Source organism: Ranitomeya variabilis, chromosome 6, assembly GCF_051348905.1.
Source record: "Ranitomeya variabilis isolate aRanVar5 chromosome 6, aRanVar5.hap1, whole genome shotgun sequence".
NCBI classification, from domain to species: Eukaryota; Metazoa; Chordata; class Amphibia; order Anura; family Dendrobatidae; genus Ranitomeya; species Ranitomeya variabilis.
In genome coordinates this window covers 545057100-545345457 of record NC_135237.1, presented here as the reverse complement: position 1 = coordinate 545345457, position 288358 = coordinate 545057100, and positions in this window count along the sequence as shown.

Genomic DNA, 288358 nt, shown 5'->3' with positions numbered 1-288358 from the left:
TCCACAGCAGCAGGGGACCAATCAGCAACATCAGCACCCTTCTTAGTCAAATCAGTCAATGGTTTAACAACATCAGAAAAACCAGCAATAAATCGACGATAAAAGTTAGCAAAGCCCAAAAATTTCTGAAGACTCTTAAGAGAAGAGGGTTGCGTCCAATCACAAATAGCCTGAACCTTGACAGGATCCATCTCGATGGAAGAGGGGGAAAAAATATATCCCAAAAAGGAAATCTTTTGAACCCCAAAAACGCACTTAGAACCCTTCACACACAAGGAATTAGACCGCAAAACCTGAAAAACCCTCCTGACTTGCTGGACATGAGAGTCCCAGTCATCCGAAAAAATCAAAATATCATCCAGATACACAATCATAAATTTATCCAAATAATCACGGAAAATGTCATGCATAAAGGACTGAAAGACTGAAGGGGCATTTGAAAGACCAAAAGGCATCACCAAATACTCAAAGTGGCCCTCGGGCATATTAAATGCGGTTTTCCACTCATCCCCCTGCTTAATTCGCACCAAATTATACGCCCCACGGAGATCTATCTTAGAGAACCACTTGGCCCCCTTTATGCGAGCAAACAAATCAGTCAGCAGTGGCAACGGATATTGATATTTAACCGTGATTTTATTCAAAAGCCGATAATCAATGCACGGCCTCAAAGAGCCATCTTTCTTAGCTACAAAGAAAAAACCGGCTCCTAAGGGAGATGACGAAGGACGAATATGTCCCTTTTCCAAGGACTCCTTTATATATTCTCGCATAGCAGCATGTTCAGGCACAGACAGATTAAATAAACGACCCTTAGGGTATTTACTACCCGGAATCAAATCTATGGCACAATCGCACTCCCGGTGCGGAGGTAATGAACCAAGCTTAGGTTCTTCAAAAACGTCACGATATTCAGTCAAGAATTCAGGAATCTCAGAGGGAATAGATGATGAAATGGAAACCACAGGTACGTCCCCATGCTTCCCCTTACATCCCCAGCTTAACACAGACATAGCTTTCCAGTCAAGGACTGGGTTATGAGATTGCAGCCATGGCAATCCAAGCACCAACACATCATGTAGGTTATACAGCACAAGAAAGCGAATAATCTCCTGGTGATCCGGATTAATCCGCATAGTTACTTGTGTCCAGTATTGTGGTTTATTGCTAGCCAATGGGGTGGAGTCAATCCCCTTCAGGGGTATAGGAGTTTCAAGAGGCTCCAAATCATACCCACAGCGTTTGGCAAAGGACCAATCCATAAGACTCAAAGCGGCGCCAGAGTCGACATAGGCATCCGCGGTAATAGATGATAAAGAACAAATCAGGGTCACAGATAGAATAAACTTAGACTGTAAAGTGCCAATTGAAACAGACTTATCAAGCTTCTTAGTACGCTTAGAGCATGCTGATATAACATGAGTAGAATCACCGCAATAGAAGCACAACCCATTTTTTCGTCTAAAATTCTGCCGTTCACTTCTGGACAGAATTCTATCACATTGCATATTCTCTGGCGTCTTCTCAGTAGACACCGCCAAATGGTGCACAGGTTTGCGCTCCCGCAGACGCCTATCGATCTGGATAGCCATTGTCATGGACTCATTCAGACCCGCAGGCACAGGGAACCCCACCATAACATTCTTAATGGCATCAGAGAGACCCTCTCTGAAATTCGCCGCCAGGGCGCACTCATTCCACTGAGTAAGCACAGCCCATTTACGGAATTTCTGGCAGTATATTTCAGCTTCGTCTTGCCCCTGAGATAGGGACATCAAGGCCTTTTCCGCCTGAAGTTCTAACTGAGGTTCCTCATAAAGCAACCCCAAGGCCAGAAAAAACGCATCCACATTGAGCAACGCAGGATCCCCTGGAGCCAATGCAAAAGCCCAATCCTGAGGGTCGCCCCGGAGCAAGGAAATCACAATCCTGACCTGCTGAGCAGGATCTCCAGCAGAGCGAGATTTCAGGGACAAAAACAACTTGCAATTATTTTTGAAATTTTGAAAGCAAGATCTATTCCCCGAGAAAAATTCAGGCAAAGGAATTCTAGGTTCAGATATAGGAACATGAACAACAAAATCTTGTAAATTTTGAACTTTCGTGGTGAGATTATTCAAACCTGCAGCTAAACTCTGAATATCCATTTTAAACAGGTGAACACAGAGCCATTCCAGGATTAGAAGGAGAGAGAGAGAGAAAGGCTGCAATATAGGCAGACTTGCAAGAGATTCAATTACAAGCACACTCAGAACTGAAGGGAAAAAAAAAAAAATCTTCAGCAGACTTCTCTTTTCTCTCCTTTCTCTGTCAATTAATTTAACCCTTTCGGGCCGGTCAAACTGTTATGGTTCTCAATGGCAAGAGAACATAGCCCAGCAAACATAAGAACTAGCTCTTGGAAGGATGGAAACTAAACTGACCATGAACTAAACCTGCCGCACAACTAACAGTAGCCGGGTAGCGTAGCCTGCGTTTTATCCCTAGACGCCCAGCGCCGGCCGGAGGACTAACTAATCCTGGCAGAGGAAAATATAGTCCTGGCTCACCTCTAGAGAAATTTCCCCGAAAGGCAGACAGAGGCCCCCACAAATATTGGCGGTGATTTTAGATGAAATGACAAACGTAGTATGAAAATAAGTTTAGCAAAATTGAGGTCCGCTTACTAGATAGCAGGAAGACAGAAAGGGCACTTTCATGGTCAGCTGAAAACCCTATCAAAACACCATCCTGAAATTACTTTAAGACTCTAGTATTAACTCATAACATCAGAGTGGCAATTTCAGATCACAAGAGCTTTCCAGACACAGAAACGAAACTACAGCTGTGAACTGGAACAAAATGCAAAAACAAACAAGGACAAAAGTCCAACTTAGCTGGGAGTTGTCTAGCAGCAGGAACATGCACAGAAAGGCTTCTGATTACAATGTTGACCGGCATGGAAGTGACAGAGGAGCAAGGCTAAATAGCGACTCCCACATCCTGATGGAAACAGGTGAACAGAGAGGATGATGCACACCAGTTCAATTCCACCAGTGGCCACCGGGGGAGCCCAAAATCCAATTTCACAACAGGGGGGGTTCTGTCTTATACTACAGGGTCTGTCTATGGGGGGTCTGCCTAATGCTACAGGGTCTGCCTATGAGGGGGGTCTTCCTAATACTACAGGGTCTGCCTATGGGGGTCTGCCTAAAACTACAGGGTCTGCCTATGGGGGAATCTGGGTCTGCCTATGGGGGGTCTGCCTTAAAACTACAGGGTCTGCCTATGGGGGGTCTGCCTAATACCACAAGCTCTGCCGATGGAGGGTCTGGGTCTGCCTGTGTGGGGGGTCTGCCTTATACTACAGGGTCTGCCTAATACTACAGGGTCTGCTTATGGGGGGTCTGCCTAATACTACAGGGTCTGCCTATGGGGGGGTCTGCCTTATACTACAGGATCTGCCTATGGGGTACTGTCTTACACTACAGGGTCTGCTTATAGGGGTGCTGCCTTATAGTACAGGGTCTGCCTATGGGGGTGCTGCCTTATAGTACAGCGTCTGCCTATGGGAGTGCCACCTTATACTACAGGGTCTGCCTATGGAGGTGCTGCCATATACTACAGGGTCTGCCTATAGGGGTGCTGCCTTATAGTACAGGGTCTGCCTATGGGGGTGCTTATAGTACAGGGTCTGCCTATAGGGGTGCTGCTTTATACTACAGGGTCTGCCTATGGGGTGCTGTCTTATACTACAGAGTCTGCCTATGGGTGCTGCCTTGTGTTACAGAGTCTGCCTATGGGGGTGCATTATACAATATAGAGTAGGCCTATGGGGAGTGCATTATACTATATTGAGGACTATCTGGTACATTATACTATATTGAGGACTATCTGGTGCATTATACTATATGGAGGGTATCTAGAGCGGCATCATACAGTGTGGGGATTACAGTGTTGGAGCCATCAAGCAGTTTGGAGGCTACTAAGGGGTCAGTATACTCTGTATAAGAGAGTATCATACTGTTTATATGGAGCTGTACAGGGGGGAGACTGGGGACATTATTAAATGTAAAATGGGCACTTATTGTTATAGGGGAACTCAGGTTACTGTAACTATCAAAGGGGCACACAGGACAATATTACTTTCTAGGAGGCAAAATATGGGCACTGTTTTTCTAGGGCACTTGCACCTGGCATTACTATATCATAGAGGGGTGCCTTAGAATTTAGAGGGCACAGAGAACCACACAGCAGGTGCAGTAATAGGGACACATACGGCAGCAGTGGCTCAGTATTGGGGTATCAGGTGCAGTAATAGGGACACATACAGCAGCAGAGGCTCAGTATTGGGGTATCAGGGGCAGTAATAGGGACACATATGGCAGCAGAGGGTCAGTATTGGGGTATCAGGTGCAGTAATAGGGACACATACGGCAGCAGCAGCTCAGTATTGGGGTATCAGGGGCAGTAATAGGGACACATACGGCAGCAGCGGCTCAGTATTGGGGTATCAGGGGCAGTAATAGGGACACATACGGCAGCAGCGGCTCAGTATTGGGGTATCAGGTGCAGTAATAGGGACACATAGGGCAGCAGCGGTTCAGTATTGGGGTATCAGGGGCAGTAATAGGGACACATACGGCAGCAGAGGGTCAGTATTGGGGTATCAGGTGCAGTAATAGGGACACATACGGCAGCGGCAGCTCAGTATTGGGGTATCAGGGGCAGTAATAGGGACACATACGGCAGCAGCGGCTCAGTATTGGGGTATCAGGGGCAGTAATAGGGACACATATGGCAGCAGCGGCTCAGTATTGGGGTATCAGGTGCAGTAATAGGGACACATACGGCAGCAGCGGCTCAGTATTGGGGTATCAGGGGCAGTAATAGGGACACATACGGCAGCAGCGGCTCAGTATTGTGGTATCAGGTGCAGTAATAGGGACACATACAGCAGTGGCTCAGTATTGTGGTATCAGGGGCAGTAATAGGGACACATACCGCAGCAGCGGCTCAGTATTGGGGTATCAGGGGCAGTAATAGGGACACATATGGCAGCAGCGGCTCAGTACTGGGGTATCAGGGGCTGTAATAGGGACACATATGGCAGCAGTGGCTCAGTATTGGTGTATCAGGTGCAGTAATAGGGACACATATGGCAGCAGCGGCTCAGTATTGGGGTATCAGGTGCAGTAATAGGGACACATACGGCAGCAGCGGCTCAGTATTGGGGTATCAGGTGCAGTAATAGGGACACATACAGCAGCAGCGGCTCAGTATTGGGGTATCAGGTGCAGTAATAGGGACACATACGGCAGCAGAGGCTCAGTATTGGGGTATCAGGAGCAGTAATAGAGATACATACAGCAGCAGCGGCTCAGTATTGGGGTATCAGGTGCAGTAATAGTGACGATTCCATCATAAAGAACGTCAGCGGTAAGTCATTATCTGTAACTGTGCTGTGATCTATGTTCTGTAGGGCTGGTATCTACCACTGACCATATGGCGGTAATATCCATGTTGTTCGTTATATAGAGATTATCTTCAGTAACATTGCGGTCATTTGCTGAGGTTCTCCTCCACTATTAGGGCGCATCACCGAGTTGTAATCAAGGTTACCTGGTTAGGGGCCCACTGAGAACCTTCTGAGCCAAAACCCTAGCTACGCCGCTTCTCCAGGGGGCTCATTTATAATCCCTGTACTGGTGTATTTATCCTAGTTGACCTCATTCTTACCTAGCTATAGAGGGTGCGGAGTGCAGTCACACCCTACTCATAGTGGAGCAGATTTCAATAGGAAGAGTTGGTGCAAAACGATTAGTAGGACACGGTCCAGTGGCCACATCGTTAATTTTTAGGATGGAAATTGGATGCTCATCTGAACCTGACATTAGGCGTAGTTTTGGCGCACTCGGAGTTAGTTAAAGTCACCACCAGTGATCCCTGCACGTTGGAGGAATTGCTTTGGGCACCAGTGACCATCACGTGCTTCCATCACCACAATATATAACTTAAGAGGTGGTAAAGGTTGGAGCCAAATATCGCTGCCTCTGACAATGTGAATTTGTGTAAATGGTCTCTACTGAGTTGCTCTTTTCCACTTTATGCCGTTCCCGAGAGAGTTGTTGGCCTGACCCTTTGACAAATGGTGGCATCTGTTACAAGGTGAGGTGTAACCACTTGTCCATAGTTATCCGACACATCTGCAGAGTGGCCCTAGGTTCTCTCAAGCCAATGAGGTGACGCTACTTTGAAACTCAAAAATATTTTTTTCAAGATCTTAAAGCATTGCTTAGAGTTTGTTGTTACGTTTTCTTCTTTTTTACTCGTATGTTTTAACCATGAAGAAATTCTTCGACTTGGTGGAGTCGGAGGCTTTGCTGAACCTTCTCACACAGTGTCCTCTCTTTGGGGAGAGGTGGAGATGAACATTATGAGCTAGCACATTACAACTGTGGAAAATTGATTTTTCTTGGCAATTTTGTTTTTAACATGTTGTGCTCTACTATAGTGAACTTGGCAGGTAGGAAACTCTCAGAACACTTGCAGGACAATAGTTCAAAGGTCTAGAAGGATGCTTCATTAATATCAAATTATAGGAACCTCTGGAGACATAATTACAATGGCTGCGGTGTATCCTCAATGTTCATACTTGGAGCTCCAATATGACTACAATGATTGGCCAGCAAAATCGCCTGACCTTAACCTCATAGAGAATCTATGGAGTATTGTCAAGAGAAAGATGAGAGACACCAGACCCAACAATGCAGACGACCTGAAGGCTGCTATCAAAGCAACCTGGGCTTCCATAACCCCTCAGCAGTGCCACAGGCTGATCACCCCCATGCCACGCTGCATTAATGCAGTAATTGATGTAAAAGGAGCCCCGACCAAGTAATGAGTGCATTTACTGAACATACATTTCAGTAGGCCAACATTTCGGATATTAAAATAATTTTTCAAGCTGGTGTTATAAAGTATTCTAATTTACTGAGATAATGACTTTAGGGCTTTCATCGGCTGTAAGCCATAATCATCAACATTAACAAAAATAAACACTTGAAACAGATCACTCTGTGTGTAATGACTCTATAAAATATATGAGTTTCACTTTTTGTTTTGAAGAACGGAAATAAATTAACATTTTGATGAGATTCTAATTTAGTGAGAAGCACTTCTAATATGAGGAGCAAGGCTTGACTAAAGAGTTCCACTAGAAGATGACCCGTGATTTTGACTGGCCCATCAAAGAACAAGGGGATCCTAAAATTCCAACCAACTACAACCCCATTTTCAACTGATCAATCACTTTTGAAATGTTTAGAAGAACACTATCACAGAATGACATTCACCATCTTGGATGACCCATTGATTTTAGGCTGTATTTAAAGGGGCTTTCCAGCCAGGTAAAAATAATACCAGTCGTCATATTCTCATTACCGATCCCGCACCTCTCATGTTCTGATGCTTCCCTGTTCCGAGTCAGTCTTGGTACTTTCTCCTACAGCAATGACATATGACTCCTGCGGTCAATCACTGTGGACTGGGAAGTATCAGAGCGGGGGTCCGGTAGGGTGAGTATTACTTGTTTTAATAGTTTAACCCATTCTAGCTGTTTAAAAATGATCTAACTGGAAAACTCCTTTAATGTCAACTTATATGAGTAGAGAGGAGCATAGCTTGTGGGGTAGGTTGATGGGGGATCGCGCGCCTTGGGTGTTTGATGTCGTGGGAAAGCCACCATGAGGCTCTGACTTGGTCATTTCAATTTAGATACTTTGCCCAGGGTGACAAGAAAGTCTTGCTACATCTCTGAGTTATCTCAGGTCCGCTACTGAACTCCATGTCTTGACAGTATCCTTATGTGCCTTACTCGGCCGGATGCCAGGAAACCATATTGAACTTCCACAGTAACAGGAGCCGAGTGGCAGATATTAGCAGAGCATTTGTTTTGCATCCATTGCACTGCACCCTATTATCTTACTGTCGGCTATTAAGTGCAGTTGATGGAGAGGCACGAAGGGACACCCGGGAGTGATGGGACTCTTTGTAATGTTGTTACTCACTTAAAGGAAAACTCGCATTAACAGGAAAGGGTCTTTTTTGTAAATGTAATTTAAATAGTAACCGTCACTTTAATTTTTATATTTTATAAATCAATAGGACCCACGAAAATAAGCGACTTTGTAATATTTCTTATAAGAGAAATCCATTTCTGGACTGATCATGTGATGTAACCTGGAGTATTTTCTTTAGTGCACGTAAACACTAGCAGGTTCGTTTGGTGCACCTGGGACTGGGTTGTGGGTAGCTATGAGAGATGGGCAGGTCTGACTACCAACATACCTCACCTCTGGGTGTGGTTACAGCTTATATAATGGAGGCTGTTGTTTGGCACATGGTCTTTTTGTTGGGAGGGAGAAGGCCTGCTCTGTGTTTGGCTGCAGACTGAGCCTGAGAACTGGACACTAACCCAACCTATGTGCCCACAGGCCTGGTGGAGCAGAGCACTGCCATGGACATTTTGTGTTGCATTTGCCTGATCTAAAGGCTGTTTATTTTCTGTTTTGCTTTATGAAGCAGTAAACCCCCCATGAACTTTTAAAGGAACGTGCCTCCTGTTTTCCTCCCGTCGCACCCGACTGAGTTCAATCCCTACAATTGATGTTAGACATGCGGGCAGCATTCCCAGCAGAGACATGAGACTGCTACAGGAGGGACTGCATGACCTGGGTTAAGTCTGTCGCAAGCCAGCAAGCATCGCCAGACAAAATGGATGACCTGATAAAACCCCTGGTCCAGTCGCAGCAGCAACAGCAAGAGACCAACAGGCTGTTGTTACAGCAGATCCAGCAGAGCCAGAAGGAGCAACAGCAGCAGATGCAGCTTCTGGCAACCGCCATCCAGGGCAGGACGAGCGCCCCAACCCCAAGTCCGGCTGATGATGCTCACATCTGGAAGGCAATAAGGGTCGACGAGAGGGAGAAACTCCCACCAGAGCAATGGGCAGAGCAATGGGCAGAGTTACTGGTGCTATACTTGATGGGAGAACCCCAGAAAGCGTACTATAATTTAGCTTTGCATTACGCCAAAGAGTATGGCAAGCTTAAAACTGAAATTTTTGCACACTTGGGGATGACAATGACTCTCAGGGCGCAGCAGGTTCACCATTGGCGCATCACCGGGACAAACCACCGTGCTCCCAAATGTTTGACATGTTGCACCTGGTCCAGAATTGGCTGCAGTCAGAGTCCTCTACGCCTGCACAGATTGTAGAATGGGTGGTGATGGACTGATTTGTGCAATCCCTGCCGAGGCCCGTACAGACTTGGGTTGCCCAGGGTGATCCCTGGAATGCCGATGAACTGGTCAGACTGGTCGAGAGACACCAGGGGATTGAAGGTTCCATGGGATGGCAGCCCACTCCATACTGGGGGACCCTACAGGGGGCAGAGGCCCAAAAGGGGTGGGGCATCCAAGGTCCAAAAGGGCGGGGGAGGTGTGCCCAAGGTCCCTCCTGGTGATATTGTTTGCTGGAGGTGCCACGGCCCAGGTTATATAGCCGCCAGTTGTCCCCTGGCCCCGAGCAGATAGACTGCAGCATAGGACACCGATGTTCATATTATGCGTATTCAGCCTACAGTGTGAACTGTCCACCCAACGAGGGACCTCAAGTGTGTCCTGTGAAGGTGAATGGGCAGGAAATAATGGCACTGCTAGGCTCTGGGAGTCTAGTGACCCTTGTGAGGGCCACCTTTCTGCTCCAACTGATCCCGGGAAAAGTCGTCGTGCGGTGCATTCATGGTGATGCTAAGCACTACACTATGGCCAGAGTGGACATTGAAATGGCCAGCGGTACTGAGTCCCATGAGGTCGGCGTCATTCAGGACTTGTTACACCCTATAATTATAGGCCAGGACTTTTGTTTATTTTGGGATCTGTGGGGGAAGGTTTCTAAGTTTACTTGTGCAAATAGGGAACCAATGAACCCTCATATGGTATCACCACACCCAGAGGCAGATGGATTTCCCTTTTGCGTCCTTGTGCGGGATGAGGAGGAAGTGTCCCCTGATTCTGACATTCCGGAGTTAGAGTTGACCAGTGAGAATTCTTGGACTGCCCAACATAGGGACCCAACTCTGAAAGAAGCCTTCAATAATGTCACTGTCATTAATGGGGTTGCACATAAGTTTTCCCTATTTTATGATGAGTTTGGAGTTGTATTGGGTCACGAAAGTGAGGGAGAAGCTGCTGGGTCACGAAAGTGAGGGAGAAGTTGGTGGAACAGTTAATAGTACTGGGCCTCTATAGACAGTAGGTGTTGGATATTGCCCATTCACACATCTTGGGGGGACATCTGGGAGTGGAAAAACGAGAGAACGGATTGTGCACAGGTTCTACTGGCCCGAGTGTCACCGGGAAATTGTAAATTATAGCAGGTCCTGCCCTACATGTCAGTTAACTGCCTCCACCTCTCACTTTTGAAGTCCACTCGTGCCATTTCCCATTATTGAAGTACCATTTGAGAGAATTGCTATGGACTTGGTCAGTTTAGGAGCAGTCCTTTCTCAGGATATACACGCGGAGGAGCACCCTGTTCTCTACATGAGTAGGAAGCTTTCCTCATGTGAGAGGAATTATTTGGTCATAGAGAAGGAGTGCCTGGCCATCAAGTGGGTGGTGGACACATTATGGTACTATCTTATAGGATGTAAGTTTAGATTGGTATCCGACTATACCCCACTCAGGTGGATGAGGGAAACAAAGGGTAAAAATGCTAGAGTCACCCACTGGTTCTTAGCACTGCAAGATTTCAACTTCCATGTAGAACACAGAGCAGGGAAGCTACGTGGTAATGCTGATGCCCTCTCAAGAATCCCTTGTCTGGTAAAAGAAAGTGCCAAGGCCCACTGCTTTAGGCAGAGGGGGGAGGTATGTAGTGTGGCTAATAGTCAATGGGAAGTATGTGTCACAGAGATGGATGCTCTCTGTGATGTAGCCTGGAGTATTTTCTTACGTGCACGTAAGCATTTAGTGCACCTGGGCCGGGTTGTGGGTAGCTATGATGGGCGGGTCTGGCTACCCACATACCTTGCCTCGGTGTGGTTGCAGCCTACATAATGGAGGCTGTTGTTTGGCACATGGTCTGTGTGTTGGGAGGGAGAAGGCCTCCTGTGTGTGTTTGGCTCCAGACCGAGCCTGAGAACTGGACACTACCCCAGCCTGTGTGCCCACAGGCCTGGTGGAGCAGAGCCCTGCTAAGGACATTTTGTGTTGTATTTGCCTGATCTAAAGGCTGTTTATTTTCTGTTTTGCTTCTGGTGTTTATGAACTTTTAAAGAAACAAGCCTCCTGTTTTCCTCCCATCGCATCCGAGTGAGTAAAACCCCTACAAAGTAAACAACAGCACACAGCCTAATAACTTATACATCCCTGAAATCAGTGTCTAAGCCCCTATAACATGCTGTCCTCAGATTACATAGCAAAAACCTGCTGACTGATTCCCTTTAAATGACTGCATAAGGAGTAACTTCAGAGGCATTTCTTTTTCTTTATCCAAATTGCATCCTCAGCATGTCTGTACAATAAAAAGAAAAAAGTTTTTGAATTTTTTATTCCATATGTCCAATAATTTACTTAAAGGAATTGTCTACTTTTGAAGCCCCATTTATAAATACCCTCTTTTGAGATATTAAGGGAAGATCCATCATTCAGGTACAAATTCTATGCACCAAAGAGGAGGGCAGCTTCATACCTTCCATGTACGTGATTTACATAGTCTATTGATTTCAATGGGAGCGGTGTAATACCTTATTCTCCTTGTGGGGGCGCTTTGCTGCTAGGCTCTGACTTAGATATAAAGATAATCACATAGAGCGTTCATCTTGGCTCATCTGTTTTCCTGTGCCATCTTCTGGCCTAAGTAATATCAGAGGAGGCCTCGTTCCCTCCACTTAAACTTTTCCCACTTTTCCTCACCACTTTTTTGACAGGTATAGAAAGTTTCCGATCATTTGTGACTTTCCTACACCATTCAAGTGGTGTAAAGCCCCCCTCAATCTCTTAAATTATGGTGCTATATGACATATTATCACATAAATTGCATTTATTGTTCTCACTTGTTGATAAATCTGTTAATAGTTTGTCTGCTTTATTATAGAGGAATCTTCCAGCCACCTGGAACCTGCAATCAGTGCTCAGCTGTAATCTGTAGAGGAACCGGCTTGCAAGTGCTCAATTTGCAGCAGCGAGCACAGACTCCGTGACGTCACCGCGAGTTACTGAGCCTGTGCTCGCTGCTTTTCTTTCATTCCCCAGTAGTTTACAGCTGGTGGTGGTCGCATTAGCAGCGCTCCCGATTGTAAACTGTATATTCCCCTAGATATGGATTACGGCGTGGGACTTGACTGTATGGCGGACAGGTATGGTATATTGTAGTTTTTATTATTTTGACTTCTTTTTACAGGAGATCGAGGGCTTCGCTTGGAATGGCAGACTAATAAAGATGGCAAACTTTGTTGTGTGTGATTTCAAATAAAGACTTTATTCTTACTGTGTTGTGTTTTATTAACCCTTTAACAACTATAGGATTAGTAACGGAGAGGTGTCCTATTGACACCTCTCCATTACTAAGCCGGGCTTAATGTCACCTTACAATAGGAAGGTGACATTAACCCCTCATTACCCCACTTGCCACCGCTACAGGGCAAGTGGGAAGCTCCAGAATTGGCACATCTAATAGATGCGTCTTTTCTGGGCAGCTGCGGGCTGCTGTTTTTAGGCTGGGGAGGGCTCATATCCATGGCCCCTTACAAGCCTGAGAATAGCAGCCCGCACCTATGAGTTTTGTCTGGTTGGTTTAATAAACTAGGGGGGACCCCATGTCAATTTTTTCATTCATTCATTCTCCCCTGCTCGCGAGCAGGGGAGAAGGGATGACAGCCGGCTTCAGCACCACACGCAGGGGAACAGCGCTTACTGTAGCGCTGCTTCCCCGGCGGCCGTCCGTGTGGTATGGAGTACTGATGCGGCACACGGTTGCCACACGTGTGCCGCACAAAGTACACACACAGACACATAGACACACAGACACTGATATCTGCAGGACCGTGTTTACCGGTACCGGAAATATCAGGACGTGTGAAACCGGCCAAAGATGAATAGATGGACTGAGTCCTCCGAGAACAGAGACACTCTTTTAGTCTTTTCAGGATAACTTATGGATATCCTCCAGAACACTGTACTTGAAAATTAGTTTTTTTTGTAACCCCTTTCCAACATAGAACGTAATAGTACGCCGATGTTGGACTCCCTCCCTTTGATGTGGGATCTGAGCCCACATGTTTCTGGCACATGTCAGCTGTTTTGAACAGCTGACGTGTCACTAACAACTGCAGGAGGAATCGCGGTCCTCCCGCAGCTGTTAACCCATTAGATGCCAGTGTCAAACCCTGACAGCGGCATTCAACATGCTCTTCCTGCAAGGGCGACAGAAATCCACCTATTGGTGACCCCCGTCACGTGATCGCGGGTCACCGATAAGTTGGCATGACAACCAGAGGTCTCCTGCAGACCTCTATGGTTATCACTGCCAGATTGCTATGAGCGATGCCCGGTGGTCGGTGCTCATAGCAAGTGAGTAATTCTGCTACATACAGGCGATCTGATCATGGCCTGTATGTATGAGAGGCGAGCGGGTTATGGCAGCTTCTAGTCTCCCAAAAGTAAAAAAAAAATGTTTTTAAAAATATAAAAAAAATAAATAAATAAATGTTCAAATCACCCCCATTCAAAACAAAACAATAACAAAAACAAAACATACATATTTGGTATCCCCACGTTAAGAATCGCCAAATCTATCAATAAAAAAAGGATTAACCTGAATGCTAAACGGCGTAACGAGAAAAAAAGTCAAAACGCCATAATTGTAAAATACAATAACGGGCGATCAAAAGATCGTACCCGCACCAAAATGGTATCACTAAAAACATCAGCTCGGTGTGCAAAAAATAAGCCATCACCCAACCCGAGATCACGAAAAATGGAGATGCTACGGGTATCGGAAAATGGCGCAATGTTTTTATTTTTTAAATAAAGTTTGGAATTTTTTTTCTCCACTTAGATAAAAAAGAAACTACACATGTTTGGTATCTCTGAACTCATAATAGATCTGGAGAATCATAATGGCAGGTCAGTTTTAGCATTTAGTGAACATAGTAAACAAAAAAACAACAACAAATGTGGGATTGCACTTTTTTTGCAATTTCACCGCACATGGAATTTTGTTCCCGTTTTTGAGTACATTATATGGAAAAACCGATGGTGTTGTTCAAAAGTACAACTCGTCCCACAAAAAGCCAACCCTCACATGTCCATTTTGACCCAAAAATAAAAAAGTTATGGTTCTGGGAAGAATGGGAGTAAAAAATTAAAATGCAAAACCAAAAATACCTCTGGTCGTTAAGGGGTTAAAGCCAGACAACCCTTTTAAGGGAATGCTTAAAGGAAAAAATAAAATACAGAATAGGCCACGAAAACCAGCTTTTGTTGAGATGTACAGGTTGAAGCTTATCGGCCATCGGGAGGTAACAGTGCTCTCGAGAAACTCAGACCAGCTTCAAAACAGTTCTTACAAGCTCAATAGAAAAGAGCTTGTAAGCACAGAGCATGTTTTGCTCTTTAGCCACGGTGGTCGGTCTCCAAAGCAACAAGATGTAAACAAAAGAAAAGTGCTAACATCTCAAGAACGGCTGAAAATTTTAATAAGCAGTAAATTGAAAAATTGCTTAGATTTACAAGCTCGATCCAAAAATACACATTTATAAAAATACTTTTAAGTCTGATGTATTTACCTTCATGCATATGACATTGGCAAAATTCTTCTAGAAAAGCTGCTGAGCATTGGAAACGGGATTCTTATCCCTTACCCCAGCGCAGTCGTAAACATGGGTTCCGCTCGCTAAACTAAATTGCCATATCTTGTCCATTTTTCCCATTTCAATAATTTAAGGCGTATAAAAAAAGATGAAGGACGGCGTAACCTTATACTGAAAAATAAGGCAATTTGGCGAAAGCATTATCGTTTTATGGATATTGCATCCTAGTATTTTTATAGGAGGCCTCTGAGAGCGGCACTATCCCCAGCCGTCAGGATATTCTACAGTAATAATGCAGGTTTTCCGATAATACAGCAATCTTTGTCGGGATGTCACGCTTGCTCTTCGGTTCCCAAGATAATTTCCCGCTGCCAAAAGGCAACATGAATATTACACGAAGATGCCCTCCCCCTATTTTCTTTACAAAGTGCGCTCGGTTAATAGACATTTTACGCCGTCGTGAGCATCAAAGTCTCCGCAGTCTGCACAAAAGTGAATGAAAATCAAGAAAGGATTAAAAAAAAAAATGAAGAGGGGAATGAGAATTTTACATACTGGAGAGTAGTGTCTGCCAGAGAAGACTTCATCTGCATACAATGAAAATTTAATGTGAAGCATCTCAGAAAGGGAAAGATGTTTAACAATCCATATCTCAGTATCCATGCAGTTTGATTTCTAGATATGTCTGTTTTTACCTCTTCGGAGAATACTTCATACACTCGCTTCTTCATCTTGGCATGGACAGAAATCAGACCTGAGAAGTTGCCCTTAGAGGGGAATTCCACTTCAACCGTCCTTCATGTTGACATGCCTATCATTTGTCTTCTGTAGAACAGTGTTTTTTTCACAAGTGGGGGCATTTTGGGCATGAATTCAGCTATATTTACGCCCTCAAAATATGTATTTGGTTGAATACTATCGGTGACGCTGAGTCACTTCTCACAGCCAAGCCATGAGATAAAATAGTTAAGTGGTCTGAGGTCTAAAGCCAGGAAGGTATGACATAAACAGAAGGAAGAGACAAAGGCATAGTCAGGCCATGTTCAAGAAGCAGAATACCAGGAGGATAGTGGATCATAGCAAAGGGGTTAAAGAGACAGATGGTCAAAACGAGGTCCAAGGTCAGGCAATGAAAGATCAACAAGCAGAACACCAGGCACAGAGAGACAAACCACATAGAAGCTAAGTGTACATCTGGCAGAGGTCTGGGACTAACAGTCCAGTTAAATAGCTTGGCAATCACCTGGGACAATGAACACCTGGAGACAGCCAGCACCTCCCAGTCTCAGATTGGACGGGCGAGCTGTCAATCAAAACACTGGCAGCTGGACATGCCCCTGCACTAGACTGGATACTGAGCTGTCAATCAAAGTACTGACAGCTTTAGCACACCCTTGTACCAGATTGTACACCTGAGCTGTCAGTAACTGCAATTCAACACACTGAGGGGTGGAACCGTAAGACTATAATGGAGTAAGGAGTTTTCGGCTATCTGTTCCACGATTTGTTTTGCCCATTTTAGGTGCACCACTTACCATAAGAACAGTTGTGGGAAATATTAAGTTTTACATACTTACCAATTTTTCCAAGAGTAAAATCAGTACATTTAAGCCCAATGCCCAAAAAGACTTGAAATTCCTCCCAAATAATCACTTTTGGGCAGGGTTTAGATAATACTCACCCCTTTGTGCTCCAATAGCAGTGTTATCCTTGAAAAATATCTACTGTTGGAAAGTATGGATAATATTTTTGTGGGGAACACAAAGAATTGGGAGCAGAGAAAATCATTACTGTGTATGGGCACAAATAGGTATATTATTACATGGGGGTGCACGAAGGTTAAAAAAAAAGTGGATAATTAATTTTGGGAACCAAAGGACGTATAATTGCTTTTTTGAACATTAATGTCCCGTGGGAGGCACAAAGGTGCTATGGGGGGCAAAAAGGTGGTGTGCCATTAAAGTAGGTCACAATGGGGGGAATTAGTCCTTTTTTATGGGCAACAATTATTTTTTTGAGTAAAGATGGGGTCATGTTGCTCTACTAAGGTGCAATTGAAGGCACTAATATTGTGTGACGCAAAGGTACCTTTATTGGCTTGTAATGGCCACAATGGGGGAATTATTCCTATGTTGGAGCTGTAGCTCGGTCCAATTTTTTTTTAGGTGGAAACTCTACAGCATAGTACAATAGCAGCAAAGTGGACAAGATTTTTAAAGCACATGGGTCAGATTTATCCACCAAAAAGCCTTTTGAAGAAGTTTTGACACATATTGCAAAGTGTAAAATCTGCAATAAATTTCTGCACAAAGAATTGATGTCAATGGGAAATCTGGACTAACTTCTGTATTTCTGCCACGGAATTGAAAATTGAATTTTGTGGGCAGATTTCTGTGCAGAAATCAGTATAAAAAGAAAACTGATTCCCAAGTTTTATACATGAAGTTAGTGGTATCCAGGGATGTTGAAACTTTGCCTCATCACATACGAGTTGAGTTGATAGCAGTCATATAATTACAGGGATTTTTCTCCATATTTACTCAGCGTTTTATTCCTCCAGTCAATTACGGTTGAACATTCTTGAGAATGTTTCCATATAATAGGGACAACCGCCCGATACATCCTACAAATCCATCTACCATCTGCTGCCACCGAAAGTTCAACGACAGCAAGTTGTGTAATGTATGTTTGATAAAAGATGTAACAGTCGTATTTACATGGAATACTTATTCATTGAGGTTATCTATAAACTTTTATGGAGTTGGCGTTAATTACCTGTTTCCTGTTTATATAAACGGGGAGCCGGTACAAAGATTTATGGAGGCAGAACAATAAGTGGAGCTGACGTCTATTCAAATGTGACCTTACAGAAATAATATGGGGGCTTCTTTACGGGCTAACATCACAGTTTAGGAAATGTAGAAGTCATGAGATGTCATTGACTTGCTTTTACAAATTTTGCACAATCTCCAGTTGTCACGAGGGTGTCACGTCCACCTGGAAGACCTGGAGTTAGATGGTCATGTCGAGTAATGAATTGCAGGTCTTCTTTAGAAATGGTGTGATTTGTGTCCCATAGTAAATGGATTTAGTTTCCGTTGGTGCTGAAGAGGTTATTGACCCTTTCTATGATGGACAGAAACATGCAGCTCCAATTCAGATGCTTCTGATCTGGTCATCCGGTCTCTTCTTATAAAAACTGTCCAGACCTTCTTGTCCCTGCTGGTGAAAGATTTGTCTTCCTGTTCTGTGTTTCAAACCTAAGTGATTGGAGTGGAGTTCTTGTATTAGTGATTTGTGGTTTGTAGTAGTATGTGTGTGTTTATCTCTTGGTCCCTGTTTCCATTAAGTTGTTTCCTCCCTGTCCCTATCCTCCTCCTTATTGTTGGTTAGTGCTTTTATGTGATAGAGGTTTTCTGTTATCCCTGCTATGCCTTTGTGTCTTGTTTACCTTACATTCTGTTCCATGTCTCATGGAGTGAGGGTGGGGACAGATCAGGGATTAACAGAAGTATACTTCTGTCAGGTCAGAGACTCAGGACTCTCTACCTTCCAGAGTACCACTGGGACAGGGATAGTGAAGGTCCCAGTTCCAGAAAGTTTAAGGTCCCCCTTCCTTAACAAAGACTGTCACAGCATGACACCAGTGCCCGGGAATAACTATGCAGATATTCTGATATATCCATTTGTCTTGCTTTCTCCAAGAAGTTTTCCCATTTAGAAAACCACTGTTCATTGGTTTAACTTTTACTCTGTGTGAAATAAAGTCTAGCTGCTGCTCTGTATTGTTCTTGTCAACCTTAAAAAGTGGAGTCTAGTGATGAGTGAAGCAGTTTGGTCGAACTTTTAAGAATTTGCTGAACCCAGCGAATTTGATCAATTTGCAGTTCGATTCTCATGAATAGCCTAAAGTGAAGGCTGCAAAAGCCACAGAAAGCTAAGTGCATCGGAGTGGGCTTCACCATATTGCTTTGCAGCTATCAAATTACATGGCATAGCAGATCCAATCAAGAAGGAATATCACAGCGTGTGTAAAAGCAAAGGCAGGGAATGCAGAAGCCACTTTATTAGGTACACCATGCTAGTAACGGGTTGGACCCCTTTTGCCTTCAGAACTGCCTCAATTCTTCGTGGCATAGATTCAACAAGGTGCTGGAAGCATTCCTCAGAGATTTTGGTCCATATTGACATGATGGCATCACACAGTTGCCGCAGATTTGTCGGCTGCACATCCCTGATGCGAATCTCCCGTTCCACCACATCCCAAAGACTTCATGTTGTTTACGCCAAATTCTGACCCTACCATCCGAATGTCGCAGCAGAAATCGAGACTCATCAGACCAAGCAACGTTTTTCCAATCTTCTACTGTCCAATTTCGATGAGCTTGTGCAAATTGTAGCCTCAGTTTCCTGTTCTTAGCTGAAAGGAGTGGTACCCGGTGTGGTCTTCTGCTGCTGTAGCCCATCTGCCTCAAAGTTCGACGCACTGTGCGTTCAGAGATGCTCTTAGGCCTACCTTGGTTGTAACGGGTGGCGATTTGAGTCACTGTTGCCTTTCTATCAGCTCGAACCAGTCTGCCCATTCTCCTCTGACCTCTGGCATCAACAAGGCATTTCCGCCCACAGAACTGCCGCTCACTGGATTTTTTTTCTTTTTCAGACCATTCTCTGTAAACCCTAGAGATGGTTGTGCGTGAAAATCCCAGTAGATCAGCAGTTTCTGAAATACTCAGACCAGCCCTTCTGGCACCAACAACCATGCCACGTTCAAAGGCACTCAAATCACCTTTCTTCCCCATACTGATGCTCGGTTTGAACTGCAGGAGATTGTCTTGACCATGTCTACATGCCTAAATGCACTGAGTTGCCGCCATGTGATTGGCTGATTAGAAATTAAGTGTTAACAAGAAGTTGGACAGGTGTACCTAATAAAGTGGCCAGTGAGTGTATATATATATAGTTGTATTTACCTTATTGCTCACCTCTCTGGCCCCTCCACTCCTCAATGACACCCGTCCGGTCCTTGTCGTATCTTCTGAATCCCTCTATAGATGCTGAAATTCCCAGGCCTTTCACACTGAGTTGACAACACAGAACAGTTCTGAGGCTCATCAAAGCCAGAAGTTCTGTCTCCATGTGTATTTTGGGGGTTTAAATGGAGATCAGAAGATGCATTGAGGTCGGACAGTTGGTGGTGAGGATTGGACGGACTGGAGAGTTGTTCGGTAGGATGAACATACGGTAAGTATTTTTACTGTACCAGACCTAAAGTGATCAGCAGCTTGCAAGTGGTTCCTCATTAGGAGAGCATAGGAGCAATGTAAGCCCGCTATCAGACCCCGAGACTATAAAAACCAGGGAAGCAAGGAAAGTTGTTGTGATATGTTAACTCTCACCTGAAGATGTGGATTCACTAAGCTGCAGGTCAAGGTGAACACACAGGTCAAAGGAGTTAATACAGCAGGCTCTATTAACCGGATGACATGTGGAACTGTGGTACCTGGATAAAAGGTTATGCTGGACGGTAGGCATAACAGCAGAGTAGGACACACCAGAAGCAACACAGAAACTGAAGATGTAAAGGTGACAAGTATTTGCTGTTGCATAATGTGAATAAGTCCAGGTATAATTCGTTATGCTTTCACCAGATGAAGAGTTAAACAGCAGGTCTGAATTAGGATGTAGATGCAAGATGTAGAAACCACAGGAGTTTGCACAGATGATTGCAATGTAAGGTGAACAGTTTCTAGATAACCATTTGTAATGCTTATAGCAGATAATGGGTTAATCACCAAGTCTGATACGCAGTAGTTGCATGATGTAGAAACTACAGGAGCTTACAAAGATGATTGCAGTGTAATGTTAACAGTCTGGTAACCTTTTGTAAAGCTTACAGCAGATGATGAGTAATCAGGAAGTCTAAAAAGCAGTAGATGCATGGTGCAGAAAACACATGAGTTTCCAAACATTATTTTAGCTGAATTAACTGAATAGTGGCAAACTCCAAAACAAACGGCCACTGAACACATCACTTACTGAATACGCACACACATAGATGTGTTTAAGTGGACCTTACAAGGCTGTGGATGTCCCTGGGTTTGAAACAAGTGTGTAACATTATGTTACTGGAGCCAATCTTTGACTAAATGACCCTTGTTCCTTGGTGCATTGTTCAGCTGCCACAGGGCAAACAGCCTGGTAGCTCACACACCTTAGATAAGACCTAATGTCCAAAACGCCATCCATAGGTATCTGAGGACCGATGGTGTGCCAAAAAAAACTCCTTTCCTACACAAGTACTCCAGGTCCACCAGCTTGACAGGAAGGGGTCATCATTTCCAGCTGATCTGATATGACATACTGGCTACGTATGGTCTTTCAGGAACAGGGGCTGTATACCTCTACCCCCCTATATGTACAGAAGTGAACAAAATAGATTAGCGCCATGAATGGAGAAGTAGAGGTGACACCCCCATAGAAGAGAATGGAGAGAGTTTTGCAGTAATGATCACCCCTGAAGTTCACAGCATTGCAAGACGAATCCCCATTCTCAAGATAGATTTAGGTACCAGAAGTGGGACACCAACCTACAACATATTTATGTTATTTCCTGCGGAGACCTTCATGAATCAATGAAGACCATTGGTATAACTGTGCTTGCCACCTTGGCACCCCCTATAGCTACACATAGGGTTTCCAAGTCTTCAGCTATGTCTTCTCTTCTACTCCAAGTCTTGTCTCTGTAGGAAGAGGGAAGTTCTGCCCACGTTCTTCCTTGAAGACATGCGTTGTTAGGATGTGTTTTGATGTGCAATGTGTTTAGTAATGTGCGTTATTAGTGATAGGTTGTGTTCTGCCCAGCCACAGGTAGTTACTATGGACAGTTAGGGTTAACGGTTGGGACTAGCCTGTAGGGGGAAGGGCTAAAGTCAAGGGACAGAGGGAGTTTCCTGTTAGGAAGGTAGATAAGGCCGAGCTTGCAGCTAGAGTGGACCTTTGATCTGAGTACTCATGAATTTGGTGTCCCTAAAGTGAGCGTAGACAAAGGCAATGGATAGCATGATCCAGAGAGAGACAAGAAAAGTGTTAGAAGGTCTGGGGCAGAAAGCCTAGCATGTCTCTCTTGGGCCATAAGCCTACAATTTACCTGGTCATTTAAAATTGTAGGTTTATAACCCGAAAGAGCAATGTTTGCCCATTTAAATTGTAGGCTTATGGCCCAAGAGAGGCATGTTTAGGATGACAGGACCCAACAGAGAAGTGTCACCTTGCCGTGGTTGATGGGCACACAGGAATCGGCCAATTTATGCGCTAAGAACCTTCATTTTTGTAAGTATTTCTTTTTGTTAGTACATTTTATTCAGGAACAATGCAGTCTAGATCTCGTGTTTGCATATATCTCGGTCCTTACAGAGTGCTGATGTGCCCCCTTTTTTTGTATGTTATGCAGTTATTACAGCTTGCACCTGTTCACGCTATACGGAGGTGCAGGTCAGGTTTATGTTATTTTTTCAGACTGCCCAGAGCCACGTTACCGCTCTGAAATCTACGAAATCTGAACAAAGTTTTCTACATTAATTCCACTTCAAATTAATTCAGAGATTTTGCTAAACCAATAAGGGCCCCTGGTTTGCGTCTTCCTCGGCTCCTCCAGGTAACGGACGTGTCATCTCGTTCTTTTGTCATAGAGTAATTGTTTCATTCTTTGTTCAATTTTACAACAGCAAACAACATATTCCAGCGATTCAGAGGGAGAGCGAAGCTCATCATCCAAAAATGCAAATCTGTCACCTTGGGATTTCTGGGCAGACAGTAAATGAGCTGAGCTAATTTATATTGTTGGGTGTTTTCTTGCTTAGGAAGCATTTATGATAAAACATCAAAATCTGCTTAATCAACAAGCTCTTCCCCATGTAGTCCTGCTTTTCATTATGTGTTAGTTTCTTTTTTTTTTTTCTACCGAACTGATACAAGCAGTAGAAGAACACGGAGGCTGATTCTGTGCAGATCTGAGAGCCTGAAAACATTGGCAAAGTCAGATATGCAGATATTTGGGAATTCCGGAGGGTGTATGCTAATAACAGGTGAGTCACGAGTATCTTTACTTCCCTAGGAAACGTGATAAGTTCCTGATCTCTGGAGACCCGCCACCAAAATGTGGATTACGACATTGAAAAGTTGGTACAACTCCTTTACAGGGGTTTTCCACTTCTGATTTTTTTAATATGATGAAAAAAAAACAAAAACAAAACATACTTTCTCCACCGATCCCCCGCCACTCCCCTCGTAATACTCCCAGTGTCTCCACCAGTCTCTGTGCTGTTGGAATGGCAATGTGAGAGCTGCAACCAATCACTGGTCCCAGTGGTGATGCATTAGTAGCACTTGCAGAAAGTGATTGGCTGCAGCAGTCACATGTCTGTAAAGTCAACCCCATCATGGAGCAATGGGTGACATTATGGAGGCCATTACAGGGGACATTATGAGGCAATGAGGGACATTATAGAGGCCATTATGGGGGACAAGCGACAATGAAGAACATTATGGAGGCCATTATGGGTGTCATTATAAGGCAATGAGGGACATTATGGAGGCCATTATGGGTGTCATTTTAAGGCAATGAGGGACATTATGGAGGCCATTATGGGTGTCAATATAAGGCAATGAGGGGCATTATGGAGGCTATTATGGAGGCTATTCTCATCCCTGTCCTACTCACCGGTCATCCGTGTCCAGCAACATGCGCACCCCCGCAGAAACCTTGCACACCTAGACACCCACACACTCTCTGACTCCATCCTACAACTGGCATCCATATCCTCACTCCACGACACAGACACTGCCACTGCTTTCTACAATGCCACTCTCGCATCAGCTATTGACACGGTTGCCCCTCTCATCCATGGCAGAGTGCGACGTATCAACAGACAACCTTGGCACAATAACACCACTAAAAAGCTCCGGCAAGTGTCCAGGGTTGCGCAGCGGCGTTGGAAGAAAACACACTCGCAAGATGACTTCACTGTATTCAAACAAGCAACACTCGCATTCAAATCTGCTCTCACCTCTGCTAAACAGGCCTACTTCACAACCCTCGTATCTTCCCTATCCTACAACCCCAAATAGTTATTCAAAACCTTTAACTCCCTCTTCCGCCCCCCACTGCCCCCCTCCAACCTCCCTCATCTCTGCTGAGGACTTTGCCACACACTTTAAAAATAAGATCGACCAGACAAGGCAATTCTTCATTGTTCAACCACCACAACCCCTTTTGTATACCAGACCAATGCCCAAACCCCATAACATCCCTATCCAACATCACTCATGGGGAGCTTAACTGTCTCCTCTCCAAATCGCACCTCACCACCTGTGCGCTCGACCCCATCCCATCCCACCTCCTCCCCAACCTCACCACCACACTGATCCCATCCCTAACCCACCTGTTAAACCTATCACTAACTTCTGGCACCTTCCCTTCTGCGTTCAAACATGCCACAATCACACCTATCCTTAAAAAGCCAACCCTCGATCCAACTGCTATGTCCAGCTATCGCCCAATATCGCTGCTCCCATTCGCTTCCAAACTCCTAGAGCAGCACGTCCATGCTGAACTTTCCTCCCACCTCTCATCTAACTTGTTGTTCGACAATCTACAATCTGGTTTCCGCCCCCATCACTCAACTGAGACAGCCCTGACCAAAATCACTAACGACCTACTTACCACCAAAGCTACTGGACAATACTCTGTAATCCTCCTTCTAGACCTGTCCTCTGCTTTTGACAAAGTTGACCACTGCCTCCTACTACAGATTCTCTCCTCCTTTGGAATCAAAGACCTTGCCCTATCCTGGATCGCCTCGTACCTTTCCAACCGCACTTTCAGCGTCTCCCACTCCCACACTACCTCCTCATCCCACCCTCTCTCTGTTGGAGTCTCCCAAGGCTCTGTTCTAGGACCCCTACTCTTCTCAATATATACACTTGGCTTGGGACAACTCATAAAGTCCCATGGATTCCAGTACCACCTCTGTTATGACCCCAATGGCGAGGGTCTCAGAGACACTAGTAAGTCTGCAAAATACAAAAATCCAGCTCATAGGGCAGTGGTAACTGGATGGACCATATATCTAATCCTAACGCCAACACTAGAAGTAGCCGGGGATCATGCCTACGTTGATCGCTAGATGACTCGCGCCAGCCGGAGAATCTAACTACCCCTAGAAGAGGAAAACAAAGACCTCTCTTGCCTCCAGAGAAAGGGACCCCAAAGTTGGATACAAGCCCCCCACAAATAATAACGGTGAGGTAAGAGGAAATGACAAACACAGAAATGAACTAGGATTAGCAAAGAGAGGCCCGCTTCACTAATAGCAGAATATAGAAAGATAACTTATATGGTCAACAAAAACCCTAACAAAATCCACGCTGGAAATTCAAGAACCCCTGAACCGACTAACGGTCCGGGGGGAGAACGCCAGCCCCCTAGAGCTTCCAGCAAAGTCAGGAACAGTTTAGGACAAGCTGGACAAAAATGCAATCAAAACAAATAGCAAAAAAGCAAAGAAGCAGACTTAGCTTGATCTAGCAGGAACCAGGATCAGTAGACAAGAGCACAGCAGATTAGCTCTGATTACTACGTTGCCAGGCATTGAACTGAAGGTCCAGCTAGCTTATATAGCAACACCCCTGAACTAACGACCCAGGTGAGAATACAAGGGATGACAGAAAAACCCAGAGTCAAATAACTAGTAACCACTAGAGGGAGCCAAAAAGCAAATTCACAACAGTACCCCCCCCTTAGTGAGGGGTCACCGAACCCTCACCAAGACAACCAGGGCGATCAGGATGAGCGGCGTGAAAGGCACGAACCAAATCGGCCACATGTACATCAGAGGCGACCACCCAGGAATTATCCTCCTGACCATATCCCTTCCACTTGACCAGGTACTGAAGCCTCCGCCTGGAGAGACGAGAATCCAAGATCTTTTCCACCACGTACTCCAACTCGCCCTCAACCAACACCGGAGCAGGAGGCTCAGCAGAAGGAACCACAGGCACAACGTACCGCCGCAACAAGGATCTATGAAACACGTTATGAATGGCAAATGACACAGGAAGATCCAGGCGAAAGGACACAGGATTAAGGATTTCCAATATCTTGTAAGGACCAATGAAGCGAGGTTTAAATTTGGGAGAGGAGACCTTCAAAGGAACAAAGCGAGAAGAAAGCCACACCAAATCCCCAACCCGAAGTCGGGGACCCACACCGCGGCGGCGGTTGGCAAAACGCTGAGCCTTCTCCTGTGACAACTTCAAGTTGTCCACCACATGATTCCAGATCCGCTGCAACCTATCCACCACAGAATCCACCCCAGGACAGTCGGAAGGCTCCACATGACCCGAAGAAAAACGAGGATGGAAACCAGAGTTGCAGAAAAATGGCTAAACCAAGGTAGCGGAACTAGCCCGATTATTAAGGGCAAACTCAGCCAACGGCAAGAAAGTCACCCAATCGTCCTGATCAGCAGAAACAAAACACCTCAAATAAGCCTCCAGAGTCTGATTAGTTCGCTCCGTCTGTCCATTAGTTTGTGGATGAAAAGCGGATGAAAATGACAAATCAATGCCCATCCTACCACAAAAGGATCGCCAGAATCTGGAGATGAACTGGGATCCTCTGTCTGACACAATATTCTCAGGGATGCCGTGTAAACGAACCACGTTCTGAAAAAACACAGGGACCAGATCGGAAGAAGAAGGCAGCTTAGGCAAAGGAACCAAATGGACCATCTTGGAGAAGCGATCACATATCACCCAGATAACAGACATGCCCTGAGACACCGGAAGATCAGAAATGAAATCCATGGAGATGTGTGTCCAAGGTCTCTTCGGGACAGGCAAAGGCAAGAGCAACCCGCTGGCACGAGAACAGCAAGGCTTAGCTCGAGCACAAGTCCCACAGGACTGCACAAATGACCGTACATCCCTTGACAAGGAAGGCCACCAAAAGGATCTGGCCACCAGATCTCTGGTGCCGAAAATTCCCGGGTGCCCTGCCAACACTGAGGAATGAATCTCGGAAATGACTCTGCTGGTCCACTTATCAGGCACAAACAATCTGTCAGGTGGACAAGAATCAGGCTTACCAGCCTGAAATCTCTGCAACACACGTCGCAGATCAGGAGAAATAGCAGACAAGATAACTCCCTCCTTAAGAATGCCAACAGGTTCAGCGACTCCAGGAGCATCAGGCACAAAGCTCCTAGAGAGAGCATCGGCCTTCACATTCTTAGAACCTGGTAAATACGAGACCACAAAGTCAAAACGGGAGAAAAACAATGACCAGCGGGCCTGTCTAGGATTCAGGCATTTAGCAGACTCGAGATACATCAGATTTTTGTGATCAGTCAAGACCACCACACGATGCTTAGCACCCTCGAGCCAATGACGCCACTCTTCAAATGCCCATTTCATGGCCAACAACTCCCGATTGCCCACATCATAATTTTGCTCAGCAGGCGAAAACTTCCTAGAGAAAAAGGCACAAGGTCTCATAACAGAGCAACCAGGGCCTCTCTGCGACAAAACGGCCCCTGCTCCAATCTCTGAAGCATCCACCTCAACCTGAAAGGGAAGTGAGACATCAGGCTGGCACAAAACAGGCGCCGAAGTAAACCGGCGTTTCAACTCCTGGAAAGCCTCCACGGCAGCAGGAGCCCAGTTAGCTACATCGGAGCCCTTCTTGGTCATATCCGTCAAAGGTTTCACAATGCTAGAAAAATTAGCGATAAAACGACGGTAGAAGTTAGCGAAACCCAAGAACTTCTGAAGACTCTTAACTGACGAGGGTTGAGTCCAATCAAGAATAGCTCGGACCTTGACTGGGTCCATCTCCACAGCAGAAGGGGAAAAAATTAACCCCAAAAAGGAAACCTTCTGTACACCAAAGAGACACTTTGAGCCCTTGACAAACAAAGAATTTTCACGCAAAATCTTAAAGACCATCCTGACCTGCTCCACATGCGAGTCCCAATTATCAGAAAAAAACAGAATATCATCCAGATAAACGATCAAAAATCTATCCAGATACTTCCGGAAAATGTCATGCATAAAGGACTGAAAAACTGAAGGCGCATTAGAGAGCCCAAAAGGCATCACCAAGTACTCAAAATGACCTTCGGGCGTATTGAATGCGGTTTTCCATTCATCTCCTTGCTTAATGCGCACAAGGTTATACGCACCACGAAGGTCTATCTTGGTGAACCACTTGGCACCTTTAATCCGGGCAAACAAATCTGACAACAGCGGCAAAGGATACTGAAATTTGACAGTGATCTTATTCAAAAGCCGATAGTCAATACAAGGCCTCAAAGATCCGTCCTTTTTTGCCACAAAAAAGAATCCCGCACCAAGAGGGGAAGAAGACGGACGGATATGTCCTTTCTCCAGAGACTCCTTGATATATGAACGCATAGCGGTATGTTCAGGTACCGACAGATTAAACAGTCTTCCCTTAGGAAACTTACTGCCTGGAATCAAATCTATTGCACAGTCACATTCCCTATGAGGAGGCAATGCACTGGACCTGGACTCGCTAAAGACATCCTGATAATCAGACAAATACTCCGGAACTTCCGAAGGCGTAGAAGAAGCAATAGACACGGGCAGGGAATCCCCATGAATACCACGACAGCCCCAACTTGACACAGACATAGCCTTCCAGTCAAGGACTGGATTATGGGTCTGCAACCATGGCAGACCCAAAACAACCAAATCATGCATTTTATGTAGAACAAGAAAACGTATCTCCTCGCGGTGTTCAGGAGTCATGCACATGGTAACCTGTGTCCAATACTGCTTTTTATTTTCTGCCAATGGCGTAGCATCAATACCCCTAAGAGGGATAGGATTTTCTAATGGTTCAAGAATAAAACCACAGCGCTTAGCAAATGACAGATCCATAAGACTCAGGGCAGCACCTGAATCTACAAACGCCATAACAGGATAAGACGACAGTGAGCAAATCAAAGTTACAGACAGAATAAATTTAGGTTGCAAATTACCGACGGTGACAGGACTAACAACCTTAGTTATAAGTTTAGAGCATGCTGAGATAACATGTGCAGAATCACCACAGTAATAGCATAAGCCATTCCGGCGTCTATGAATTTTCCGCTCATTTCTAGTCAGGATTCTATCACATTGCATTAAATCAGGTGTCTGTTCAGACAACACCATGAGGGAATTTGCGGTTTTGCGCTCCCGCAACCGCCGGTCAATTTGAATAGCCAGGGCCATGGTATCATTCAGACCTGTGGGAATGGGAAAACCCACCATCACATTCTTAATGGCTTCAGAAAGGCCATTTCTAAAATTTGCGGCCAGTGCACACTCGTTCCAATGTGTCAGCACGGACCATTTCCGAAATTTTTGGCAATACACTTCAGCCTCGTCCTGGCCCTGAGACATAGCCAGCAAGGCTTTTTCTGCCTGAATCTCAAGATTGGGTTCCTCATAAAGTAAACCGAGCGCCAGAAAAAACGCATCAATGTCAGCCAATGCCGGATCTCCTGGCGCCAACGAAAAAGCCCAATCTTGAGGGTCACCCCGTAAGAACGAAATAACAATTTTTACTTGCTGAGCGGAGTCTCCAGATGAACAGGGTCTCAGGGACAAAAACAATTTACAATTATTCCTGAAATTCCTAAACTTAAATCGGTCTCCGGAAAACAGTTCAGGAATCGGTATCTTAGGTTCTGACCTAGGATTTCTGGTAACATAATCTTGTATGCCCTGCACACGAGCAGCAAGCTGGTCCACACTTGTAATCAGGGTCTGGACATTCATGTCTGCAGCAAGCTTAAGCCACTCAAAGGTAAAGGGGAAAAGAAAAAAAAAAAAAAATGAGAGAGGAAAAAAAAAAAACTCAGAACTTTCTTTCTTATAATCCCACTTCTGCAATGCATTAAACATTTAATACTGGCCTGGCAAACTGTTATGACCCCAATGGCGAGGGTCTCAGAGACACTAGTAAGTCTGCAAAATACAAAAATCCAGCTCATAGGGCAGTGGTAACTGGATTGACCATATATCTAATCCTAACGCCAACACTAGAAGTAGCCGGGGATCATGCCTACGTTGATCGCTAGATGACTCGCGCCAGCCGGAGAATCTAACTACCCCTAGAAGAGGAAAACAAAGACCTCTCTTGCCTCCAGAGAAAGGGACCCCAAAGTTGGATACAAGCCCCCCACAAATAATAACGGTGAGGTAAGAGGAAATGACAAACACAGAAATGAACTAGGATTAGCAAAGAGAGGCCCGCTTCACAAATAGCAGAATATAGAAAGATAACTTATATGGTCAACAAAAACCCTAACAAAATCCACGCTGGAAATTCAAGAACCCCCGAACTGACTAACGGTCTGGGGGGAGAACGCCAGCCCCCTAGAGCTTCCAGCAAAGTCAGGAACAGTTTAGGACAAGCTGGACAAAAATGCAATCAAAACAAATAGCAAAAAAGCAAAGAAGCAGACTTAGCTTGATCTAGCAGGAACCAGGATCAGTAGACAAGAGCACAGCAGATTAGCTCTGATTACTACGTTGCCAGGCATTGAACTGAAGGTCCAGGGAGCTTATATAGCAACACCCCTGAACTAACGACCCAGGTGAGAATACAAGGGATGACAGAAAAACCCAGAGTCAAATAACTAGTAACCACTAGAGGGAGCCAAAAAGCAAATTCACAACACACCTCTATGCTGATGACACTCAGATCTTCCTCTCTGGCCCAGAAGTCACCGCTCTGCTGTCCAGAATCCCAGAGTGCCTATCAGCCATATCCTCCTTCTTCTCCTCTCGCTTCCTCAGACTCAATGAGGACAAATCTGAACTCATCATCTTTCCTCCATCCCAGAGATCTTCCTTACCTGACCTATCTATCGCAATCAATGACATCATGCTTTCCCCCGTACCGGAAGTCCGCTGCCTCGGAGTAACCTTCGACTCTGCCCTGTCCTTCAAACAGCACATCCAAGCTCTGTCCACCTCCTGTCGCCTCCAGCTCAAAAATATCTCCAGAATCCGTCCTTTCCTCAACCTTCAATCTACTAAAATGCTTGTGCATGCCCTCATCATCTCCTGCCTTGACTACTGCAACATCATTTTCTGCGGCCTCCCTGCTAACACCCTTGCACCCCTCCAGTCCGTCCTTAGCTCTGCTTCCCGACTAATCCATCTCTCTCCTCGCTACTCCTCCGCTTCCCCCCTCTGCAAATCTCTTCACTGGCTCCCATTCCCTCAGCGTATCCAGTTCAAATTACTAATACTGACCTACAAGGCCATCTATAACCTGTCTCCTCCATATATCTCTGAACTAATCTCCCGATATCTTCCCTCACGTAATCTCCGGTCCTCCCAAGACCTCCTTCTCTCCTCCACACTTATTCGCTCCTCATCCAATCGCCTCCAAGACTTCTCCCGAATATCCCCCATCCTCTGGAATTCTGTGCCCCAACACGTCCGGTTATCCACCACATTCGGATCCTTCAGACGGAGCCTGAAAACACATCTCTTCAGGAAAGCCTACAGCCTGCACTGACCCCGCTGCCTCTTCATCACTACCGAAGCTACCGCCTCACCAACACCGGAGCTCCTGCAACCCCCAACCTACTGTCGCCTTCCCCATAATCCTGCAGAATGTAAGCCTGCAAGGGCAGGGTCCTCGCCCCTCTGTATCAGTCTGTAATTGTTAGTTTGTCTACTGTAAGTGATATCTGTAACTTGTATGTAACCCCTTCTCATGTACAGCACCATGGAATCAATGGTGCTATATAAAGAAATAATAATAATAATAATAATATTATGGGTGTCATTATGAGGCAATGAGGAACATTATGGAGGCCATTATGGGTGTCATTATGAGGCAATGAGGAACATTATGGAGGCTATTACTGGGCACATTTTGGAGAAATGGGGGTCACTATGGAGGCCATTATAGGGGACATTATGAGGCAATGGACAACACTTTATGTTCTCCTTTGCCCCTGTACAAAATTTGCACTGACCCCCAACCTAATATCTGCTATTTCTTGTAGTTTTTTAAAAAAAATAGTTTAAACTCCATATTTTACATATAATAACAGTATATTCAATTTTGCAATTCAACTTTGATTAAACATATGATAATTAGCAATGCAGAGTAGTATGGAAAGATCTATGAGGACTTTGAAGGAATCGGGGCAGAGAGGCACTTGTGCCCTTACCACCATAGACACCGGAGCCAAGTGCAGCTGCTATTGCTGTCCCTGTGTGTGCATTCCACTAACTCAACCCCCAAATTAAGCCATATGTGGCCCCAACAGGGAAAGCACTTTATGACATGGGGTCTATTCCAATGACAGAAGAGCTTATACGGGGGGAGTTCTGAGACTTCCAGGATGTTTGTACAGAAGACATCTTCCCTTTCTCAGTCCTGGGTACATCATCATTCGTAAATGCCTGTTCCTAATATATTGGTATAATAATGGGTCTGAGACAGGTGCCAATAACAGACTCAATGAGGACAGATGAGAAACCAGTGCTGCCAATCACTTAGGTCCACCGGGACTGTGATATTGACCCTCACAGTAGAAGTAAAAATCCTGGAATCCTGAGACAGCAGGAATCTGTAATAAATCACCGACGTCTGATTACTGGATTGATTTGTGCTCTGATTATGGGACTTCTGCCTCCCGAGACTCCACTTACATCTGACTCTACCTACTATGTACTCATTTATTTTATGCCATTACTTCTAATACCTAAACTTGGTGACTGAAATCTTCACTCCTCATCTTAGTACTGTATATACAATATGGGGTCATCAAAAGGGTGCTAAGGTCAGACGTTACAAAAAATTGGCAACCAAAAGCAGAAGAAAATGCCAATGGATGACTGAAGCCAATCCTATTGGCTTCAAATGGTGCCAAATAATAATATAGAAATTTTTTTTGTTTAAAAAAGACCTGTTATGGCCACTTGTTCCACTTTGCGCCAGTTTGATAAAATTCCCTTTATGCATTCATAGACTGAAAATGGAAATCGCCGCTTCACAGTTCAATCGGCCTTTTCTTCACAGTCTTCTCTGGAGGTGTGTGCTTTAATACCTCCCTCCTAGATGCTGTCAATCACAGCTTGGCAATGCCTTAGGATGACTAGATCAGCTGCTGAGCTGTGATGGCTGCATTTGGGAGGGAAGGAGTAAAAGCACTTGCTCCACAGAGAAGGCGCTGAAGAAATACCCAGTTGAATTGCAAGCAGAGATTTCACATACTGCGCTCCAAAAGTAACAAATGTTAATATTTCATCAATGGAGCGACGCTGCACAAAATGGAAAAGAGTGGTAGAATCGGTGAAGCGCAGGGATTTTTACAAATAATTTAACTCATTATTTTTGAGCAAGTCACAGGTTCTCTTTAAATGTACAATATTCACTTACATGGTTTGCACAACTAGTATCTACCACGTCATGGTCACTGTGGTATTATTTGTCCCTTATGTAACAGCATTATTGGTAATATTGGCCTTATTTTGCTAGGTTTTGTTCAGTAAGAGTATGGTGGTATTATTCAGTCACTGCTGTACATAGTGTTAAAATTATTTGTCTCTTACATAGCGATGTTGGTAATATTGACCTTTGCATAATGAGCTTTGTTCAGTAAATGTAAAGTGAAAATACACATTACTTGTATAGTGGTATTATTGATAAATGTATTACTTTATTATTTGCTATTATGTCCAGTTGAATGTAGCAGGCTCAGGAGCTGAGACTGCCCAAAGCAGCTGTCATCTGCCACTGCCACCAGTGATCACAGCTAGGTCTGATTGTTTAAGAGCATTTGTTAATCTTTGACATTGACGTTCAAGTTGTGCCTTCAAAATTGGGCAACCATCATCCCTCCCCTAATTTACGGACCTTGTTGCTGCCATCTTGGAATCTCTACAAACTCCAGCCACAGTATTGAAGTATATAGTACAAGAGCTTCACGTTCCCTATGGAGATTAGAAGTACAATGGCTTGTACCTTAGATTTCTCATGACTGGCACATTGGAGTTCTAGAAGATAAAAGATTCTATTGTTATTGGAGGATAGGTGTCTATAAGCCATACCTTTGCTTGTACGGTATATGTGCTGACATGTTCCCTTCAAGTGTAATTGAATTTTGCCGATTTTGCAATAGTAATAGGCCTCACCATGTTAACAGGATCATTTGCAGACAAGGAGGGCACGTTGAGCTCCACCGATATTATCACCGGTATGGAAATACAGTCTGTTTTCGGCTCCACTGTTCAGGACAGTTTTACATGTCTTGCCCATAATCTCTTGCTCCACCTCGGAGCCCTCCTGTCAGTCCTATTGAGTTTCCATAATCCTCTCACTAAACAACTATTTGGATGTACTGTATGTCTTACTGATAAGTGATATGTTAAACAACTCCTCTGAAGGATTATGACATCATTTAGGAAGAAGACATTTCTAAAAAGGTATGGAGAAATATCAAAGGAGTCGAAGATGTAACAAACCCTACTCATCACTCAACCCAACATGGGGCTTGAACTACCAACTTCATGAGAATCCATCAATTACCCATAGTAGAAATGTGTGCAAGAGTCAAAATTAGACTTAGAATTTCTTTGAAAATTGATTTGTAGAGAAGTTATTCTTTGCTAATTAAATGTCCCTTCTCTTATTGTGCTGTGGGGTCTGTACAGATCTGGAGTATAAAACGTGTTAGCTGTAAAAAAAAAACCCCAAAATTAAAAATACTCGCCTTACTGCTGTCCCTTCACTCTTCAAAATCACCAGTCCGGTCCTTGTCGCATCTTCTTATCACCACCACTTGTGCAAAATCCATGGGCACCTTCTTTTTGGTCTTGGACAACAGGCTCTGATGGGGCCCAGGATGGTTTCCTGAAGGTTATGACTTCAAGACATCATGACATACATCGCAACCTTGCATGTGAAGGCACAGAACTATGCTGAGTCTCATTAGAGCTGTAGGTCAAGCCCTAGTGAGAAGAGGCCCAGGATTTCAGAGCAAGTGACAGTGATAAGAAGATGCAATGAGAACCAGAGTGGTGACTGTTGGGAGCAGAGGGTCCAGAGAATTGAACAGTAAAATGAGTTTAGAGGGAACTTGTCAGGTCCCCCATGCCCTCTAACCCAGCAGTATTCACCTATGTATGAATAAACTGCCTACCTAATCAGCCCTGTATAAGGTAATTCAGTTAAATTAATGCTTTAAAAATGCATTTATAATGTCCCCGTTTCCTAAGCTAATGAGGCTTTGACTAGTCGATGGGGCGTTTGTTTCCCCAGACTAGTCAGCCCTCTTTTTATGTTATCACGCCCCTGTGTCATTTCGGCAACATCATTGCATCTCTGAATCCCGGTGTATGCTTCCCGGCTTCAGAAGCGCACTGCGCATGACTGGAAGCTATCTTCTTAACTTTCGGTCATGCGCAGTGTACCTCTGAAGCCGGGATGTGGGTATTGTGTATGGTATTACTACAGTGAGGTATGAAATATCTATCGTCTTTGGTCTTCTGTCCAAGATCTTCTGGTGCTTCCTAGGCTTCACAATATGACCACATGAGGAGTGATACACATCAATGTGAGCACGTTAAGAGGTCTAGTCAGTGCCAAAATTTTCAGGACAGAAGATCAAAGAAAAGGAAAGTGGAAGACCAAAGATGAGAAGACTTAAGACGAGAAGAGTATAAGACGAAGGATGAAAAGACTAAAAATGAGAAGGCCGAAGATGAAAAGAATGGAAGACCAAACATGAAAAGACCAATGATGAGAAGACCAAAGACAGGAAGGTTGAAAATGGGAATACTGAAGACAAGAAGTCTGAAGAAAAGAAGAATGTAAAACCAAAGTTGAGACAGCTGAAGATGGACAGACTGAAGACAAGAAGACTGAAGACGAGAAGAGTGGAAGACAAAAGATGAGAAGACTGAAGATGTTAAACAAATACTTTGAGTGGAAGACCGTGGGGTGAAGCTGACGTGGAAGGTAATTTTTTACCCCTTCCTGACCCTCCGTTTATTATGATTTCGTTTTGGAGAAAGACTTTTCATCTTTTCAGGGCAGATGCAATTTAGACCGAATTTATTTTATTCGACCCAAACAAATTTGCTGGCTGATTTGATCGAATTTGCCCAAAACAAAGTTCAAATCAAGAACTATATTAGAACCCCATTAACAAACCCCTTAATTTAAGATGGCCATACATGCAGCGGTTCTCTGAGGATATAGACTATTCGAACAGTTGGGGTCCAACCTCAGGTTGAAAAAAAAATGCTTGGCTATCCCCTTTAATCCTGCTTGCATGAAATGCACTATGCAAATTATATGCATAATTTAAATATCCGTAAGAGTCTTCATATTAAATGACATTAATTAACCTTATTGGAGCTGATATGTCTTCAGCAGGAGTACATTTTTGCATACAGCGCCCTGGGGGACTCGGAAGTCAATGAGTTGTGATACTCTTTGTTTTAAGCAGCCAGTGCATACTAATAAGTAAAATAAACATTGAATCTACGAGCTGCGGGGTCTCCTGAAGTCAATGAGGGATTTGTGGGAAACATCTGCTGCTTAGTACATCATCCCAGCATTACATGTGCCAAAGAGGCGGATGGAAATGAGAGTTATGTACAGGGTTAATCACAGAAACTAAGGGTTGACAAATCCCTAATTATCCATCTTAATAAATTCATACTTTAATGTTATGGGGAGTGAGTAAAGGAATATTAAAGTGTACCTCCAGCTTTATCATCATTTCACTTTTAGGTCCAACATTCTCTTGTGGTTAATTTCTTCATTCTCAGAATTGTGTGGATCCCAGAATTTGAACTCTGACCAATTATTAGGAGATGGAATATAGCACAGAATTGCCATCATTCACTGAGATTGGAATACCTCCTCGAATTCCATTATGTTGTCTCCTGGCGGACACCACTAGGTGGAAAAATGGTATCTTTGACACTTAGTAATCCCAATAAAAGCCAGCATATCCTAATTTACAAAATTGGTTTTCCAAATGGGACTTTTTCTTTAAACAAGCGCATAAATATTGTTTCACTCTATGGCCCTGGTGCAAGTGTTTTCCAATGTGAGTTGAGTATGCCCAGATACCATAAAAGACATTTATTAATGTCACGCTGCTACAATGCAGGTAGATGCAGGCTCCACTAGATGACAGAAGAGTCAAACCAGGACCACACCTAAACAGAGCTGGCCTGCAGTGCAGCAGTGAGGCTACCACAGGTTGCAGCAGAAACGTCAAACAAGCAGGGTAAAATCCTAGACTGTAGCGCAGTACCAAAGGAATAAGCAAACTCATGGTCAGAGACAAGCCAGGGAGTCAGTAACGGTCAGGAGCGAATAAGCCAAAAGACAAATGATAGAAGCAGGTCAGGATACAAGCCAAGTCAAAACCAGGGAGTCAGCACACTAAAGAGAAACACGGAGTCAAGACAGGAATAGGGGAAACCAGAGACACGGGTTCAGACAGCAAACACAGCAGGACAAATCAGAGCAATCAGAGTCAGCTACACTAGCACTAGGCAAAAACTATAACTAACATCGCCTGCAGGAAGCAGCGGCAATAAATAGCCAACCTGAACCCAGTGTAATAATTATAGGGGATAACTCAGGAGACTCTTTGCGTGGAAAAAGACAACTACAGGACACAGTTTTATAAGTGGTAAAGTCCACTATCACACGGTGATTCAAACAGGTGCAGAGAGAAACTCAAGTCCACAACACTTGGTGCAAATAATAAACGCAGCTTCGCAGTCTATAGGAAACTTCAGGGAAAATGCAATCAAGCAGAAAGTCTATGAAGCACAGTTAGTCTTGAGGATACTTGACACGAATAAATCCTTGTCTTAGTCCAGGCACAGATAGATATGCTTATAAGGCAGTTCAAATAATATCTTAGCTCAACTAGGGAGGCCTGGTAATAGTCTCAGGTTATTGCAAAGCAGCAACAGCTTACATGACCAGCAAATGCAGATGGAAGTAATAATAATAATAATAATAATAATAATTATTATTATTATTATAATTATGGAAGTAAACACGAACAGCAGATGAAGGAGGATTACTGGAAACTTGTGTATGCAGCAGGAACTCAGAGCAGAGTAGCAGGATCACCACACAGGTTCACAGGAGCAGGTGTATAGCCAGGGAGTAATCAGAGGTCAGGAGCTGGATGCAAGGCAGAATACTCTAGCACAGACTGAATGCTGGGGTAGTGTTTTATAGCAGGAGACACAGTGCGCATGAGACCAAAGACGCCATCTTGAAAAAGGGCAGTAATGCACAAAAGGTAAAAAATGTTCAGAGTCCTGACACCCAGACAGAGGCTGAGAAAGGTTAACTCTTGACATGACCAGACTGGGAAAAAGGGAAAATAGGACTGAAAACCCGGTCTGGATCATCACAGTACCCTCCTCTCAAGGGGGGCCACCGGACTCCCAGGTTTCCCAGGATACCACGCATGAAACACCCGAACCAATCGATCATCATGAACTGATTGCGCCAGGACCCAGGATCGATCTTCAGGACCGTAACCCCTCCAATGGACCAAATACTGCAGCGAACTGCTGACCATGCGCAAATCCACAATCCGTTCCACCTCATACTCCATCTGCCCATCCACAGAAACTGGAGGTGGAGGGGATGGAGACCCATCAGAGGAAGGAACAAATGGCTTCAGGAGAGACTTATGGAACACATTGGGGATCCGAAGCAACGGAGATACAGTAGATGTAAGCAAAAGGCAACTGAATTGACAATCTCAATTACCACATAAGGACCTATAACCCTGGGACCTAGCTTAGCGGAAGGAACTTTCAGCCAAATGTTCTTGGTAGACAACCATACTTTATCTCCCACCAGGAATATGGGTCCTGTAGATCATTGCCTATCATGTTGCCATATGTTTATGTTTGCCTTGAGCTTCCCCAATGTTCATCTGAACCTCGCTCCATACCTCCCTCACCTGCTGAATGGCTGATTCAGCCTCTGGACACCCCAAGTCTTGGAAAACTCACCAAAAAGGGGACGAAAGCTATAATTACAAAAGATCGGAGAGCTGCCCGTGGACTGATTAATACGACTATTAAAAGCAAACTCAGCCACTGGTAACAAAGAACACCAATCATCCTGCTGGGACGTGGCAAGACACCGCAACATTTGTTCAAGAGACTGATTGGTCCTCTCCGTCTGACCATTGGTTTTGGGATGATAGGCCGAGGAGAAGGCCTATCATCCATACCGAACCTTTTCCAAAAGCCCTCCAAAATTTGGACACAAATTGTACCCCTCTATCTGAAACCACATTCAAAGGCACACCATGCAATCGTACCACGTGCTCAACAAACAACCTAGAAAGTGTTTCAGCATTAGGCAGTCCCGCCAAAGTTACAAAATGTGCCTGTTTACTGAATCTATCCACCACCACCTAGACCACAGTTTTGCCATTGGAAGGAGGGCGATCAGTGATAAAGTCCATGGAGAAATGGGTCCAAGGTCTATCCAGAATTGGCAATGGCACCAATTCACCAGCCGGTTAAGAGAGCTTTTAGCACAGCACAAGTATCACAGGAAGACAAGAACACGGTGACATCAGAAGCCATAGAGAACCACCAAAACAGCCTAGCAATAGCTCTACGAGTGTCCAAGATTCCCGGATGCCCACTAAGAGCAGAATCGCGGAACTCCTGGAGCACCCTCAACCAGTGCTGAACTGGGACAAAAAGCTTGTTGTCAGGCAAAGACAGAGGAGCAAGAAACTGAGCCTCATGAATCTCCCCTCCAATTCTGAGGACACTGCTGCCACGAGGAAGGAGGTTCGGGAGGTGATATCGGATCCAAGCTGCGAGGTAAGGCATCCATGTTGACATTCTTGGAAACAGGCCGAAAGGTGATAGAAAAATTAAAGCGTGAAAACTAAAAGCGACCACCTAGCCTGTATGGGAGTCAAATGTTTGGCCGACAATATAAGACAGATTCTTGTGGTCTGTAATCACCGAGATCCAATGAACAGCCCCCTCCAAAAAGTGCCGCCATTCTTCAAAGGCCAACTTGAAAGCTAAAGGCTCCCGGTTCCCACAGTAGCATGACCAACATGTGGCCTGGTGTTGTGCTGAAAAGCGGCTTCTGGGACACTTAGCAGAAAAGGCTGCACCACTGGTTTCACAATCTATGTAATTGTTAGTGAACCTGAAGAAGACTAGAGGGGTCCAACTACCGTACACTATTCCATCCCACACCATAATCCCGGGAGTAGCACCACTGTGATGTTCCTTCTGCCAGCAGTGGATCTTGATTATTTGCCCAGGTATATCCAGCGGAAAAACCTTCCTCTGACGACCATTAATAACCTCACTGTTAGCAGCCGAATCTGGAGGTGCCGGGATTTCTGCATATGGCTCACACTCCGGACTCCAGAGAAAATAGAAATGTTTTGAATATTTTATTTCCAATTGTTCATAACTTTCATATCAGTAATGTCTCCATCCCGTCATTTCCATAATTTCACAACTTTTTCTTCTTGGTGTAATTTAATTGTTGAGGAATGTAGACAGATAAGTAGATAAGTGATAGAAAAATGGATAGATAGATATTAGATAATAGATATATAATATATAGATAGATAATTTATAAAGATAGAGAGATGAATAGATAATAGATAGATAATTTATAAAGATAGAGAGATGAATAGATAATAGATAGATAGATAGATAATATAGAGATAATAGATATATAGATAGATAGATTGATAATAACGAGATAATAGTTAGATAGATATATAAATGATAGATAGATAGATAGATAGATAGATAGATAGATAGATAGATAGATAGATAGATAGATAGATAGAGGTGCTTCTCACAAAATTAGGATATCATGAAAAAGTTAATTTATTTCAGTTCTTCAATACAAAAAGTGAAACTCATATATTACATAGAATCATTACACACAGAGTGATCTATTTCACGTGTTTATTTCTGTTAATGTTGATGATTATGGCTTACAGCCAATGAAAACCCAAAAGTCATTATCTCAGTAAATTAGCATACTTTATAACACCAGCTTGAAAAATGATTTTAAAATCCGAAATGTTGGCCTACTGAAATATATGTTCAGTAAATGCACTCAATACTTGGTCGGGCTCCTTTTGCATCGATTACTGGATCAATGCGGCATGGCATGGAGGTAATCAGCCTGTGGCACTGCTGAGGGGTTATGGAAGCCCAGGTTGTTTTGATAGCAGCCTTCAGCTCATCTGCATTTTTGGGTCTGGTGTCTCTCATCTTCCTCTTGACCAGTGTTTCCCAAACTGCAGTCCTCACGGACCCCACGGGTCATGTTTTCAGGATTTCCTTAGTATTGCTCAAGTAGTGGAAGTATCATCAAGGCATCAGTAATTGTCTCACCTGTGCAACACTATGGAAATCCTGAAAACATGACCCGTGGGGTTCGTGTGGACTGGAGTTTGGGAAACACTGCTCTTGATAATACCCCATAGATTCTCTATGGGGTTAAGGTCAGGTGAGTATTCTGGCCAATCAAGCACAGTGATACTGCTGTTTGTAAACCAGGTATTGGTACTTTTGGCAGTGTGGACAGGTGCCAAGTCCTGCTGGAGAATGAAATGTCCATCTCCAAAAGCTTGTCGACAGAGGGAAGCACGAAGTGATCTGAAATGTCCTGGTAGACGGCTGCGCTGACGTTGGTCTTGATAAAACACAGTGGACCTACACCAGCAGATGACATGTGTTATGATCCTAGTGGCTGAGGATCACAAAACGGACTAGCTAAGTATATGAACATAGACACGAGCTCTAGGGAGGTGGTAACTGGACTGACCGCAAACCTGATCCTAACCAACACACTAAAGGCAGCCGGTGAACGTGCCTAAAATCCTGGACGTCTCGACGCAGCCTGAGAAACTATCTACTCCTGGAGGGAAAGTAAGACCTCACTTGCCTCAAGAGAAATCACCCCAAAGATATAGGAAGCCCCCAACAAATAATAACGGTGAGGTAAGGGGAAAAGACAAACGTAGAAATGAAAACAGATTCAGCAAATGAGGCCCGCTAATACTAGAAAGCAGAAGACAGATAGGGAACTGTGCGGTCTGTAAAAAACCCTATGCAAAATATCCACGCTGAGAATACAAGAACCCTCACACCAACTAACGGTGTGAGGGGAGAAACTCAGCCCCCTAGAGCTACCAGCAAGCAAGGAAATCACATATTTAGCAAGCTGGACAAGAAACATAAATAAACCAAGAAACATATGACCACTGATGGTCAAAAAATGAACCAAGCAAAACTTAGCTTCTCTTGAAGAGACTGATAACGAAGGACTGCAGGAGAGCTCCAAAATAGCACTGAAGACATTGACAGCAGGCAACAACTGAGAGTCCAGGTGAACTAAATAAGAACCAGCTAACAGATAACGAGACAGCTGATCTGCCTCAGACCTGCAGAATGACCCAAAGAACCACCAGATGGAGCCCAAAGACAGCACTCACACAGTACCAGTTGTGACCACAAGAGGGAGCCCAAAAACAGAGTTCACAACAGTACCCCCCCCCTTGAGGAGGGGTCACCGAACCCTCATCAAAACCCCCAGGGCGATCAGGATGAGCCACATGGAAGGCATGAACCAAATCGGCCGCATGAACATCAGAGGCGACAACCCAGGAATTATCCTCCTGACCTTAGCCCTTCCACTTAACCAAATACTGAAGCCTCCGTCTAGAAATACGAGAATCCAAGATCTTCACCACGTACTCCAATTCGCCCTCAACCAGCACCGGAGCAGGGGGTTCAACAGAAGGAACCACAGGCACCACATACCTCCGCAACAAAGACCTATGGAACACGTTATGAATGGCAAACGACGCTGGGAGGTCCAAACGAAATGACACCGGGTTAAGGATTTCCAAAATCTTATAAGGACCGATGAAGCGAGGCTTGAATTTAGGAGAGGAAACCTTCATAGGAACATACCGAGAAGACAGCCATACCAAATCCCCAACAAGAAGTCGGGGACCCACACCGCGACGGCGGTTGGCAAAGCGCTGAGCCTTCTCCTGTGACAACTTCAAATTGTCAACCACATGGTTCCAAATCTGTTGCAACCTATCCACCACAGAATCCACCCTAGGACAGTCAGAAGGCTCAACCTGACCCGAGGAAAAACGAGGATGAAAACCAGAATTGCAGAAAAAAGGCGAAACCAAAGTAGCAGAACTAGCCCGATTATTAAGGGCAAACTCGGCCAATGGCAAAAAAGTCACCCAATCATCTTGATCAGCAGAAACAAAACGTCTTAAATAAGTTTCCAAGGTCTGATTAGTTCGCTCGGTTTGGCCATTCGTCTGAGGATGGAAGGCCGACGAAAAAGACAAATCAATGCCCATCTTAGCACAAAAGATCTGCCAAAATCTGGACACAAACTGGGATCCTCTGTCAGACACAATATTTTCAGGGATGCCGTGCAAGCGAACCACATTCTGAAAAAATAGAGGAACCAAATCGGAGGAGGAAGGCAACTTAGGCAAGGGCACCAAATGGACCATTTTGGAAAAACGATCACACACCACCCAGATGACAGACATTCTCTGAGAGACTGGAAGATCCGAAATAAAATCCATGGAAATGTGCATCCAAGGTCTCTTCGGGACAGGCAAGGGCAAAAGCAAACCGCTGGCACGAGAACAGCAAGGCTTAGCCCGAGCACAAATCCCACAGGACTGCACAAAGGAACGCACATCCCGCGACAAGGAAGGCCACCAGAAGGACCTAGCCACCAAATCTCTGGTAACAAAAATCACAGGATGGCCTGCCAACACCGAAGAATGAACCTCGGAAATAACTCTGCTGGTCCATCTATCTGGGACAAACAGTCTCTCTGGTGGGCAACGGTCAGGTCTATCCGCCTGAAATTTCTGCAGCACTCGTCGCAAATCTGGGGAAATGGCAGACAAAATCACTCCCTCTCTAAGGATACCAGCCGGCTCTGAAACTCCCGGAGAGTCAGGCACAAAACTCCTAGAAAGAGCATCAGCCTTCACGTTCTTTGAACCAGGCAGGTACGAGACCACAAAATCGAAACGGGAGAAAAACAACGACCAACGAGCCTGTCTAGGATTCAGCCGCTTGGCAGACTCGAGATAAATCAGATTTTTGTGATCAGTTAAGACCACTACACGATGCTTAGCTCCCTCGAGCCAATGTCGCCACTCCTCAAATGCCCACTTCATAGCCAACAACTCCCGATTACCAACATCATAATTCCGCTCGGCAGGCGAAAACTTTCTTGAAAAGAAAGCACAAGGCTTCATCACAGAGCAATCAGAGCTTCTCTGCGACAAAACAGCCCCTGCTCCAATCTCAGAAGCATCAACCTCGACCTGAAAAGGAAGAGAGACATTAGGCTGACACAAAACTGGAACCGAAGAAAACCGGCGCTTTAGCTCCCGAAAGGCTTCCACAGCCGCAGGAGACCAATTAGTCACATCAGAACCCTTCTTGGTCAAATCCGTCAAGGGTTTAACCACGCCAGAAAAATTAGCAATGAAGCGACGGTAAAAATTAGCAAAACCCAAGAACTTCTGAAGACTCTTAACAGATGTAGGCTGAGTCCAGTCATGAATACCCTGGACCTTGACTGGGTCCATCTCAATAGTAGAAGGAGAAAAAATAAAACCCAAAAAGGAAACCTTCTGTACTCCGAACAGACATTTTGAGCCCTTCACAAATAAGGCATTAGCACGCAGGACCTGAAATACCATCCTGACCTGCTTCACATGGGACTCCCAGTCCTCAGAAAAGACCAAAATGTCATCCAGATACACAATCATAAATTTATCCAGATATTCTCGGAAGATGTCATGCATGAAGGACTGGAACACAGAAGGAGCATTAGAGAGTCCAAAAGGCATCACCAAGTACTCAAAATGGCCTTCGGGCGTATTAAATGCTGTTTTCCATTCATCCCCCTGCTTAATGCGCACAAGGTTATATGCACCACGAAGATCTATCTTGGTGAACCAACTGGACCCCTTAATCCGAGCAAACAGATCAGACAACAATGGCAAAGGATTCTGAAATTTGACCGTGATTTTATTTAGAAGACGATAATCTATACAAGGTCTCAGAGACCCATCCTTCTTGGCCACAAAAAAGAATCCTGCACCAAGAGGGGAGGAGGACGGGCGAATATGTCCCTTCTCCAAAGACTCCTTTATATAGCTCCGCATTGCGGCATGTTCTGGTACAGACAAATTAAAAAGTCGTCCCTTAGGGAACTTACTACCAGGAATCAAATTTATAGCACAATCACAATCCCTATGAGGAGGCAGGGCACCGGATCTGGGCTCATCAAATACATCCTGGTAGTCCGACAAAAACTCAAGGACCTCAGAAAGAGTGGAAGGAGCAATTGATACCAAAGGAGCATCGCCATGAATCCCCTGGCAACCCCAACTTGACACAGACGTAGCTTTCCAATCCAGAACTGGATTATGGGCCTGCAGCCATGGCAGACCCAATACGACAACATCATGAAAATTATGCAGCACAAGAAAGCGAATCACCTCCTGATGCACAGGAGTCATGCACATGGTCACTTGAGTCCAATATTGAGGCTTATTCTCAGCCAATGGTGTAGCATCAATTCCCCTCAGTGGAATAGGGAATTCCAAAGGCTCCAGGACAAAACCACAGCGCCTGGCAAACGACAAATCCATCAGATTCAGGGCAGCACCTGAATCCACAAAAGCCATAACCGAGTAGGACGACAAAGAACAAATTAAAGTAACAGACAAAATGAATTTAGGCTGTATAGTACCAACGGTGACAGGTTTAGCGATTTTTTTTAACGCGCTTAGAGCATGCTGAGATAACGAGTTGAATCACCACAGTAAAAGCACAACCCATTTTGACGTCTATGACTTTGTCGCTCAATTCTGGTCAGAACTCGGTCACATTGCATAGACTCAGGTCTCTGTTCAGAAAACACCGCCAGATGGTGCGCAGATTTGCGCTCCCGCAAACGCCGATCAATCTGAATGGCCAAAGCCATTGAGTCATTCAGACTTGCAAGCGTGGGGAACCCCACCATAACATTCTTAATGGCTTCAGAAAGACCTTCTCTGAAATTTGCAGCCAGAGCACACTCATTCCATTGAGTAAGCACCGATCATTTCCGAAATTTTTGACTATACACCTCAGCTTCATCCTGGCCCTGAGAAAGAGCCAGCAAGGCCTTTTCTGCCTGGTTCTCAAGATTAGGCTCCTCATAAAGCAGTCCAAGCGCCAGAAAAAACGCATCCACATTCAGCAATGCAGGATCTCCTGGCACCAGAGAGAAAGCCCAATCTTGAGGGTCGCCACTAGTGTTGAGCGATACCGTCCGATATTTGAAAGTATCGGTATCGGAAAGTATCGGCCGATACCGGCAAAGTATCGGATCCAATCCGATACCGATACCCGATACCAATACAAGTCAATGGGACTCAAGTATCGGACGGTATCCCTGATGGTTCCCAGGGTCTGAAGGAGAGGAAACTCTCCTTCAGGCCCTGGGAACCATATTAATGTGTAAAATAAAGAATTAAAATAAAAAATATTGCTATACTCACCTCTCCGAGGGAACCGGCAGCGTTGTTTGCTTAAAATGCGCGCTTTTCCTTCCTTCCGTGACGTCACGGCTTCTGATTGGTCGCATGCCGCCCATGTGGCCGCGACGCGACCAATCACAGCAAGCCGTGATGTAATTTCAGGTCCTTCTAGGCATTCAGTATTTTAAAATTACGTTCCGGCTTTGTGATTGGTCGCGTCGCGGTCACATGGGCGACGCGACCAATCACAAGCCGTGACGTCACGGGAGGCAGGAGACGCGCGCATTTTAAAATGCGCGCGTGTCCAGCCTCCCGTGACGTCACGGCTTGTGATTGGTCGTGTCGCCATGTTGGCCGCGACGCAACCAATCACAGAAAGCCGTGACGTAATTTCAGGTCCTTCAGTATTTTAAAATTACGTTCCGGCTTTGTGATTGGTTGCGTCGCGGCCAACATGGCGACACGACCAATCACAAGCCGTGACGTCACGGGAGGCTGGACACGCGCGCATTTTAAAATGCGCGCGTCTCCTGCTTCCCGTGACATCACGGCTTGTGATTGGTCGCGTCGCCCATGTGACCGCGACGCGACCAATCACAAAGCCGGAACGTAATTTTAAAATACTGAATGCCTAGAAGGACCTGAAATTACGTCACGGCTTGCTGTGATTGGTCGCGTCGCGGCCACATGGGCGGCATGCGACCAATCAGAAGCCGTGACGTCACGGAAGGAAGGAAAAGCGCGCATTTTAAGCAAACAACGCTGCCGATTCCCTCGGTGAGGTCCAGGCTGCGTCGGAGAGGTGAGTATAGCAATATTTTTTATTTTAATTCTTTATTTTACACATTAATGTTGTTTCGATACCGATACCCGATACCACAAAAGTATCGGATCTCGGTATCGGAATTCCGATACAGCAAATATCGGCCGATACCCGATACTTGCGGTATCGGAATGCTCAACACTAGTCGCCACGTAACAAGGAGATAACAATTTTAACTTGCTGAGCGGAATCACCAGAGGAACGAGGTCTCAAAGATAGAAATAATTTACAATTATCCTTAAAATTCAGAAATCTAGATCTATCTCCAGAAAACAACTCAGGAATAGGTACTTTTGGCTCAGACATAGGGCTATGAACAACAAAATCCTGAATGCTTTGCACCCTTGCAGCAAGATGATCCACACTAGAAGTCAGACTCTGGATATCCATGTCTGCAGCTGAACACAAAACCACCCAGAGATTAAGGGGATGAGAGAAACTGGACAGACTGCAGCAAAGATAGAGAGGAAAAAAAAAAAAAAATTGTACTCAGGGCTTCTCTTATCCCACTTCTGCGATGCATTAAACACTTTAAGGCCTGCTGTACTGTTATGATCCTAGTGGCTGAGGATCACAAAACGGACTAGCTAAGTATATGAACATAGACACGAGCTCTAGGGAGGTGGTAACTGGACTGACCGCAAACCTGATCCTAACCAACACACTAAAGGCAGCCGGTGAACATGCCTAAAATCCTGGATGTCTCGACGTAGCCTGAGAAACTATCTACTCCTGGAGGGAAAGTAAGACCTCACTTGCCTCAAGAGAAATCACCCCAAAGATATAGGAAGCCCCCAACAAATAATAACGGTGAGGTAAGGGGAAAAGACAAACGTAGAAATGAAAACAGATTCAGCAAATGAGGCCCACTAATACTAGATAGCAGAAGACAGATAGGGAACTGTGCGGTCAGTAAAAAACCCTATGCAAAATATCCACGCTGAGAATACAAGAACCCTCGCACCAACTAACGGTGTGAGGGGAGAAACTCAGCCCCCTAGAGCTACCAGCAAGCAAGGAAATCACATATTTAGCAAGCTGGACAAGAAACATAAATAAACCAAGAAACATATGACCACTGATGGTCAAAAAATGAACCAAGCAAAACTTAGCTTCTCTTGAAGAGACTGATAACGAAGGACTGCAGGAGAGCTCCAAAATAGCACTGAAGACATTGACAGCAGGCAACAACTGAGAGTCCAGGTGAACTAAATAAGAACCAGCTAACAGATAACGAGACAGCTGATCAGCCTCAGACCTGCAGAATGACCCAAAGAACCACCAGATGGAGCCCAAAGACAGCACTCACACAGTGCCAGTTGTGACCACAAGAGGGAGCCCAAAAACAGAATTCACAACAGACATGGCTCCCCAAACCATCACTGATTGTGGAGACTTCACACTAGACCTCAAGCAGCTTGGATTGTGGCCTCTCCACTCTTCCTCCAGACTCTGGGACCTTGATTTCCAAATGAAATGCAAAATTTACTTTAATCGGAAAACAACACCTTGGACCACTGACAACAGTCCAGTTCTTTTTACTCCCTGGCCCAGGTAAGACGCTTCTGGCGTTGTCTATTGGTCATGAGTGGCTGACACAAGGAATGTGACACTTGTAGCCCATGTCCTGGATACGTCTGTGTGTGGTGGCTTATGAAGCAATGACTCCAGCAGCAGTCCACTCCTTGTGAATCTCCCCCAAATTTTTGAATGGTCTTTTCTTAACAATTCTTTCAAGGCTGCAATTATCCTGGTTACTTTTGCACCTTTTTCTACCACACTTTTTCCTTCCACTCAACTTTCCATTATTATGCTTGGATACAGCACTCTGCGAACAGCCGGCTTCTTTAGCAATTACCTCTTGTGGCTTCCCCTCCTTGTGGAGTGTGTCAGTGACTGCCTTCTGGACATCTGTCAAGTCAGCAGTCTTCTCCATGATTGTGAAGGTACTGAAACAGACTAAGGGATCTTTATAAACGCTTAGGAAGCCTTTGTTTTTTGTTACTGTAATTATTCTAATATACTGAGATAATGACTTTTGGGTTTTCATTAGCTGCAAGCCATAATCATCAACATTAACAAAAATAAACACGTGAAATAGATCACTCTGTTTGTAATGACTCTATAGAATATATGAGTTTCACTTTTTGTATTGAAGAACTGATATAGATTAACTCTTTGATGATATTCTAATTTTGTGATAAGCACCTGTAGATATGAGATAGATAGATAGATAGATAGATAGATAGATAGATAGATAGATAGATAGATAGATAGATAGATAGATAGATAATTATTTCCCAGTATGCCATGCATGAAGCATTTTTGTGTATTTCGGTTCGGTATATTTTATGCCTCCTCATGTGATGCTTGCACATCGCTCTGCTGCACATTTCCTCGCTGCCGGTTATTGCAGCTCTCTCTTTTGCAGTCTTTGCTTTCCAAGATGAAGATTCTAATTGGTTATTGATGGCCTATTTGTATGCTAATGACGTCCCATAAAGTGCTGAGATGGGATTAACTTTCTTGTTTTGCTCAAAAAGTGAACATTGTGAAAGGTCAGAGTGTTTTATGCGCTAAATGATTAAATAAAAGGCGAACAAGAGAGGGATTTTGGAAACCTCCTCATGCTTAATACACAGAGCAGTATAAACAAGGAAGAAGACTAAATGCCACGTACAAGAGTGACAGCGACAATGGCAGAGCCGAGGAGTAATCACATGTGTTTCACATTCTTTCACCTTATGGAATTTCCTGTGTTTTATGAAATCTATAAAACAGGCAAAAGATACAGTTTTACATAACTTACACATCCTGACTTATCAAGCAATAAAAGTCATATAAAAAATATCTTTTGTGCATATTATAACCGAAAGGAGCATTATTATAGTAGTCATCTTCTTATACATAGGGGTAGTATTATAGTAGTTATATTCTTGTACATAGGAGCAGTATTATAGTAGTTATATTCTTGTACATAGGAGCAGTATTATAGTAGTTATATTCTTGTACATAGGAGCAGTATTATAGTAGTTATATTCTTGTACATAGGAGCAGTATTATACCAGTTATATTCTTGTACATAGGGGCAGTATTATAGTAGTTATATTCTTGTACATAGGAGCAGTATTATAGTAGTTATATTCTTGTACATAGGAGCAGTATTATAGTAGTTATATTCTTGTACATAGGAGCAGTATTATACCAGTTATATTCTTGTACATAGGGGCAGTATTATAGTAGTTATATTCTTGTACATAGGAGCAGTATTATAATAGTTATATTCTTGTACATAGGAGCAATATTATAGTAGTTATATTCTTGTACATAGGAGCAGTATTATAGTAGTTATATTCTTGTACATAGGAGCAGTATTATAGTAGTTATATTCTTGTACATAGGGGCAGTATTATAGTAGTTATATTCTTGTACATAGGAGCAGTATTATCGTAGTTATATTCTTGTACATAGGGGCAGTATTATAGTAGTTATATTCTTGTACATAGGAGCAGTATTATACCAGTTATATTTTTGTACATAGGGGCAGTATTATAGTAGTTATATTCTTGTACATAGGGGCAGTATTATAGTAGTTATATTCTTGTATATAGGAGCAGTATTATAGTAGTTATATTCTTGTACATAGGGGCAGTATTATAGTAGTTATATTCTTGTACATAGGGGCAGTATTATAGTAGTTATATTCTTGTACATAGGAGCAGTATTATCGTAGTTATATTCTTGTACATAGGGGCAGTATTATAGTAGTTATATTCTTGTACATAGGAGCAGTATTATACCAGTTATATTTTTGTACATAGGGGCAGTATTATAGTAGTTATATTCTTGTACATAGGGGCAGTATTATAGTAGTTATATTCTTGTATATAGGAGCAGTATTATAGTAGTTATATTCTTGTACATAGGGGCAGTATTATAGTAGTTATATTCTTGTACATAGGGGCAGTATTATAGTAGTTATATTCTTGTACATAGGGGCAGTATTATAGTAGTTATATTCTTGTATGTAGGGGCAGTATTAGTTATATTCTTGTACATAGGGGCAGTATTATAGTAATTATATTCTTGTACATAGGGACAGTATTATAGTAGTTATATTCTTGTACATAGGGGAAGTATTATAGTAGTTATATTCTTGTACATAGGGGCAGTATTATAGTAGTTATATTCTTGTACATAGGGGCAGTATTATAGTAGTTATATTCTTGTACATAGGAGCAGTATTATAGTAGTTATATTCTTATACATAGGAGCAGTATTATAGTAGTTATATTCTTGTACATAGGAGCAGTATTATAGTAGTTATATTCTTGTACATAGGGGCAGTATTATAGTAGTTATATTCTTGTACATAGGAGCAGTATTATAGTAGTTATATTCTTGTACATAGGAGCAGTATTATAGTAGTTATATTCTTGTATGTAGGGGCAGTATTAGTTATATTCTTGTACATAGGGGCAGTATTATAGTAATTATATTCTTGTACATAGGGACAGTATTATAGTAGTTATATTCTTGTACATAGGGGCAGTATTATAGTAGTTATATTCTTGTACATAGGAGCAGTATTATAGTAGTTATATTCTTGTACATAGGAGCAGTATTATAGTAGTTATATACTTGTACATAGGGGGCAGTATTATAGTAGTTATATTCTTGTACATAGGGGCAGTATTATAGTAGTTATATTCTTGTACATAGGGGCAGTATTATAGTAGTTATATTCTTGTATATAGGAGCAGTATTATAGTAGATATGTTCTTGTACATAGGGGCAGTATTATAGTAGTTATATTCTTGTACATAGGAGCAGTATTATAGTAGTTATATTCTTGTACATAGCGGCAGTATTATAGTAGTTATATTCTTGTACATAGGGGCAGTATTATAGTAGTTATATTCTTGTACATAGGAGCAGTATTATAGTAGTTATATTCTTGTACATAGCGGCAGTATTATAGTAGTTATATTCTTGTACATAGGAGCAGTATTATAGTAGTTATATTCTTGTACATAGCGGCAGTATTATAGTAGTTATATTCTTGTACATAGGAGCAGTATTATAGTAGTTATATTCTTGTACATAGAGGCAGTATTATAGTAGTTATATTCTTGTACATAGTAGCAGTATTATAGTAGTTATATTCTTGTACATAGGGGCAGTATTATAGTAGTTATATTATTGTACATAGGAGCAGTATTATAGTAGTTATATTCTTGTACATAGGAGCAGTATTATAGTAGTTATATTCTTGTACATAGCGGCAGTATTATAGTAGTTATATTCTTGTACATAGGAGCAGTATTATAGTAGTTATATTCTTGTACATAGGGGCAGTATTATAGTAGTTATATTCTTGTTCATAGGAGCAGTATTATAGTAGTTATATTCTTGTACATAGGCGCAGTATTATAGTAGTTATATTCTTGTACATAGGAGCAGTATTATAGTAGTTAATTTATATTCTTGTACATAGGGGGCAGTATTATAGTAGTTATATTCTTGTACATAGCGGCAGTATTATAGTAGTTATATTCTTGTACATAGGAGCAGTATTATAGTAGTTATATTCTTGTACATAGGGGGCAGTATTATAGTAGTTATATTCTTGTACATAGGGGCAGTATTATAGTAGTTATATTCTTGTACATAGGAGCAGTATTATAGTAGTTATATTCTTGTACATAGGGGCAGTATTATAGTAGTTATATTCTTGTACATAGGAGCAGTATTATAGTAGTTATATTCTTGTACATAGGGGCAGTATTATAGTAGTTATATTCTTGTACATAGGAGCAGTATTATAGTTGGTATAGTCTTATAGAACTATGCTGGAATTATCATAACTATTCTCTTGTATATAGGAGAGCAGACCTCTTGATGCTATTGAATATCCAAAAGTGCTCATAAATTTTGTAATTGTTTTAGAGGTCTACAAGGTTCACTGTTTTATAGTGTGAAGTCTTAGTCTTACACATGCCTATGGAAATTTCTATTCTCTCTTTTATGATATTGTCCACATCGCTCTTTCCTTTGACAGGTTACAGCCATTCTTCCAGGCGGAGGCAGAACATCTGGTTACTGGGATTTGTATTGTGATGATCAGTGTATAGTAACGGACATTCTTTCTTCGGATGGTTATATTGTATTTGTGACACATAAAATGTGCAGGAAGTAAGATAGAGAGAATGATTCTATAAAATGCATGTAGTGGGATTCCTTGTAAACCAGTCAGTCCTGTAGCTTGTGCACCTCATCTGGTCCCTGTGTCTTTTGCATCCAGAAAAGTGTGATGAAAAAATTCTAAAAAGAAAAAAAAAAGTCTTCATGAGACAACCTTTGTCCATGTCAGGTTCCTTGGATGTGGTGAGTGAGGAGCACATTTTGCTTTTTAGGACCCCCCAGAATGAACCCTTGTATTTCATTGTTGACCATTCCTGTGTCTGCTTCTAGGGAAATATATGAGCGGACATTAATCGCTTTCAGCACTGTAGTCGATCGATGCGGATTCCATAATCTTGACCTGTAGTGATCACTTGATGATTGTTTTTGAGGAGATGTCTCCTGTTTGTGTCTGTACGTAGGCCAATATTTTTAGATTTTGGGTGTTGTCTTCATCCAATTTTATGATGATCGTCAACAGTGCTAACATTTTGGTCTTCATATAAGTTCAGTTTCGTCTTCTGAAGTTCACCAACATTTTTGAGCCATCACAATTCTTAAAAACAAAATTTCCAAGCAGAAAAGACAGATTAGATAGGTGTCAACTTCTCCGGCTGCAGCTTCTCTCCTACATGAACCATGGATCCGAGATTTTGACATATCACAAGCCTATTTATTACTTTCCATCTGCCTTAATGGAAGAAACGTGAGACCCCTACAATAATTTGCAAAAACACAAAAATTGATGGCTTTTCTATAAGTTTTATAAAATGGCCTGGTGTAGTTCTTTTCCATTTCAATGGAGGACAAGGATAACAGTAAATTTACCCTGTCCAATCTTTGCACTTGAGGTGGGCCGGATAGCAGTTTAGGGCATTTATTAAAGAAGCCCTTCCATACATTTTTTTTAACCTCTTAATATATTCCAGTCATTGTATTATATAGCACTGTGTACTTACAATTGCTCATTTTGCCTTTCTACCCAGTTCAATCTTTTTTCCATCACTTGATTAAAAACTGACTGGTTGAATCTATTTTTCTAGGCGGAGAGTAGTTTAATGGAGCCAAAGTGACAAATCTGCCTAAAATAGAGGAGATTCAGGCTCCAACGCGCGTTTCGCAAGGTGCTTCTATGGGGGGCATAGGTGCTCATTTTACCTTTCTATCCAGTTAATTCTTCTCTTATCCATCACCTGATTAAAAACTGACTGGCTGATTCCTTCTAAGCCCTATGTATAAACAGGAAGTCTCTTTTCCTTTCATGAGTCATCACTGGAAAAGTCGCTGGAAGGGAAAGGGGAGAGCAGCTGGGTCAGGAGTTCAAGAGGGGATGACTCATACAGAGAAAAGAGACTTCCTGTTTCTACATAGAACAGAGAAGGATTCAGGGTATGTGCACACGTCAGGATTTCTTCAGGATTTTTTGCGGTTTTTTTTTTTCGGAATTCCCCTATAAAAACGCTATAATTCTGCATAAAAAACGCATACATTATGCATGCTATCATTTAGAATGCATTCCGCATTTTTTGTGAAAATGTTGCGTTTTTTTCGGCAAAAAAAACGCAATCCGGAAAAAGAAGCAACATGTTCATGATTTTTGGTGGATTTCCAATGAAATTGGAGTGTCTGGAAAAAAACGCAAAATTTCCGCCAAAAAATGCAAAAAAAATGCATGCGGATTTCTGGCAGAAATGTCCAGATTTTGTCAGGAAAATTTCTGCAAGAAATCCTGACGTGTGCACATACCCTCAGCCAGTCAGTTTGTAATCAAGTGATGGAAAATAAATTAATTAACTGGGTCGAAAGGAAAAATGAGCAATTGTAAATACATAGTGCTGTATAATATGATGACTGCAGTATATTCGGAGGATAAAAACTTTGATGGGATGAGAAGTGCTTCTTTAATTAGTTTTGTCAAGGGGCCTTATGAGAAACTGCGAATGTTTTGCAGGGCCGAACCATTATTGAAAAATAGGCCATTCGCATCTTCAAATTGTAGATTTGTCTCACTCATTGATCAGCTCCATGCACTCACCCGCATTAGGCTACTTTCACACATCAGGTTTTTGGCGCCTTGCCGATCGCGCCCCAGAGCCGGATCCGGCATAATTTGTGAAAACCGTAAGGAACGGATCCGGTTTTTCGACGGATCCGATATCCGGAGGAAAACCGGATCCGTTCCATACGGTTGGCATCCGTTTCTTCCGTTTTTTCATCTGATTTTTGATGGATCCGGTCTTTAAAAACGCCCCTGGGAGGCTCCAAAATGTGATTGGCCCCCTGAAAACTATATATACAGTGTTCCTACAGCCCATCAATCACAGGTTGGAGAGGAGCAAGTGTTTGGAGAGCACGATAGATGTCGTTATTGCGAATATTCTGAAGATCAACGTGGATTTCACTGTGGAGGCGAATCGCTTGAAAACAATTGTTCTGGAGAAGGAGCGAGAGAGACAATGCATCAATTTCACCAGTGGAGCGTCTGATGGTCACTCTTCAGTAAGCCATTTTTATTGTATCTCATCCTGTAAAGCACACTTTAGTGTTGTTGCTGGTAATTCTTTTTTAGAATAGTTTTTAGTGATCTTTTTTATCATATCTCCTACTGTTTAATGATACCTTATAACTGTAATGTTATTGCTGGTATTTTGTAATAATGTTTGCCTTGCTTTTATTCACAGATTCCTTGCAACTGGAGAATCCCTTTCGTCACTACATTTCCAGTTCAGACTTGGGATTTCCACCATCTCTGGAATTGTCAAGCACACCTGCCGTGCACTGTGGGACTCTTTGCACAGTGAATTTATACCACATCCCACAATGGAGAGTTGGTTGGAAGTAGGGGACAAATTCCAGCAAGTGTGTCAGTCTCCCAATTGCATGGGCGCAGTGGACGGGAAACATATCTGTATCGTTAAACTGGCTGGTTCTAGCTCGGAATATTTCAACTATAAAAAATGCTTTTCCATTGTGCTGGTGGCCATCGCCGATGCGGAGTACAAATTTATAGCGGTGGATATTGGGGCATATGGCCGCTCCAATGATTCCCAAGTTTTCAAACTGTCTGCAATGGGGCGTCATTTGTAAGGAAACACCTTCCAATTCCCCCCCCCAAAAAAAAAACCACTGCCTCAAACCTCTGGGCCACCAATGCCTTTTCTTTGTGCTGGGGATGAAGCGTTCCAACTATCGGAACACCTGCTGGAACCCTACTCCAGTAGTGGATTAACGCAAGCTAAAAGAATTTTTAACTACCGCCTCACACGAGCACGGAGAATGGTGGAGTGCGCTTTTGGGATTTTGACAGCGAAATGGCGAGTTCTATTGACAGCTACAAACTTGAAGACTGACACTGTTGACGAGGTGGTGAAAGCTTGTGTTGTCCTGCACAATTATGTGATATGCAAGGAACATATTTCCATTGAAGACCAGTCAGAAGAAACCACCTTGGCTGATTATAACAACATTACGTATAGAAGTTCTGTGGCAGTTTCCCGGATGAGGGACCAATTCGCAGAATACTTAATCTCACCTGAAGGAAGAGTAGACTGGCAGGATGAGAGACTTTGAACAATTTTTCTTGGACCTTATTAACCGTATTTTACCTTATTGTAGCCAAGTTGTATATCTGTTTGTGTTGCCCCAAAGTATTTAACCTTTAACCTTATATTAACAAAGTTGTGTACCTGTTTGGGTTGTACCCAAAGTATTTTACCTTCTTTTACCAAAGTTGTGTACCTGTTTGAAGTATTTAACCTCTAACCACATTCTTAAATGTATTACTATACCTTATAAATAAAATAATTTTTTTTTTTACCAAAACAGTTTTATTCAACAAATTTTTTTAACAAAAATAACTTTTATAAGTTAGCATAATTTAGGTGTAGATATTGCTGGAGGGGCTATAAGATTGGGACACTTCGACAGTGGGATGTTGAGAGAGGAATGTGGTGATGGTGGTGGTGAAGGATCAGTAGGTAGCGGTGAAGGGGTGGAGACAGAAAGTAAACGGGTGGACAGGAAGCTGGGAGTTGTATTTGGAATTTGGAATGATGGAGGGGTGTAGTTGATGGATTGGGAGGGTGGAGAAGAGGGTTGGGATAGTGATATGATGGGTGAAGGAGACTGGTGGTAGTGGGCAGGGAGAGGAGGCGTGGAAGATGTTGGGAACTGGTATGGGGCGGGATATTGGTACGGGTCAGGATGCTGGGACCGGGCACGATGCTGGGTACGGGGCAGGATGCTGGTACGGAGTAGGATGAAGGTAGTGGCTGGAGTGAGAAACAGTGGCTGGAGGGGGGCAGGTGTGATGGCTTGAGAGGTAACAAGCGCTAGAGTAGACTGGCACAATTGCATTACTTGCATCTGCTGATCAGGAAATAGTTATCCATGCGCTCGAGTACCGACTGGGAAAAAGTGTGGTTCGGTGATTGACTTGCTTCTGAATGCATCCATAGTAGGTGTATGCAACTTGAGAATGCTTTTATTTACCAAATTGAAACTTGCAGCCATTTGCTCGGACAAAACTTTGAGACAGTTCTGGAAGGATGCATTCAGGTGCAAGAACTCGGGCGCATAGCTCTGTACCTGACCCCTCTGGCGCAGCCGAAGCCACAGGTGTAGTAGAGGTGGCAGCAGCAGAGGGGTGGGGTAAAGGAAAAGCTATATCCTCACCAGCAGATTCATGCAATGCAGCCGGCCAGGATGCTCCAGCGCTGGTGGATGGGACCGAGGGATCAGATGTGAGGGAAGGCTGGGAAGGTGCAGAGGGGCGGGGACAGTCGAAGTGAGGGATCCTGAGGGATCGCCGCAGAAGGGTTCAACTCTGCTGCAGGCTCTCGAGTGCTGCCGACGGTGCTGTGGAACAAAGAGAAAAGAAAATATAATACATGTGGTGGGTAATATTTACCTTCGGCTCACCATCGTTGACCTGAGGAACGGCAGGGCTTGGGCATATTTATATCTGCTCCTGCGTCCTCCAGATCCACTCGGGGCCTGCATCTCTTTGTTGAACTCCTTCTTGAAACGATCCCTGATCAAGCGCCACCGCTTGACAATCCTCTCACCTGTAAAAAAAGGAGAAAGACAAATTGGTTAGGATACAACACTTTAAATCCATCAACATAACTGAACTGTGTATACTTACGTGCTTGATTCTGGGCCCGAACATCGAGGTCCTCCCAGTTGTCTACCAGCTGTTCGCAGACTTGCTCCCAGAGCAGACGGGTCACAATGACATCAGCGTTGCGGTGGTCAGCCATGTTCCACAGCGGCTCCCTCTCTCGGATCAGATCGATGAGGAGATCAATATTTAGCCCGACCTCCTCACTGTCCAACTCAGGAGCATGCTGTGAAGCCTGTTAAAAAAGAAGGAAAAAAAAACATTACATTAAAAACAACATTAGGTTAAAAAAAAAAATAAGGAGATGCTTACACGATGACGGCCGCCCGCACTCTCACACCGACGACCCTGGGAGCCACTCTGAGGACCTCTGGATCGAGCACCAGAATCAGAACACTATAAGAAAAAAAAAAATAATGTGCTTGTGTATTGGCTTTTTATGTGTTGTGTGCAGTGTGATGTCTATAATGATCATTTTGTATATGTTGTGTGATGTCTGTAATGATCAGTTTGTATGTGTTGTGTGCAGTGTTCTTTCGGTAAGGATCTTTTGTTTTTATGTGTTGGGTGTAGTGTGAGGTTGTGGTTCCGCGATGCAAGACACTTACGAATTGCGATCCCACTCCAGGTCTCTCTCCACCCCTTCGGTCTTCCTCTGGAAGCACCTCTTCTGCTGCATCTTCCTACAAAAATGAGAGATTGCTAAATACATTAATAATAATATTTATATATATATATATATATATATATATATATATATATATTAGATAGATATGGGACAGATAGATAGACAGACAGTCAGACAGGGCAAAAAAAAAAATCTCTAAAAACAGAACTTTTATTTACCTCAGTGCGCTGCCGACGTTCAGGAGGGCTCCCAGAAGAAGACATAGCTGATGGCTAGCTGATATGCTCTCTGGCTGGCAGGCTAGGCTCTCAGCTGATTGGCCGGGGTCTGACACCGGAAGTACTCTCTTGCGGAGCTGTTCCGTCTTCTAGTAGTGGCCAACACTTTGTACTGCCCCCTATTTATTATTATTATTATTATTATTTATTTATATAGCACCATTAATTCCATGGTGCTGTACATGAGAAGGGGTTATGCAGCGCCCCCACTGCCGCAGGGCCGAGGGGTACCCGGTACCGGGCCTCTGAGTCTCTGCTCTGGGGTTGTCACGGTGGCTAGACCCGGTCCGTGACCCTGCTGAGGGGCGTACAGTGATAGATGTAGATGGTGGTAGTGGTGCGGTGTAGTGCCGGTCGCAGTTAATAACGAGGACACCAGGTTGCAGTCTCTTTACCTCTTTACTGAAGGTCTCAAAGTCCTCAATCCGGAATACGGTTAACCAGGCTGCGCAAGTCCGGCCGGTCCGATGGCACCTCCAGAGTTCCCTTTGCAGGTGGAAATCTGTGCCTTCCTACTAGTGCTATGTGTTGTGGTCCTCCCCTGCTGAGCTTACGGGATAGTCCCCACAACTGTTGTGTCTGTTTCTCGTGTTCCCTCACAACTCGATTAGATGATCTTCTGCTAATCCTCCGTCCCTCCCTGGTGTTATGGTTGGGACGCACCCGTATGACGGGTAGGCTCGGAGCTCTTCCGGGACTCTAGAGTCGCCCCTCTCCAAAGGTTGCCCCCTATGTCTGCATAGGTGATTTAGGTGAGACAGCCCGCCTGTGACTGACTGTCCTGCCGTTGGTTTGAAGTATTGCTTAGAGCTCTGTACCTCCTCGGCGTTCCGGCCGCCGGTTGTTTGCACCTCAGTAGGATGTTGCCTCGATCTTACAGCACGACTCCTACTGGTATTCTCCTTCTTGCTTTGATCTCGTTTCTCACTCAGCACAATAAATCTCGCTTCTTGTCCTTTCTTAGGGCACCGCCGCTATGAAGTGCAGGCGCGGTCCCGTAGCTTTCTCTCTGTTTGCCAGGCCTCTGTCAGGATCCCACCCCTGACAGGGACCCTACCGAATCTTCCCCTACAACACCCTCTGCCACAAGGTGTTGCCTGGTTCCAACCCAGTCAGTGTTCTCTCTAACTTCCTATCTAACCCCCAGTTTTACCAAACTGTGAGGAGTGGCCTAATGAATAGTACCCTTAGCTCCCCCTGGAGGCCAGACTGTGAAATGTATTGGTGTATGTGATACCTGGTCAGATGAACTCCTTCAGTGCCATCAGACGTACCATAGCCCCCCTTAGCGGCGGAGCCACAGTACTGCAACGACCAGGACTCTGGGGCGCTGCAGTTACATACAAATTACAGATTTCACTTACAGTAAACAAAACTAACAATGACAGACTGATACAGAGAGGAGAGGACCCTGCCCTTGCGGGCTTACATTCTACAGGATGGTGGGGAAGGAGACAGTAGGTCGGGGGTTGCAGTAGCTCCGATGGTGTTGAGGTGGTCGTGTGGTCTTTACAGGCTGTAAGCTTCTTTGAAGAGATGGGTTTTCAGGTTTCTTTTGAAGGATCCAAAAGTAGTGGATAACCGGATGTGTTGGGGCACTGAATTCCAGAGGATGGGTGATATTCGGGAGAAGTCTTGGATGCGATTGGGTGAGGAGCGAATAAGCGTGGAGGAGAGGAGGAGGTCAGGAAGAAATAGCAGGGTGAGGAAGATCAGGAAAGTTGGGTGATGGTGATGGGATTTAAATCAATAAGAGACAGATGTGTAGTAACCTGCGGAGGCCACTACTAGAAGACGGCCAACTCCGCAAGTGAGTACTTCCAGCTGCCACTGCTGACACAGATAACCACTGATCGGCAGGGGTGCCGGGTGTCGGACATCTGCCAATCAGATATTGATGACCTATCCTAACGATAAGCCATCAATCAAAAAGTAGTGGACAACCTATTTAAGAAGAGACTACACAGTGAAATGTCAATGATTTTCATCAAGCTATATTAACCCCTTACTGACCTCGGATGGAATAGTACGTCCGAGGTCAGTACCCCCCGCTTTGCGGTGAAATCTGGCGGTGAGCCCACCTTAAAGCTGTGACATGTCAGCGGCATTTAACAAGCGCTTCCATCCATCGGGCCGGAAATGCGCTCATTGGTGACCCCCATCACATGATCGGGGGTCAGCGGTGCGCCGACATGACAACCAGAGGCCTCCTGGAGACCGCTATGGTTATTGATGCCAAATTGCTGTGAGCTCCACCCTGTGGTCGTAGCAATGCAGTAATTCTACTACATAGGAGCGATCTAAGCATCGCCCCTATGTAGCAGAGCCAGCTTCTAGCCTCCCATGGATTCTATTAAAGCATGGCAAAAGTAAAAAACAAGTTTTTAAAAATATTAAAAAAATATAAAGGTTTAAATCATCCCCCTTTCGCCCCATTCAAAATAAAACAATAAAAAAAATCAAACCTACACATATTTGGTATCACTGTGTTCAAAATCGCCCGATCTATCAATAAAAAAGCATTAACCTGATCGCTAAACGGCGTAGCGAGAAAAAAATTCAAAACGCCAGAATTACTTTTTTTGGTCGCCGCGACATTGCATTAAAATGACGATCAAAATATCGTATCTGCACCAAAATGGTATAATTAAAAATATCAGCTCGGTGCGCAAAAAATAAGCCCTCACCTAACCCGAGATCTTGAAAAATGGAGACGATACGGGTATCGGAAAATGGCGCAATGTTTTTTTTTTAGCAAAGTTTGGAATTTTTTTTTCACCACTTAGATAAAAGAGAACCCAGACATGTTTGATGTCTGTGAACTCGTAATGACCTGGAGAATCATAATGACAGGTCAGATTTAGCATTTAGTGAATCTAACAAAAAAGCCAAACAAAAAAAAAGTATGGGATTGCACTTTTTTGCAATTTCAACATACTTGGAATTTTTTTTCCTGTTTTCTAGTACATGACATGCCAATACCACTGGAGTCGTTCAAAAGTACAACTCATCCTGCAAAACATAAGCCCTCACATGGCCATATTGACGGAAAAATAAAAAGTTATGGCTCTGGGAAGGAGGGGAGCGAAAAACAAAAATGTAAAACCGAAAAAAGCTCTGGGGGTTAAGGGATTAAACTGTTTACTTTTGCCTTAGAATTCTTCATTGATTAAGATTTTAAAGAATTGGTCCAGGATTAGTAAAACATGGCTGCTGTTCTTTGGCGAAACAGCGCCGCTCCAGTCATTGAGCTGTGTCTAGTTTTGCAGTTTAGCTCCATTATAGTGAAAGGGGCAGAGCTGCAATCTCAAAACACAACTTTTGGGCTGGTGTTGGCACTGTTTTCAAAAGTAAGCAGTCCTGATTCTGCAATCCTTGAGAGAACCTTTAAAATGTATCAATTATTGTCAAAGAGACCCTGAAATAAAAAATGTGACCCAGAAACAGGTGTAAAATCCAAACGGTTATTAACAAGTGAACAGTTTATGTAGGCAAAACATTTACAGAGATATGGCCCCATAGGAATCACTTCCAAAGTCAACCAATAAAACATGGTAGGTGTCACGCCCGAAGGTGGTGCACTTGATTCGTGAACCCACTGTGCCACAGTCACTGACTTGACTAGGAGAGGCATAGCTAAGTGGCACCCACGTGTTCACTGGAGCTCCTGAGGGTGGAATCAGGGATGGATGCAAACAGCTGCCAGGTACCACTCCGAGGCAGTCCCCGATACTGCACCTGCTGACTGCTGGGGTCAGGTTTATTGACACTGATAAGGACTAGTGCCTCGTTCAGACTACTAGGATCTGGCTCATCCACAGAATGTTACTGACACGGATTCGGAAAACATTCAGACTGGACAGATTCACAGACTGGTTTTGGCACCAGCCGCACATGGACTGAGGGATGGGGTTTATGCACTGGCCACACTAGGACCAGGGACATTGAGTCCAAGATTGGCTGCACCAGGACCAGGGACATCGGGTTCAGTACACTGGCCACACCGGGACCAGAGTTTCAGCTTCAGTACACTGTCCATATCGGGACCAGGAGTTGGGGCTAATGACACTGGCCATACCGGGACCAGGGAACCTCACAACTGCAGTGGTAGGACTCTCCACTACCTAGTTACTAAATCTGCCTTGGCTTCTGAACATTAACCACACCGGGACCAGGGAACCTCACAACTGCACAGCTAGGACTCTCCACTACCTAGTTACTAAATCTGCCTTGGCTTCTGAACATTAACCACACCAGGACCAGGGAACCTCACAACTGCACTGGTAGGACTCTCCATTACCTAGTTACTAAATGTGCGTTGGCTTCTAAACACTAACCACACCAGGACCAGGGAACCTCACAACTGCACTGGTAGGACTCTCCACTACCTAGTTACTAAATGTGCCTTGGCTTCTAAACACTAACCACACCAGGACCAGTGAACCTCACAACTGCACTGGTAGGACTCTCCACTACCTAGTGACTAAACGTGCCTTGGCTTCTGAACACTGACCACACCAGGACCAGGGAACCTCACAACTGCACTGGAAGGACTCTCCACAACCTAGTGACTAAACGTGCCTTGGCTTCAGAATACTGGCCACCCCAGGAACAGGGGACCTCACAACTTTACTAGGTGACCACCTCACTCACTAATGAATCTCTGTGTTGCTTGGCTTGGCGACTCCGTAAAGGGGGGAGTTTTTTTATACAAGATGCCTCCCAAATATTGTCTGGGAGCCATCTTGCAAGTGCACAATTATATGAAATGCCTCTCAGCAATAGGCTGGGGGCATTTCACTATATGCACAATGCCCCTTTAAGAGCAGGGGAGCACACACTAGGTGCACTGCCGGGAAGTGCGACATTCACACAGACAAGGGAGTGGGGCCGGGGTAGTGAGTATGGCGGGGTCCCTGCATGGTGGGGAAATACGGGAGTCATGCGGTCACACCGGCAGTGATACAGTAGGGTGAAGTTTGCTGATGGAGAGAAGTAATGGTTCCAGTGTAGGTCATTCTCCTCTATGCTATACTGTCTATATGGCACTGCATGTAGTGGCTATATCCACCATCTGTGAATTATTATGCACAGCTACGTGTATGGAGCGAGGGAAGTAACGTACACCTTGATCTAATTTAAGTCCCTTACAAATAGGATTTTCATTCATTTTACATTCATCTACTGAGTCTTCAGCCCTTTACGCACTGACACTGTAAGGCTACTTTCACAGTTGCGTCGTTACGTGGCCGTCGCAAAGCGTCGGCGCGACGTTCCGACGTACGTTGTGCAAATTCGGCACAACGTGGGCAGCGGATGCCCCTTTACTTACATACACAGTTTTTATGTAAAACACAATAAGTCAAATCTAAACTACAAGTATAGTTTTTAAAAGTCCCTTATATGAAGGTATAAATGGTTTCTTATGAGTTTTGGGGGTGACAGACTCCCTGTAATGCTTCAGTTCACCTGTGGTGGTGCTGTCTCAAGATCACTCTGTGATCAAGTTACAAAATGGGATCAACCAAAGAAAAGGGGCATTTTGAAGCTCCAGGACCGCAATAGAGACCTCCAAATGTCCAAATGTGACATGCATATATAATAGAGATAGCGCTGCTGACGCTGAGCAGAGAGATTGTGGTGCTCCCTCAGAAATTAGGACCCAGATGGAACTGCAATTGCCGCACACCCTATAGATACACCCATGGTCCAAACTCTTTAATTTAATTTAATTTAGAGATGGCAATAAACAACAACCGTCATCCAAAATCAATCATTCACAAAGCTCTTTTTAACAACCTTCCAGACTCTGTATCATACCCCCTTTTTCAGGCGGTGGCCAAAGCTTGGAATAAACTATCTTACCAGAAAAAAGGCCTAAAACATTCAGATATCCTAAAAGACATTCCCATCTCCTTGGTATATTCTATAACCAATCAAACCCTCCCCAAGATATGGGCAAACTCAAAAATTAAAAAAATAGGAGATATATATTCGGACCGGACATTTGTAAATTTTCAAACCCTAAAAAGCAAATTTGGCATACACACATCCTCCTTTATGGAGTTCATGATCCTTAAAAAGAACATAGGGTCTTTCTTGGGAGACAAACCAAAATTCTCAGAATCTTCAATCAAATTACTTAATAACATCGGTCACCGTATATTTTGGAGCCATAAATTTATTTATAATAATTTCAATTCAGACTTTAATTTATCCAAAAGCCCCCCAATGATTAAGTGGGAACAAGACTTAAAGGACACATATGAAATTGAGGATTGGGAGGAGGCTTTCGCCACTTCCTATCAATCAACTCTTTCCATGTCTCTCCAAGAAACCCATTTTAAGGTGATCTCGCGGTGGTACTACACCCCAAGCAGGTTAGCACACATAAGATCAACAAACTCCTCTCAATGTTGGAGAGGATGCGGTCAAAAAGGAGACATGATGCACGTATTCTGGAGCTGCCCAATGGTAAACCCTCTCTGGAAAAAACTTTCTAGAGAAGTCATCAGTAAACTTACCAACGCTCCTTTCACTTTACAACCTGAAAATGCTCTGCTGTCTATTGGACTTGATCAGCTCGATCATAACTTAAAATTAACTATAATTCATATATGTCTAGTGGTGAAAAACTATATTGCTTTTCATTGGAAGAGTCAACAATTACCATCATTAAAAGATATCATACTAAGAGTCGCTCAGCACAGATCTCATGAGTTCCATTTTTCAATAGCAAATAACCAGTGTTCAAAATTCATGGAAAAATGGTCCAGATGGGACAAAATATTTCCTACCCCGATTACTTGAAATGTTAGACAAGTTTAGGCTCCATTTATCATTCATTAAGAGATTATCTTGATTCCTGTTTTATATGGTTCTAATTTTCATTCTTGGTTTCATTCCAAGACGTTTATTAACATGCTTGAAAGAATCTGTATATAGCTCTTGTTATCATATTTGTTCTATACAATATTACTGTATGATCATCAATATACCCCATTGTTAGGGGTTTTGTTTCTCCTTACCTCCATACTCCTCCCCCTCCCCTCCTCCCCTTCCTGATTTATCCTTCCCGGTTAAAGTTTAAAATTTAATAAAATATTTTGAAAGCAAACTCTTTAATGTACAGAAACATTTTTTTTTTTTTTATCTGTAAGTAGGAAAGAAAAGATTGAATGGAGTATGACAGCAGGATCAGACTACACAGGGACTGTTTGTAGTCTGTAACCATAGAGACACACATGTCTGCTTGAGTGCTTCATTTAAAAAAAATACACACAATGAAAGTGAGGAGCACCGAGAGATCAGCCTTTCACTGAATACTCCCTTATCTGAGATTTCTAATTACTAGACTCCAGCACTGAGATAAGATAGCGGCATGACACAAAAGAAGAAAAAAAAATAACTTTCATAACCTGATTGTGCGGCTGGAACATGAAGGATCCCTTCTCAGATGTAGCCGGAGCAGACACAATCGCCCTATTGTAGCACCCTGATCCTCAGGAAGAGTTGATAGTTCCCTGCTCGTTAGGCCGAGCTCATTAACATGCTGACAGGTGCGTCAGGGGTTAAGAGATGTCGGTAATACTAAGGGTCTGGAGCGGAGCGTGCAGCCGCACAGCAATGCATGGAGCCGCACGCTCCGCTCCGGAGTGCCGGCGCCAGAGCTGGGTTGTCACCTGCGAGACTCGGCCGTATCTCGCCTATGTGTGATCCCGGCCTAAATATGAGTGGAGAAAAATCTGCACCAAAAATGTATGTTAAAAAAAGCATCAAAAATGTGGTTTATTTTACATAGTGCTTTTCTTGCCAAGAAATGCAGAACTGGTGCAGAAATTTCTGCTGGAAACACTTAACGTGTGCACAGACCCTAACAAAGATACATCAGTCTGCAGCCAAGATAGCTGGAATCTGCAAGGGTTAATATCAAAATATTATATGAATTTATCATTTAAATTGTTTTTGAATTGTACATGTTCATTCATTCATTTATATATTCTTTTGTTTCATTATTTCATTCAGTGATTTTTTTGTGATTTGATTATTCACTCATTTGTTAATGTACTCTTTTATTTACTGTCATTTTTTCATTCATGACCCTTAAGATCACTATTTTAAATTCCTTCTTTCATTTGTATTATTTCTTTCTTTCTTTCATTACATTAATTCATTATTATTTAACTCACTCACTGCTTTATTTTAAGTCATTTAATAGTCAATTTGCTGTATTATTTTTCATTCATTTATTTATTCATCTTTCACTAGATTTTATCTACTTAATTTCCTCTTTAATTCGCATGTTACAGGTTTACCACGACAGAGAGGAGCCAGGAGACCGCAGCATCTGATTTCTCCTACTTATGCACTGATTAGAAGCACTTCACTTTCATATTGAATGGTGCAGGTTTCTTTTAGCAGTGCAGGGGTTAATCTTCTCAGTTGAGCACTACTGGAAACTTTCCTGCATTAAGGCCCTCAGCTGTTCGCTGTTAGCCACTCCCATCTCCTATATAATCTGGGCCCTAGCTAACACTCATTGTCAGAGCTAGCTTATGTTGCATGGCTGGAGGTTGTTGGTTGGTGGTTGTTATTGAAGAAGGAGTTTGGCAGATTTATCTGTGACTGTTGCTAGGTTTTGGGTGTGTGCTAATTCCCTTTCTTCTCCTACTTTGGTTTTACCCTATCCTCCATTTCCCAGTGCATACCTCTGTTGTTTGTGTAAGTATATTTGTATGATTGGTATTTTCCTTTATCCCTGTTCATATTACCTTGTTAATCTGGTTGGTGTATTATTACAGTACACTACTACTCCCCTCTTCCCTGGGTGGGGGAAGGGTACAGACTGAGGGCAGATTCAGGAGCTAAGGCAAGGTATGTGGCCCTGGTATCTTCACCATCAGAAGTAATCTGGGGCAACCTAGGGCACCCTTAGCTGTAGGGACAGGGAAGGATCACCTGGTCCTGGGACACCCGACAACAGAGTCGTGACATCACATTTATTACTCAGTACTTCATTATTTTAATCACATTCATACACTAGTCTTCTTGCCTTCCTTCCTTTTCTCCTTTCCTGCCTTCCTTTGCTTTCATTAACTGTTTCATTTGCAATTTCACCGATTTTCATTATACCATTCAAATTCATACAGTGGTCCGAGTAAAAAATTTACAGTATGCACGATTTGCCTCCGAGAATAGGATGGCACTTGCCCAACTCTTTGGGTCCGTGGAAAAAATTGGACCGCACTCGGATGATTTTCACAGACTGATAGAATGGAGAAGATGGAGAAACGTTTTTTCTCTCCGCCTTCGAGAAAATCGGATCCCAGTCTTGGTAAATTGCATCAATTTTCTCAGATGTGGAGAAAACGGTCGTCTGCATCTGCCCTTACTATGTATGATGCCGGCCGCCCAGTGACAATTTCGTAGGAGCTGGTCCTGCTGTCCTAGATCATATTGACCCCCTCCACCCCAGAGAATTTAGCCCCTGTGGCCCTCACTGCCTTAGTTGTCTGTGTGCGCCCCTGCTATGGCACTGTGTGTCACCTCGTAGAGCACTATGGAGCTTTTCATCACTAGAACAATGGTATCATTTGCCAACACCTCCCTGTGTTTAATGTTCTTGTTCTGGAAGCCAAGTTCTTCAGATAAAGCTATTTTTAAAAGCTCAGCTGATAAGTTCTCTTCGTATCTCCACTAATAAGACAGGAACAAATATTTTGAACGTCGAACTGTGCGGAAATAATAGCCTCGAATATACTGCACCGCAGTTATCATGAGGGTGAGTCGTGGATACGGTAACGATAGGTAATTAAGGATTCACACCGAGGCAAAATAACAACCTCCTCCTGGGATGAGCACGGGATAAGAATTAGGTGTTATTATCTGCTAGAATGAAGGGGAATCTTCCCGTATTTATAAAGGAAGAGCAGTCGGCACCTCTAATGCCTCTAGGACAAAGCAATTTTTCATTTTTGTACTTTCTTTTTTTTTCCTTCCCTCTTTCCAAGAGACATAACTTTTTTTTTTTTTTTTGGTGCTCGCCGACATAGCTGTACGACATCTTGTTTTTTTGTTTTTTGCCAGGACAAGTTGAACTTTTGAATGACACCATCTATTGTACCATATAATGAACTGAAAAGCGGGAAAAATGTTCCAAGTTCGGTGAAATTGTGAAAAAAAAAACCCCACAATTCTCCAATGGTTTTTTTTCTTGTTTGTCTGTTTATATGGCAATGGTATTCATTGTGTAGCAAAAATTTTAGGGCAGTATAATTTTCCAGGTCAGTATGATTATCACAATGCCAAACTTGCATATATTTGTTTTTAGAATTTAACTAATGAAAAAAAAGTAAACATTTGTATGGTACGGAATTTTAATTGCTTCTAATTGTATTTTTTTGCCGAGTTGTAGCTGAAGAAAACACAATTCGGGCAATTCAATCTTACAGATCTGGCTAATTTATTCTATATTTTGAAAGGTTGGACGTTTATGGACACGTTGATACCAAATTTATATTTTCTTTTTTCTTTCATTTATCTATTTTTAATGGGAGAAAAGTGGAGGTTTATATTTAGTTAATGTTTTATTCTCCTTTTAAAACTTTTTTTTTACTTTGTTAGTCCTCTAAAGGGGGACTTGAGCCTTCGATCATCTTATCTCTTATAATAAATACTACAATATAAAAGTATTGCAATATAGTAAAAAATGATGGTCTCTTATGAATGGCAGCCACCGTCATGACAGGCACAAGGGTCTTTAGCAGACACCAACCCCTGTCATAGCTAACCAATGGCACGCCCTGATCGCGTCATGAGGGGTCAATTGTTACATCAAACGCGCTATGTGCTGTACATGCCGCTGTAGGGACTGCAATGCTAAACCAGTTCCAGTAATTCATCGCCTGCCCCAAATCATCAAGCTATTGCATACTCTTTCTTCGGGAGGACAACCATTTGCATGCCCTTTTCCAGGAGCATTTTCTGAAAGAATCCGAGAGACAGCTGTATCTCCGCAATGAGAACCCTCTGACCCAACGAATCAAAACCTCGTGCAAAAACTTTGAACAGTGCTTTCTACAGATGGACATCCCTGATTTGGTTGATATCCCTAGTAATGGCCCTATATCAGGTCAGACATTGATTTACAAGGAGGTTTGTAATGTTAAAGGGGTTGTCCACTACTATGACATCCCCATCTTGATCAAAATGTTTGGCCCCAATAACATAATAAAGCCTATATTCACCTCCCGTGTCGGCGCAGTTCCTGCGGTGTCAGCACTCGCTCTCCCTGGAGATCTTGTGCGGTTGTTCTGACACGTGACGTTGGCGCCCAATCAGTGCTGGCATCACTGTCTCCGCCTTCGGACAAATTGAACATGAAGAGGGAGCCAGGGATCAGCTGTAGCCCGGACTTCTTCTTTATGAGTGCCACGAAAAAAGTGCTCTAGGATGAGGTCAATTGTAGCCCTCTCCAAAGGAGAAAAGGCCTCAACAACCGATCCCCGTCCCTCCGAACCAGAAGGACACAGCGAAAGTCAGGGATTAGTAGCCTTGCCTAGCCAAAGCCAATGCAGACCCAATCTATCACCATCTCCCAGACTTCCTTTCAAGTAGAACTAGGAGCTATCTATGATTGACTCCCATCCTGAGAGAGGACAACAAGGGTTTTTTGGGAGGAAGCCGAATTTGATGGCCACACACTTAAAGATTATGGATACCTTTGACATTGAAAAATTGTTATACTCATATTGTTAGTTACCTTTCTTAATAAAATTACACTCCACAATCATCACTTCTGTGTTCTTTTTCTATTGCCCTGATGTGCAGTTTTCAGCCTGATCTAAGTGCCATATTTTTGTCTTGTGGAAATGTCTAAAGCAGGGTTCACATTGCGTTAGTGCAGTCCGTTCAACGCATGCGTTAAAAGGACTGCGCAACGCAAGTGCCTTTTCAAAGATCGCGTTATGTGATCGGACCCCGAAACGCTGCAGACCGAGCCGTCACAGAATGATGGCACATCGCTAACGCGTGCCGATTATGACATGCGTAGGCGATGGGCTACATAATGGCAGTCAATGGGTGCGCTAACGCACCCTTAACATAGCATTAGTGCCGCTATGTAACGGATGCCGTCAGCGCATTGCCATTAACGCAATGTAAACCTAGCCTAACACAGTAAAAAAAAATAGCCTTTAATTGCTTGGCTACAAACTCCCTGTTTCAACCTCCATTATATTATAAATCGAGAAAATCCAGATGAAAAATCCACCGTGTATTACGGAACCGGCAATTGCCGAGAAAATCCTGCTTGTCCTCTTTGCTTTCTGTTGTTGAAATCAACCTTTGTACGGAATATGATGACATATTACTGCAGATTTCACGGATCCTATATGAAGAAAATACGACTTCTCGGTCAGTAAGATGGTGGGACGGAGAAGATGGTTTTGGACCTTTGGATCGTTTCCCAATCCTGCAGCTGCGCCGCTAATAACTGACAGTAATTGTCTTTAGATTTGCATACATTTCCCAAAACCGCTCATAAGAAGCTGATAAAAGTTAGATTGTACACGCGCCTTATCTTAACGGCATGGGAGTGCCCGGCCATTCAGATATGTGAGCAGCTGAGACTAACAGGACCATTCAGAAGAACTATTCATTCTACAATTCGAGGACTGGGACTTTGATTAAAGCTGCCGTCACTGGTACAACAAAAGTTATGGCGCCTGTAAAAATGTCTTTGAGATAGCGGCGTGTGTGGGAGTTCAAACAGAGCGCGATCGGCTGATAGCCCGTCCCCTTGGCTTTTACACCAAAATTTAATCAGCTGTACGTTCATTTTCTTGGTTATCTCTGACACATGTGAACTCGCGGCATGACTACAGGTGCACTGCTGACTTAAGGGAAATGTACCGTAAAAAAAATCCCTCCAAAATAAAAAAAATTGTAAAATTCACAAAAAATCTCCAATGCTTATTCTCCCCTTAATAATTATTTGGTTCGGAAATATCACAATAGGTTTTTAATTTTTGCTCTGAGAAAAGCTAATTTTTAATATTATGTTGTCACGTTATGTTTTTAAGGTAAATTTTGCAAATGTTCCAGCCGATCCCCAATTTTTTTAAAATCACTGGTAATCATGCCCAATAGTCTTTTGGGCAATCTTTTTTTTTAATTTAAAAGAATTGTTGTAATATCAGCAGATTTCAAGGTTGTACTGCTGCTGGGACTGGCAACGATCAACGGTAATCTGTAGGAATAAAACAGCAGCTTGTGTTTCATTTCCCTGCAGCACCTCCGCTGGAGAAATAAGGTATTACATTGTGCTCACTCAATTCAGTCCATGATCATCACTTGTGTGCTAATACCTTCCAATTGCCAAAAGGACGTCGCCGTGGCAAAACTGCAAGCAATGAGGGTCTAGCATGGGAATTTGTGATTCACTGTAATAAGACATGTCACAAAATACATAAATGCAAACTTTCCTGATTTATGTCAGTTTAATGGATGTAAATTGTTGGGTGAACAAAATCATTTTTGCATGTTATTTTCATGGCACGTTATCTCAGAAATAGCCTAAAGTAATGTTTATTATTATTATTATTATTTAACTTTTAATAGTGTAATTTATTAGAAAAAAACAACCTATATGTAGATTTTTTAACTTATAATTTTTTTTCTTCTCCAAAAATCCATTCTTTATAGTCTCTAGACAGCCGAGAATCTGACTAGTCTAACAGGAGTATAATAATGGCTCCATAAATGTAAATAGGCTTGATCTTTAACATGGTAAACTGCATCCAGGAAATAGGTTCAGAGATATGACACCAGGAAGAGTTGGGAAAAATGTTTTTTTTGAAAGTGGAATAGAGCTGCAGCCAGAAAGTCGCCATTGGCTTAGGTTTGTAAGGAGAAGGAGCGGAGGACTGGTGCTACAACCAGGATGGATGAGTAGGAGGACTGGAGATGCAACCAGGGAGGTTGAGTAGGAGGACTGGAGATACAACCAGAATGGATGAGTAGGAGGACTGGAGATGCAACCAGGGTGGTTGAGTAGGAAGACTGGAGATACAACCAGGATGGATGAGTAGGAGGACTGGAGATACAATCAGGATGGATGAGTAGGAGGACTGGAGATGCAACCAGGGATGTTGAGTAGGAAGACTGGAGATACAACCAGAATGGATGAGTAGGAGGACTGGAGATGCAACCAGGGAGGTTGAGTAGGAGGACTGGAGATACAATCAGGATGGATGAGTAGGAGGACTGGAGATGCAACCAGGGATGTTGAGTAGGAAGACTGGAGATACAACCAGGATGGATGAGTAGGAGGACTGGAGATGCAACCAGGGAGGTTGAGTAGGAGGACTGGAGATACAATCAGGATGGATGAGTAGGAGGACTGGAGATGCAATCAGGGATGTTGAGTAGGAAGATAGGAGATACAACCAGGATGGATGAGTAGGAGGACTGGAGATGCTACCAGGGAGGTTGAGTAGGAGGACTGGAGATACAACCAGGATGGATGAGTAGGAGGACTGGAGATGCAACCAGGGAAGGTGAGTAGGAGGGCTGGAGCTGTATTCTGTTAGGAAAGACTGAAGAGTGGAGCTGCAAGCAAGGAAAAAAATGTGGAAGTGCGGACCTTTATCTTGGGAGAAAGAGATTGAGGAATGGAGCTGCATCCAGGGAGAAATAGACTGAAGAGCAGAGCAGCATCCAAGAAAAAGTAGTTGGAGGAGAGGGTATGGAGCCAGGGAGGACAAGATGGAGGACTGGACCTGCAGCCAGAAAGGAGTAGTTGGAGGACTAGAGCTGTATCCAGGGAGAAGGAGTTGGAGGACGAATGCTGAAACCAGGAAAAACAAGTTGGAGGACTGGACCTGCAACCAGAAAAGAGTAGATGGAGGACTAGAGCTGTATCCAGGGAGAAGAAGTTAGAGGACAGAAACCAGGATAAACGAGTTGGAGGACTGCACCTGCATCCAGGCGGAAAAAGTTGGAAGAGTGGAACCGCATCCAGGGACAAATAGACGGAAGACTTGAGCTACATCCTGGGATAAGGATTTGGAGGAGAAGAACTGGAGTCAGGGAAGAAGAGTTGGAGGACTGGACTTTCAGATAGGAAGGAGTAGATGAAGGCATAAAGCTACATCCAGGGAGAAAGACATAAAGGCTAGAGCTGCACACAGTGGCAGGAATATGAGCCATAGAAGTTGAATAAGGGAAGAAAGGAAATGCAACCAAACAGGAGATGAGCAGGAACAGGGGCATTTTTACGTCAAAATTATGTTGGCCAAAGTCCAAATAAAACCCGTTATACATTGTTGAAGATGTTTCCATAGGGCAGAATGATGCTCGACTTTTGGCTTTTCAGTTCCACTCAATATTTCACACAACGAATATGTTATGTAAAATCTGCAAATTACACAGGCCAACAAAAAACAACTTTTTTTATGTTTCTTTGATGAAAATAGGCAAATATTACTAATTTTGGGTCGAGAAACTCAAATATACCCACAGAATTGTTTAATTAGCTCTCGTTTTTTAGATACACGCCATGGATGTATGTGCTGTAGGTAGCGAGAAGCATTCATTACAAGAGTATAAATTGCACACAAATGTCATGTTCAAACTTGAAATATTGTTTAAAATATGATTAAAATAGCAAGAACACAATACATTAACTGAACACAACAGTTCAGACAAGACCTATTCACGAGAACGCTTTCTTTTTGCTTGTCTATTGAAGTTTTCTTCTGGTACATCTCTGATTAATGTCCAACAGTAGTCTGCAAGCATGGAAGCATTCCACTTGCCCTGATTAGGGTTGAGCGAAACGGGTCGATCATTTTCAAAAGTCGCCGACTTTTGGCTAAGTCGGCGTCTCATGAAACCCGATCCGACCCCTGTGCTTGTCGGCCATGCGGTACGCGACTTTCGCGCCAAAGTCGCGTTTCAATGACGCGAAAAGCGCCATTTCTCAGCCAATGAAGGTGAACGCAGAGTGTGGGCAGCGTGATGACATAGATCCTGGTCCCCACCATCTTAGAGAAGGGCATTGCAGTGATTGGCTTGCTGTCTGCGGCGTCACAGGGGCTATAAAGGGGCGTTCCCGCCGACCGCCATCTTACTGCTGCTGATCTGAGCTTAGGGAGAGGTTGCTGCCGCTTCGTCAGAAGCAGGGAGAGCGTTAGGCAGGGTCCACTAACCACCAAACCGCTTGTGCTGCAGCGATTTCCACTGTCCAACACCACCTTCGGTGTGCAGGGACTGTGGAAGCTATTTTTTTTTTTTTTTCCCCTCAGCGCTGTAGCTCATTGGGCTGCCCTAGAAGGCTCCGTGATAGCTGTATTGCTGTGTGTACGCCACTGTGGAAACCAACTGCTTTTTTCAAAGCACATATCCTCTTGTTCCTTCCTTTCTGCACAGCTATCTTTTCTGTTTGTCCACACTTTTTATTTAATTTGTGCATCAGTCCACTCCTATTGCTGCCTGCCATACCTGGCTTACATTACTGCAGGGAGATAGTAATTGTAGGACAGTTTTTTTTTTTTTTTTGTTTTTTTTTTGTGGGAGATTAAGATTGGCATTTCTGCTACAGTGCCATCCCTGTGTGTGCCATCTCTCACTGAGTGGGCCATAGAAAGCCTATTTATTTTTTCCGTGATTTGTGTTCTAAAATCTACCTCAACACAAAAACACTACATCAATCAGTGGGAGAAAAATATTGGCCTCAGTCAGGGCTTGTGTGCCACTGCTGTGTGTGCTATCTCTCATTCAGTGGGCTATAGCAAGCCTATTTTTTTTTTTTTTTTTTTTTTTAATATTATTTGGTTTCTAATTCTCCCTGAAAAAAAAAAAAAATACCTAAAAAAACAGTGGGAGAATAATATTGCCCTTTCAGCTTGTGTGCCAGTCTTGACTCCTGGGTGTGCCACCTCTCTCCCTCTCATTCAGTGGGCCATAGAAAGCCTATTTATTTTTTTTTTTTAATATTATTGGGTTTCTAAAGTCTCCCTGAAAAAACAAAAAATACATAAAAAAACAGTGGGAGAGTAATATTGCCCTTTCAGCTTGTGTGCCAGTCTTGACTCCTGGGTGTGCCTCCTCTCTCCCTTTCATTCAGTGGGCCATAGAAAGCCTATTTATTTTTTCCGTGATTTGTGTTCTAAAATCTACCTCAACACAAAAACACTACATCAATCAGTGGGAGAAAAATATTGGCCTCAGTCAGGGCTTGTGTGCCACTCCTGTGCGTGCCATCTCTCATTCAGTGGGCCATAGAAAGCCTTGTTTTTTTGTTTTTTTTTAAATATTATTTGGTTTCTAAAGTCTCACAGAGAAAAAAAAAAAAAAAAATTAGGTGGGAGATTAATATTGACATTAGTGCTTGAGTGACAGTCCTGCGTGTGTGTCATCTCTGTGATTTGGTGTCACAGAAAACAGAGTGTGTAACATTGTGCCTGATTTTCCTTGTGGTCTCACCAACCTGTTAAGGGATATTGAAATCATACTGAAGTTATAGCTCACCGTGTAAGTTGTTTGACAGCAACAAATAAAGTTAGTTTGGTTACGATTTTTAAACAATGAGGAAGTCTGGTGCAAGAGGTCGTCGTGGGCGTTCATTGTCAGCTGGTAATGATGGTAGGGGTAGTGGAGCATCAGGTGGTCGTGGGGATAAAAATATTCCACCTAAGTCTGGAGCTGTGGAGCCAGTTTCGTCGTCAGGCTACACAAGGCCTCGAACGCTCTCTTTTCTGGGAGTAGGAAAACCGCTTTTAAAGGCTGAGCAGCAACAGCAAGTTTTGGCTTACATTGCAGACTCAGCCTCTAGCTCTTTTGCCTCCTCTTCCGAAACTGGTAAATGTAAAAGCAGCGCGTCGCTTGTGGATGTTCACGGTCAGGGACAAGTCGCTTCCTTGTCCTCCTCAGCAAAAACTACAACAAGAGAGAAGGATGCAGCAGGCGACACAACGGGTCACTCCATGGAGCTCTTTACACATACCGTCCCTGGCTTAGAAAGTGAAACATTTAACAGGCCATGCCCATTACAAGTAGATTCTGACATGGAGTGCACTGATGCACAGCCACAGCCAGAGTACTATGCTGCTCCTTTGACTCAGACCACCACATTGCCCTCTCAGGGTACAGATCCACAATCAGACCCTGATGAGACTATGTTGCCCCGCCACGAACGCTATACCACCGACCGACACAGTGACACAGACGAAGTTGCACACGAGCTCGAAGAGGAGGTAATAGATGACCCAGTTATTGACCCCGATTGGCAGCCATTGGGGGAACAGGGTGCAGGCGGCAGTAGTTCAGAAGCGGAGGTGGAGGAGGGGCCGCAGCAGGCATCAACATCGCAACAGGTTCCATCTGCCGGGCCCGTATCTGGCCCAAAACGCGTGTCAAAGCCAAAACCTGTTGGAGGACAGCGTGGCCATCCGGTTAAAGCTCAGTCTGCAATCCCTGAAAAGGGATCCGAGTCTAGGAAGAGTGCAGTCTGGCATTTTTTTAAACAACATCCAACTGATCAGCGCAAAGTCATCTGTCAAAAATGTTCAACTAGCTTAAGCAGAGGTCAGAATCTGAAAAGTCTAAATACTAGTTGCATGCATAGACACTTAACCACCATGCATTTTCAAGCCTGGACTAACTACCAAACGTCCCTTAAGGTTGTAGCACCCTCGGCCAATGAAGCTAGTCAGCAACGCAACATCCCTTCCGTCACTGTAAGGCCACCATTTTCCGCACCACCGGCAGTATCTGTGCAGGTTTCTTTGCCAGCCAAAAGCAGTCAGGGTCAGGGAATCACCAGTTTAGTAGGAGGAAATATTGCATCTAGGGCACCGGCGGAAACAATACCGTCTCCAACCGTCTCTCAGTCTGCCATGTACACCGGCACACCCGAAAGTTCCACGATCTCCTGCTCTCCAGTCCAGCTCACCCTACATGAGACTCTGGTTAGAAAAAGGAAGTACTTATCCTCGCATCCGCGTACACAGGGTTTTAACGCCCACATAGCTAGACTAATCTCGTTAGAGATGATGCCCTACCGTTTAGTTGAAAGCGAAGCTTTTAAAGCCCTGATGGAGTACGCTGAACCACGATACGAGCTACCTAGTCGACACTTTTTTTCCAGAAAAGCCATCCCAGCCCTGCACCAGCATGTTAAACAGCGCATCGTCCATGCACTTAGGCAATCTGTGAGTACAAAGGTGCACCTGACTACAGATGCATGGACCAGTAGGCATGGCCAGGGACGTTATGTGTCCATCACGGCACACTGGGTGAATGTGGTGGATGCAGGGTCCACAGGCGACATCAATTTAGGGACAGTTGTGCCTAGCCCACGGTCTAGGAAACAGTTGGCTGTAGGCGTTCGCACCCCCTCCTCCTCCTCCTCGTCCTCCTGCAGAAGCTACAGCTCTTCCACAGAACGCAGTCGGCCAACCACTCCATCGGCAGATGACACTGTTGCACACCAGTTGTCCCATTATGGGCCAGCTACTGCCAAGCGTCAGCAGGCTGTATTGGCTATGAAGTGTTTGGGCGACAACAGACACACCGCGGAAGTTCTGTCCGAGTTCTTGCAACAAGAAACGCAGTCGTGGCTGGGCACAGTAGATCTTGAGGCAGGCAAGGTAGTGAGTGATAACGGAAGGAATTTCATGGCTGCCATCTCCCTTTCCCAACTGAAACACATTCCTTGCCTGGCTCACACCTTAAACCTGGTGGTGCAGTGCTTATTGAAAACTTATCCTGGGTTCTCCGACCTGCTCCTCAAAGTGCGTGCACTTTGCTCACATATCCGACGTTCGCCTGTACACGCCAGCCGTATGCAGACCTATCAGCGGTCTTTGAACCTTCCCCAGCATCGCCTAATCATAGACGTTGCAACAAGGTGGAACTCAACACTGCACATGCTTCAGAGACTGTGCGAACAGAGGCGTGCTGTTATTTATTTGTGGGAGGATACACGGGCAGGCAGTAGGATGGCAGACATGGAGTTGTCAGGTGTGCAGTGGTCGAAGATACAAGACATGTGTCAAGTCCTTCAGTGTTTTGAGGAATGCACACGGCTGGTTAGTGCAGACAACGCCGTAATAAGCATGAGCATCCCCCTAATGCGTCTGCTGATGCAAAGTTTGACGCACATAAAGGAGCAGGCGTCTGCACCAGAGGAAGAGGGAAGCCTTGATGACAGTCAGCCATTGTCTGGTCAGGGCAGTGTACAGGACGAGGTAGCGGGCGAAGAGGAGGTGGAGGACGAGGAGGATGATGGGGATGAGTATATTTTTAATGCGGAAACTTTCACGGGGGCACAGGAAATTGGTTGCGTGTCACGGCCGGGTTCTGGTTTTTTGAGGGACACAAGTGACGTAGATTTGCCTGCAACTGCCCCTCAACCAATCACAACCGGAGATTTGACAACTGGAACTTTGGCCCACATGGCGGATTATGCCTTACGTATCCTAAAAAGGGACACACGCATTACGAAAATGATGAACGATGACGATTACTGGTTGGCCTGCCTCCTTGATCCACGCTATAAAGGCAAATTGCAAAATATTATGCCACATGAGAACTTGGAACTAATATTAGCAACCAAACAATCAACTCTTGTTGACCGTTTGCTTCAGGCATTCCCAGCACACAGCGCACGTGATCGTTCTCACACAAGCTCCAGGGGGCAGCAGACTAGGAGTGTTAGGGGTGCACACATCAGAAGTGGCGTTGGACAGAGGGGTTTTCTGACCAGGTTGTGGAGTGATTTTGCTATGACCGCAGACAGGACAGGTACTGCTGCATCAATTGAAAGTGACAGGAGACAACATTTGTCCAGTATGGTTACTAACTATTTTTCATCCCTTATCGATGTTCTCCCTCAACCGTCATTCCCATTTGATTACTGGGCCTCCAAATTAGACACCTGGCCAGAATTGGCAGAATATGCATTGCAGGAGCTTGCTTGCCCGGCAGCAAGTGTCCTATCAGAAAGAGTATTCAGTGCTGCAGGTTCAATATTAACCGAAAAAAGGACTCGTCTGGCTACCCAAAATGTTGACGATCTAACATTCATTAAAATGAACCACAACTGGATTTCGAAATCTTTTGCCCCACCTTGCCCGGCCGACACCTAGCTTTCCTATGAAAAGCTCTTGCCTGTGAATTACTTTTCTAATGTCTAATTTGCTGCAGCTGATTGTACAGCATACGACATGTTTACACCTCCCTAAATGGCAAAACTCCCCACACGGGGCCGTGGTATCGCGACTTGGCGCAAGCACCCGTGAGACTGCTGTTTGTCTGAAGAGGTGGGTGTGCTCGCTTTTGGTTGACGGCATTGCTACTGGGTCCCTCATAGTACAATGTAGTGTCTCTGGCGGTGGTGGTGCGCACCCAACGTCAGACACACCGTTGTAACATGAGGGGCCCTGGGGCGGTCCCGCCGGCCTCAAGAGAGTTCCCCCCTACCCCAGCTCAAAATGTGCTCTACCACGTGCAAAATTATGTCGCACAGCTCCACCAATCTTTAGTCTATTCGCTGACATCATTCAATGTCTGGCACTGACAATACAAATTTGTAGACATCTATGATGCAACTTAAAGTAGTCTGTGTCTGTGTCCTATATTGGCACCATTAAATAGTTACTGCCAAATTACTATGTCAGAAACTCAGTAGATGAGCCCACCCCTGTACCTAAGTATGCCACCTTTTTTTTTTGTTTTGGTTGTTTTGCGAGACATTAACATCTATTTATATTTTGGGAGTACTGGGACAGACACTCCTTGCACTACTCCTCCACTCACCACCAAGCTGCCTGTGTATCCATGTAACCGCTGTAAAACTGCCATGAGCCTATTGTTTGTTATTTTAGGCCTTTGATAGCCTGTCTGCGGTCCCTACTTTAAATACTCCTCCACTGACCACCAAGCTGCCTGCCCGTGTATCCATGTAACCGCTGTGAAACTGCCATGAGCCTATTGTTTGTTATGTTAGGCCTTTGATAGCCTGTCTGCGGTCCCTACTTTAAATACTCCTCCACTGACCAGACCACTGCTGCCCGTGTACCCCTGGAACCAATTATAAAGTGCCTACAGCCAGCCCATTTTCTTATGTTAGGCCTTTGAAGCCTGTCTGCGGTCCCTACTTTAAATACTCCTCCACTGACCAGACCACTGCTGCCCGTGTACCCCTGGAACCAATTATAAAGTGCCTACAGCCAGCCCATTTTCTTATGTTAGGCCTTTGAAGCCTGTCTGCGGTCCCTACTTTAAATACTCCTCCACTCACCACCACCAAGCTGCCTGCCCGTGTATCCATGTAACCGCTGTGAAACTGCCATGAGCCTATTGTTTGTTATTTTAGGCCTTTGATAGCCTGTCTGCGGTCCCTACTTTAAATACTCCTCCACTCACCACCAAGCTGCCTGTGTATCCATGTAACCGCTGTAAAACTGCCATGAGCCTATTGTTTGTTATTTTAGGCCTTTGATAGCCTGTCTGCGGTCCCTACTTTAAATACTCCTCCACTGACCACCAAGCTGCCTGCCCGTGTATCCATGTAACCGCTGTGAAACTGCCATGAGCCTATTGTTTGTTATGTTAGGCCTTTGATAGCCTGTCTGCGGTCCCTACTTTAAATACTCCTCCACTGACCAGACCACTGCTGCCCGTGTACCCCTGGAACCAATTATAAAGTGCCTACAGCCAGCCCATTTTCTTATGTTAGGCCTTTGAAGCCTGTCTGCGGTCCCTACTTTAAATACTCCTCCACTGACCAGACCACTGCTGCCCGTGTACCCCTGGAACCAATTATAAAGTGCCTACAGCCAGCCCATTTTCTTATGTTAGGCCTTTGAAGCCTGTCTGCGGTCCCTACTTTAAATACTCCTCCACTCACCACCACCAAGCTGCCTGCCCGTGTATCCATGTAACCGCTGTGAAACTGCCATGAGCCTATTGTTTGTTATTTTAGGCCTTTGATAGCCTGTCTGCGGTCCCTACTTTAAATACTCCTCCACTCACCACCAAGCTGCCTGTGTATCCATGTAACCGCTGTAAAACTGCCATGAGCCTATTGTTTGTTATTTTAGGCCTTTGATAGCCTGTCTGCGGTCCCTACTTTAAATACTCCTCCACTGACCACCAAGCTGCCTGCCCGTGTATCCATGTAACCGCTGTGAAACTGCCATGAGCCTATTGTTTGTTATGTTAGGCCTTTGATAGCCTGTCTGCGGTCCCTACTTTAAATACTCCTCCACTGACCAGACCACTGCTGCCCGTGTACCCCTGGAACCAATTATAAAGTGCCTACAGCCAGCCCATTTTCTTATGTTAGGCCTTTGAAGCCTGTCTGCGGTCCCTACTTTAAATACTCCTCCACTGACCAGACCACTGCTGCCCGTGTACCCCTGGAACCAATTATAAAGTGCCTACAGCCAGCCCATTTTCTTATGTTAGGCCTTTGAAGCCTGTCTGCGGTCCCTACTTTAAATACTCCTCCACTGACCAGACCACTGCTGCCCGTGTACCCCTGGAACCAATTATAAAGTGCCTACAGCCAGCCCATTTTCTTATGTTAGGCCTTTGAAGCCTGTCTGCGGTCCCTACTTTAAATACTCCTCCACTCACCACCACCAAGCTGCCTGCCCGTGTATCCATGTAACCGCTGTGAAACTGCCATGAGCCTATTGTTTGTTATTTTAGGCCTTTGATAGCCTGTCTGCGGCCCCTACTTGCAATACTCCTCCACTGACCACAATGCTGCCTGGAGTGCCTGCCTGTGTATCCATGTAACCGATGTAAAACTGCCATGACTGCCTACTGTTTGTTATTTTAGGCCTTTGATAGCCTGTCTGCAGCCCCTACTTGCAATACTCCTCCACTGACCACACCAATGCTGCCCGTGTACCCCTGGAACCTATTTAAAAGTTCATAGAGCCTAGTTATATATTTTATTTACTATTAATAAGGCCATGATGGACTACGCTGTACCACGCTACAAGCTAACCAGTCGACACTTCTTTTGCGAGAAAAGCCATCCCAACCCTCCACCAGCATGTAGAAGACCGCATTGTCCATGCACTCTGGCAATCTGTGAGTACAAAGGTGCACCTGACAACAGACGCATGGACCTGTAGGCATGGCCACGGAAGATTACGTGTCCATTACGGCGCAATGGGTTAATGTGGTGGATGCATGGTCCACAGGGGACAGCCTACTAAGTCTGTCTGCAGTCCCTAATTCAAATTGTCCTCCACTGTCTAAATCGGAACTTCCACCTTCTGGCTTTCGGCCTATAGTATCAGAAATTAAACTGCATTTGGCCTTCAACTTTGGTTAGGGCCTACTAACGGCTTCTGCCCCTCCCTGGTGTTGTCCTCAACTAAATAAAGCTGAGCTTCAACCTTCCGGCTCTCATTATGTGGTTTTAAAAAAAAAAATGGTGGTTAGGGCCTACTAACGGCTTCTGCCCCTCCCTGGTGTTGTCCTCAACTAAATAAAGCTGAGCTTCAACCTTCCGGCTCTCATTAAGTGGTTTTAAAACAAAAATGGTGGTTAGGGCCTACTAACGGCTTCTGCCCCTCCCTGGTGTTGTCCTCAACTAAATAAAGCTGAGCTTCAACCTTCCGGCTCTCATTATGTGGTTTTAAAAAAAAAAATGGTGGTTAGGGCCTACTAACGGCTTCTGCCCCTCCCTGGTGTTGTCCTCAACTAAATAAAGCTGAGCTTCAACCTTCCGGCTCTCATTAAGTGGTTTTAAAACAAAAATGGTGGTTAGGGCCTACTAACGGCTTCTGCCCCTCCCTGGTGTTGTCCTCAACTAAATAAAGCTGAGCTTCAACCTTCCGGCTCTCATTATGTGGTTTTAAAAAAAAAAATGGTGGTTAGGGCCTACTAACGGCTTCTGCCCCTCCCTGGTGTTGTCCTCAACTAAATAAAGCTGAGCTTCAACCTTCCGGCTCTCATTAAGTGGTTTTAAAACAAAAATGGTGGTTAGGGCCTACTAACGGCTTCTGCCCCTCCCTGGTGTTGTCCTCAACTAAATAAAGCTGAGCTTCAACCTTCCGGCTCTCATTAAGTGGTTTTAAAACAAAAATGGTGGTTAGGGCCTACTAACGGCTTCTGCCCCTCCCTGGTGTTGTCCTCAACTAAATAAAGCTGAGCTTCAACCTTCCGGCTCTCATTATGTGGTTTTAAAAAAAAAAATGGTGGTTAGGGCCTACTAACGGCTTCTGCCCCTCCCTGGTGTTGTCCTCAACTAAATAAAGCTGAGCTTCAACCTTCCGGCTCTCATTAAGTGGTTTTAAAACAAAAATGGTGGTTAGGGCCTACTAACGGCTTCTGCCCCTCCCTGGTGTTGTCCTCAACTAAATAAAGCTGAGCTTCAACCTTCCGGCTCTCATTAAGTGGTTTTAAAACAAAAATGGTGGTTAGGGCCTACTAACGGCTTCTGCCCCTCCCTGGTGTTGTCCTCAACTAAATAAAGCTGAGCTTCAACCTTCCGGCTCTCATTAAGTGGTTTTAAAACAAAAATGGTGGTTAGGGCCTACTAACGGCTTCTGCCCCTCCCTGGTGTTGTCCTCAACTAAATAAAGCTGAGCTTCAACCTTCCGGCTCTCATTATGTGGTTTTAAAAAAAAAAATGGTGGTTAGGGCCTACTAACGGCTTCTGCCCCTCCCTGGTGTTGTCCTCAACTAAATAAAGCTGAGCTTCAACCTTCCGGCTCTCATTAAGTGGTTTTAAAACAAAAATGGTGGTTAGGGCCTACTAACGGCTTCTGCCCCTCCCTGGTGTTGTCCTCAACTAAATAAAGCTGAGCTTCAACCTTCCGGCTCTCATTAAGTGGTTTTAAAAAAAAAATGGTGGTTAGGGCCTACTAACGGCTTCTGCCCCTCCCTGGTGTTGCCCTCAACTAAATAAAGCTGAGCTTCAACCTTCCGGCTCTCATTAAGTGGTTTTAAAACAAAAATGGTGGTTAGGGCCTACTAACGGCTTCTGCCCCTCCCTGGTGTTGTCCTCAACTAAATAAAGCTGAGCTTCAACCTTCCGGCTCTCATTATGTGGTTTTAAAAAAAAAAATGGTGGTTAGGGCCTACTAACGGCTTCTGCCCCTCCCTGGTGTTGTCCTCAACTAAATAAAGCTGAGCTTCAACCTTCCGGCTCTCATTAAGTGGTTTTAAAACAAAAATGGTGGTTAGGGCCTACTAACGGCTTCTGCCCCTCCCTGGTGTTGTCCTCAACTAAATAAAGCTGAGCTTCAACCTTCCGGCTCTCATTAAGTGGTTTTAAAACAAAAATGGTGGTTAGGGCCTACTAACGGCTTCTGCCCCTCCCTGGTGTTGTCCTCAACTAAATAAAGCTGAGCTTCAACCTTCCGGCTCTCATTATGTGGTTTTAAAAAAAAAAATGGTGGTTAGGGCCTACTAACGGCTTCTGCCCCTCCCTGGTGTTGTCCTCAACTAAATAAAGCTGAGCTTCAACCTTCCGGCTCTCATTATGTGGTTTTAAAAAAAAAAATGGTGGTTAGGGCCTACTAACGGCTTCTGCCCCTCCCTGGTGTTGTCCTCAACTAAATAAAGCTGAGCTTCAACCTTCCGGCTCTCATTAAGTGGTTTTAAAAAAAAAATGGTGGTTAGGGCCTACTAACGGCTTCTGCCCCTCCCTGGTGTTGCCCTCAACTAAATAAAGCTGAGCTTCAACCTTCTGCTCCAAATTACCATTTTAAAAAATGCAATAGGCTTTTCCGGCCTACTAAAGGTGTCTGCCACTCCCTGGTGTTGTCCTCAACTGAACAAAGCTGAGCTTCCACATTCTGGCTTTCGCCCTATACTATCAGATATTAAACTGCATTTGGCCTACTAGTGTGGTTAGGCCCTTGAAACAGTGTCTGCTGCTCTTGGGTTTGCTACTCCACTGAACAAAGCAATGCCGCCTGTTTAGTCCTGTTACCAATTTTGAACTGCATGTAGCCTACTTTATTCTTTGGCCCTATATCTGTTTCCTCCTCATCCTGCCCATTGCCCAGCCACTGCTAAATGAGTCTGCTGGTACATTGACCTAGACCACTACATTCCCCTTGTACTCTACACAGCCAGAATCTGTCCCTGCTGAAAGTAAGGTTCCCCTTCCCGCATGTTATACCACCTTACACAGGGACAAAGAGGAAGGTGCAGATGAAAGTGCAGGTTCCTTCATCAGGTGGGGGGGCATACTCGTTGGCGACGTCACTGGCACAGGGCCCCTCAGAGTACGCAAAAGTGTCGCTGCTGGTGGGAGGCGCCCCCGCCATGCAAACACACCGCCGTACTTTGAGGGGCCCTGTGCCAGTGGCAATGCGAACGAGTGGGCCCCCCCCCTGCTTGCTCAGGATCACAGCACTTGCAACTTTTAAATACTTACCTTTCCCTGCAACACCGCCGTGACGTAGTCCGCATTTCCTGGGCCCACGAAAAACTTGAGCCGGCCCTACTCCCCCCACAACTTTTGCCAAATGACCCCCAATTCCCTATGCCCAACTATTATTATAAAGTTAATTAAGATTGACAAGCTTCAGAAACAAGAATGGATGTTTTTGGCATTAAAATGGGCACTGTAGGTGTTTTCCTGGCCTCCACTCACTGCCGACTATGCTTCCCCATTGACTTGCATTGGGTTTCGTGTTTCGGTCGATCCCCGACTTTTAGCGATAATCGGCCGACTGCACTCGACTCGACTCTGGACAAAATCGGGTTTCCCAAAACCCTACTCGATCTTAAAAAAATGAAAGTCGCTCAACCCTAGCCCTGATATCTTTGTTCCATATTTAAAATATCTTGGTGGAATCGCTCACCATGCTCATCGCTTACTGCACCACAATTGTCCGGGAAGAAATCCAGATGAGAGTCCAGAAAGTGTATTTTTAATGACATGTTGCAGCCTAATTTATGATACTTCGTAAGAAGGTTATTCACAATATCAACATAGTTATCAACTCGTCTGTTTCCCAAGAAGCCACGTACAACATCTCTGAAGGCTTGCCATGCCGCCTTCTCATTGCCTTGTAGGATCTCGTCAAAATTTCCATCCCTAAGTAGGTCACGAATTTGAGGACCAATGAAGACACCTTCTTTCACTTTAGCATCACTGAGTTGTGGAAACTTCCCTCTGAGGTACTTAAAAGCATTTCCTTCTTGGTTCATTCCCTTAACAAAATTTTTCATAAGACCAAGTTTAATGTGTAGCGCCGGCAGAATGATTTTACTGCGTTCAACAAGTGGACAGTGTTGAACATTCTTAATTCCAGGACACATTTTGTCCCTTGTAGGCCACACTTTTATATTGTAGTGAGAAGATCTAGCACGGCTGTCCCACTCACATAGGAAACAGCAATATTTTGTGTATCCCAACTGCATGCCTAACAATATTGCAACCACTTTCAAGTCTGCACAGATCTGCCATTGGTGGTCACTGTATTTTATTGCGTCCAGAAGCAGTTTCATATTGTTGTAGGTTTCTTTCATGCAAACAGCATGGCCTACAGGAACGGAAGGAAGAACATTTCCATTGTGCAATAGTACAGCTTTTAAACTAACCTTTGAACCGTCGATGAAAAGTCTCCAATCTAGTGGGTTGTACTGAACATTCATAGCGGACATTAAACCATCAACACTGGTGCAGAAAACGAGATTGTCTTGCTTTTTAAAATAAACATGTAAATCTCTTTGTCGATGCCTATAGGCAGTCACTTTAACATTGTACAGTAGAAAGTTCCATTGTTTTAATCTTGAAGCCAGAAGCTCTGCCTTTTCTTTCGACAGGTCCAGGTCGCGTATCAGATCATTGAGTTCACCCTGAGAAAGCAAATGTGGTTCATTTGATGCAGACTGTGAATCATATTCAAGATCTTGTGATGAACTTCCGGGCGATTCTTCCTCCTGATCTGATTCCAGTACATATTCCTTTGGAGGGCGAGGAACGGGAAGATCTTTCCCATGTGGGACTGGTCTTATAGCCGAGGGGATGTTAGGGTACTCAATAGTCCCCTTCTTTTTTCTTGACATGCCATGCTGAAGAGGAGCAACCATGCAGAAATAGCAGTCGTCTACATGATTTCTTGGCTCCCTCCAAATCATTGGCACACCAAAACGCATAGAACGTCCTTTATTCTTCAACCATGCAACCAGATTTACTGAACAACTATTGCAGCAAATGTGTGGAGCCCAGGGCTTCTCCTGATCACCAACCTTTACACCAAAGTAATGATGGTAAGCAGTCTTCACAAGTGGAGTAATTGGTCTTCTTTGGTTGGCAAATGTCACATAACCACACACGTAACAAAAATTGTTAACAATATTTGCACATTTACGAGGCATTTTCAAAGTGTAAATTCTCTCCACAAAATTACTGCAACAAGAGAAAGAGACTTCAATTAGTACAAACTATGCAGACACAATGAATAAAATGGCTGACATTGGTTCAACAGGTCTGTAATCAGGTTTACCAATACACATTTGTTGAAAATTCAAAATTTCCCTATTTTCCTGCATAATAATCTTAACCCCTTCCCGACATGTGACGGTATAGTATGTCACATGTCGGGACCCCCGCTTTGATGTGCGCTCCGGCGGTGAGCGCACATCAAAGTCGCGACATGTCAGCTGTTTTTTACAGCTGACATGTGCGCGCAATAGCGGCGGGTGAAATCGCGATCACCCGCCGCTATTAACTAGTTAAATGCCGCTGTCAAACACAGACAGCGGCATTTAACTACCGCATCCGGCCGTGCGGCCGGATATGAGCGCATCGCCGACCCCCGTCACATGATCGGGGGTCGGCGATGCATCAGGAAGGTAACCATAGAGGTCCTGGAGACCTCTATGGTTACTGATTGCCGGTGGCTGTGAGCGCCCCCCTGTGGTCGGCGCTCACAGCACACCTGCAATTCTGCTGTGTAACAGCGATCTTATGATCGCTGCTGCATAGCAGAGCCGATCGGGCTGTGCCTGCTTCTAGCCTCCCATGGAGGCTATAGAAGCATGGCAAAAGTAAAAAAAAAAAGTTTTTAAAAATGTGAAAAAAATAAAAAAAACATAAAAGTTTAAATCACCCCCCTTTCGCCCCAATCAAAATAAATCAATAAAAAAAACCCCCAACCTACACATATTTGGTATCGCCGCGTTCAGAATCGCCCGATCTAGCAATAAAAAAAAAGCATTAACCTTATCGCAAAATGGCGTAACGAGAAAAAAAATCGGAACGCCAGAATTACGTTTTTTTGGTCGCCACGACATTGCATTAAAATGCAATAACGGGCGATCAAAAGAACGTATCTGCACCAAAATGCTATCATTAAAAACGCCAGCTCGGCACGCAAAAAATAAACCCTCACCCGACCCCAGATCACGAAAAATGGAGACGCTACGGGTATCGGAAAATGGCGCAATTTTGTTTTGTTTTGTTTTTTGCAAAGTTTGGAATTTTTTTTCACCACTTAGGTGAAAAATAACCTAGTCATGTTAGGTGTCTATGAACTCGTAATGACCTGGAGAATCATAATGGCAGGTCAGTTTTAGCATTTAGTGAACCTAGCAAAATAGGCAAGCAAAAAACAAGTGTGGGATTGCACTTTTTTTGCAATTTCACTGCACTTGGAATTTTTTTCCCGTTTTCTAGTACACGACATGGTAAAACCAATGATGTTGTTCAAAAGTACAACTCGTCCCGCAAAAAATAAGCCCTCACATGGCCAAATTGACGGAAAAATAAAAAAGTTATGGCTCTGGGAAGGAGGGGAGCGAAAAACGAAAACGGAAAAACGGAAAAAGCTCCGGGGGTGAAGGGATGACATGTATCTCAGCAACAAGAGCTAATAATGATTTTTAAGTAACATATTCGTTTTTAGGATGCTAAAATTATTACAAACCAGCTATTTTCATTTCAGACACATTTTCACTGTTGGCCAGTGTTATCAATTTTTAAACCTATCAAAATAAAATATCAGTAGATTTAGAATATTTTTTACTTTACTTTTTATAATATTATAACCGCAGAGCTTCGCTACTAACCAAATCTTGCTTGTATCACATTCTAAGAAATAATTACCAGGGTTTCTTAATTTAAATTTATTTTAAGCACCACTTTTAATCTGATATGTGCAGATATGTTTCATCTTTCCCCAATCAAACCTTGCGATTTCTTTGCTGCAGCTGACAACATTCCCTAATAAGGCTGAGACGATCCCGACTCCTGCTGGTATCACAGTCTAACGCTTCTATTCGGGCTGTCTATTTAAATTCAAGGATCTGTTTATAGAAAACCTCAGAGCCGAGGACTGGTGAGGAAGCCAAGAGGCTGGGACGACCACAGCGCGCTCATCTGGCACCGTCTTCTCGATATTAATTATAAATACCTGACCATTTGTATATAGTCTGATGGGGAAAGCATGCATGAATAGTCTCGGCTTGTACTCCTCTTAATAATTTGAATATTTAAATTTCTGATCGATGTGACCTGTGTAAATAATACAGATTTTGGAAACCTGCTGAAAATATTCTGCTTATATAAAGTACCAGATCTCCTCATATGTAAATTTAGTACTAATTTGACAACTGCCATTTAGCAGAGTAAGCCATTGCAAAATGTTACTGTTATTTCCAATACACCTGTATATAGATGAAGGGAAATACGGTAACCACTGTTCTGTAAGTCTGCCAATATTGGAGATTGCTTTTCACAGTGATCAGAAAAACAAGAACATTTTTACAGTAATAGCATCACATATTATATGCTGTAATGCAGCCATATGTACAAGAATATAACTACTATAAGACTGCTCCTATGTACAAGAATATAACTACTATAATACTGCCCCTATGTACACGAATATAACTACTATAATACTGCTCCCTATGTACAAGAATATAACTACTATAATACTGCCCCTATGTACAAGAATATAACTACTATAATACTGCCCCTTTGTACACGAATATAACTACTATAATACTGCCCCTATGTACAGGAATATAACTACTATAATGCTGCCCCTATGTACAAGAATATGACTACTATAATACTGCTCCTATGTACAAGAATATAACTACTATAATACTGCTCCTATGTACAAGAATATAACTACTATAATACTGCCCCCTATGTACAAGAATATAACTACTATAATACTGCTCCTATGTACAAGAATATAACTACTATAATACTGCCCCCTATGTACAAGAATATAACTACTATAATACTACCCCTATATACATGAATATAACTACTATAATACTGCTCCTATGTACAAGAATATAACTACTATAATACTGCCCCTATGTACAAGAATATAACTACTATAATACTGCTCCCTATGTACAAGAATATAACTACTATAATACTGCCCCTATGTACAAGAATATAACTACTATAATACTGCTCCTATGTACAAGAATATAACTACTATAATACTGCTCCCTATGTACAAGAATATAACTACTATAATACTGCCCCTATATACAAGATTATAACTACTATAATACTGCTCCTATGTACAAGAATATAACTACCATAATACTGCTCCTATGTACAAGAATATAACTACTATAATACTTCCCCTATGTACAAGAATATAACTACTATAATACTGCTCCTATGTACAAGAATATAACTACTATAATTCTGCTCCTATGTACAAGAATATAACTACTGTAATACTGCCCTCTATGTACAAGAATATAACTACTATAATACTGATCCTACGTACAAGAATATAACTACTATAATACTTCCACTATGTACAAGAATATAACTACTATAATGCTGCCACTATGCACAAGAATATAACTACTATAATATCTACCACTAATATAATACTGCCCTTATGTACAAGAATATAACTACTATAAGACTGCTCCTATGTACAAAAATATAACTACTATAATACTGCCTCTATCTACAGGAATATAACTACTATAATACTGCCCCTGTGTACAAGAATATAACTACAATAATACTGCCCCTATGTACAAAAATATAACTACTAAAAGACTGCCCCCTATGTACAAGAATATAACTACTATAATATTGCTCCTATGTACAAGAATATAACTACTATAATACTGCCACTATGTACAAGAATATAACTACTATATTGCTGCCTCTATGCACAAGAATATAACTATATTAAATATCTACCACTAATATAATACTGCCCCTATGTTTAAGAATATAACTACTATAAAACTGCTCCTATGTACAAGAATATAACTACTATAATACTTCCCCTATGTACAAGAATATAACTACTATAATACTGCTCCTATGTACAAGAATATAACTACTATAATTCTGCTCCTATGTACAAGAATATAACTACTGTAATACTGCTCCTATGTACAAGAATATAACTACTATAATACTGCTCCCTATGTACAAAAATATAACTACTATAATACTGCCTCTATCTACAGGAATATAACTACTATAATACTGCCCCTGTGTACAAGAATATAACTACAATAATTCTGCCCCTATGTACAAAAATATAACTACTAAAAGACTGCCCCCTATGTACAAGAATATAACTACTATAATATTGCTCCTATGTACAAGAATATAACTACTATAATACTGCCACTATGTACAAGAATATAACTACTATATTGCTGCCTCTATGCACAAGAATATAACTATATTAAATATCTACCACTAATATAATACTGCCCCTATGTTTAAGAATATAACTACTATAATACTTCCCCTATGTACAAGAATATAACTACTGTAATACTGCTCCTATGTACAAGAATATAACTACTATAATACTGATCCTACGTACAAGAATATAACTACTATAATACTTCCACTATGTACAAGAATATAACTACTATAATGCTGCCACTATGCACAAGAATATAACTACTATAATATCTACCACTAATATAATACTGCCCTTATGTACAAGAATATAACTACTATAAGACTGCTCCTATGTACAAAAATATAACTACTATAATACTGCCTCTATCTACAGGAATATAACTACTATAATACTGCCCCTGTGTACAAGAATATAACTACAATAATACTGCCCCTATGTACAAAAATATAACTACTAAAAGACTGCCCCCTATGTACAAGAATGTAACTACTATAATATTGCTCCTATGTACAAGAATATAACTACTATAATACTGCCACTATGTACAAGAATATAACTACTATATTGCTGCCTCTATGCACAAGAATATAACTATATTAAATATCTACCACTAATATAATACTGCCCCTATGTTTAAGAATATAACTACTATAATACTGCTGCCTATGTACAAGAATATAACTTCTATAAAACTGCTCCTATGTACAAGAATATAACTACTATAATACTGCTCCTATGTACAGGACTATAACTACTATAATACTGCTCCTATGTACAGGAATATAACTACTATAATACTGCTCCTATGTGCAAGAATATAACTACTATAATACTGCTCCTATGTACAAGAATATAACTACTATAATACTGCCCCTACGTACAAGAATATAACTACTATAATACTGTGCCTATGTACAAGAATATAACCACTATAACACTGCTCCTATGTACAAGAATATAACCACTATAATACTGTTCCCTATGTGCAAGAATATAACTATAATACTGTCCCTGTATACTAGAATATAACTGCTATAATACTGCTCCTATGTACAAGAATATAACTACTATAATACTGCCCCTACATACAAGAATATAACTACTATAATACTGCTCCCTATGTACAAGAATATAACCACTATAATACTGCTCCTATGTACAAGAATATAACTACTATAATACTGCTCCTATGTACAAGAATATAACTACTATAATACTGCCCCTATGTACAAGAATATAACCACTATAATACTGTTCCCTATGTGCAAGAATATAACTATAATACTGTCCCTGTATACTAGAATATAACTGCTATAATACTGCTCCTATGTACAAGAATATAACTACTATAATACTGCCCCTACATACAAGAATATAACTACTATAATACTGCTCCTATGTACAAGAATATAACTACTATAATACTGCTCCCTATGTACAAGAATATAACCACTATAATACTGCTCCCTATGTACAAGAATATAACTACTATAATACTGCTCCTATGTACAAGAATATAACTACTATAATACTGCTCCTATGTACAAGAATATAACTGCTATAATACTGCCCCTATGTACAAGAACATAACTACTATAATACTGCCCCTATGTACAAGAATATAACTACTACAGTATAATACTGCTCATTATATACAAGAATATAATTACTATAATAACTACCACTATATGTCATCATATAGCGGTAATGTCAGCGTTGTTCTTGGTGTAGAGATTTGTTTCCAGTAGCAGCATAGTCATCTGCTGAGGTTCGCCTAATAGGGTTTGCCAACTTTTCCAAAGCGCTTCAAAAACTTTTCAAAACCGCTTCAGGAATCTCGGCATTGCTTGTATTCAATAGGTTTTTGTTTTGAGTCTTTTTGGTTGTTTCCTATGCGCCCGTTCATTGATTTTTGACCTCCAGAGCTTCTTTAACGCTTTTCCATTGTTTTTCGATACTCTCTTTTTACTGGCCCTTTCAGGTCTTTTATTTTCTTAACCATTCACTTGTATTGTAAAGTAAGGAGTGCCGTCAGCGCATAAAACTCCTGTTGAAAGAACGGACCACTTTTTCACAGTTTGCTGCCTTTTGAACGGTAAACTCAAAAACAAGAAATGGGGGCACCATGATTAATGGGACTCAAACCCAGGCCTAAAGGAGCTAAGAGTAATGTGAGTAGAAAGAAAGTAGGCCTGACAAAACGGGAGTCACCACCATATAAATATAAAGTATGAGATAACAACTTTATTACACACTTATGCAAAAGACAGAACACTTAAAAACATTAAAAACAAGGGGATGACACATATCCCTTCACAAACAAGCAGCCTATAATAAAGCCTTAGCACCGCACCCCCAACACAAGGGTTAAATACACATGCCCAATATGGTAAACAAGCAGCCCTGCAGAGTGGTCAAGTGGCTAAAAATAACAGGTCCCCCCCAAAAAATACAATGTCTCAAATAAAGAGGTAAGGTGCATGCCTGATAGCAAATATACCAGCACCCCAAGATGGCATGAGATCTGGAAGAAAGCAACGATAAACACAATCCTGCATATTATAATGTATCCAGCTGGAAAAGGATGCTATAGACAGACATGGATAACATACCCACCTAAGGAGCAAGGACCGTTAACCTATAACGCAAGGGCAAAGAATAATCCGTAGATGCCAATGATGAACAAACCTACATGCAAGGGCATGTGTACCCTGTGAGAGGTGAGTGCGGGCAGCAGACACCCAACACGTGTCGCCACACTATGGTGGCTTCATCAGGGGTGATGTTTGCATGCCCTGCCTTCTGCTTAAATAGAGAGTCTGCGGTGACTTACCGACTATCAGCTGTGTGGGCGGATGGACCGCATGGAGTCACTACAATGGCGTTCCTACCTGCCGGGCCCGGCATGTGTGAACTGCGCATGCGCCGGCGTCCCAGAGCGGAAGTGTAAGCTCTGCTCATGGTTGCCGTGGCAGCGCATACACAGTGGTGAAGAGCGCTTGCGCAAAGGAGGAAAGGTGACGGAATGAAGCAAACCAGTAAAAAAAACTGCTTGGGATAAAGCATAAAGAATAACATACATAAAGAATAACAACACGGAGCGTAGTGCCCCAGGGTGTAGAGTAATGTTGCTGAAGCCCCAATGTGAAGTAGGCAAGCTATGCAATTGAAGGGAGAAAAAGGTTAACCCTATCTATGCTCATGGAAGGCTCAAAACCACCAAGGGAAATGGTGTAAAAGGAACACAGAAAAATATATAATGTAGATTGTCCTTGAAAATGGCATATAATAGAAGAAGAAACAAAGCGCTCAAAAACCAAAAAACAAAAATACCAGAAAAAAATGCTATTCAGCAGATATAAGCATAATGGGAACCAAATACATGGCTACAACCACATACAAAATGCAGAGCGAAACTATGCCAACAACTGATTATCCAGTTCATTGTTTATAAAAACCAGTAAACAAAAGGTCTTCATTGATGCCAAAAGGAATGACACAGTTCAGGTAAAAAATCCACTTGGATTCCCGCTTTAGAAGTTCAAGGGTGACATTTCCACCCCTCATGTTCATATTTACTGCTTCAAGTCCTAGAATCTTCGTGCCAGCCCACTGTGAATTATGTTCCGCCAAATAATGCGCCGCCACAGATGTGAGGGTTTTCCCCTTGGCCTTGTCCCTTTGTGCTGTGGTAATATTGGAGAGGTGTTGCTGTGTGCGTCTCCTGAGCTCCTGTGTGGTTTGGCCCACATAAACTTTAGGGCATGGGCACACCAACGCATAGATCAAGTTCCGGGACCTGCAATTGAAGTAAGTCTTGGTAGGCGTCTGTAAAGACAAAAAAGGCACCATAATTTTCTCATCACGACTGGTGAAGGGGCAAATGCTGCAGTTTCCACACGGGAAGGTACCCTTGAGTCTAATCCCTCTGCCAAGCCTAGTGACTGGTTGCTGAAAATGACTGTGGCTCAATTGATCCCTAAAGCTCCTGGCCCTCCTAGCCACAAGATTTGGTTGGGGGGCAATGTGGGGGAGGAGTTTCGACTCACTCTGTAAAATACCCCAATACTTAGACAGGATCCCTCGTAAATCTTGCCACTGATTGTTGAAGGCTGTAATTATGCCAAGTGGCTTCTCTTTCGCCCTATGTCTACCTAGTAGCAGGTCATCCCTATCACTGTTGTTAGCCACCGAAAAAGCCCGGGAGATGACCCGCTTGGGGTAACCTCTCTCTCGGAAACGTGCAGTGAGCTCACGGGAATGTCTCGTGAAGTCCCCGTGCTCACTGCAATTCCTCCTAACTCTTAAGAATTGACCTTTAGGGATACCCGTTTTTAGATGCAGGGGGTGGAAGCTATCGAAATGAAGGAGGCTATTTGTAGCCGTCGGCTTCCGATAAAGAGTTGTCTGAATTTGCCGACCTCTCACCTGCAATTTCAAATCCAGGAAGTCAATTTGGGGGTGCGGTGCTAAGGCTTTATTATAGGCTGCTTGTTTGTGAAGGGATATGTGTCATCCCCTTGTTTTTAATGTTTTTAAGTGTTCTGTCTTTTGCATAAGTGTGTAATAAAGTTGTTATCTTATACTTTATATTTATATGGTGGTGACTCCCGTTTTGTCAGGCCTACTTTCTTTCTACTCACATTACTCTTGAACGGTAAACTCGTTACAAAAAAGGCTCAAAAGCCTGAACATTTTAGCAGCAAGTCGTTTTTAAAGTAGAAATGCATATGTTCACTTTTTTTTAGCGTTTCCTGAACGCTTTTTCAGGTGGGTTTCAGAATGTGAAAAAGTCAATGTGTGCACAAACCCTGTACATTGAATTGTTAGAATCTGCTAAAAATTTGAACCTTCGAGATTGTTGTATTTCAATATTTTGAAACTTCAATGGAATGAATATTTTGGCAACTGCCTGTATGTAAGAAGAGAGCCGGATCGGGGTACCTTTTTCACAGTGGGGCCGGAACTGTTGAGACTGACACCTTTGTTGTCTGGGGGATAGCTTAGAGACCCCGACTGACCTTTGCACTTGACAGCAGGGGGCGGAGTAAGAATAAAAAGGGCAGAGCGCGCAAAATGACAGGCAGACTTGGCGGGAAGACACAGCATGGAGCAGGGGAATTTAGGTGCTTCGTCCTCTGAGCACCGTGGCAGCGAAGGACCGCGCTACATTGTTCTGGCTGCTCCCTACAAAGACTGTGACCGGAAAACTGTGTTCCGCCCGTTGGCCCCTACTGCTCAAGTAGCTACTCGTTTCGGGCCACCGTATAACGCGCACGTGCCGCCTAAAGGCAACCAGGTGACTTACCGAGAACTTTACCCTTACTCACCCGCTTATTGCTGCCGGGCCGTGTCCAGCCCCGGCAGTGTACAGTACTGCTTCTCTCCCTGCTACTCAGGACCCTGGGGCAGGCATCGAGGACTCTCCGTCATCGCCAGGACCCGATCCATCGACGCCTACAAGCCTTCATCGTTTCCAACACGTGCTGACCTTGTCGGCACCACCGTGCACATCTGAGACTCCTCACTCTGAAGCCGATGGACAGATAAGTTTATTACTGTTGAACATTGTTGATACCCTTTGCCCTCACTCCCTCCGCTGGTGTAACGAAAGTGTTAACTTCACCTGTCTATAGCTTCTCTCCTCCCTGTGTGGAGTATACCCCTGTTATAGTAAAGTTAATTTTAACCCTTGCTCTGCCTCTAATCCCTTACTGCATCCTGCAACCTGCTTACATGTAGATAAGTTAAGAAGGACATTACAATATTAAATTGCAGCAGACTTTTGTCCAGAGCCCTGCTAGACACTTTTATGTGCACACCTGAGATAACGGAGAGCTCCAAGCCTTCAGGTGTGAGCCACAACATAGATGTTTCTCAAGTGAATTTGCACACAGTGTGGATTGCAAAAGTCCTGGTAATCACTCAAGTCAACAGCCCTGACCTTCCGACAAGGCTGACAACATACGGTGAGACACAGAGAGAAACCCCGACCCTGTGACATGTAATCTGTGAACTGGTGCCAGCCTGAATTACATATCTGACACAGCTTCATGTGACAAAAGGGGCCATGGTAGTCACAGCCCGAAGCCACACACAAAGGTTCCGATGTCTATGTGAGCAGGTTGCGAGATGCAGTGACAGACAGGAGGCAGAGCAAGGGTTAACAATTTTACTTAACAGGGGAATACTCCACGCAAGAAGATATACAGTTAAAGGGAGGACAAAAACAGTTCAGATGCAAAAAGATGTGCAGAGTCAGTGAAGACAGGGGAGAAAATAGTGGCAGTTCATGTTAGATCGTGTTCGTGTTAGGTCAACTTAGCCAGTCAGTCATCTTCCAGGCCGTGGCAGTTACGGAGCAGGCGATGACACCAACAACGGCTGGCACGGTGCTCTTCCAGTGGGGTCCTGCAAACAACGGTCCTTCTTTTGGCGGCAGCGGTCAGTTTCCGGTACCTTCCACTGAGCCCCTAGTCCATGAACATATGCGGCCAGAGCGAACAAGGCCTCAGCACAATCAGGGTCTCCCGCGGGTGGGAAAATATATGTTGGTAAGGTGGGTTACAAAAGTCTATCCAGTACCCGGTTCGGCACGTGCGCTGTACTCATGGTCACGAAGCACACGGCACCTCGATTTCTGCCAGCTACCGGGCACTTCTCTCTCTATGCTGCGCGCTGCCTGTTGCTGAAGCGCTGACAACCACTGGTGCCCTGCTTCCCTAGCGAGGTCCTGCGGACCACGGTCCGACAACGAGGGCAGCAGGGAACAGTCCTGAACTCTGCCCTGGCTCTTAGGCTGGCGTTCGGCGCTTGGCTGAACAGGGCAACCGCTTCTTTCCTTATTACTGCGGTGGGCTCCGGCAGCGTCCCGGCATCGGATCGGCCGCGTGTCGTGGCCTGGCTGTGCACCCCTCAGAGCCCACTGTGCACACACTTTGCCTCTGTCACAGCCGGTGGGAAACTGCACGATGCTGCGGGGGCTTTCACTTATAACCGCGCCCCCAGCTTCAGGGTAAGAGCCCTGGTCAAGTCCTTTTTGCCTTTCCCCGGGAAACAAAGGCCGGAGCGTCAGCAGTTCTGGACCAGGCTCATTACAGGTACTTGCAGCCTGATCTACCTCCTTACACAGAGCAGCGTCTATAGATCAGTGTTACCATCTCCCCCGCTGCTCTGCGGCGCCGTCCATCTGCTGCAGGGTCCGGGCGCGTCTGTTCTCCTCCCTCGGCTGCAGCACCTAGTGCTGGCGCTGCGCGCTCCTGCCGCTCTGGGTCTGGGCGCGCCGGCCCTTCTCTCCCTGCTGGTGCGCGCTCCCGGCTATCTACTTCCGGGTCCGGATGTCCCCTGTTCCCTCCTCCACTTCCTGTGCCTGGCTCTCTGGGGAGCGTGCAGAGTTTGCGCAGGCGCTCTAGTTTCCCCAAGGGACGCAGGCACCTCCTTTCCGTTCCTCCGCCCTGAGGTCTTCCAGATCAATACCTCAGTAACCAATCCCGCTCCAGCTCCTGCTATAAAAGGCAGGTGCTCCTGTTTCCCTGCGCCTGATTGTCATTAGCCTTAGCTTGTGCGTCTGGCCCCTTCCGCTACAGTGCTGCGTACCTACTCTGTTAGGTTCTTCGCCTAGTCTCTTCGTTTGTTCCCTGCTTCCTTCCAGTACCCGCTTCTTCCCTTACCCCTTGTCTTATTGTTCTTTTGTTTCTTTCCATCAGCCTCTCCGCTCCGGCTTCCAGTCCTCCTATCAGTTTCTGCCTTCCTGAGTCTCCAGCCGGTATTGCCTCTCCAGCCTCGGCAGTCTACCTCCTTCCTTCCTGGAGCCGTCCCTCCTGGTACTCCACCGTGGGTAAGTGACCTCTGGGCCTGCTCCTAATGATCCCTGTATAGGGGTCGGTTCCTCTCTAGGTCCGCTCGCCCAGGGGTAGGTCCCCCACGGTCCAGAGGGTCCACTCTAGTTTCTGTCTTGCCCGTTATAGTACAATCAGGCCATGGACCCCGCAAGTACCCCTTTTTCGGCCCAGAAGGAACTGGCCCATTTGCGTGATAATCAGCAGCATATCATGGCTTTCATGAAAACTATGGAGTCATGCTTATCCTCTCTTCAAGCTGCTGATCCCGTAAATGCCGCTCAGCTGGCTAGTCTTCAACAGGAGCTCACTCAGCAGCGAGATACTCAGTCCCGCATGCTGAGCTACATGGCGTCGATTGATGACCGCCTGTTTAATTTACAGTCCGCTCCCACTGCTTCTGCTCAAACATCCCCTCTTGACTCCGGCCCTTCGACCACTCCTCATCCTCCTCCTCGTCTGGGTAAACCTCCTAGGTACGGTGGCGACCCTAAGCTCTGCAGAGGGTTTTTGAACCAATGCCGTCTCCATTTTGAGCTTCTTCCCCAGCAGTACCCCTCGGATCGAGCCAGAGTGGCGTTTATTGTGTCTCATTTGGAAGGAGAGGCTCTAGCTTGGATTAATCCTTTGTGGGAACGTGATGATCCCGTAGTCTCCCACTTGGAGGATTTTCTCGAGACCTTTCGTAAGGTCTTTGATGAACCCGGACGTTTGGCCTCTACTACGGAGTCCCTCTTTAATTTACGTCAGGGATCCTTATCCGTCGGACAATATGCAATCCGTTTTCGTACTTTGGCATCTGAGCTTGGGTGGAACAATGAGGCTCTCGTGGGTGCCTTCTGGCGGGGTTTGTCCAGCCGAATTAAAGACGAGCTTGCCGGACGTGACACTCCGACTACTCTGGAGGATCTTATCTCTCTCGCTACTCGGATAGACCTCCGCTTCCAAGAGCGGTCTCGTGAGTCCGCAAGAGAGAGGAGACCCAATTCCTCTGCGTCCACCTTTCGACAGCCTGGTAGTCCTCGTGTCCCCGTCACTACTCCTTCTACCTCTCCTGCTTCAGAACCCATGCAAGTAGATCGATTAAGGATGGCAGAGCAGCGCCAAAAGGAGAGACGTACCCAGGGTCTCTGTTTTTATTGTGGTAGTGCTGCTCATTTGCTTCGCAGTTGTCCTGATAGACCGGAAAACTCCTCCGCCTAGGACAGGTAAGAGAGGCCTCCCTAGGTGATCCAGTTCCCTCTCAACCTTTGACTCTTTCAGTTTTACTTGTTTCCAACCAGGATCGTTCCTCCGAGGTCGCGTATGTGGATTCGGGCGCGGCAGGCAATTTTATCAGTCTTGAGGCGGTTCGGAGGCTTCGCATCCCAGTTATCTCGTTGGACTCCCCTCGCCTGGTTGCATCGGTGGACGGAAGACCTCTGCAGGAAGCTTTCGTTAGTCACAGAAGAGGTTGAGCTACAAATCGGCGCTCTTCATCGTGAAAAAATTGCCTTTTATGTTCTACCGAGTCTTTCCCACGCCTTTTTGCTTGGTCTTCCGTGGCTCAGACTTCATGAGCCCACTCTTAATTGGCGATCCGGAGATGTCCTGCGATGGGGTCCTACCTGCCATGATCGATGTCTTCGGTCTGTGCGTCCAGTGTTCCCTCCTCAATCCACTAGTGTTCCGGTTGGTTTACCTTCACCCTATTGGTCGTATGCCGATGTCTTCAACAAGAAAGAAGCTGAGAATCTCCCACCACATCGCTCCTACGACTGTCCGATTGATCTCCTCCCCGGCTGTTCTCCTCCAAGAGGAAGAATTTACCCCCTCTCTGCTGCGGAGACTAAGTCCATGTCTGAGTATATACAAGAAAATCTTGCAAAAGGATTTATCCGAAAATCTTCCTCCCCTGCAGGAGCAGGATTTTTCTTTGTAAAGAAAAAAGATGGTTCTCTACGACCATGTATAGACTATCGTTGACTAAACAACATCACTGTCAAGAATAGGTATCCTCTGTCTCTGATACCCGAGCTCTTCGACCGTCTTCGTGGAGCTCGTATCTTTACTAAACTTGACTTGCGAGGAGCTTACAATTTAGTCCGAATCCGCTCCGGAGACGAGTGGAAAACCGCCTTTAACACCCGGGATGGACATTACGAATATTTGGTCATGCCCTTCGGCCTGTGCAATGCTCCCGCGGTTTTTCAAGAATTCGTCAACGACATTTTCCGAGACCTCCTCTACATATGTGTAGTGGTTTATTTGGATGACATTCTTGTATTTTCTCCAGATCTCCCATCTCATCGAAGGAGTGTGCGCACAGTTCTGCAACGTCTGCGGGATAACCACCTGTATGCTAAGTACGAGAAATGCGTCTTCGAGCAAACTTCCTTGCCTTTTCTTGGATACATCGTTTCGGATTCTGGTCTCAAGATGGATCCCGAGAAGGTGAATGCCATTCTCAACTGGCCACAACCCTGCGGAGTAAAAGCCATCCAACGCTTTATTGGATTCGCCAACTACTACAGGCAATTCATTCCGCATTTTTCTTCGGTCATCAGTCCTCTTTCTGCTCTCACTCGAAAAAATTCCGGCGCCAAGATGTGGTCTTCGGAGGCTGAGAAGTCTTTTCTTTTGCTTAAAGAATCTTTTTCCTCCGCTCCAGTTTTGCATCACCCGGAGGTAGACAAGCCCTTCGTTCTGGAGGTAGACGCCTCTTCCTCAGGTGCCGGAGCTGTGCTCTCTCAGAAAACTTCCGAAGGTCGGATGGTTCCCTGCGGTTTCTTCTCTAAAGCCTTTTCGACTTCAGAGCGGAACTATACCATAGGAGATCGAGAATTGTTAGCCATCAAGTTGGCTTTGGAGGAATGGGGATATCTTCTTGAGGGATCTGTACATCCGTTCGTAATCTATTCTGATCATAAGAATCTTGCATATCTGCAGACTGCGCAAAGATTGAATCCCCGACAAGCCAGATGGTCCCTGTTTTTCGCCAGTTTCGAGTTCGAGCTGCGTTTTCGGCCTGGCTTTAAGAACATTAAAGCAGATGCCCTGTCGAGGTCTTTTCAGCCACCCGATACTGAGGAAGAGCCTACATACATCATTGATCCTTCTAAGGTCATAACTGTAGCTCCTTTACAGTTGGTTCGCCCTCCACCGGGTAAGACCCTAGTCTCAGAAGGCGACACAAGAAGAGTGTTATCTTGGGGTCATTCTTCTAAATTGGAGAGGCATGCTGGTTCCAAAAAGACTTTCCTCCTTATCTCTCGGTACTACTGGTGGCCTACTTTGCGTCAAGATGTCAAAGAATTTGTCGCTTCTTGTCCCTCGTGTGCCAGGAACAAGGTGCCAAGGCAACTACCATTTGGAAATCTGCTCCCTCTTCCTGTGCCATCTGCACCTTGGCTACATATTGCCATGGATTTCATTTCCGACTTACCCAGCTCTTCCGGATGTACAGTCATTCTTGTTGTGGTGGACAGCTTCTCAAAGATGGCTCACTTCATTCCGCTGCCTGGTTTACCCTCTGCTCCTGAGTTGGCGGACATTTTTATCCTGAACATCTTTAAACTACATGGTTTACCACTACAAATTGTGTCTGACAGAGGTGTACAATTTACTTCTCGCTTTTGGAGAGCTCTGTGCAAACTCCTAGGGGTGACTCTGGACTTTTCTTCCGCATATCACCCTCAGACTAACGGTCAAGCTGAACGGACCAATCAGACTCTAGCTGCCTACCTACGACATTTCACTAATGCTCATCGTAACGATTGGGTAAATCTTCTTCCTTGGGCTGAGTTTGCCTACAATAACCATTCCAGCGAAGCCTCTGCGAGAACTCCCTTCTTCATTGTATTCGGACAACATCCTGGTGTGCCTCTACCAGTCTCCTCTACCTCCGGTGTTCCGGCAGCCGATTCTCTGGTCTGCGAGTTTTCCGCTATCTGGAGTGAAGTTAAGGAGACGCTCGACAAGGCATCTTTAAGAATGAAAAGGCAAGCAGACAAGAGGCGGTTAGATCCGCCTTCTTTCCTGCCAGGTGACAAGGTCTGGCTTTCCTCGAGGTTCATCAGACTCAAGATCCCATCCTACAAACTTGGACCACGATTTATAGGTCCTTTCGAGATTCTGCGTCGAGTCAACGATGTCGCTTACAAGCTGAAATTGCCTGCCTCGCTCCGTATTCCCAATACCTTTCATGTCTCTCTTCTCAAATCTACAGTCTTTAACCGCTTTCATCCCTCATCTTGCACGTCCCCTCTACCAGTTAGCTCTGACAATGTCTTTGAGGTAAAGGATATTTTGGCTGTTAAGAAAGTTCGTGGTAAAGATTTTTTTTTGGTTGATTGGAAGGGTTTTGGTCCTGAGGAGAGATCTTGGGAGCCTCGGGAGAATATTAATGCCCCTCGTATTCTATGTAAATTTTTTGCCAGTCTACGTAAAGGGGGTTGTAAGGAGGGGGGTACTGTTACCATTTCCCCCGCTGCTCTGCGGCGCCGTCCATCTGCTGCAGGGTCCGGGCGCGTCCGTTCTCCTCCCTCAGCTGCAGCACCTAGTGCTGGCGCTGCGCGCTCCTGCCGCTCTGGGTCTGGGCGCGCCGGCCCTTCTCTCCCTGCTGCTGCGCGCTCCCGGCTATCTACTTCCGGGTCCGGACGTCCCCTGTTCCCTCCTCCACTTCCTGTGCCTGGCTCTCTGGGGAGCGTGCAGAGTTTGCGCAGGCGCTCTAGTTTCCCCAAGGGACGCAGGCACCTCCTTTCCGTTCCTCCGCCCTGAGGTCTTCCAGGTCAATACCTCAGTAACCAATCCCGCTCCAGCTCCTGCTATAAAAGGCAGGTGCTCCTGTTTCCCTGCGCCTGATTGTCATTAGCCTTAGCTTGTGCGTCTGGCCCCTTCCGCTACAGTGCTGCGTACCTACTCCGTTAGGTTCTTCGCCTAGTCTCTTCGTTTGTTCCCTGCTTCCTTCCAGTACCCGCTTCTTCCCTTTCCCCTTTTCTTGTTCTTTTGTTTCTTTCCATCAGCCTCTCCGCTCCGGCTTCCAGTCCTCCTATCAGTTTCTGCCTTCCTGAGTCTCCAGCCGGTATTGCCTCTCCAGCCTCGGCAGTCTACCTCCTTCCTTCCTGGAGCCGTCCCTCCTGGTACTCCACCGTCGGTAAGTGACCTCTGGGCCTGCTCCTAACGATCCCTGTATAGGGGTCGGTTCCTCTCTAGGTCCGCTCACCCAGGGGTAGGTCCCCCACGGTCCAGAGGGTCCACTCTAGTTTCTGTCTTGCGCGTTATAATCAGTCTGCAAATGGCTATTTATCACATCTATTAACCCATCGAAATAAACTTAATTTCAATCCCAATAAGAGAGGTTTTGTGGCATAAAATACCTTTCCGCTATAGGAGCCATGTAAGAAAAAAAGTCTATTTCTCCCACCATAAGCAGCTCCATTAATGGCCACTTATAAACAATATTATTACATAATTTTTCTGCTTACTAATATTCTTTAGTATATAAAATCAGGAGGAGGAGGAGGTGAGCTGTGATATCACGTAATTTTGTGAATGGTGGATCCTGTGTTATCTACTGCATATAGAGGTGTTATCAGTCATTGTACAGGAGAAGAAGGAGGTGAGCTGTGACATCACCTATTGTGAATGGTGGATCCTGTGTTTTCTACTGTATATAGAGGAGTTATCAGTCATTGTACAGGAGGATAAGGTGAGCTGTGACATCACCTATTGTGAATGGTGGATCCTGTGTTATCTACTGTATATAGAGGTGTTATCAGTCATTGTACAGGAGGAGGAGGTGAGCTGTGACATCACCTATTGTGAATGGTGGATCCTGTGTTATCTACTGTATATAGAGGTGTTATCAGTCATTGTACAGGTGTTATGACCCCAATGGCGAGGGTCTCAGAGGTACGTGGAAGTCTGCAGAATACAAAAATCCAGCTCATAGGGCAGTGGTAACTGGGTTGACCATATATCTACTCCTAACGCCAACACTAGAAGTAGCCGGGGATCATTCCTACGTTGATTCTAGATGACACGCTCCAGCCGGAGAATCTAGCTACCCCTAGTAGAGGAAAACAAAAGACCTTTCTTGCCTCCAGAGAAGGGGACCCCAAAGCTGGATAGAAGCCCCCCACAAATAATAACGGTGAGGTAAGAGGAAATGACAAACACAGAAATGAACCAGGTTTAGCACAGAGAGGCCCGCTTACTGATAGCAGAATAAAGAAAGGTAACTTATATGGTCAACAAAAACCCTATCAAAATCCACACTGGAAATTCAAGAACCCCCGAACCGTCTAACGGTCCGGGGGGAGAACACCAGCCCCCTAGAGCTTCCAGCAAAGGTCAGGATATAGATTTGGAACAAGCTGGACAAAAATACAAAACCAAAACAAATAGCAAAAAGCAAAAGGCAGACTTAGCTGATATAACTGGAACCAGGATCAGTAGACAAGAGCACAGCAGACTAGCTCTGATAACTACGTTGCCAGGCATTGAACTGAAGGTCTAGGGAGCTTATATAGCAACACCCCTAACTAACGACCCAGGTGCGGATAAAAGGAATGACAGAAAAACCAGAGTCAAAAAACTAGTAACCACTAGAGGGAGCAAAAAGCAAATTCACAACAGTACCCCCCCCTTAGTGAGGGGTCACCGAACCCTCACCACGACCACCAGGGCGATCAGGATGAGCGGCATGAAAGGCACGAACTAAATCGGCCGCATGAACATCAGAGGCGACCACCCAGGAATTATCCTCCTGACCATAGCCCTTCCACTTGACCAGGTACTGAAGCCTCCGCCTGGAGAGGCGAGAATCCAAGATCTTCTCCACCACGTACTCCAACTCGCCCTCAACCAACACCGGAGCAGGAGGCTCAGCAGAAGGAACTACAGGCACAATGTACCGCCGCAACAAGGACCTATGAAATACATTGTGAATAGCAAACGACACAGGAAGATCCAGACGAAAAGATACAGGATTAAGGATTTCCAATATCTTGTAAGGCCCAATAAAACGAGGTTTAAATTTGGGAGAGGAGACCTTCATAGGAACAAAGCGGGAAGAAAGCCATACCAAATCCCCAACGCGTAGTCGGGGACCCACACCGCGGCGGCGGTTGGCAAAGCGCTGAGCCCTCTCCTGTGACAACTTCAAGTTGTCCACCACATGATTCCAGATCCGCTGCAACCTATCTACCACAGAATCCACCCCAGGACAGTCAGAAGGCTCCACATGACCCGAAGAAAAGCGAGGATGGAAACCAGAGTTGCAGAAAAAAGGCGAAACCAAGGTGGCGGAACTAGCCCGATTATTAAGGGCAAACTCAGCCAACGGCAAGAATGTCACCCAATCGTCCTGATCAGCAGAGACAAAACACCTCAAATAAGCCTCCAAAGTCTGATTGGTTCGCTCCGTCTGTCCATTAGTCTGAGGATGGAAAGCAGACGAAAACGACAAATCAATGCCCATCCTACTACAAAAGGATCGCCAGAACCTAGAAACGAACTGGGATCCTCTGTCTGACACAATATTCTCAGGGATGCCGTGCAAACGAACCACGTTCTGGAAAAACACAGGAACCAGATCGGAAGAGGAAGGCAGCTTAGGCAAAGGAACCAAATGGACCATCTTGGAGAAGCGATCACATATCACCCAGATAACGGACATGCCCTGAGATAGCGGAAGATCAGAAATGAAATCCATGGAGATATGTGTCCAAGGTCTCTTCGGGACAGGCAAGGGCAAGAGCAAACCGCTGGCACGAGAACAGCAAGGCTTAGCTCGAGCACAAGTCCCACAGGACTGCACAAATGACCGCACATCCCTTGACAAGGAAGGCCACCAAAAGGACCTGGCCACCAGATCTCTGGTGCCAAAAATTCCCGGGTGACCTGCCAACACCGAGGAATGAACCTCGGAAATGACTCTGCTGGTCCATTTATCCGGGACAAACAGTCTGTCAGGTGGACAAGACTCAGGCCTATCAGCCTGAAATCTCTGCAACACACGTCGCAGATCCGGAGAAATAGCTGACAAGATAACTCCATCTTTAAGAATACCAACAGGATCAGCGACTCCAGGAGCATCAGGCACAAAGCTCCTAGAAAGAGCATCGGCCTTCACATTCTTTGAACCTGGTAAATACGAGACAACAAAATCAAAGCGGGAGAAAAACAATGACCAGCGGGCCTGTCTCGGATTAAGGCGTTTAGCAGACTCGAGATACATCAGATTTTTGTGATCAGTCAAGACCACCACACGATGCTTAGCACCCTCGAGCCAATGACGCCACTCCTCAAATGCCCATTTCATGGCCAACAACTCCCGATTGCCCACATCATAATTTCGCTCGGCAGGCGAAAACTTCCTGGAGAAAAAGGCACAAGGTTTCATAACAGAGCAACCAGGGCCTCTCTGCGACAAAACGGCCCCTGCTCCAATCTCTGAAGCATCCACCTCAACCTGAAAGGGAAGTGAGACATCGGGCTGGCACAAAACAGGCGCCGAAGTAAACCGGCGCTTCAACTCCTGGAAAGCCTCCACGGCAGCAGGAGCCCAGTTAGCTACATCGGAGCCCTTCTTGGTCATATCCGTCAACGGTTTCACAATGCTAGAAAAATTAGCGATAAAACGACGGTAGAAGTTAGCGAAACCCAAGAACTTCTGAAGACTCTTAACCGACGAGGGCTGAGTCCAATCAAGAATAGCTCGGACCTTGACTGGGTCCATCTCCACAGCAGAAGGGGAAAAAATGAACCCCAAAAAGGGAACCTTCTGTACACCAAAGAGACACTTTGAGCCCTTGACAAACAAAGAATTTTCACGCAAAATTTTAAAGACCAACCTTACCTGCTCCACATGCGAATCCCAATCATCAGAAAAAACCAAAATATCATCCAGATAAACAATCAAAAATTTATCCAGATACTTCCGGAAAATGTCATGCATAAAGGACTGAAAAACTGAAGGCGCATTGGAGAGCCCAAAAGGCATCACCAAGTACTCAAAATGACCTTCGGGCGTATTGAATGCGGTTTTCCATTCATCACCTTGCTTAATGCGCACAAGGTTGTACGCACCACGAAGGTCTATCTTGGTGAACCACTTGGCACCTTTAATCCGGGCAAACAAGTCAGACAACAGCGGTAAAGGATACTGAAATTTGACAGTGATCTTATTTAAAAGCCGATAATCAATACAAGGTCTCAAAGATCCGTCCTTTTTTGCCACAAAAAAGAATCCCGCACCAAGGGGGGAAGAAGACGGACGAATATGTCCTTTCTCCAGAGACTCCTTGATATATGAACTCATAGCGGCATGTTCAGGTACCGACAGATTAAACAGTCTTCCCTTAGGAAACTTACTGCCTGGGATCAAATCTATAGCACAGTCACAGTCCCTATGAGGAGGCAGTGCACTGGACTCAGACTCACTGAAGACATCCTGATAATCAGACAAATACTCCGGAACTTCCGAAGGCGTAGAAGAAGCAATAGACACAGGCAGGGAATCCCCATGAATACCACGACAGCCCCAACTTGAGACTGACATAGCCTTCCAGTCCAGGACTGGATTATGGGTCTGTAACCATGGCAGCCCTAAAACAACCAAATCATGCATTTTATGTAAAACCAGGAAACGTATCACCTCGCGGTGTTCAGGAGTCATGCACATGATAACCTGTGTCCAATACTGCGGTTTATTTGCTGCCAATGGCGTAGCATCAATACCCCTAAGAGGAATAGGATTTTCTAATGGTTCAAGAGTAAAACCACAGTGCTTAGCAAATGACAGATCCATAAGACTCAGGGCAGCACCTGAATCTACAAACGCCATGACAGGATAAGACGACAGTGAGCAAATCAAAGTTACAGACAGAATAAATTTAGGTTGCAAATTACCAACGGTGACAGGACTAACAACCTTAGCTATACGTTTAGAGCATGCTGAGATAACATGTGTAGAATCACCACAGTAGTAGCACAAGCCATTCCGGCGTCTATGAATTTTCCGCTCATTTCTAGTCAGGATTCTATCACATTGCATTAAATCAGGTGTCTGTTCAGACAACACCATGAGGGAATTTGCGGTTTTTCTATCACATTGCACCGAATTAGGTGTCTGTTCAGACAACACCATGAGGGAATTTGCGGTTTTGCGCTCCCGCAACCGCCGGTCAATTTGAATAGCCAGTGCCATAGTATCATTGAGACCTGTGGGAATGGGAAAACCCACCATAACATTCTTAATGGCTTCAGATAGGCCATTTCTAAAATTAGCGGCCAGTGCACACTCGTTCCAATGTGTCAGCACGGACCATTTCCGAAATTTTTGGCAATACACTTCAGCCTCGTCCTGCCCCTGAGACATAGCCAGCAAGGCCTTTTCTGCCTGAATCTCAAGATTGGGTTCCTCATAAAGTAAACCGAGCGCCAGAAAAAACGCATCAATATCAGCCAATGCCGGATCTCCTGGCGCCAGCGAAAAAGCCCAATCCTGAGGGTCGCCCCGTAAGAACGAAATAACTATTTTTACTTGCTGAGCAGAGTCTCCAGATGAACAGGGTCTCAGGGACAAAAACAATTTACAATTATTCACAAAATTCCTAAACTTAAACCTGTCTCCGGAAAACAGTTCAGGAATCGGTATTTTAGGTTCTGACCTAGGATTTCTGATAACATAGTCTTGTATGCCCTGCACACGAGTAGCCAGCTGGTCCACACTTGTAATCAAGGTCTGGACATTCATGTCTGCAGCAAGCATAGCCACTCTGAGGTAAAGGGGAAGAAGAAAGAAAAAAAAAAAAAACTCAGAATCTTCTTTCTTATAATCCCTCTTCTGCAACGCATTAAACATTTAATACTGGCCTGGCAAACTGTTATGACCCCAATGGCGAGGGTCTCAGAGGTACGTGGAAGTCTGCAGAATACAAAAATCCAGCTCATAGGGCAGTGGTAACTGGGTTGACCATATATCTACTCCTAACGCCAACACTAGAAGTAGCCGGGGATCATTCCTACGTTGATTCTAGATGACACGCTCCAGCCGGAGAATCTAGCTACCCCTAGTAGAGGAAAACAAAAGACCTTTCTTGCCTCCAGAGAAGGGGACCCCAAAGCTGGATAGAAGCCCCCCACAAATAATAACGGTGAGGTAAGAGGAAATGACAAACACAGAAATGAACCAGGTTTAGCACAGAGAGGCCCGCTTACTGATAGCAGAATAAAGAAAGGTAACTTATATGGTCAACAAAAACCCTATCAAAATCCACACTGGAAATTCAAGAACCCCCGAACCGTCTAACGGTCCGGGGGGAGAACACCAGCCCCCTAGAGCTTCCAGCAAAGGTCAGGATATAGATTTGGAACAAGCTGGACAAAAATACAAAACCAAAACAAATAGCAAAAAGCAAAAGGCAGACTTAGCTGATATAACTGGAACCAGGATTAGTAGACAAGAGCACAGCAGACTAGCTCTGATAACTACGTTGCCAGGCATTGAACTGAAGGTCTAGGGAGCTTATATAGCAACACCCCTAACTAACGACCCAGGTGCGGATAAAAGGAATGACAGAAAAACCAGAGTCAAAAAACTAGTAACCACTAGAGGGAGCAAAAAGCAAATTCACAACAACAGGAGGAGGAGGTGAGCTGTGATATCACCTACTGTGAATGGTGGATCCTGTGTTATCTCCTGTATATAGAGGTGTTATCAGTCATTGTACAGGAGGAGGAGGTGAGTGTTGTGAATTCTGCTCTTGGGCTCCCTCCGGTGGTTGTAAGTGGTAGCGCTGCTGTCTCTGAATCGCAGCATTTATCAGTTGTGTTCACTTTTTGCAATTTTGACTGGGCTATTTAGTCTTGCTTCACCCTTTGGTCAGTGCCAGTTGTCCATTGTTCCTGGAGGATTCACATCCCTGCCTGGTCTCTTCTGCTTTGCAGTTCATTTCAACAAAGATAAGTTCTGGCCTTGATTTTTGCCGTCCACATGCTGTGGCCTTATTGTTCAGTTCTTTTCCATGTTTTTGTCTTGTCCAGCTTGGTCTGTATAAGGATTTGTTTAGCCAAGCTGGTATCTCTGGAGATGCAGATATACCCTCCATATCTTTAGTTAACTGTGGAGATTTTGTATTTTCTGTGGTGGATATTTTCTAGTGTTTTAATACTGACCGCATAGTACTCTGTCCTATCCTTTCTATTTAGCTAGAAGTGGCCTCCTTTGCTAAATTCTCATTTCAGTCTGTGTATGTTTTTTCCCTCTCCTCTCACAGTCAATATTTGTGGGGGGCTGTCTATCCTTTGGGGATTTTCTCTGAGGCAAGATAGTTTTCCCTTTTCTATCTCTAGGGGTAATTAGTCCTCCGGCTGTGTCGAGATGTCTAGGGAGCGCTAGGTACATTCCACGGCTACTTCTAGTTGCGGTGTTAAGTTCAGGGTCTGCGGTCAGTACAGGTACCACCTTCTCCAGAGTACGTCTCATGCTGCTCTTAGGCCACCAGATCATAACAGGTGAGCTGTGATATCACCTATTGTGAATGGTGGATCCTGTGTTATCTACTGTATATAGAGGTGTTATCAGTCATTGTACAGGAGGAGGAGGTGAGCTGTGACATGACCTATTGTGAATGGTGGATCCTGTGTTATCTACTGTATATAGAGGTGTTATCAGTCATTGTACAGGAGGAGGAGGTGAGCTGTGACATCACCTATTGTGAATGGTGGATCCTATGTTATCCACTGTATATGGAGGTGTTATCAGTCATTGTACAGGAGGAGGAGGTGAGCTGTGACATCACCTATTGTGAATGGTGGATCCTGTGTTATCTCCTGTATATAGAGGTGTTATCAGTCATTGTACAGGAGGAGGAGGTGAGCTGTGATATCACCTATTGTGAGTGGTGGATACTGTGTTATCTCCTGTATATAGAGGTGTTATCAGTCATTGTACAGGAGGCGGAGGTGAGCTGTGACATCACCTATTGTGAATGGTGGATCCTGTGCTATCTACTGTATATAGAGGTGTTATCAGTCATTGTACAGGAGGAGGAGGTGAGCTGTGATATCACCTATTGTGAATGGTGGATCCTGTGTTATCCACTGTATATAGAGGTATTATCAGTCATTGTACAGGAGGAGGAGGTGAGCTGTGACATCACCTATTGTGAATGGTGGATCCTGTTATCTACTGTATATAGAGGTGTTATCAGTCATTGTACAGGAGGAGGAGGTGAGCTGTGACATCACCTATTGTGAATGGTGGATCCTGTTATCTACTGTATATAGAGGTGTTATCAGTCATTGTACAGGAGGAGGAGGTGAGCTGTGACATCATCTATTGTGAGTGGTGGATACTGTGTTATCTACTGTATATAGAGGTGTTATCAGTCATTGTACAGGAGGATAAGGTGAGCTGTGATATCACCCATTGTGATGACCAGTTAATAGTGATTTGAAAATTGAAAAAAATGTATATCATTTTTTTTTACATGCAGTGATCAGCTGATTGAAGGGTTACACTATAAGTGACATGGTTGTGTACATTCATTAGTAGTGAGGGGAACAACAATCTCTCTCATATGGAAGTCAATGGGGACAGCCTGTAGTTCCATTTTCGGCCATTATACAATGTTTGTAGCGCTGTTACTTCTTATTCACTTCAGCCCCTTTGATCGACTGATCGATGAGTCGTTCTTCCCCAAATGTGATATTGATACAGATATGGGACTATAATATTGGCGACCTAGAACCTGACTTTCTAAATGTGTATTTATATTGAGTAGAAGATCCTGAATACAGTAGGAATCTAAAGTGCCGGTCCCATAAATCAGGCAGCGTGTGACATATCAGAACATTTTACAACTCTTCCACCTTCCTTTAACATGGGAAGCAGAGCAGGTGAGTGCTTATCAGCGCGGGGCAGGGAGTCGCTTCCTGTCATACCCTTCATGAACAATGGTGTTTTATGTCTTGGCCGCTGTCATGTTGTAAAGTGTGGACTGTTTCTTGTTTGGCACAGGTAATCACTTTACAAACCCAGATAGGAAGAATGACTACTGTTAATGATTACGATTTCTCGAAAACAAGAAATGGCTTTTGGCAACTATCCATCATTTCTTTTTGAAAGTTTTGTTTGTTTTGACTTCACACCAATCAGTGACGCTTCCTCTTCAGATAGGAGGCAGGTAACAGTAAAAAAACAGGCAGTACAAGGAATATCAGGAAGATAAGAGGGTGCCGCATAGGGCAGTGACTCAAACAGCAAACTGCCAAGAACCCGTTACTGTGTATTCTGGAATTATTACCTGTAATTTCTCCAAAAAATACAACAAAAAGGTTTTTTTGAATCTGAGAGATGTTAACTAATTCCTCCCCCACTCGCTGTATTTGCATAGCACAATTTCGTGGTCCACATCCAGCAATCGAAGGACTCTAATCTTTATTTCTTAAACATATTTTACATTCTGCTCACAGTTTTAGACTTTTCTCATGCACGGGTGTCACTCAGGCTGGATCTGTCTGTGGTCTGTGGTTTTAGGATGCTGCTTCCTTCGTCAGCACAGCTTCATTCCTAGACTGATTTTCCTGTCTATAGTCTATCTCATCACGTGTGCTGACAAACCCTGATGCTGCCTGTCCGTGCCATGTTTCCTCCTCCTGCAGATATCTCTCTTACTCTTGCAGCAGATTTTACTCTTTCTCTCCATTGTTGATGCCTATTATGTAAGATCTATTCTTCATCCCCATGCAGATTCTGCTCTCTGTCTACATTTGTGCATGTACGTACCTGTGTGATATCTGATTTATCCTCTGCAGATTCTGCGCGCTCTCCCTTCTCTTTCTGCCTACATGTGTGTGCAGCGCTCCAGAGTCCTGGTCGTTGCAGTACTGTGGCTCCGCCGCTAAGGGGGGCTATGGTACGTCTGATGGCACTGAAGGAGTTCTTCTGACCAGGTATCACATACACCAATACATTTCACAGTCTGGCCTCCAGGGGGAGCTAAGGGTACTATTCATTAGGCCACTCCTCACAGTCTGGTAAAACTGGGGGTTAGGCAGGAAGTTAGGCACTGACAGAGGCCTGGCAATCAGAGAGAAAGCTACGGAACCGCGCCTGCACTTCATAGCGGCGGTGCCCTAAGAAAGGACAAGAAGCGAGATTTATTGTGCTGAGTGAGAAACGAGATCAATGCAACAGGGAGAATACCAGTAGGAGTCGTGCTGTTAGACCGAGGCAACATCCTACTGAGGCGTAAATATCCGGTGGCCGGAACGCCGAGGAAGTACAGAGCTCTAAGCATTACTTCAAACCAACGGCAGGGTAGAGAGCTATAGGCTGGCTGTCTCACCTACATCACCTACGCAGACATAGGGGGCAACTTGTGGAGAGGGGCGACTCTAGGGTCCCGGAAGAGCTCCGAGCCTTCCCGTCATACGGGTGCGTCCTACCATAAGATCTGGGGGACGAGAAGAAGAAGAAGAACATCAGAATCGAGTTGTTGTGAGGGAACACGAGAAACAGACACAACAGTTGTGGGGACTATCCCGTAAGCACAGCAGGGGAGGACCACAACACATAAGCGCTAGAAGGAAGGCACAGATTTCCACCTGTGAAGGGAACTCTGGAGGTGCCATCGGACCGACCGGACTTGCGCAGCCCGGCTAACCGTATTCCGGACTGAGGACCCAGAAGCCTTCAGTAAAGAGGTAAAGAGACTGCAACCTGGTGTCCTCGTTATTAACTGCGACCGGCACTACACCGCACCACTACCCCCATCCACATCTATCATTGTGCGCCCCTCAGCAGGGTCACGGACCGGGTCTAGCCACCGTGACAACCCCAGAGCAGAGACTCAGAGGCCCGGTACCAGGTACCCCTCGGCCCTGCGGCAGTGGGGGCGCTACATGTGCTTGATCTCTTCCTCCAACCCTGCATATACTGCTCTTTTCACTCCATGCTCCTTGCCTATGTACTTGATTTCTTCTTCCTATCCTGCAGATTCTTCTTTCTCTACTTTGGGCTGACTGCCTGTGTGCTGGATCTCTTTCCCCTATCCTGCAGATTATTCTATCTTTATTCTGTTGCTGCTTACCTGTGTGCTTGATCTCTTCTTCCAATCCTGCAGATTCTGCTTTCTCTACTCTGTTGCTGCCTGTATGCTTGATTTCTTCCTCCTATCCTGCAGATTCTTCTAGCTTTATAATGTTGCTGCATACCTGTGTGCTTGATCTCTTCCTCCAATCCTGCAGATTCTGCTTTCTCTACTCTGTTGCTGCCTGTATGCTTGATTTCTTCCTCCTATCCTGCAGATTCTTCTAGCTTTATAATGTTGCTGCATACCTGTGTGCTTGATCTCTTCCTCCAATCCTGCAGATTCTGCTTTCTCTACTCTGTTGCTGCCTGTATGTTTGATCTCTTCCTCCAATCCTGCAGATTCTGCTTTCTCTACTCTGTTGCTACCTGTATGTTTGATCTCTTCCTCCAATCCTGCAGATTCTGCTTTCTCTACTCTGTTGCTGCCGGTATGTTTGATCTCTTCCTCCAATCCTGCAGATTCTGCTTTCTCTACTCTGTTGCTGCCTGTATGTTTGATCTCTTCCTCCAATCCTGCAGATTCTGCTTTCTCTACTCCGTTGCTCTACTCTACTCACCTATTCTGCAGATTCTTCTATCTTTATTCTGATGCTGCCTGACTCTGTGCTTGATCTCTTATTGCTATCCTGCAGATTCTGCTTTCTCTACTCTGTTGCTGCCTGTATGTTTGATCTCTTCCTCCAATCCTGCAAATTCTGCTTTCTCTACTCTGTTGCTGCCTGTATGTTTGATCTCTTCCTCCAATCCTGCAGATTCTGCTTTCTCTACTCTGTTGCTGCCTGTATGTTTGATCTCTTTCTCCAATCCTGCAGATTCTGCTTTCTCTACTCTGTTGCTGCCTGTATGTTTGATCTCTTCCTCCAATCCTGCAGATTCTGCTTTCTCTACTCTGTTGCTCTACTCTACTCACCTATTCTGCAGATTCTTCTATCTTTATTCTGATGCTGCCTGACTCTGTGCTTGATCTCTTTCCCCTATCCTGCAGATTCTTCTATCTTCATTCTGTTGCTGCTTGCTTGTGTGTGTGATTTCTTACTTCTATCCTGCAGATTCTGCTCTCTCTCTACTCTGTTACAGCCTACCTGTGTGCTTGATTTCTGTCTTCTATCCTGCCGATTCTGCTCTATCTACTCTGCTGCTGCCTGTATGTTTTATCCCTCGCTCCTATTCTGCAGATTCTTCTATCCTTATTCTGTTGCTGCCTGTGTGCTTGATCTCTTCCTCCAATTCTGCCGATTCTTCTATCTTTATTCTGTTGCTGCCTGTGTGCTTCATCTCTTCCTCCAATTCTGCCGATTCTTCTATCTTTATTCTGTTGCTGCTTGCTTGTACAGTATGTTTGATCTCTTGCTCCTATTATGCAGATTGTGCTTTCTCTCTACTCTGGTGCTGCCTACCTGTGTACTTGATTTCTGTATTCTCTCCTGCCAATTCTGCTCTATCTACTCTGTTGCAGTAGGCTCATGTATGATTTCATAGCAGGAATCAGGCATGACTTTTACATCTTCTATACAATACAGAGGTTCCCACTTTGTGGTTGCAGGTGGCTGCACTTATCTTGCAAGTAACATTACAGTAACACAATATGCCTCAACAGGGCCCTCCATCCCCAGCTAACCATGTCCTCAGCTCACTCCCGTGCAGTGCTCTTGCCTAGGCCTGGCAATCCCAGTATCTTTTCATTAATGCTCCTGCAGCGCCCCAGAGTCCTGGTCGTTGCAGTACTGGAGCTCCGCCGCTAAGGGGGGCTATGGTACGTCTGATGGCACTGAAGGAGTTCTTCTGACCAGGTATCACAGTAACCAATACACTTCACAGTCTGGCCTCCAGGGGGAGCTAAGGGTTCTATGTATTAGGCCACTCCTCACAATCTGGTAAAACTGGGGGTTAGGTAGAAAGTTAGATCAGAAAGCTGACTGGGTTGGAACCAGGCAACACCTTGTGGCAGAGGGTGTTGTAGGGGAAGATTCAGAGGGGTCCCTGTCAGGGGTGGGATCCTGACAGAGGCCTAGCAAACAGAGAAGAACGTTACGGGACCGCGCCTGCACGATATAGCGGCGGTACCCCAAGAAAGGATAAGCGAGGTTCATTGTGCTGAGTGAGAAACGAGATCAACGCAACAAGGAGAATACCAGTAGGAGTCGTGCTGTAAGACGAGGCAACATCCTATTGAGGCGCATAACCGGTGGCCGGAACGCCGAGGAAGTATAGAGCTCCAGGCCAAACTTCAAACCTACGGCAGGACAGTCAGTTATAGGCGGGCTGTCTCATCCAATTGACCCAGGAAGACACAGGGGGGGTAACAACAGGAGTGGGGCGACGCTAGAGTCCCGGGAGAGCACTGAGCCTCCCCGTCATACGGGTGCGTCCTAACCATAAGATCTGGGGGACGTGGAAGAACATCAGAATCGAGTTGTGAGGGAACACGAGAAACAGACACAACAGTTGTGGGGACTATCCTGAGAGCACAGCAGGGGAGGACCACAACACACAAGCGCTAGACGGTAGGCACAGATTTCCACCTGCAAAGGGAACTCTGGAGGTGCCATCGGACCGGCCAGGCTTGCGCAGCCCGGTTAACCGTATTCCGGATTGAGGATCCTGAAGTCTTCAGTAAAGAGGTAAAGAGACTGCAACCTGGTGTCCTCGTTATTTACTGCAACCTGCACCGCACCACCACAACATCATCACCATCTTCCACACCTATTATTTGGGCGCCCCTCAGCAGGGTCACGGACCGGGTCTAGCCACCGTGACAACCACAGAGCAGAGACTCAGAGGCCCGGTACCGGGTACCCCTCGGCCCTGCGGCAGTGGGGGCTCTGCAACTTGGCGTCACGAACAGGATCTACTTAAGCCTGAAGAATCGGGTCATGTGTGCCTTGGAACTGTGATTTATTATACTTGGACTGTGACTTATTGCAAAGACTGTGCATTGCCATTTACCGCCAAAAACCGCCGCCATTACAGCGCTGAGGAGAGCGCAGGAGAAGAAGAGGGGCGTGGAAGTGGGCGTAACCAGGCTGGAGAGCACGAAAGACAATGGCCGCCCAGTCTAAATATTTCTGCACTGTGAGGACGTGTCCGTCAGCAGCTGAGATCCGCCTCCTGATTCTCAATGGTGGGCGGAGACAGAGAAAACGAAACCGCCCACGAAGGAGAGAGCGGGAAAAGGATCAGGAAGCGACCCACGTGGAGGACGCCATGGCCAGCAGCTCGGGACCCGAATGTGGGGTTGAAGCAGAAGTCTCCCCCAACTACCCGGACGAATACTGCAGCCAATTCTCCACGGATAGCGCTGATCTCTTGCAGGCTGAGATGGGAGACTTGATCCACCAGCTCCTTCAGCTGAACGTGAAGGCCCAGGCTCTGCACCAGGTAGCGCCGGAAGGAAGTCCTCTGGCATCGGATCCTGTACCACCACCGGAGTTGTTGCTGAGGCCCTCGCAGGCACAGCCAGCGGAACCCGCCGCAGAGGAGGAACCTGCATTGGCTGGTGAGTCCGCCGACCCCGTCCCGCCGGCAGAGGGCTTGTTAATAGGCCCCGTTGCGGCACCCCCTCTCCCTGGGACCCATAGACTTCAGCGCCTGTTACCATGGGAGGAGGCAACGGGTATGGAACACCTCCTGAAAGCCCCGATTCCGCCAGCTACCATGCTGTGGGAGGCCCATGCGGAGCGTATGGTATGCCGCTGGGTGAACCCAGGATCCAACCTCATGGGGTTCCCCGGGGTGAAGACACGGGAAGGGGAGATGGTGCAGGCCCTGAGCTGGGAGGAATACCAGACCCAGCTGGCACAGCAGTGGAAGGAGAAGGAACAGGCGTACCAGGCCGGGCTGGAGGCCCACCATCAAAAAGACCTGGCGGTCAAGGACCGGGCCCGCAAGGACCCCACCGCTCACCAGGCCCCACGCAGGCAGGGCACTATTGTCGCCTTCAAGCTCCACGGAGGTTGGGGCTTTATCAAAGAGCCGGGCCTATACGCCGAAGTCTTCGTCAACCGGCGGGATGTGGATTCGCATCTCAGGGAGGGCCACCCAGACCGAGATCTCTATCCGGGGGACGAAGTCACCTACACCCGGCATTTTGGGGAAAAGGGGTGGTTCGCCCTGAATGTCCACAAAAAGCTCAGCCCCATGACACCCTCGACTAAGGTGTCAGAGAAGCTGTCCCCCATAGCCAAGGTGCTCCCTTATGATCAGCCCACGGTCATCACCAAGACCACCGTGGTCACTCCAACGTGCACTATGGTCAAGACCACGACCTGCAGCATAGTCACCTCAACCACCCTCGTGGCCAAGGAGGCGCCTCTTCAGGTGGGCGGTGCCCCTGCTGCTCCAGAACTGAAGACAGTGGGTACGCAGACCCCCAGATGGAACAACACTCCTCCTTACGCAGTACCAGGCGGCGGGCAATATCCACAGGGGTTGCCTCCGCCGGTGCTGCCTCCTGAGTGGTTCAAGTAAATACCCTAACACTCTGCAAATGTAAATAGTTGATTGTTTGTTTCCCGTTTGCTGCTAAAACCCATCCAGGGTTAACTCTTAAAGGGATCCCTTTGTTGACCCGGGATCCCTATTGCTTTTTGGTTGTTTCTACTTTTTGGCTCAGTTATCAAGAGACTGCCGAATCATGGACGGTGAATGATTCAAAAACTGATGTTGTAAATAGTTTGCACCTTCTTAAAGGTGCTCTCTACTGGTTTTATAAAAGAAAGGACTCTTTGCGAAGAAACTGTTCCTGGAAGCAGTACCGGAGTCCTTGCTGCATACGGACTTGCAGCTTGAGAAGTTGCACTACCTCATAGAGACTTGGTCCCCTCTTAAAGGGGATGTTCATCGATAGCACTTAAGGAATGATGATGCTTTAAAAGAAGAAGTAATAATGCTGATATGTAAAAGTTATATGTAGAAAGCTAGTTAATAGTATGAAATGTTTAATAATGTTGATAGAAGAATGAGGACAGAAAGTGAACCCGTACGGGGTTAGTCAGTGAGTCCTCCTAGGAGCCATACAGAGATGGCTCAGTAATCCTGAACTGAAAGATGGATGATATGTTCTATACTGTGTATAGTAGTAGAAAGACAGTAGGCCCGGGCAGAAAGGGGCGGTCCTGTAACAGAAAGGAGAGGCAGTAGGCCTGGAGCACTTAGGACAGGCGGTCCTGCAGATGTAAAGAAGGAGAATGCATAAAAGTTGATTAGCCTTATAATGTTCTATAAGAAGGTCTTTAGTGGATTTAGCGAGTACGTCCTTAAAGGCAAAGTTAAATTATTGTTCAAAGAATTTGCACTTAGTAGAATACCCGGTTGGGTAAGAAAAGTTATTTATAGTATGTTATTTAACCATGTTTGTAACGTTCAAGTGTCCTCACCTCCCATAAAGGGAAGCTCTGTTAAAAAGTTTACTTGTACTTGCATTTTCAAAATTGTATGTCTTTTTGCTGACATGTATTGTTGTTTTCTTCCCAGTCCAGGAGTACTGGATTTAACCGGGGGGGAGTGCAGCGCCCCAGAGTCCTGGTCATTGCAGTACTGGAGCTCCGCCGCTAAGGGGGGCTATGGTACGTCTGATGGCACTGAAGGAGTTCTTCTGACCAGGTATCACAGTCACCAATACACTTCACAGTCTGGCCTCCAGGGGGAGCTAAGGGTTCTATGTATTAGGCCACTCCTCACAATCTGGTAAAACTGGGGGTTAGGCAGAAAGTTAGATCAGAAAGCTGACTGGGTTGGAACCAGGCAACACCTTGTGGCAGAGGGTGTTGTAGGGGAAGATTCAGAGGGGTCCCTGTCAGGGGTGGGATCCTGACAGAGGCCTAGCAAACAGAGAAGAATGTTACGGGACCGTGCCTGCACGATATAGCGGCGGTACCCCAAGAAAGGATAAGAAGTGAGGTTCATTGTGCTGAGTGAGAAACGAGATCAACGCAACAAGGAGAATACCAGTAGGAGTCGTGCTGTAAGACGAGGCAACATCCTATTGAGGCGCATAACCAGTGGCCGGAACGCCGAGGAAGTATAGAGCTCCAGGCCAAACTTCAAACCTACGGCAGGACAGTCAGTTATAGGTGGGCTGTCTCATCCAATTGACCCAGGAAGACACAGGGGGGGTAACAACAGGAGTGGGGTGACGCTAGAGTCCCGGGAGAGCTCCGAGCCTCCCCGTCATACGGGTGCGTCCTAACCATAAGATCTGGGGGACGTGGAAGAACATCAGAATCGAGTTGTGAGGGAACACGAGAAACAGACACAACAGTTGTGGAGACTATCCCGAGAGCACAGCAGGGGAGGACCACAACACACAGACGGTAGGCACAGATTTCCACCTGCAAAGGGAACTCTGGAGGTGCCATCGGACCGGCCAGGCTTGCGCAGCCCGGTTAACCGTATTCCGGATTGAGGATCCTGAAGTCTGCAGTAAAGAGGTAAAGAGACTGCAACCTGGTGTCCTCGTTATTTACTGCAACCTGCACCGCACCACCACAACATCATCACCATCTTCCACACCTATTATTTGGGCGCCCCTCAGCAGGGTCACGGACCGGGTCTAGCCACCGTGACAACCCCAGAGCAGAGACTCAGAGGCCTGGTACCGGGTACCCCTCGGCCCTGCGGCAGTGGGGGCGCTGCACTCCCAAGTCTGGTCTACACGTAGCCTCTATCCCTTCACACTCGTCTTCTGTCTTAAAGGGAACCTGTCACCACGTTTTTGGAAGATGGGATAAAAATAGCGTTAAATAGGGGCAGAGGTGGGCGTTACATTAGTGTGTTTGTTATGCGTTAATTACCCACCTAAGTTGCCGAAATACCTTTGCAAAGTCTCCGTTTTCGCCTGTCAATCAGGCTGGTCTGGTCAAAAGGGCGTTGTCTTCCCCCAGATTTTGCGTAGTTTTCCGTTGGTGGCGTAGTGGTGTGCGCATGCCCAAGGTCCCGAATCCTCTGCCAGGGGATTTAAAAGAGCGCGCTGTTCGTTATTTCATTGGTGATCGGTGGGCGCGGCCATCTTCCTTTGGCCGCGCGTGCGCAGAAGCGGCGCTCTGCTGGCCGCGGCTTCAGGAAAATGGCCGCCGCGATATCCATCTGCGCACGCGCGGCATCCCGCGGCCATTTTCCTGAAGCCGCGGCCAGCAGAGCGCCGCTTCTGCGCACGCGCGGCCAAAGGAAGATGGCCGCGCCCACCGATCACCAATGAAAACGAACAGCGCGCTCTTTTAAATCCCCTGGCAGAGGATTCAGGACTTTGGGCATGCGCACACCACTACGCCACCAACGGAAAACTACGCAAAATCTGGGGGAAGACAACGCCCTTTTGACCAGACCAGCCTGATTGACAGGCGAAAACGGAGACTTTGCAAAGGTATTTCGGCAACTTAGGTGGGTAATAAACGCATAACAAACACACTAATGTAACGCCCACCTCTGCCCCTACTTAACGCTATTTTTATCCCATCTTCCAAAAACGTGGTGACAGGTTCCCTTTAAGGTCCCCACTAACCCACAGCTATACATTTGGAACTGTAATTTTCGCTATTCCAGAAGCTGAGCTTTCCAGTCTTCTTGCTTTTTCTCAGATCTTAGCTCCACTTCTTCTTTTTCTGGATTACTACATATGTCTCCATATCCCTTTCTTTAAACATAAACCCATATGGTAGTCTAATTGGTTACTCTCTTTGGAACCACTCTCTTTCCTTCTCTCACCACTGGTCTGCTACTCCAAAATTCCTCCCAACTACTGGGCCTATTATCCTTCTCCTCACCCTATGTCTGCAACATTAGTTTCACTTCCCCACTAAAATACAGTTAAAGGACAAAACATCACTGTGAGAAATTACATGAAACATCACAAATAGAAAATGCACAATATAAGACATTACCTGCAGTCACAACATCTTCACGGGGAGGTCAGTCATTTTCTAGTTTTCAAGTTACTCTGCCACGCAGATGGTGCATCTTTCCTACACATCCCACAGATGATTGAATGGATTCAGATCTGGAGAATTTGGAGGTCAGGTCAGTTGCCTTTTTCCAATAATACATCTCGGTACCATCTATTCTCCAAATCACATCTTTCTTTTGCTCTTTGATCCTGTTCTGATGTTCACGTGGCCATTTTAGACACTTTTGGTGGCGATCAACTGTCGGCAGGGGCACTGTGGCAGCTATACAGGCCCTTAAATGGCGTTCTCCTTTGCTCTGCATATTATGGCTATTTTCTATCATAGACAGAAGAAACTTTTTCAGCAATTTGTGCTCCATTAGCTTTTCTGAGGGACCCGACAAGTGTAAACCATGGGCACTCCTCCAACGAGTCTTGAGTGCCCATGACTCTCTTGGTTGATTCTCCAGTTATTAAGAAAATTTTATTTGGACAGATTGGCTCAGTTTGGTGTAAAAATTCAATTCGCATTAAAAACATTTTATATGAATCAAATCTGTCAGGAAGGTATAAAAAATAAAAATAAATTATTTTACTCACCTCTCCTCGGCCCAGCACACCTGTCACTTCGCAAGGTCCTTCAATTTGCTCCTCTTTGTCCTTCTTCATCTTCCAGCTTCTCCAGGTCTTCTCTCTTTTGGCACTGTCATTGACTAAGTCTACATAGTCATGCGTGGGCACCATGTATATCATTAACAGTAATGATGTGAGTCATGCCCCACTTGACCATGCAGGGCCTAGTCGGTATCGCCTCTGGAAGACCCAGAGAGAGAAGATGGCTAGAAATAATCGATTTGAGGAGTGACAGTGGACAGACAGTTAAAGGAGTGCCGGAGAGAGGTGCAGTGGCATGTAAAAGTTTGTGCACCCTTGATCAGAATTACTGTGTGTTGTGAACAGTTAAGCAAGTTGAATATGAAATTATCTCTAAAAGGCCTAAAGTTAAAGATGACACATTTCCTTTATATATTAGACAAAATTTATATATATATATATATATATATACACTCACCGGCCACTTTATTAGGTACACCATGCTAGTAACGGGTTGGACCCCCTTTTGCCTTCAGAACTGCCTCAATTCTTCGTGGCATAGATTCAACAAGGTGCTGGAAGCATTCCTCAGAGATTTTGGTCCATATTGACATGATGGCATCACACAGTTGCCGCAGATTTGTCGGCTGCACATCCCAAAGATGCTCCATACAAGGCAGGATGGATCCATGCTTTCATGTTGTTTACGCCAAATTCTGACCCTACCATCCGAATGTCGCAGCAGAAATCGAGACTCATCAGACCAAGCAACGTTTTTCCAATCTTCTACTGTCCAATTTCGATGAGCTTGTACAAATTGTAGCCTCAGTTTCCTGTTCTTAGCTGAAAGGAGTGGTACCCGGTGTGGTCTTCTGCTGCTGTAGCCCATCTGCCTCAAAGTTCGACGCACTGTGCGTTCAGAGATGCTCTTAGGCCTACCTTGGTTGTAACGGGTGGCGATTTGAGTCACTGTTGCCTTTCTATCAGCTCGAACCAGTCTGCCCATTCTCCTCTGACCTCTGGCATCAACAAGGCATTTCCGCCCACAGAACTGCCGCTCACTGGATTTTTTTTCTTTTTCGGACCATTCTCTGTAAACCCTAGAGATGGTTGTGCGTGAAAATCCCAGTAGATCAGCAGTTTCTGAAATACTCAGACCAGCCCTTCTGGCACCAACAACCATGCCACGTTCAAAGGCACTCAAATCACCTTTCTTCCCCATACTGATGCTCGGTTTGAACTGCAGGAGATTGTCTTGACCATGTCTACATGCCTAAATGCACTGAGTTGCCGCCATGTGATTGGCTGATTAGAAATTAAGTGTTAACAAGAAGTTGGACAGGTGTACCTAATAAAGTGGCCAGTGAGTGTATATATATATATATATATATATATATATATATATATATATATATATAGTCATTTTTTACATTTTTAAAATTACAAAAAGGAAAATGTACTGATGCAAAAGTTTGGCCAACCTTGGAGATTTGTGTGCTCAGATAACTTTGACCAAGATTTTAGAACCTTAATTAACCTGTTAGGGTTATTGTTTGTTCATTATCATTGTTAGGAAAGGCAAATACAAATTTCCCAGCTTTATAATAACCCAGCCTCCTCTAACCTTGTCCTAAAAAACAGCAGCCATGGGTTCTTCTAAGCAGCTGCCAAGCACTCTGAAAACGAAAATGGTGGAGGCCCACAAAGCAGGAGAAGCTATAAGAAGATAGCAAAGTGTTTTCAAGGTTCTGTTTCCTCAGTTCAAAATGTAATTAAGGAATGGCAGTCACCAGGAACAATGGAGGTCAAGATAAGGTCTGGAAGACCAAGCAAAACTTCAGCAACAGCTGCTCGTAGGATTGCTAGAGAGGCAAATCAGAACCTCACCTTGATTGCAAAAGACCTTCTGAAAGATTTAGCAGACTCTGGAGTTGTGGTACATTGATCTACTCTTCAGAGACACCTGCACAAATATGGCCTTCATGGAAGATTCATCAGAAAACCCCTCCTGCATCCTCACCTTAAAATTCAAAGTCTGAAGTATGCAAAAGAACATCTAAACAAGCCTGAAGCATTTTGGAAAACGTTCTGTGGATCGATGAGATTAAAATAGAACTCTTTGGGCACAATGATCAAAGGTGTGTGTGGAGAAAAAAGGGAGCAGAATTTCAGGGAAAGATCATCTCGCCAACCATTAAGTATGGGGATGGATCAATCATGCTTTGCGGTTGTGTTGCAGTCAATGGCATGGGGAACATTTCACAGTTAGAGGGAAGAATGGATTCAATGAAATTTCAACAAATTCTTTTTTTTTTAAATTAATTTATTAAACATCAAAAGAACAAAGAACAATAAAATTCTTGATGCAAACATAACACCATCTGTAAAAAAGCTGAAGGTGAGAAGAGGATGGCTTCTACAAATGGATAATTGTCCTAAACACATGTCAAAATCCACAATCGACAACTTCAAAAGGTGCAAGCTGAAGGTTTTGCAATGGCCCTCACAGTCCCCTGATCTGAACATCATTGAAAATCTGTGGCTAGACTTCAAAATAGCAGAGGAAGCAAGACGACCCAGGAATCTCACAGAACTGGAAGAATTGTCCAAGGAAGAATGGATGAAAATACCTCAAACAACAATAAAAAGATTCTTGTCTGGCTACAAAAAGTGTTTACAAGCTGTGAAATTTGCAAAAGTGGGTGCTACTTGGTACTAACCATGCAAGGTGCCAAAACTTTTGCATTGGCCCATTTTCCTTTTTGTAATTTTTAAAATGTTTAAAGTTGAACATTTTTTATTATTTTTCACGTAAAATACAAAGTAAATGTGTCAACTGTAACTTTAACCCTTTTAGATATCATTTCATCTTCAACTTGCTTAACTGTTCACAAAAACAGTCATCGGGGTGCCCAAACTCCTACATGCCATGGTAAGTGTAATAGTTTATTGCTTTTTTTAGCCTTTTCCTGAACCTCAAAATCCAGCAAAATGGCAACTAGATGAAAACTATTTTGCTAGGTATGTGCAAATCAAATCTCCTAAAATTCAGATTCACTAGAATTTGGACAAGAAATTAATTGTAAATCGATGTTATTAAAATTGATTTGCTCATCCTTGTCCTTGGACCACTCTTGGTAGGTAATAACCTCTGCATTTTGGGATTCCTCCCACAAGTCCTGCCAGTTGGGAAATACTCTGACCTAGTTGCCTAGATTATATAATTTGGCCATTGTCGCATGTATCCTTCCTTACACCTGCTCATTTTTCCTGCCTCCAACACATCATGATTCCTTCACCCGATTCATGACATTGTTTTTACAGGCACACAGTACATTGGTTTGCCCCGGTCACAGAGCTACGCCATGTGTGGACGTTATCTGGCATCTTGGCCATTGGCGCCAGTAGCCTTTATCTTGCCAGGCTTATCTCACCACACCTTCCTATAGTGAATTCCAATGTCTCCGATTAGTAATACAACTTATACCGGTAACCAGTTCCTGCAAGAAACTCCAGCAAACTTGACAGATGCTGGTGCTACAAGAGGAAATAGCGCATCCTGCCGGCAGCATCTGTGCCTGTCAATCACCAAAACCACCAAGAGATCAATCAGGATCCTCTTATGGGACTTAACAGGGACGCGAAAGTGCATAAAATGGCCATAGATACCTGTAGTCAGTAAATTTATAATTGCACTATGGTGTTTATATTGTAGAAGCTTGTGGCCCTCTTTCCTTTTCACAAGATATTTCCCCAAGGCAGAAATTGTGGCGGAAGTATGCTGATCATTTATACCAATATTGTTGTCAGTTTATGTCACCGTAATGTAACATCTAAGTCACCCACCCAAAATGGCAGCTGGAAAATAAAAGGACTGTCCAGAATCACAAAACCATTCCATCAAAAACGACACTACACTTGTCCATGGGTTACACATTAATGCGTAAATCTCACGGATGGGCAATACCTCTACTGATCCCCGGAGGTCTAGCTTAAATTAAGAAAGCCAGTGAAATTTCCCCCTCGAAGAACCATTTCATTAAAAAAAACAAGATCCTACCACTATAAATATACATTAAAAAAATTACTCGGAGTCATCACACGTCCAATTTAGAAAAAAAAATGGTGGCCAAAATAATAAACTGCAGAATGTGATACGAAAGTTTCCTAAATTAATAAAAAAAATCGCAGAATACTAAAGAAATGTTACCCTGGGCGAGTTCTGTTCCTGGATTCTGAAAACTTTGCTTTTCCAAAGATTACACAGAGACAATGAGCCTTTTTATACCGCAGAGAATAATGTGTTACTGTAAACCTGGGAGGTAGACGCGTCAGGCTTTAAATGTATAGAAATCATTTCCTCCGAGAGGTTTTCTAAATGTCGCCCTTATATATTTTAATCCCCCCTCACTATGAATTATTCAATCACTCACATTAAGATGATTGTAGACTTTTTTATATTATAGGTGTAAGAGCAGAAAAGAAAATATTTAGCTTTGCGGTTGACGTGCTATTTACACCAGTGATCTGCGCCGCGCGTAAATCACAAAGAGCAGGAATACTATTAGTGAGGCCCGATCACATTTCAAGGCATTTAAAGCTCTTTTCATATATTAATAAACCTGGGCCCGAGTCCGCTGTATATGGGGGGGGGGGGGTGTGATTTTTTAAATTGAGCTTGAGAGTGGAGGTTTTTGATCAATTTTCTGTTTATGCTATTTACAACAGTAATAATACCGTATAAGAATAGTCAAGCAGCATCGAGGCGCCACATAGTTGGAATACTCTCCTTTCTACTTCACACACGGATAATGCTAATAATAATAATTCCCCCTTCTGTGTCCCCTTCTCAGTAATGCCTCCGTTTCTGCCCCCACACAGTAGTAATGTCCTCTTTTGTACTGCCGTATTATAATAATGCTCTCCTTTGTGCCTCCATAAAGTAGAAATGCCCTCTTTGAACCTCCATGCAATACTAATGTCTCTCTTTATTCCCCCATACAGTAGTAATGTACCCGTTTGGATCCCCATACAATACTAATTCCTATCTTTGTGCCCCCATAAAATAGTTATGCCCCCTTTGAACCGCCATACAGTACTAATGCTTTGTGACCTCATAAAGTAGTAATGCCCCCCTATACAATACTAATGCCTCTCTCTTTGTGCACCATTACAGTAATAATGTACCCCTCTGTGTCCCATACAATAATAATGTCTCCCTAAGAGCACCCATACAATAATAATGTCTCCCTAAGAGCACCCATACAGTAGTAATGTCTCCCTAAGAGCACCCATACAGTAGTACTGTCTCCCTAAGAGCACCCATACAGTAGTAATGTCTCCCTATGAGCACCCATACAGTAGTAATGTCTCCCTAAGAGCACCCATACAGTAGTAATGTCTCCCTAAGAGCACCCATACAGTAGTACTGTCTCCCTAAGAGCACCCATACAGTAGTAATGTCTCCCTAAGAGCACCCATACAGTAGTACTGTCTCCCTATGAGCACCCATACAGTAGTAATGTCTCCCTAAGAGCACCCATACAGTAGTACTGTCTCCCTAAGAGCACCCATACAGTAGTAATGTCTCCCTAAGAGCACCCATACAGTAGTACTGTCTCCCTATGAGCACCCATACAGTAGTAATGTCTCCCTAAGAGCACCCATACAGTAGTAATGTCTCCCTAAGAGCACCCATACAGTAGTAATGTCTCCCTATGAGCACCCATACAGTAGTAATGTCTCCCTAAGAGCACCCATACAGTAGTAATGTCTCCCTAAGAGCACCCATACAGTAGTAATGTCTCCCTATGAGCACCCATACAGTAGTAATGTCTCCCTATGAGCCCCTATAAAGTGGTAATACTTCGCATGGTGCACCCACACAGTAATAATGCACCCTTTGTGTTCTCATACAATGGTAATGTCTCCCTATGAGGCCCCCATACAGTAGTAATGTCTCCCTATGAGGCCCCCATACAGTAGTAATGTCTCCCTATGAGGCCCCCATACAGTAGTAATGTCTCCCTATGAGGCCCCCATACAGTAGTAATGTCTCCCTATGAGCCCCCATACAGTAGTGATGTCTCTCTTTGTGCCCCCATAGAGTAGTAATGCCCCCTTTGAACCCCCATACAGTACTAATGCCTCTCTCTTTGTGCCCCCATGCAGTAGTAATGCACCCCTTGTCTCCCCATACAATGATAATGACTCCCTATAAGCCCCCATACAGCAGTAATGCTTGCTCAACTTCACACACAGTATGATGCCCCCATAGTGTTATACACACAGTATAATGCTCCTACATTGCCTTCCACACATGGTGCCCCTACAGTTCCTCCACACACAGAATGATGTTACACAGTGAGCCCCTAGAATATGATGACCCCACGGTTCCCCTAAAATGTATAATGCCCAGTTAGCCCTGCACACACAGCATGATGCCCCCATGTTTTCCCCAGAAAATATGATAACTCCAAAGTTAACCTCACACAGTATGATGCCCCCTCAATCCTCCCCACACAGTATGATGCCCCCTCAATCCTCCCCACACAGTATGATGCCCCCTCAATCCTCCCCACACAGTATGGTGCCCCCTCAATCCTCCCCACACAGTATGATGCCCCCTCAATCCTCCCCACACAGTATGATGCCCCCTCAATCCTCCCCACACAGTATGATGCCCCCTCAATCCTCCCCACACAGTATGATGCCCCCTCAATCCTCCCCACACAGTATGATGCCCCCTCAATCCTCCCCACACAGTATGATGCCCAGAGCAGCAGATGTAATCTAGTGGTATCGTTGTGAGTCGTGGAGCAGCGAGCTGATGGCTCCCAGCTCCACCACTGTTTTCAACTCCATCTGCATCCTGAGGTTATAGATGCCATTGAAATTAAGTGGCCTACCTGGGGGCCAGTACTGTCCAGGACCGGGCCCCCATCTACTCATTTACCCCAGAGTGGCCGTGTGATCTGCTTACAGGGGTGTACACAAGGCCTTACTTGGACCTGACATCTTATCTTCACTCCTTAATGACGCAATTTCCAGATGTCGAGTTGATTAACGCTCTCAGTATTTCTTGTTTGTATTTATTTTAATTATATCCTCAGCAGTAATTACGGAAGGCTGCAAAACTCTACACTTAGCTATATTAGATTTATGCAAATACGTCCGTGCATGTTGATGAAGCTGCTACCTGCTTTGCATATCACAATGGATATGTGTTTCGAAGGAGATACATTTGTGGCAGGCCATTGTTTTAGGGGGAGGAAAATGACTGTTTGCAAAATTAATTTTCTAAAAGTGTTATTGTGGTATGAAACTCATGCAATGTAATATATTAAGGAGAGTGTAGAATTAAATCTGACAGAGAAATTAACTGGAGGTTATATATATCATCAGTGAAAATTGGCTGACTGGGAATTACCAACGAACTGTGCACAATGAAAAGGCTCATAGAGTGAACCTGCTTTACTCAACCTGTAATAGTAATGATGCAACAAAAGCAAAGACACTTAGGCCATGGAGGAAGATAATGAGGGACCTACAGGACGTAAAATAATGAGGGGGAGGTAGCACATCTTTTCCCATTGTGAATGAACAAGTGCATAGCAGCTTTAATTGGGTATCAAAAAGTTACTAAATTAATGTTGAATGATGTAAACTCAAATGGCTGTACTATCCTTCAAGAACATAACTACTATAATACTGCCCCTATGTACAAGGATAACTACTATATTACTGCCCCTATGTACAAGAATATAACTACTATAATACTGCTCCTATGTACAAGAATATAACTACTATAATACTGCCCCTATGTACAAGAGTATAACTACTATAATACTGCCCCTATGTACAAGAATATAACTACTATAATACTGCTCCTATGTACAAGAATAGAACTACTATAATACTGCCCCTATGTACAAGAATATAACTACTATAATACTGCTCCTATGTACAAGAATATAACTACTATAATACTGCCCTTATGTACAAGAATATAACTACTATAATGCTGCTTCTATGTACAAGAATATAACTACTATAATACTGCCCCTATGTACAAGAATATAACTACTATAATACTGCTCCTATGTACAAGAATATAACTACTATAATACTGCTCCCTATTTACTAGAATATATCTACTATAATACTGCCCCTATGTACAAGAATATAACTGCTATAATACTGCCCCTTTTTACAAGAATATAACTACTATAATACTGCCCCATGTACAAGAATATAACTACTATAATACTGCTCCTATGTACACGTTTATAACTACTGTAATACTGCCCCTATGTACAAGAATATAACTACTATAATACTGCTCCTATGTACAAGAATATAACTACTATAATACTGCTCCTATGTACAAGAATATAACTACTATAATACTGCTCCTATGTACAAGAATATAACTACTATAATACTGCTCCTATGTACAAGAATATAACTACTATAATACTGCTCCTATGTACAAGAATATAACTACTATAATACTGCCCCTATGTACAAGAATATAACTACTATATTACTGCCCCTATGTACAAGAATATAACTAACTATAATACTGCTTCTATGTACAAGAATATAACTAACTATAATACTGCTTCTATGTACAAGAATATAACTACTATAATACTGCCCCTATGTACAAGAATATAACTACTATAATACTGCCCCTATGTACAAGAATATAGCTACTATAATACTGCTCCCTATTTACAAGAATGTAACTACTATAATACTGCTCCTATGTACAAGAATATAACTACTATAATACTGCTCCTATGTACAAGAATATAACTACTATAATACTGCCCCTATGGACAAGAACATAACTACTATAATACTACCCCTATGGACAAGAACATAACTACTATAATACTACCCCTATGTACAAGAATATAACTACTATAATACTACCTATATGTACAAGAATATAACTACTATAATACTGCCCCCTATGTACAAGAATATAACTAACTATAATACTGCCCCTATGTACAAGAATATAACTACTATAATACTGCCCCTATGTACAAGAATATAACTACTATAATACTGCCCCTATGTACAAGAATATAACTACTATAATACTGCCCCTATGTACAAGAATATAACTACTATAATACTGCTCCCTATTTACTAGAATATATCTACTATAATACTGCCCCTATGTACAAGAATATAACTACTATAATACTGCTCCTATGTACAAGAATATAACTACTATAATACTGCCCCTATGTACAAGAATATAACTAACTATAATACTGCTTCTATGTACAAGAATATAACTACTATAATACTGCCCCTATGTACAAGAATATAACTACTATAATACTGCCCCTATGTACAAGAATATAGCTACTATAATACTGCTCCTATGTACAAGAATATAACTACTATAATACTGCTCCTATGTACAAGAATATAACTACTATAATACTGCCCCTATGGACAAGAACATAACTACTATAATACTACCCCTATGGACAAGAACATAACTACTATAATACTACCCCTATGTACAAGAATATAACTACTATAATACTACCTCTATGTACAAGAATATAACCACTATAATACTGCCCCCTATGTACAAGAATATAACTAACTATAATACTGCCCCTATGTACAAGAATATAACTACTATAATACTGCCCCTATGTACAAGAATATAACTACTATAATACTGCCCCTATGTACAAGAATATAACTACTATAATACTGCTCCCTATTTACTAGAATATATCTACTATAATACTGCCCCTATGTACAAGAATATAACTACTATAATACTGCTCCTATGTACAAGAATATAACTACTATAATACTGCCCCCTATGTACAAGAATATAACTACTATCATACTGCCCCCTATGTACAAGAATATAACTACAATAACACTGCCCCTTATGTACAAGAGTATAACTACTATAATACTGCTCCCTATGTACAATAATATAACTACTATAATACTGCCCCTATGTACAAGAATATAACTACTATAATACTGCTCCTATGTACAAGAATATAACTACTATAATACTGCTCCTATTTACAAGAATATAACTACAATAATACTGCCCCCATGTACAAGAATATAACTACTATAATACTGCTCCTATGTACAAGAATATAACTACTATAATACTGCTCCTATGTACAAGAATATAACTACTATAATACTGCCCCTATGTACCAGAATATAACAAGGTCTCCGACTTTACTATGCTTCTGTTAATGCTGAATTCGCAATGAATAATCGTTGTCATGAGTTTACTGGTAAGTTACTGTTCTTTCGGGGCATACGAGTTTCATCCTCAGTTCAGTTTGTTTAGTAGGAATTGTTCTTCAGGAATACCTGAAGAGGAACGGTTTGCATCATCTATTACATCTGTATGGCAAGGGGTTCTTAATAATTTGAAGGAGACAGGGTCCAAATATATGGCTGATTAGAGACGTTTGGTGGGTCCGGACCTGTGTGTTGGTGATTTGGTATGGTTGTCCTCCTAGGAACATTAAGTTGAAGGTTCCTTCTTTGAAACTGGCAACCAGGTTCATCGGTCATTATAAGATTGGGGCCGTCATCAATCCTGTAGCATTCCACCTTGCTTTGCCACCCTTTCTTAGGATTTATAATGTGTTTCACTGGTCTCTATTCAAAAAATACATTGTGTGCTCTGAACCATCACCACCACCTCCAACCCCTGTCATTGTCAATGGGAATTTGGAATTTCAGACAGCTAAGATTGCAGATTCTCGCTTGGTTCGTTGGTCTCTTCAGTATCTGGTTCACTGGAAGGGTTATGGTTCTGAAGAGAGAATGTGGATGCCAGTATCTGATGCCAATGTGGTGGGGTTGATCCAGTATTTCACGTGGCACACCTTGATAGACCCAGCCCTTAGGTTCTGGCGGTCCCTCTTAGAAGGGGGTACTGTCATGGGTTTACCGCGACAGAGATGGGCTAGAAGACCATGGTGTCTGATTTCACATACTCCTGCACTGATTAGAAGCACTTCACCATCATATTAAACAGTGCAGGTTTCTGCTAGCCGCACAGGGGTTAAATCTGTTCAGTTGAGAGTCTCTGAAGCTTTCCTGCTTTGATGATCTCTGCTGTTCAGTATTGGCCATTCCCCTCTGCTATTTATATTTGCCTCTGGCAGTCAGTATTGCCAGTATTAGTTTTATATTTCCTGATGTGGAGTTGGAGGTGTTTGTTAAGGAAGCATTTGGAGTGTTATTTAATGACTGTTGATTGGTGTTTTGTCTATGTGCATATCTTCATCATGGTGGAGGGAACAGAAAAGGACTTATCCGGGAGCTCATGAAGGTATGTGGCCCCGGCATAATCACCTTTAGAAGCTATTGGGGTGCAACGATAGCTAGAGAGGTCCTAGCCCCGGGATGTCAATCTAAAGTCACGTGACATTGATATTTTGCAGCAATTATGGATTTAATGTCCTCATACAGTTCAATTCTTCGATTTCAGTTCTCCTTGCTTAGTGTGACACACACAGACAAAATGCAACAATTGAGTGAACTTTGCCCCTTTTTATCTGGTTTCAGGTGTGATTTTCATGTTGCGCATACCTGATACTTGCCACAGGTGAGTTTGAACAAGCCTCACATGTTTGAAACAAAGTTGTTTACCCACAATTTTGGAAAGCTGCCAACAATTTTATCTTGCCCATTTTCAGGTTTTGTGAGAAATGATGTCCAATTTGTGTTTTTGTTTGTGTTGTTCCAATACACACAAATGAAATAAACGTGTATAACTAAACATGTTTATTGCAATCATTTTCTGGTAAAAAATACTTCATTTTCTGGAACAATTTCAAGGGTACCAACATTTTTGGCCTTCACTATATATCTCAGTGTGGGGTCACCCAAGCAGATTACAGTCCTTTTTCCCGAAGCAAAATTTATACACAGAAGAGGTGCGATCCTACCTCCCCTTCAACTTGACCTCCAGCAGCTTCCAGCTCCAAACAGAAGTATTCAATTCCATGCCCAGTTTACAACAGGCGTCAGCTTCCAGACATTATTCTGCAGCTCCAACACACAGACTGCTCAGCTTTCCTAGCTAACCTATACACTCTGTTGTGAACTCTGTTTTTGGGCTCCCTCTTGTGGTCACAAGTGGTACTGTGTGAGTGCTGTCTTTGGGCTCCCTCTGGTGGCTCTTTGTGTCTTTCTGCAGGTCTGAGGCGGATCAGCTGTCTCGTTATCTGTTAGCTGGTTTCCTATTTAGCTCACCTGGACTTTCAGTGTTTGCCTGCTGTCTATGTATTCAGTGCTATCTTGATCCTCCTGAATTCCTTCGCTATCAGTCTCTCCAAGAGAAGCTAAGTTTTCTGTTTGGTTATTTTTTGCTCATTAGTGTTCAATATGTTTCTTGGTTATTTACTTGTCCTTGTCCAGCTTGCTAATATGTGATTTCCTTGCTTGCTGGTAGCTCTAGGGGGCTGAGTTTCTCCCCTCACACCGTTAGTTGGTGTGGGGGTTCTTGTATTCTCAGCGTGGATATTTTGTATAGGGTTTTTTACTGACCGCACAGTTCCCTGCCTGTCTTCTGCTATCTAGTATTAGTGGGCCTCATTTGCTGAATCTGTTTTCATTTCTACGTTTTGTATTTTCCCCTTACCTCACCGTTAATATTTGTTGGGGGCTTACTATATCTTTGGGGTCATTTCTCTGAGGCAAGTGAGGTTTTACTTTCTCTATAGAGGTAGCAAGTTTCTCAGGCTGCGTCAAGACGTCCAGGAATTTAGGCACGTTCACCGGCTACCTTCAGTGTGTTTGGTTAGGATCAGGTTTTGCGGTCAGTCCAGTTACCACCTCCCTAGAGCTCGTTCTATGTTCAGTAACTTAGCTAGTTCATTCTGTGATCCTCAGCCACTAAGGATCATAACAACACTCTCCATTTAGAGAGAGAACTTGGCTTGTGTCTCTCCCAGTTACAGCTCACATTTTGGCTGGACACTCACCAGCTTTAGCATAGTTGACACACCTAGATAACACAGGCCCTGGTGCTTAGTCAAAGCTAGCCAGGTGCATCTAATTAAGATCGTCAGTGCTAGGATTTAAAACACTCCTACCAGGCTTTGCTACCATATGAATAAAACTCCTATGACAAGATACATTTTCAGTCGGCGCACACAGTGTATAGCATAATGATGTAGGTATTTTACCATTTTAGAGGAAAATTGTTTTTCACTTTTGTAAATTCCTTATGGGCTTACATCTCTGGGGCCCCTTTCAGGTAGATAATATATAAATAGTATCTGAGCATTTATTAACCCTTCAGTGCCAGACTGGAGTGATCTGCAGAGGATCACTGTGTAGGGGAATATACGCTACAAGTGATGTTTTATTACAATATATGGACAGTCTGGTTTTCATCATGGGCGGGATACTTTCTGTGTCTCAGCTCATGGGGTATCGTAAGGGGAAGCTGCCTGGCTTTATTCAATGATGTTGCAATTGCTGCCACAGCTGCTCCATATGAGAGGTATCAATGAGATGGTATATGTCCGGGACGTCTGCCAAATTACATGATATAACATACTGTACTCTCCGAACATAATCCCTAAACCTTTCTCTACCGCCATGTTTTAAGACTATTTATAAAATGATGACCTTTTAAGTCATCACTGTGATATATCAAACACTGTCCCCCAGGTCTTTACCTTATTGAACTGAGTTAGCGTGCAATATATACAAGGATGTAAGCAAAAAGTCCTAGAAAAACACTTAATCCCTTCATGCCTTGGCCATTTTCCATTTTTTTTTTTAATTTTTTTCTTCCCTTCCTTCCAATAGTCACAACATTTTAGTTTTTCTATCAATATTCCTATAACAAGGTTTATTTTTTGCAGAACCAGTTTTACCTTTGAATGACACTATTTCTTTATCATGTGAGGCACTGGACAGTGGGAAAAAAATTCAAAGTGCGATTTGACAAGTTTTATTTTTTTTTATTTACCATGTTCACTATATGGTAAAAGTGACCTGGCAATATGATTTCCCATGTCGGTGCGAGTATGTATAGGTTTCTTTTTAAGTAATGAAAAGAAATTCAGAAGTCCGCAAAAAAAAAAAAAAATTCTCGTGGGCCATTGTGTGAGATTCGTAACATGTTGATCTTTCAGGATCTAAGGGTTTGTGATAACTTGATTTTTGCGCACTGAGCTGACTTTTTATTGATATCATTTTGGGGTAGATACCATGTTTTGAACGCCTCTTATTGCATTGTTGCTGAGGCCAAAAACAGCGTGATTCTGGCGTTTTGATTTCTTGTTACGATTACACCGTTAATTTATTTTACATCTTGATAAATCAGACTTTTTACGAAAGCAGAGATACCAAGTATGTGTTTTTTTGTTATAGTTTTAAAGGGGCAAAACGGGAGTGATTTAATTTTATGTGTTTTTTATTTTTTCATTGTTTTAAAACTTTTTTCCTTTTACTGTATTTAATAGTCCACCTGATGATTGATTAAATCATATTTGAGTTATGTGTAATAATGAGAAATGACACAGAGAAAATGTATTGAATACATGAAGAAAGAAAGATGCAAAAAGCCATGGAAAGTCATGACACCACAGTAGAAATCTAATATATAAAGCTGAATGTGTGTGTGCATGTCCGGGATTGGCATCTGAACCGTCGCAGCTACAGCCACAAAATTTTGCACAGTCATACGTCTGGACCCCGAGAGCGTCATAGGCTATGTTGTGAGGCAAAATTTTAACCCCGCGCATTCCAATTCACTAAACAGTTTTGCCCCTATCTACATAATGGGGAAAAAGTGAAAGGAAAAGTGTTGGAGGCAAATTGACAGCCAGGAGGAGATGGCATACAGGTATATACTATATACAGGGGAGATGATATACACGTATATACTATATACAGGGGAGATGATATACAGCTATATATTATATACAGGAGGAGATGACATACAGGTTTATACTATGTACAGGGGAGATGACATACACGTATATACTATAAACAGGAGGAGATGACATACAGGTATATACTATATACAGGAGAGATGATATACAGCTATATATTGTATACAGGAGGAGATGACATACAGGTTTATACTATATACAGGAGGAGATGACATACACGTATATACTATATACAGGAGGAGATGACATACAGGTATATACTATATGCAGGAGGAGATGATATACAGCTATATATTGTATACAGGAGGAGATGACACACAGGTATATACTATATACAGGGGAGATGACATACACGTATATACTATATACAGGAGGAGATGACATGCAGCTATATATTATATACAGGAGAAGATGACATACAGGTATATACTATATACAGGGGAGATGACATACAGGTATATCTAATATATAAAGCTGAATGTGTGTGTGTATGTGTGTATGTATGTCCGAGATTGGCATCTGCACCGTCGCAGCTACAGCCATAAAATTTTGCACAGTCACACGTCTGGACCCTGAGAGCGTCATAGGCTATGTTGTAAGGCGAAATTTTAACCCCGCACATTCCAATTCACCAAACAATTTTGCCCCTATCTACATAATGGGGAAAAAGTGAAAGGAAAAGTGTCGGAGGGAAATTGACAGCTGCCAGATGTGAACAAGGGGGACTGAAAGAGTGAGAGCGATGGTGCCAAAGAGTATATACCGGACAGTTGGTAAGGTGGGGCCCCGACATGGGACACTCACCACACACGAGGATATGAACACACACACAAAATGCGCCACACACTACCACGTGCTTGAACACATATACCACCCTCAGCACACATTTCACCACACATACACCAACCTCGCCACATAAAAGTCGAAACACAAAAGTCGCCGATCAAAACTCGCCACACGCAAAATTCGCCACATGCAAAACTCGCCACATGCAAAACTAGGCTCACGCAAAACTCGCCACACGTGCAAAACTCACCTCATGGAAAACTCGCCACACGCAAAACTTGCACACGTGGAAAAATTGCCACATGCACAAAAGTTGCAACACATGCAAAAGTTGCCTCACAGAAAACTTGCACATACTCAAAACTCACCACACATAAAACTCGCCACGCGCAAAACTCGCCATGCGCAAAACTTGCTGCACACAACTTGCTGCACTAACCTGTCACATGCAACTCGACACACAAAAAGTTGCTACACACATGTCGCCACACAAAACTCATCTCACAAAAGTCGCTACATGCATGTCGCCACATGCAACTCAACACACACGTGACACATGAAACTCGCCCTAAAACACACACAAGTCTGGTATTATCCTTCAAAAATAAAAATCTGATTAATAAGCAGACAAACTACAAGAACAACAACTGTACCATATAGGAAATACGGCAGCTGTGAGTCACATGACCTGTCTATTATGTGTATGTGTGAGCTAATATATACTGCCAGGGGGGAGGGCTTCCTGTTGGCTGGGATTTAGCAGGCTGCCAATTTAGCTTACAAATACTGAGGTAAAAATACTGAGAAAAATCACGTGTGAACGAGGTCTAATACAGGAGGAGATGACACACAGATATACACTCACCGGCCACTTTATTAGGTACACCATGCTAGTAACGGGTTGGACCCCCTTTTGCCTTCAGAACTGCCTCAATTCTTCGTGGCATAGATTCAACAAGGTGCTGGAAGCATTCCTCAGAGATTTTGGTCCATATTGACATGATGGCATCACACAGTTGCCGCAGATTTGTCGGCTGCACATCCCAAAGATGCTCCATACAAGGCAGGATGGATCCATGCTTTCATGTTGTTTACGCCAAATTCTGATTCTACCATCCGAATGTCGCAGCAGAAATCGAGACTCATCAGACCAAGCAACGTTTTTCCAATCTTCTACTGTCCAATTTCGATGAGCTTGTACAAATTGTAGCCTCAGTTTCCGGTTCTTAGCTGAAAGGAGTGGTACCCGGTGTGGTCTTCTGCTGCTGTAGCCCATCTGCCTCAAAGTTCGACGCACTGTGCGTTCAGAGATGCTCTTAGGCCTACCTTGGTTGTAACGGGTGGCGATTTGAGTCACTTTTCCCCTTCTATCAGCTCGAACCAGTCTGCCCATTCTCCTCTGACCTCTGGCATCAACAAGGCATTTCCGCCCACAGAACTGCCGCTCACTGGATTTTTTTTCTTTTTCGGACCATTCTCTGTAAACCCTAGAGATGGTTGTGCGTGAAAATCCCAGTAGATCAGCAGTTTCTGAAATACTCAGACCAGCCCTTCTGGCACCAACAACCATGCCACGTTCAAAGGCACTCAAATCACCTTTCTTCCCCATACTGATGCTCGGTTTGAACTGCAGGAGATTGTCTTGACCATGTCTACATGCCTAAATGCACTGAGTTGCCGCCATGTGATTGGCTGATTAGAAATTAAGTGTTAACAAGAAGTTGGACAGGTGTACCTAATAAAGTGGCCGGTGAGTGTATAATATATACAGGAGGAGATGACACACAGGTATAAACTATATACAGGGGAGATGACACACACATATATACTATATACAGTGGAGATGACACACAGGTATATACTATATACAGGAGGAGATGACATACAGGTATATACTATATACAGGAGGAGATGACACACTGGTATATACTATATACAGGGGAGATGACATACAGGTACATACTATATACAGGGGAGATGACACACAGGCATATACTATATACAGGGGAGATGACACACAGGTATATACTATATACAGGAGGAGATGACACACAGGTATATACTATATACAGGAGATGACATACAGGTACATACTATATACAGGAAGGGATGACATACAGGTACAGACTATATACAGGGGAGATGACACACAGATATATACTATATACAGGAAGACATGACACACAGATATATACTATATACAGGAGCAGATGACACACAGGTATATACTATATACAAGAGATGACACACAGGTATATACTATATACAGGGGGAGATGACATACAGGTACATACTATATACAGGAGGAGATGACAGGTATATACTATATACAGGAGCAGATGACACACAGGTATATACTATATACAGGAGGAGAAGACATACAGGTATATACTATATAAAAGAGGAGATGACACATAGGTATATAGAGGAGGAGATGACATACAGCAGGTATATACTATATACAGGGGAGATGACATACTGGTAAATACTATATACAGGAGATGACATACATGTATATACTATATATAGGAGGAGATGACATACAGGTATATAGTATATACAGAAGAGATGACATACAGGTATATACTATATACAGGAGGAGATGACACATAGGTATATACAATATACAGGAGGAGATGACATACAGCAGGTATATACTATTTACAGGGGAGATGACATACAGGTATATACTATATACAGGAGATAACATACAGGTGTATACTATATATAAGGGAGATGGCAAACATGTATATACTGAGGGGAAAATGAGAGGTGTGAGGTGAAAATGAGGGGTGTGAGGTGAAAATGAAAAGGTGTGAGTGCAAAATGAGAGGAGTGAGGGAAAATAGTGGAGTGATCGGAAAATGACAGATGTGAGGTCGAAAGGACAAGTGTTAGGGGGGAATGAGAGGAGTGAGGGGGAATGAGAGGAGTGAGGGGGAAAATAAGAGGAGTGAGGGGGAAAATGAGAGGTGTAAGGGAGAAAATGAGAGATGTGAGGGGAAAATGAGAGGCGTGATGAGAAAATAAGAGAAGTGAGGTGCTATAACTAACCACAGATATTTACTATGCCCAGGCAACACCGGGCTCTTCAGCTAGGAGTATAATAAGGACCGACAGGTCTTCCACTATGCCTAATCCATCAGATCGACACCCAACCAGGAGTGTTCACATTTAAACAAATGAGGGCCTTACACCACAGAAGTGGCATCAATTTCACCACAGTAGAAAAAGTATAATAGTGATCGACAAGTCTTCCACTACACCCAATCCAGCAGATGGACACCCAACCAGGAGTGTTCACATTTAAACAAATGAGGGCCTATACCATAGAAGTGGGTTCAGATAAACATCTAAAAAAAGTTCAGTTCAGGTACCACAACAGTACTGAAACGAACTTCAAATATTTCTTAACGCTTTTTTGGAGTGTCATATACCACCAAAATGTAACAGAAAGCATGTAATACTCTATGGATAAGTAATTGTATAGGGAAAAACTAGTGCCGGAGCCCTCGACATATAGAAATGTTTGACTGGCTGCTGTTCCATCTGCTCCTGCATATGACAGTCCCATCTCTCTGGGGTAGTAGCTCTGTCTTGAGCCACCTTGAGGAGCCTCTCTAAGGCCTGTTCACTTCTCAAGAAGGGTTCATTCTGCTCCCTTCCTTCTCGGATCACACCCACTGCATACCAGCGATGTTAACCCTCCATTTTGAGGAATGTGACCCTGGCTCCAGCTTTCAGCCTTTGAGGCAAGTGTTCAGTCTCTACTGGACGCTGGTTGAAAGAGATGTGATGATAGGCCCCAAACTCTTCTATGGACCGCATCTCCACTGCCGGTCATGCGTAACAACATCCACCCGAGATGCCAACTGTCAGTACCTTACAGCTAGAGGGACCGCTAGCCTTTCTCCAGCCCTGGTCCTGGCTCCATTCCTTGTGTCTTCCAACCAGCCAAGGTCCCATAGTCCGCTCACCAGTTCCTGGATCCTGGCTCTCCTATCTGCAGTACGCAAGAACCCCAGTGGTAAAGGCTGCAGCCTGGATTTGTGCCTTGGTAGTTTGGGCCATGGTGGTGCTGAGAAAGCAACAGATTCTGGATCACAGGCTCCTGCCATGTCCACTGTCGTGCCAGCTTCCGCTGGCTCCGATATTCCTCCGGTCACGCCCTCTGGAATCTATCGTTACTCTGCCTTCGTTGTCAGCCACAGAGCATGTAATACTCTACGATGAGTAATTAAATGCAGAAAAAAAGTCAACTATTTTTGGGAGTGTTATATAACACCGAAATGTGTCACAGAGTGCGTAATATTATATGAATGAGTAACTGAATAGAGAAAAATGTTTTAACACTTTTATTGATTTTTATATAGGACAGAAATGTACCACAAAGCATGTAATATGCTATGGATGACAACATAGTAAATTTTTTGATCCCCACAAAAAATGTGGTCAACTGCTGCAGCTATATCTTTGGCAACAGACTGCAAAGCCTTAATCCCTGCCTAAAGACTGTGTTCAACCATTCTGCCTGCTCCTGCAACTCTCTCTCCCTCCTTAGGCTAAATCCAGAATATATCTGATAGAAACAGCAAAGCACAAGATTAGCCCTTACAATTACTGTTAGTATGATGGTTCAGCTTCAGCACCAGTATCAACACTACAGGCCTCTGATTCATTATACTGTGCATACACAGGCCTGGACAAGCAATCTCTCCCTCCAATACGAAGTGTCACAGAGCTGTGCAATGGAGTGAGTGTGCCGAGCATTGCAGTACCTGTTCTTTTATAACTCTTGATGATGTTAGTGACTCGCCGGCGCCTGCGCAGAAGAACGCCGAAGCCAATGCCCGTAGAAGGGCTGGATAGGGGCTGTATAATTGCGCTCTTGCAGGGTGCAGACACAGGATTTAGGGGTCATCATTATGCATAAGGAAGAGTGATGCTGATGGGAGGGGGGTGGTATGATAATGATGACAGGAAGGAGAGATTTCTTCCAGGTACCGCACATCCTTGAGCCTGAAAGAAATCATTAGCATACAAAAATGGATTATGATTTCTCAAAAACAAGACAAACAATATGGGGCATATAGGGGTAGGGAGGAGAACCAAGTTGATGGTCTCTCCTGCGTATCTGGGCCGGAGCCATTGGGGCTGTCACCAGTGTTGCAGGGGAAAGAGATTACTGGTCTGATCAGTACAGGGCTCCTGACTGATGGGGGCGGGTTGGACTTAAATAGCAGTTTGAGCGGGAAGGCAGGACACTTGGTGGGGACCGAGCTTGTGAGTAGGAGACGGTTAACTCCCTCCTCACGGACCCACGCCCGCTAGCTGTGCCTATACCCCCAGCTAGCCAGACTGCCGACCCTTCCCACCCTCAGCCCAGAGAGACTTCCTCACTGGTTAGTGACCAGGATAGAGTACATACCTTGGCTCCGCTCTCCACCACGGAGGCACCGCTTAGTCCCATCCTTGTGGTGCCTGCTGAGGACCGGCCTATGCCTGTGGCTGTGTCCGCTGGACTGTGTGCTCCTACTGCGGCCTTGCCTACTGAACTTTCTGCTTCTTCTGTGCTGCCGACCATCACCTCTGCCTATCCGTGTGCACGGATCAGGAGATCGCGTACCGAAGAACCCGGAGGATTTGTCGTCACAAGGTGAAAGTGCATCGCTCATCTGCGGGACCGGATCGGAGACATCTTGCGCCACCTGAAGTGCCACCGTGGGATCTTCCAGCCACCTTCCTCAAGTGCTCAGAGACGGATAAGTTAACCTGTTACATTCTATTGCATTTGACTTTTTCCCCTATCCTCAAATCACATTCCGTACCCCCCTGCTTGTACCATTACTGCTCTTATACATAAAGAGCCTGTTAACCCTTGTTCTGCCTCCTGTGTGTCAATTCATCCTATGCACCTGCTAGCATCCCACATAGGTAGGACTAGTGTAACATTTCTATCTCCAGTATGCCCATATTAATAGTTTTTTTACATCCAAGGTGGTGACAGATTCCCCTTAAGTTTTTTTCCCCCAACATCCCGGTCGAGACGGGACATCCTTTATACTCATTCAGTGGTCAGCCATGTGGTCAGCCATTATTCTAGTAATATGACATGAGACCACCACGGATACTGATTAACTAAACATATACAGGGAGGACCACCAGAGATTATACACTACAATGACGAGAAAGAAGGAAATGAAAATTTAATTTCTCAGGGATGAGTAAATCAGCCGAAATGCTAATTTGTCAGTTTGCTAGAATTTGGCAGGCAAATTCAATTTGCTTCAACTTTGTTCAGGAAAATCATGAGGTGTCTCACTCAGCTCTCTCCTGTTATGCCGCTCAGTCACACTTCAATCCAATCGTCTTTTTCGATCTGGTCACTGGTGAGGCCTTCATTGGGCCATCTTTGTTGTCTTTCGGTGCAATGCGTAATTGGCATCTCATACAATGGCTGTGTGGCATAGTCAACCCTCGAGATGCAAAAAATGCCGGGTGCTTGAAGACACCAAAGATGGCACAATTTAATGCCTCATTAGTAATTGAACCGAAGAAGACAACTGAGGACTGGGTGAGAATTTTTTCTGCACTTTAACCCCTTATTAATCCTACTGAATCCTGAAAAATTGTAGCCATTCGTAGGTGAAATTGCTGGATTTACAAAAATTGAATCACAAAAAACTGCGATTCCGGCAAATCCAAATTTTTGGTGGGATCTGATATGAATTTGACTTACCATTAAGCAACTTGCTCTTCTCTAGTGTTCTTGTGTTTTTTATTTTGCTTTACAGTCTCTGCGGTTAGTTTTAGGTTTTTTTAGGTTAGTTTTTTTTAATTGACTAGATATGCTCTTAAATGTTGGGTTCAAACAGCATATAGAAAATTGTGCAAATCGCGTCCACAAATTGCAGATGTGACTGCTTCCTTGTGCAAATCCATGTGCTCGTCAACATTGAAAATGGGTTCTGAAGGTGCCAGTATATTGCATGCATTATTCCGGCACTCAAAATGGACCAATATAGTACATCTCACAATCTCTCTGCTCTGATTTTTTTCAGATCATTGGTCCATGTGGAAAATTGGCGATGTGCATCTGCACATTGGCTATAATGCGTCTGCACATGTACAGCACACATGCCGATTATATGCTCGTTTGACTCAACCCTAATTGTTACGACGTTCAGATATGAAATGGATTTAGATTTTCTTCACATTTCTATCCGTCTTCTAGGCCAAATTCTCCATGGTTGGTTACCAGGAGTGTTGCTGGCGCATACGTTCAGTCGTGATGTCAAAGTCCACATTGGGGTTCTGCAACATGGGGAAAATGGAAAGAATATCAGAAGATTATATAAATCTTCAATACATTTTTTGCCCCCAAAATTTGGACATTTAATGACCCTGTTAACCATTTCATCTTTTCAGAACGTTGAAGCTATCTCCATGTTTGCTGCTTTTCGAAGAATCTATAGTCGTCCTATAGTTCTAGGAATATTGGGAACATGGACAGAACATAAGGAGGATACTCGTCCAGCTTGAGCTTCCCAAGAAGACAATGGTTATCAGGATAAATGCTATGCTGTGAGGAAATCATAAAGCTCCTCGGTGCTTCATGGCAAAAGAATTTCCAGGCAGCGTGCCGAGAGGAACAGGGTATTCTTAGAAAGAGATCCATTTAGACTGTGTGTTTGAGGAATGTACTTGGAATTGGCAGGCAGGAGTACATGGGACCAAGCTGGTCAAAAACCCGTCACCTCCGTGTAGGGAGAGGGCTTCTCACTTCCTGGGCAACACCTGTTTTCTTGACATAGGAACACACCCATGGATAATCACAGTGTGGAATTTTGAGGAAAACGCAAAGTGAGCTCTAGATTTTTCCATGTTAACGGACATTATTTCTTAGTAAGGTTCATATTTCTTGGGTGGTCCAACGTTGGATGGATCTCGGTTAGCTGTATCCTACGGAGAAATTAATTCATATAATGAAATGTGTGTTGGAAAAGTGATGCGCGCCATATTTATTATAGACGTTCATTACTTTTTTTTTCATGCCACGTACAGCCAATTTTTTTTTTAAAAAAAAAGGTTAGAGGGACATAAAAAAATTTCTCCAAATTTAATAATTACTTGTGCCACTAGTGGTTATTCATGCCAGATCAATAGTGTTCACACATTTTACAAAATTGAAAGAAATTTTCAAGAAAAATTGGTCTAGAATTCTACCTCAAGTTTTTTTTTTCTCATGAAAATCTATCAACCTGTGTCCACAATTTTGATACATCCTTTTTTGGATTTTGTTCTGTCCATCTTCTATCTGGATATTTATTGCCTACTCACGTGAACAATTATGCAGTTTTCTCTACCTGTAACCCACCTTTCTACAATGGAGAGACCACCACTGCTGCCCTTTCATCTATGACCTACAATGGTCGTCATCCCAGTGGTCAACAAGATAAGCTTAGGTGCCTACTTTCCGATTGTAGTCTGCACAAAGAGACAAAGATGATCAAAATGGGACGTATCTTTCTGGTTGGTGATGTTCAAAGGTATATTTGTGAAGGAAGACCCTGGTAAATGTTCAGCCATCTTGGACATTTTTAACACTTTCTCTCACTATCTTTCATTTTTCACAGTCATCAGCAGCTTGATTACAATGTTTTCCCCTTTCTCTAGTGCCCATTTTCCCCTTACTCTGGTTTTAGAGCCGTGCCCCAAATCTACCCTCTGTTTTCTTGCTCATCATCTACTCCTTCATCTTTGATGGTCATCTAACAGTTGAGTTGGTCATCTTTCTTTCACAGGCTCTACCTTATACCCTAATTCTACATTCCAGCGATGAGGTTTTGGCGCTGCATACTCAAAAATGTAACATCCAACAGTTCCAGTTAATTGGTCGGGCTTTATAGAAATCTCCTACCCACTGTGCATCATTTTTACTCGTAAACTGACCTGCAGGTAAACAACACACTCGCGTTTTCCGCAGCATAAACAAATCAAAAACCCATATAATGAGCCCCTAAGTATATCAATAATGTTTTTGTCCACGTCAAATACAAGGAAGTATCAGAAACAAAGCTGCTTTATTTAAAGCATGATACACCAAAAAGAAACAAAAAACACAACGTCAAAAACATAATAAAAAACGCATGGTAAAAAATGCACACAAAAATTCAAGTAACCTAATTTAAATAATAAGTGCAGAAATTGTGTGGAAATTCTGCAGCATCGAAAGCTCATCATAACCTAAAACCAACCCCTGTGTATGGCCTATATATTTTATGACTTTTTGTTTATTTTTATTCAGGAAATTAAGATTAAGAACATTATAACTACAACCGGCTAATAGCACAATATAACACCAAGGTCATAACATTTTTGGCCATTTAGAACTAATGCTCTGGTCCACAGTGGTCAACATTCGTGGTCCTACTTCATATGAAATACCTTAAGAGCTATCTATTCATCTCAAGCCTCTAACTAGAGACTAATGGATCAATCCGTGGAGCTTTGAGTTTGAGTTGTAGTTCTTGAAATTCCTGGTTTCACATGAATTCAAACATTTTGAGGTTCTGTTTGCAATTTTATTTAAAAAAACCTTACCCAGCACAATGCCCTAGATTGCTGAAGCATAAGAGAGAAGCTAATGTCCTTTTGTGGGGCAGCGTGGCCTCCCCAAAATGCCCTGCAACTATGACATCTAGCAGATTATCATACCTTGTACAGGTATGATTAGCAGGGTCTCTCTCTCCTGTAGAGTGTAAGCTTTTATGGTTATCAGGGTCTCTCTCTCCTGTAGAGTATAAGATCTTAAAGTGGGGGAAATAAGTATTGGATCCCTTGCTGATTCTGTAAGATTGTCCATGAACAGTCTATAATTTTAAGGGTAGGTTAATTTAACATTTAGGGATAGAATACCAAAAATAAAATCCAGAAAATCACATTGTATACATTATATAAATGTATTTGCATTTTGCAGTGAGAAATAAGTATTTGATCCCCTACCAACCATTAAGAGTTCCGGCTCCTACAGACCAGTTAGACGCTCCTAATCAACTCGCTACCTGCGTTAGAGACAGCTGTCTTACATAGTCACCTTTATAAAATACTCCTGTCCACAGACTCAATTAATCAGTCAGACTCTAACCTTTACAACATGGGCAAGACCAAAAAGCTTTATAAGGATGTCAGGGACAAGATCATAGACCTAGACAAAGCTGGAATGGGCTACAAAACCATAAGTAAGACGCTGGGTGAGAAGGAGACTACTGTTGGTGCAATAGTAAGAAAATGGAAGAAATACAAAATGACTGTCATTCGACATCTGGGGCACCACGCAAAATCTCACCTCGTGGGTATCCTTGATCATGAGGAAGGTGAGAGATCAGCCTAAAACTCCATGGGGGGAACTTGTTAACGATCTCAAGACAGCTGGGACCACAGTCACCAAGAAAACCATTGGTAACACATTACACCATAAAGGTTTAAAATCCTGCAGTGTCCGCAAGGTCCCCCTGCTCAAGAAGGCACATGTGCAGGCCCATCTGAAGTTTGCCAATGAACACCTGGATGATTCTGTGAGTGATTGGGAGAAGGTGCTGGGGTCAGATGAGACAAAAATTGAGGTCTTTGGCATTAACTCAACTCGCCGTGTTTGGAGGAAGAAAAATGTTGCCTATGACCCAAAGAACACCATCCCCACTGTCAAGCATGGAGGTGGAAACATTATCTTTTGCTGTTTTGCGGTGTTTTTCTGCTAAGGGAACAGGACTACTTCACCTCATCAATGGGAGAATGGCTGGAGCCATGTAGCGTAAAATCCTGAGTGACAACCTCCTTCCCTCCGCTAGGACATTAAAAATGGGTCATGGCTGGGTCTTCACTAGTGTTGAGCGATACCATCCAATACTTGAAAGTATCGGTATCGGAAAGTATCGGCCGATACCAGCAAAGTATCGGATCTAATCCGATACCGATACCCGATACCAATACAAGTCAATGGGACTCAAGTATCGGACGGTATCCCTGATGGTTCCCAGGGTCTGAAGGAGAGGAAACTCTCCTTCAGGCCCTGGGATCCATATTAATGTGTAAAATAAAGAATTAAAATAAAAAATATTGATATACTCACCCTCGGACGCAGCCTGCACCTTACCGAGGGAACCGGCAGCCTTCTTTGCTTAAAATGCGCGCGTTTACTGCCTTCCGTGACGTCACAGCTTCTGATTGGTCGCGTGCCGCCCATGTGACTGCGACGCGACCAATCTCACAAGCCGTGACGTAATTTTCAGGTCCTGAATGCATAGAATTAGGCATTCAGGACCTGAAAATTACGTCACGGCTTGTGTGATTGGTCGCGTCGCGGTCACATGGGCGGCACGCGACCAATCAGAAGCCGTGACGTAATTTTCAGGTCCTGAATGCCTAGAATTAGGCATTCAGGACCTGAAAATTACGTCACGGCTTGTGTGATTGGTCGCGTCGCGGTCACATGGGCGGCACGCGACCAATCAGAAGCCGTGACGTCACGGAAGGCAGTAAACGCGCGCATTTTAAGCAAAGAAGGCTGCCGGTTCCCTCGGTAAAGTGCAGGCTGCGTCGGAGAGGTGAGTATATCAATATTTTTTATTTTAATTCTTTATTTTACACATTATATCGATCCCGATACCGATTCCCGATACCACAAAAGTATCGGATCTCGGTATCGGAATTCCGATACCGCAAATATCGGCCGATACCCGATACTTGCGGTATCGGAATGCTCAACACTAGTCTTCACGCAAGACAATTACCCAAAACATACAGCCAAGGCAACAAAGGAGTGCCTCAAAAAGAAGCACAGTAAGGTCATGGAGTGGCCTAGCCAGTGTCCAGACCTTAATCCCATAGAAAATTTATGGAGGGAGTTGAAGCTCTGAATTGCCAAGCGACAGCCTCAAAATCTTAATGATTTACAGTAGAGATGATCTGCAAAGAGGAGTGGACCAAAATTCCTCCTGACATGTGCACAAACCTCATCATCAACTACAAAAAACGTCTGACTGCTGTGCTTGCCAACAAGGGTTTTGCCACCAAGTATTAAGTCTTGTTTGCCAGAGGGATCAAATACTTATTTCTCACTGCAAAATGCAAAAACATTTATACAGTATAATTTATACAATGTGATTTTCTGGATTTTATTTGTGATATTCTATCTCTCAATGTTAAAATTAACCTGCCCTTAAAATTATAGACTGCTCATGTCTTTGTCAGTGGCCAAACTTACAAAATCAGCAAGGGATCAAATACTTATTTCCCCCACTGTATGGTCAGTGGGGTCCTCTCTCTCCTGTAGAGTGTAAGCTCTTGTGATGATCAGCAAGGTTCGTTCTCTCTCTCTCTCTCTCCCACATATATATTTTTTGAGCAATTACAAGCTTTCCAGTTTTGAAACTTGCACAAATTTTTTCGCTGCAATTAAATTTTTAGGGAAATTCAGAGAAGTCTTCGAATTTCATCTCTTCTTCTGTCACTCCAGCTCTATTCCCCAACCAGTGAAGCCTCCTCCTACTTGACTGATAGCCACCATGTTGAATCACTCCAGGCAAAGGATCGGTCAGTCAAGAAGGAGGTGACAGCGCTCGGCTGGGAATAGAGCTGAAGTGACAAAGGATTCAGATCTATATATAGGAAAGGACTGACCAAGTTAAGGTATTGCTGGACATGACTTTTAAACAGTTGTATGCAGATATAAATTGTTTGAGGTGTGAATTCCTTCTGTCAGATTCCCTTTAACCCCTGATCTGGAATTACTATGGGGTTCTCACGTTCTGTCCATGGAATAGCTGCTGGCCATAGGAGTGAGCCTGAGACAATAATAGTCAAACTAGTGAGGTCAGTGATTGAAGGGACAAAACCAGGAGGCCAGTCAAAGCTGGGTCAAGCTAGCCAAGGTCAGGTTCTGGTGAGTATTAGAGAAAGATGTAGTTGGGGTCCAGAGAAGAATAGTGCCAGAGATGGAATAAGCGAAGCTCAATGACTGGCATCTCAGCAAACATTTTGACGAAACCCAATTGCAAAGATACTTTTTAGCCCAAGTACATGCATTTTATTACAAAAAAATCCCTAAAGGTGGACAACTCCTTTAAGCACAGTGACTAATGGTAAAATAGAGGGTACTGTATATACTATACTGGTATATTTAGTGGAATCATTGGGAAAAGGAGCAAGACACTAATAAGGTCACATGTATTTCCACTGGTGAGTACCAAACCATGGTTCAGCCCTGAGTCTACGACAGCAGGACCGTTCCGCATTGGGTGATCACAACTTTGATTTTCGACTGAATTTCTAAATCATTAAACCTTCTATTGTTTCCCAACAAATGATTTGCCAGATGAAAAAAATATATATAAATTGTCTTCATTTTTCTCTCAGGCCGCAGGATTTGCTATCCCTCACCCATATGCTTCAATGCTGCTGACTCACCCTTTGGTGAAGCAATAGGAAGTTTACATGCTCCGCTGAGTCCTTGCTATTAACAAGGTATTTTGAGCACCTAATAATAATGCATGCCCCAAAGCATAGTCACTGCTAAATCTTGTAGATCAAGATCAGACAGGTACATGGCTCCCATAAAATTCTGTGAACATTTTTCGGGGGGATATACAGGATCCTCCTGTATGGTTATTTGCGCGCTCTGACTTGCAACAGAGATAATCAAATCAACCTAATCTTTACAGCACTTACCGAAATCTCAGTCATAAAAAGGTAATTGTGGTTATAGATCAACATTGTTCCTTGCTTAAAAGGCATGATTATACCCTAAAGTAGAAAAAGGATCAGCAACTGTGAGTCTTTTTTAGTCAACTACTACAATACTGCACTCTATGTGCAAGAATATAATTACTATACTATTGCCCCCTATGTATAAGAATACAGTGCCTTGCGAAAGTATTCGGCCCCCTGGAACTTTTCAACCTTTTCCCACATATCATGCTTCAAACATAAAGATACCAAATGTAAATTTTTGGTGAAGAATCAACAATAAGTGGAACACAATTGTGAAGTTGAATGAAATTTATTGGTTATTTTAAATTCTTGTGGAAATTCAAAAACTGAAAAGTGGGGCGTGCAATATTATTCGGCCCCTTTACTTTCAGTGCAGCAAACTCACTCCAGAAGTTCATTGTGGATCTCTGAATGATCCAATGTTGTCCTAAACGCCTAATGATGATAAATATAATCCACCTGTGTGTAATCAAGTCTCCGTATAAATGCACCTGCTCTGTGATAGTCTCAGGGTTCTGTGTGAAGCACAGAGAGCATCATGAAGACCAAGGAACACAACAGGCAGGTCCGTGATACCCATAAAAATTGTCGTTTAAAGTTTGCAACAAGCCTCCCAGGAGACACCAAACATGTGGAAGAAGGTGCTCTGCTCAGATGAAACCAAAATCGAAGTTTTTGGCAACAATGTAAAACGATATGTTTGGTGTAAAGACAACACAGCTCATGACCCTGAACACACCATCCCCACTGTCAAACATGGTGGTGGCAGCATCATGGTTTGGAACTGCTTTTCTTCAGCAGGGACAGGGAAGATGGTTAAAATTGATGGGAAGATGGATGGAGCCAAATACAGGACCATTCTTGAAGAAAACCTGTTGGAGTCTACAAAAGACCTGAGACTGGGACGGAGATTTGTCTTCCAACAAGACAATGATCCCAAACGTAAAGCAAAATCTACAATGGAATGGTTCACAAATAAACGTATCCAGGTGTTAGAATGGCCAAGTCAAAGTCCAGACCTCAATCCAATCGAGAATCTGTGGAAAGAGCTGAAAACTGCTGTTCACAAACGATCTCCATCAAACCTCACTGAGCTCGAGCTGTTTGCCAAGGAAGAATGGGCGAGAATTTCAGTCTGTCGATGTACAAAACTGATAGAGACATACCCCAAGTGACTTGTAATCGCACCAAAAGGAGGCGCAACAAAGTATTAAGCTAAAGGGGCCGAATAATATTGCACGCCCCACTTTTCAGTTTTTCAATTTCCACAAAAATTTAAAATAACCAATAAATTTCGTTCAACTTCACAATTGTGTTCCACTTGTTGTTGATTCTTCACCAAAAATTTACATTTGGTATCTTTAAGTTTGAAGCATAATATGTGGGAAAAGGTTGAAAAGTTCCAGGAGGCCGAATACTTTCGCAAGGCACTGTATGTACAACAATATAACTACTATAATACTGCCCCTATGTACAGTTATATAACTACTATAATACTGCCCCCTATGTACAAGAATATAACTACTATAATACTGCTCCTATGTACAGGAATATAACTACTATAATACTGCCCCTATGTACAAGAATATAACTACTATAATACTGCCCCTATGTACAAGAATATAACTACTATAATACTGCCCCTATGTACAGTTATATAATAACTATAATACTGCCCCTATGTACAAGAATATAACTACTATAATACTGCCCCTATGTACAAGAATATAGCGACTATAATACTGCTCCCCATGTACAAGAATGTACCTACTATAATACTGCTCCTATGTACAAGAATATAGCTACTATAATACTGCTCCTATGTACAAGTATATAACTGCTATAATACTGCCCCTATGTACAACAATATAACTACTATAATACTGCCCCTATGTACAAGAATATAACTACTATAATACTGTCTCTATGTACAAGAATATAACTACTATAATACTGCCCGTATGTACAAGAATATAACTACTATAATACTGCCCTTAGTACAAGAATATAACTACTATAATACTGCCACTATGTACAAGAATATAACTACGATAATACTACCCCTATGTACAAGAATATAACTACTATAATACTGCCCCTATGTACAAGAATATAACTACAATAATACTGCCCCTATGTAAAAGAATATAACTACTATAATACTGCTCCTATGTACAAGAATATAACTACTATAATACTGCCCCTATGTACAAGAATATAACTACTATAATACTGCCCCTATGTACAGTTATATAATTACTATAATACTGCCCCTATGTACAAGAATATAACTACTATAATACTGCCCCTATGTACAAGAATATAGCTACTATAATACTGCCCCTATGCGCAAGAATATAACGACTATAATACTGCTCCCCATGTACAAGAATATAACTACTATAATACTGCTCCTATGTACAAGTATAAAACTGCTATAATACTGCCCCTATGTACAAGAATATAACTACTATAATAGTGCTCCTATGTACAACAATATAACTACTATAATACTGCCCCTATGTACAGTTATATAACTACTATAATACTGCCCCTATGTACAAGAATATAGCTACTATAATACTGCCCCTATGCGCAAGAATATAACGACTATAATACTGCTCCCCATGTACAAGAATATAACTACTATAATACTGCTCCTATGTACAAGTATAAAACTGCTATAATACTGCCCCTATGTACAAGAATATAACTACTATAATAGTGCTCCTATGTACAACAATATAACTACTATAATACTGCCCCTATGTATAAGAATATAGCTACTATAATACTGTCCCTATGTACAAGAATATAACTACTATAATACTGCCCATATGTTCAAGAATATAACTACTATAATACTGTCCTCTATGTACAAGAATATAACTACTATAATACTGCCACTATGTACAAGAATATAACTACTATAATACTGCTCCAATGTACAAGAATATAGCTACTATAATACTGCTCCTATGTACAATAATATACTGTAACTAATATAATACTGCCCCTATGTACAAGAATATAACTACTATAATACTGCTCCTATGTACAAGAATATAACTACTATAATACTGCCCCTATGTACAAGAATATAACTACTATAATACTGCTCCTATGTACAAGAATATAACTACTATAATACTGCCCCTGTGTACAAGAATATAACTACTATAATACTGCTCCTATATACAAGAATATAACTGCTATAATACTGCCCCTATGTACAAGAATATAACTACTATAATACTGCTCCTATGTACAAAAATATAACTACTATAATACTGCCCCTATGTACAAGAATATAACTACTATAATACTGTCTCTATGTACAAGAATATAACTACTATAATACTGCCCGTATGTACAAGAATATAACTACTATAATACTGCTCCAATGTACAAGAATATAACTACTATAATACTGCCACTATGTACAAGAATATAACTATGATAATACTGCCCCTATGTACAAGAATATAACTACTATAATACTGCTCCTATGTACAAGAATATAACTACTATAATACTGTCCTCTATGTACAAGAATATAACTACTATAATACTGCCACTATGTACAAGAATATAACTACTATAATACTGCCCCTATGTACAAGAATATAACTACTATAATACTGCTCCTATGTACAAGAATATAACTACTATAATACTGCCCCTATGTACAAGAATATAACTACTATAATACTGCCCCTATGTACAAGAATATAACTACTATAATACTGCCCCTATGTACAGTTATATAATTACTATAATACTGCCCCTATGTACAAGAATATAACTACTATAATACTGCCCCTATGTACAAGAATATAACGACTATAATACTGCTCCCCATGTACAAGAATATAACTACTATAATACTGTCCCTATGTACAAGAATATAACTACTATAATACTGCTCCTATGTACAAGAATATAACTACTATAATACTGCTCCTATGTACAAGTATATAACTGCTATAATACTGCTCCTATGTACAAGTATATAACTGCTATAATACTGCCCCTATGTACAAGAATATAACTACTATAATACTGCCCCTATGTACAAGAATATAACTACTATAATACTGCCCCTATGTGCAAGAATATAACGACTATAATACTGCTCCCCATGTACAAGAATATAACTACTATAATACTGTCCCTATGTACAAGAATATAACTACTATAATACTGCTCCTATGTACAAGAATATAACTACTATAATACTGCTCCTATGTACAAGTATATAACTGCTATAATACTGCCCCTATGTACAAGAATATAACTACTATAATACTGCTCCTATGTACAACAATATAACTACTATAATACTGCCCTTAGTACAAGAATATAACTACTATAATACTGTCCTCTATGTACAAGAATATAACTACTATAATACTGCCACTATGTACAAGAATATAACTACTATAATACTACTCCAATGTACAAGAATATAGCTACTATAATACTGCTCCTATGTACAAGAATATACTGTAACTACTATAATACTGCCACTATGTACAAGAATATAACTACTATAATACTGCCCCTATGTACAAGAATATAACTACTATAATACTGCTCCTATGTACAAGAATATAACTACTATAATACTGCCCCTATGTACAAGAATATAACTACTATAATACTGCCCCTATGTACAAGAATATAACTACTATAATACTGCCCCTATGTACAGTTATATAATTACTATAATACTGCCCCTATGTACAAGAATATAACTACTATAATACTGCCCCTATGTACAAGAATATAACGACTATAATACTGCTCCCCATGTACAAGAATATAACTACTGTAATACTGTCCCTATGTACAAGAATATAACTACTATAATACTGCTCCTATGTACAAGAATATAACTACTATAATACTGCTCCTATGTACAAGTATATAACTGCTATAATACTGCTCCTATGTACAAGTATATAACTGCTATAATACTGCCCCTATGTACAAGAATATAACTACTATAATACTGCCCCTATGTACAAGAATATAACTACTATAATACTGCCCCTATGTGCAAGAATATAACGACTATAATACTGCTCCCCATGTACAAGAATATAACTACTATAATACTGTCCCTATGTACAAGAATATAACTACTATAATACTGCTCCTATGTACAAGAATATAACTACTATAATACTGCTCCTATGTACAAGTATATAACTGCTATAATACTGCCCCTATGTACAAGAATATAACTACTATAATACTGCTCCTATGTACAACAATATAACTACTATCATACTGCCCCTATGTACAAGAATATAACTACTATAATACTGCTCCTATGTACAAGAATATAACTACTATAATACTGCCCCTGTGTACAAGAATATAACTACTATAATACTGCTCCTATGTACAAGAATATAACTACTATAATACTGCCCCTATGTACAAGAATATAACTACTATATTACTGCTCCTATGTACAAGAATGTAACTACTATAATACTGCTCCTATGTACAAGAATACAACTACTATAATACTGCCCCTATGTACAAGAATATAACTACTATAATACTGCCCCTATGTACAAGAATATAACTACTATATTACTGCTCCTATGTACAAGAATATAACTACTATAATACTGCTCCTTTGTACAAGAATCTAACTACTATAATACTGCCCCTATGTACAAGAGTATAACTACTATATTACTGCTCCTATGTACAAGAATATAACTACTATAATACTGCCCCTATGTACAAGAATATAACTACTATATTACTGCTCCTATGTACAAGAATATAACTACTATAATACTGCTCCTATGTACAAGAATATAGCTACTATAATACTGCCCCTATGTACAGGAGTATAACTACTATAATACTGCTCCTATGTACAAGAATATAACTACTATAATACTGCTCCTATGTACAAGAATATAACTACTATAATACTGCCCATATGTACAAGAATATAACTACTATAATACTGCCCCTATGTACAAGAATATAACTGCTATAATACTGCCCCTATGTACAAGAATATAACTACTATAATACTGCCCCTATGTACAAGAATATAACTGCTATAATACTGCTCCTATGTACAAGAATATAACTACTATAATACTGCCCGTGTACAAGAATATAACTACTATAATACTGCCCCCTATGTACAAGAATATAACTACTATAATACTGCCCCCATGTACAAGAATATAACTACTATAATACTGCCCCCTATGTACAAGAATATAACTGCTATAATACTGCCCCTATATACAAGAATATAACTACTATAATACTGCCCCTATGTACAAGAATATAACTACTATAATACTGCTCGTGTACAAGAATATAACTATATAACTACTATAATACTACCCCTATATACAAGAATATAACTACTATAATACTGTCACTATGTACAAGAATATAACTACTATAATACTGCTCCTATGTACAAGAATATAACTACTATAATACTGTCACTATGTACAAGAATATAACTACTATAATACTGCCCCTATGTACTAGAATATAACTACTATAATACTGCCCGTGTACAAGAATATAACTATATAACTACTATAATACTACCCCTATATACAAGAATATAACTACTATAATACTGTCACTATGTACAAGAATATAACTACTATAATACTGCTCCTATGTACAAGAATATAACTACTATAATACTGCCCCTATGTACAAGAATATAACTACTATAATACTGATCCTATGTACAAGAATATAACTGCTATAATACTGCCCCATATACAAAAATATAACTAATATAATAATGCTGCCATGTACTAATATATTGCTCTTTAATTACTGTCTTATTTATTTTAGAATTTTTTATTGTTTCTTCTGCTTGATTTGTTGTTAAAGCATTATGAGGAAAGTGATAATTAGGTAAGTGCACATGTATTAGGACAATTTAGTGCACCTGTCATCAGTTCCAATGCAGCAGAATGACTAATATCGCCCCCTGCTGTTTCTATTGGAATACTCTAGCTGACACTTCTTTAATGTGATTTTTGGGAAAGTTCTACTTTACTGGAACGTAATATACCTTTTTTTCCCCTTATAAACCCTTTATCCTATTGACAATCTTCGATGTTGTCGGATTACTGCTCCTTGTAGGAAATACTCTTATGTAGTGGAAGGCGAGTTGTCAGCAGCAGACCCCGGCAGTGACGTGCACTGTGTGTCTTCCAGCAGCCGGGCTGTACAGTATGGCAGGCGACACCACGATTGACTCCAGGGATCGCTCCTCAGATACAAGGCTCTTTTTATCTTTAAGTGCAAGATCTATTAATATGTCCAGGAGATAAGAAGCCTCGTGGTCGGGAGACGGTGGTTTCGGGACGCTTGGTTTATTTTTTTAATGTGACACCAGAAAGTCTTGGTTCTCGGAGAGTATTGCAAATCAATAACCAATTTACCAGTTTGTGTTTCCTCAGCTCTATGTAATAGCCTGATATTTCACAACAGCCCTAGACTGGCCCATGGAGTAGATTGTCGAGTATTTTTGACTTTTTTCCTGCCTTTATGTACCATTTATCAATTTGTTTACAGTATTGATTTTTCTTTTTTTTGCGGGGGGGGGGACGTGTTCATCTATACTTGGCCCCTGGAAATAAACAAATCTAGAGAAAATTTACCAGATTTGCTGGAATTCGGGCAGGAAATTAAATTGACACAAAAGTTTTCAATGAGAATTAAATTTGCAGTTCACAAATCACAAAACATAGTAAAAGTTGGGTAGAAAAAAAAAAAAATATATATATGTTTACAGTATAATAATCCCTTGGTCCTCACCTATTTTTCTTTGTACGCACCTTCGGTCACTCTTCAGGGCTTTCTTAGCTCTTCCATTATCGACTAGATCTCTCGATGTTAGGATAAATCGGGGTAATGCACATCATGATGTCGTGAAGCTTTGTAAGTAGTGCGCGTTATTTTCCCGGAAACTCAAAGTTAATTTCTACTAATCTATTGTCCCTTTTTTGGCTTTTTTATGGTTCGGTAAGATGCCTTCGAAGGAAGGGGCACCTTGACCCTGACCGAGTTTTCCTTGACTGGCTTCAATGGAAAACTCTTCAGAGGTTCACAGTTCCCATACAGATCGGGAAACGAGCCTTTGTGAGTTGTCTTTTCCCTTTTTCAGCTATGTGATTACCATTTTAGGTCTGATTATAGATTCATACCTTGGTTTTTTACATTAAAAAAGGTGGCGGTCTGGTGCCAAAACGCGTTGGTGAATAAAAATGTTGCTTATACTTTTCGGATCTCATCCTTTCCATGAATGCTTTCGGCACATCATGATTATCTCTACTTTGTCAAACTGCTATCTGGATGTACTCTTCTCCAGCTACTGCACATTAGGCTTCTACAGTTGTTGTTTCCTTACACAACTCTTAAAGATGAGTGTTACCATCACCCTCATTCCCCATCTTGTTCCTTATTGTACTACCCTATCTGTGAAGAATTTGTCCCTTTCAGATCTTCCCAAATAAATTCATAGCGTCCTGATCCAGGGTCCACTTCGGTACTCCATGGTAGCCAGACTAGGGCAGTGAGAACTTTCTTGGCTGGCACTCAAACGTTGGCACCCTAGGAAACCTTTAGGATCACTAGGCCCTCATGACATCATGACGTGCTTTGTTACTCAACATTGTGATATTACGAGGGTCTAGGCACCCAGGATAATGGCATTTGAGTGCCTGTCGAGCCCTTGTCTGGCTGACAGGGAGAAACAAAGTGGGCAACGGAACAGGGTAGTTCAAAATTTTTTGTTCTTCTGCACTCACTTACCATTAGTTCCATTTTGCCATATAATGAGATTATTTTTTTAGGGTTATTTTCTCATATGCTTCTCATGTTCTCAAAACAGCCAGAGAACACTGGGTTTAGACTTGGAGCTTAGAGACTAAGACTATTTTTTGGAAGGTAGGTCAGAAACTTTGCTTGTTACTATACTCCCCTCGATGAAGCCAAAAGTTTCCTTACTGTATCGTATTTGACGTTCACTTAGTGTGAATCTTTGGATTGGTGGAATACGCTTCTTGACAGATGGACACATGGTGTCAGAGCCAGGGATGTTGAAGAACAAAACTCAGACTGATCAGATGCTTTTCAGCAACAGATGGCGAAACATACGGCCCCAGACTAACAAAAGTGTACGGTGACAGAAAACACTGCAGAATCAAATAATCTTGGCATACGGCATGGAGAAGGATTTATGCGAACACAATAATAATAATAATAATAATAATAATAATAATAATAACAATGAAATGACAAAAATATTCAAATTTTTCAGTTTTTTTACATACTATTTATTTTTTGGCAATATTGGTGGGAAATATAGTAAATTCTTGTCAGTTTTTCACATTTTATTTATAGTTTTATGACCACTAAGAACTACTAAAATACATTTTAAAATTTGTACCCTATTCTGTAAAATGTATTTCTATACATCAGAAACATATTTTTTTATGACAGGACAAGGCTTACAACAACAATTTGTATAGGTAGCGGCATTTCTTATATATTTGTTTTTTACCTACTTTTTACTTACTTTTTTTTTTACTTTTCATTTATTTTACACACTGTCAGAAAAAACCTCAGTGGGTCATTTCAACATTTAAATACTTTTTTTTTTTTTTTTAAATCCGATTTCCCCTGTAACTGGGACTGGTATATTAGACCCAGTTCCGGGGGAAATTCAGCTTCCTGGCTGCACATCAGAGCTGACTGCAAGTCTTAGGGCCCAGCAGCTCTTGCTCCTTCCATACAGAGAGTGATCTTATGACCGCTGGGTCCGGAGGAGGAAGCACTATCAGTAGCGCCCACGTGTTAGTATTTTTATCCCAACTTCATGTTAATGAAACAGTACTTAACTCCTTAACGACAGCCTTTTAACAGCGGCAGTTAAGGGTACTTATCCCTCACCAAATCCGTAAAAAAGAGTTTTTTCTTTTTTGGACTCTATACGCCTGGACACAGCTGGTACGTGCTCCCGAAGATTGGTTTATGCATCACGGGTGAGCTGGTTTATATTCCTACTTATCCCTCAGCACCGCTTTTTAATAGCCCTGAGAAATAGGGTTATAGCGCCCCCCAACGTTGGAAAATCTCCAGGGTCTTGGTTACCAGGGGTAGCTGAGACCCCGGAGAACATGAATCAGGTCGTTTTTTACCGACCCCAGTGTTGCGAAGGCCGTTATTCACGGAATAACGGCGACCGCAAAAAAGCCCAATTTCATACTAATTTCTCTCTCTGATATGATCTAGCACATCAGCGGAGAAAGAAATGGGGTCCCCCGAGCCCCCCCTTTACCTTCAGTGTCCCCCAGCCCTCTGCATCGTCTTCCAGGAAGAAAATGGTGGGCACATGCGCAGTACGCCCACCAAGATCTGCCGGCCGGCATTCGGCAACAATAAGAGATTTCTCCTATTGGTTTATTTTGATCACTGTGATAGACCCTATCACAGTGATCAAAATAAAAAAATAGTAAATCAAAATCCCCTGTATCACCCCCTTAGTTAGTTAAAAATGATAAAATAAAAATTATATTTGTTACCATTTTTCCATTAGTGTTAGGGTTATGGTTGGGGTTAGGGTTAGGGTTGGGGTTAGAGCTCGGGTTAGGGTTGGGCTAGGGTTAGGGTTGGGGCTAGGGTTAGAGCTAGTGTTAGGGCTGGGTTAGGGCTGGGCTAGGGTTAGGGTTGGGGATAGAGTTGTGTTGGGGTTAGGGTTGTGGTGTTGGGGTTAGGGATGTGGTTAGGGTTATGGTTAGGGTTGAGATTAGGGTTAGGAGTGTGTTGGGGTTAGGGTTGGGGTTAGGGTTGTGTTAGGGTTGGAGTTAAAATTGGAGGGGTTCCACTTTTTAGGTACAACAGGGGATCGCAAAACACAACATGGTGCCCACCATTGATTCCAGCCAATTTTGCATTCAAAAAGTCAAATGGTGCTCCCTCCCTTCTGAGCCCTGCCATGCACCCAAACAGTGTCTTTCTCCCACATATGGGGTATCGACGTACTCAGTAGAAATTGCACAACAAATTTTGTGGTCAATTTTCTCTTGATACTCTTGTGAAAATAAAAAAGTTTGGCTCCAAAGTAAATTTTTTGTGAAAAAAAATGTTCATTTTTTTCTTCCTTCCACACTGCTTTAGTTCTCGTGAAGCACCTGAAGGGTTAATAAACTTTTTGAATGTGGTTTTGCGCACCTTGAGGGGTGGAGTTTTTAGAATGGTGTCTCTTTTGGGTATTTTCTGTTATTTTGATACCCTAAAGTCACTTCAAATGTAAGGTGGTCCCTAAAAAAATGGTTTTGGATACTTTGTTGAAAAAATGTGAAATCACTGGTCAACTTTTAACACTTATAACGTCCTAACAAAAAAAAATGATGTTTCCAAAATTTTGCTGATGTAAAGTTGACATGTGGGAATTGTTATTTATTAACTATTTTGTGTGACACCACGCTCTGATTTAAGGGCACAAAAAATAAAATTTGAAAATTGCAAAATTTTCAACATTTTTGCCAAATTTTCATTTTTTTCATAAATAAACGCAAGTCATACAGAAGAAATTTTTACCACTAACATGAAGTGCAAAAAAACAGTCTCAGAATCAGTGGGATATGTTGAAGCGTTCCAGAGCTATAACCTCATAAAGTGATAGTGATCAGAATTGTAAAATTGGGCTTGGTCATTAAGTACAAAATTGGCACTATCACTAAGGGTTTAAAATATAAGCAGAAAAACATAAAATATAATTAAACAAATAAAAACCTTAGAAAATACACAACTACAATTTTTTTTACAATTGGGTTTCGTCTCCTAAGAAACAGACACCAGATTATTGAAATTTCTGGATTATCAAATGCTACAGTAGATTAATGAAGTTCTGAATGAAATGTAAAAATTAACAATAAGATAAAGATGATAGAATAAAAAATAGCAATACAATGAAAACATAGCAATGTCAAATAACATGATTCCAAATCAGATTTTGTAATTTTTTTTTTAATGACCGTATAGAGTCTCAGTGCGGAAGTCAGATCATATTATTATTGTCGGGAATTAGAAGGAATCCTTGGAATTAGACATGATTCCTCCGTGGTGAGTCCTGTGAGCCGACGGATTACTGAAGATGTGGACGTCATGCATTCCTTCTCATGCATTCGGCCGTAATTGCATTCATTACCACTGATTTCCGCAAAGTTTTTCTGCTTCATTCCTCTCAGCTTTTTGCATTATTTTATTAGCCTGCATGAAGTATTTGTCATCGCATTTCAAAGGCTGAAACCTCTGGGTCTTGTCACCGACCTCCTTTTGAAGCAGTGGAGAAAACATGGTGACGGAGCGTTGACAGGTGTCAGAGTTTGAGCTGTTACATTGTCATTTGTTATCCTAAGGCGACGTGTCAACAAGGAAAAGGTACAGCGGTGGAAGCGATTCCTGGTTTTTGACTGGGGTGCGCGGGGGGTATATACTTTTCTAAATGCTAACATTTAAAGATAATTAACCGGCGTGTAATGACTCCAGAGGATGCATGAAAAGAATACAATGTTCTTCTTAGCATTCCAAGGCAATTGGCTTTGTGAGATCATCCATGTAAGTTAGCTGGGCGTAGGATAAATCCAGCGCTGCACTTACTGTATTTGTTCCTTCAGGCTACTGATATAGAAATTAAGTAGTAGTTACATCATCTGTAATTATCTACACAAGACGGATGCATATGTAGCGCCCCCACTGCCGCAGGGCCAAGGGGTACCCGGTACCGGGCCTCTGAGTCTCTGTCCTGGGGTTGTCACAGTGGCTAGACCCGGTCTGTGACCCTGCTGAGGGGCGCCCAATGAAAGGTGTGGGTGGTGATGATGTTATGGTGCGGTGCAGGTCGCAGTAAATAACGAGGACACCAGGGTGCAGTCTCTTTACCTCTTTACTGAAGGCTTCAGGATCCTCAGTCCGGAATACGGTTAACCGGGCTGCGCAAGTCCGGCCGGTCCGATGGCACCTCCAGAGTTCCCTTTGCAGGTGGAAATCTGTGCCTACCTTCTAGCGCTTGTGTGTTGTGGTCCTCCCCTGCTGTGCTTACAGGATAGTCCCCACAACTGTTGTGTCTGTTTCTGAAGTTCCCTCACAACTCGATTATGATGTTCTTCTTCGTCCCCCAGATCTTATGGTTAGGACGCACCCGTATGACGGGTAGGCTCGGAGCTCTTCCTGGACCCTAGTGTCGCCCCTCTCCTGTTGTTGCCCCCTATGTCTTCTTAGGTGATTTGGGTGAGACAGCCCGCCTATAACTGACTGTCCTGCCGTAGGTTTGAAGTTAGGCCTGGAGCTCTATACTTCCTCGGCGTTCCGGCCACCGGCTGCGCGCCTCAGTAGGATGTTGCCTCGTCTTACAGCACGACTCCTACTGGTGTTTCTCCTTGTTGCGTTGATCTCCTTTCTCACTCAGCACAATAAACCTCGCTTCTTGTCCTTTCTTAGGGTACCGCCGCGATCAGGTGCAGGCGCGGTCCCGTAACGTTCTCTCTGTTCGCTAGGCCTCTGTCAGGATCCCACCCCTGACAGGGACCCCCCTGAATCTTCCCCTGCAACCCCCTCTGCCACAGGATGTTGCCTGGTTCCAACCCAGTCAGCTTCTTACTAACTTCCTATCCAACCCCCAGTTTTACCAGACTGTGAGGAGTGGCCTAATACATAGCGCCCTTAGCTCCCCCTGGAGGCCAGACTGTGAAGTGTATTGGTGTCTGTGATACCTGGTCAGGTGAACTCCTTCAGTGCCATCAGACGTACCATAGCGCCCCTTAGCGGCGGAGCATCAGTACTGCAACGACCAGGACTCTGGAGCGCTGCACATAGAATGACATCAATCAATACCAGTGAATTGTAGATTTTCCAATATGAAAAAATATATACAGAATCGATCATATGAAATTGCTGTGTAGTACTGCAAAAAGATTTTACACCTCAAATGAAAAAAAAAATCAATTTTACAACTGATTTTCATTAAAAAAATCACTTTGCGTTTTGTTCGACCAGCCCCTCCCGCAGACTCATGCGTCTCCATGGTAACAGACTACAAACAGATTTTTCTCAGTGTAGAGTTGTCCTGCAGTCATGTATTGCTAATCTTCTGCTGGCTGTAGATTATTAGATTTATCAATTCATAAAGTCATTATATAAAGTATGTATACATTTGGAGCATTTTTTTTAAATTTCACAAATAAATCCTTAATATGAAAAAAATAAAAACAACTTTACAGTTAACTTTAAATAAGATCTCCAAGAGATCATTGCATTGAGCTCCTATGTAGTTCTACGGTAAGTTTCCTTGGTTACAGACTACAAACAATGCCTGTGTAGTCTGATCCTGTTTTCTTATGTAGCACTTCTTCTGATGTCTATTGGTTTTCATGTAGAAGCTTTTGTCTCTTTACAGGAAGTGGAAGCGAATCTTTGACTTTCTACAGGAAGTTATTCTGAGTCTTTGACTCTCTACAGGAAGTGGGGACGAGTCTTTGACTTTCCACAGGAAGTTAGCGGGAGTCTTTGACTGTCTACAGGAAGAGGGGAGGAGTCTTTGACTCTCTACAGGAAGTGGAGACGAGTTTTTGACCCTACAGGAAGCTAATGTTAGTTTTTGACTCTACAGGAAGTAGAGGCGAGTCTTTGACTTTCTAAGGTAAGTGGGGATGAGTCTTTGACTTTCTACCGGAAGTTAGCGCAAGTCTTTGACTGTCTACAGGAACAGGGGAGGAGTCTTTGACTCTCTACAGGAAGTGGAGATGAGTTTTTTGACTCTACAGGAAGTTAATGTTAGTTTTTGACTCCTTACAGGAAGTAGAGGCGAGTCTTTGACTTTCTACAGGAAGTGGGGACGAGTCTTTGACTTTCTACATGAAGCTAGTGTGAGTCTTTGACTCTCTACAGGAAGTGGGAACAAGTCTTTGACTTTATAGAGGAAGATAGCGAGAGTCTTTGATTTTCTACAGGAAGTGTGGGCAAGTCTTAGCGCGAGTATTTAACTCTACTGAGCGTGGGTGTGTTTTTCACTACAGGAAGTAAGGGAGAATCTTTGTCTCTAAACAAGAAGTGTGGGTCTTTATCTCTCTAGAGTAAGTGGATGCGAGTATTTGAGTGGGATGGGGCTTTGTCACCCCAGAGGAAATTGGGTCCAATCTTACTCTCTACAGGGAGTGGGGGAAGGTCTTTGTCTTTTTACAATAAGTAGGGGTGGGTCATCCTCTCTCTACATGAAGTTGGGCGCAGGTCATTGTCTTTGCAGGATGTTGGAAATGAGTTTTTATATCTTTACTAGAAGTGGAAGTAGATTTTTGTTTCTCTACCAGAAGTGAGTACGGGTCTTTGTCTTCCTGCATCAAGTGGGGATGGTCTTTGTCTTTCTACAGCAAATAGAGGTTGGTCTTTGACTCTCTCGAGGAAGTAGGGAAGAGTCTCACTATAGGAAGTAGGGACAGTTCTGTGTCTTTTCAGGATGTTGGGGTGAGTCTTTCTGTCTCTGGAGTAAGTGGAGGCAGGTCTTTGTTTCTCTACAGGAAGTGAGGCCTATCTATCTTTTTTTCTCTCTACAGGAAGTGATGGGCGATCTTTGTCACTTTACAGGAAGTGAGAACCAATCTTTGACTCTCTACAGGAAGTGGGACGGGTCTTCATCTCATTAAAAGAAGTGGGGGTGGGCTTTGTCTCTACAGTGAGTATGGGGGGTCTTTTTCTCTCTACATTATATTGGAATGAATGATTGTATCTCTACAGGATGTGGGGATGGGTCTTTTTCTTTGCTTCTGCTCTTCTGTCTGTCAAACTGCATACAGGATAACATAGAGGCGGGCTTTCAAATTGAGTTCAGGTAATTCATTGTACAATGCAGTAATGTCGTCAGGGAAGTGATGGGAAGGAATTTTCGGCACCTATAGTGCTGGCAGGATGCAGAGGAGCTGCCCACTCTAAAAGACTATCACACTATTTTTCTATGATAAGAATAATTTTATTATGTGTATTTATACACCCAGATATAACCATAATAAAATTATATACACAGATTAATAGATGACAGATTGTGGCATTCATCGCAGATAGGAGCAACTATGTCGTGGAGGGGGCTGCTGATCATCCAAGAATGAGATTTGGATATGGTATTCTGGCAGACTATAAGGAACCACATCCAGTCATCCACATCCTGTCGCAGCGTGTTCTGCCAGGACTGCAACCACCTCCGAGAACTAGACACTGACTGTCAAATCTAGAACAATGCAATATTGTAGAATCAGATGAGTATCAGAAGAGAAATGTAAACATTAAATCTACTGGGTTATCTGGTGTAAGAACTTACTGTTATTTACCCTCATAGCCAATTCTGAGTTATTAGAAGAGGTTCTCTGTTCACAGAACGGTTAAAAAGCCTCTCATGCTTGAGAAGATCAGACACATCAGTACAACATGGACAGTCCACGGATTTCATTTGAGACAGTCTAATATTTATTTTCTCATGTGACAGAGCAAGGAAATTGAATGCTAGCTTTCAGATTTCTGTGCAGTATACACTCACTACACTGGAGTCACTGTGTACATACACTGCCTAATATTATTAATCCTATACTAATCCTGAGTTATGTCCTGCATTATACTTCAGAGCTGCACTCACTATTCTGCTGGTGCAGTCACTGTGTACATACATTACATTACTGATCCTGAGTTACATCCTGTATTATACTCCAGAGCTGCACTCACTATTCTGCTGGTGCAGTCACTGAGTACTTACATTACATTACTGATCCTGAGTTACATCCTGTATTATACTCCAGAGCTGCACTCACTATTCTGCTGGTGCAGTCACTGAGTACTTACATTACATTACTGATCCTGAGTTACATCCTGTATTATACTCCAGAGCTGCACTCACTATTCTGCTGGTGCAGTCACTGTGTACATACATTACATTACTGATCCCGAGTTACATCCTGTATTATACTCTAGAGCTGCACTCACTGTTCTGCTGGTGCAGTCACTGTGTACATACATTACATTACTGATCCCGAGTTACATCCTGTATTATACCCCAGAGCTGCACTCACTATTCTGCTGATGCAGTCACTGTGTACATACATTACTGATCCTGAGTTACATCCTGTATTATACTCCAGAGCTGCACTCACTATTCTGCTGTTGCAGTCACTGTGTACATACATTACATTACTGATCCTGTACTGATACTGAGTTACATCCTGTATTATACCCCAGAGCTGCACTCACTATTCTGCTGGTGCAGTCACTGTGTACATACATTACTGATCCTGAGTTACATCCTGTATTATACCCCGGAGCTGCACTCACTATTCTGCTGGTGCAGTCACTGTGTACATACATTACTGATCCTGAGTTACATCCTGTATTATACCCCAGAGCTGCACTCACTATTCTGCTGGTGCAGTCACTGTGTACATACATTACTGATCCTGAGTTACATCCTGTATTATACCCCGGAGCTGCACTCACTATTCTGCTGGTGCAGTCACTGTGTACATACATTACATTACTGATCCTGAGTTACATCCTGTATTATACTCCAGAGCTGCACTCACTATTCTGCTGATGCAGTCACTGTGTACATACATTACTGATCCTGAGTTACATCCTGTATTATACTCCAGAGCTGCACTCACTATTCTGCTGTTGCAGTCACTATGTACATACATTGCATTACTGATCCTGTACTGATCCTGAGTTACATCCTGTATTATACTCCAGAGCTGCACTCACTATTCTGCTGGACCAGTCACTGTGTACATACATTACATTACTGATCCTGAGTAACATCCTGTATTATAACCCCGAGCTGCACTCAGTATTCTGCTGGTGCAGTCACTGTGTACATACATTACATTACTGATCCTGAGTTACATCCTGTATTATATTCCAGAGCTGCACTCACTATTCTGCTGGTGCAGTCACTGTGTACATACATTACATTACTGATCCTGTACTGATCCTGAGTTACATCCTGTATTATACTCCAGAGCTGCACTCACTATTCTGCTGGTGCAGTCACTGTGTACATACATTACATTACTGATCCTGTACTGATCCTGAGTTACATCCTGTATTATACCCCAGAGCTGCACTCACTATTCTGCTGGTGCAGTCACTGTGTACATACATTATATTACTGATCCTGAGTTACATCCTGTATTATACTCCAGAGCTGCACTCAGTATTCTGCTGGTGCAGTCACTGTGTACATACATTACATTACTGATCCTTTACTGATCCTGCGTTACATCCTGTATTATACTCCAGAGCTGCACTCACTATTCTGCAGGTGCAGTCACTGTGTACATACATTACATTACTGATCCTGAGTTACATCCTGTATTATACCTCAGAGCTGCACTCACTATTCTGCTGGTGCAGTCACTGTGTACATACATTACATTACTGATCCTGAGTTACATCCTGTATTATACCCCAGAGCTGCACTCACTATTCTGCTGGTGCAGTCACTGTGTACATACATTACTGATCCTGAGTTACATCCTGTATTATACCCCGGAGCTGCACTCACTATTCTGCTGGTGCAGTCACTGTGTACATACATTACTGATCCTGAGTTACATCCTGTATTATACCCCAGAGCTGCACTCACTATTCTGCTGGTGCAGTCACTGTGTACATACATTACTGATCCTGAGTTACATCCTGTATTATACCCCGGAGCTGCACTCACTATTCTGCTGGTGCAGTCACTGTGTACATACATTACTGAAAGGGGATTTTGATATTCAAGTTTCTCAATACAGATAATGCACTCTGCTGTACTTACCTTCCCCTGCTCCAGCATTGACTTCGGCATCACCACTAAGCTCAGTGATTGACTGCAGCAGTCATTAAATCACCACTGCAGCCTGCAAACAATCACTGGGAGCAGCGGCGGAGTGAAAGGGAAGGTAAATCCTGCTGATTTTATTGTTTTTACACACGGCAAGACAATGGGTTGAAAACAAATCAAGCACTGAAAATTTCTTTAACTTATACAGGTCTTCAGTTGCATTAAATTTGCAGCAGGAAGAAATGTGAAACTCCGGCATGAGATAAAGCTCAGATCCTTGATGGTTGTTCCTATTGGTGCCACAATTAGTGCAAAATTACAAAAATACACAATTCTAGGGTTAACAGTTTTATATGACATGCAGTAAATATTAATATATTTTATAATTAAAAATTTAAAAACCAAAAAAGTGAAAGTTTCCATGTGGGACAAAAAAAAGTAAAATGTTATTGTTAAAAAAAACATATTATTGCCAAAAAAAGAGAATAAAAATAATTTCTTGCTTGAAACTCAAGAAATATTCTCATATTTGGTGTCGCAATAATCATAACAGTCTGTAAATTAAAGATAAGATGTGATTTATGAACGGCATAAAAAAGTCAAACATTAAACTTATGATTTCCAAGTTAGTCTTCTTCCAAAAAACAAGGCCTCATCCATCTGCCTCAATCTATTAAAAAAAGATTTATGACCATAAAAATGTGAAGAAACATATTTCTTAAGGTCCTAGAGGCCCGAAATGACTCGGTCCTTAAAGGGTTACATTCTTTGCCAAATTAGGACCTAGATCATTCTGTGTTCCTTAAAGAAACGAATGCTATAACTGGAAGAATTAAGTTATAAAAGTTGCAAACTCCTTTCAAAATATGGCTGCCAGGACAATTTGACCCTCAGGGGCTGGCTGATGAGATTTAGCTTGAGGGGCAATCCCAAAGCACTGGTCCACAAGCCTGGTTACCAGTGGCAGCTGCACTAAATCAGCAGAATTAAGAGGACATGAAAAGGACAATTTTTTTGCATCACTGGTAGGCGATGTAGCATAGCTCAGTGACCTAAATCCATGATAACCTTGTACCTAGCTGCATGTCTCAGAAGTTAAATATCAATCTGGTAGTACACTACCAAAAATTCAATACATCAAACTCTATATGACCATCTTCAACAGAGAACAGATACTACATAGAAGATGGGAATAGAAACAAGCTTACGACATACATACAGAACAAGAACCAAGTTAACTACATAGATACATTACCAGAACCAAGCTTACGGTGCCAGAATTAAGCTTACTACACAACTACAGGAACAGAACCAAGCTTACTTCAAATATATGAGACTGAAACCAAGCTTACTACATACTGTAGATATGGGAAAAGAACCAAGCTTACTACATAGATATGAAACCAGGACCAAGCTTATTACATAGATACATAGATTTGGGAATAGAACCAAGAACCAAGCTTGCCACATAGTTATAGGAGCAAAAAAAAAAAGCTCACTACACAGATTAAGGAACAAAACCAAACTTATTAAATACTGTTTGTACTGGAAGAGAATCAACCTTACTACATAGATATGGGAACAATACCAAGCTTATTACATATGAGATCACAACCGAGCTTACTAATCAGAAACGGAATTATAGAAACAGGAGCAAAGCCAAGCTCGCTACATAGATCCAGGAAAAAAAACATGCTTACTAAAAACAGGACCAGAACTAAGCTTACTTCATGGTTACGGGAACAAAAGCAGGCTTACTACATGCATATGGCAACATGGCCAAGTCTTCCACACAGATTCGGGAACAAAACCAACCGGACTACATAGACGTGAGAACAAAAACAAGCTTACTGCATAGACAATGAAAGAGAATCCAACTTACTACATACAGTAGATACGAGAACAGAACCAAGAGTAATGTATAGATATCACAACAGAATTGCGCATATTACATAGATACAGGAACATACCCAAACGTAACATATATGTTCAGGAACGGAACTAAGCTTAAGGTGTTTTCATATAGTGTTCTGTGTCCCCTTCGGGGAATGTAGCCGAAATCCCCCTTCAAAACAGGCTCCAGAATCGTGCACCGATGGGAGCCATAGACTGTAATGGCAATGACAGAGCGAATCTGCGCTCAGACCCGCACTTTTTTTTAGGACTCAGACGCTCAGACGTAGGATTCGGCTGTTTTCACAATCTTTACACTCATTTACGGTTGTCTTGTAATTGCCTATGGAGCGCTTATAGGCAAATTCTAACAGTACCTGACACAATATTAGGATTCCACATGTTAGAGTCAATGTAAAATCCTATAAATAACTTGGACAACCTAAGGGGTAATGTTGTGTAGCCAAGAAAAGAAATATAACATCAACGAACCCATGTAAAACCGTATGTTTACATATGGTGCATACCCCGTTTGTAGGAAACTGGAACGTGCAAAAACATGGGACGAATCTAGGATGAAAGTGCACAGAACGATCAGTGATAAATCATTCTGTATGAACAAGCTGTAATTGCTCTCGGCAGCACATGTTCTGTATATAAAGGACATTGCGCTGCCGAGAACGATGATTTTTAAGCAAGTTCATTGTACTAAATTAATGAGTGATTTGCTGCGGTGATCGGTAGCCTGATCATTAGGATGCAAGAGTTCGTAGGAAACTCGTTCCCTAACGAGTGAAATTATTGTGCTAAATGGATCTGCTGCATAACTAAGTAAATGGAAGCTGAGGGGTCCCATGGATTATTATGGGGTCCGTCTGGGTTTCGTTATGAGTTTGTTTTATAATGGAACAAAACTTTATCTCCATTCTAAAAACGGAAATGTAATGGAGACAGACCCCCGTAATAATCTATACCAGACAGACCCTTAAAACAGAAAAGAATAATGGAATTCCCTTATTTGAAAGACCCTTTACAGATTTAGTAATCATGCCACAAACATGGACCCCTTAGCAATCGTTCTAATTGCCCCCTTTCTCACTGCTGTGTCTCTTAGGGTATGTGCACACCATCAGGAATGGCTCAGTATTTGACGCAGGTAAAATCTGCACCAAATCTGCATTTGAGGTCACTGGCACGTCACCTGCATTTTTGACGCGTTTTTTCCGCATGTGTTTTTGATGATTTCCTGTTTGCAGATATATTGGGGTATGTTCCCACGGTCAGTAAACGCTGCAGGTTGGACGCTGTGAACATCCAAGGTGTCCAACCTGCAGCATCCAGCTGGTACAGCATAATGGATGGGATTTCAAGAAATCCCATACCCACTATGTGTGCAACAATGCCCGCGGCTCACCCGCAGAGACGGACATGCGGCGCGTCTTTCCAGACTGCAGCATGTCAATTTATGTAGTGGAGATGCTCCGTCTCCGCTGCGTAAATTACATGTACGCTTTCATTAGATAGGTAAAACCGCGTTATCTTTCTAGTCACATGCGTATTAAGTGCAGGAGCGTAGCTAACTACGCATGTGTACTAATTTAAATAATGGTGAATCTTGTGACACAGCCAGACGTACATGACACAGAAAGTGGAGGAAAACACCGAGAGACGTCCCCTCCTTTTTTAGTAAAGAAATAATAATTTTTTTAAAAAATAGCGTGGGGTCCCCTATATATGTTAACCAGCCAGGGTAAAGCAGACTACTGGGACTGGTATTTCAGGCTGGTAAGGATCCAATATCCATGAACCTTACCAGCCTGATAATACCAGGCCGCAGCAGTCTGCTTACCTTGGATGGAAAGCAAAAATAGTGAGATCCCCTCCAATAAAGCAGCATGGAGTCCCCCTATTTTTGTTAACCAGCCAAGGAAAAAGCAGACAGCTGTGGCCTGGTATTTCAGGCTGGTAAGGATCCAATATCAATGAACCTCACCACAGCAGTCTGCTTACCTTGGATGGTTAGCAAAAATGTAGGGACCCCGTTAACACGCGTTTCACGTTTGCTTCTTCCGAAGGGCTGTATTGGGACCTCAGTTATCGGTCTTATATACCCCTCTAATTACCTCCAGTGTTGTACACAAACGGCGCTGCCATCATAAAGGTGGGCGTCTCCATCGCCCGCATCGGCGTCTGACGTCATATTGCCCACAAGCCACTGCTCAATGCGTCAGAGCTAGGGGTGGGGCAATCATTGCCATAGCGTTGCGTCATTAGGACAGAAGAGAGGCTGACACATGAATGGAGGCGCACCGTACCACACCCTAGCAGGGAACTGCCATAACATTCCCTCTATTACATTATCTACCACTATCATGGTCCAAATAGGATATGTTTACAATACGCAATTATGGAGCTTCTATTCCTCATAACGGAGGTATTGCACTGACCAGAATGGATTTGTTTAATTCAATTAAATCTCCTCAGCATATAACATTACAAAAATAATAAAATGGACTAAACATTTATACTTAGCACAGGAAAATTACAACAAAAGGGGAAAAAATAATATTAAAGAATTATCTAGGGATTAAATGTGCTATAGCAACTTGAAATATCATAGTCCATAGTGAAAAAAGAAATCTTTTTAGTGAACCAGTATAAACATATGTGAGTGTCATAATCCTATAATATAAAAATGATTATGTGAAAAAGTGAATAAAATGCCATATTGAATATAATAATGACTGTGAGTAAAAAAAATATGCAGTATCTGAAACTGAACCTGTCAAAAACTGAACTCCTTGTGTTTTCTTCTTCCACTAACCTACCTATGCCCGACATTGCCATCTCCATGTGCGGTTCCACCATTACTCCCCAGCAACATAGTGACAGCAACAGCTGCCTTGGGGTCATCCTTGATTCCGAGCTTTCATTCACCCCCCACATCTGATCACTGGCTCGCTCTTCTTATCTGCATCTCAAAAACATTTCTGGAATTCGATCTTTTCTTACTTTTGACTCTGCAAAAACTCTCACTGTTTCTTTTATTCATTCTCGTCTGGACTATTGTAACTCTCTGCTAATCGGCCTCCCTCTTAACAAACTCTCAACTCTCCTATCTGTCCTGAATGCTGCTGCCAGGATCATATTCCTCACCAACCGTTACACCGATGCCTCTACCCTGTGCCAGTCATTACACTGGTTACCCATCCACTCCAGAATCCAGTACAAACATATTACCCTTAACCACAAAGCACTCCATGGCTCAGCACCACCCCACATTTCTTCCCTTTTTTCAATCTACCACCCTACCTGTGCCCTCCATTCTGCTAAAGACCTAAGATTAACATCTTCAATGATCAGGACCTTCCACTCCCATCTCCAGGACTTCTTATGTGCTGCACCAACTTTTTGGAATGCACTACCCAGGATAATTTGATTAATCCACAACACCCAAAATTTTAAGCGTGCCCTAAAAATCCATTTCTTCAGACTGGCCTACCGCCTCACTACTGTATATTAATCTAACTCTAACTATCCCTGTGTTGCCCATTCAAAATTTTCTTCATAATCAGGTTCCTCGTATCATGTTCTCACATGCTTTATGAATTTATAGCCCTCTGTGTCTGTACTTTTACACATACTGGTTGGTAACCGGCTCATTGCAGCATTACATGAACACTCGATTCTTACACTATGGCTGTTCCGAACATTGAAAGCAATTGTTACCATCCACCTTTCATGTCTCCCCTATTTCCTCATAGATTGTAAGCTTGCGAGCAGGACCCTCACACCTCTTGGTATCTATTATTTATGTGATCATTGTTATTCTGTAATGTGTTTTATTGTCTTTACAAATCCCCTTTAAAATGTAAAGTGCTGCAGAATATGTTGGCGCCATAGAAATAATATTATTATTATTATTATTAGTAGTAGTAGTATTAAACCACAGTTAATTTATGTTTCGGAGTGGGCAGGCAATCACTTTTTCACACCGGGCCCTGTAGGTTTGGATTTCTTTTTCCCTTAATAATAAAGACCTTTATTCAAAAGCTGCATTTTGTGGTTACTTGTGTTATCTTTGTCTAATATTTACATTTGTTTGATGATCTGAAACATTTAAGTGTGACAAACATGCAAAAGAAGAGGGAAATCAGGAAGGGGACAAACACTGTTTCATACAACTGTATATATATGGTCACTGCCAACTCCACAAGGTTGACTGGACACTTGTTACAGATAGCATATTGTTTCAGGGGTGCAGTTTATACAGCAAGAGAAACAATGCTATTATATTTTTATATATTTAATCCAAAAATTAGGCAGTGTTTATAAAAATATAGAAATATGTTACAAAATGGGAACAAAATATACAGTATCTACAATCACATAAAATGCAAAGGATAAACAGAAGAAATGTACTAAATCTGCTGTTGCTGGATTAGTTCTGACTCTTATGAAGGGGAGCTCTTCGTTTGTGGCGGGTAATGTTACAGAACCACTGTGCAGTGTGTCTCCCAGGACTGACCCTGACCATAGTTTGGTATTTGCCTTTATTAACACAGTCACGCCCACATACCTCCCTACTGGTGACTAATAACAGGGCTAGTCAAGGAAAGTGGCTTTGTCTTTTAGAACATTATGACATCCACAACTTCCACGATATCGATATCTTCACCCTGGAGGTCCCAGGCAGGAGATATTACTCTCATATTTCCTATCATGATTAAAACTATCTATGGAAAGGAAACATGGCATGGATAGCATCATCCATCTGACAGTGACGTAAGACAATGAGTTACGTACTCCACTTTATCAAGATTCTGAAAATATGTCTCTCATGTCTGTTATATCTATAATTTGCAAAGGAGGAAAATGGATTTTAACGTAATCTGCTTGCCTTTCTGGTCACGAGGCAATAGGTAAGAAGTTATGTCTACTGGACTTAAATCTGTCAAAATTCCTCTGTCAGTCCTGCCTGGTCTTCAATCCATCAGATAAGCCTCTTTAATTCCCTGTTCACATCAAGAGGTCCCCTTGCATTGGGGTCATCTGGAGGTCATAGCCTTGCTTCAATATTCACTATCAGCTATGAAATGACTCATAGATTTTATAATTACTGTACATCTATGACAACTGGGTTGGCAAAGCTTTACACATTTGTATAAATAATCAATCCCGTTCTCATCCAGGAGAGTGGGATGGTTTTTTTCTCACTTGACATCCTTGAGCTGTCCGTTTCCCTTACTCAGCAGCTAGTAGTCGTCTCCAGGGCCATATACAGTTTTCTATGCCACAGAATTGTAATGTATCTGTAAAAATCGGATGCCGTACTGATGGTCCATATGGCATGCGATTTTATTCTCGATCTGTCCTATTTTGGAATGAAATCGCAGCATGCTGCAATGTTTTTCTCACTGATCCTACAAACAACAATGGAGCTAACTTGGTCTCCAATAAACTGTAGTGAGGCCAATATACAGTATATCAAAAGTATAAATTTTAATCAAAATACAGGACGCACAAAGTTCTTCCCCATGTGGGTGGAGAGAAGGAAGATCAGAGGATCAGTGCCGCATGCAACAATAGCCCCGACGCGCGTTTCGCGTATTTGGGCTTCTCATGCTGAATACAGCTAGGAAAAAAATACGCAGATCTGTATTGCACTCGTCTGATTTGCATTGCACTCGCCTGATTTATACCCAATTTTAAGTGATCCCTTAAAGACACCTGACAGATGAAGAAATTGGAGATCGGCCGGATAAATGGCCCTCTGCAGCACCTATTCCCCCTTGCCCCTCGGCCCAGCACCCCACTATTAACTTTGTTCCACTGTTGTCACCCCTGGTAAAGAGCTGATTTAGCTAAGTGAAAACATGGACAACTGGCCTCAGACCACATGCTAAAAATCATCCTTCTCTCAGTGTTAGAAATAGCAGCTGAGATGGGTTGCATCTGGCAGACCTGAAAGGAAAGATAGGGGAAAGCATCTAAGTTTTAAGAGAGGGCAGAGAAAAAAAAAGTCTTTGGATAGGGAAGCAAGTAATTTAAGGGGAAATCATTCCAGAAATGAAGCTATGCAACATAGGAAAGCAGCATGTCAACATATTTTACATCCAACATGGCTATATGGGTAGGACACACCGATATGAGAAAAGTCTGACCTTAAGTGCAGGCTGCAAACTGCATATAACGGATGTGAAAGTGATTGAATGAAGATGGCAGCCCGAAGTTGAATGCAATTTCTTAACCCTGGCGTAACTAGTAATAAATGTAAATATTATTGACATGTCAAATGGAAACTTTCCACTATGTTATGTCAGCTGCACTGCCCATTGGGGATTTTTGGAGATCTGGTCTCTAGGGCTCTTTCCATAAAAGTGCTAGCACAGTACATCAGTGTTTTTTTTTAAATCTCGGTCTTTTCTTCTGTAGAAGTTTTGGTTCTGTGCAGTACCTGGGTGGGGTGGCTTCTTCTTTGGAGGTCCCAATCACCCGACCAATCTAAAAGTTACCATATGTAGCATCAGAAAAGTAGGAGAAGCAGTGAAAGTAGTCTTGCTTTTGATTTGCGCAATACATTTATTAACCCCTCTACTTTAGGCTAAGTTCACACTAGGCATTTTTGTTGTATTTTTTTTAATGCTTTTTTTATGCTAATTTTCAGCTGCATTTTACAGCACAAAGCCTGTGAGATTTCAGAAATCTCATGCACACACCTTGTTTTTTTTTTGTCATCAGTATTTTGTGCTTTGCATGTTTTTCGACATAGAGCATGTCACTTCTTTCAGCGTTTTTAGAGTTTTTCGCTCATTGACTTGAATGGGTGGTGAAAAAACACTGAAAAAACGCCGTTATCGGCTTTTTGCTGCATTTTTTTGTGCCAAAAATGGTATAGGATTTTTTTTTTCAACACTAAACTTTGTCAGCATGCACACGAGACAAATCTAGCATGCCAAGCCAGCTGCAAAAAATGCAAGAAAAACACAAGAAAAACATGCTTTTTTCTGCAGCCTTATTCCTGTCAAAAGATCAGGTTTTGCTGCAGAAAAAACACTGAAAAAACGCCTTTGTACAGCATATTTTTCATGCATGCAAATTTCGAGGACCCATGTGACTAGAGGCACGGCTATCCATTCACGTCATACGACTGCACAGATCGCACTCCTCTAAGGCTGACAGACACCATATGTCTTGCTGTTTACCATACATGATCACATATGTGCCCATGCAGTCTCAGGAGCTGAATGCGCCATTTCCTTTCGGTCCTACTATCTGCTGCTTCTTGGGTTTTCAGTGCTAGCGTGTTATATGAACCTCAGCAGCGGCATCTTTGTCTTTATGGGGCATTGCAATATTATCTGATATGGCTTCTACAGTATGCAGTATACTGCCCTGGAGATACATTGTTGTGGCTGCTCCCATGCTCTATAGGGTTAATCTCTAATCTTTTTTCCTTTCCGTTCGATTGAACGCTGCGGTTCCTGTGATTAACGTGGAACGTCAAAGCAGTTCCTGTGGTATTTGCTCATAAATGAATTTGGCAAAGCCTCAATAGTCAGTAAAAGCTGCACTGTTTGTTTAATGTGTCCTAAAATGCACTGTCACCTTACGTGCGGTGGAGCTGAATGGGCACGAACCTCAACTCACAATGAAAATATTAGCGAGGAACTATCTTTGCTTGCTGTCGGCACCCCGATAATTTTTTTTTGAGAAGCACAGGAAAAAGACACTTCTGATGTATGTGTGGCGCCCCTGAGGGTCCAGTCGCCACAGAGGTACTGCATCTCATCCAGAGGTGTTGTATCCCACTCTCAGGTAAGGAGGGGGCACTAGCCAGGACACTAACACTCACACCCAACACACACCATTACAGTCGGGGCACCTGGGCGTACCCTTAGGGAGGATGTCCTCATCTCAAACTGTATAGGACTGGGTGGTGGGCATTGGTGGGGTAGGTAGGAAGAAGGGGAGGAGCTTAGAAGGCGGGAGGACAGTGTTGAGGAGTAGTTGGTCCTTGGAGACCGAAGGAAGTGAAGAGTTTATCTGAGGAGAGAAGTGTGAGAGAGAGACAGAAAGAAGCTCCTAGGAGGACAGAAGGGGTTCTAGGGGCATGGGAAGTGCAGAAGTCACCCATGGAGCCCGCATCCAGACTGACCAGTGTCAGGCGGAGGGACCAGGTCGCAGTCAGGGGACCGACCTCAATTTAGTGGAAAATTTTCACGGTTCAGCTAAGAAACCGGAGGCTGTGACATCTGTAAGAGTCACAGCCACATCTACCCATAGCTGGCTAAAAAGGCAGCCGTACAGAATCCAGAGGACGTCGCCCGACCAGGTTCGTGGCTGCTGGCTTGGGACATTGTGAGTGAGACGCTGGGCAGGAGAGGTGAAAGCCAGTGTAGCGAGACAACCAACGAAAGACTTAAGTGAGGAGTCCTGGAATAGTGCACCCCAATTTACCTGGGAGTTTGCTGGGCCACTGACCTGGAGAACACAGCACCCGGCTGGCGTTTTCGGACTGGAGAACTATGAATAAAAGTGGAAATTGCACCCTGCTGTGTCCTTCGAGATATTGCTGCGTCACCTACCCAGCATTACTAGAGCTGCGATCTTAACACTTAACCCTACAACTGCCCTGGGGCTAGCTCTACCTGTGGAGAGTTGCACCATCTTTGCTGCGCCACCATCGCCCCAGAGGATCTGACTGCAGAGTCGGCTATTATAGCCGAACACCACGGGTGGCGTCATGAACAATACCCCTATAAACTTAAATCCCCTTTCATTACTCTCATTTTTTAATTGGACGCCCAGGGCCATGGACTGGGTCACCTCTCCCCTTTAACTGTGCTGACCCGGTTCCGTGTACCCCACGGCCCTATGGGGCAATCCATATGTAATAAAAACAGCTTATGACATGGCAAAACATGACCACTGTCGTCCTTAAACAGAGATACTTTGGTTTTTGTGAGCATCCATGGCAGGCATTATTGGGGTATTTATGGCCAGTACTAATGTGGGCATCTATGGTTGGCACTCAGAGTAGCTTTACCACCTTACTTTCTTTAGGAACAGTTAGAGATAAGTGGGATATACATTGTTTTCCCCATTTTGTCCAACATGATATCAAGATCTGATGCCTAGAGTACCTTCTGATGCTTCCACTCCAGACCTTGGGCAAGGCTAGCCCTTTCCAGAGGGGCCTCAAACTCGGTACTGATATGCCAGGAATTTGATTTTGTAAACCAAATTCTGTAGCTGCTAAAATTTCAACTTTTTGCTACAATTGGTGACTTTTGCTGAACTTTATGCTAGTTTTGCCTTTTTCCCACAATACATTGGAGTCGTTACACATCGGAATAAAAATGTTTTTGTTACAGAGATAATGAAGAAAAGCTTCTTTCATTCCAACAGAGAGAAATGTGAGAATTTTTCCAACCTAAATTACCGCGCTCATTGTTTTGTTTTTCTTTTCTACATGATTTACTTAGAAGAAATTATCCAGAGGAACCGGATTCAGGTGTAATTACTATGAACTCTAAATACCTGCTTTTGTCATTAGGAATTAATGGCCGTTGCCACTAAGCCTCGGTGTGACCTTATCTTCACAAAGGCTGGCTATTCATTACAATCTATTGCCATCATTCACTGGTTAATCCCTTTGATCGCTGGTCGGAGTTATTCACCTGCAGCGTGTCATCGTGACATCTTGGAGTAGTTTTCTTTTTGGGAATGTTTTTGTTTAGCTTATATACAATGGCAGCTTACAACTCCATTTCACAAGACTTGGCCTTAATCCTCCTTAAAATTATGAAAACGTAGAAATGATGTTAGAAATATCTCTGTCCTATTAGGTCAAAAGTCATTTACACCATAAATCCTGTAATAGGGCATCTCAGCTTTTTATGGGGCCTTGGGACATAAGCCATACAGAATTTGGCTACCAAATCCGCAAATTCATGCGCGCTGCCTATCAATTATTTCTAGTAGGAGCGCCAAAGATCAACCGACGGCTGCACTTGGCAATCTCCGATGTTCCCATGAAGAAGCAGTGCGCATGATCGACCTCTGCTCCTTTCAATGGTTCTCGGAATCGGTGGGGTCACAATGGTTGGACCCCAAAAATCATTAGGCTGTCAACTATCCTGTCGATTGGGGTTAACTTTTAAGCTTGAGAAAATCCCTCTATAAGATTCTTGTGAAAAAGGGTTCCTAGAAATCCTCGGTTTGCGATAATTGTGCAGGGTGAACTACTCGTTCTTTGGGTGAAATTATCTTTTGGTTTGCCCAAAAGATTGTCATTCTCGGCAGCAAATCATCCTGTGCACTCAGGTCCTGCACTGCCGAGAACAATGACTGTTCTGCCTGTGAAAACCGGCCTATTATTTTCTTGTCCTTCTACTCGATTTCGAGTCATGGCAACTTGATGGATGAATGCTTTGTAGGAAGATCGATCTTGTGCGAGTCTAGATAGGTCCACCAGGGTCTTCTCCTCCGTTATCTTGATTGTATTAAGCCATCAGGTTCCCGGTCTTCCTTTTTGCCTTGTTCCTTCTATTCTTCCGACCATGATGTCCTTCTCCAGTGGTTCCTCTCCTCATATGTTGAGTCCAAAGTAGACAAGTCATAGCTTGGTGATCCTTGTTTCAAGTGACATGTCTGGCTTGATTTGTTCCAAAATTGATCTGTTTGTCCTTCTTACCATCCATGGTATTGATAACATCCTTCTCCAGCACCACACAAAGAAAGCCAGCTATTAATCGCAAACAAGTAGCTAATTTGTGGTCGTTTAGCAGCTCCTGTCTGTTCGAATAATTTGGCTTTTTGAGTGCAATGCAAATTCTAAAAAGTATAATTCAATATAGAGTACTTCTACGGCTGGAGCTACAATTGGTGACTACACCTAAACTGAGCTGCCTGTTGCAGTCTATGGAGGTTTTGAATCCTTTCGTTTCATCAGTCTTAGGCCATGTGCACACGTTCAGTATTTTTCGCGTTTTTTTCGCGTTTTTTCGCTATAAAAACGTGATAAAAATGCGAAAAAAACGCTTACATATGCCTCCCATTATTTTCAGTGTATTCCGCATTTTTTGTGCAAATGTAGCCTTTTTTTCCACAAAAAAATCGCATCGCGGAAAAAAAAGCAACATGTTCGTTAAAATGCGGAATTGCAGGGGATTCCGCACACCTAGGAGTCCATTGATCTGCTTACTTCCCGCACGGGGCTGTGCCCACCATGTGGGAAGTAAGCAGATTATGTGCGGTTGGTACCCAGGGTGGAGGAGAGGAGACTCTCCTCCACGGACTGGGCACCATATAATTGGTCAAAAAAAAAGAATTAAAATAAAAAATAGTCTTATACTCACCCTCGATGTCTTCCCGCCTCTCTACTGCACGCTGTCGCTTTGGTTCCTGTAGCTGGTGTGCGGTGAAGGACCTGCCGATGACGTCGCCGTCTTGTGATTGGTCGAGACCGGTCATGTGACCGCTCACGTGACCGCGACGTCATGGAAGGTCCTGCGCGCACACACCATCTATACGGAACGGACGCCGCTGAGGAGATCGGCTGCCTGCAGGTGAGTATAAGCATTTTTTTTATTTTTATTATTATTTTTAAACATTCTATCTTTTACTATAGATGCTGCAAAAGCAGCATCTATAGTAAAAAGTTGGTCACACTTGTCAAACGCTATGTTTGACAAGTGTGACCAACCTGTCAGTCAGTTTTCCAAGCGATGCTACAGATCGCTTGGAAAACTTTAGCATTCTGCAAGCTAATTACGCTTGCAGAATGCTAAAAAAAACGTGAAAAAAACGGAAAAAAAACGCAAAAAAAAAATGCGGATTTCTTGCAGAAAATTTCCGGTTTTCTTCAGGAAATTTCTGCAAGAAATCCGGACGTGTGCACATACCCTTAAGGTGCATTTACACTAAAAGATTATCAGTGCTCATCAGGAACACTCATTTCATGATAATCTTGCAGGGGAACCAGGCTGACGATTACCTAGTGAAGGAGAAAATTTTTCGTTTGTTGAGTGAAATTATTTTTTAAGCTTGCTTAAAAATCATTGTTCTCGGCAGCACTTCATCCTGTGTAAACAGCATATGTGCTGGCGAGAACAATGACAGTCTACGTGCACTCCACAATCTATTACAGATCAGTACGCATTGTTGATCGCGATCTGCCGGTGTGAACTGCCTACTAAATGCTCCCCTATAAGCAAATATTTACCCATCGCAGATCGTTTAGTTCCTCCGGTCGGTTTGTGTAAATGGACCCTTCTACTTTTCGGCTTTTATTCTCCTGGATATAAGAAAAACCTGAGCAGGATGTCAGTGCACACAGAGGGGATATATTTCCATTTCTGCAAGAATTGGATAATTATAAGTTACTTGTAAGTCCTACCCGTAGACTGAAGTGAAACATGGAGTCACACCTACGACTAGACACATCATAGACAATTCTTGCTTCTCCAGCAGCTGCATCGTCTGTCTGCAGCTTCCTCCCCGGTGACTTTTATAGGATAATACTGACAAGTTGATGACTACTTTATTTGCCCCTCTGGTTAGATCTTTTCATGGGAGTCAATAATTTATAAATATTGACCCAACAGATACAAAATAATCCGGGATGTAAATTCTGATATTTATGATCGTCTGTGCAACTCCTGGGAGATAAATCTGTTGAGATAGATGCTAATAAAATCCAAGTTCTAATAAAACTGGAAATCACAAAACCTCAACTTGTAAATATAACTTTTTTGGACAAGCTCACAACAATTAAAAAGACTATAATATATCCTTCGTGATTGGCAGCTCTGAGCCCAGACTCCACATGTCACATAATTATACGACATGGCTGCTGAAAATGAAAAATATGGATGTGGCAGTGCGCTCCTGAAGATTAACAATTTTGGCCAGTGACTTCGTGCCGCTGGTCCAAACTGTGCACTCTCCTATGCTGTAAGCTTTGCCTGAGTAGCATCCAGCAATCTGGTCAACTTCAAAGCAATGTTTGCAGGTGCACACTGCTTGCCTAGGTAACCGGCCACCTCCAAAGAGTTGGTGTTAGGTTCACTAGGTGAAGTGGATTCTCAAAGCCCTAGTTCCAGGTGGCCACATGGGCCACTGGCGTTGGTGCAGCAGATAGTGGGTTGAGTCATGTGGAAAACAGGTAGCTGATGTATGAGAAACTGCAGGCAGACAGAAGTCCTGAAACAGGTAGCAGAGGTCCTGGAGATCGCAGACAGGTAGCAGATTTCCTGGGGACTGTAGACAGGGAGTGGAGGTCTTAACAGCCACAGACAGGTAGCAGATGTCCTGGAAGACCGGGAACAGGTAGAAGAGGTACTGGAAGCTGCAGGTGGACCAGAGATGTCCTGGAAATTACAAGGTGGACATATAGGTGAGGTCCTGGAAGACAGGGGACAGGTAGAAGAGGTACTGGAAGCTGCAGGTGGACAAGAGATGTCCTGGAAATTACAAGGTTGACATATAGGTGAGGTCCTGGAAGACAGGGAACAGGTAGTAGAGGAACTGGAAGCTGCAGGTGGACAAGAGATGTCCTGGAAATTACAAGGTGGACACATGATGAGAGCATTATACTGCCTCTGTACAAATCCCTAGTTAGACCGCACATGGAGTACTGTGTCCAGTTTTGGGCACCGGTGCTCAGGAAGGATATAATGGAACTAGAGAGAGTACAAAGGAGGGCAACAAAGTTAATAAAGGGGATGGGAGAACTACAATACCCAGATAGATTAGCGAAATTAGGATTATTTAGTCTAGAAAAAAGACGACTGAGGGGCGATCTAATAACCATGTATAAGTATATAAGGGGACAATACAAATATCTCGCTGAGGATCTGTTTATACCAAGGAAGGTGACGGGCACAAGGGGGCATTCTTTGCGTCTGGAGGAGAGAAGGTTTTTCCACCAACATAGAAGAGGATTCTTTACTGTTAGGGCAGTGAGAATCTGGAATTGCTTGCCTGAGGAGGTGGTGATGGCGAACTCAGTCGAGGGGTTCAAGAGAGGCCTGGATGTCTTCCTGGAGCAGAACAATATTGTATCATACAATTATTAGGTTCTGTAGAAGGATGTAGATCTGGGGATTTATTATGATGGAATATAGGAATATAGGCTGAACTGGATGGACAAATGTCTTTTTTCAGCCTTACTAACTATGTTACTATGTTACATATAGGTGAGGTCCTGGAAGACAGGGAACAGGTACCAGAGTTACTGAAAGCCACAGGTGGACAAGAGATTTCCTGGAAATTACAAGGTGGACATATTGGTGAGGTCCTGGAAGACAGGGAACAGGTAGCAGAGGAACTGGAAGCTGCAGGTGGAAAAGAGATGTACTGGAAATTACAAGGTGGACATATAGGTGAGTTCCTGGAAGACAGGGAACAGTTAGCAGAAGACATCCCGAAAGCAGCAAGCGGACACATGGCAGAAGTCCTGGAAGACCAGGAAAAGGTAGCAGTGGTACTGTAAGCCACAAGCAGACAGGAGATGTCCTGGAAGGTGGACATGCCAAGACAGATGCTCAACTGCAGATTTTTAGTAAATCGAATTTTCAGTAAATATTTGTAATTTTAAAGTAAATTGCAAAGTTGCTTTTCTGTTACAAATACTCTGCAAGTTTTGACCTTTAATAAGTTGAGACAACCCCTTTAACACATTGCAGTAATAGCCAGCCATGATCACAAGTGTGCACATACACAATGAACAAGCAACTAGATTAAATGTAGGAATGCAATAATCAGTTCTTTTCCTTGCAGAAGACAAGTTACACCAGTAAATCTCCGGAGCACACTCGCACTAATGCATTTCCTTTCTTAATCCTTTTCCATTCATTGGATCCTATTTTGGCTCATATTACAATTAAAACTGAGGAATACATATATAGAAATCTTCAATTTTTATCTCAGGAGCTCAGTCATGTCCACGTCCTCTCAAACTCTGTGCCTGATAGTAAGACAACTGGCTGCAGCAGGAGCCTCTCCCCTCTGCCTTGTCTGTGCTAGGACAAATTATGTTTGTGCCTTTTAGCCTACCTTCGGATCATCAGAATGAGCTCACTAGCAGATACGCAGTTAACTCATTCCGGTGTCCTAATGACCCTGTGGGTGACAGCTCAGCCATCCTAAAGGATCAAGGGCATGCTGGACCGTTAGTATTGTGATTGGAAGCCCAGCTGTCCAATCTGGCTGTGCCTGTGGGGTTTCCTACAGGTGTCACCCATTCAAGATGACTACCTGGCTGTTTAGCTGACTGGCAGTGGTCAGATCATTGCAAGCTGTAGCCTTGCTCGGTGTGTGATTCTCTGTACTCTGTGTTCAGATTTCCTGATCTTGGTCTCCAGACCTTGGATTTGCCTTTTGACTACTCGTTTTGTAGTACCATTTTTGCGTTCGACGCACTCTGACTTTAGTTACCTGAGCCGGACTTTGCCTCTGACCATCCGCTTGTCTTATCCCTTTTGTCCTTGATGCACCTTTCTGGCTTTTGACCTTGGACTCTTTGACTTCCCCGCCTTGGGGCTTGCCCGTGAGAAGTGAGTTAGCGTCACCCCCTGGTGGCCCTATCCTGCATTTCATACACAACCCATTGATGTTAATGGATGCGTTGTAATGCTTCATTTCTCCTGCGGAGGTGCTGCAGAAAAACTGAACACACAGATTTTGCACAGATTACAGTTTTTTTGATCAGCTTTAACTTTTTAAAAAAAAAATAAAATGTTATGTATTCAAAATGAATCAGCACGGAAGTCACTTTCAGGGTTTATTATTATTGTTATTGTAGTTGTAATTAATGACTGTTATTAAACAGTAAAATCAACATATTTCCATCCTTTTATCAGTTGCTACAGAGACAGCAAAGCAAATAATATGATATTGCAGCATTTTTTGGCATGTTTTGGTGCCAGTTATCTCCGGCGACTCTTACAATTAGTTTTATTGCTCTGTGACAAGTCAGCACTATGAGCGGAACACGTGCGCTGCGTGTCACATTTACATTGCAGCACCGCAGTACGGTATAGTTACTTTTGACTTCTATTTAGACATTGCATAACTTTGACACTCCCCTGATAATTAGGATGATGAATTATCAGGCCTCGTTATTACAACATATGAAACAGATTTAACCCTGGGACAGCGGCCCAGAAAAGGGATGCAATAGTAAGTAAAAGGTGACGGAGCCGAGCTGAGTGTGGCCGGTCATGGCCACAACTACAACTTATCAGAACTTTCTAGACTCCTACAGACACATAAGCAGCCATGTGTTTGGGATGTAAAGTGATCTTCCAGCCCAGATTTCCGCTTCTGCTATTCCCAAGTGCTGCCACCGCTTCCTCTCTGTTAAAAATGGCCGCTGTGATCAATCACTGCGCACAATGGTAAGTCTGAATCATACCACCGATAAGGGCAGTGCTGACATCATCGACACTGGTCCACTCCATGGCAGTAGACATGCGGTGGAGGTGTGCTTCAGATATTCCACTGTGCTGCCTTTGTAGCTGTGAGCATCAAAAAAGGAGGAGACCAGGTAAAGCATTACTTATTTATAGAGAAACGTAGGCTGGAGGACCACTTTAAAAGCATAATATGGGGGAAAGAGCCTGATTCCGGGGATGTATCACTTGCTCAGCAATTTTCTGTAGTTTCAGTACAATCAGTGTTTTATCAACAGGAGATTATCACTGCAGGACTAGGTGACATGTGCCAGATTGTCCAGCTAATCTGTGTAACCCCGCCCCCACCACTGATTGGCTGCTTGCTGACAGTGTACTCAGGAAGCTGCCAACCAGTGGTGTGGGCGGGGTTATACACAGCTCATCATTACGATCACTGCAACATCTGCAACAAGGATTATCAACACTGCACCAAACAGCTCAGTAAGTGACACATCGCTGGAATCTGGGTCTCTGTCCCTACTTTATGCAGCTCTCAGATTACATAGCAAAAACCTGCTGACAGATTCCCTTTAAAACGATTTTTGAACTTCTCGTCTATCTAAGTCAGTCTGGAAAGGTTTTCGCTTCTGACCACTATAACATAATTTAATAGGGCAAATTTCCCATGTGTATTGGGGGAGGTTTATGGCAAATTAACTTGATTTGAGAGAGGATTGTGACATCATATTGTAACCGAAAATAGATTTACAGCCATTGTTATTAAGGGTAATATCTTCGAAAGGGTTTGCGAATATCTCACTGTATTAAAAACTTCAGAGAGAAAGAGGTTGGTGGAAATTAGACTGGTGGCCACTGAGTCATTGGGATTAACGGCCGACTGATCAAGCCGAGGCGAAGCGTCAAGAATCCCCACGATGGAACGTGGTGTAATGATGCGCTTGTAAAATGTTACCGAAGCCATACTGGTTGTGCAGGAATCGGCGGTGTCCACCTGTACTAATGTTGCTGCTCCTCTTACTGGACCATTATATTCCCAGATGTGACCCGATAGCGGGACGACCATTGTGAATATTTGGCAGTAGTAAGCGCTCATTCATAAAGGTGATAGAACGTAAAGTTAAAAGTCTGTGATAATGGTGACGCTCGTGAAATAAAACTTAACAGCCGTCTTGTTGTAAACCATAAACTTTAGTGGGATAGAGTTAGTGGGAAGCAAAGATGAGAGTTACACAAGGACAGGGAGACAGCAGTGTGGGACTTAAAGGCGATGTCCATTTTGAGGAACCTCTGGGTAGGTGCACCAAAGTCTTGTTCCTCACTGCCCGTTGCTATCAAAGGTGTATTTACCTTTGGTTCCTCTCAGGGAGCCGTGCTTGTGCCCTTGGTAAGAAGGACCCCTGGTATAAATAGTGCCTAACTCTCCTCTTCAATGGAACTGCAGTTTTAGTAAATGAGAGGGGTGAGAAATGGCCTGAAGTTCACTTAAACTAGTGTCTACTCCTGGAAACCTCTTCTTAGGAGACACAGTCTGCAGAATAAAATAACAAAAAAGTGCATACATCACTCCAGGCCTAGATCTTCTCATACAGCCAAATCAGATCTCTTGCTTTGCACTGAGGAAGCGCAACACCCCGAAACATGTGTCTGCAAATTGAGATTCTGGTTTGGCTTTTATCCTAAGTCATGTGACAAGGGTCAATAAAGGCTCCATATTAACTTTTAGGATCACTACTTCCAATGGATAGCATTAGAGATCAAGTCCTCTTGCTCTCTAAAGATACAATATGCATACTTAATTTCCAAGAGGAGTATGGTTTATAAGCCTCCTTACATTGGCATCTCAGGAATGTCACTCTTCACAAGGAGAAATGTTGCCCTTTAGAACTAAATCAAAGGCCTCTCATACAGCCAAGCTAGACCTCTTGATTTTCACTGAAGAGGAGCAACACCCCGAAACATGTGTCTGCAAACTGAGATCTGGTTTGGCTTTTATCTTAAGTCATGTGACAAGGATCGTTAAAAGTGTCCATATTGACCTTTAGGATCGATCGCTACTTCCAATCCGTGACACTGGAGTTCAAGTCCATTTCCTCTCCGAAGAGACAATTTGCTTGTAAGGCCGATCACTTGCCTCAGTGCTGAAAGCACTCCCCAAGGCACAAATTTTCTGGTCTCTTCCTCATTCTTCTCTGCTAGTTCAGGTGCCGACTAGGGGTTGACGTTCATGTAAAGTCCCAAGTGGTCCTCACGTCATAACTAACCTCGAAGCCTGGATGGAGGCCTGAAGCTTCAGAGACGAGTGAAGGGGAACCAGCGCACAAGATTTTAACGTTTTTCAGCCCCTTCTGTCTATTATGCTTTGGAGTCGGGAGGTCTTAGAGTATAATAAATGGCTTCTCAAGGCAATTGGGGCACTCGTACAAATCTGACCAGAGTTAATTTTGGGAGAAAATTTTGTCACCATTGGAAATGAGGCTTCATTTGACCAAAGGAATAAAGAATTTGTCCGATTTAGATCAGTGGAGAATGGTTACGAAGTGCGTCTTGCCTTATACACACAACCCGCTAATATGAAATGACTCTGTGTAATGCTTCATGTCCCCTGCGGAGGCGCTGCAGGGAAAATGAACACTTAGGCCATGTGCACACGTTCAGGATTTCTTGCAGAAATTTCCTGAAGAAAACCGGAAATTTTCTGCAAGAAATCCGCATTTTTTTTTTGCGTTTTTTTTCCGTTTTTTTTGCGTTTTTTTTAGCATTCTGCAAGCGTAATTAGCTTGTAGAATGCTAAAGTTTTCCAAGCGATCTGTAGCATCGCTTGGAAAACTGACTGACAGGTTGGTCACACTTGTCAAACGTATGTTTGACAAGTGTGACCAACTTTTTACTATAGATGCAGCTTATGCAGCATCAATAGTAAAAGATAGAATGTTTAAAAATAATTAAAAAAATGGTTATACTCACCCAGACATCTCCTCAGTGGCGTCCGTTCCTCTTCCTATAGCTGGTGTGTGCGCGCAGGACCTTCCATGACGTCGCGGTCATGTGAGCGGTCACGTGAGCGGTCACATGACCGCTCACGACCAATCACAAGACAGTGACGTCATCGGCAGGTCCTTCACCGCACACCAGCTACAGAAACCGAAGCGGCAGCATGCAGCAGTGAGGCGGGAAGACATCGAGGGTGAGTATAGGGGTATTTTTTATTTTAATTCTTTTATTTTTGACCAATTATATGGTGCCCAGTCCGTGGAGGAGAGTCTCCTCTCCTCCACCCTGGGTACCAACCGCACATAATCTGCTTACTTCCCGCATGGTGTGCACAGCCCCGTGCGGGAAGTAAGCAGATCAATGCATTCCTAGGTGTGCGGAATCCCCGCAATTCCGCATTTTTAATGAACATGTTGCTTTTTTTTCCGCGATGCGATTTTTTCGCGGAAAAAATCGCAACATTTGCACAAAAAATGCGGAATACACTTAAAATAATAGGAGGCATATGTTAGCGTTTTTTTCGCGTTTTTATCACGTTTTTATAGCGAAAAAACGCGAAAAAAACGCTAAAAATCCTGAACGTGTGCACATGGCCTTACTGTCAGTTTTTCCTACAAACTCCACGGATCGCTCAATGGGGATCCCAGTAGGACACTTTGTGATCTGTTAATTGTCTAGGGGCATGTCTAAAAAGTTTTGCTCTAAGCAGAGAGCATTGGTTTAATACTATAATCTTTAAAAAAGAGAATAAATTGCACAGTCATTTTTGTATAAAATTTTTTTCCAGTTTTTTTACATTATATATTTAATTATTATTTCTTTTCCTTATTTTTTTCATGTTAAAACTAACAGATTAGCCAGAAAGTAAAAAGTTCTGTATCTCCTCTGTGCAACCTCTGGGACCATGTGAAATATACAGAAAGCCTCATTGCCTAATATTTTAGGAAGGAAAGAAAAAAATTATCCGAATCCAGTTGTCTCTGCTTGTCATGTAGAAGAGCAAGCTGCGTTATTTCCAAGAAACAGAATCCCGGCTTTGAAGCTTTGTGTGAGATACAGAAGTCCCAGTGTGTCAGCCTGACAGATATGACATGTTTCACATGCCGGGCCTGCGGGGAATATCATATTGCGTTACCCGTCATGCGGCCTTATGCACCGTATACTCAGAAAACCTCAATTAAATCACTATTATTTATTGCGCTACAGAAATATTTGCTCATATTTTTATACCCTTGTCCCCTTGAGGTTTGGAGCAGAAAATATCCGGACGCTTTCGAGCAAAAGATATTGAGAATATTCAGAATAATTCCAATCACATCACACCTCTCTGGACTGGCATTAAAGGGGTTGTCAGATTCAGACAATCGGCAGTGATCAGTTGAAAAAGAACGTGGAAAATAGTGTTTTATTTCCCAACAGCACCACCGCAGGAGAAAAGAGGAATTGCACAGCTCCCCAAAAAAATTATTTTCTGTCTGATGGAACAACATCAACTTCCTTTTTCTAGCTACTCACTCAGGCTGAAACATGTGACCAAAAAAAAGCGGCCAGTTTTATTTCTATTATTTTATTCCCGTTGCTTCCCTGAGTTTTCCGCATTTTATTTTTTTTTAATCCGCCATAGAGTTTCAGAGATATGAGCCATTTTATTTAATACTATTTTTTTTTACGAAATGGGCATGGCTCACAAGATATACTCAGGGGCGTGTCTTTAGGTTGATTTACATATTTATCATGTGAGCCACGCCCCCTTAATACAGACCCTAAAAATTAACACTAAATAAAAAAATCCCATAACTCTGGAGCTAATCACGTTTTTTCAAAAAATAAAAACAGGAACACCCAGGGGGTCAGTGGTAATAAATTAAGAACAAAGTCATGACCTGGTGATACATCCTCTTTAAATTTTACTTAACAAAGCCTCACAGGGAATCTGTCAGGACTCAGGAGGCTTTTGCTATGGGAATCTGAATGCAGTGTGATGTGGGGGCAGAGAGCCTGATTGCAGTGATGTGTCACTTACTAGGATGCTTGGTGCAGTTTTGACAGAATCCCTGTTTTCTCAGCTGTAGATGTAGCAGTGGTCAGAACACTAATGTATTTAAACTACAGTAAGCTGCTGAGCAAATGACACATCACTGGAATCAGGGTCTCTGCCCCTAAACTATACTGTCCTTAGATTAAAAAGCAAAAACTTGCTGACAGATACTAACATTCTCAGGAATGTTGGAGTTCAAGATCACCCTCAGATAACACATTGGTGTAGTACCATAACCAGTCCCTAGCCATTCTAACTGCAGCAATTTTTCTCTAGTGTTCCTCTGTTGTACATGTCAGAACTCTGGATGAAAAGTCTGTGCAGCATTGAGAAGCAGTAGGTTGTAAAGCTGGCAAAGCATACTGTGACTTGACATCTCTTGTGCATGTGAGACTACCTACAAGTGCTTCCCACTAAATTAGAATATCATCAAAAAGTTCATTTATTTCAGTTCTTCAATACAAAAAGTGAAACTCATATATTATATAGAGTCATTACACACAGAGTGATCTATTTCATGTGTTTATTTCTGTTAATGTTGATGATTATGGCTTACAGCCAATGAAAACCCAAATGTCATTATCTCAGTAAATTAGAATACTTTTTAACATCACCTTGAAAAATGATTTCAAAATCCTAAATGTTGGCCTACTGAAATGTATGTTCAGTAAATGCACTCAATACTTGGTCGGGCTGTTGGCATATGCAACAGATTAGGACTTATTATAAGTAGTGTTGAGCATTCCGATACTGCAAGTATCGGGTATCGGCCGATATTTGCTGTATCGGAATTTCCGATACCGAGATCCGATACTTTTGTGGTATCGGGTATCGGGTATCGCAACAACATTAATGTAATAATGTGTAAAAGAGAGAATTAAAATAAAAAATATCGCTATACTCACCTGTCCGACGCAGCCTGGACCTCAGCGAGGGAACCGGCAGCGTTGTTTGTTTAAATTTCGCGCTTTTACTTGGTTACGTGAAGTCCCGGCTTGTGATTGGTCAGGGCGGCCATGTTGCCGGGACGCGGACCAATCACAGCAAGCCGTGACGAAATTACGTCACGGCTTGCTGTGATTGGTCCGCGTCCCGGCAACATGGCCGCCATTAACCAATCACAAGCCGTGACGTCACGGGAGGCTGGACATGCGCGTATTTTAAAAAGCGCGCGTGTCCAGCCTCCAGTGACGTCCCGGCTTATGATTGGTCACGGCGCCATGTTGCCGGGACGCGGACCAATCACAGCAAGCCGTGACGTAATTTTGTCACGGCTTGCTGTGATTGGTCCGCGTCCCGGCAACATGGCCGCCCTGACCAATCACAAGCCGGGACTTCACGTAACCAAGTAAAAGCGCGAATTTTAAACAAACAACGCTGCCGGTTCCCTCGCTGAGGTCCAGGCTGCGTCGGACAGGTGAGTATAGCAATATTTTTTATTTTAATTCTTTCTTTTACACATTTATATGGATCCCAGGGTCTGAAGGAGAGTTTCCTCTCCTTCAGACCCTGGGAACCATCAGGGATACCGTCCGATACTTGAGTCCCATTGACTTGTATTGGTATCGGGTATCGGTATCGGATTGGATCCGATACTTTGCCGGTATCGGCCGATACTTTCCGATACCGATACTTTCAAGTATCGGACGGTATCGCTCAACACTAATTATAAGTGAAAGGAGGACTTTATACTAACCAGACAGCAGATGGCGATAGTGTGTAAAGTTATATACTTGCTGTAATGTGGAGAGGGAAACTCTCAGTTGTTGGTTGTTTTTCTTACTTCCTGATTCTTCCTGTTTTTCTTCATCTTGAATGTGTTATGCCTCAGTGTGCACGTGTGACACTGAATTGTATCTCATGTTTACCAGTATGAAGTAAATACTGTTTACACAAGATATCTTGCTGATTGAAGCTTTCCTAACTACAGCGGTGACTGCAAGAAAACGCACTCTGCAACAGGTTATGGGCCCAGGCAGCCCAGACACTACAGGTCTGTACTACAAGCCCAGGGAGCAGGATCCTGGTTTATAACCCCAGATAACGGAGCACACAGATAAGCTCTGTAAACAGAAGGAAATCCAGACACAGAGTGACAGAGGAAGTCATCCTCCCAGGAGCTGGACATACAGGAGAATATCTTCAGTACAACTCTCTAAACAAGTAAGACTATATAAAGATGATGAGTAACACAGAACTGAAATGTACAGTAGCTAAACTGAATAGTGAAAATTATCAGTTATGGAAATTCAAAGTAGAGATGTTGTTATCTAAGGATGATCTATGGGAAGTAATTGTTACAGCAAGACCAGATCAAGATAATCAGACATGGGATAATAAGAATAGAAAAGCTAAAGCCACCATTAGCTTATTAGTGGATGATGCTCAATTAATACATATAAGAAATGAAGAAACAGCTAAGGGAATGTGGGAAGCATTAAGAAAACTGTATGAAAGACCTAGCTTGAATCACAAGTTATTTTTATTAAGAAAGCTGTACAGTATGAGATTGAGTGCAAATGACGATATGCAGAAGCACATATTCTCAATGATGGAAGTGATATCACAGCTAAGATCTATTGGTGAAGATGTTAAAGAAAGTCATGTAGCAGCTATATTGTTGTGCAGTTTACCAGATTCGTATACAGCCTTGATAAATGCCCTTGAGACGAGACCAGAAACTGACATTACATTAGATTTTGTGAAAACAAGACTAATAGATGAATATCAGAGAAGAATAGAACAAAGAAATGATTCTTCTTCTGAAAAGGACAGTGAAAACGCTCTTAAAGCTACAGAATTCAAAAAACCCTATAATAAAGAGACAAGAGAATGTTTCAGATGTAAGAAAAAAGGACATTTAAAGAAAGACTGTACCATATGGAAAGCAGAACAACAAAAATTACAACATAAAAAGCATACACAGAAAGTAAAAAAAAACAATTTCCGATTCATGTGAGAATAATTGGAATGGCACATTTAAAGTAACAGACAAGAAATCATCACTTGGTTGGTTTATTGATTCAGGAGCAACGAGTCATATGACAAGTGACAAGAATTTCTTTACTGATCTTGATTTAGATAAGAAAGATGCCATTTATCTTGCAGATGGAAGCAAAATAACCGCAGAAGGTATCGGACAAGGTATGCTAAATTGTTCAAACGAGTTCGGACAAGATTCAAAGATACTTGTACAAGATGTGTTGTATGTTCCAAAATTGGAAGGCGAATTATTATCTGTGAAACGTTTAACAGCAAAAGGACTTACAGTGAAATTCAAAGACAATGAGTGTGCAATTATTGCAGGAAACAAGGTGATAACCAAAGTCAAGGCAGATGAATAGTGTTGAGCATTCCGATACCGCAAGTATCGGGTATCGGCCGATACTTGCGGGTATCGGAATTCCGATACCGAGATCCGATACTTTTGTGGTATCGGGTATCGGTATCGATGCAGAATTAGGCATTCAGGACCTGAAATTACGTCACGGCTTGCTGTGTTTGGTCGCGTCGCGGTCACATGGGCGGCACGCAAGCAATCACAAGCCGTGACGTAATTTTAAAATGCGCGCGTTTCCTGCCTCCCGTGACGTCACGGCTTGTGATTGGTCGCGTCGCCCATGTGACCGCGACGCGACCAATCACAAGCCGTAACGTAATTTTCAAATCCTGAATGCCTAGAATTAGGCATTCAGGACCTGAAAATTACGTCACGGCTTGCTGTGATTGGTCGCGTCGCGGCCACATGGGCGGCACGCGACCAATCACAAGCCGTGACGTCACTGAAGGCAGTAAACGCGCGCATTTTAAGCAAAGAAGGCTGCCGGTTCCCTCGGTAAGGTGCAGGCTGCGTCGGAGAGGTGAGTATATCAATATTTTTTTATTTTAATTCTTTCTTTTACACATTAATATGGATCCAGGGCCTGAAGGAGAGTTTCCTCTCCTTCAGACCCTGGGAACCATCAGGGATACCGTCCGATACTTGAGTCCCATTGACTTGTATTGGTATCGGGTATCGGTATCGGATTAGATCCGATACTTTGCCGGTATCGGCCGATACTTTCCGATACCGATACTTTCAAGTATCGGACGGTATCGCTCAACACTACAGATGAACAATTATATCATTTTGACACACCAAAGGAACAGATGAAGGTATGTACACATGATCACAAAAACTGTATTCACATGTGGCATAGACGTCTAGGACATAGACACCCTGACAGTATAAGGGAACTACAGAGAAAAGAATTGACAAAAGATTTAAAGATATCAGATTGCTCAATTACCATAAGATGTGAATGTTGTATAAAATCCAAAGCCACAAGGATATCTATTCCAAAAGAAAGTGAGATGAAAAGCGAAAGACCACTTGATTTGGTGCATACTGACTTATACTCACTGGCCACTTTATTAGGTACACCTGTCCAACTTCTTGTTAACACTTAATTTCTAATCAGCCAATCACATGGCGGCAACTCAGTGCATTTAGGCATGTAGACATGGTCAAGACAATCTCCTGCAGTTCAAACCGAGCATCAGTATGGGGAAGAAAGGTGATTTGAGTGCCTTTGAACGTGGCATGGTTGTTGGTGCCAGAAGGGCTGGTCTGAGTATTTCAGAAACTGCTGATCTACTGGGATTTTCACGCACAACCATCTCTAGGGTTTACAGAGAATGGTCCGAAAAAGAAAAAAAATCCAGTGAGCGGCAGTTCTGTGGGCGGAAATGCCTTGTTGATGCCAGAGGTCAGAGGAGAATGGGCAGACTGGTTCGAGCTGATAGAAAGGCAACAGTGACTCAAATCGCCACCCGTTACAACCAAGGTAGGCCTAAGAGCATCTCTGAACGCACAGTGCGTCGAACTTTGAGGCAGATGGGCTACAGCAGCAGAAGACCACACCGGGTACCACTCCTTTCAGCTAAGAACAGGAAACTGAGGCTACAATTTGTACAAGCTCATCGAAATTGGACAGTAGAAGATTGGAAAAACGTTGCTTGGTCTGATGAGTCTCGATTTCTGCTGCGACATTCGGATGGTAGGGTCAGAATTTGGCGTAAACAACATGAAAGCATGGATCCATCCTGCCTTGTATGGAGCATCTTTGGGAGGTGCAGCCGACAAATCTGCGGCAACTGTGTGATGCCATCATGTCAATATGGACCAAAATCTCTGAGGAATGCTTCCAGCACCTTGTTGAATCTATGCCACGAAGAATTGAGGCAGTTCTGAAGGCAAAAGGGGTCCAACCCGTTACTAGCATGGTGTACCTAATAAAGTGGCCGGTGAGTGTATGTGGACCCATGAAAGTGACTACATCAGGAGGCAATAGATACATGTTGACTTTAATAGACGATTACTCAAGATACACAGTCACATACTTAATTAAAAACAAAAGTGAAGTTTTTGATAAACTTGTAGACTATGTAACAAGATCAAGTAACAAATTTCAAAGGAAGCCAATTGTCATCAGAAGTGATAATGGAGGTGAATTTACAGGTCACAGAATAGAAGACTACTTACGACAAAATGGAATAGAACACCAGAAAACGGTTCCATACACACCTGAACAAAATGGAGTAGCAGAAAGGAAAAACAGAACTCTAACAGAAAAATTTAGATTAAAGGATGCAAAAACAGTAAAGTCTGCAATGGAAACTAATTATCTCAAAGAGATGAACAGTGAAAAAAATATGCTACCAAATAATGAAGAATACAGAAGAGCAATAGGAAAACTACTGTATCTAGCGACCGTTACAGGACCAGACATCGCAGCAGCAGTAGGAATCCTGAGTAGAAAGGTATCAAAACCAAATAAAGCTGATTGGAATGCCGTGAAGAGAGTAATGCGTTATTTGAAAGGAACTAGCAATGTTAAGCTGAAATTACCCACAAGTGATGATTGCATTTTATCAGGATATGTTGATGCAGATTGGGTTGGAGATCCAACTGACAGAAGATCTACCAGTGGACATATTTTTTTCCTCTCAGGTGGACCAATAAGTTGGACAAGTAAGAAACAGTCAATTGTGACACTATCTTCAACAGAAGCAGAATATGTTGCCGTCAAGAAGTACTGTGGTTAAGACAATTGTTGACAGAATTAGGACAACCACAGTTGGCACCAACAAAACTGAAAGAGGACAATCAAGGATGTCTTGTTCTTGCTCAGATGGAAAGAGTCAATCCAAGAACCAAGCATATTGATGTGAAATATCATTTCTTGAGAGATCATCAGGAACAAGGAGTCTTGAAGTTAGAGTACTGTCCTACTGAAGAAATGACAGCAGACATCCTCACGAAGGCGTTGAATGCTGATAAACATCAGAGACTATGTTGGGTTTGATTGAATAAGTCCTTACTGTTGAGAAAGGGTGTTGGCATATGCAACAGATTAGGACTTATTATAAGTGAAAGGAGGACTTTATACTAACCAGACAGCAGATGGCGATAGTGTGTAAAGTTATATACTTGCTATAATGTGGGGAGGGAAACTCTCAGTTATTGGTTGTTTTTCTTACTTCCTGATTCTTCCTGTTTTTCTTCATCTTGAATGTGTTATGCCTCAGTGTGCACGTGTGACACTGAATTGTATTTCATGTTTACCAGTATGAAGTAAATACTGTTTACACAAGATATCTTGCTGATTGAAGCTCTCGTAACTACAGCGGTGACTGCAAGAAAACGCACTCTGCAACACGGGCTCCTTTTGCATCAATTACTGCATCAATGTGGCGTGGTATGGAGTCGATCAGCCTGTGGCACTGCTGAGGGGTTATGGAAGCCCAGGTAGCTTTGATAGCAGCCTTCAGCTTGTCTGCATTGTTGGGTCTGGTGTCTCTCATCTTCCTCCTGACAATACTCTATAGATTCTCTATGTTGTTAAGGTCAGGCGAGTTTGCTGCCCATCAAGCCCAGTGATATTGTTGTTTGTACACCAGGTATTGGTGCTTTTGGCAGTGTGGACAGGGGCCAAGTCCTGCTGGAGAATAACATTTTCATCTCCATAAATCTTGTTGGCAGAGGGAAGCATGAAGTTCTCTAAAGTTTCCTGGTAGACGGCTGCGCTGACTTTGGTCTTGATAAAGCACAGTGGACCTACACCAGCAGAAGACATGGTTCCCCAAACCATCACTGATTGTGGAGACTTCACACTAGACCTCCAGCAGCTTGGATTGTGGCCTCTCCACTCTTCCTCCAAACTCTGGGACCTCGATTTCCAAATGAAATGCACAATTTACTTTCATCTGAAAACAACACCATGGACCACTGACAACAGTCCGGTTCTTTTTCTCCTTGGCCCAGGTAAGATGCTTCTGGCGTTGTCTATTGGTCATGAGTGTCTTGACACAAGGAATGTGACACTTGTAGCCCATGTCCTGGATACGTCTGTGTGTGGCGGCTCTTGTAGCAATGACTCCAGCAGCAGTCCACTCCTTGTGAATCTCCCCCAAATGTTTGATTGACCTTTTCTTAACAATCCTTTCAAGGCTGCGGTTATCCCGGTTGCTTGTGCACCTTTTTCTACCACACTTTTTCCTTCCACTCAACTTTCCATTAATATGCTTGGATACAGCACTCTGTGAGCAGCCGTCTTCTTTAGCAATGACCTTTTGTGGCTTCCCCTCCTTGTGGAGTGTGTCAGTGACTGCCTTCTGGACGTCTGTCAAGTCAGCAGTCTTCCCCATGATTGTGGAGCTACTGAAACAGACAAGGGGACCTTTATAAATGCTTAGGAAGCTTTTTGCTGATGTTTTTTGTTAATTATTCTAATTTACTGAGATAATGACTTTTGGTTTTTCATTGGCTGTAAGCCATAATCATCAACATTAACATTATCCCTCTGTGCGTAATGACTCTATAGAATATATGAGTTTCACTTTTTGTATTGAAAAACTGAAATAAATTAACTTTTTGATGATATTCTAATTTTGTGAGAAGCACCTGTGTACATACACATTTGCTTAATTCTTTTCTGTGTTGTCCTCTTGGAAAAAAGAAAGAATAAAAAAAAAGAGTAGAAAAATGATTACAGTTGAAAGTGATGATCCCGGACAAAGAGGCGAAAACACCCAACACTCAGGCAAATATGGAGGGATTTACTGTGCGCAAACATTTGCTTTTCCGCCTTTCTCCCCGGGATTAGCTGTACAGTATTATTATTATTGCTGTCCTATACGTGGGTGTGAATATGAATAAATATACAGCAGATATCGGAGGAGATTACAAAGGGCTGACATCGGCGGCGCTGAATTATTGAGCGTTAACTTGGATAATTCAACCTCGGAAAGTCAGCGAGTAAGGAAAGAAACGCCTTATAACAGAATTATAGGGCAATGCTTTATCTTTATCCTCTGAAAGCGCCACAATGTCACTCCCAGGCCGCTCCATTTGCATTATTTCTAGACAACATTTGCAGGAGAACAGGCCAGAGATGTTATTTACTGCAAATTTTCAGTTCCACATTAACCCATTCATAAAATACATAATAGCAATCTGCTCTGATTTTTGCATTTTTTAATGCTTTCTATTTATGCGTTTTCTACTTTTTGTGTTTTTGTTGTATTTTTGACACAAAAATAGAAAAAAAAAGTCCACTTACCCATCAATGAAGAGACAATGCCGAGGAACTTGGGTTACCGCTGGATACAATAGAAAGGAAAGAAGGGAATTCCAGGATCGGAATCTTCAGTAAAAGCACTTTTTATGGGCAGAACGGTGGCTCAGTGGTTAGGACTGTAACGCTGGGGTCCTGCGGTCAAATCCCACCAAGAACAACATCTGCAGGGAGTTTGTATCTTCTCCCAGTGTTTTTGTGGGTTTCCTCTGGGTTCTCCGGTTTCCTCCCACACTTATAGACATACAGATAGGGAATCTAGATTGTGAGCCCCGACGGGTACAGTGATGATAATGTCTGTGAAGCACTGTGGATTTAAGTGAAATAAATAAATAAATAACTAAATATTAAAAAATAATTTAAAAAGTGGCCAAATCAGTACCAACATTTACTACCAAACGCATTTCAGACTTCTGTCAATAGGCAATGATTAAATACAACTGTCTGAAACGCGTTTGTTAGTAAATGGCGGTAGTGGATTTGCCACTTTTTAAATTATTTTTCAATAAAGAGTATTTTTACTGAATATTCAGATGTTGGAATTCCCTTCTTCGTGTTTTTTTTATTGCGTTTTTTTTTTTAGTACAAAACTAAATCTTATAAAAATTGCGCGTAAAATACACATTTGCAGCTTAAGTGTCAAATCTGTTAAGTTCTTCTGTACTATAAACAGCAATTTTAAAAACCTGTTTTCTCCTTCATGACCATGCCATATTTTACAATTCTGACCAGTGTCACTTTGTGTGGTAATAACTGGAACACTTCAACGGATCCCGCTGATTCTGAGATGGTTTTTTCATGACATGTTGTACTTCATGATAGTGGAAAAACGTATTCGATATGACTTGTGTTATTTTAAAAAAAAATCTGAAATTTAGCAAAAATTTTAAACATTTTGCAATTTTCAAACTTTTAATTTTTATGCCCTTAAATCAAAGAGTTATGTCACACAAAATATCGTATATACTCGAGTATAAGTCGACCCGAGTATAAGCCGACCCCCCTAATTTTGCCACAAAAAACTGGGAAAACTTAATGACTCGAGTATAAGCCTAGGGTGGAAAATGCAGCAGCTACTGGTGAATGTCAAAAATAAAAATAGATACCAATAAAAGTAAAATTAATTGAGACATCAGTAGTTTAAGTGTTTTTGAATATCCATATTGAATCAGGAGCCCCATATAATGCTCCATCCTGTTCATGATGGGCCCCATAAGATGCTCCATATTAAAATATGCCCCATATAATCCTGCACAATTGTTTATTATGGACCCATAAGATGCTCTATACAGATATTTGCCCCATATAATGCTGCACATGGCCACATACAGATACAGTGGGGCAAAAAAGTATTTAGTCAGTCAGCAATAGTGCAAGTTCCACCACTTAAAAAGATGAGAGGCGTCTGTAATTTACATCATAGGTAGACCTCAACTATGGGAGACAAACTGAGAAAAAAAAATCCAGAAAATCACATTGTCTGTTTTTTTTATCATTTTATTTGCATATTATGGTGGAAAATAAGTATTTGGTCAGAAACAAACAATCAAGATTTCTGGCTCTCACAGACCTGTAACTTCTTCTTTAAGAGTCTCCTCTTTCCTCCACTCATTACCTGTAGTAATGGCACCTGTTTAAACTTGTTATCAGTATAAAAAGACACCTGTGCACACCCTCAAACAGTCTGACTCCAAACTCCACTATGGTGAAGACCAAAGAGCTGGCAAAGGACACCAGAAACAAAATTGTAGCCCTGCACCAGGCTGGGAAGACTGAATCTGCAATAGCCAACCAGCTTGGAGTGAAGAAATCAACAGTGGGAGCAATAATTAGAAAATGGAAGACATTCAAGACCACTGATAATCTCCCTCGATCTGGGGCTCCACGCAAAATCCCACCCCGTGGGGTCAGAATGATCACAAGAACGGTGAGCAAAAATCCCAGAACCACGCGGGGGGACCTAGTGAATGAACTGCAGAGAGCTGGGACCAATGTAACAAGGCCTACCATAAGTAACACACTACGCCACCATGGACTCAGATCCTCCAGTGCCAGACGTGTCCCACTGCTTAAGCCAGTACATGTCCGGGCCCGTCTGAAGTTTGCTAGAGAGCATTTGGATGATCCAGAGGAGTTTTGGGAGAATGTCCTATGGTCTGATGAAACCAAACTGGAACTGTTTGGTAGAAACACAACTTGTCGTGTTTGGAGGAAAAAGAATACTGAGTTGCATCCATCCAACACCATACCTACTGTAAAGCATGGTGGTGGAAACATCATGCTTTGGGGCTGTTTCTCTGCAAAGGGGCCAGGACGACTGATCCGGGTACATGAAAGAATGAATGGGGCCATGTATCATGAGATTTTGAGTGCAAACCTCCTTCCATCAGCAAGGGCATTGAAGATGAAACGTGGCTGGGTCTTTCAACATGACAATGATCCAAAGCACACCGCCAGGGCAATGAAGGAGTGGCTTCGTAAGAAGCATTTCAAGGTCCTGGAGTGGCCTAGCCAGTCTCCAGATCTCAACCCTATAGAAAACCTTTGGAGGGAGTTGAAAGTCCGTGTTGCCAAGCGAAAAGCCAAAAACATCACTGCTCTAGAGGAGATCTGCATGGAGGAATGGGCCAACATACCAACAACAGTGTGTGGCAACCTTGTGAAGACTTACAGAAAACGTTTGACCTCTGTCATTGCCAACAAAGGATATATCACAAAGTATTGAGATGAAATTTTGTTTCTGACCAAATACTTATTTTCCACCATAATATGCAAATAAAATGATAAAAAAAACAGACAATGTGATTTTCTGGATTTTTTTTTCACAGTTTGTCTCCCATAGTTGAGGTCTACCTATGATATAAATTACAGACGCCTCTCATCTTTTTAAGTGGTGGAACTTGCACTATTGCTGACTGACTAAATACTTTTTTGCCCCACTGTATTTGCCCCATATAATGCTGCACATAGCCCCATAAGATGCTCCATACAGATATTTGCCCCATATAATGCTGCACATGGCCCCATAAGATGCTCCATACAGATAATTGCCCCATATAATGCTGCACATGGCCCCATACAGATATTTGCCCCAAATAATGCTGCACATGGCCCCATAAGATGCTCCATACAGATAATTGCCCCATATAATGCTGCACATGACCCCATACAGATATTTGACCCATATAATGCTGCACATAGCCCCATAATATGCTCCATACAGATATTTGCCCCATATAATGCTGCACATGGCCCCATACAGATATTTGCCCCATATAATGCTGCACATGGTCCCATAAGATGCTCCATACAGATATTTGCCCCATATAATGCTGCACATGGCCCCATAAGATGCTCCATACAGATAATTGCCCCAAATAATGCTGCACATGGCCCCATACAGATATTTGCCCCATATAATGCTGCACATGGCCCCATAAGATACTCCATACAGATAATTGCCCCATATAATGCTGCACATGGCCCCATACAGATATTTGCCCCATATAATGCTGCACATGGCCCCATAAGATGCTCCATACAGATATTTGCCCCATATAATGCTGCACATGGCCCCATAAGATGCTCCATACAGATAATTGCCCCATATAATGCTGCACATGGCCCCATACAGATATTTGCCCCATATAATGCTGCACATGGCCCCATAAGATGCTCCATACAGATAATTGCCCCATATAATGCTGCACATGGCCCCATACAGATATTTGCCCCATATAATGCTGCACATAGCCCCATAAGATGCTCCATACAGATATTTGCCCCATATAATGCTGCACATGGCCCCATACAGATATTTGCCCCATATAATGCTGCACATGGTCCCATAAGATGCTCCATACAGATATTTGCCCCATATAATGCTGCACATGGTCCCATAAGATGCTCCATACAGATATTTGCCCCATATAATGCTGCACATGGCCCCATACAGATATTTGCCCCATATAATGCTGCACATGGCCCCATAAGATGCTCCATACAGATATTTGCCCCATATAATGCTGCACATGGCCCCATAAGATGCTCCATACAGATATTTGCCCCATATAATGCTGCACATGGCCCCATAAGATGCTCCATACAGATATTTGCCCCATATAATGCTGCACATGGCCCCATAAGATGCTCCATACAGATAATTGCCCCATATAATGCTGCACATGGCCCCATACAGATATTTGCCCCATATAATGCTGCACATAGCCCCATAAGATGCTCCATACAGATATTTGCCCCATATAATGCTGCACATGGCCCCATACAGATATTTGCCCCATATAATGCTGCACATGGTCCCATAAGATGCTCCATACAGATATTTGCCCCATATAATGCTGCACATGGTCCCATAAGATGCTCCATACAGATATTTGCCCCATATAATGCTGCACATGGCCCCATACAGATATTTGCCCCATATAATGCTGCACATGGCCCCATAAGATGCCCCATACAGATATTTGCCCCATATAATGCTGCACATGGCCCCATAAGATGCTCCATACAGATAATTGCCCCATATAATGCTGCACATGGTCCCATACAGATATTTGCCCCATATAATGCTGCACATGGCCCCATAAGATGCTCCGTACAGATATTTGCCCCATATAATGCTGCACATGGCCCCATAAGATGCTCCATACAGATATTGGCCCCATATAATGCTGCACATAGCCCCATAAGATGCTCCATACAGATATTTGCCCCATATAATGCTGCACATGGCCCCATACAGATATTTGCCCCATATAATGCTGCACATGGTCCCATAAGATGCTCCATACAGATATTGGCCCCATATAATGCTGCACATAGCCCCATAAGATGCTCCATACAGATATTTGCCCCATATAATGCTGCACATGGCCCCATACAGATATTTGCCCCATATAATGCTGCACATGGCCCCATAAGATGCTCCGTACAGATATTTGCCCCATATGCTGTTGCTGCAATTGAAAAAAAAAAAAATGACATACTCCCTCTCAGGCCCCCGGCACTTGCTATAGCCACCTTTCTCGTTCCACTGCCGACCGCTGCTGTGTCTTCCCCGTCCTCTGCACTGATGTTCAGGCAGAGGGCGGTGCGCACTAATCGCGTCATCGTGCCCTGTGACCAGAGCGTCAGTGCAGAGGACGCAGAAGACACAGCGGTGCCGATGGTGGAACAGGGAGCAGGTGAATATAGCGCACTGAGTTATACTCACCTGCACCTGGCGTGGTCCCTGCACGTCTGTTCCCCGGCGCCGACAGCTTCTTCCTGTAGTGAACAGTCACATGGTACTGCTCATTACAGTAATGAATATGCGGCTCCACCCCTATGGGAGTGGAGTCGGGTCCATATTCATTACTGTAATGAGCGGTACCATGTGACCGCTCACTACAGGAAGAAGCTGCCGGCGCCTGGAGAACCAGGGACGTGCAGGGACCGCGCCAGGAGCAGGTGAGTATTATTACACAGCTCCGCTCCCCCTCCCCTGCCAACCCCTGGGTATGACTTGAGTATAAGCTGAGAGGGTTACTTTCAGCCCAAAAAAGTGGGCTGAAAATCTCAGCTTATACTCGAGTATATACGGTAGTTAATAAATAACATTATCCACATGTCTACTTTACATCAGCACAATTTTTGAAGCATAGTTTTTTTGTTAGGAAGTTAGAAGGGTAAAAAGTTGACCAGCAATTTCTCATTTTTCCAACAAAATTTACAAAACCTGTTTTTTAAGGGCCACATCACATTTGTAATGACTTTGAGGTGTCCGTAAGACAGAAAATACCCAAAAGTAACACCATTCTAAAAACTGCATCCTTCAAGGTGTTCAAATTCTCATTCAAGATGTTTATTAAAGGGAACCTGTCACCCCCCCAAAATCGAAGGTGAGCTAAGCCCACCAGCATTAGGGGCTTATCTACAGCATTCTGGAATGCTGTAGATAAGCCCCCAATCTATCCTGAAAGATGAGAAAAAGAGGTTAGATTATACTCATGCGGGCAGTCCCGATTCGGTTTGTGTCCGAATGTCAGGACTCTGAACATTTTTTACCTTTTGTGCATTACTGCCCTTTTCCAAGATGGCGTCTTTGGCCTCATGTGCACTGTGTCTTCCTGCTATAAAACTCCACCCCAGCCTTCAGTCTGTGCTAGAGTATTCTGCCTTGCATCCAGCTCCTGACCTCTGATTACTCCCTGGCTATACACCTGCTCCTGTGAACCTGTGTGGTGATCCTGCTACTCTGCTCTGAGTTCCTGCTGCATACACCAGTTCCAGTAATCCTCCTTCATCTGCTGCTCGTGTTTACTTCCATCTGCATTTGCTGGACATGTAAGCTGTTGCTGCTTTGCAATAACCTGAGACTATTAACCAGGCCTCCCTGGTTGAGCTAAGATATGATTTGAACTGCCTTATAAGCATATCTATCTGTGTTTTGGACTAAGACAAGGATTTATTCGTGTCAAGTATCCTCAAGAATAACTGTGCTTCATAGACTTTCTGCGTGATTGCATTTTCCTCTGAAGTTCCCTATAGACTGCTAAGCTGCGCTTATTATTTGCACCAAGTGTTGTGGACTTGAGTTTCTCTCTGCACCTGTTTGAATCACCGTGTGATAATATAGACTTTAGCACTTATAAAACAGTGTCCTGTAGTTGTCTTGTTCTACGCAAAGAGTCTCCTGAGTTATTCCCTATAATTATTACACCGATGGGCGTCGCGATCCGGTCCGGCACCTCCTATCTTCATAAGATGATGTCCTCTTTTTGTCTTCACGCTGCGGCTCTGGCACAGGCGTAGTTTGTCTGTCCTGTTGTGGGCAGAGCAAAGTACTGTAGTGCGCAGGCGCTGGGCCTCTCTGACCTTTCCCGGCACCTGCGCACTGCAGTACTTTGCTCTGCCCTCAACAGGGCAGACAAAGTAAGCCTGCGCCGGAGCCGCAGCGTGAAGACAAGAAGAGGACATCATCGTATGAAGATGGGAGGCCCCGGACCGCGACGCCCATCGGATCGGAACGCCTGCCCAGGTGAGTATAATCTAACCTCTTTTTCTCATCTTTCAGGATACATCGGGGGCTTATCTACAGCATTACAGAATGCTGTAAAAAAGCCCCTTATGCCGGTGGGCTTAGCTCACCATCGATTTTGGGGGTGACAGGTTCCCTTTAACCGTTCAGGTGCTTCACAGGAATTAATGGAAGGTGGAAGGATAAAATGAACATGTAACATTTTTCACAAAAAATTTAAGTGTATACCTATTTTTTTATTTTTCACAAGGGTAACAGTAGATAATGGACCTCAAAATTTGGTGTACAATTTCTCCTGAGCACACCGATACCCCATATGTGGGGGAAAACCACTAATTGGTCACATGGCAAAGTATGGAAGGAGCGCCGTTTGACTTTTTGAACGCAAAATTGTCTGGAATAGCGTGGTGGCACCATGTAGCATTTGGAGAGCTCCTAATGTGCCTACACAGTGGAAACCCCCCACAAGTGACCCCATTTTGGAGACTGGACCCTTTATGTAACCTATGTAGATGTGTGGTGACCCTGAGCCCCTGAGGTGTCAGAACAGTAGAAACCCCCCATAAGCGACATCATTTTACAAGCCCCATTCCCCAATGAATTCTTCTAGGGGTGCAGTGAGCATGTGGACACCACATGTGCCTCATAATTTTATACAATTGGGGGGTGAAGAACATTTTTACCACTAACATGTTGTTTTAGCCAAAAGTTTTTAATTTTTATAGGGGCTAATAGAAAAATGTGTACCTCAGTTTGTTGTAAAAAATACTCCTGAGTACCCCAACACCATACATGTAACCTAGATAATACTTTAGAGGCACAGTTCAAAGCTCAGAAGGGAAGGAGCGCCTTATTACAGTGCAGATTTTACTGCTGTGGTTTACGGGTGCCACAACCTACTGGGACAGCCCCTAAATTGCAGACAGCAGAATCCCTCAAAAGCGACCCAATTTTACAAACTACACCTCTCAATGAATTAATCTAGGGGTGTAGTGATCATATTGACACTATAAGCGTCACAATTCATTTTTGGATTCATGACAGCTCTGATTCTGCTATAATTTAAACATAGATTTTTTCCTTTTGAGCCAGCAAGGGTTAATGTCAGTTTCTTTGCTGGCAGCTGGTTTGTTGTTGGTCAGCTGATGTGGGTGGTGACCACTCCCACCATCCTTTAAATTGTCACATTATGCATCATCTGACTGTTGGTAATAGAGTTTCTATGAAGACCAGCCAAGGAGTTTGTTGCTCTGTGGTGCCAGTGATGTATCTGCTGGTTTTGTGGAGTTCAGGTTCCAGGGACGTATCCTCTGCTGTTAGGAGCTTGGCAGCAGAGGCTGGAGCTAAGTATCGTTTTCCCTTTCCTTGTCTGTTTCGTGCTTGTCACTTCCCCTGTATTGCTACCAACTGCAGTGGAGAGACTAGCATTCTTGCCAGCCAGTGTACTAGCCAGGGTACCATGAGGTGACAGCTAGGGACTAGGCATGTGAGGGCAGCAGAGGGAAGGACCCACATAGGGCATTAGGGGAGCTTAGGGATAGGCACAGGTTGGAGTCAGGAGGTGCCTCATCCCTCGCTCCCTACTGTTAGGGCCTTCCTCTCCCTTTTTCCATTCCGTTGTTTGTGCATGTTGTGTCATCTGCCACACATACCCATCCCGAGCATGACAATAGGTGTGTCACAAAATTTTATACCATTGGGCAATGAAAAAAAATACATTTTTGCAACCAAAATTTTGTTTTAGCCTCAGATTTTATATTTTCAAGCAAGCAAGTGGGTAAAAATGGCACCAAAATTTGTCCCACAATTTCTGTTGAATGTGACAATACCCCATATGTAATAGTAAAATAAAATGACGGTCTAAGGAGCGCTAGGAAATACTGGACACAGGTGATTTGGGTGAATCCACAACGTTTCAACAGTACCCCGTCTTCATCAGGTGGAGACTGCACTTGATGAAGACGGGGAACCGTCTAAATGCTTTGTGGATTCACCCAAATCACCTGTGTCCTGTATTTCTTAGCGCTCCTTAGACCGTTATTTATTTTATTGATTTGATCGCTTTCTTTAGTGATTTTTGAGACAGGAGAATGAACAAAAAACAGCACTTCAGGAATTTTTTTTTTTTTTTTGGGGGGGGAGGGGGTTTATGATGTTCCGCGTTTGGTAAAATTGATAAGGCCATTTTATTTTTAGGGTCAGTACAATTACAGCGATACCTCATTTATATATGTTTTTTTATATTTTGGCACTTTTACTCAATGAAAACCATTTTATAGATAGTTATTTTTGCATCGCTTTATTTCTATTTTTCCGCTGATGGAGCTATGAAATGACTTGTTTTATGCAGGACAAGGTGTCGTTTTTAGCTATACTATTTTACATTTTTGCCATCTTTTTTATTTGTGTTTAATTCCACTCTTTGCTCGGCGATGTGATGAAAAAGCATCAGTTATTACACCTAATTTTTTTACGGTGTTCACTGAAGAGGTTAACTAGTGGAACAGTATTATGGGGCCGGTCATTCCAGACGTGGCGACAACAAATGTGCACTCTTTTCACATAAAAATGCAAATTTTATATGTATATTTTTTAAATTAGTATTTTCTGATTTTTCAAAAAAATATTTTTACTTTTTTAAAAAAATCTTTTTATACTTTTTTAGTTAGTCCCTCCATAGGACTTTGATTTTTAGCAGAGTGATCGCAATTCTAAAGTATAGCAATGCAGGAACATTCGGGAAGCACTTCCCAACCAGGATGTACTGAGTACGTCCAGTGTTGGGAAGGGTGGTTAAGGTGCAGTGGGCTAGAAGCACGGTGTGTACGAAATGTTCTGGTGGTATGAGGTTGTAAAAAACTCCCTGCGGACATTCCTGCAACCTTCAGAGCGTAGGGCTCGATACTGGTGCTATGGAGAGCACCTCATCCACTTCCGCAGAGAGGAAGATGGATGTGGAGCCACTTGAGGAAAACATAGCATTTGCCCGGAATACTGTGGTGCCGGATGGGAAATCCCTAGGGTTAACAGGACCTGTTGAAGTGGGAATAGTCCTAGCTGATTGTAAGGAAATGATGGAAGTATACTGTGTGAACTAAGCGAAGTGGCGAAAGGTGCTTTGCCCAATACTGCGTGTTAAAGGCTGATGTACTTGAATTGTCCAGTAAAGTTGAACTTGTTAAAACGAACCTTGTGTCCCCAGATGTGTGGACAATGGTCCTGGAACGGAGGATGTGGAGACAGCAAAGGCTCCTGGCCTTCAAGTGAGTGCACTACACCATACACAGCACAATCCATATGGACTGGGACACGATTTCCTTGTAATGTGCCAGGGCATTATGGAGCAGCTCGCCCATGGTTACTGTCCTGAGCACCTTATGGAAGCATGGTATCTTTTTTGCTTTTACAACCTTCACATCTGTTTTTAATTTTCAAAGATTTCGCAGATGGCGACAACCATGGCACACGCTGCAAACACATTTCCTGCAGCGGTGCTCCAGGTGCACCGAACACCTGTGGAGAAAATCCAATCTACCCGAAGATTTCATCCATTATAAGTTTATGCTTAAAACATACAACTCTGCCCTTCACCTCTCCAAACAAATCTATTTCAATACCCTCATCACCTCATTGTTCAATAACCCAAAACGTGTCTTTGACACTTTTCATTCCCTACTCAACCCAAGAGTGCAGGCCCCAAGCACGGATCTTTACGCTGACGATCTGGCCAATTATTTCAAAGAAAAAATTTACCATATTCAACAGGAAATTATCTCCCAATCCCCTCATATCATGCACTGTCCTCCCTCCCCCACTGCATCTAGCTCACTCTCTGACTTTGAACCAGTCACAAAAGAAGAAGTAATCAGGCTCCTTGCATCTCCTCGCCCGACCACTTGCACCAGTGACCCCATTCCGTCACATCTCCTCCAGTGCCTTTCCCCTGCTGTCACCGCTCACCTAACAAAAATATTCAACCTCTCTCTCTCTCTTCTGGTATTTTTCCCTCCTCATTAAACCATGCCATCATACATCCATTGCTTAAAAAACCCTCCCTCGACCAAAACTGCGCCGCTAATTATAGACCTGTCTCTAATCTTCCCTTCATCTCCAAACTCCTCGATCGCCTGGTCCACTCCCGTCTTGTCCGCTATCTCTCAGATAACTCTCTTCTCGACCCTCTACAATAAGGTTTCTGCTCTTTACAATCTACTGAAACTGCCCTCACTAAAGTCTCTAATGATCTACTAACAGCTAAATCTAATGGTCACTACCATGCTAATTCTCTTGCATCTCTCCTCAGCATTTGACACTGTGGATCATCAGCTCCTCCTCACTATGCTCCGCTTCATCTGCCTCAAGGACACCGTTCTCTCTTGGTTCTCCTATCTCTCTGATTGCTCTTTCACTGTATTTTTTGCTGTCTCCTCTTCCTCTCCTTTTCCGCTTACTATCAGGGTTCCTCAAGGATCAGTCCTAGGCCCCCTCCTCTTTGTATACAGCCCTTATTGGTCAAACAATCAGTAGAGTTGGGTTCCAGTACCATCTCTATGCTGATGACACCCAATTATACACTTCTCCTCCTGATATCACTCCTGCCTTTTTAGAAAACACCAGTGATTGTCTTACCGCTGTCTCTAAAGGCCCCGTCTCACATAGCGAGATCGCTAGCGAGATCGCTGCTGAGTCACAAGTTTTGTGACGCAACAGCGACCTCCATAGCGATCTCGCTATGTGTGACACGTACCAGCGATCAGGCCCCTGCTGCGAGATCGCTGGTCGTGTCGGAATGGCCTGGACCTTTTTTTGGTCGTTGAGGCCCCGTTGACATTGCTGAATCGGTGTGTGTGACACTGATCCAGCGATGTCTTCACTGGTAACCAGGGTAAACATCGGGTTACTAAGCGCAGGGCCGCGCTTAGTAACCCGATGTTTACCCTGGTTACCAGCGTAAATGTAAAAAAAAACAAACAGTACATACTCGCCTTTCAGTGTCCAGGTCCCTTGCCGTCTGCTTCCTGCTCTCACTGACTGCCGGCCGTACAGTGAGAAATGAGAGCACAGCAGTGACGTCACCGCTGCGCTCTGCTCTCGCTGTACGGCCGGCAGTCAGTGAGAGCAGGAAGCAGACGGCAAGGGACCTGGACACCGAAAGGCGAGTATGTACTGTTTGTTTTTTTTGGTAACCAGGGTAAACATTGGGTTACTAAGCGCGGCCCTGCGCTTAGTAACCCGATGTTTACCCTGGTTACCCGGGTGCTGCAGGGGGACTTCGGCATCGTTGAAGACAGTTTCAACGATGCCGAAGTCGTTCCCCTGATCGTTGGTCGCTGGGGAGAGCGGTCTGTGTGACAGCTCCCCAGCGACCACACAACGACTTACCAACGATCACGGCCAGGTCATATCGCTGGTCGTGATCGTTGGTAAATCGCTTAGTGAGACGGGGCCTTTACATCATGTCGTCCCTCTATCTGAAACTGAACCTGTCAAAAACTGAACTCATTGTGTTTCCTCCCTGTACTAATGTACCTATGCCCGACATTGCCATTTCCATGTGTGGTTCCACCATTACTCCCAAGCTACATGCCCGCTGTCTTGGGGTCATACTTGTTTCTGAGCTTTCATTCACCCCCCACATCCGATTCCTGGCTCGCTCTTCTTATCTGCACCTCAAAAACATTTCTAGAATTCAACCCTTTCTTTTGACTCTGCAGAAACTCTCACTTTTTCTCTTATTCATTCTCATCTGGACTATTGTAACTCTCTACTAATTGGTCTCCCTCTTACCAAACTCTCGCCTCTCCAATCTATCTTGAATGCTGCAGCCAGGATCATATTCCTCACCAATCGTTACACCGATGCCTCTACCTTGTGCCAGTCATTACACTGGCTACCCATCCACTCCAGAATCCAGTACAAACTTATTACCCTCACCCACAAACCACCCCATGGCTCAGCACCACCCTACATCTCCTCTCTTATTCCTCCCACTCCCGTCTCCAAAACTTTTCATGTGCTGCGCCAATTCTTTGGAATGCACTACCCAGGTTAATACGATTAATCCCAATCACCACAGTTTTAAGCGTGCCCTAAAAACACATTTTTTCAGACTGGCCTACCGCCTCAACGCATTAACCTAACTATCCCTGTGTTGGCCTTTCAAAATTTTTACCATAACCAGGTTCCTCGCATCACGTTCTCATACACTTTATGCCTTAATTAGCCCTCTGTGTCTGTATTGTTACATACTAAGGCCGGAGACACACTGGTGCGAGAGACGGCCGAGTCTCGCTGGTTAAAAGCAAGCTGTGGCACCTGTATTCCGGAGCTGAGCGTGCAGCTCCATGTATTGCTATGGAGCCGCATGCTCCGCTCCAGAGTGCAGGTGCCACAGCTTGCTCCAGTGTGTCTCCGGCCTTAGGCTGATAACTGGCTCAAGCAGCTTTACATGAGCACCCGATTTTTACACTTTGGCTGTAAAAGCAATTGTTACCATCCACCTTTCGCATCTCCCCTATTTCCTCATAGATTGTAAGCTTGCGAGCAGGGCTTTCATTCCTCTTGGCAACTGTTTTGTTCTATGTGTTTATTGTTATGCTGTAATGCCTATTCTATGTGCAAGTCCCCTCTAAAATGTAAAGTGCTGCGGAATATGTCGGCGCTATAGAAATAAAATTATTATTATTATTACTAAAATTGTTGAAATTGTTCCACCTCTGTAGTGTTAGAGTTGTAACTCTTCTAAGTGCCTTCCAACATATTGTACAGGACATATCATCAAAAGGCTGAAACCTTCCCAGCCTATTAATATCAGCCCCCAGCTGTCTGCTTTACTTTAGCTGGTTAAGTCCGTGTTCTGAGTTCAGCACCGGACACCAGGTGTTCAGAACAAACCCCAAACTTTACAGTTGGGGGTTCACTCTCCCCTACTCTGGAGTACAAACTGCAGTTCTGGCAAGAGAAATTTTATGCAAATAGGAGGACAGGTATACTTTATTTCATTCATTAAATGTTGATTCATAACACATTATAAAAGTCCTAAGACATTACCAAAGACTGGTTCCCACAACCTCCATTCATTCTTACATTACTCCTACTGAACCTCTCGAACACTGCCATGTTACTAATGATTTGAAGCTTTTTGTTTGTTTTCATGACTTGTTCAGTTCCATTAGGCAAATGAGCAATACTCTTAAAGTAGAGAGAGACTCTTTGTTCCTAAAAAATACCATCTATCAATAGAAAAGTTCTTGGCAGCCCGGACTTATCTATCAGTCAATGACAGCTCACAATATTAAAATTATGATTTGTGAGTCCCCAGCTGGCCCTCTATAATTCACATCAAGCATGTAGAATTTGCAAAAACTAAGTCAATTTCATAGAAGAATTTGGATCTGTAAGGAATCTAGTCTAGGTATAAAGTAAAGCTATTGTCCATCACTACTAATACAATGGATTCACTGGGGTGCATATGGAAGACTATGGGGCATGCATTATACTATATGGAGGACTATGGATAGTGCATTATACTATATAGAGGACTGGATGGTGCATTATACTATACGGAGGACTGGGGGTGGATTATGCTACATGGATAACTGGGAGTGTATTATGCTATATGAATAACTGGGGATAAATTATACTATATGGGGAAGTATGGGATACATTATACTATATGGAAGACTGGTGGGGTGCATTATGCTATATAGAGGACTGGGAGGTACCTTATACTTTATGGAGGAGTATGGGGTGCATTATACTATACAGCGTACTGTGGGGTACATTATGCTATATAAAGAACTGGGGTGCATTATACTATTTGGAGCACTGGTGGGGTTACTATATGGAGGACTATGGGGTTCATTATAACATATGAAAGAATATGGAGTACACTATGTTATATGGAGGACTATGGGGCTATGGGAGTGCATTTTGCTATATGGAGGAATATGAGAGTGCATTATACTATATGGAGGACTATGGGGTGCATTATACTATATGAAGTACAATGGTGATGCAGTACACTATATGGAGGACTATTGGAGGTCTGTTGTGATTCGGTTCGTGGGCTCCCCCGGTGGTCTCTTGTGGTACTGGTGTCCTGCAAGCTTTGCCTTCAGTTCACCTGTTCCTATCAGGATGTGGGAGTATCCTATTTAACCTTGCTCCTCAGTCATTCTAATGCTGGCCATCAATGTATCCAGAGTGATTCTGTTGCATGTTCCTGCTCCCAGTTTTCTGCTCAGCTAAGTTGGACACTTAGTCCTTAAGTCTATTTTTGTATGTTTTGTCCAGTTTGCACTTATGTGAATCTCTGCAGCTGGAAGCTCTTGTTGGGCTGAAATTACCACTCCAGTGGCATGAGTTGTCACATGAGTTAAGGTAATTTCAGGATGGTGTTTTGAAGGGTTTTGCAGCTGACCGCGAAGTCCTCTGTTGTATCTTTCTGCTATTTAGTTAGCGGGCCTCTCTGTGCTAAATCTGCTTTCATACTACGTGTGTCTTTTCATCTGCTCTCACCGTTATTATATGTGGGGGGCTGCTATCTCCTGTGGAGACATTCTCTGGAGGCAAGCCAGGACTGTGTTTTCTTCTACCAGGGGTAGTTAGTTCTCCGGCTGGCGCGCGGCATCTAGAGACAACGCAGGAATGCCCCCTGGCTACTTCTAGTGTGGTGTGTAGGTTTAGCATCGCGGTCAGCTCTAGTTTCCATCACCCGAGAGCTTGTCCGTTTATTCTATGCTTCTGATGTTTCCTTGCCATTGGAAACCATAACAGTATGGCCAGCCCAAATGTTTAATCTATAGGCTGAAGCAGGAGAGAAAAGGAACTGTGTGAAACCTTTTTTTTTTTTTCCTTCCTCTGAAGTTGCACTCCAGCTCTAATTGCAGTCTCCTGTTTTCCTCTCCTCTTAACCCCTGAATGGCTCAGACTTTATCTGTTGAAATATGGATCCCCAGAGTCTGGCTACCAATTCTTGCCTCTAAAGTTCAGAATATACAAGATTTTTTGTTACATGCTCCTCGGTCTGAACCTAAAATTCCTATACCGGAGTTTTTTTCTGGAGATCGATCTTGTTTTCTAAATTTTAAATACAATTGTAAATTGTTTCTTTCGCTGAGATCTCATTCTGCTGGAGATCCTGCCCAGCAAGTAAAAATTGTTATTTCTTTACTGCGGGGTGACCCCCAAAATTGGGCATTTTCATTGGCACCAGGGGATCCTGCGTTGCTCAATGTGGATGCGTTTTTTCTGGCTTTGGGGTTGCTTTATGAGGAACCAAATTTGGAGATTCAGGCTGAGAAAGCCCTAATAGCCCTCTCTCAGGGGCAAGATGAAGCCGAAATATATTGCCAAAAATTTCGAAAATGGTCTGTGCTTACTCAGTGGAATGAGTGCGCTCTGGCGGCAATTTTCAGAGAAGGTCTCTCTGATGCTGTAAAAGACGTCATGGTGGGGTTTCCTGCGCCTACGGGTCTGAATGAGTCCATGACAATGGCAATTCAGATTGATCGGCGTTTACGGGAACGCAAACCTGTGCACCAGTTGGCGGTGTCTTCTGAAGAGGCACCACAGAGTATGCAATGTGATAGCTTTCTGTCCAGAAGCGAACGACAGATTTACAGGCGCAAAAATCATTTGTGCTTCTATTGTGGAAATTCTACTCATGTTATATCAGCATGCTCTAAACGAACAAAGAAAGTTGATAAATCCTCTGCTATTGGCACTTTGCAGTCCAAGTTTATTTTGTCTGTAACTCTAATTTGTTCGTTATCTTCTATTGTTGCGGATGCGTATGTGGATTCTGGCGCCGCTTTGAGTCTTATGGATTGGTCCTTTGCCAGGCGCTGTGGGTTTGATCTAGAGCCTCTGGAAGTTCCTATACCTTTAAAGGGTATTGATTCTACACCATTGGCTAGTAATAAACCACAATACTGGACACAAGTGACTATGCGTATGACTCCAGACCATCAAGAGGTGATTCGCTTCCTTGTACTGTATAATCTACATGATGTCTTGGTGCTGGGATTGCCATGGTTGCAAACTCATAACCCAGTCCTTGACTGGAAAACAATGTCTGTACTAAGCTGGGGATGTCAGGGAAATCATGGGGACACACCTTTGGTCTCCATTGCTTCATCTATTCCCTCTGAAATTCCTGAGTTTTTGTCTGATTATCGTGAGGTTTTTGAGGAATCTACTCTTAATTCTCTTCCTCCTCACAGAGATTGCGATTGCGCCATAGATTTGATCCCTGGCAGTAAATTTCCTAAGGGTCGTCTATTCAATCTGTCTGTACCTGAACATGCTGCCATGCGAGAGTATATTAGGAAGTCCTTGGAAAAGGGACATATTCGTCCTTCTTCGTCTCCTCTTGGAGCGGGGTTCTTTTTCGTAGCTAAAAGTGATGGTTCTTTGAGACCTTGTATTGATTATAGACTCTTGAATAAGATCACAGTCAAGTATCAATATCCTTTGCCATTGCTGACAGATTTATTTGCTCGCATTGAGGGGGCGAAGTGGTTCTCTAAGATTGATCTTCGCGGTGCGTATAATTTGGTGCGAATTAAGCAGGGGGATGAGTGGAAAACCGCATTTAATACGCCCGAGGGCCATTTTGAGTATTTGGTGATGCCTTTTGGTCTGTCAAATGCCCCTTCGGTCTTTCAGTCTTTTATGCACAATATTTTCCATGAATATCTGGATAAATTTATGATTGTGTATTTGGACGATATCTTGATTTTTTCGGATGACTGGGAATCTCATGTTCAACAAGTTAGGAGGGTTTTTCAGGTTTTGCGGACCAATTCTCTGTTTGTTAAAGGTTCAAAGTGTGTTTTTGGGGTTCAGAAGATTTCTTTTTTGGGGTACATTTTTTCCCCCTCTTCTATTGAGATGGATCCTGTGAAGGTTCGGGCTATTTGTGACTGGACGCAACCGACTTCTCTTAAGGGCCTTCAGAAATTTTTGGGCTTTGCTAACTTTTATCGTCGATTCATAACTGGTTTTTCTAGCGTTGTCAGGCCTTTGACTGATTTGACTAAAAAGGGTGCTGATGTTGCAGATTGGTCTCCTGCTGCTGTGGAGGCCTTTCGGGAGCTTAAGCGCCGTTTTTCTTCTGCTCCGGTGTTGTGCCAGCCTGATGTTTCTCTTCCTTTTCAGGTGGAAGTTGATGCTTCCGAGATCGGAGCGGGGGCGGTTTTGTCGCAGAAAAGTTCAGATTGTTCAGTGATGAGACCTTGTGCGTTCTTTTCTCGAAAATTTTCGCCCGCCGAGCGAAATTATGACGTCGGTAATCGGGAGCTTTTGGCGATGAAGTGGGCATTCGAGGAGTGGCGTCATTGGCTTGAGGGTGCTAAACATCAGGTGGTGGTCTTGACTGATCACAAAAATTTGATTTATCTTGAGTCGGCCAGACGTCTGAATCCTAGACAGGCGCGCTGGTCGTTGTTTTTCTCCCGGTTTAATTTTGTGGTTTCGTATCTGCCAGGTACTAAGAATGTGAAGGCGGATGCCCTTTCTAGGAGTTTTGAACCTGATTCCCCTGGTGATTCTAAACCTACGGGTATACTTAAGGATGGGGTGATATTGTCTGCTGTCTTCCCAGACCTGCGACGTGCTTTACAAGAGTTTCAGGCGGATCGGCCTGATCGTTGTCCGCCTGGTAGATTGTTTGTGCCGGATGAGTGGACCAATAGAGTCATCTCGGAGGTTCATTCTTCTGCGTTGGCAGGTCATCCGGGAATTTTTGGTACCAGAGATTTGGTGGCTAGGTCCTTCTGGTGGCCTTCCCTGTCTCGGGACGTGCGTACTTTTGTGCAGTCTTGCGATGTTTGTGCTCGGGCCAAGCCTTGTTGTTCTCGGGCTAGTGGGTTGTTGTTGCCCTTGCCTGTTCCTAAGAGGCCTTGGACACACATCTCTATGGATTTTATTTCTGATCTCCCTGTTTCTCAGAAGATGTCCGTCATTTGGGTGGTGTGTGACCGCTTTTCTAAGATGGTTCTTTTGGTGCCCTTGCCCAAGCTGCCTTCCTCATCTGAGTTGGTGCCCCTGTTTTTTCAGAATGTGGTTCGGCTGCATGGTATTCCGGAGAATATCGTTTCCGACAGGGGATCCCAGTTTGTGTCCAGATTTTGGCGGGCGTTTTGTGCCAGGATGGGCATTGATTTGTCTTTTTCGTCTGCATTTCATCCCCAGACAAATGGCCAGACGGAACGTACTAATCAGACCTTGGAGACTTATTTGAGGTGTTTCGTGTCTGCTGATCAGGATGACTGGGTCTCCTTTTTGCCGTTGGCTGAGTTTGCCCTTAATAATCGGGCCAGTTCTGCCACTTTGGTCTCCCCTTTCTTTTGCAATTCAGGGTTCCATCCTCGTTTTTCATCTGGTCAGGTGGAGTCTTCGGATTGTCCTGGAGTGGATACCATGGTGGATAGGTTGCATCGTATTTGGGGGCAGGTGGTGGACAATTTGGAGTTGTCCCAGGAGAAGACTCAATGTTTTGCTAATCACCATCGTCGTGTTGGTCCTCGTCTTCGTGTTGGGGACTTGGTGTGGTTGTCCTCCCGTTTTGTCCCTATGAGGGTCTCTTCTCCTAAGTTTAAGCCTCGGTTCATCGGTCCTTATAAGATTTTGGAAATTCTTAACCCTGTGTCTTTTCGTTTGGACCTCCCAGCATCCTTTGCTATCCATAATGTCTTCCATCGGTCATTATTGCGGAGGTATGAGGTACCACTTGTGCATTCTGTTGAGCCTCCTGCTCCTGTGCTGGTTGAGGGTGAATTGGAGTACGTGGTGGAGAAAATCTTGGACTCCCGTGTTTCCAGACGGAGACTTCAATATCTGGTGAAATGGAAGGGCTACGGTCAAGAGGATAATTCTTGGGTTACAGCTTCTGATGTTCATGCTTCTGATTTGGTCCGTGCCTTTCATAGGGCTCATCCAGATCGCCCTGGTGGTTCTTGTGAGGGTTCGGTGCCCCCTCCTTAAGGGGGGGGTACTGTTGTGATTCGGTTCGTGGGCTCCCCCGGTGGTCTCTTGTGGTACTGGTGTCCTGCAAGCTTTGCCTTCAGTTCACCTGTTCCTATCAGGATGTGGGAGTATCCTATTTAACCTTGCTCCTCAGTCATTCTAATGCTGGCCATCAATGTATCCAGAGTGATTCTGTTGCATGTTCCTGCTCCCAGTTTTCTGCTCAGCTAAGTTGGACACTTAGTCCTTAAGTCTATTTTTGTATGTTTTGTCCAGTTTGCACTTATGTGAATCTCTGCAGCTGGAAGCTCTTGTTGGGCTGAAATTACCACTCCAGTGGCATGAGTTGTCACATGAGTTAAGGTAATTTCAGGATGGTGTTTTGAAGGGTTTTGCAGCTGACCGCGAAGTCCTCTGTTGTATCTTTCTGCTATTTAGTTAGCGGGCCTCTCTGTGCTAAATCTGCTTTCATACTACGTGTGTCTTTTCATCTGCTCTCACCGTTATTATATGTGGGGGGCTGCTATCTCCTGTGGGGACATTCTCTGGAGGCAAGCCAGGACTGTGTTTTCTTCTACCAGGGGTAGTTAGTTCTCCGGCTGGCGCGCGGCATCTAGAGACAACGCAGGAATGCCCCCTGGCTACTTCTAGTGTGGTGTGTAGGTTTAGCATCGCGGTCAGCTCTAGTTTCCATCACCCGAGAGCTTGTCCGTTTATTCTATGCTTCTGATGTTTCCTTGCCATTGGAAACCATAACAGAGGTCTATCATACTACATGGAGAACTATGGAGGGTGAATAATAATATGTGGAGAACTATGAGGGATGTAGAGAGGACTATGGGGTGCATTATACTATAATGAGAACCATGGGGGTGCATTATATTAAATGGAGATCTATGGCCGGTATATCATACTACATGGAAAAATTTTGGGGGGGTTGCATTTTGGTATATGGAGGACTATGGGTGGTGCATTTTACTATATGGAGGACCATGTGGGGCATCATACAATATGGATGATTTGGGGGGATCATTATACTATATTGAGGACTATGGGGGTGCATTACACTTTATGTAGAACTGGGGGTGCATTACACTATATGGAGGACTATGGAGAGTGCATTATACTACATGAAGGACTGTAGGGTGCATTATACTATATGGAGGACTGGCAGGTGTGTTATACTATATAGAGGATTGTGGTATGCATTATGCTATATGGAGGACTGGGTGGTGCATTTTACTATATGGAGGTCAATAGGGGTGTGTGTGGAGGGTGCTGTGGAGGAATTCACTGTTGTGATAAAATACAGTTTGTGGGGAACTTTTTTTGCATCATACTCTATGGGTGCAATCAAAGGAGAAACTAGCACTTCAGTAGGAGGATAATTATTTTGTGAGGGCTGCAAAGTTGTGAGATATGCTCTTCTGTGACTCTGCCAAACACATATTTTTTGGGGGGATGGGGAAATTAGAACTTCTCATATGGTGCCCCATGATTATTATGTATTCTTTTGGGTAGAACGGCAACAGAAGGAACAAACGGGAGTCAGGGATCAGAGAAAACAGTTAAATGGGTTGTTCTGTCAAAGGAAATTGATGTTCTATCCTTATAGAAGATCATCAATATCAGATTGTGACGTTCTGCCAAGCACTGCAGAACATCTACTAATTGGTGGGCGTCAAAGATGTCTGGCCCCACCAATCTGATATTGATGGACCTATCTTAAGGATAGAACATCATTAGCTTCTGACAGGTCAGCCCCTTTTGGATGATTTAGCAGAGCTCAGTTTGTTACATAGTCCAATGCAGAGCTGAAAAAAGTTTACTCAGCAATTGCAGAATTGAGAAAATCACAAAGTATAATTTCGAGTTGGTGATGGTAAAGCAGATGTGACTCAGTCATAGCACAGCTGTGACAAAATTTATTGTAGAGCTGGCTCTCATGCAGCAGAGTTACCCATAGATGTAGCTTTACTCAGTTTGTCATAGAGTCCTGTATTACAGTGCAAGGTTTGTCAAAGAATCTGGTACAGCAGGGCTGGATTTGTCACATTGTCCTAGATCAGTCCACCACTTGTGCAGAAGAAGAGCAGTGCCCAGCGCTGAGTCCAGGAGAGGTGAGGAACATCTATTGATCTTCTTGCTTCACAGCCTTAGGATCCTTTATGCCAATTTGGCTTGTTTATTGATCATGAACCAGTCTTTACTTGGCACAGACTAGGAATATTGCTTGTTGAGGACATTGATATCAAGGCAAGTCAACCATGAACCAATGTCTCCAAACCTAACCTGTAATTTGTGAACAGTTTTGCCACTTTTATGATTTCCTGCAACACTTGGGTTGTGGAGAAGTATGATCAAAATAAAACCTTTTCCTCAAAGAGAGAAAGCTCCTTTCAAGACATGCCTTTACGAAGAGTTGCTATATGAGTCAGTGCAGAATGGTTTTGGCACCATTTTTAGCCTTGAGGGTGCACTGTACAGATGTAACCTAGGCTCTGTCCATACTTGTGTTGAAGTTACCATTTATAATGGAAACCACAACACATTGATGAATCTGTCATACCACAGATGCCATAAACCCTTAACATTTATCACTTATCCACAGGATAGGTGATTGCTGGGGGTCCGACCACTGGGATCCTTACTGATCTTGAGAATGGGTGTCCTAAAGTTCCCCGAGTGATTGGAGTGCCTGACCTCACTCTATTCACTGTCCATCAGACTGATGAAGATAGCCAAGCTCTATCACTGTCAGTATGATTTTCCCAGTAGAACATTCCCGAAACCAGGTACAGCATAAGAAAAGTCTTGGAGACAAAAGGGGAAAGTCTAGATTATGGAGAATTTGAAGGAGAGATATAATTAAAGAAGTAATGTGATATTCATTCAAGCTAGAATAGTTTGATTTAGTAGGCAAACTCCATTTCTTCAATTTAAAGTTCGGCCTAAAATATTGTACCCTGATTGCCAGGAAATTACATTTATTATGCTTCCCTGGACTCCAAAACATAAACATAGTAAATAGAGGGTAGGGAAGTTAGTCAAAACATAAAATAAAAAAACACATTATATTCACTTCACTTGTACTAGCAGACTTCCCCTGTACTTACATTGCATCCGTCGCCGCTCCCTAATTTTTCACATGGATTTCTTTGATTCTACCAATGCTGTGACCCATTTACATCATTGACATCATACCTCATGTCACTGTGGTGGCCTCATCACCAGATGAACCAAAAAGACCCTTTGCTAAAGACCGGGGAGCAGCTGAGGCAGCGTAAGCAGTCAGGTGAGGGACTAGGACAAGTAATTATCTTTTTTTTTTCTCATTATAACATCTTTTTAGCCCATGCAAAAAACTAGAAAAATTGCAAAATTCATACAATTTATACCTAGAAAATTTCATGATGAATTCAATTACCGTAAATTGATTCGCTCATCTCTTCCAGTGATGTGAGTATGCAAATGGTTACACAGATGAATAAATGTAGTGGAAACTAAAGTTTAATTCTCTACAAACCCCACAAGTATCAGCATCCGTGTGCCACATCAGTGGTCTCTATCAAGTAACTACCATTACCAGCAGACCCTGAGATCCTGGTGGTAGTTTCGCAACAGGTTTGGAGAGCGTTGCACTTTAGAAGGAAGCCATTGTGCTGTGCATTCACCCGTTGATTCCTACTGTTACCAATGTAAACCCTGCGGAGTTCTGTCCATCAGACGGTGTAATCCTAACATTGTAACAGCCTCTTGTGTAATCGCAATATCCTTCTTTGCAGTAGGGCCAAGTTTAGGAGAATACGAGGGAAGGGTTCTGGCATTTTTCCACAATGTACAAAGTGTACAGTCAAGTTTTAACAAGAATTGGTTTTTATCTTTCCTCATTCCTAATGTCAATTTGAATTGTCTAGCGAGGGAGCACTAGGAGAAAGGTAATTGTAATTTGGCCGCCCCCGATCTTTGCATTCGTTGCGGTGTGTAATCGAGTATTGTTTAGTGACAAAATCTTCTACATGTTCTCAGGAATATTAAGTTATAGAGGATTCACTGCTGCCAGAGGAGGGTTTTCGAGAGTTTTTGCTTCAAAAAGTAAAAAAAACTCAAAAATGGACCTGGCTCTTGTTCTGCCGGCTGTGGGTGGAGAAACCTTCAATACTCGCCATTTCACATGTTAATCGTTCTTTGGTTTACCAGTTACATAATTTGGAATTGTGAAACCAGAAAAGGATTTACGCCTAATAAAAGAAAAAAAAACATAGTTCAATGGGTCGTCTTCTACTGTCAACCACAAAAAGTACTTTTCTCTTGGCAATATCCCCTAGCAGACCATACAAGGAGAAGTTGGTCAGCCACAATGCCTGGGCAAGTCCTGTCCGAACATCCATCCACAGAGAACAGAGGAGCTAGGGTGTGCCAAGAAAACTTTCATTACTACATTACTCCACCTTCAAAAGCCAGAACTGTTCACAGTGGACAGGAAGGGGCTTCGATTCCTATCGGAATGGTGCAACAGAAATCTGAACTCATCTGACCAGGCTATCCTTCTCCACTGCTCAGTGATACAATTATTTAGTATGAAACGCTGTATTTATGGGGCCCATTGTTTACTTAAAAAATCAATAAAATATTAACTTTATTTGTGCAGGCAATGAGTTATCTTAGCTCAATATAGTTGACTTTTTGGAATAGAATTTTTAAAGAGGGCCAGTCACTTGCTCAAAAACTTAGAGTTGAATACATTGTAAAAAAAAAAAAAAAATCCATGGTCTTCTCTGATTCTGACGGTCTTTTTAGTTTTGCAATGTATTACTCCATTACAGAGATATTCACATTTGTTGCTTTTGGAGCGCAGCATGTGAAATCTCTGCTTGCAGTCCATATGGATGTTTCTTCAGAGTCTTTTATGGGTATATGTGCTGTCACTCGTCCTGCCATCTATCTATTATCCATCATCTATCTAACTATCTATCTATCTATCTATCTATCTATCTATCTATCTATCTATCTATCTATCTATCTATCTAATATCCATCATCTATCTATTACACTGGTCAACAGCATTTTTGGTGCCAAAGATATTTCATCGAATTTAGGGTATTTTTGGGGTGCTGATTCTGAATATGTCATCAGTTTTGCCAGATTGGCTCAAGTTTTTGAGATTTTTGGTATCTTATTTATAGCACTTGTTGGTAAATGCGACGCATCATCTCATTAATTTCTTTGGATTAGTACTTGAACTGAGCAGTTCTCAATATAGTTTTGTGTTAATTAGTGTTCTAAAAGTTTGTTCATAGCTTGATTTTTGCACTAACTTTATGTTGTTGTCTGTTTTCCAGTGAAAAGCATGAACTCATCAAGAAGAAGTTGTCTTAACGATCCAGACTCATTCTGTTACATTTGTGGTGAATACACACTGCCAAAACATAGAAGAAACATAACAGACTTCGTAAAAAAAGTGTATTTTGCCTATTTTGGGGTTATGCTTGGGGACCAAGACAAGTTTTGGGCACCACACATAGTGTGCAAAGCATGTATCGAATTATTACGAAAATGGAGCAAAGGACAAAGAAAAAGCTTCAAATTTGGTGTTCCAATGGTGTGGAGAGAGCCAAAAAATCATCATGATGACTGTTATTTAAGGTAAACACAGGTACAGGCACATCTTCACAATGAGGGACAGGCCTTCTTGCAGATTCCATGTTACTCCCATTTTCGTTTCTTATGCTTATTGAATCCTTGCACTTGCACTGCACAGAAATAACAGTCATCATGATGATTTTTTGGCTCTCTCCACACCATTGGAACACCAAATTTGAAGCTTTTTCTTTGTCCTTTGCTCCATTTTCGTAATAATTCGATACATGCTTTGCACACTATGTGTGGTGCCCAAAACTTGTCTTGGTCCCCAAGCATAACCCCAAAATAGGCAAAATACACTTTTTTTACGAAGTCTGTTATGTTTCTTCTATGTTTTGGCAGTGTGTATTCACCACAAATGTAACAGAATGAGTCTGGATCGTTAAGACAACTTCTTCTTGATGAGTTCATGCTTTTCACTGGAAAACAGACAACAACATAAAGTTAGTGCAAAAATCAAGCTATGAACAAACTTTTAGAACACTAATTAACACAAAACTATATTGAGAACTGCTCAGTTCAAGTACTAATCCAAAGAAATTAATGAGATGATGCGTCGCATTTACCAACAAGTGCTATAAATAAGATACCAAAAATGTCAAAAACTTGAGCCAATCTGGCAAAACTGATAGCATATTCAGAATCAGCACCCCAAAAATACCCCAAATTCATTCAAATATTTTGGACACCAGAAAAAAAAAATTTTTTTGTTGACCTGTGTTATCTATCTATTATCTATCTATCTATCTATCTATCTATCTATCTATCTATCTATCTATCTATCTATCTATCTATCTATCTAATATCTATCATCTATCTATTATCTATCTATTATCTATATATTATCTATCATCTATCCATTATCTATCTATTTATCTATCTATCTATCCATCATCGATCTATTATCTATCTATCTATTATCTATCTAACTATTATCTATCTATCTATAATCTATCATCTATGTATTATCTATCTATTATCTATCGTATCTATCTATTATCTATCATCTATCTATTATCTATCTATTCAGCCATCCATTGATATGTTGTAAATATACATATTTATACACTTCCTATTATCTTCTGTAGTCTGCTCCTTTTCATTATCTTCTTACATGGAGTCTGTAAACACGTGAAATATTTTACTTTGATGAATTCACTCACTTAGTATGCAAAATCCTATGTAAATGACCTTTTATTTTGGGGCCCCTGATACATATTCCAATTTTTTTTTGCTAATTTCCACTACAATAGCTCTGTGCATTTATAAATGATGCATAGCGAAGACATATACGCCTAATTTTGAGCATTAACAGCGCCATAAATCCAGGTAACAGTCCTCTCGGGAATCGCGGTGGTGTAGTTTCCTCTTTTTCTCTTGTTATTCAACCATTTTAAATTAATAATGATACCAAATGGTCGTTGAAAGTTAAAGGGAGGGAGAGGATGAGTGATGGCGGCCATAGTGAAAGTTCACATGTCGTGTGCGAGCCTGACCGTGATAGTGACTCAGATCGGACTTCTAGGAAATGTTATAATGTGATCCATTTTATCAGATGTTTGAGAATTTTGTGGGTCTTTCTGGTATCCATAGGATAAGTGGTAAGTTACGGATTGATTGGCATCTGACTGCTTGGACTGACACTGAACCCAATAACTGGGGCTCTGTAGAGCAGCGGACATCGAGCATGTGCACTCCCGCTCCACAGAAACCAAAGTACTGTGCCCCCTTTGACCATTTCTACCAGTTTCCAAGGCCCTTTCCACTTTTGTGTAACCACGTGGCACCTGGATGGCGGATTCAGAGAAAAATGGTGACGGGGCACAGCAATACACCAAAACCTTGTGACTTCATTGTCAGGTTGGTGGAGGCACTAGTGGTCAAACCTCTACGATCATTAAGTAATGAAGGAGCTGAAGTTGGAGCTTTCGGAAACATTTGGTTTTCCGACTCCATGGTTCTATTTTTATGTTGATTTGTAAAACCATCAACATGCGATCGGTGAAGTCTAATGTCATAGATCAGTCGTGCCCAACACAGTGACACATTCATCCATGCAACGGTGGTGGCTCAGACACATTCACTGAGTGAACAACACGGTTCTACCCATGGATGTTATTGTGTCAATTACTGGGTCCTTCATGACTACAGTATTGAAGAGTTGGTCCACCTAAACCCATTCATCCTCCTTTAAAAGGGTTGTCCGATGTGTACACAGGAACTCTGGGAACTCACTCATGTAATGGCAACCTCTCCATATCACCTTTTATTGCCTACCTACTGGCTGCCTCCACACTGTCAAATATTACATCCATGAACCCTTATTCATGGCCAAAGTATTGAGAATTAGAACAGATAGGTGGGCAAGGTGTTCATGGCTCCTGAAAGAAATCCTCCTCCATGGTCTAGCTTCAGCTCCATCGATCCACCCTACTCCACCAATTCTCCGTTGCCCCATGAACCTGATGCCCACTTTTACTGCCTCCCACCTCCAACCCAGCCTTTGCCATCATGCTGCACCCCACTCTGTCTCTTTCTTCTCTGACAGTTGGGTTTCTTGGGGGTCAGACACCCAACAATCTAAGTGGATATTAGAATGGAAGGAATCGCTTCAAGGCGAATCGAATTTGGCCTAAAATTTCACAACAAATTTGGATTTGATTCAAAGGGTGGGTATAAAACCAAAAATAATGGTTGGCCTTCACCTTGTCTCCACAGTTCCCCAATTGATCATTCCAGTATCATGTTCACTCACAGGCCACTAGTCTTCATGCCCCCTTAATTCCCTTAATAAACAAATTATCTGTATCTTGAATTAAGGAGCCTATTCTGCAGACCTACTTCCAAATCCTTTTCCCGATCATCCTATTTCAGATTGTTAAAGCCAGCTGCTGGGAAAGAAATGACATGAGCAACATATATCAGGAATCTAGAGCAGGTTTTCTGCCAAAAAGGGAACAAAGATTGTGTAGACGTCTCCCCGGCATGGTGTCTGATGGACAGACGCTGCTGGCATCTGAACGTAATACATTTCTATGGGGTCATAACGGATGACCGTTACTCTGCACATTATCCACTCAGCGCTCCTTTACTTTGTCTTTCTCTTTCAGCATCGCATTTTGACATTTTCTGCATCTATTTGACAAGTTCCCCAGTCTTATTAGAGTTTGTTAAAAGGACAGCCCAAGTTTGTAACGAACCCAGCAATCGTCTGATCATCGTGAATCAGGAGTCAGAAACAACCGATCTGGAACGCCCTCCAGGGTCGTGGGGTACACGGTACTGGGTCCGGTACTTAAAGGGATGTGTCACGGCAGCGGTGACCCGGTCCGTGGCCCTGGGCACCCATGTAAAAGGGAAAGTCTTTAAATGGGTTTTATGAATAACGTTTGTGTTCGTGACGCCACCTCTGGTATTCGGTCAGACGTGACCGACGCTGCTTAAAGGGGTCCTCTGGGGTGACATTGTGGCAGCAGGGATGCTATGGCTTCCCACAGGTGAAGATGAATCCACAGGGCTCCTGGTGTAGTAGGGACAGGGGGTAGGTGGTTTACAAAGAAACGGAGGACACAGGGTTGCAGTCTCTTTACTTTTTTACTGTAGAATTCAGGCAGCCACAGTCCAGGGTACCGGATCACAGGTGTCGATAGTCCAGCCCGCTTGGAAGCGAATCTGGAATCCCCCTTACCAGGTGGAGTTGGAAGCCTTCCTTCTTGTGTTATGGTGTAGTCCCTTGCCACCTTAGGCCTCACACAAAGTCCTCACATTCTCTCTGTCCCCCTTTAGGTAGGACACTACCCATACGACAGGTACCTCGAGCCTTTTAACAGGATGTCTATCACTACCCGGGCTCTATTTGCTACTGTGTCCTCGGGTGTTAATGGTGCACAGGTAACCTAAAATCAGCTGTCCGCCGGTTTCTGCCGTGGGGCATGAAGTTTCACCCACAACCTCGGTCTTCTTGCTACCGGTATCTGCGCTCAGCATGGAGGAAGCCCAGTCGCAGCTTCTCTCTCTAGCTCTTATGTGCTTCCTCTCCCTCTTAGCCTCCTACAGACTGCTCTGCTTTCTTTTTCCTTCCCAGGAGCCACAGAATCGCTCATCTCCATGGCCCCAGCTTTTCTTCCTCCCTCTTTGCTCTCCTCTCACCAACTGTGTAACTCCAACTACCTAGCAACTGCCTAGCAATTGACTCCTCCTCCCAACCAGAGAGAGCAGCTAACCCTGAAGTTGGGTGTAGAGCTCCCCCTTCTGGCCTGGAGTCAGAACAGTGTTGTATGTGCTGAATACCTGTCAAAGGGATCCTTTCTTGAATCCAAGCGTGAAATCACTCTCCCCATGAGGAAAGCAATGCCACTGTAACAATCGGTTACCTGGGGAGTGAAAGATCCATCTGGACGCTACCTGTTTCTTCCACCACATACGTGAGAACTCGGCCAAGTGTAAGGTGGCACATAGCGGTTAGCCGTTGGGAAGGTACTAATCTCTTGTGCCACAGCACATTTCATGAAGGTGGGGTTCCTGGCTGGGTGTGTGGACTTCGTCTATGGGGGCGCTAAGCCCTTGTAGGCAGTATGATGCTGATGGCTTTGGCTGGCCAGGAACAGGTCTTGTGAAGTTCAATGATGGGAGATGACCACTTTAAAACAAACTTTTTTTACTGAACAATAACTTAGTGGGTATTATGTTCAACAGATACCAAGCGAATAACTTCATGAACACTTAGTGCATGGAACATCTTCATAGACATTCTCTCGGTCCTTCCCAGAATGACTCAGTTCTGCCTCACTCATTCCTATATCTTTTTCACCACTACCCAGCACAGTACTTCAGAAACTTCCCTCGACCCCAACAACGGCATTACAGTCAGTAAGAGAGAGCCCTGTAGTTTACTCCTTTTCCTCTTAGGGGAGCTACTTTGCCCTTATGGCCATTACTGAGCTTCTCTGCTCGCCAATGCCTTGGAACTACCGCCCGGGGCACTCTCTTTGTCTCACGTTCCCTGCTGTGATCAGTCTCGTTACCTCCTGGGCTTGCACACTCAATTTTACTCTACGAGGTTTCCTAGCACAAACCTCATCTCCTTTTTGTCGCTTTCTCTTGTCTCTTCACTGGATCATGCTATCCATCCTTTCTGTCTCCTGTCACTTTAGGGACACCCATATGCGGCATTGATGAGTAATCAGACCAAAGGTCTTCTCCAGCTGCAAGCTAGGCCCTATCTGACTCACTAAGAGGAAGTCCTCTCTGATCTTGCTACATAACGCCTTCCTCTCTGGGCTAGTCCCATCTCTTAACTCTATCCATACCTACTCACTACCTGTTGCTGGGCAGATTACAACACCAACACTAACAACCATACCATACTACACACTGTACTCATGTCTTCAAAGGGACACATGGGCAGTATGTACATCTCCTTACGCAAGAGGTCATCTGTTTTCAACAACAAGAGAGGAGAATGCTGCAATGAGATATGCCTTATTTTCCCTTAAAATAATAGGGATCAACCATTGAAACGCCAGCCACCTAAGTCTTCTCTTTCCGAATTATTATCTTGGTGGGGAAGCTCCATTACACATCAGATGGCCGGCCGATCCTGCGGAAATGAACAGATTCAGCTGACTTTCATCTAATGTGTTTGGGGGGTCTTAAGTGATGTGCCATTTTTAATGAGTACAATGTTGTGAATTAGACTTTTTTGGCTCCCTCTAGTGGTTACTAGTGATATGACTCTGGGATTTCCTTCCCTCTGTCTGCACCCAGCTGGGTCGTTACTTCAGGGGTGTTGCTATATAAACCTCCTGGAACCTTAGTCCAGTGCCTGGCATCGGTGTTATCAGACACATTCTGTTTGCTCCTGTTTGCTGGTCCTGGTTCGTGCTAAATTATGCTAAGTCTTGCTTCTTTGTTTTTTGGGTTATTTGTTTGCTATCATTTTTGTCCAGCTTGTACTAAATGTGATTCCTGACCTTGCTGTAAGCTCTAGGGGGCTGGTGTTCTCCCCCCGGGCCGTTAGACGGTTCGGGGGTTCTTGAATTTCCAGTGTGGATATTTTTGATAGGATTTTTTGCTGACCATATAAGTTATCTTTCTATATTCTGCTATTAGCTAGTGGGCCTCTCTTTGCTAAATTCCTAGCTCATTCTTATGTTTGTCTTTTCCTCTTACCTCACCGTTATTATTTGTGGGGGGCTTCTATCCAACTTTTTGGGGTATTTCCTCTGGAGGCAAGAAAGGTCTTTCTTTTCCCTTCTAGGGGTAGTTAGCTCTCCGGCTGGCGCGAGACGTCTAGGATCAACGTAGGAACGTTCCCCGGCTGCTGGTATTTGTGGTGCTAGGATTAGTTATATGGTCAGCCCAGTTACCACTGCCCTATGAGCTGGTTTTCTGTATTTACTGACTTAGCATTATTCCTGAGACCCTCTGCCATTGGGGTCATAACAGTATGCCAGGCCAATATTGAATGTTTAAAGCATTGCAGAAGTGGGATAATAAGAAAGGAAATTCTGAGTTTTTTTTTTTTTTTCCTTCCTTCTCTTCCTCCCCTTTACCTTTGAGTGGCGTGTGCTTGCTGCAGACATGAATGTGCAGACCTTGATTACAAGTGTTGACCAGCTGGCAGCTCGTGTGCAGGGCATACAAGATTTTGTTACCAGTAGTCCTATGTCTGAACCTAAAATACCTATTCCGGAATTGTTTTCTGGAGATCGATTTAGGTTTAGGAATTTCAAGAATAATTGTAAATTGTTTCTTTCTCTGAGACCCCGTTCATCTGGAGATTCTGCTCAGCAAGTTAAAATTGTTATTTCTTTTTTACGGGGCGACCCTCAGGATTGGGCTTTCTCGCTAGCGCCAGGAGATCCGGCATTGGCGAATATTGATGCGTTTTTTCTGGCGCTCGGATTGCTTTACGAGGAACCCAATCTTGAAATTCAGGCAGAAAAAGCCTTGCTGGCTATTTCTCAGGGTCAGGATGAAGCTGAAGTGTATTGCCAAAAATTTCGGAAATGGTCCGTGCTTACTCAGTGGAATGAGTGTGCTCTGGCCGCAAATTTCAGAAATGGCCTTTCTGAAGCCATTAAGAATGTGATGGTGGGTTTCCCCATTCCTACAAGTCTGAATGATTCTATGGCGCTTGCTATTCAAATTGACCGGCGTTTGCGGGAGCGCAAAACCGCTAATCCTCTGGTGGTGTTGTCTGAACAAACACCTGATTTAATGCAATGTGATAGAATTCAGACTAGAAATGAACGGAAAAATCATAGACGTCAGAATGGGTTGTGTTTTTACTGTGGTGATTCTACACATGTTATATCAGCATGCTCTAAACGCCTAACAAGGGTTGTTAGTCCTGTCGCCATTGGTAATTTGCAACCTAAATTTATTTTGTCTGTGACTTTAATTTGCTCTTTGTCTTCTTACCCTGTTATGGCGTTTGTGGATTCAGTTGCCGCCCTGAGTCTTATGGATCTGTCATTTGCCAAGCGCTGTGGTTTTGTTCTTGAACCGTTAGTAAATCCTATTCCTCTTAGATGTATTGATGCTACGCCATTGGCGGAAAATAAACCGCAGTTTTGGACGCAGGTGACCATGTGCATGACTCCAGAACATCGGGAGGTGATTCGTTTTCTTGTTCTGCATAAAATGCATGATTTGGTCGTTTTGGGTCTGCCATGGTTACAGACCCACAATCCAGTCCTGGATTGGAAGGCAATGTCTGTGTCAAGTTGGGGCTGTCAGGGAATTCATGCTGATTCCCCGCCGGTGTCTATTGCTTCCTCTACTCCTTCGGAAGTTCCTGAGTATTTGTCTGATTATCAGGATGTATTCAGTGAGTCCAGATCCAGTGCTCTGCCTCCTCATAGGGACTGTGACTGCGCCATAGATTTGATTCCAGGTAGTAAATTTCCTAAGGGAAGATTATTTAATCTGTCAGTACCTGAGCATGCCGCAATGCGTTCGTATATCAAGGAGTCTCTGGAGAAGGGGCATATCCGTCCATCCTCTTCCCCTCTTGGTGCGGGATTCTTTTTTGTGGCTAAGAAGGACGGATCTTTGAGACCTTGTATTGACTATCGGCTACTGAATAAAATCACTGTAAAATTTCAGTATCCTTTGCCTCTCTTGTCGGACTTGTTTGCCCGGATTAAAGGTGCCAAGTGGTTCACCAAGATAGATCTTCGTGGTGCGTACAACCTTGTGCGCATTAAGCAAGGTGATGAATGGAAGACTGCATTTAATACGCCCGAAGGTCATTTTGAGTACTTGGTGATGCCTTTTGGGCTTTCTAATGCTCCCTCAGTATTTCAGTCCTTTATGCATGATATTTTCCGGAAGTATCTGGATAAATTTATGATTGTTTATCTGGACGATATTCTGGTTTTCTCTGAAGATTGGGACTCACATGTGGAGCAGGTCAGGATGGTGTTTCAGGTTTTGCGTGAGAATGCCTTGTTTGTTAAAGGCTCAAAGTGTCTCTTTGGAGTACAGAAAGTTCCCTTTTTGGGGTTCATTTTTTCCCCTTCTGCTGTGGAGATGGACCCTGTCAAGGTCCGAGCTATTCATGAGTGGACTCAACCCACGTCAGTTAAGAGTCTTCAGAAGTTCTTGGGTTTTGCTAACTTCTACCGTCGTTTTATCGCTAATTTTTCTAGCGTTGTTAAACCTTTGACGGATATGACCAAGAAAGGTTCTGATGTTGCTAACTGGGCTCCTGCAGCCGTGGAGGCGTTCCAGGAGTTGAAGCGCCGGTTTACTTCGGCGCCTGTTTTGTGCCAGCCTGATGTCTCACTTCCCTTTCAGGTCGAGGTGGATGCTTCTGAGATTGGGGCAGGGGCCGTTTTGTCACAGAGAGGCCCTGGTTGCTCGGTAATGAGACCATGTGCTTTCTTCTCTAGGAAGTTTTCGCCTGCTGAGCGGAATTATGATGTGGGCAATCGGGAATTACTGGCCATGAAGTGGGCATTTGAGGAGTGGCGTCATTGGCTCGAGGGTGCTAAGCATCGTGTGGTGGTCTTGACTGATCACAAAAATTTGATGTATCTCGAGTCTGCTAAACGCTTGAATCCTAGACAGGCCCGCTGGTCATTGTTTTTCTCCCGTTTTGACTTTGTGGTCTCGTATTTACTAGGTTCAAAGAATGTGAAAGCTGATGCTCTTTCAAGGAGCTTTGTGCCTGACTCTCCTGGAGTCACAGAACCTGTTGGTATTCTTAAAGAAGGAGTTATTTTGTCAGCCATTTCTCCTGATTTGCGACGTGTGTTGCAGAGATTTCAAGCTGGTAGACCTGACTCTTGTCCACCTGACAGACTGTTTGTTCCTGATAAGTGGACCAGCAGAGTCATTTCCGAGGTTCATTCCTCGGTGTTGGCAGGTCATCCGGGAATTTTTGGCACCAGAGATCTGGTGGCTAGGTCATTTTGGTGGCCTTCCTTGTCACGGGATGTACGGTCATTTGTGCAGTCCTGTGGGACTTGTGCTCGAGCTAAGCCTTGCTGTTCCCGTGCCAGCGGGTTGCTCTTGCCCTTGCCTGTCCCGAAGAGGCCTTGGACACATATTTCCATGGATTTCATTTCTGATCTCCCGGTGTCTCGGGGTATGTCTGTCATCTGGGTGGTATGTGATCGCTTTTCTAAAATGGTCCATTTGGTGCCTTTGCCTAAGCTGCCTTCCTCTTCCGATCTGGTTCCTGTGTTCCTTCAGAATGTGGTTTGTTTACACGGCATTCCTGAGAATATTGTGTCTGACAGAGGATCCCAGTTTGTTTCCAGGTTCTGGCGATCCTTTTGTGCTAGGATGGGCATTGATTTATCGTTCTCGTCTGCCTTTCATCCTCAGACTAATGGACAAACTGAGCGAACTAATCAGACTCTGGAAGCTTACTTGAGGTGTTTTGTTTCGGCAGATCAGGATGATTGGGTGACCTTCTTGCCGTTGGCTGAGTTTGCCCTAAATAATCGGGCTAGTTCCGCTACTTTGGTTTCGCCATTTTTCTGCAACTCTGGTTTCCATCCTCGTTTTTCCTCGGGACATGTGGAGCCTTCTGACTGTCCTGGAGTAGATTCTGTGGTGGATAGGTTGCAGCAGATCTGGAATCATGTGGTGGACAACTTGAAGTTGTCACAGGAGAAGGCTCAGCGTTTTGCCAACCGCCGCCGCGGTGTGGGTCCCCGACTTCGTGTTGGGGATTTGGTGTGGCTGTCTTCTCGATTTGTTCCTATGAAGGTCTCCTCTCCTAAATTTAAGCCTCGCTTCATCGGTCCTTACAAGATATTGGAAATCCTTAATCCTGTGTCCTTTCGCTTGGATCTTCCGGTTTCGTTTGCCATTCACAACGTGTTCCATAGGTCTTTGTTACGACGCTACGTTGTGCCTGTGGTTCCTTCTGCTGAGCCTCCTGCTCCGGTGTTGGTTGAGGGCGAGTTGGAGTACGTGGTGGAGAAGATCTTGGATTCTCGTCTCTCCAGGCGGAGGCTTCAGTATTTGGTCAAGTGGAAGGGTTATGGTCAGGAGGATAATTCCTGGGTGGTTGCCTCTGATGTGCATGCGGCCGATTTGGTTCGTGCCTTTCACGCTGCTCATCCTGATCGCCCTGGTGGTCTTGGTGAGCATTCGGTGACCCCTCCTTAAGGGGGGGGTACTGTTGTGAATTAGACTTTTTTGGCTCCCTCTAGTGGTTACTAGTGATATGACTCTGGGATTTCCTTCCCTCTGTCTGCACCCAGCTGGGTCGTTACTTCAGGGGTGTTGCTATATAAACCTCCTGGAACCTTAGTCCAGTGCCTGGCATCGGTGTTATCAGACACATTCTGTTTGCTCCTGTTTGCTGGTCCTGGTTCGTGCTAAATTATGCTAAGTCTTGCTTCTTTGTTTTTTGGGTTATTTGTTTGCTATCATTTTTGTCCAGCTTGTACTAAATGTGATTCCTGACCTTGCTGTAAGCTCTAGGGGGCTGGTGTTCTCCCCCCGGGCCGTTAGACGGTTCAGGGGTTCTTGAATTTCCAGTGTGGATATTTTTGATAGGATTTTTTGCTGACCATATAAGTTATCTTTCTATATTCTGCTATTAGCTAGTGGGCCTCTCTTTGCTAAATTCCTAGCTCATTCTTATGTTTGTCTTTTCCTCTTACCTCACCGTTATTATTTGTGGGGGGCTTCTATCCAACTTTTTGGGGTATTTCCTCTGGAGGCAAGAAAGGTCTTTCTTTTCCCTTCTAGGGGTAGTTAGCTCTCCGGCTGGCGCGAGACGTCTAGGATCAACGTAGGAACATTCCCCGGCTGCTGGTATTTGTGGTGCTAGGATTAGTTATATGGTCAGCCCAGTTACCACTGCCCTATGAGCTGGTTTTCTGTATTTACTGACTTAGCATTATTCCTGAGACCCTCTGCCATTGGGGTCATAACAGTACAAGTCACTTGCTCAATAAATTTGAATTAAACACCTTGTAAAAATCCCTGAGCTACCCTGATCCTGCTGCATTTCTCCATTGCAAAGATATTTACATGTGTTGATTTTGGAGCACAGTGTGTGAAATTACAGACCAACTGGGTATTTCTTCAGTCTTCTTTGGGGAATGCACTTTCACCTGTCCATCCCAGATGGCGCCAATTACAGCTAGAAGAGCTGTGATTGACAGAGACAGGGAGGGAGGGATGAAATCGTAAACCCCCAGAGAGGACTCTGAAGAAATGCCCAGTTGGTCTGTAAGAAGAGATTTCTCATATTGCACTTCATAAGAAATGTAAATTTCTAAATTTTTTGAGTGAGGGACAGGTCCTATTTATATGGCGAGTTGATTTTGTGATACTTATAGTACAAAAAGGCAGGAGGTGGTTGCCCACACATACGTGAGATGCCAAGCGATCTAGTCACAAGGCATGTTATAACCGGCAACTCTTTGCCATGATGAGAAAAATAATGTGATGCTTGGATGGTCCCAATGTAATGGACAGTGGCTTAACTAGAGTCTGATGGGCCCGTCACAAAATTTGTACCTGACCTGTTGGTCAGATGCACTGTATAGGCACATGGAGCATTCTAGATCCTATAGAGACATGCATGTTCACCCCAATGTAATAATGTCCCAGATCCTGTAGTAATGTCTCCAATCCTGGCCCCTTCGTGCCTCCCAACATTAGTTCCTTCCTGTAATAATATGCCCTTTTAGTAATAATGTCATCAATCCTGGGCCATTCATAGTATAATATCCACCCACCCTTTGGCCCCTCCCAGTAATAATGTTTACCATTCTGGGTCCCTTCCTGTAATAACATCCCTTATCCTCGGCCCTTCCTGTAATAATGTCCCTCATACTGGGCTCCATCCTGTAATAATGTTCCCTATCCTGGACCCCTTCTTGCAATAATGTCACCCCTTCTGGAATAAAGTTCCCCACCCTGGTATTATGTCCTCCATCCTGTACCCTTTCCAGTAATAATGTCCCCTTTACTGTTTCCCTTCCAGTAATAATGTCCCCCATCCTGGGTCCCTTCCAATAATGTCTATTGTACTGGCCTCTTTTCTGTAATAATGTCCTTCATCCTGGGCCCATTCTTGTAATAATGTCTCCCATCCTGGTGTAATGTCCTCACCTGAGCCTCTTCCTGATTTAATGAATGCTATACTGGTTTAATGTCCTCCATCCTGAACCTCTTCTTGGTATAATTTCCCCCATCTTGGGCCACTTACTGTTATAATTACCCCATTCCTGGTCCTTTTCTGTAATAAAGTCCCCCATCCTTAAGCCTTTTGTAATAAAATGTCCCCCATCCTGGGCCCCTTCCTGGCACAATATCCTTCCATCCTGGGCCCTTCCTGGTATAATGTCCACCATTCGGGGCCCATTCCTGGTAAAAGGTCCTCCGTCTGCCACAGAACATTTAATAAAAAATGAACAATTCTTCTTGCCTTCCTCCACTCCCACAATGTGTGGCGTCCTCTTCCATAGCTGGCACAGAGGCCGGCAGCTGACGTTGGAGCGCTTACCAAGGCGCAAGACCTCACTGCCATGCACCACCAGTGACAGGCACGTCGACATCAGCTGCCGGCCTCTGATTGGCTGGCTCCATGTATTGCCACTTCCTGCAAGGACCCGGTCACGGTCACACCCTCTGCGACCATGACGTTACGCCCTGATAATGGGGCCACCACCTACCATGTTCCATTTATATGACTAGTGTCTTGTTATGTGACAGAGAGGATTTTAGGCGCTCATCACCCCCCTATAGTTATACCCCAGAAATCAGAGGTTTCTCGCTGTTATCAGCCATATAAGCAGCTTTTAGTATAAGTCATCTTACTACGAGGTCCCCAGTTTGGGTTTATTGTCCCTTTAACTCTGCGTTTTGCATTTTCCTGCCTTATTCCATTCATTTTCTAGGCAATATTACAGCTAATTGCTTTTACGTGTTATTTTGCACCTACGGGCAATGTTTGCCTGATGTAATTAGCGGACTGAATAATTTATGTTCTGATCGGTCGGGTCTTTTAATTATCGTATTCTGTATCTCACGAGCAAAGCAAAACCGCTGTTACTTTAATCTCTGACCGCTGGGCTTTATTATTTTGTTGCATCGCCATCTAGAGGCTAAAACCTTTCCTGCGTCTGGCGGCTTTATCTCTTCTCTGAAGCTCTGCTTTTTCAGCCTGGCTTCTGGCTCTGAGCGCAGCCCTCCAAAAACTGAGCTGGAGACTTGATCATCATTACTCACACTTGGGTTATTGTCTTTTTCTTAGTAATTTTTGCTCAAGTGACCACAAATATTGATGAAATTTGATTGTGCCCATTATATGTAAATGGTCATGTCAAAATATGAAGTCCACCATGGTAAAAACATGTCTCCTCCCTTCCAAAAGGCTCATTATGAGCTTCTTAAATGGCTAAAATTGCAAAGTACTAGTAAAGACGAGAAATTCTGAGATTTATATCTGATACAAAATCTTCTCGGTTCTCAAGGAGGGAGGAATTTTCAGATCTAAGGTTTACCGCTTGTTGCCTATATTACCAGCTATCTCTACAGTCTGTCGGCGGTGGTCTGTTTATTAGCTCAGTGCTTACAAGTTCTTTACTATAGAGCTTGTAAGTGCTGCACCGAAGAGTCTCCATTCGCTCCTCCGATTCTGCAGTGCAAAGCTGGCATCATTGGCGAGTGGACAGTGAGTCACTGCCCGAGCATCCGCTTGCTGTAGCCGTCAGTCTTCAGTAGGACACTGCCCATCCCACCACAAAAGGAAGTAGGAAGGCAGTAGAGACGTGCGTTCCCGAAGACAAAACCTTAAAAGGAGCCCAAATAAGAAATTTTTTTTAGATAAATGTTTTTTTTTTAATGTTGGCAATGATTTTCTTTCTATATTACTATCTGCATTAAAAAAACAAGAAATTTTGCAATTCTCACAATGACCACTGGGGATTTTTTTTAGACTCTAACTTTATGTTACTTCTGGAAACATAAATGCAATGTATTTTGTATTAAAGCATCTAAGGAGTGGAGGAGGTGAGCTGTGACATCACCTATTGTGAATGGTGGAACCTGTTATCTACTGTGTATAGAGGTGTTATCAGTCATTGTAGAGGAGAAGGAGGTGAGCTGTGACATCACCTATTGTGAATGGTGGATCCTGTGTTATCTACTGTATATAGAGGTGTTATCAGTCATTGTACAGGAGGAGGAGGTGAGCTGTGACATCACCTATTGTGAATGGTGTATTCTGTGTTGTCTACTGTATATAGAGGTGTTATCAGTCATTGTACAGGAGGAGGAGGTGAGCTGTGACATCACCTATTGTGAATGGTGGATCCTGTGTTATCTACTGTATATAGAGGTGTTATCAGTCATTGTACAGGAGGAGGAGGTGAGCTGTGACATCACCTATTGTGAATGGTGGATCCTGTGTTATCTACTGTATATAGAGGTGTTATCAGTCATTGTACAGGAGGAGGAGGTGAGCTGTGATACCACCTATTGTGAATGGTGGATCCTGTATTATCTACTGTATATAGAGGTGTTATCAGTCATTGTACAGGAGGAGGAGGTGAGCTGTGATATCACCTATTGTGAATGGTGGATCCTGTATTATCTACTGTATATAGAGGTGTTATCAGTCATTGTACAGGAGGAGGTGAGCTGTGACATCACATATTGTGAATGATAGATCATGTGTTATCAGCTGTATATAGAGGTGTTATCTGTCATTTTAATCCTGTCTGTGATGATTGGTAAACTGCTGTAAACTCTTCCTGAAAATACGGGAACTTAGTCGAAAGTATAAAAAGTGTCAAAATTACAGGATTACTATGATTTTCAATAAGATCGTAATATGAAAAAAAAGAAGAAAATGGCAATTTAAAAAAAATAAATAAGTGTGATATAAAAACTTGATTTAACAATAGGTCAATTTTCTGAAAACCCATTTCTCTTAAAAATAGCAAATAGTAAGTTGTGGCCCCGGAGCTTGACATTAAGACTGAGTATATAGCTCTACTAACTCCAGAGATGGGATTTACAGAGAGAATATTGTAAGTGTGATTAGTACATTCAGGAAGCCGTCGGAGAAGCTTTCTGGACCCCCCTTTCTAATGTTCCTCCTCCTGCTATCCTCGGGCATTTGTTGTGCTCCATCACGGCACCAGCCATGGGCTGCATGTGATGCATAAGCCATTCATGGTGCTGGCATCCCTCCGCTGAGCGCACACAGTGCTCTGTTGTTTCCCAATTTGCCCCGGCTCATTTATGCCTTCGTCACAGCTGGTTGTGAACGGCTGTTGCATCTCCCCATGCTGTCATCCAATACATTCCAGCCAAAGCCAAAGCTGCCCATTGTCTTGGCTCGTGACGCCTGCTAAGTCACACTTCCCCCTTGGGGTCTTTTGTGAGTCCCTCGGGGTACATCTGTTACACAGATCAGTTCATTTGCCCAAAAGCAAACAGATGATCGCCAACATGAATTCAACACTGGTTCCCTGTGTGTAAAATGGAACAGCACCCTCTAAAAAGCAGGAATAAAGCCCCTGGAGGTGCGAAAAGCTTCATCCGTATGTCACAGAACATTAGCCAGTTTCCTAGAAGAAGCGATATCAATTCTCATGCATTATAACTAAAGAAAAACCTGGATTTCAATGCCACTTGATCTGATAATCCAGAACATTTGATAATCAGCCCTGATATATAATTTACAGGTGCTGTGAATCGCGGTCAAAGGATTGCTAGGAGATATCGCAGGGGATTCATTCTTTATTCCACAACGCGTTTCGACGGCCACAACCTTCTTCATCAGGTGGCCTCCCAAAGGGCTCACGGCTGGAGCTGCCACGGACTTATCGCCAATTTAATCCATTCACTCCTTCTGGCCCTCAGCGCTCCCTAGAGACCGCATTTCTTATTCTCCCCTGACATATACTGTAATTTGGCATAATCACATCAAATTGTCAATAATTATTAGAGATAGGCGGACCTGTGGTCCGTCGGGTTCAGCGGAATTTTAAGAAAAAAGTTTGGTTTGGGTACCAGACGATCTGGCGTTTCCCACGCTGTCATCTGCATGACAGAGCTAGAAACACCGACTCTGATCAGCAGTAATGTTACACAGTGCTGCGCTTCCCATGCTGTAACACAGATGACAGCATGTGAATTAGCAGCTGCGACTGGTGGTAAAAAGGTTACCGCTGGTCACAGGCATCAGCTGCTGAGAGTAATACTCTCATCATCGTACTCCTGGTCTTGCTGAGAGAAGTGAGAACAGGCGGCACTGATGAGAGTATTTACCAGCCATCGCATATCCATTTATCTAATAAATTAAATCAAAAAAATGGAGTGGGGTCCCCTGTATTCTTGATAACCAGCACCTATATGGCTGGTTATCAAAAATAGAGGGGTTCCAAAGCGTTTTTTTTGACATTTTTAAAATAAATAATAAAAAAATGGAGTGAGGTCCCCGCATTTTTGATAACCACTCCAGCCAAGCTAAAGCAGACAGCTGGGGGATGGTATTCTAATAATGGGAAAGGGTCGTGGATAGTTGCCCTCCCCTGAATAAAAGTAGCAGCCCGCAGCCACCTCAGAAGAGGCATATCTATTCAATGTGCCAATTCTGGCAATTCTGTCTCTTCCCACTTGCCCTGGTGCACAAGTAAGTGAGGTAATAGTTCCGGGGTTGATGTCAGCTGTTTAATGGCTGCTGACATCAAGCCCAGGAGTTAGTAATAGAGATGCATCTATCAGACAGCCCCATTACTGACCCCATAGTCAAATTTAATAAAGACATAGACAGAGTAAAGTCCTTTAATTATAATATCATACAGATCCCTTAATGTGAAATAAAAATTCCCTGGCCCTCTTTTACCCATTTACTCACCAAAAAATAAAAATAAAACAGCAAAGTTATACTTACCTTTCCACTGATAATCCATTCATGCCCATGCTCCACGACAATCCGGATAGTTTGGTCAGCTGCCACATCATTGATGCAGCCTCTCACCATGCCAGCCGGTAGACACTGAGAAGAGCATGAGAATGCGGCTGCAGTGATCGGCGGTAACCTTAATGACATCACCAGCTCAGTGTGTTTTGGCTGATTTATATAAATAATTCAAGAAACGGTGTGTGGACCCTTTATTTTTTATAACCAGCCAAGATAAAGTTGACAGCTCAGGGCTGCAGCCCTCAGCTGTAGTCTTTGCCTTTGCTGGATATCAAAAACATTCAAGACCCCACTCATGCCATAACTTGATTATATAATATATAATATATATAATAATATTATTATTATATATTATAATACAGCTCATGTGTACAAGAATATAACTACTATAATACTGCCCCTATGTACAAGAATATAACTACTATAATACTGCTCCTATGTACAAGAATATAACTACTATAATACTGCTCCCTATGTACAAGAATATAACTACTATAATACTGCCCCTATGTACAAGAATATAACTACTATAATACTGCCCCTATGTACAAGAATGTAACTACTATAATACTGCTCCTATGTACAATATAACTACTATTATACTGCCCCTATGTACAAGAATATAACTACTATAATACTGCCCCTATGTACAAGAATATAACTACTATAATACTGCTCCTATGTACAAGAATATAACTACTATTATACTGCCCCTATGTACAAGAATATAACTACTATAATACTGCCCCTATGTACAAGAATATAACTACTATAATACTGCTCCTATGTACAAGAATATAACTACTATAATACTGCTCCTATGTACAAGAATATAACTACTATAATACTGCCCCTATGTACAACAATATAACTACTATAATACTGCCCCTATGTACAAGAATATATCTACTATGATACTGCTTCTATGTACAAGAATATAACTACTATAATACTGCCCCTATGTACAAGAATATAACTACTATAATACTGATCCTATGTACAAGAATGTAACTACTATAATACTGATCCTATGTACAAGAATGTAACTACTATAATACTGCTCCTATGTACAAGAATATAAGTACTATAATACTGCTCCTATGTACAAGAATATAACTACTATAATACTGCTCCTATGTACAAGAATATAAGTACTATAATACTGCTTCTATGTACAAGAATATAACTACTATACTACTGCTCCTATGTACAAGAATATAACTACTATAATACTGATCCTATGTACAAGAATGTAACTACTATAATACTGATCCTATGTACAAGAATGTAACTACTATAATACTGCTCCTATGTACAAGAATATAACTACTATAATACTGCCCCTATGTACAAGAATATAACTACTATACTACTGCTCCTATGTACAAGAATATAACTACTATAGTACTGCCCCTATGTACAAGAATATAACTACTATAATACTGCTCCTATGTACAAGAATGTAACTACTATAATACTGATCCTATGTACAAGAATATAACTACTATAATACTGCCCCTATGTACAAGAATATAACTACTATAATACTGATCCTATGTACAAGAATGTAACTACTATAATACTGATCCTATGTACAAGAATGTAACTACTATAATACTGCTCCTATGTACAAGAATATAACTACTATAATACTGATCCTATGTACAAGAATGTAACTACTATAATACTGATCCTATGTACAAGAATGTACGGTAAATACTATAATACTGCTCCTATGTACAAGAATGTAACTACTATAATACTGCTCCTATGTACAAGAATATAACTACTATAATACTGATCCTATGTACAAGAATATAACTACTATAATACTGCCCCTATGTACAAGAATGTAACTACTATAATACTGATCCTATGTACAAGAATGTAACTACTATAATACTGCTCCTATGTACAAGAATATAACTAGTATAATACTGCTCCTATGTACAAGAATATAACTACTATAATACTGCTCCTATGTACAAGAATATAACTACTATACTACTGCTCCTATGTACAAGAATATAACTACTATAGTACTGCCCCTATGTACAAGAATATAACTTCTATAATACTGATCCTATGTACAAGAATGTAACTACTATAATACTGATCCTATGTACAAGAATGTAACTACTATAATACTGATCCTATGTACAAGAATATAACTACTATAATACTGCTCCTATGTACAAGAATATAACTACTATAATACTGCCCCTATGTACAAGAATATAACTACTATAATACTGCTCCTATGTACAAGAATATAACTACTATAATACTGCTCCTATATACAAGAATATAACTACTATAATACTACCCCTATATACCAGAATATAACTACTATAATACTGCCCCTATGTACAAGAATATAACTACTATAATACTGCTCCTATGTACAAGAATATAACTACTATAATACTGCTCCTACGTACAAGAATATAACTACTATAATACTGCCCCTATGTACAAGAATATAACTACTATAATACTGCCCCTATGTACAAGAATGTAACCACTATAATACTGATCCTATGTACAAGAATGTAACTACTATAATACTGATCCTATGTACAAGAATATAACTACTATAATACTGCTCCTATGTACAAGAATATAACTACTATAATACTGCTTCTATTTATAATAGTAAATCTTGGTATTAGATTGGGAAGGATTTAGACATCTATTTGCTGTGATCAGTGGATCCCTAACACCTACAAGTAATAAAGCTAAATGACCCTCTGGACACTCCGTGCATTTGTATTTGAGGTTTCTAGCAGATCTTATAACGTTTTGTAAGATGAAAAACATGCACACCAATTACCGTAGAATGTGTACATTGTACAAAGAACCAAAATATGGACCAAAATAGTTAGAGGAAATTTTAAATGACCCTTATACACAATGCAGATATCATACATCAAAGTAAAGGCCGGCAGTTCATTCCGAGGGCGAGGATTGTTTTCAGATGAAAGTGAAATGCTATAGATGGAATATCTATATTTATGACATTGTTGCTGGAAGTGAGCCTTGGGTTTTATATCGTTTCACAATGGCAGTTATGTTATTACAGGAAATCATGTTCTCTTGTTATCTTTATGGATGAAATGAAACCTTAGATATATTAGGTGTTGATTCCACCTTCCATATTGCATCTGTGGCAATATGGTGTCTCACCTCGATCGCCCTGTTATGATGGGTATCACCAGATGGTGAGTCTTGAAAATGACTGGTGGCAAAGAGGTGCCCTGTATCTGTATCGCCACAAAATGGTCAAATATGTACTGTTTTACTGTATATGTGTATTGTAAATGATGGGAGTTATGCTTTCTCTGCTGGGGACAACTGCACATACAAATTACCCCGCTCCCTTACTCTATCTGAAGCTTAGAGCTTTGCAGAGATACCCTACCTGGGAGGGGTTAGTCTGTGAGGACACAGAGTGTGAAAAGTAAATGGAGAATGTTCATAAAGGAGAGACATGTGCTCTCTCCAGGGACAGTGCTGAGAAGGATCAGGTCATCAGCCCCTGCCTAGGCCATCCAGGCTCCAGAGTCGGGTGGTAAGCTGAGGTGCTGTGTGGTTTTCATTACCAGCAGTAAAGTGTTTTTCCCAGGAGCTCCATAGCAACAGAGAATCAGTGAGGGCTCAGGGATTGTGAAAGAACAAACATGTGCTTCACATAGGATTCACGCTGCGGGCTGCCGGGGGAGAAAACACAGTGAGTACTTGGCTGTACTGGAAGTTTCAGACTCCAGGAAACCCTTGTCCCAGAAGGGACTAGAGCAGCAGGGAGTTAATACTGTATCACAGAGAGAGAGAGAGATAATTCCCATCGTGCAGAGCAGACTGTATACCTGGTAAGAGTTGTATTCCATCCTCTGAAACTGCATCTGGACTTCAGTAAATGGTAAAGTGACTTTCCCTGTCTCCTGCCTTATTGCTCTGCACCATCTACTTCCATCACTATCCCTGGTTGGAGGGGGTTAGACACCTGCACTGCCATCATCACCTACCCCCCAGGGATCATATCCAGTGCTGGCCATCTTACAGCCGGACACTCCAACTAGCGTCACAAACTCTTCTTTTTAATTTTTGTTTTCCTTTTTATCTTTTTATTTTTAATCCCTATTTCACTGTCCCCAGAGCACAGGCACCAGGCACGGCTGCCATCCTCGTGACCCTCTGAATCCACGGCTGCCCGGCGACCTGAGTTCCCCGCTCTGGGCGATACAGCAACATCCATGAAAATAAGAGATTGCTGAATTTAGATATAATTCATGATTTCCTGGGTAGAGCAACGCAGTTCTGCTATGGTGTAACATGTAGATCAGAGCCGAGGCAACATGTGTGCCTGGGGAAAGTGTGATTGAACACCTTGAATATTTTGTTTTGTCAAAGTTGCCAAACGGATGAATAGATGTAGATGCACAATGTTATATCTGACTCTTATACTCAATTCATTAAAGGAGTTTTCACATGAACAAAGTACATTTTAAATAATAAATCTTGGAATAATAATAAGTTCCACAATTGTAAATGTACCCCTGCTGTCTAGTGTGTTATGGCTGTATCTGACCATGCAGGGACATGGTCTGATCATACCTCATCTCCTATGTAGGGAAGGAAGCAAAAGAGTACACAGACAGGACAGTACAGGATTGCATGGGAGTGTACAGACAGGACACTACAGGATTGCATGACAGTATACAGACAGGGGCAGTACAGGATTACATTAGAGTATGTAGACCAGACAATATATGATCACATGGGAGTATTCAGAGAGGACAGTACAGGAACACATAAGAATATATAGATTAGTACAGGATCAGATAAGAGTACACAGACAGGACAGTACAAATCACATGAGATTATACAGACAGGACAGCATAGGATCATGAGAGTATACACACAGGATAGTACATGATCACATGACAGTTTACAGACAGGGACAGTACAGGATTACATGAGAGTATGTAGACAGGACAATATATGATCACATGGGAGTATTCAGAGAGGAGAGTACAAAAACACATAAGAGTACATATATTAGTACAGGATCACATGAGAGTACACAGGACAGTACAAATCACATGAGATTATACAGGCAGGACAGCATAGAATCACATGAGAGAATACACACAGGATAGTACAGGATCACATGAGAGTATACACACAGGATAGTACAGGATCACATGAGAGTATACAGACAGGACAGTACAAATCACATGAGATTATATGGACAGGACAGCATAGGATCGCATATACAGACAGAACAGTACAGGATTACATTAGAGTATTCAGACAGAAAATTACAGATTCAAATGAGAATATACAGACAGGACAGTAGAGGATCGCATGAGAGTATATAGACAGGACAGTGCAGGATCACATGAGATTACACAGACAGTACAGTACAGGATCACCAGAAAATAAAAGCCAGGACAGTACAGGATTGAATGAGAGTATACAGAAAGCATAGTGCAGGAACACATGAGAGTATATAGACAGGAAATGAAAGAAGTCTAGCAAACAAAATGGATGAACTGGAGACTCTTATGATGGTCACAGAATATGATGTCGTGGGCATTACGGAAACCTGGCTTGACGAGAACCATGACTGGGTAACAAAAATAGAGAGTTGCACTACATTTAGAATTGACAGGAAAGATAAAAAAGGTGGAGGGGTGTGCATCTTCATAAAGTCCACATTAAAACCTGTGCTCAATGAAAACATTGGGGGGAGTTCCAGCAATGTAGAGTCACTATGGGTAAATGTACATCGGGATGGCAATAATGGAAAGCTGCTGATTGGAGTTTTCTACAAGCCTCCTAATATAGCTGAACAGGTAGAGGATGAAATGCTGCAGCAAATTAAAAAGGGAGCAGACAGTAATAAGGTTCTTTATAATGGGGATTTTAACTATCCAGACATTTAATGGGACATAGAATCTTCGGGTTGTGCTAAAAGCCGCAATTTCATATCCACAGTTCAGGACAATTACCTCTTTCAGCTGGTTGATGAATCAACCAGGGGAGGTAATCTGCTGGATCTGGTTCTGGCAAATAAGCCAGATACAAATTCATATCTACAGGTCAGGGAGCATTTGGGAAGCAGTGACCATAAGGCTTCTTTTACACTTGCCGTGTTTTTGCGGCCCGTATTTGCGGGCTCAATAGATTTCTATGGGGCCGCAATAATGGGCCGCAAAAATTTGTCGGAGTGCCGTACGCCGTATTTACGGCCGTGAAAAAATATCGAGCCTGCTTGACAGTGGCGTAACTACAAAGTTATGGGCCCCGGTGCGAACTTCCAAATGGGGCCCCCCCCCTACCCCCGCGACGCCCCCCCACCCCCTTCCCCTAGATACGCCTCGGACTGTTGCAGGAATCTCCTGCACTGCAACATGGTGTTGGGTGTCAGCACAGCCCGCACAGTGGTATATCCAGCACAGCCCGCACAGTGGTATATCCAGCACAGCCCGCACAGTGGTATATCCAGCACAGCCCGCACAGTGGTATATCCAGCACAGCCCGCACAGTGGTATATCCAGCACAGCCCGCACAGTGGTATATACAGCACAGCCCGCACAGTGGTATATACAGCACAGCCCGCACAGTGGTATATCCAGCACAGCCCGCACAGTGGTATATCCAGCACAGCCCGCACAGTGGTATATCCAGCACAGCCCGCACAGTGGTATATCCAGCACAGCCCGCACAGTGGTATATCCAGCACAGCCCGCACAGTGGTATATACAGCACAGCCCGCACAGTGGTATATACAGCACAGCCCGCACAGTGGTATATACAGCACAGCCCGCACAGTGGTATGTACAGCACAGCCCGCACAGGGGTATATACAGCCAAGCCCACACAGGGGTATATACAGCCAAGCCCACACAGGGGTATATACAGCCAAGCCCACACAGGGGTATATACAGCACAGCACAGGGGTATATACAGCCCAGCCCACACAGGGGTATATACAGCAGAGCCCGCACAGGGGTATATACAGCACAGCCCGCACAGGGGTATATACAGCACAGCCCGCACAGGGGTATATACAGCACAGCCCGCACAGGGGTATATACAGCACAGCCCGCACAGGGGTATATACAGCAGAGCCCGCACAGGGGTATATAGAGCACAGCCCGCACAGGGGTATATACAGCACAGCCCGCACAGGGGTATATACAGCAGAGCCCGCACAGGGGTATATACAGCAGAGCCCGCACAGGGGTATATACAGCACAGCCCGCACAGGGGTATATACAGCACAGCCCGCACAGGGGTATATACAGCACAGCCCGCACAGGGGTATATACAGCACAGCCCGCACAGGGGTATATACAGCACAGCCCGCACAGGGGTATATACAGCACAGCCCGCACAGGGGTATATACAGCAGAGCCCGCACAGGGGTATATACAGCACAGCCAGCATCTCATCTCCCCCCCCCCCGATAATGGCCCCACAGTCCGGTTAAAAAGAAAAAAAAAACTCCTCACCTTTCCTTTTGCCCGCGCTGCTCCTGGCGGCTGCAGTCTGCCCAGGACACTGCAGGTGCGCGATGATATGACATCATCGCGCACCCGCAGTGTACTGTCAGAGGCAGAGCGGGGAATGATGGGAGAGGGAGCGTCAGGTGACGCTCTCCTCCATCATTGCATTGAACTATACCGGTGTCATAAACGCCGGTATAGTTAAATGCGGCGGCGGCGGCGCGGGGGGGAGGAACAGTGCAGCGGCCCACTACTGGCATCGGCTCTTCTGGCATTTGCCAGAAGTGCCCGATGGCCAGCCCGGCCCTGCTCTGACCTGCCGGTCCTGCTCTGACCTGCCGGCCCGGGGCCCCTGACCTGCGGGGCCCGGTCGCAATGGCGACCGCTGCGACCGCGGTCGTTACGCCCCTGCTGCTTGATATTTTTTATGGCTTACGGACACGGCACCCATTGAAAATCAATGCAGCCGCAAAAACAACGGAACCTTGCTTTTGCGGTGCACCGTAAAGAATGTATTTGCAGAATGCTGTTTTTTCCCCTATTTTTTCCCTACTATTCGAAACCAGAAAAACGGCGATCCGCAAAATTTTTGCGGCAGACCGTGACAATTGCGGCAAGATGACCAGCAAAAAAGGCCCGCAAAAACGGGCCGCAAAAATCACGGCAAGTGTAAAAGACGCCTTACATGGTAAGTTTCAATGTAATTTTCAATCAAGCATTCAAAAGGGGAAATGCCAAAACCTGGATCTTTAATAAGAAAGCTAATTTCAATAAATTAAGGGAAAAGATTAATTGTATAGACTGAGACAACTTCATGGTAACTGGGGATACCGAACATAAATGGGGCATTTTTAAGGAAATAGAATCCTTCAAAAAACTTATACCCTCTGGTAATAAAATGTCAAGGAATAAAAACAAACCATTATGAATAAATAACACAGTACAAAGTTTAAAGGGAACCTGTCACTCCCAAAATGGAAGATGAGCTAAGTCCACTGGCATCAGGGGCTTATCTACAGCATTCTGGAATGCTGTATATAAGCCCCCGATGTATCCTGAAAGATGAGAAAAAGAGGTTAGATTATACTCATGCGGGCTGTCCGATCCGATGGGCGTCGGGGTCCGGTCCCGGGCCTCCCATCTTCTTACGCTGACGTCCCCTTCTGCCGTCAACTGGGCAGATAAAGTATGCCTGCCCTGGAGCCGCAGCGTGAAGACAAGAAGAGGACGTCATATGATGAAGATGGGAGGCGCCTGACCGGACCGCGACGCCCATCAGACCGGACCGGGACCGCCCCGGGTGAGTATAATCTAACCTCTTTTTCTCATCTTTTAGGATACATCGGGGGCTTATCTACAGCATTACAGAATACTGTAGATAAGCCCCTGATGCCGGTGGGCTTAGCTCACCATCGATTTTGGGGGTGACAGGTTCCCTTTAGCTGTTCACAATAACAGTAATTTTGGCCAGGGGTGCACAAGCTTTTACATGCCGCTGTATTAGGAATCGGCACAGCTTAGTGAATCCATTTGGTAGAAAAAACGACCATATAAAGATCCGACATTTGTATAGAAGAAGACGTTATTCTTCTTATGAGTTGTGAACTGCGATGAGCCACAAGCGGCTACGTCCTAATTGCCATTTACGCCTCCGGCAAGATCTCTTTTATTACAAGTAGTAAAGGAAGACTCGTCACAATGGCTCCTTATAAACCGTCTTTTACAATTGTGTAAACTGTGAATATAAAATATTTAACGCTCCGTATAATTCACAGTATTCAGCAGCTCCAGGTCCTCGGAAGGACCGGACACTCTCCATGGTGCTGAGAGCGGAGAGCTGGACAAGGTCCTACACTGAGATTTACCACAGCTGGGAACTTCTTTCCATTTTTTGGATTTTAATTCACTAATTTTTAGGGGTTTTGATCAGATTGAAACAAATAAAACTTTAATAAAAGAATATGCATTGTAGCCAAAAAAGTCAACAAAAAATAGTGTGACCTCATTCAGGGCAGGGTACTGTGTAACCTCATTTAATGCCAGCCAAAGTGTCCTTCACATAGTACCGGTGACTGTGTCTTCTATGCAGTGTCAATCACAGTGTGCTCCATACAGTGAGTGGCTGTCACAGTGAGCTCTACACAGTATCAGCCACTCTTGGAAGAACTCCACTACACATTAACAGTTCCCATCAAACACCAGGTCATATACATAGCCAGCAGCTTTTGTTTTGGCTAAAGGATTTTTACACCACCACAACTAGGTATATTTTTCTGTAAGGAAATTTGTCACATACATTTTTAAAAATGACCAATAATACCACATACAATGAACAATTACCACCACACCTAGAACAGACCACATATTACCACCACATAGTGACTGAATACTACCACGTATAAGGGAGAAATACCGCCACACCATGACCAGACCACATATTACCTCCACATAGTGACTGAATAATACCTCATACAAGGGACAAAAACTGTCACACCATGACCAGGCCACATATTACCACCACATAATGACTGAATAATGCAACATACAAGGGACAAATACCGTCACACCATGCCCAGACCACATATTACCACTACAATACTGATCACTAATAAAAAAAACCCAGAATTCTAATACTGCCATAAGTGACATTATACACATTGGCTTTGTATATAGTATACAGTGTATAGTGTAAGTGTACAGGTAACACACTGACTCATTTGTGATGTCTCTAGTTGAAGTCTTTCATAGTTACATAGTTACATAGTTAGTAAGGCCGAAAAAAGACATTTGTCCATCCAGTTCAGCCTATATTCCATCATAATAAATCCCCAGAATCCCGAAGATTCATCTTCGCTTTTCTTCTTCATCCAGCACAGACCACCATATTTTCTTCCAGCCAGGACTTGTCTCTGCAGAAAATAACACATAGTTTCCTAGAGAACCACTTCCAGAGCAGATTACCCACTTTTTCTCCAACTTTTACACTACACAGCTGAATACAAACGTGCGCCCACAATTAATGTATAATTAGTTATTATGCAATTCATCATTGCAAATATAAATTGCAATCCATTATTGTGCCTCCCTCTAACTATAAGCCACTTTCCCCATCCAATAAATATTAAAATTAATTAGCCCCTGTACTCTTTTCCCCAATTCATTATCAGTCACACGCTTGCATCAACAGCATCCACCACTCTGTAATTCGCGTCCCCCCAATTCACTATATTTACATGCCCACCTCTGCCCTAATTCACTATGTAGTGTCCCCTCTCTCACTTCATCTCATCATTTGCTCTCCTCCACCCTCAGTTTATCATTATTTGCTGCCCCCACCCTTAATTCATCAGCATTTGTTGTGCCCCAGTCTCAATACATCATCATTTACTACCTCCTCCCTCAATTCTTCATCATTTGCTTTCCCCTTACCCGCTATTAATTATCAACTGCACTCCCTCACCCTCAATTCAGCATTATTTGGTCTCCCCCACACTTAGTTCATTGCTCACCCCACCTGCAATTCATCATTTGTTCTCCCCACTCCCACCTTCAATTCATCATTTGTTCTCCCCACTCCCACCTTCAATTCATCATTTGTTTTCCCCACCTTCCACCCTCAATTCATCATCTGCTCCGACCACACCCATATAATTTATTTTGTTAATTAAAAAAGGTCCGGGCCCCCCAATTTGCCTTTTATCACCGGGCGCCATACACCAGTAAGGGCAGTAACGCCCTGATGGCAGAGACCCAATCAGTATTTCTGCCAGCCATAATTCGCAAGATTGTCAACCAAAGCCCACAGTCAGCGCTGTATTCCTCTTGCCGATACATATGAATTGGATTATTCCCAACTCACATATTTAGGGAATGTCCATATATTCCTGAAAAATGCAGTCCTCCCTCTAGGACCTACACTTTTCTATGAATAAAGAGGTGGTTGCACATGGGCAGCTCTTTCCATTAATTTCTGTGGGAGTTCCCATGAAATTATTTTCGCAATTCCTATATAAGCATATGGGAGAGAGGCACATGTGGCACAAGAAGGAGCTCTATTCTCAAGGAATGAGACCAGCATAATTCCATAGGTTGGGCACCTCTTGAGGTCGGCATTCTACAGTCTGACTGCTCTAACTATAAAGAACCCTATACTTTTATCTGCCGGAATTTAATTTCCTCCACACGTAATGTGTGTCCTCTGGTCCTTTGGAAGATCCTTGGAAGAAATAAATGATGTGCTAGTTCTTTTTTATTGACCACATGTGTATTCATACATATAAGTGAGATTTCTTTTTTCTAAACTGTACAAGCCCAACTTTTCCAACCTCTCATCCATAGGAGAGGCCTCCATCCCATGTAATAATTTAGTTGCATTTCTAGTTGCCTATTGAACTGTCCAATATTCGCTTTAAAATGTGGAGCCCAAAACAATCTCCAGGAAAGTGAATTAAGAGTTTTGATGAGGATTTTGGAGTGGATCTGAGAAAATAGTCTTCAAAAACCTCAGTGAGAACATAGCCTTACATCCTCAAATAAATCCCTCCACCCCAATAGCAGAGCAACATATACCATTTACTTACCTGTGTCCATTTACCGCCTGTATCTTCTTCATTGTGGCATTTTGTCACGAGGATGATATTTATTGGGACCCATGCAGGATTTGGGACTGTGGAACAATGAGGATGAGGACAGAACTAATGATGCATGGTGGGGCTGGCACTGTTATTGGGGGTGAGTTGGACTATGGAGTTGAGCTGTATGCCTACTACCAATACCAAAATTACTTGAAAGTGAAGCATTTTTTTTACAGTGGGCCCAAATCGAAGAGCAGTCCTTGGCTGCCGGACCAGAGCCCTGCAAGCCTTCTCCTACCTGCAGCACTCCAGCACCTTTAAGTAGCATTGCAACAATTGACATGTTAATCAGAAGATGCACCAGAGATCCTGGTATCTAGGAGGTGGTTCACAGGGCTCTGGTCCAGCGGCCACAGACTACTGACATGGCTAAATCTTTTTGCTCAACTCTAGTCAATTGGCTAAAAATGTGGTAATTTCCGTACAAATTCCACCTCTAGTTGAGTAATGCTGCATCGGAGATGTTATACAGGCCTTCATGTCCTTTAAATAGCAGCTTCATTAATCCATGACCTCACATTTCCCCTTCAGGTTAGTTCAAGGCCATGACCTGTTGTAGAGTCTCTGCTTATCGGAAACCTACTTCCATCCTGTTCTTTGTTACAGCCCGGAGTAAACAGTGGGAGGCAGGAGCTCAGGAAAGTGATCCTGGCCTTGTCATAGACGCTGGCCAGAAGGGATCAGCTGAGAGCTCAGCAGTGGAGGAACATGGAGGAAAGTACCCAATACAACGAGAACAACAAGCAGATAATTGCTGGGAACAATCATTGACCCGTAGAGCATAATTATCGTCTGGTCTTTGGTTGATACAAGCTGGAATATGATTTTTTGCCAAATAATTTTTTTTATACTAAATGTATGTAATTTTGCCTAAAATGCATTTTTCCAATAGAGTCTCATTAAGCATTTTGGCTTCTACAGCCTCCATGTGTCATAGTACAAATGTGATACCCCCACAAAGCATGATACCTCCGCTTTGCCCGCCACACAATTATGTCCTAACATTTCCTCCAAAGAGTATAATGCCTCCAAAGGACCCACCCACAACAAAGTATGATGTCTCCACAGTGCACAACAGACAATGATGTCCCTACAGTCCCTTATACAGTATAATGCTCCCAAAGTTCCCACTCACACAGTGTGATCTGCCCACCCTGCCAAACACCCAATGTTGTCCTGACAGTCCCCATACAGTATAATACCTCCAAATTGCCCACCCACAAAATATGATGTGTTCACAGTGCACAACACACAATGATGTCCAGACAGTCCACCATACAGTATAATGCCCCCAACATGCCCACTTACAAAGTGTAAAGTCCCCACAGTGCCCAACACACAATGATGCCCTGACAGTCCCCCATACAATATAATGCCCCCAAAGTGCCCACCCACAAAGTATGATGCCGCCACTGTGCCCTACACACAATGATGTCCCAACAGTCCCCCATACAGTATAATTCCCCCAATATGCCCACTTACACAGTGTAATGTCCCCACTGTGCCCAACACACAAGGATGTCCTGACAGTCCACCATATAGTATAATGCCCACAAACTGCTCACCCATAAAGTATGATGTATTCACAGGGCACAGCACACAATGATGTTCCGTCAGTCCTCCATACAGTATAATGCCCCCAACATGCCCACTTACACAGTGTAATGTCCCCACAGTGCCCAACACACAATGATGTCCTGACAGTCCCCCATACAATATAATGCCCCCAAAGTGCCCACCCACAAAGTATGATGCCTCCACAGTGCCCAACACACAATGATGTCCATGCACACAGTATGATCCCCCCTCACACACAATTTTGCCCATCCACAATTATTTCCACCACAATGCCCACACACATATTACGATGCCCCAAGCACCCATTCTGGGACTGCCCCATTGAATCCAGGACAGTTAAGAAGTATTCAGGTGGACTATTGAAATTTATTTCCAATTTTCCATGCCTTTCACAAGCCAAAAGGAAACCATGTAGCTTACCATTGGTAGACAATAAACTGATTGTGGAACTATAAATCTCAGTTACATACAAAGTCAAGGAAATGGACTGAAATATGAATTAGACTTCATTCGCCTCCTTCTTCCTGCAGTTTTGACAGCCAAGTTGTGATTTCATAAGAACTGAGAATTGAGATGTAATTTCCTCGAATATCTTTCTCCTGCATGGAGAACAATGGCCGTCATGTAATCGATGCTTGAGCTTTATCAGAACGTCTGTATCTTTGTCTTGGGGTCATTAGACGGTTTTGCATTTACTGACTCGTTTCCCCTGATTTGCACTTTCTTCCTTCTAGTCAATAGATCCTGACATATTAGGAAATGTAGGAGCTAATTGTGGATGCAGAGCAGAAATGTGCTTTATCACAGCTACTTGACCCTAAATGTAGGAGGAAATTGGTAAACACCGGCACACGGACAGTCACAGGGGCGGCAGAAGATATAATGGCATGGCCAAGTTTTTACTATAAAGCAATAGTTCCTTGTTCATTCATTACCATGCAATGGGGACATTGACTATAATGATCATCTACATCTTGCTGTCCACTTCCAGTTGGCATAAACGACCAAAGTGATGTATAGCAGAGCATAATGCATCATTATACAGTGGCATGTAAAAGTTTGGGCACCCCTAGTCATAATTATTGTTATTGTGAGCAGTTAGGGAAGTTGAATGATTTCTAAAGGACTTAAAGTTAAAGATGACACATTTCCTTTGCAATTTAGGGGAAAAAATAAAATATATATATATTACATTTTGAAAATTACAAAAGGAAAATGGGCCGAAGCAAAAATGTACACCCTTGGAGATTTGTGTGTTTAGATAACTTTGACCAAGGTTTCAGACCCTAATTAACCTATTAGGTTTAGGGCTTGGTCACTATGATCTTTAGGAAAGGCCAGGTGATGCAAATTTCCCATTCAAACTCAACCTCCTCTAACCTTGTGCCAACACACGCAGCAATGGGTTCTTCTAAGCAGCTGCCTAGCACTCTGAAAATGAAAATGGTGGAGGCCACAAAGCAGGAGAAGGCAATAAGAAGATAGAAAAGCGTTTTCAAATTGCACTTTAATCAGTTCAAAACGTAATTAAGAAATGACAGTTATCAGGAACAGTGGAGGTTAAGATAAGGTCTGGAAGACCAAGCAAAATGTTAATGAAAGCTGCTCATAGGATTGCTAGAGTAGCAAATCAGCACCCCTGCTTGACTGCAAAAGACCTTCAGAAAGATTTAGCAGACTCTGGAGTTGTGGTACATTGTTCTACTATTCAGAGACACAGGCAAAAATATGGCCTTTATGGAAGAGTCATCAAAAGAAAACCTCTCCTGGGTCCTCACCATAAACTTACATAAACACCATAAACATAAAAGAAGCGGTAATAATTGGACGCAAACCGCGCGTTGGGGTAGCTGACTAGGATCCGGACGAGGCCTTTTGGATACATGGGTAATTAATCCCCTCATTTAAACTCACTCGGTATACTTTTTGTACATTGGCATGTGGCGATCTTACCAGCATTACTGATAAGCTTATAATTTTGAATTGAATTACCACATACCTATGACACTAATATTAACGTGTTGGCAGCATGCTTGCTGTCCATCTGGTAACACTTGTTAGCATTTGGTATGCTTTTTACTGTCCCAGTCTGTGATCTTGGGTCATTGTTTGTATCCACGGATGTAGTCACAAGTTTTCTGAAATTGTCTATTATATGGTAACATTTTATACTTATAATGTGAAAATTTGATTTTTTGGATTTTCAATAAATTACATGAGTTTGTTAACCCTTTGGCTATTTTTTGACTCGTGGTTCTCCTGTGTAATAATAACGTTACTGGAGTCGCCATTTTATTATGGTGGAATTTATAACTGATGTTCATTTATGTATATTATACAATGATGTAAATACGCTCAGTTATGGGGTCAATTCTCCTTCAACATTTTTACTGTCAAAGTGGCACTGCTGTACAGGGAGCTGCTCCGTTCACATACATAGGGCTGTGTTGCACTTCCCTACACTGCAGATAGATGGCAGTGTTCCTGTGGAGGGGAAAAAAATGCTGCTACCCCAGTTCTTTTGCAAGGTCCTGACAATCAGACCCCTTCTGATCAGTATAATACCATTATGTTTAATGTTGGGGGATCTCCTTTAGGCTGGAGTCACACACAACGTATAAAAAAATCGGTCCGTATTACACGGATGATAATCGCAGAAATGTTCCCTGAACAGTGATCCGTATGTCATCTGTGTGCAGTGCGAGGAGGCGATTTTCTTGCATGTAAGCATCCATTTGACATCAGTATGACATCCGTATGGCAAGATTTTCTCGCAGGCTTGCAAAATGGCCAAATAATGGATCCATGGGCTCAAATATGCGTGAAAACATATATACAGTCTATATATATATATATATATATATATATATATATATATATATACATACATATACATACCTTCCTGTGTTCATCATCACTTTAAACATATTTACATTTGACCAGCTTGATTTTCCAGAAATTGCCTGCGCCCCGGACGACCAATGTGCGAAAATTTCGCACGGGCCAACTAGTAACACATAGTCCCATTTTAGTGATATTTCCTTTGTTTCCTAGCCTGTCAGTTGCCTCCTTTTTGCCCAACTTGTCCCTTGCCCAACTGTCCTACCCGGCCTTAGGGACCCTTCTCCTGGCATAATAATTTTTCTTGTGGATTACAATCTTTTCCTTTCTCTGCGTCCTGGCCCGACATCTTGCTCACAAGGGGGACAGGGGTATGACTGTCAATAAGCCTTCTGGACCTCAAGCCCAAGACTGTTCCGGTGTCCAGACGAAACTTAGAAAGTGTCCTCACTCTGTGGGGAAACCTGGATTGATAGCACCCGTTCAGCTTCACCGCATCTGCCTCTTGCACCTCTTTAAACTTTCTTACCTTTCTTGGCTCTCCACTCCAGTCTCTTTCACTGACTAGACTCCACTCTGGACTTGTACTTGTACTGAGTCCTAGACTCTGACTCTGACTGCCCCTCTTAACCTGGAAAGTTTTCTTATAAAAATTGGTCTTCCCAAACTGTGGGCTAATCCCAACTCTCTTAACTATCTAATTCCTAGTGTAGTGCAAGCTATATTCCTGTACTAAGTGTGGTTCACCTAGTGAACAGACCTCCCTCATTCCCAGGGACAGTTTTAGGAAAAACCTGTAGGAGAACCGAACATACAACACCGGCCATAGGGATATAATAAACCCTTTTTATCACACATATAAACATTCACACATCAACATCGGTATACCAAGCTAGAAATCAACCTCATAACAACCCCCTTGTTGCCACGATGTTTTAATCAACCCTGCCTCCCCCTACATCTTCTCCAGTGATGGCTCTCTTCGTATGATGTGACCAAGGTAGACAAGTTGTAGCTTGGTGATCATTTCTTCCTAGGACATGTCTGGCTTAATTTGTTCCAAAATTGATTTCCTTGTTCTTCTTGCCATCCATGTTACTGATAACATCCTTCTCCAGCCCTACAATTCGAAGGAGTAGATTCTTCTTCTGTCTTGTTTCTTTATCGTCCAGGTTTTGCATCCATATGTTATCACAGAAGACACCTGACTATGTACGAGCCGTGTTTTCATCTCCAGTGAAATCGATTCGAAGACCTTGTCCAGTGACTTCATTGATGCTTTGCCCATAGCTCTCCTCCTATTGACTTCCCATTTCATCACTGCATCTTGAGAGATTGTTGATCCAAGTAGGTCGAGGCCTTTTACAACTTCCAGCTCATCGCTGTCCATCTCAACGAGTCCATATCTTTGACTTCTTTTTATTGAGTAGCAGTCCAATGTTCAAGCTTTCCATCTTGACACTTCATAATATTTTATTAAAAATATTGCACCGTTTGGCTTTTACAGGCACTATGTTTTCCTAAATATTGAACTTTGATGTGGTTATAAGTCAGGTCCGACAAAGACGGAGAAGAGATCAACAAACTCTCTACTAAGACTGTTAGAAAAAGATCACTGATGGATTCTCAGTTACTGAGTTCTGTAGTCAGCAATTGACAGTGCAACACAGTGTCTGTAGAAAGCAAATGGTGCAAGATTTTCATAAAACCCAGTTGCGAAACTATTTTTTAGCCCCAAATATAATGCAGTTCAGCAAAAAAAAAAATGTTCTCAAAAGTGGACAACCCCTTTAAGTCACAAACCCACCCATCCGTCTCTTTAAGGACACTTTAACGAGAAAGTTGATAAAAATTGACATAAGGAGACAACAAAATAATGAAAGACGTCAGACGTGAAAGATAAAGTTTAATCAGAAATGTATAAAATTTGGATCTTGCGCCAATAAATATTTAAAAAGTGAAATAAAATTTGGCACCATAATAAATATATTGGGGCAGTGTTTGTCTCCAGTGTTTGCCTTGTCATTTTACTCATTTGGCTGCAGATTACAATGGATTAAGGGATTATTTCTACGAACAATTAAAAAAAAAATTAAATATAATAAAAAATTGCTAATGGCTTTTTCTTCCCTATTTACTTTATTTACTTCTTTGATTGTCTATTGACCCTGTTTGGGACTCAGAGAAGTACAGAACATCCCGGACATTGACATCATTGATTTATGCGCTGGCAACTGCTCTTTAAAGATGAGCAATGTCTGAACGGTCCCATCTGGCTCGGCAGAAGTCTTCATTCCATATGGCTCGGTCCTGGGGACTCGGCACTTTGTAAAACAATAGTCATCCTCCTGCCGAGGTAGAGATGTATTAGCGCCCCGCTGAGATAATTGACTGCAAAATCAGTTAGATTGCTAACAGGACGGTGATGAAAAGGACGACTGTGCGGGGACTATTGGCATGTGGTCAACTCAGACCACAAAAGAGTCAATGACGGCATTGTTTTTTCAACTGGCCTTTTTGTGTGTGTGTGTGTGTGTGAGTGTGCTTTTATACCTATAACCTTTCCATCTGCAATTTTTATGGTTTTTTTCTTTTTATGGATGTCTCTTTGGACTGCATTATATCTGTGACATAAGACCCCCATAAACACTAGATAAAAGTCTGCCCAATCCAACGGTTGTGGCAGGACTAGATGATCTGATGTGCATGGCGATCTCCCGACTCTCCCCCAACATATGAGACAGTTGGAATTTCAATGGTGTTTACTCGAGAGAGGTGTCTACAGGGCCCATGAAAAAAGGGGTATGCCGACACCAAAACCTTTGCTCGCTGGATGTGCAGGCCATCACCGTACGGCACAGAGAACCATTAGCTCACTGCGCTGAAATGGCGATACAGGCCGCTGACTTTGCCAGCAGCAGACTTTGGCGTGCCCTTGTGGGCAGTGCATGATGTCAATTTCATGCGCCTACCCCCTTTTACGACTATGATAGACCAGGAAGAGGAAACGCTGGAAATCGAGAAAGGAAAGAAGAATCTTTTTTTTTTCAATGTGTTGGAGAGGAACTCCAAACAGGGGACATCGTAATATAAAGGGGCCTGGATGGGGGACATCATTAAATGAAAGGATTTAGGTAGGAGACATCATTACATGAAGCGGTCAAAGCAGGGGAAATCATTAAATGAAGTAGCCTGGGCAGGAGACATCTTTATATATAGGGGCCTGGGCGGGGATCATCATTAAATGAAGGGGTCTTAATGGAGAACAGCATTAAATAAAGGGGCTTCGAAGGGGTACATCATTAAATAAAGGTAACTTGGCTGGGACATCATTAAAAGTAGGTGACTGGATGGAAGCCATCATTAGTTGAAGAGACCTGGGCGTGTAACATCATTAACTAGAGAGATGTGGACGGGGGACATCATTAAATAAAGGGACCTGGGAGGGGATATCATAAAATGAAGGGGCTGGGCAAAGGACATCATTAAATAAAGGGGTCTGGATGGGGGACATTATTAAATTAAGGGGGGACCATTAAATGAAGGGGCTAGGTGGGAACCATTACCTCAAGGGTCATGGATGGGGGACAATTAGTGATGAGCCAATATACTCGTTTTAGTGCTCAGAGATTTAGTTTTCATCTCTTCAGCTGAATGATTTACATCTGTTGGCCAGCATAAGTACATGTGGGGGTTGCCTGGTTGCTAGGGAATCCCCACATGTAATCAAGCTGGCTAGTAGCTGTAAATCATCCAGCTTAGGCGAAAAAAACTAAATCTCCGAGCACTAAAAAATACTCGGAAGACACCCGAGCGTGCTCGGGAAATCTCGAGTAACGAGTATATTGGCTCATCACTAGGGACAATCATTAAATGAAGTGGCCTGGATTGGAGACTGGACAAAAGACATTCTTAAATAAAGGGGGCAAGATTGAGAACATTATTAAATAAAGAAGCCAAGATGGAGGACATTATTACAGCATTGGGGCCCAGATGTGGCACATAATTACAGGATGGAGGACATCACGGGAAGGGGGCCAGAAAAATTAACATTTTAATAGAATAGGGAGACATTATTAATGTGGCCAGGACAGATGATGTGATTACAGGATGGGTGATGATAATATTACTGTGTGGGGGGAATAATTGCACTTTTGTTCGTCATCTGGTGCAGTGTGAAAGTGAGGAAAAATTGTGGAGGTTGCTGTAAAAGTGACCAGTCACATATGTGTGTTTTACTTCCTGCAGAGATAAGTCCTTGCTGGAAGAACTGTTGCATGCTCGCCACTCAGTATATAAAGGCGATACAAAGGAAACATACTTTTTTTTGAACCATTGAGGAAATCTTACTCAGGGTGACCATTAATTATAATTCTTCACAGTAGAGGGGAGGTAACGGTTTACAGACACACAGCTATGACACAGTTCTTAGCTGAAGTTGATCATAGGGGTTTTATTCAAGTTTCTTTTCATCAAACAGAATCACTTCTCTTCATGCAATGCTTCATCAACGTATATGAAAGTCTCTTCAAGGATAATTTCTTTTCACACACAGTGACTTAACTTAAGCAGAACTGTGCCTTGCTCATGCAATGAGGCGGGGTAAGGGGGATAAGTCTGGTGCTGCAGCTCTCTCAGCTTTATCTTGAGGTAATAAAGATGCTCCTGGCTGTCCTGACTGCTTCTATGACAACAGCAATCATTTTCCAGGAAGAACTGGTCTACACAACTTGTCTGATTTCAGTCTGACAAGAGATTCTCTTACACACACCTTACTATTGGATCTCCTGGACACAGTAGCAACTTTCCCAGTATCCCCTGGGGCTGAGTTAACCACTCCCTCTCTTCTATAACCATTTCAAATGTTATAGTTGCTGGATGATTCTAAGTTAAACATTGTTCATTTAGCATTCAATATTAAAACATTAACATCAAACTTATCCTAGCTAACTCTTGCTTGTAGATCCCCTTCGAGAAATAAAATGACTTAAACAATCAGCATCTCCTCAGCTGTAGCTTTTCATCTATCTTCAGCCAGCTAAGGTTAACTAGTCTAAAGTATGAGATGAGCAAACCTTTCAAGGTTTGGTTCAGTTTGCCGAACGTCTCAATGTTCGCCAAACATGTTTGCCGAATGGTTTGACAATGTCCCCGAACCTCTTAAGATTCAATGGGAGGCCAAACCAAAGGTATGCTCAACTTCTTAAGGGGTGACAAAAAGCTCCCCAAACAGCTAAAATTACAGGCAGACACCATGAAAAGTGGCATCAATTAACCCACAGGAGAAATTTGCTAATGGCACAGCAGCAGTCAGCCATGGGCCATGCATGAGACATCATGGTCCGACCCAGCATTCACAGCTTGGAATTGAAGCTTCAATGAGGACCTGGAGGTTAAGGGAGCGGTGTAAGTCTTCTTAGCTGGGAGCCCTGATACCTCATGCAACACCTCCAAATATTTTTTTTCCCAGCCACATTTAGGTGGCTCAAACATCAGTTTTATACAGTAATATTGGTAGAAAAATGTAAGGGAAGTAACACAGGTAGTTGAGTGAAAGTAAGTAAAGGCCTGCCTGTCTGGGAGCTCTACTTACACAGGCAACTCACAAGATGGAGAGGGAACGTGGAGTCTCCACATTTCAAAAAAATATTGTCACACACCACTAAAGTGGCATCAATTTCCATAGAGCGGAAGCAGGGTAATAGGCCTCTGACACACCTTCCACTACAGGCAACCCTCCAGTTGGAGACCCAACTTGGAGTCTCCACATTTCCAATTTTTATTGTCACACACCACTAAAGTGGCATCAATTTCCACAGAGTAGGAATAGTATAATGGCCCTCTGCTGTTTTTCTATGAGATTCATATATTTTATCTGTATAGTTTTTTTTAATGGGGAGAGAATCAAACACATATAACTTTATGGGATCTTGAATGCCACAGAGGCCCATACAGCAGACCACCAGGCGGGTGGAGATCCAGGCCCAAAGTTTGCACTAGGTGTATTGGACTCTAGTTATGCCACTTTGTATATGCCAGTGGCTTTCTCCTCTCTCCCCATTGAAAATATAAGAATGTTTGGCTCTTTTGAGGAGTTTGGAGAGATAACTGGATGGCAGCTATCCCATCTGTATGAACATCCATAGGCTGGTCACACACCCATGAAATCACTGTTGGTGAATGCCTATTCCAACTGACATCAATTTTCCCCTCTCCAACATAAACAGAAATGATTGTCTTAACCGGACATGGATGTTTATTTCCGTAGGGATAGAGGACTAATCTGTAGGAGCAAAGAATAAGACATATTAGGATCCAGAATGTTCTATCCTTTTATTCCATGATGTGACCCATCTGGGAAGAGTCAGGATTTGGTAAACTTTTCTCTCAATTGTATGACCAATTTCCAGGCACAGGTTTGATAAGTCTCAGTGTATGAGTTCTGCATTTCGACTGTGCTCCTGCCGTATATGCCAAAAATCCAATGGGTTCCATTCTTCTGACAAAAGAGGAAATTTTCCTGCAAAATACCCAATGAACCCATTTGACCAGCAGTGTTCGACACAACTACCAATGAAGCTCAACTATAAATGAAAACTTCAGTGATAGTTTAGAAAGAGTCTTAAGGTTCTCATACACCTTTAGCTGAACGCTATGCACGCTCGCTTCGGTCAACCGTGCATGTGGTTTTTGTATAAAGAAAGGAGAATGCTGGATCCTTCCACCATCTGCCGTCTAAACATTCGGTGGTTGTCAGATACCTTAAATATCAGTGTGTCCGGCCACTTAATGTGTATGTCATCGTATGCTTGTGATGGAGCTGTTCTGCCATGTTACTGAGTGTATATGATTTGGTAATACTAATGATTTATGGTCACATCCTGGGAAAATAATGAAGTGTACGATGTTGATAGAAATATTTCCAGGCATGATGTGACTCGTAGTTACTCGGGACTTGGGGTGGTTCCCATGCTAAAATAATTAATCTGGATTAACTCACCGGTTCCATACTAATTACTCAGGATTTTACATGTGGTACTCTATGTACATTGTAAAGCCTATAACAAATCCAATAGATTTCGGATGCCAATTCTAATGGGTGGGAAGTGATATTATGACAGATCCTGGGACATTTACACAGCGCGGGTTGATCTGTCAGGCTTTTGCCGGAAGTTAAAATTAGGGCAGTTTTTGTAGCAACTCTTTTAAAACTACTTTATTTTTCGTATCGAACAAACTTTGGGGCAAATTATTAAAATGTCACTTGGTATAAATAACTTTAGCCCAGTTCTCTCCATTCCCTTCCCTGTATTTCCTTAAGAGTTATTTTCTCTGATGAAGCCCCCATCAGACTGTTTGGGACATCTGGAAGAATGATTGTCTCTTAGAAGAAAAGGTGATGCTATCAAGAGTCCTGTGTCTGCCATAAGTAAGCTTCCTGAGACCACTCTTGTAGGGGTTTTCATCCACTGAGGTGGCTTCCTCACAATTTTGTGTAGAAACGCGGCCATGAATAAAGAATGGGATCCAACCTACCTCCAAGAACAAGGTGGTGATGCTGCTTTTTCCATCATGATGGAGACCAAGTCACAAGTCAAAAGTGATAGTTAAGTGACTCGGTGAGCAAAACATTCACATGTTGGGCCAATGGCCAAGAAACGTCCTATTGAGAACCTGTTAGTCAATTATAAAAAAGTGGGAGGACAATCAAAAACCCAGAAATCGTGACAAACTCCGAACACTGATGGTGGTCGTCATCCCTCACGATTTGGCCCATAAAATGATATCCAGTTACTGAGGCGAAGGGCAGAAGAAAATAAGGGTCAACAGTCAACACTAAATAAAAAGTAAAAGTTTTAAAACTTATGGAATATTTATAATTGTACTTCAGTAACTGTAGAAACATCTGACTAAAAGATCAAAAAACACCAAAGCAGCAAAACGTGAAAACCAAAATTTGTGTCAGTCTCAAAACTTTTGGCGAGGACTATACATTTTTTATCAGTTTTACTTTCTCAATCTTAACAGTTATGACTCGTCCACTATGATTCAGCAGTTCAAGGAAAATCTCTGAATCCCGTCCTTTATGTGTTTTATCTGTCAAATAAAAATGAAAAAGAAACTATTGAGCTGAATATTCCATTTATAAAAATATCAGATGTCAAAATACACATGTCAGTAATAAATTCCTCATCTCCTACTTTCTCTTAATCCAGTGTATTATTTATCAGCGCTCTGTGTGACGCCACCGTCCTCTCATTCCCACGCCTGCTATGTTAGTTTTGTATTACATAAATCTCATTCCTCAATCAGACTTTCTTGTCCAATCTTGCAAAATCTTCCCTCTCCGGACTGCCAGCATTTTTAAAAAATTATTATTAACACATTCTAAAATGTTTCCGCAATGGCCACCAATGTAGTACAGGAATATGCAGAGAAATAATGGTCATCATAAAGAGTGAGTGACAACGGGGGAGAGAGAGGGGAATTATCGGCGCGCATCGGTGACATCATGGACAACTACGCTGTAAGCATGGGATGTGGTGCACAGAAGTTTTCTTAAACTTTTGACCCAACTAATGATGCAAAACTACCCTTGGAGCCATTTGTAAGTTGCAGTTTTGCAATAGTTTCAGACCCCTTAAGTTGGAACCTACTGCTAAAAAGTGACATTCAGTGCAGTCAGGGGTGCAGGTTCCAAATAGTAGGTGATTACTCTTTTCCCACGCTCGAGTTCATATGAGGACATCCAGCAGAGGGCACATCACCGTGACTTAAGGTAACTACAGGACCTTCCCCTGCACTCCATTCATTCCCCGTATTTTTACAGCCACGAGCACAGCTGCTGTAGCAGAGCTCCTGGGTGTAAAATGATTTAACCCCTTCAGAAGGATTTACATCGTGGGATGTGCCAGAATGACGGAAGGTATGGGATATTGTTTATTTTTTATTTTTCCTTTTTTACAGAACGAGGGTCTTCAGGTGGATTAAGAGTCTAATAAAATATAAAAACACCCTGTGTCTTTATTTCATTAAAGTACTTTGTAATAATGTGTGTGTGTTTTATTAACCATTTCGTACTATTGGATTAATAATGGATAGGTGTCATAATAGACGCCTCTCCATTATTAATCTGGCTTAATGTCACCTTACAATAGCAAGGTGACATTAACCCTTCATTACCCCATATCCCACCGCTACACGGGAGTGGGAAGAGAGTGGCCAAGTGCCAGAATAGGCGCATCTTCCAGATGTGCCTTTTCTGGGGTGGCTGGGGGCAGATGTTTGTAGCCAGGGGGGCCAATAACCATGGACCCTCTCTAGGCTATTAATATCTGCCCTCAGTCATTGGCTTTACCACTCTGGCGGAGAAAATTGCGTGGGAGCCCACGCCAATTTTTTCCGCGATTTAACCCTTTAATTTAATAGCTAGAGCACCCAAATTTTGCACATACACACTACTAAGATTAGTAGTGTGGAATATGCAAAAAAAAAAGGGATATGAGATGGTTTACTGTATGTAAACCATGTCTCATATCCTGTCGGGTTTGGGAAGGAGAAATGAAAAGCCGGCAATTGAATTACCGGCTTTTCTATAGAACACCGATGCGTATTTCTCGCAAGTCACACTGCTGGTCTGTGTGTAATCCATATTTTTCTCGCCCCCATAGACTTGCATTGGCGTATTTCTTTCGCAATACGCTGACAAACGCAGCATACTGCGATTTTCTACGGCTGTACAATACCGTATATTACGGATGCGTAATATACGGCTGATAGGAGCAGCCCCATAGAGATTCATTGGGCCATGTGTAATGCGTATTTTTGCGGACGTATTTTTGCGCTCATACATCCATAAAACTCGCTAGTGTGACGCCGGGCTTATAGTGGGGAAGTCTGGGCAAATGCCCATAGGTACACAACATTTTAGCATTGCTGTTTGAGTGTCAGACATACAAAGACTTCTGAGCAAGTAAATATGTGTATATGAAAAAAGGAAATAAAAAACACTTGGGCTTTAGTATGTTTCTGTATGGGCATCTATTTTTCATAACTCCTTCCCATCATTATAGGGGTAATGTAATATCTACATTCACAAAAATCAATGGAGAGGTGCATGAGCGGTCATGATCGTGGCCATGGGACATGTCAGGCCTTGGGGTCAGGGTACTTTAAATAGTTTTTTGTCCCAATGACAGAACTTGCATCTATCAGATATTTATGGCATATCAATTGTGCTGGCTACTCAGTGCTGTAAAAAACCACCACACATAACTATATCAATAAAGATATACACTATATTTTAGGCATACCAGGTGAGATGTATCCACTAGGCGGCAAGTCGGGGCACACACACAGACTGAGAGCGATGGTACAATGGTGAAGACCAGAGAAACAGTCTATGGTGGACAGCAAGCAAGCAGGCTGAGTAGAAATCACTGAAGTGAATAGTCTCTCTATAATTGTTTGTAATGCTTATGGCAAACGATAGGTCAGCCAGCAGTTCTGAACAGAAGATACAAGTTGCAGAAACATAGGAGAATGCAGAGATGATTGCAGAATTATGTAAATGATCTCTACATAACAGTTGCAGCCAACAAAATTTGTTTATCCAGCAGGTCTAAGGGTACCGTCACACATTGAAATTTTCATCGCTGCGACGGCACGATCCGTGACGTCGCAGCGATCGTATGAATATCGCTCCAGCGTCGTAGACTGCGGTCACACGTTGCAATCACGGCGCTGGAGCGATGCCGAAGTCCCCGGGTAACCAGGGTAAACATCGGGTAACTAAGCGCAGGGCCGCGCTTAGTAACCCGATGTTTACCCTGGTTACCAGCGTAAACGTAAAAAAACAAACAGTACATACTCAGCCGTCGGTGTCCTTCAGGTCCCTTGCCGTCTGCTTCCTGCTCTGAGTGCAGCCGTACAGTGAGAGCAGATCGCAGCACCGCTGTGATCTGCTCTCACTTTCCGGCCGGCACTCAGAGCAGGAAGCAGACGGCAAGGGACCTGAAGGACACCGACGGGTGAGCATGTACGGTTTGTTTTTTTACGTTTACGCTTGTAACCAGGGTAAACATCGGGTTACTAAGCGCGGCCCTGCGCTTAGTTACCCGATGTTTACCCTGGTTACAAGCGAAGACATCGCTGGATCGCTGTCACACACAACGATCCAGCGATGTCAGCGGGTGATCAAGCGACGAAAGAAAGTTCCATACGATCTGCTACGACGTACGATTCTCAGCAGGATCCCTGATCGCTGCTGCGTGTCAGACACTGCGATATCGTAACGATATCGCTAGAACGTCACGAATCGTACCGTCGTAGCGATGGAAATTTCAATGTGTGACGGTACCCTAAGGAGTAGTATATACAAATTGTAGACGCACATGAGAATGTAGAGTTGATTGCAGTGTCATGTAAATAGCCTCGAAATGTCAGTTTGTAATTCTTACAGCAAACGATTGGTTATCCAGCAAATCTGTGGAGCAGTAGAAGCAAATTAAAAAAAAATACAGAAGAATGCAGAGATGATTGCAGCATAATGTGAATAGTCTGTAATTAACAGTTCGTAACACTTACAGCAAACAATGGTTTAACCAGCAGGTCTGAGGAGTAGTAGATGCAAGCTGTAGACATCAAAGGAGTTCGAAGAGAAGACTGGCTGGTATAACTGGATCATGGCAAACTGAAAACCAATAGCAAACACTGACTAAATACTCAGATACCTCATGTGTGTCTAAGTGGAACATAGAAGACACTGGATGATGAGGTCAATGAGAACACTAATAAACTTGTGAAACCCAGCGTGGAGCACAGCAAAGGGTGGTAGCCATACGAGAAGGTAGAGGAGCCCAACCATAGTCAAGAAAGGTGTGTAAAATTACAAGTTCTGAGATGTCTAAAGAAAGCTTCTAAAATATATTTTACACATGCTATCAGTTTTATAACACCTTGTTGTTGACTGAAGCAGTATTTGGAGCCCCAATCTATTTTTGGCAAGGGCAAAAATGTCTAAATTCGGCCCCATGGCTCTGCTGCGTTGCATCTCATCAAAAAATGGTTACACTAGTTTTACTTGGTATCTGAGAAGTTAAAGCAGCATCAACTATCTATCATACAACTTGGCCAGTTGTCAAGGAAGACTTTGTTTTCCCCTTCAAAGAACAATGGACCTTCTGCTGAATTGTCATCCGAGTGCCGAAACTAATTACCAAATATGAAAATCTGGAAGACCTTGGGTTATTGCATGAATATAAAGCCGATGCAGGAGAGGGATGACAGATGTCCTCTTCTTCTATAGGAGACCTCAGATACCCTCAAACTTAAGAAAACCAACAATGAACATCAGATCCACTTGTCATCGCCCTTTTTTTTTCCATCTTCTTACCTAATAGTCAAAGTTTTAGTAATAGTAATGATCAAATGTGCAGAATGTCTCTGCTGTCATTACTTTAGCATGGGAACTCAATCTGATGTGTGCAAATAAACGTCTTTCGTTAAGCGGCGTCTTTGCAAGTTATTTCCATGTCATAATGTTCTCCTATCGTTAAGTGAAACCCAAGCTCTTCTGGCTCTTTGTGCGATTCTAGAGATGGATTATTAAAAGGACGGTAACATGAAATTTCATGAAGGGTACTTAGCGAGAAGCTGATCTATTTTACTGTAAAATTGTAGATTCTTGACATAAGGCACAAAAGTGAATCGAGCAATCTGTCAGCGCAGGAACAGGCAGCCTAATTTGCCCTAACTGCCAACATTCTTCCTTTTCAATGATCTGACAACTTCTGTCAAGTGTTAAGCTTAGAACGTAAACAAGTAATACAATGGGCAACATTTGGTTTTTATGAAGTTCTTGGGAATAACACTTAGCTATAGTAAGGAATACGGGTCAGTCACCTGAAAAGAGGGCTAAGGATCTGCACCTGACGTTCATCTCCTTCTGCACCACCGATGGCCAGTGAATTTCCTCTAAAAAATTAATATCCCGTTTCTAGAACTTGACAATTTTTTCATTAGTGCTTGAGAACTTCATGTGACATCTTTGTGTCACCTTCTACGTTCAGTGGACCAGTTAACACACATCTCTCCAATGTTGGCCAGGTTCCCATCCTTTGGAAATTACCCACCACAATCTCAAAGTCGTTTCTCACCTTTGGTCTCCATTTAACCTCTTTACATAGACCAGATTTTCTGTAACAGGTTGACATTTCATCATATAGTTTTCATATTGTTCTTCAAAATGATCCAATTAAAGAAAAATTTACAGTAAGAGCATCAATCAAAAATCAGAAATCAAAAATCTACCCCATAAAAAATTGAGTTTTTAATTCTTGTTAAAAGCAACCAACCCGTGGTTCCACATCAAAGAAAATGACACCCAGTGAAAACCTTTTGGGTTTTTTTTGGGAGTCCCTAGTCTGGTGCCTATACTTGCACCTTCCTGACTGCGGAGGTTGGCACCCTATGGGGAAATGTATTGGCACCCCTGCTCAGGGCCACATTTGCCACTAGGCACTTGAGGGCACGTGCCTAGGGCAGGGACAATGCAGGAGGCGGCACCTGAGCAAGGTTTGTTGTCTTTTGTTTTTTTTTAGAAGTCCTGGGTCACCTCCCGACCGACCGCCCCCCTGCCCCCCTGCCCAAACGCCCACCTCCCACCCACCCTCCTTGAAGACGATACTCACCCTGCTCCAGCGATGCCTGGTCTCGGCGTCTGGAGCTCGTCCTGAATGAGCGGTCACGTGGTACCGCTCATTAAGGTCATGAATATGTGCATATTCATGACCTTAATGAGCAGTATCACATGACCGCTCACGCAGGAAGAAGGTGCTGAGTCGGGACAGAGCCAGAGCGATGTCGGCGGCTGCGTGGTGAGGGACAGGTGAGTATGAGGGACGGGGAGACGGGGGGATGAAGGAGGACATGAGCCGGCGCACCATGCAAGATAGGAGCGGGGGAGCGGGGCGGGGGGAGTGGAGAGATAAGCCATGCATACAGGGGGGGATATGAGCCATGCATACAGGGGGGCGATATGATCCATGCACACAGGGGGGGATATGAGCCATGCATACAGGGGGGGATATGAGCCATGCATACAGGGGGGGGATATGAGCCATGCATACAGGGGGGTGATATGAGCTATGCATACAGGGGGGCAATATGAGCCATGCATACAGGGGGGAATATGAGCCAAGCATGCAGGGGGGATATGAGCCATTCATACAGGGGGATATGAGCCATGCATACAGGGGGGTCATTATACAGTATTGAGCATCATGTGGGATCATTATACAGTATGGAGAACTGTGTGTGGCCATTATACAGTATTGAGCATCATGTGTGGCCCTTATACAGTATGGAGCATCATGTATGGCCGTTATACAGTATGGAGCATCATGTGTGGTCATTATACAGTATGGAGCATCATGTGTGGCCATTATACAGTATTGAGCATCATGTGGGATCATTATACAGTATGGAGAACTGTGTGTGGCCATTATACAGTATTGAGCATCATGTGTGGCCCTTATACAGTATGGAGCATCATGTATGGCCGTTATACAGTATGGAGCATCATGTGTGGTCATTATACAGTATGGAGCATCATGTGTGGCCATTATACAGTATTGAGCATCATGTGGGATCATTATACACTATGGAGAACTGTGTGTGGCCGTTATACAGCATGGAGCACTATGTGTGGGCATTATACAGTATGGATCACTGTGTGGCCATTATACAGTATGGAGCACTGTGTGGCCATTATACATTATGGAGCATCATGTGTGGCCATTATACACTATGGAGCATCATGTGTGACCATTATACAGTATGGAGCATCATGTGTGGCCATTATACAGTATGGAGAACTGTGTGTGGCCATTATACAGTATGGAGCATCATGTGTGGCCATTACACAGTATGGAGCATCATGTGTGGCCGTTATACAGTATTGAGCATCATGTGGCCATTATAAAGTATGGAGCACTGTGTGGCCATATTTTTTTGTTTATAATTATTGTATATGAAACAGTGTGATCAGCAGTGCTAAATGGCTGTGGTTGGGATGTGGATATGGGTGTGACTAGCTGTGAAATGGGCGTGGCCTAAAATTTGACGCGGCGCACTATGCGCGCCGCAAACTTTATGCCTCCTTCCCTTCTTCAAAAGTTGGAGGCATGGTACCACATTTGCCAGGTCACGGCAAGTGCCGCAAATCCCATAGGGAATGAATGAGGCCGAACGCAGTGTTGCTGTAAGTGATCCGTTATGCGGCAGATGCAGAAAAACTGCCGGATCTGCTGCAAAAGGCGACTTTCACATCAGCGATTCTTGCCAAAGTCACTGCCGATAGTGTCATACTCACCAAAGGGGGAGGCAGCGCTAAAAGTGACTAGGGCAGCAGAAACTCTAAATACGGCCCTGCCCCCGCTCATCGATGACTGCCCCTAATGGCCCTAGATATCTTTTTGATGATCCAGGTATTCCCTCCCATGATATGTATTTAAAGGGCACCTCTATATCTAGACAATTGTCACTCCTACCACTAGGGAGACCTTTCTTCAAAATGATCCTCCCTCAAAAAGACCATTTTCAATGCAACTTCAAAGAGGTTTTATATATTAAATATTACACTAAATGACCATTTAACCTCACTGACCCAAAACTGCCATACCATACATAAATAATACCACTATAAAATGCCTAAATAACGGTAATATTGATGTGAAGGTCCCTGGTGGTCTAGGGCATTAATGGGATTCTTTATAAAGTCCTTGGTGTTCTAAGGCAGTAAAAGCATTATTTGTAAGTTCCTGGTTGGCTAGGGTAGTAAAAAGTACGGTATATTTATAAAGTCTCTGATGGTCTTGAGCAGTGGATGATTGTCCTTGGTGGTCTCGAGTAGTGAGGGGGATATGTATAAATTTCCTGATGGTCTTGAGTAGTGTGGGAATTATTTATAAAGTCCCTGGAGGTCTTTAGCAGTGAATGTATTATTTAAAAATTTCATGGTGGTCTTGAGCAATTAGTGGGTTAGTTATAAAGGCTCTGGTGGTCTTGAGCTGTGAGGAAATTATGTATTAAGTTCCTGGTGGTCTTGAGTAGTGTGGGAATTATTTATAAAGTCCCTGGTGGTCTTGAGAAATGATGTATGCCGTTTCTGGTGGTCTTGAGCAATGAGGAGGTTATTTATCAATTCCCTGGGGGTCTCGAGAAATGATGTATGCAGTTCCTGGTGGTCTTGAGCAATGAGGAGGTTATTTATCAATTCCCTGGGGGTCTCGAGAAATGATGTATGTCGTTTCTGGTGGTCTTGAGCAATGAGGAGGTTATTTATCAATTCCCTGGGGGTCTCGAGAAATGATGTATGCAGTTTCTGGTGGTCTTGAGCAATGAGGAGGTTATCAATTCCCTGGGGGTCTCGAGAAATGATGTATGCAGTTCCTGGTGGTCTTGAGCAATGAGGAGGTTATTTATCAGTTCCCTGGTGGTCTTGAGAAATGATGAATTAAGTTCCTGGTGGTCTTCATCAATGAGTGGGTTATTTATCAATTCCCTGGTGGTCTTGAGAAATGATGTATGCAGTTCCTGGTGATCTTGAATAATTAGGGGGTTATTTATCAATTCCCCGGTAGTCTTGCAAAGTGAAGAAATTATGTATTAAGCTCCTGGTGGTCTTGAACAATTAGGAGATTATTTATATACTTCCTGGTGGTCTTGAGCAGTGAAGAAATAATTTATTGAGTGCTTGGTGGTGTTGAGCAATGAGGGATTTATTTATAAACTTTCCGGTGGTCATGTGCAGCAAGAGGGTTAATTATATAATCCCTAGTGGTCTAGTGTAGTTCAATGATTCATAAAGGGCTATGATGGTGAAAGCATTATTTGTTTCCAACCTCTCCAGGGTCTCCATATTATTCGAGCAAGCCAAAGTCACTTGGTTAGCACCAGAGCGTGCTCAGATAATGTTAGGTGTCGAGTTCCCGCCGCTGCACAGGGGAATCTCGAACAATGTCTGCTGCGGTCTCCCATTCTCCTCCAGCCGCAGTGGAGCCTGCTCAGTGGAGATGTCGGTCCCAGCGTCTGGCTCAGGCTGATACTGGACAACTGGTTACTACTGCTCTTCCAGGCTCTGTCATTGTAGCCAGCAATGTTCAGCAGCGAGCAGGTCATTCTGGGACTAAGTCCCGCTTTTCCCATTCTGAGCATGCCCACGGGACGACCTCCCATTGGAGGTCGGGGGTCACATGCTCAGGTCCTGTAGCAGCTCCTATGGGACCACCAGGAAGGTCCTTGTCTGCTACAGCTATAAAAGGTTTGCATGGCCGCACGGCCATGCGCTAGTATCAACCTATGTTTTGAGCCTTGCTACTGTGTGGTCATGTTTGCATGAGGTCAGGGTTGGCTGAAATAAGCCCCTAGAATACCGGCACCTCCGGTGAGGAGTTTTGTGTGTTTGGATTCAGGTCTTGGCTGAACTAAGCCCCTAGAATACCAGCACCTCCGGTGAGGAGTTGTTTGTGTGCTATGCTGACTGCATGACCACAGTTTTGCTCGGTTTGGTAGCTGTGTTCCTCTGTGAGGTTAACAGGGCACAGCGTTTCCCTATCCTAGCGATTCTGGGAAGTAACAGAGTTCGCTAATCCCGCCATATAGCGCTGCCAATTTCTGGCAGCAGGTTCCTCTCCTGTATGGTGGACCCCGGGTTGCAAACGCACCTATTATTACATATATTTATACTCGGTGCGTTCCACCAACCCTAACAGATAACACCTTATCCCGGCATGTTCACTCATGACTAGCTACAACACTAAATACCGGTATGATCACCTCTGCTGTACTAGACCATCAGGAATGCTGGCACTGATTCCCCGCCATCTTAGTCCCCCATGGATGCTAGTATTAAATAATTTACTCTTCAACAGGAAGACTACCGGCAGAGTATTAACCCTTTCTTTTGCTATGTAATCTGAAAGCAGCACAATGTAGGGGCCGAGACCCTCATTCCAGGGATGTGTCACTTATTTGGCCGCTTGCTGCAGTTTTGATAAAGTCAGTTTTCTCTGCTGCAGATCTAGCAGAGCTCGAATGCTGAGCTGTGTATAAATCCGCCCACACCTCTGATTGGCTGCTTTCTGTGTACACTGTGAAAGTTGCCAATGAGAGGTGGAGGCGAGGTTATGCAAAGCAGGAGGACTGCATAGCACAAGACAACTAGTCCTCCAGTGATAATCTCCTACTTATAAAACATTGATTTTATTGAAACTACAATAAGCATCTCAGTAAGTGACAAATCCCAGGAATAAGGGTCTACATCATGCTGCTCTCAGATTAAATAGCAAAAAACTGCTTAGAGATTCCTTTTATAATATCATTGGCTTATAGGAAAGTTATTAACACTGACGCTAAATAGTTTTAGAGATTTTTATGAAAGTATATGGTATGTCTAACCTGGAAGTGTCAATTATCGAAGCAATTGGTGTGGTTTAATAGTTCTAATGCAGCATGGACAGACTGTGCTGGTGCAGCGAGGCACACGGTTGGAACAAGGTTAGTAGATGGGGTACAGGTGGAATATTGTCCACTGAAGTTACTGGAACAGCAGCAGGACAGCTGTAAAAGTGATGCAACATGGTGGACTCAGTGAAGAAGAACTGGTGTAGCAGAGCTGTGTTTGCAATGCAACACAGCAGTTTTGGAACTGTAGAGCTGCCTTAGTGATGGAAAACTAATGTAGTACAGCTGTGTTTGCAATGTAGCAGGTCAGTTTTGCAAATGTAAGGTGGTCTTAGTGAAGGGGAACTGGTGTAGAAGAGCTGTGTTTGCAATGTAGTCAAGCAGTTCCGGAAATGTAGAGTGGCCTTAGTGAAGGGAACAGGAGTAGAAGAGCTGTGTTTGCAAGAGAGGCTCAATGTAGCAGAGCAGACACAGCAATGCAGCAGAGATGAATCTCGAAAAGGAAGCCAGCATAGCACAGCTGAGTTTGCAAGAGTGGCTCAATGTAGAAGAACGAGCACAGTGATGGAGCAGATTTAACTCAGGAAAGACAGAAAGAGTAGTACTGGAACCATGAAACAACAGAACTGAGGCAGCAGCAGGTTGCCTAAACTGGGCTAAATGGCTCTGGAGGATGATAGTCATATGAATTAATCAAATTTCTGTAGAGTGAGGAGAGGTGAATAATACTATTCAAATAGCATAACTATATTTACACAGTGAGCATTGTTTTCATTTCTATTTTATAGATCAATAGTACACATGAATGATAAGCAACTTTGTTATATACTTTATTAGCGAAATCTGTTTCTGTCTCCTCCTGGACTGATCTTTCACTCTAGATTCATGAGTAAAATGTGTATAATCTGTATTCAATGAAGATAGATGCTCCCAATACTGGAATAGGAGATGGAAGTTGGTGCTTTCAAGATTCTATGGACATGGGAAGAGCTAGAGGCCAACACAGACATACTGTTAAACATAGCTGTCAATCTCTGAGAGTGGCACTTAATATGCGCCTGCAGGGGGGTGCATGGTTATAAGCACCCATCCGTGACGTGATCACAGGGCACCTATGGGTTGCCATGACAGCCGTGGGTCTGTCATCACGATCTTCCTGTGAAAGCCAACCTATGGTTGGCGTTCAAATGAGATTGTGATTTTCATTATATTTGAATGTAGTTTGATATCCCAGACCTAGAGGCTCCTTCCCTATCTCTAAAGCTAGGGGTGCCCTATTTATTCCTGATTCCCAGATAACTTTTGATGGTGAAGATGCCGAGGCCGTGTACCTTGCTGAGCTTCTGAATCAGCCGTTATCTGTCCCCTCTCCTCTACAGGGGAGTGGGGAGTAGTTGTATATATAAACACACAAACCAGACTAACAAGGCAAGACGTAAAGGGATAAATGAAAATAATAATCATACAAATATGCCATCACAAACAACAGAGTGTAACACCGGGAAGTAAAAGGAAGAAACAACCAAATAGGAGAGGATGAGTATATACACACAGACAAATCACCAAGCAACAGTCTTTAGAACAACACTCCAAAACTCCTCCTTGACAAACATCTCCAACTCCAAGCCAGGCGGTATAAAACTAAGACTGGCAATTCTGATTGCCTAAGGAGAGTATAAATAGTGGAGGGGAGTGGTCAACACTGAACAGCTGAGACCATCAATGTAGGAAAGCTTCAGAGACTCTCAACTGAACAGATTTAACCCCGGCACTGCTTGCAGAAACCTGCACTGTTTAGAATGATGATTAAATTCTTCTAATCAGTGCAGAAGTATGTGGAATCACACACCGTGGCCTTCTGTTGTGGTAAACCAGTGAGAATACCAGTGCACAAGCTATCAGACAATTGCATCTTCAAATACACTAAGAGGACAATGAAATATAATAAAAAGTGAAAAGAAATGTTTTTAAAAATATGAAAACAATACAAAAATAAAAATTTCAAATCACCTCCTTTTTGCTCCATTAAAAATAAAGCAATTTAAAAAAACATACAGATATTTGGTATTTCTGCGTTCGTAAAAGTCTAATCTATGAAATTATAAAATAAATTATTATGATCGTTAAACAGCGTAATGATAAATGCAAAATTACATGAAAATGCAATTAGAGGCGAACAAAACATTGTACCTACCCCAAAATGGTATCATTAAAAACGTTTGCACAGGATGTAAAATATAAGCCATTACACAGCCCCATATTCCGAGGAGTGAAAATCGTTACGGGTCTTGGAAAATGGCGACAAAAGCAAATTTTTTTCTTATTTCCAAATTTCTAAATAAAAAAAAATATATATAGATGATTGGTATCTCTGTACTCAGACTGACCTAGAGAATCATATTGCAAGGTCAGTCTTACTGTATAATGAACAGGGTAAAAAAAAACACAAAAACAATTGTGGAATTAAACTTTTTTTGCAATTTCAATTTTTTTTTCCCGCTCTCTAGTGCACCACATGATCAATTTTTTTCCCCCGCTTTCTAGTGCACCACATGATACAAAGTGCAACTTGTTTTTCAAAAAATAAGCCCTGATACGGTTATGTGGGCAGAGAAATAAAACATAAAAGTCATAGATCTTGAAAGAAGGCGAAAAAAAAATAAAAAAAATTAAATAGGCTGCACCCTGAAGGGGTTGAAGAGGAAAGCTGTTATCAACCCCAGTGGAAACCAAGTATTATATGACAACCATATACTTTACAATAAAAATCAGTACACCCAGTGGCGTATTTTTATCTAGTTGCTTAGAATAAGCCGTCACATGAGTTAATTCGGAAGGAACGAGCGGCGACACTTGAACCCAGGTGCCGAGTAATTGGTAGAAAAATTTGCCGAAAGAAAAATGTTCCTGTCTTCTAGATCTCAAAATATTTTTTTTTTCTTTCTAACAGTCGGATTAAAAAAAAAATAATCTTCAATTGGTTTAATTTTCCTCAAAATCAAAAGCGAGAGGAATAAGAATGTGTGAAATGCTGAGCTTGACAGATTTATGTCTTTTTCCACCTCAGTAACGATGTAACTATGTAATTAAAGCCGAGAATCTGGTAATATAGAATTTCATGTGGAGTCAGCAGTGTGATGTAAGGACAGCTCCGGGCTGAGGCTGCACAGGATGAGGTAGGCCGATAAGGAGGATTAATGGCTGGCCGCCCAGCCGCTCCCGAGATGGCAGTGATGAGGCCAAAAGACGCTCGTCCTTTTAAATGGTAATATTTGGCTTCGCTAATATTAGCAGTGTCACACCGAGGGCTAAAATACCTGAGAAAATATTATCAGACATATTCCAGATTCTGAGTAATGGCGCGCACAGGTAAATATGGTGCCAAAAAAATAATTAAATAAGAAAAGAAACAATATCTTGATTAAAAATTGTGTACCGTTTTGTCTATGCAGATTTATGTATTTTTATAGCTATGTTTAAAGGAGATGTTGAGGACTTTTATATTGATGGCCTATCCCTAGAAGGGGTCATTAATAACTGATTGGTGGGAGTGCGACACCGGGCACCACTGCTAATTAGCTGATCCCGAAATCGGTGGTTCCCAGAAGTGCTCAGATTCTTATATTTTCAAGGCTTGTCCTGCACCAAAGCTTTAAGGGGCTGTCCATGACTTTTGCATTGATGGCCTCCCCTTAGAAGTGGTCTTTAATATCTGATCGGTGGCGGTATGGCACCCTGCACCACTGATGATCAGTTGTTCCTGGTGGCGGCAGCCACCAGAAGTGTTCAGTTGAGGAACTGCATGGCTTTCTCAGCTGTTTAGTGGCCCTATACTGGGTGCTTTCTCTACTCCATATCTGAATCAATAGAAGGCTTATGTGTAGTATCCAGTGGTGGCCACTATACAGATGATGGGGCTGCAACTACACAGCTCCGAGAGCAGCTGATTGTCAGGGATGCCAGGTGTCGCACTCCCACCGATCAGATATTGATGACCCATTTCAAGGGCCAAATCGCCATCCTGAACTAATACCAAGGGCCATAATTTTTTTAAAGTAGTAGTTACATGAACACATTATTAGAACCACTATCAGTGCATTAAAACATCACCAGAACCAAATTTTGGGTATTTGAGACAGATTTGGAGAGTTTCAGCTCAGTTTCTTTTTCAAAACAATCAGTGTGAACACACGCTAACTTAAGCTAAGTTCTTTGGAGCAGAAGCTAAAATCCTACTCATAATCTCAAATCTCTAACTTTTAACACTTTTTACA